Genomic DNA, 287652 nt, shown 5'->3' on the forward strand with positions numbered 1-287652 from the left:
TCTCTGTGTGTGTGTGTGTGTCTGTGTCTCTGTGTGTCTCTGTGTGTGTGTGTGTGTGTGTGTCTGTGTGTGTCTATGTGTCTGTATGTGTGTGTCTGTGTCTCTGTGTATCTGTGTGTGTGTCTCTGTGTGTGTCTGTGTGCATCTCTGTGTGTCTGTGTGTGTGTGTGTATGTGTGTATGTGTTTATGTGTATCTGTGTGTGTCTGTGTCTGTGTAAGTGTCTCTGTGTCTCTGTGTCTGTGTGTCTGTTGTCTGCCTGTGCTTGTGCTCTCATGGCTCCTGCCCATTGGTACAAGGCTGTGTCCACCACCACCACGGACCACAACAATAACTCCTTTTCTTCATTTACTCTATGGTGTAAATGAACATTCTGTCTAATCATGATCAGAATCAATCAGAGCTGTATTTATATAAATTTATCTGGTATTCAGTCTTTAATCCTGTGGGACCAATTGTGTAAAAGTTCAATTCCACCTGTGCAATCTTTTACAGCTTTGACAAAATCTGGGGCTGGGATTGGATCCAGCCACTCCCAGTGTCCTCTCTTAGAAGGAATTTTAGAAGTCTAGGGGCCCTGCAGGGAGTTAAGGATCCATGGTGGCTGTTGGGTGTAATTTCTCCACCTCATGTCTCAGCAGGAGTTTCTCCAAAAAAGAAATAAAGCTTTTGCTTGAAGCTCCCACTGTGCCCATGACAGGAACCCCCGTGAGTGCCTGTGACAGATAGGTGCCTTTGCAGCCCAAGGTCCCCTGGGATGTCACCATGGAATGGCTGTGACTGCCTCTGACCACAGGGCTCTTTACCATCCCCAGAAAGCTCTTGGTCTCCATGGAGCCCCTGTCTCTGCCTGTGACATTCCAGCTCTGGAACAGCCTGGAGACTCTTGGAAAGTCCCCATGGAACCCCTCTGAGGGCCTGTGAAAAATCTGATCCTTCCCAGGCAACCATCACCAGACCCTGTTGCTACTGTGGTCAGTATCCATGGCAACCATTATCAGGGTCCTGTTGCTATGGTCAGTTTCCATGGCAACCATCACCAACCCCCTGTTGCTATGGTCAGTCCCGTGGCAGCTCCATGGAGACCCCATGCCAGAGCTGGTTGCCATGGACACCAGCTCAGGCCTGCAGCCAGATCCTGTTGCCATGGAAACCATTGGTAGTCCCATCCCCAGGCTCATGGTATCCCAGAACCACACAATTGGCTGAGCTGGGAGAGACCCATCAGGATCCTCCAGTCCAACTGTTGGCCCTGCACAGGACACCCCAACAATGCCAGCCTGGGCCTGGCAGCGCTGTCCAAACGCTGCTGGAGCTCAGAGAGCCCTGGAGCTGGGACCCTTCCCTGCGGAGCCTGGGCAGGGCCCCAGCAGCCTCTGGGCAAAAACCTTTTCCTGACATCCAGCCTGAGCCTGCCCCGACTCAGCTGCAGCCGTTCCCTCCACTCCTGTCCCTGGGCACCAGAGGGAAGAGGTTCCCACAGCCCCAGCCAGGGACCCGCTCCCGAGGCTGTTGCCATGGCCACCAGGGCTGGGACGAGCTGGGATGCTCGGTTTCAATGGGCTGGGGTTCAGGAATGGGATTCCCCAATTTTTTGCTCCCGCTAAAACCGTGCTGCCCTCCCTGCCCTCCCACCTCCCATGGAAAGCACAAAAGGCAAAGATCCCGGGCTGGGATAAGAAGAATTTATTGGGAACAGGAACAAGATAAGAAACAAATGGAACAGAAAAAATATTGATAACAGAAGGGATAAATAAAACTTTGACAGGGAAAACTACAACACAACTCACTGGGTCTGCCTGGCCACAATTTCCCCTGCCTGGAAAGGACACCCTTCTCCTCAGGGGAGAGAGAGAGAGAGAGAGAGACACAGTCCCTTTCCTGCCCCTGGCAGTGACCTGAGGTGGGAGTGAATGTAATGACACGGCCATGGGCAGACCCTCATGTTTTTAAATGACACATCATGCCATTGGGAGGGGCAGGAAAAGGGAAAACTGTTTTCCCAGCATGGATCACAGGAAAAATGGATCACTCTTCCCAACATGTGACTTCCAATGGGGAAAGAAGCTGGAGCTGGGCATGAAGCTCTTCCTGCAGCTGGGGCACTCACAGAACTTCCCTTACTGGTGACTCCATTGGTGTCTGGTCAAGTCTGAGCTCATGGAGAAGCTCTTCCCATGATGTGGGGGACTCGTAGGGCCTCTCCCCAGTATGGATGTGCCGGTGGATGATAAAGGTGGATTTTTTCTTGAAGCCCTTCCCACAGTCGGGGCAGCGGAAGGGCCTCTCCCCAATGTAACTCCGCTCATTCAGGCAGAGATTTGGGCTCGTCTGGAACCTCTTCCCACAGGTGGGACACTCACAGGGCCTCTCCCCAGTATGGTTGTGCCGGTGGGTGATGAGGGTGGATTTTTTCTGGAAGCCCTTCCTGCACTCAGGGCAGCGGAAGGCTCTCTCCTCTGTGTGAATTCGCTGGTGGCGGAGGAGATGGGAGCTGCTCTGAAACCTCTTCTGATACTCGGGAAACTCGTAGAGCCTTTCACCAGTGTGGATTTGTTGATGGTTGATGAGCTGGGAGCTGCAGCTGAAACCCTTCCCACATTCCCCACACTCATAGGCCCATTCCTCAGTGTGGATCATCTGGTGACGGATCAGGGTGCTGCTCTGCCTGAAGCTCTTCCCACACTCCAAGCACTTGTGGGGCTTCACTCCATCATGAAGCTGCTCATGGACCACCAGCTCTGAGCTCTGGCGGAAGCTCTGCCCACCTTCCTGGATCAGGGAGGGTCTTTCCTCCACAGAGCACCCTTGTCTGGGTTTGCAGCCCCTCCTCCTGTGGGATCTCTGGGGATTTTCCTCTCTGTTCGATTCTTTTCCCGTGTAGCCACTCAAAACCGCCTCTTCCTCCAGGTTCTTCCACGGGGATTTTTCCTCTCTGGTCTCCATCCTCAGCTTCTTGTCTGGAGGAGGAAGGACAAGGAGAGAATGGGATTTTCCTCCGTGCCAGAGGGAAGAGGAAGGAGATCCCTCCAGTGCATCCCCGGCAGGATGGGATTGGCAGCAGGGTTGTCCTGCAGCTGGGGGCCATGCTGCGCTGGGAGATGGAGCAGGAGAGAGGGAGAAAGAGGCATTGACTTCCTCCTCACCTGCCTGGGTGTCCTGGGGCATCCTCATCTTCCTCTCAGCCTCCTCTTCCATCTGGCAAAGGTTTGGGAATGGGAAATCCTGTTTTCGGCAGAAAACAACAGATGAGCACATTGGTTTTTGTACTGGTTTGAAGGCAAACCTGGGAGAGAGTCTAAGTCAAAATTACAATTTAATAAGAAAATTAGGATCAAGGCAATTACACAGAAACGCTGCCTTAAATGGACAGAGTCAGGATATAACCTGACACCCTTTTGGTCAGGGTGGTGGCTGCAGTCCTATTAAATGGTTACTGCAGTCCTGTTGGAGATACGAACGTGATTCTGTCAGAGCAGTGATGCTGTAGAAGGTCTGGTCTTCCTCTGGATGTCTAATGGTGGTTATGGAGCTCTTGTCCTCTGGGAATCCAGTAGGCAAGCTACCTCTGGTGTAGCCAAGTCTCAGCTTATATCCATGTAGGAATGCTTGGTTCCGCCCCCTGGGCGGAGCATCCCAAAATGGGATGATGGAATTTTATCAGTCCTGCAGTGACACTCAATGGCCCATTCACAGAAGCTATCTCCCCTGGAGGGCGTTATCAGGGGTGAGTCATGCAAGAGATAAAGAACACTGCCACACCTGTTTATAACAGTTTCTGGAGATGGTGATTGAAAACATGCATTTGGTTACATCTTACACGGCACCCTGAAACAGTGGGATAATCCCTGCTCAGGGGGGGTGAACACCACCCCCCCTTACCCAAACTGGCTCAGGTGTGAAACCCCCACCCTGGGAAGGCCACACACACAGGGGACAATGTCACACTTGGCCCTGCCCGAGGGGACATCTCTGTCCCTGTCACTCCCTTGCCATCCCCCCTTTTTTCTTTCTTTCGATCTCTCTCTCTACCACACATTTACTGTTCAATAAAATCCACGATGGATTTTGTCTTGTTAGCACATTAATTGGTGCAGAGGCATCTCACTAACAATTTTCTTAACCAGATTGCAACATTATTTTGATGCAGTGAGTTCAGGGCACTGTTCTCTGACCCCAAGTGCCTTTGACAACAGCAAGGTTCCCTCCTCTGAGGAGGTTGTGGTTCGCTCTGGAAGAACTCTTGGAACTTGGACACAGCTTCCTCTGAGTGACTTATGGGAGAAATGATGAGAAAAATGGCTGTTGTGGGTCCAGAGTGTAAAGAAAATGTTTTGTTGTCCTTCCTTGAAAAGTTTGTTAAAATTACTGGATTTTAGCAGTGATTTTTTCCACAATGGAGGAAAGGGAGCAAATGATACCAGCGAGACTGACAAGGTTCCTTCACTCCAATGTGAGGAACACAAGGGGCTGCTGAAAGTCCCAGAAGAATCTCAGCTCAAGTAGCTAAATTGCCAAATAACTTCAGCCAGGGGTCACAGGGAGGATTTTTTGGAGAGTGTTCGGAGCCAGCAGATCCCGGACTCGAGCCCTGGATATCTCTGGGCTCCCTAAGAGGAGCTTTTTCGGGGGGAGAGGAGCCACGACCACCCCTTGGGAGGGTCCTGGGGTTCACGTGGGGATGGCCCGGTACTGATGGGGCGGGACATTGGTTTTGGGGATCCCCGTGAGAGCCGGGGCTGAGGAACAGGGGACCCACGGGGTGGGGAGAGGGGAAGGGGAGATACCGGAGCTGGGGGACCCCCAGCAGCCCAGAGATGAGGCGGGGACGGGACCCCCTGACCCTGACAGGGGCATGTCCTGGGGTGACTTCATGATGCTTTGTACCCCCATTGGTCTGTTTGCCCAGAAATGAGTTCTGCACGTTTAAGGCTGGTTCTGAGAGTGAAGGGGAGGAGGAAGAAGCTGCAGTTTGTTTTCAGATACTGCACTCACTCCTCTACATTCCAGTTGCTGGATGGACAGACAGCAGGACAGAGCTCTCCTTTGCTTTTAGTTAGTTTTTAGGTCTCTGAGGCAGAGAAGTTCCCTGGACTGTGGTTTTTCTTTCTCTCTGGAGCTGTTTAAACCTGCTCTGGACAGAACAACCAGAACACCACCTGCTGGTCCCACCTGAGGCCCACCAGAATGGGCCTGGACTGAGGCATTTCCAGCACTGGACGGACTGATAAGAGACTGATAATATACTGATAAGAGACTGATAAGCCACTGATAAGACGGTGAGTATGAGGAGCTACAACCCAAGGAGGGACTTTCGGAGTTTGTCATCTATTTTGTGGCAGCAGGAGCTTTTATTGCTTAATATTGTTCAATTTTTGTGCTGGTGAATGCTTTGCCTGTAAAATAAAGTTTTTTTCCACTTTTGTCCCTGAAAATATTTTCCTGAACTGGCTGAGGGTGGGGCTGCTGAATTGGCATTCTAGAGGAAACTCCTTTTGGAGGGTTTCAACCAAATTTGCCCTAAACCAGGACAAGGTGGTGGAAAGAAGGGGGAACCTCAAGTGGCTGGATTGGGCGGAGGTTGGAGATGGGGACCTTGGGACCCCAGAACCTTCCAGAATCCAAAAGCAGGACCCTGGAGAGGAGGGATCCCCGGGACCCATGGGATCCCCACCAGCTCTGAGATGGGGGACCAACCATAACCCAAGAGGGACTGCAAATGGGAAACTCCTGGTGGCTTTTTTTTATTCACTCTTGATTTTTGGACATCAGGTTACTTCTAGAAATGGACGTGGGTAGGAGGAATCCCCAACCAAAGGCATTCACACCTTGTTTTTCCTCAAACAAGGATTTTCCCCAAACCTTCCCACCGTGACATCCCCCCTGTCCTGCTCTGGGTGAGCTCAATCCCAAACCTGACCCTGATCCTGGTCTCAGTCTCACTCCATGTTTAGACACACTCACAGTTCTGTATTTAATCTCATCCCAGTCCCAGATTCATCTAGCCCCAGACCCAATCCCAACCCCAGCCCTAAAGGTAATCTCATGTCTAGCCTTGACCCCAATCCCAGCTCTAATCCAAATCTCAGCCCCAACTCCAAGCCAGTCCCAATTCCAGCCCCTTCAAAAATCCTCAGCCCCAAACCATATCCCAGGTTCAGCCCTTCTTGGGGGTGTCTCTGTCCCTCTGACCCCAATGATGTTTGGGTGGGGTCACACCAGGGCTCAGAGGGACAGAGACCCTCCCCGGCCTCCCCATATGGGAGAAGGTCAAAGAGCCCCTCCAGCCCCAAGCACCCTCAGCAGTGAGAGGGACACAGAGGCCCTGGTCCCCAGCCCTGCACAGGAATTCCCTGAGGCCAGAGGGATGGAGACCCCCCGAGCATCCCCCAGGGCTCAGGGACAGAGAACCCTGAGCATCCCCTGGGCTGAGAGGGACAGAGACTGCCCCGAGCACCCCTGGCACAGGGGTGAGAGAGAGGGAGACCTCCCAGGTATTCCCTGGGGTGAGAATGATGGAGACCCCCTGGGAAATGGTCTGGCGTGACAGGGATAGGGACAAACAGCCGGGGAATGGTTTGGGGTGACAGGGACACACCCTGGGGAATGGCCTGGAGTGACAGTGACAGAAAAAAAAAACCCAAACCCCTCCCAAGCTTCCCCCAGGGCGAGAGGCACTGAGACCCCTTGAGCATCCTCTGGGTACTGGACAAAATAAACTTGGCAGAAATCAAACTTGACTCTGCATATATCACTTTGAAGAATATATGCTCTTCCCACAAGTAACTTGTGATGAAAGCGCAAACAAATCCCAAACATGAATAAACTGACAATCCAAGCAGTGATGTGGTAATTCCAATATTCATTGCTTCCTGCACAGCTCCAGCTCAGCTGCTGGAGGGTTTCGGTAAAAGAAAGTGGAAATTTGGCCCAATACAGATTATTAAAAGGAAGGGAAAGCTCTGTGTAGCTGTCACAAAGGTGACAGGAATAAAGAGAAAAATGATTCTCACATTTGGTAAAGCCCCCAATCCTGGGAATTCAGGACTTATTCGGAAATTTAGCTACTTGAGCTGGGCTTCTTGTGGGACTTTTAGCCGCCTTGTGTTCCTCACTGTGGGGTGAATGAACCTTGTCAGTCTCGCTGGTAACGTTTGCTGCCTTTCCTCCAGTGATTTTAACAACTTTTCAAGGAAAGACAACAAATTATTTTCTTTACACTGACCACACATAAAAGCCATTTTTCTCATAATTTCTCCCATAAGTTCCCCAGGAGGAAGGAGCGACTGTGTCCAAGTTCCAGCAGTTCTTCCAGAAAAAACCACAACCTCCTCAGTGGAGGGAACCATGCTGTTGTCAAAGGCACTTGGGGTCAGAGAACAGTGCCCTGAACTCTCTGTGCCAAAATAATATGGCAATATTGTTAAGAAAACTGTTAGTGAGATGCCTCTGCCCCAATTAAGGTGCTAACGCGACAAAATCCATCGTGGATTTTATTGAACAGTAAATGTGAGGTAGAGAGATGGAAACAAAGAGAAAAGGGGGGAGAACAAGGGAGTGACAAGGGACAGAGACCTCCCCTGGAGCAAGGCAAGTGTGACATTGTCCCCTGTGTGTGTGGCCTTCCCAGGGTGGGGGTTTTACACCTGAGCCAGTTTGGGTAAGGGGGGTGGTGTTCACTCCTTTCCAGGCAGGGGAAATTGTGGCCAGGCAGACCCAGTGAGTTGTGTTGTAGTTTTCCCTGTCAAAGTTTTATTTATCCCTTCTGTTATCAATATTTTTTCTGTTCCATTTGTTTCTTATCTTGTTCCTGTTCCCAATAAATTCTTCTTATCCCAGCCCGGGATCTTTGCCTTTTGTGCTTTCCATGGGAGGTGGGAGGGCAGGGAGGGCAGCACGGTTTTAGCGGGAGCAAAAAATTGGGGAATCCCATTCCTGAACCCCAGCCCATTGAAACCGAGCATCCCAGCTCGTCCCAGCCCTGGTGGCCATGGCAACAGCCTCGGGAGCGGGTCCCTGGCTGGGGCTGTGGGAACCTCTTCCCTCTGGTGCCCAGGGACAGGAGTGGAGGGAACGGCTGCAGCTGAGTCGGGGCAGGCTCAGGCTGGATGTCAGGAAAAGGTTTTTGCCCAGAGGCTGCTGGGGCCCTGCCCAGGCTCCGCAGGGAAGGGTCCCAGCTCCAGGGCTCTCTGAGCTCCAGCAGCGTTTGGACAGCGCTGCCAGGCCCAGGCTGGCATTGTTGGGGTGTCCTGTGCAGGGCCAACAGTTGCACTGGAGGGTCCTGATGGGTCTCTCCCAGCTCAGCCAGTTGTGTTGTTCTGGGATCCCATGAGTCTGGGGATGGGGCTGCAAATGGTTTCCATGGCAACAGGATCTGGCTGCAGGCCTGAGCTGGTGTCCATGGGAACTACCCCAGCATGGGGTCTCCATGGAGCTGCCACGGGACTGACCATAGCAACAGGGTGGTGGTGATGGTTGCTATGGAAAGTGACCATAGTGACAGGGTGGGTGGTGATGGTTGCCATGGAAACAGACTATAGAAATGGATCCTGGTGATGGTTTCCATGGAAACAGACCATAACAAAAGGATCTGGTGATGGTTGCCTGGGAAGGATCAGATTTTTCACAGGCCCTCAGAGGGGTTCCATGGGGACTTTCCAAGAGTCTCCAGGCTGCTCCAGAGCTGGAATGTCAAAGGCAGAAACAGGGGCTCCATGGAGACCTCCAAGAGCTTTCTGGGGATGGTACAGAGCCCTGTGGTCAGAGGCAGTCACAGCCATTCCATGGTGACATCCCAGGGGACCTTGGGCTGCAAAGGCACCTATCTGTCACAGACAGCCACAGGGGCTCCACGGTGACATCCCAGGAGTCCCCAGGCTGTCAAAGACCTGGGATGTCCCAGACACTCACAGGGGTTCCTGTCATGGGCACAGCGGGAGCTTCAGGCTAAGTTTATTAGAGAAGCTCCTGTTGGGCCTCAAGGTGCAGAAAGGAGCCCTAATAGCCCCCCTTGGATCCCAAAATACCTCCCAGGACTTCCAGGCTTTCTAAATTCCTTCTGTGAGAGGAGCCTTGGAGCTGGTGGTTCCAGTCCCAGCCCCAGACATTTCAAGAGTTCATGTGTAAATAATTTTAAATTTGGAGTTAAACCTTTTTAGAATTTGTCTCACAACATTAAGGATGGCAAAGCAAAGATATTTTCACAATTACCATGGTAATGATTAGATAAAATTATCTTAATCAGATGTATTTACACCAAGGTACAGGAGTTATAACATTTATATTATATTATATTATATTATATTATATTATATTATATTATATTATATTATATTATATATATTATGTTATATTGTGTTATGTTATGTTATGTCATGTTATACAGTATGAAGTGATTTAAAATCAACTGCATTAAAGCAAAATCTGTACTTAAGCAGAGATTGATGTCACTCCCCGAGACCAATTACCATGGGCAAATCCCTTTTTCTCAGCCTGGAGCAGTGACCTTGAGGGTTGTCCCCATTGCAGGAAGGAATCTCCACACCTCCCAAGAAAGGAAATGTCAGGAGATGCTGCGGTTAAGATTTGAGATGGGGCCTTTCTACTCTGAGGTGCTGCCCTGTCAGCCAGATGTGCCCAGGCTGGGCCAGCTCAGCAGCTCTGCAGAAGCTCTCAGTGGTGTCACTTGGTTGTTCCTTTCTCTGGGGATTTTTCCAGCTCTTCTACAGCTTCAGCTCCCTCTGAGGATGTTGAACTTTGGCATGGAAGAGTCAGGCTGGTTTCAGCATTATTCACCCCAAAAGCAGGGTGACCCCCCTCCTTCATTTCCCAATGGGGGTTTTGCAAACCGGGCCTTGCTGGAGTTGTTGGAGCCCATTGCAGGCAGAGCCTCCTGCTCCAGCAGGAACTGCCTTTCCTGTGCCATGAGCAGGGCAGGTCCCGCTGCAGGAGAAGCCCCAGGCCAGCCCCAGCACAGGGAAGGCCTCGGGCACAAGGGCAGAGTGCTGTGCTGGGAGCTGTGCCAGGGAGAGTCTGAGGCAGCAAAGGCACCTTGGCAGCAGCAGCTGCTTGCAGGCCATGGCCAGAAGCCTCCCTTGGTAGCCTGGCCTGGTGGCCACCACTGCAGAGCTGCTACCTCAGGGCTCATTCCTGGCTGGGCTCTGAATAGCCACTTCTGCCCCAGGAGCCTGACTGGGAGGCCATTGGCCCCAGCACCTTGGGGACGAGATATTAATGACAAAACTCTTCATGGCAGCAGAGCCAAGGCAGGGGCAGAGGAAAGGGGAGAGCCAGGCCCAGGGGACAGGGCTGCCATGGTGATGGCTGTGAGGTCACTGCCCCTGCAGCAGCCTAGCTGCCCTCAGCAGACATTCTGGCCACAAGCGTTGTGAGGGCACCCAGCACATCAGAGAACCCACACTACAGGAATTCTGTCCCTAGGGATGAGAGGGTTTCACTGGGTCAGGTTGCACAAAGCTCCTGCTCTTGGACAATTCCTGGGATTGGGCATCCAATTCTCTGGAAAAACAACTGCAGTTTCCTGCCACTTTCATAATTGTAAAATATTTCCTCATTCTAACAAATGTAAATCTACCCTTATTCAGTTTAAAGATATTGACCTCTTTCTGTCATGGCAAGATTTAGGAGAAAATAAATTTGACCACTATTTTTCCATTTTCACAGACCTTATTTTTTTTTCCAAAAATCACCCAAGATGGAGTTTGGAGGCCTCATCCCATAACCAGCAGGTAGAGACTGTGGATTGTGGGCTCAGTGGTGTGGAGACTGAGGACAGAACAGGAATAGTCTGGGACTGATGGATGGGTGGTTTCAGAGAGGCTGGAGCTTTTCTTCATAGAGGACATAAGCATGAGAAGGAAACAATGGCAGCAAGGGCAGCTGGGGAGGTCCAGACTGGACATGTGGAAAAAGGAATTTCCCTGCCAGGGCAGATCTGTGGTGCAGCATGTCCCCCAGAAGGAGCCTGGAGCAGCCCAAGGCTTTGTGTGGGCAGGCAGAGGCAGGCAGGAGGCAGAGCTGTCAGCAAAGGAAGGGGCCAGCCAGGTGGGGCAGCCGGGGGATGCTGACAGCCTGCCGGGACAGAGGTGCAGGTCTGCTCAGCACCAGAGACACCTTTCCCTTGCTTGTCCCCACCTGTCATCACTGCTTCCAGTGTTCTGCTCTACCTTGAAATGGGGACACTTTTACAGTCTTGTGCCTCACAGGGATCTACTGAAAGTACAAGAAACTTGAGTGTTTCCATCTTATATTGAGTTCTTGAGAAACTTTTTGAGCACACTCTGATGGACTGGGTCTGATGCAAAGAGCACCAAAGCCCCAGAGGGTCATTAAGGTCCTTGTGCTGTGTCTTTGCTGCTGAGCTGGGCTGGGCTCCTGGCCCAAAGGCAGCTCCTGGCAAGGGCAGCACAGCAGAGAGACAGCTCTGGCCAGGAGCAGCTCCTGTGCACAGCCCAGCAGGTTGGGCTATGACATCACAGAGTTCATTGTGTGAGGTCACTGAGCAGCTAAACCATCATAGAGGGAACTGTGTGACATCATGTAGGCAGTGTGACATCACAGTGGCTGTGTGAGGTCACTGGGGAGGTCACTCTGCCCCAGCACCCCTCACAGTTCCCCCCAGAGCAGTCCAACCCTGCTCATGCACAGCAGGGTCCCCTGTCCCCACGGGTCCCCTCACCCCCGGCCCATCAGCCTCCCTCAGAGGATGTTCCACGATATCGACCCCAGAGCCTGACACTGGGACGGTGGCCCAGGGCCCTGGGGGTGGCACAGGGGGACAGGGACCCCCCGGCAGCGTCCCCGTGTCCCCCAGGGCCAGAGCCTGGGCCAGGGCTCCTTCACCCTGTTACAAACGAGGCCTTGAGAGCGCTGAAAAAATCCCCAGCAAGGGAGCAGCAAAAACCAGATTGGATATTAAGGGACAGCAGCACAAAGTTCCTTGGCAAGAGTCACTGTGCTCCTGACTGGTCACTTCAGGCACACAAGGGAAACAAAGCAGAAACAAAACCAAACAGAATCCAGGCAATCAAAGCAGAAATTAACTGAGAAGTGTCCCTCTGTGTGTATGTGACACAAGGACATTGGAGGCAAGGATAAAAGGAATACGGCCTAAAAGCTTAACAGAGCTCAAACTTAACAGGACTTAACTTATACCTTAACCTTAACTGATACTTTCAATTTCACAATTTAGCAAAAGAGCAGAGAATAAACAGCATTTACCTAACTCAAACCTATGACTTTGCAGTTTAACAGAGGAATAACACTTACCAATATTGAACTTAGCTTATAATTTTAATAATTTAATATTAAACATAAGAGCTTAGCAAAAGAACAACTCTTGGCAGCAATTAGCTTCACTTAGACCTTGTGATTTAACCTTCCCTACAGGCCTGACTGACTCACTTATCCAAGGCACTCCAACCCCTCAGAGAGCAGCATTTCTGCCACATTTCCCCAGTACAGGCACTCCTGTGTGCACACAGACACAAAGAGTCAGTGCAAGGCACCTGTCAGCAATTCCCCTGAGGGCAGGAAATGCTCACTGTGGATCCTTTGGCATCTCCCCAGCAAAGGGCAAAGGGTTGAGCCTGGAGGAGTGGGGGGATCGGCCCAGGCTCTGTGGTTGTTCGGGATCCCCGACTGCAGCGAACGGGAGAGTTCCCGGCTGGGAGAGGCCCCACTCAGAGGGAGTCGCTGGCCCGGGAGAGCTCCAAGGGCTCCATTTGGAGTGCTGTTTGTAGGGCCCCAAGAGAGGGGCTTCAGTCCCAGCAATGGCTCATCCTGGCCACACTTGGCAGCAACAGCTTTCTTTGGCAGGTTGAGAAGAGGGATCTTGTGCCACTGAGGGAACAAAAACAGTTCCCAGGGCTGCTGCTAAAGGAACCAGGAGCTGGTTGGGCAGCAGCAGTGCCTAGAGCAGACAGTGTTAGTGATGAGCTGCAGAGGAGCTGAGCCCAGGGGCTGTTGGCCAAGGCCGAGGCCCAAGGAGCATTTCTCAGCTGGCAGGGCGGCCTGAGAAGGGGAGGGGAGAATGCAGCAGCACAGGGCCCATGGAACCAAAGGACCATTGTGACACTGTGAGGCCCTGTGAGACCAAGGGACCATTGTGACACTGTGGGGCCCTGTGAGACCAAGGGACCATTGTGACACTCTGGGGTCCTGTGACACCAAGGGACCATTGTGACACTGTGAGGCCTCATGGAATCATGGAGACCAGTGTGACATTGCTGGGCCTCATGGAACCATGGAGACACTTTGGGGTGTCATGGAACCAAGAGGCCATTGCAACACTGAGGGGCACCATGGAATCACAAAGACCATTGTGACACTCAGGGCACTAATGGAAACCTGGAGAGCATTGTGACACTATGAGTCCCATGGAATAAGCAAAGCTTTGTGACACTGCGAGGCCTCATGGAACAAGTGAGACCATTGTGACCCTGGGAGGACCATTGTGATACTGTGGGGCCTCATGGAACAAAGAGGTCTTTGTGACAATTCCGGGCTGCATGGAACCGAAGGTCCATTGTTACACTGGGCAACCAAAGGAGACCACTGTGACAGTGCAGGGCTGCATGGAACCAAAGCTCCAGGGTGTCACAGATTGGTCTCCTGTCATCAATGGTCCATTGTGACACTGTTGAGCCGGAGGAGACCACTGTGACACAGTAAAACCCCAGGGTCCAAAGATCCATTGTGACATTGCATACCTCATGGAACAGAGGAGTCCTGTGACATTGTGGGGCCTGGGGAACCATGGAGACCATTGTGACACTGCAAGGGCTCATGGAATCCTTGGGACCATTGTGACACTGCGGGGCCTTAATGACACCTTGGGGCCACTGTGACATTGTGGGACCCCATGGAACCTAGGGGCCAGTGTGACACTGCAGGTCTTGTAATCAAGAGGCCAATGTGACACTGCTGGAACCCATGGAATCAAGTCCCCATTATGACACTGTGGGGCCCCATGGATCCAAGGCACCATTGTGACACTATGGAGCCTCATAAAACCAAGGGAACACAGAACAGGTTTAGCTGGTTTGGCCTCCCATGGAGTGCCTGACTGGTCCAAGTGACCTTTGCATGTTGAGGGTCATTTCTCATCTGCTGCCAAAACACTGGGGCTCTGTGCTTTCCTTCCCAATGGAAAAGGACTGTCCTTCTGCTCCAGGCACCTGCGGGGGACGGGACAGGTGTAAGTCCAATGGTGTCAGGAACCCACGTCTTAAAAAAGGAACCCACTAGGCCGCGGCAAAATATCCAAATATGGATAACATTGTAACCAGACCAATGAAGAGATTTTTGCTTTGATTTCCAGCACATCAGCCTCAAAATACAAAATGGAGACATGACAGCTCACTGATCCACACCCAAAAAATATCTCCTCCAGCAGGGCTCATACCACAATACATAAAATCATCTCAGACTAGTTTCAGCCAATCAGACACAGAAAACACATATTGACAAGCATTCTATCCAATCTTATAAAACATACGTAATCGTAGCTAAAACAAAGACTAGTTCATAAGAGACAAAGAACAGAGTTCTATTCATGCTAACCTTCTAAAGATATACATTAAATAACCTTGTTGCCATCCTAAAGCCAATTCCACAGAGACCTATTGTTATTTTGTCACGTCTACTGCTTGGGAAACTTTCCTGCTTGCATGGGAAACTTTTCTGCAATGCTAACAAAACTTCAGTCTGAGACCTACACATTTCTTTTAACCATTTCTTAAAAATCCTCTAACCTTATGGATTCCAACATTTCCCCCTCTCTGTTTGACCCAGAAGCTTTCATTTTCTTGTCGCTTGCTACTTGCGTTTCATAGCTCTATTGCAAAATTTCTGCTTATTATCTGTTGAAGACCTATTTTCACTAAACTGAAGCATTGCTATATTATGGCACAGCAACTTAATGCTGTTAAGACCCAATCCCTGAAAGAGATATGAATCACGTTTGGCAACTGTCACAAGTTATCGTTCAAAAAACTCTGGTCGATTCCAAGGCCTTAATTCAAAACCTTCGTTCATGTCAATACCCTCATCTACTGCTTTCGTGAGATTTCGTACACTCTCCGTGCTTCTACTTCCTAATTCTCCTGCTTGAATGACAATAACTTCTCGGACTGTTTTGTTCATTATTCGCCTAACACAACAGAGTATACAAGGTACCACTATCAATATCAGTATTAGAACACCTAATATGTAAAGACCTATCCTGCAAAGTTGCCTTAGCCAAGGTGCAAAACTCCAATTTTGAAACAAATCATCCAACCAGGAACCTCCATCTTCTTTAATTTGGGCTGTCAGATCCTTCAATTTTTGATTGCTTTTGTGAATGGATTCAGAATGATCAGACAAATTCATACAACACAATCCTTCAAATTCCTCACAACCATGTCCTTGTGCCAGTAAAAGAAAATCAATGGCTGCTCTGTTTTGAAGAGTAGCATGTCTAATACTATCAACATTGGTCAACATATCACTGATTGCCGAGGATGTGGCATTAGCTTGTTTGCTCAGCCAAAATCCAACTCGATCTAATTGTCTCAATGCCACAGCTGAAGCCAATTGGGGTAAAAATATACCTGCTGAAACCCTTCTGGCGGCATTCCAAGGCATAAAATCACTCTGACAATTCTCATCATAATGAGGAACAGCTCTTGTTTTCCTTTGTTTCTTTTTCATCACTGCTTTGGCAGTGGGGGCAATTATGGTGAGCATACCAATGCTACAAGGACCACCTTCAAGGTGAGCTGGAATGCCTTGCCAAGCTCTGTCTCCGCAAATGAACCAATACCCTTTCGGCAATTGCCGTGGATATTGATCCGTTTCTGGAACCACATCCCAACTGTTTGAAACATTACACCAAAAACTCAAATTTTTATATGCAAAATAATGAGGGGGATCACCTTTTCGCCAGGCACGAGTCATGAAAGTAAAACAAAAATCCATGGTCAAAGAACCAAGGATTTCCAATTCTTGAGGTTCAGATGCTGCCCTAAGAAGTTTTTTGGACCAAATGTTCCAATTGAAGGAAGGCCTGTTTCCATTGTCAATTCCACCTGGTTTACGATTAGATTGTTTTTTGACCAAAGGCAACTCTTTCACTGGCACACCAACCAGACAGGTTGAAAAAGGCTTTTCTGGTTCCGAATTAGACAGACATATAGTATCCGATCCGGCAGCCTTGGCTAAGGTCACCCAAACATTCGTTTTCGGTTGATCCACAGGTAAATCTGCACGACAAAAAACAATTAAAATCAAGCAAAACAAGTATACCATTTGAATTTGCCCCATCTCTTTCAGAAACTAAGTTTTGGCAGAATTCTTTCTAAACAAAAACAATAACCTAAGTTTTCAGCCAAAAATTAGCTTTGTTAAACAAACATTCAGCATTCAATTAGTATACTTATAAATAATATTGGCACAAAATCAGAGTTCATGGGTTCCACTGATGCACAAAGAACGTCGGGCACAAGAGGCGTCAGGCGAGACCCGGGATCCTTCGATTCGGTTCACGTCTGCGTACTTGCTTCCTCGGTTCTGGGCTCGACAACAGGTTCTGAAGTGTGATATGGTTTGACGTTTTTGGCAGGAACCCATTTAATTCCAGCACCTGTGGAAATAGAAGCATACCCTTTGCCCCACGTTATTCATTGAAACGGACCTTCCATCTGTCCAGAATCAGGGTTTCTAATTAGAACAGGAGGATGTTCTTTCAGTTTTGCCTGTGTGTTATTTGAAAAGTGTCTAAAGATTGGTGGATCTGGTTCTGTACTTGAACTATTTAGAAAATTAAAAACATACAGAGCCTTATTCAGTCTCATCTGTGGGGTGATCTCTGTTCCCCCTCTCTGTTGATCTAATATGCGTTTTAGGGTTAGATGTGTTCTTTCAATGATTGCTTGGCTTGTGGGAGAGTGGGGAATGCCAAAAATGTGTTGAACACCCCATTAATTTAAAAATGTGGCCAATTTTTGAGATATATATGCGGGACCATTGTCAGTTTTTACTTCTTGGGATACACCCAATGAAGCAAATCTTGCAGGAAATGATGACAGGCATGGCTGCCAGTTTCACCTGTGTAAAGGGAAGCAAAAACTGCACCAGAGAACGTGTCTATGGAAACATGAATATTTTTAAATTTACCAAAAGAAGGATATTAGGTAACATCTGTTTGCCACAACTGTAGGCTTTGTAAGCCTCAGGGGTTGATTGCTCCTGTAGAAGCAGGAGGTTGTACCAACTGACAGTCAGGGCAAGTATGAATAATAGCTTTGGCTTGACTTTTAGTGATTTGGAACCTTCGCATGAGTGCTTGTGCATTTTGGTGGAAAAAGGCATGACTCAGTTTTGCTTGTTCAAAAATGTTTGGCAATGTGTTAGAAATGACCACTGTCAACTTGTCCACTCTTGCATTTCCTTCCACTAAAAATCCAGGAAGTGAAGAATGCGCCCTAATGTGAGAAACAAAATATGGATTAGTTCTCTATTGCAAAGTTATAAAAAGACATGAAAGCCAACGATGTAAAGTTTCATTACTAACATCCTTTAAAATTGAACCTTCTATTCTCCTGACTACATTAGAAACATAAGCAGAATCTGTGACTAAATTAAAAGGCTGAGGAAACAGCTGAAAAGCTCGAACTACTGCAGCAAGCTCAACAATTTGAGGGGATCCCTCTACTGCTTGAATATCAGATTCCCAAACATTAGTCTTTTGATGAAACCAAGTTACAACGGACTTGTGGCTTTTACCAGAGCCATCAGTGAAGAGAGTCACAGCATTTAAAGGTTCTTCACTTAATTTAGGTTTTTCTCTGTAACTCAATTTTGCTTGCAGTAGTTTGTGAGCTGGATAGTGTATAGAAAAAACACCTGGAAAACCCAAAAATGCATATTGTAAATCATCAGAATTTTGCATTGCCCAATTGAAGTAATCATTTTTCAATGGCAAATAGATAACTGAAAATTCTTGACCTGCCAAAGTTAACAATCTGGTTCTAGCCTAAATTATAATGTATGCAATCATTTCTAAGACTGAGAAAATGGTCTTTGAAAACCTGTAGGGAGGAAAAACCCATTCCATTATTAACAAAGGATCTTGTTCTGTGGCATCCCATTGGAAAATGAGACCACAAAGCTGCATCTTCTCTCCTAAAATTGCAAGAATAAAAGGATTTTCAGGAACGCAGCGATGAGCTTGTCTTTTTTGAAGAGCTTCTGTGACTTTGTCGAGAGCAGCACGAGCTTCAGGGGTTAAAGTTCTTGGCGAAGTAATGTCGTAAATTCCTCTCAGCAAATCAAAGAGTGGACTCAGTTCATCATTGGCGATTCCCAACATCGGTCTGACCCAGTTGATTTCTCCTAGAAGTTGTTGTAACTCTTGTAGGTTGTTGACTCTGGTTTGGATCTGAATTTTTTGTGGTGTTATTGTCGTCTCAGTCATCTTCCATCCCAGGTACTTCCAAGGTGAAACTTCTTGAATTTTCGTTGTAGAGATTTCAAGTCCAGCTTTTTGAATTTCAGCAACAACACAGTCTCGAGTTTCTTCCATCTCTTCCTGTGTAGAAGCTGTGATGAGAAGATCATCCATGTAGTGTAGAATCATGGATCTTGGAAACTTTTGACGAGCAGGATGCAAAGCTTGGGCAACGAAATGTTGACAAATTACAGGCGAATTTTTCATTCCTTGTGGGAGTGATTTCCAGTGGTATCTTCAAATGGGTTCACTTCGGTTGATGACGGGAACTGAAAAAGCAAATCTTGGAGCGTCATCAGGATGAAGTGGAATATGAAAAAAAGAGTCCTTTGAAACAATTACAATGAGAGGCCAATGCTTTGGGATCATGGGCAAAGAAGGAAGTCCAGGTTGAAGAGGACCCATGTCTTCAATCACTTCATTGATTTTCCTCAGGTCATGCAGCATCTTTAATGTCTGTTAACACAGGCCGAGGCAGTTCAGATGCTTGATTTTCAGGCCTATTGTAAGGTGAATCACCAGCTAATTGAGCAACATCTAGATTAGCATAATCAGTATTTGTATATCCTTCAACCAACTTGTTAAGTAGTTTTTTCCATTGTAATTCCCATAGTAGGTACTGTGAATTGGTTAAAATCAGAGAAGCCACATTCCTGCAATAAGCAGGAACTAAGTCATAAGAGTTAAAAGTATTTTTCAACACACTATTAAAATAAGGAGAAGAAAATCCACTCTCTTTCAAAGCCTGTCGCAAATCCTTTATATCACGATGATCAAGTCTTTCATATTTTGGATTTCTATAATTTCTTCCATATTTTACTGGTAAAGCAAGATATTGTTCTTTTAAATCCGAATATTTTTCCAGTTTCTGATTAATGTATGACCAATCAGGTAAATTCAATGGAAAATCAAAATTGTGACTTCGATCAATGACAGGTTAACCTTTACTTCAAATCAATGCATTTTCTGATTCTGAAAAATCACTAAATCCAAACCTTCCAGGCACTCTGCCCAAATCCAAATTCCTGACAGGGACACTGTACTCTTGTCCAGGAGTTCTGCCAACTCCGGGAACTCAGCCAGTTCCGGGAACTCGGCCATAAAAGTCAGGGGTGGACTCCCGCAAACAACATGCCTCCTCTGAAGTCTGGCCCAAAGGGGCCGGGAGGGAGGCGTGTTCCCCGGTTCTGGGAACATTGCCACATTGGTCTTTTAACCTTGAGTTCAATACTTTACCACAAGTTTCACATTGTCTCCCTGCCAAGAAAAACTCAGCTTGGGAGTCCCCAAATCTAGGTTTTAAACTTAGATGGTTTTGTTTTAAAATACAAGAATTATGATCATGACACTTTAAAAACTCAGCCCGTGTTTTTTCAGGTTTTTGAGAGTTATCCATCCTTTCAAAGGACTCCACCCTTAAAGCCAATTTTTCTTTCTCTGTATCTATAGATTGACAAACACCAGAACAACCATGTTTTTGCTTAACAGAAAAAGAGTTCCCCGGAACCACAACTGCAGCGATGACCATGGCCGGAGACCTTGTGACCTGGCTAGCTGAGAGGGTGGCCAACAGTCCCACTGCAGCAGGGGGTGTCAGCCCCAGTGGCGGGGCCCCAGGGCTGGCAGCTTCAGACACCCCTCGGCGGTAGAAGCCTTGGGCTGTGCCTGCAGGACGAGGTCTCGGTGGAGAGCTGCTGGAAAGGGTGGAGCAGAAAAAGAGCCGGACACTTGCTGGGGTCAAACGGGTTTCATGTCCCAGGGGACGACCAGCAGGGAGTGAGAGAAAAAAGAGGTTGGGCATAGGATTATAAAGGGAGGTGGTAACTGGGGGAGGGATTTACAGAAAATCAATCAGGGAGGGGCAGGGGATGAGCTTAACATAATAGACTGTAAGGGAAAACCAATCGATACATTGTAAAGGAGGGGCCCCGGGACCTCAGCCAATCACTACTCCCACCGAGAGGAACATTCTGGAAGACTGGGAGTGGTGGGGAGTGATTGACTGGGCCCAGGTAGGAGAGAAGACTGTACATATTTGGAGATACAGAGCGGGGAAATTACATAACATGGGGGCAACCATAGCAACTAAATAATGGACAGAAACTAGGGCGGGGAAAACTGGGAGGACAGAACCATCATAACAAAAAGGGGGGAGAAACAGAACATACCAACACACCACAACATACAACTTCCCGAGTGGAAGCAGCCACCTTAGCCTCCACCCCAGGCCCAACAGAATCCAATTCAGGTGGCAGTGTCCCTGCACAAACAATTTTAGGAGGTACTGACACTTTTTCATTCCCATCTTTTACACATTTTGTCCCAGTAATTTGTATTTGCTTTGCCCAAAATTAAAAAATCTTGTCCTTGTTGACAAGAATTGATCAGCCCAGTTGGAATATTCACCCAGCAAAAATTATTTAAAAGATGAATTAGTTTTGAGGAACTCAATTCAACCCTTGTGTTAGAAATTGCTGAGCTGGGATCATTCGAGGTTGGGCTGGTTGAGAGACAAATGGCTGACATGCCATCATCACTTGGTCTGAGATCTGATTGCCAGTGGGGACCACTATTTGTGTCTGAGCGCGGTGGAACGCGCTGTTTCTGAAGTTTAAAGACAGTGGGTTACCATTGATGTCAAATAGTGAGTGACAGTATTTAGCAAGATGCCTTCCTTTTCGGCATTGAGGGCAAATAGAATTTTGATTTGATATCCCACGACAATCCTTTTTAAGGTGCCCTAGTTTACCACAACCAAAGCAGACAGGCTTTTTATTAGAATCTACTTGTACAGCATTAACAGAATTTTCCCAACGTTTTTCTTGTTTTTCTAAAAGCTTTTCAATTTTATCCATTCGTTGTGTCAAATTGTGTTCCAGTGTTTTTTCCAAAGCATTGACCTGTGAATTTGCAGCATTTTGTGAACCCATAAGTCTACTGCAAGCTGTTAGCATCTGTGTAATTGTTGGAGGCTGATCAGGCAAAGCTAAAATAATTTTTCTACATTCATTATTAGCATTTACAGAAGCAAGATTTTGAATGATATATGAGCGGGCTTGTTCATCTGGACATTGCCTTTCAACTGCTTGAGTTAATCTATCCAGAAAAGAACCATAAGATTCAGTTTCACCTTGTTTGATCAGTGGATAAGAATTCAAATGAGAGCCAGGAGGCTCAAGTGAAAGCACGTTGGGCGCCAGTATGCGGGGGACGGGACAGGTATAAGTCCAATGGTGTCAGGAACCCACGTCTTAAAAAAGGAACCCACTAGGCCGTGGCAAAATATCCAAATATGGATAACATTGTAACCAGACCAGTGAAGAGACTTTTGCTTTTATTTCCAGCACATCAGCCTCAAAATACAAAATGGAGACATGACAGCTCACTGATCCACACCCAAAAAATGTCTCCTCAAGCAGGGCTCATACCGCAATACATAAAAACATCTCAGACTAGTTTCAGCCAATCAGACACAGAAAACACATATTGACAAGCATTCTATCCAATCTTATAAAACATACGTAATCGTAGCTAAAACAAAGACTAGTTCATAAGAGACAAAGAACAGAGTTCTATTCATGCTAACCTTCTAAAGATATACATTAAATAACCTTGTTGCCATCCTAAAGCCAATTCCACAGAGACCTATTGTTATTTTGTCACATCTACTGCTTGGGAAACTTTTCTGCTTGCATGGGAAACTTTTCTACAATGCTAACAAAACTTCAGTCTGAGGCCTACATACTTCTTTTAACCATTTCTTAAAAATCCTCTAACCTTATGGATTCCAACAGCACCCATGGCCAGAATTGGGATTTCACCTCCAAATTTCCTTATATCCAGGCATTCTTCCCATAGCAATATCACCAGGACAAGTCTGGCTGGCAGTACTTTCACAATGGTCACCTCTCATCGATCCCGAAACATTGGGGTAGGCTGCATGCTCTCCGCCCCATGGGAAAGAACTGTCCTGCTTGTCAAGGTGCCCATGGCCGAGATTGGGTTTCCACCTCCAAAATTCCCTATATCCAAAATCTGCTATTACTGACAAGTCTGGCTGGCCTTGGCCTACTGAGGCTCTCACCTGCCTTCCAAGTCTTGGGGTTTTGTGCTTTCCTTCCTATGGAAAAGAACTGTCCTTCTCAGCCAGGTGCCCATGGCCACAATTGGGATTTCACCTCCAACATTGCCTGTTATGACAGACTGGAGGAGATTGCTGGCAATAAACATTTTGTGTGTGGGGGAGGAAGGGGCAGGTCCAGCCATGCCCTGCCCTGTAAGCCCAGCCCTGCCCTGCCCTTTGACCCCAGTCCCCCCAGGGGCCTCCAGTGGGTTTACGGTTTCTGCCTGACACGCGGCACAATGATCCCCCAGCACTGCCGTCCCACCCTGGGCACTGGGGCCCTCTTGGCTCTACTCAGTGCTGCTGCTGTACTCAGGGCACCCCAAACTCCCATAGGGACCCGTGTGCACCCACTCCAGGGATTGTGTGCGACTCACACTGCCCCGATCCTCCACGCACCTGGAACTCCGTTCGGGGTTTGCGTGCCAACTCACCAATTCGTCTGCCACCCTCAGCACGCCCTGAGGGCGCCTACCAATCCTTAAGGGGGAAGGCCGATCCCTTGTGTGCCACTCGCATTTCTGTTCCTCTGCACGCCCGGAGGGGGGCCCACCTTATCCCCCTGGGAGGCGGGATAAGGTGGGCCTCTCACTCACTCAGGCTTCCCTTGCTTCCCTCTGTTTGTGGCCGGTCCCCTCGCAGGAGTCCAGAACCGCGGTGCTGGGAGGGCCACAGCTGCTTTGGGGCTCCGAGCTGCTGGGCCCTGTTGCACACACACTTCTTTTGCTTGCCTCCTACTCCTGCCACCGGCTTCACTTACCGATGTTCCTCCACACTGTTTGTTCCTAGGCTGCTGCCGACCGCTCCAGATAGGGCCAGATATCCTGGAGGCCCTCAGTCCTCTTCGGGTGTGGCCTATCGCAGACCAGTCCCCAAGACTGGTAAGACTGGTATGAATGGCACGTGATCAGCTCTTTAGTGATTTCAGCTTTACTGGAAACAGTCTAGGTAGGGGACCCATGGGTTGTGCGCACACCACGCTCCTCCCGAGATGGTGTGGAGGAGGAGGAGGAGGAGGAGGAGGAGGAGGAGGAGGAGGTCAGCTCCATCGTGCAGCAGAGCTGGGTCTTTTTCCTCACAAGAGTCTCTGAGTAGGTGCCTCTTGGCATCAGGTTCATAGTCTTTATACTGCTCTTGGCCCGCTCTGGTTAGGCTGACGAAGGTGAAAAGTTCTGACCAGGGTCTTTGATACTATCTTATGTTCTCTCTGTTTAGAGGTGTTATTTATTGCGATTCTTTATTGCATGGTTGGTCATTGTTTTAGGGATTTTTGTTATGTAATCCTTTTCTGCTAAGTCCTATGGGAGTTTCATATTTGCTTATTAGGTGACATAATAATCTTCTTTATGATCTCGGATCCTTCGCCATTTTGGAAGAGAGTGGGAGCAGCGGGGGTAATACCCAACGGTAAGGAGATTTACATAATTATAAAACCTTTAACAAGCAATTAATAACTAACATTGGAACTTTACATAACTATAAGACATTAAACAAACAATCTAGAACTGTCATTGGAACTTTATATTAACTCCTTGAACAATGTATTCTCTACAACACTGTGGGAAGTTGTGGAACCAAGGGGATCGTTGTGGCACTGTTGGGGCCCATGGAACCAAGGGGCCAGTGTGGAAACAAGAGGCCACTGTGAGCCTGTGGGGTGTAACAACCCAGAACACTGAAATGCTGGAGGTAAGCAAAGGCTCCTTTACTCATGTTTGGTGCAAAGGTGAAACATCAGCCCAATATTCACAAGAGGCCAAAATGACACAAAATTTTACTGCCAAAGTACACAAAATCAAGAAACTTTGGAAGAGGTTTCAATGCAACATCCAATTACACAGAAAACATTTATCATAGCAGCAACTTCATTACCTTAGCTCATTTCACCTAGAAACCTTTAAACATGTAAGCTGTTGAGGTACCCAAAAATGTTCTATATAAAGAGCATTAGAAGGAGAAAAGAGAGAGACAGAAAGACAGAAGCTCTATAGCAAGACACGCATATGACTATCAGTTCCTAGGGTTCCAGTGTGGGTGAGACACAAACCCCAGGAGAACGCAGAGTGCATACCAGGGGCTGACCTTGTGCTTGGTGTTTTTAAGCCCCCAGGCCTTTGTGAGCCTCCCCCCAGGTGGGATTTCTGATTGCTCGGGCAATCGGGGCTGGGTTAGCACTGTCCCCACTGTGTGACTGACTGACAGTTCATCCCATGGTGTCTCAGGACATTGATCTCACCCAGCCTCTGACAGTGACCATGGTGACACCGGGAAACCTCATGCAACCATGGGTCAGTTGTGACCAGGTGGGTCTGTTGAAGATTGCAATGCAAGACGTTTTCTATTACCATCTGTATGGCAGATTATCTTTTGTCCAGTGGGCAGTTTGCCTTATCTCTCTCTTTGAGTAACCACAATCACACCTCGCTGGGAGGGGACATCTGCTGATAACAGACTATTGAACGTCTACGCATGGCATGACTGATAAGAACTATAACATCCCATTGTGAGATATGAGCCCAGAGGGAGGAGCCAAGCATTGCTACCCAGATATAATCCAGAGGTTTTTGAGACACCAGCACGGCTTTCTCCATGGGATTTCCCAGAGGAACAGCGGCTATCTCTTTTCCCACTGGGTCTTCGGAGGAAGAATACATCCTTCTCTACAGATCCCCCTTGCTCCAACAGAACCACACCTGACACTTCAGGAGGGCTGCAGCCACATTTCCAATTGGATTGCCACCAACACCCCAACCCACAGGGTATCAGGTTGGGTTCTGACTCTGTCAGTGTTGTTCTAGTGTACCGCACTGTTAATTTTATCTTTTTATATTTTTCCTTTCCCTATTAAAGAACAGTTATTTCCTGCTCCCATATTTTTGCCTGAGAGCCCCTTAATTTAAAATTTATAGCAATTCAGAGGGGTGGGGAGGGTTTACATTCTCCATTTCAGAGGTGGCTCCTGCCTTCCTTAGCAGACTCCCGTCTTTGCAAATCAAGACAGTATTGATGACACTGATAGGGTCAATGCTGTGCGTATTGATCACACTGAGAGGGTCCTGCTGTGGGTATTGATCACAGTGACAGGGTTCTGCTATGTGTATTGATCACACTGACAGGGTCAATGCTGGTGGTATTGATCACAATGAGAGGGTCCTGCTGTGGGTATTGATCACACTGATAGGGTCAATGCTGTGGGTACTGATCACACTGGCAGGGTCAATGCTGGTTCTGCTGTAGGGGACACACTCTTGGGGAGGGCACTGGTCCCATTGTGGATAAATGTTGGGCAGGATGAAAGTTTGACAAGGAACTCTCACAGATATGCATGTATGGCAGAAGGATTTTTAAATGTAGAATCTGATGAAGGAATAGAAATGAAAGCAAGTTTTGATATAGAAGAAAAGTATTGGTGAGCCAGTCTTACTGGATAACCAAGAAGGAAAGGGTGTGTTAGTTAGAAGAAGTTTTTATGACTTAGAGCAAAGGATAAACCCACCTCAAACAAGAAGATGTTTTTACCAAGCAGGAAGATAGCGCAGGCAAACAAGGCAGCAAAGCTACAAGTAGAAAAAAGGTCTCAGAATTTTCCACTGCAAGAAAACTGAAAAACAACTTCTAGCTTAAATTGTAATGTACTAACTTTTAGTGATTGGAGAACTAAATTTTAGTGATTGAATATGGTAATTGTAGTGGTTATGATAGGCTATGGATAACAGTTAAGGTATAGATTGGTTCTGCTGTATTAAGATGCTCATCAAAGAAGAGTATATAATATAATAAATGTATAAGAAAATATATCATAAATCTCTTTTCTGAAGTTTATAACTAAAAATATAAAATAAAAATATATTAAAATAATAGTGAAAAATTAAAATAATAAATAAATATATAAAATAAAATTTTAAAATAAATAAAAAATCTATTTAAATAAAATAAAGTAAAAAATAAATTAAAAATATATAAAAAAAGTATATAATATATGCAAAACCAAAGGGTCTCCAGGCCTGCCTGCAGCTGGAGCTGACAGCTGTGGGCACAGCTCTGTCAGCCACGGCCCTGGACTGCTGTGACACCTTGGATGGAATAAACTGCACTTACTGTACAATAAATTGCATTTTGTATACAATGAACTGCATTTTGGAGACAATGAAATGCAATTTGTGTACAATAAACTGCATTTTGTATATAATAAACTGCATTTTAACTGCATTTTGTGTACAATAAACTGCATTTTGGAGAGCAGCCTGGAGTTCCACATCCCTCATTTACAGGTGTGGGTGATGAAGATGAAGCTGATGATGAAGCTGATGATGATGATGATGATGATGATGGTGTGAGCAGTGTCATGGTGACGGTGTCAGTGGTGTTGGATGAGGAGGATGTTGGTGATTAATGGGACCATAGTGTGGGTGCTGGGATATGTGATGATGATGATGACGATGATGAAGATGATGGAGGCGCTGTGAGCAGTGTCTCAGCCTGCCCTGCCCAGGAAGGCAGAGGGAGCCCTGGGAGCCCCAGAGTGGCTCCGCTCAGTGTGGGGGAGAAACCAGAGACCCCCAGGGCTGGGTGAGGGGGGACAGACACAGGGACAGAGAGACGGACAGGGGACAGACATAGGGACAGACACAGGGACAGACAAACAGACAGTAGGCAGACACAGGGACAGACAGAGGGACACACACAGACAGGGGACAGACACAGACACAGACAGACACAGGGACAGACAGAGGGACAGACAGAGGGACAGGGGCATGAGCACACACCCATCCATATGAGAAAAGCACCCATGAACACACAGAGTTGCTTTGCTGAAGGGTTTATTGATTATTGACTATTGATTATTGATTATCAATCATTGATTATCGATTATCAATTATCAGTTGTTCCAGGGCCATTCCCAGGCTCCCAGGGCAGCTCTCCAGGAATGATCAAATCCTGACGGCCTGACAGGGACAGGAGCTGAGTGTGACCCCAGGGTGACCCCAGGGTGACGCCAGGGTGACCCCAGTGCGTCCCCAGAGCCCCCCAGAGACATCCAAACTCCCCCAGAGACCCCAGGACCATCCCAAACTGGGGCAAACTGGGGGGGACTGGGGGGCACTGGGGGGTACTGGCCTGCCCCCAGTGCCATCCCCAGCACAGCTCCGGGTACCCACCTCAGCCCTCTGCACTCCGAAGCCTTTGGGTTTCTGCAGAGAGGGGGCAGAGGGCACCGGGGTCACCACGGGGTCACCGCGGGGTCACCAGCCCAGCCGGGCGGGGGGCCCAACTGGCCCCCAATATTCCCTAGTGCCCCCCAGTGCCCCCCAGTCCATCCTAGTTCCCCCTCAGTATCCCCCTGTTCCCCCAGTTCCCCCCATTCCATACCAGTCCATCCCAGTTCCCCCCAATTCCCCCCAGTCCATCCCAGTTCCCCCCCAGTATCCCCCTGTTCCCCCAGTTCCCCCCATTCCATCCCAGTTCATCCCAGCTCCCCCCGATTCCCCCCAGTCCATCCCAGTTCCCCCCCAGTATCCCCAGTTCCCCCCAGTCCATCCCAGTATCTTCCAGTTCCCCCCAGTTCAGCCCAGTTAATCCCAGTATTCCGCAGTTCCCTCCGTATCCTCCAGTCCATCCCAGTTCCTCCCCAGCCCATCCCAGTCCATCCGAGTACATCCCAGATCCCCCAGTCCATCCCAGTCCATCCCAGTTCCCCCAGTCTCACCTTGATGCAGCCCCCAATGCCTCCCACGATCCCGGACTGCAGGGGCAGAGCAAAGGGGATTTGGGATTTGGGGGTTTAGGGATTTGGGATTTGGGGATTGGGGATTTGGGGATTGGGGGATTTTGGGGATTGGGAGATTTGGGGATTTGGGGTTTGGGGATTGGGGGATTGGGATTTGGGGATTTGAGGTTTGGGGGTTTGGGGATTTGGGAATTTAAGGATTTGGGGGATTTGGGATTTGGGGATTGAGGGATTTGGGGATTGTAGGGGTTTGGGTTGTGGTGATTTGGGGATTTGGGGGATTTGAGGGATTAGGGATTTGGGTTTTGGGGAGGAGATTGCAGATTTGGTAATTTGGGAGTTTGGGGTTTGGGATTGGGGGATTGGGGATTTGGATATTTGGGGGAATTGGGTATTTGGGGGCTGTACTGGGATGTCCTGGGCTATACTGGGCTATACTGGTACCCACCTGGCCATCACTAATGCCACCAATTCGCTGTGGGGAGAGCAGGAGATGTCCCCAAGGTCGCTGGGGTGTCCCCCATTGCCCCCCATTGCCCCCCCATTGTCCCCCATTGCCCCCAGTGCCCCCCAGTGCCCCCAGTGCCCCCCATTGCTCCCCACTGCCCCCCAGTGCCCCCAGTTCCCCCCCCAGTCCTTCCCAGTATCTCCCAGTCGATCCCAGTGACCCCAGTCCATCCCAGTCCATCCCAGTGACCCCAGTCCATTCCAGTTCCCCTAGTCCATCCAGTATCTCCCAGTGCCCCCCAGTCCATCCCAGTCCATCCCAGTGCCCCCAGTGCCCCCAGTCTCACCCCAGCACAGATCACTCCGCTGCCCTCCATGTCGGCCTGGGCAGGGGACAGCAAAGGTTGGTCAGGGGATGGGATGGGATGAGGAGCCCCAAAAGGATGAGATGGGATGGGATCCATGAAATGGATGGGATTTTTGGGGAGCCCCAAAAGAATGGGATGGGATTTTTGGGGAGCCCCAAAAGAATGGGATGGGATTTTTGGGGAGCCCCAAAAGAATGGGATGGGATCAATGGGATCAATAGGATGGGATGGGGTGGGATAAATGGGATGGGATGGGGAGTCCCAAAAGGATGGGATGGGATCCATGGGATGGGATGGGATTTCTGGGGAGACCCCAGCCCTGAGCCCAGCCTGGGGCCCTGCAGCCTCACCTGGCTCTGAGCTGGCAGGCACAGCAGGATGGAGAAGAGCAGGGCCACGCTGAGAACAGCCACCTTCATCTTCCTCTGGCTCTGGGCAGCGCTGCCTGAGGCTGCAGCAGGTGAGGAGCACCTTTATCCCTGCCGGAACTCCTCCCTGCACCCTCCCTGCCAGCCCCCAGGCCAAAGCCCAGCTTGGCACAGCCCCCAGCCCTGGCCACAAGCCCAGCCCTGGCACAGAGCCCATCCCCACCCCACCTGTGGCACAGATCCACCCACCTCACCCGGCATCCCTCCAGCTTCCTGCACGGGGCAGCTGCCCCTGGAAGGGCCCAGGCACCTGGGGGGCCAAGGGGTGGCAGGCAGGGAGCCAAAGGCACCTGGGGACCCTGTGGGGACAACCCCCAGTCCAACACAGTCCATCCTCCAACAGCTCCCCAGTCTCGGGGTTTTGCTGCTCAGGTGTGACCCCAGATGTGGCACAAAGTCTCTTTTCCCATCCTGGCAGTCAGAGGAGCCAGACCTCCTCATTTCTCATTCCCAAGGTTGTTTATTGTTTTTTATCTATAAAATTCTTTCTCTGGCCTGCCCAGGTCCACTCAGCAAGACACTCCAGGCACTCTACCTCCTTCGGGGTGATGTTATCTTTTTATATATTTTTATTTCTACTTTATATTTATATATTTTAGGGATATGTATATATTATTATTTACACATATTTTTATATATTATAATTTTTACATATTTTTACATATTTTTATATATCTTATGTTTATATTTTATTCATATTAATTTATTTATATTATAATGTTTATTTATACTTATAATGTTTTTTGTCTATTTATGTATTCTATTTTTGTATATATTTATACACTTTTTTATATATTATATTTATCTATTTATTTATAATTATATTATATTTGTTTATCTATTTATTTATGTATTTTAGATTTATATTTTTTTTCAAAATTCCACATACAATATTTACAATTCCTTCCCAATACCTATGACTTGTGTTAGACAGTGAGCTTCTACCCTAAACTAACCCAAAAGTGCCACCATCACCCAGAGGACAGAGGCCAAGAAGAAGAAGAAAGACAAAGGCTGGACACACCCAGATCCCCCCATCTTGTCCCCTGAACCCCCATTCTAAAAACCCCAAAATTCTCCATTTTCACCCTGTGACAAATTCACTCGCATTCCACTCAAACTCTCTTGCCTTGTAATTCTTCCCATCAAGGTGGGGATTTGCTCCAAGGGTCACAATCCCAGTCCCAGCTGTCCTGGGCTCTGTGCCCAAGGCTCTGAGCCCCCCCTGGAGCCATCCAAGACAGACACACGGATGTGCTGGGGCCTGAAGCCCAGGGGAGATCCCCTGCCTGCCCCACTGTTCCACCCAGCCCCACTGGGTCCTGCTGGATCCCCCCAATCCTGCTGGATCCCCAAACCAATCCGGCTGGATGCCCCCAGTCCTGCTGGATCCCCCCAGTCGTGCTGGATCCCGCAATCTTGCTGGATCCCCCAATCCTGATGGATCCCCAAATCCAACCCTGCTGGATCCCCCCAGTCCAATCCTGCTGGGGTCCCCCCAGTTGTGCTGGATCCCCCAATCCAATCCTGCTGGATCCCCCAATCCAACCCTGCTGGATCCCCCAACCCTGCTGGATTCCCCAAATCCCACTGGATCCAATCCAACCCTGCTGGATCTCCCAATCCAATCCTGCTCCTGTGAGCCATGGAGAGAGATTTGGGGATAAGAATCTGATTTTATTGTGGGATACAATAAATACATAATAATATATTGGGGACATACCATTATATATATATTTTAATTATTAATATTAAAGTATTATTATTTATTATTTTAAAAATAATATTATAATTATTATAATGTATATTAAATTATATAATAGATATTTTAATAATATATAATGATATATTATTAAATTATATATAATTATATATTATGTATATTAATTTATTAAATTATTATAATCGTTAAATTATTAATATCATATATTATCAATATAATATTTATTATAATAATAAACATAATAATTAGATAGTATTATAATATATATTTTCTATAAAAATATATATTACATTTAGATAGAATAATCTATATAATATATAGATTTATAACTATAGATTATTATAATAAATATAATAAATACTAATAACACCACTAATATAATAAATATATAATAATAATATCCCATTTCAGGGAGACCAGCAATGTGTGCTGGACATGATTGGGTAACAATCACACAGACAAATTTATGCAAATAAATAATAAATATGCTAAATAAAAAAATAAAGAAAGAAAATATAATTAATAGATGCAAATAAATATTAAATATGCAAATAAATACATTTGGCAGAGTTTAATGAGATTTTCCTTTTCTGCTGAACCTGTCTCATTTAATCTCCTTGCAATCCAGGTCTAATTTTCACAGCTCCCTTTGCTTTTGCCATCCTGGTATCAAATCTCTGCTGTTCCCCAGGCTCAGAGTCTATCCCCTGCCTGGTGTCCCCCCCAACATCCCAACAGCTCCCAGAGCCCCAGGGCTGGCCCTGAGCAGGGCTCCCCTTCCTGCCCGAGGCTCCAGCCCAGCCCTGAGCCCTGGCACGGGGGAAAATGGGATTTTATCATTGGCTTTGGGCAAATATTCACATGGAAATTGTATGTGCTGTGTCAGAAAGTTGTGCTGGGTTAATTTTTTTAGAGTGTGGTAAATCTAATTTTAGGTTATAACATAATGTTAAAATAGAAACTCTGCTATGTGAGATACTTTTTTTTAAAGAAAGGACTTGCACTGAGATAGCAGCTACAGGGCACCTAAATCTTTCAGAGAATTTACTGGTTTCTTATCATAAAAAATGAACTTTTCCCCACCTTGAATGTGCTGTTAAAATTCAGAGGAAGAAGCTGACACTGACCAGACAGAATCCTGTGTTTGAATGGAATTTATGCATCATGTATGAGGGGTATGAATATGCAAAGGGCTATTGTTTTTCAGGGTTAATCCTCTGTTAATGTGGGTCCTTCCTTGTGCTAATTTTGCCCAGAGAAAGGTACCCAGACTGTCCATAACTCTTTGTTTTGATTGTCTCATATTGTCCTAATGCAAATTATCCAAATTATTACTACACTAACTGCATTGCTATTTTTTATAAACATTTTATTACCATTAAACTTTTATAATTTCCAACCCAAGTTCTTTGCAGGGTTTTTCCCCAGGTGGCCCCGAGAGCTCAGAGCAGGGACAGTCCCTGGCAAAATGCAGTTTATTGTACCCAAAATGCAGTTTATTGTACCCAAATTGCAGTTTACTGTACCCAAAATGCAGTTTATTGTACTCAAAATGCAGTTTATTGTATCCCCCTCTCTGGCAGGGCTCCCAGAGCTGCCAGAGCCTCCATTGCCCACGGACACCCAGGGACATTTCCAGGAGATGTTCCCTGCTCGGGGGCACTGCAGGGACCTGGGGTGGGACAGGGGGGGAAACCCTGCAGGGCCTGCCCCGACTGTTTGCCTTGGATTGGGGAGCACCAGCAGTGACCTGGAAGGGTTTAATTTTATCTGTGCCTGCTTTGTGCCTCCTTTGATGGGGAATTCAGCAGCCAGCAGTGACCTGGAAGGTTCTGGAAGGTTTCCCTGTTATCTGTGGGTGCTTTGTGCCTCCTTTGTGCACAATTGAGCAGCCAGCAGTGATCTGGAAGGTTTTCCTGTTGTTTTTTGTTGCTCTGTTCCTCCTTTGTGCACAACTGACCAGCCAGCAGTGATCTGGAAGGTTTTCCTGTTGTATTTTGGTGCTTTGTGCCTCCTTGGTGCACAATTCAGGAATGGTGTTGGCTCAGGGACATTCCCTGCCCTGCACATCCCAGGGGCCGTTCCAGATTATCCCAGCCTTGCCTCCATGGGCTCTGCACTCACCTGCTCCTGGTTTGGGATCATTGGAAGATGGAAATGTTCCCCGTTTGGTGTCTGGGGCAGGGATGGGCTGGAGAAGTGACCAGGGCGAGGCTGAGGTGCAGCTGATCCGCCCTGGGCTGTGTCCCTGCCTCTCCCTGGCAGCAACCTGGGAAAATTCCTGATTTTCCTCTCATCCTTCCCAAGGGATTTCTTCCACACTCAGGTTCCAAATCAATTCCTGGCCTGGCCATTTTCCCCAGGCTGTGACCACAGGGGGAAACAGAGGGAGCCTGATCGGCCCATATTTACATCTTGTGAGAGCCTGGATGAGGGATGTGGGACTCCACACAGCTCTTCAAAATGCAGTTTATTGTACCCAAATCCAGTTTATTGTCTCCAAAATGCAGGGAGCTCCAAGCCACAAGAGTTTGAGTAGAATGACAGGGAATTTATCACAGGGTGAAAATGTAGAATTTTGGGGTTTTAAAATGGGGGTTCAAGAGGCAAGACCCTGGACTGCTGGAACTTCCTGGATACAACAAACTGCATTTTCTGTAAAATAAAGAGCATTTTTTGAGCAATAATCAGCATTTTTGGTCCAATAATCTGCATTTTAGGTACAATAAACTGCATTTTTGATACAATAAACTGCATTTTGGATACAATGAACTGAATTTTAGAAACATAAACCGCATTTTATGCTCAATAAACTGCATTTTGAAGAGCTGTGTGGAGTCCCACATCCCTCATCCAGGCTCTCACAAGATGTAAATATGGGCCGATCAGGCTCCTCTGTTTCCCCCTGTGGTCACAGCCTGGGGAAAATGGCCAGGCCAGGAATTGATTTGGAACCTGAGTGTGGAAGAAATCCCTTGGGAAGGATGAGAGGAAAATCAGGAATTTTCCAGGTTGCTGCCAGGGAGAGGCAGGGACACAGCCCAGGGCGGATCAGCTGCACCTCAGCCTCGCCCTGGTCACTTCTCCAGCCCATCCCTGCCCCAGACACCAAACGGGGAACATTTCCATCTTCCAATGATCCCAAACCAGGAGCAGGTGAGTGCAGAGCCCATGGAGGCAAGGCTGGGATAATCTGGAACGGCCCCTGGGATGTGCAGGGCAGGGAATGTCCCTGAGCCAACACCATTCCTGAATTGTGCACCAAGGAGGCACAAAGCACCAAAATACAACAGGAAAACCTTCCAGATCACTGCTGGCTGGTCAGTTGTGCACAAAGGAGGAACAGAGCAACAAAAAACAACAGGAAAACCTTCCAGATCACTGCTGGCTGCTCAATTGTGCACAAAGGAGGCACAAAGCACCCACAGATAACAGGGAAACCTTCCAGAACCTTCCAGGTCACTGCTGGCTGCTGAATTCCCCATCAAAGGAGGCACAAAGCAGGCACAGATAAAATTAAACCCTTCCAGGTCACTGCTGGTGCTCCCCAATCCAAGGCAAACAGTCGGGGCAGGCCCTGCAGGGTTTCCCCCCTGTCCCACCCCAGGTCCCTGCAGTGCCCCCGAGCAGGGAACATCTCCTGGAAATGTCCCTGGGTGTCCGTGGGGCAATGGAGGCTCTGGCAGCTCTGGGAGCCCTGCCAGAGAGGGGGATACAATAAACTGCATTTTGAGTACAATAAACTGCATTTTGGGTACAGTAAACTGCAATTTGGGTACAATAAACTGCATTTTGGGTACAATAAACTGCATTTTGCCAGGGACTGTCCCTGCTCTGAGCTCTCGGGGCCACCTGGGGAAAAACCCTGCAAAGAACTTGGGTTGGAAATTATAAAAGTTTAATGGTAATAAAATGTTTATAAAAAATAGCAATGCAGTTAGTGTAGTAATAATTTGGATAATTTGCATTAGGACAATATGAGACAATCAAAACAAAGAGTTATGGACAGTCTGGGTACCTTTCTCTGGGCAAAATTAGCACAAGGAAGGACCCACATTAACAGAGGATTAACCCTGAAAAACAATAGCCCTTTGCATATTCATACCCCTCATACATGATGCATAAATTCCATTCAAACACAGGATTCTGTCTGGTCAGTGTCAGCTTCTTCCTCTGAATTTTAACAGCACATTCAAGGTGGGGAAAAAGTTCATTTTTTATGATAAGAAACCAGTAAATTCTCTGAAAGATTTAGGTGCCCTGTAGCTGCTATCTCAGTGCAAGTCCTTTCTTTAAAAAAAAGTATCTCACATAGCAGAGTTTCTATTTTAACATTATGTTATAACCTAAAATTAGATTTACCACACTCTAAAAAAAATTAACCCAGCACAACTTTCTGACACAGCACATACAATTTCCATGTGAATATTTGCCCAAAGCCAATGATAAAATCCCATTTTCCCCCGTGCCAGGGCTCAGGGCTGGGCTGGAGCCTCGGGCAGGAAGGGGGAGCCCTGCTCAGGGCCAGCCCTGGGGCTCTGGGAGCTGTTGGGATGTTGGGGGACACCAGGCAGGGGATAGACTCTGAGCCTGGGGAACAGCAGAGATTTGATACCAGGATGGCAAAAGCAAAGGGAGCTGTGAAAATTAGACCTGGATTGCAAGGAGATTAAATGAGACAGGTTCAGCAGAAAAGGAAAATCTCATTAAACTCTGCCAAATGTATTTATTTGCATATTTAATATTTATTTGCATCTATTAATTATATTTTCTTTCTTTATTTTTTTATTTAGCATATTTATTATTTATTTGCATAAATTTGTCTGTGTGATTGTTACCCAATCATTCCAGCACACATTGCTGGTCTCCCTGAAATGGGATATATTATTATATATTTATTATATTAGTGGTGTTATTAGTATTTATTATATTTATTATAATAATCTATAGTTATAAATCTATATATTATATAGATTATTCTATCTAAATGTAATATATATTTTTATAGAAAATATATATTATAATACTATCTAATTATTATGTTTATTATATATAATAAATATTATATTGATAATATATGATATTAATAATTTAACGATTATAATAATTTAATAAATTAATATACATAATATATAATTATATATAATTTAATAATATATCATTATATATTATTAAAATATCTATTATATAATTTAATATACATTATAATAATTATAATATTATTTTTAAAATAATAAATAATAATACTTTAATATTAATAATTAAAATATATATATAATGGTATGTCCCCAATATATTATTATGTATTTATTGTATCCCACAATAAAATCAGATTCTTATCCCCAAATCTCTCTCCATGGCTCACAGGAGCAGGATTGGATTGGGAGATCCAGCAGGGTTGGATTGGATCCAGTGGGATTTGGGGAATCCAGCAGGGTTGGGGGATCCAGCAGGGTTGGATTGGGGGATCCAGCAGGATTGGATTGGGGGGATCCAGCACAACTGGGGGGGACCCAGCAGGATTGGACTGGGGGGATCCAGCAGGGTTGGATTTGGGGATCCATCAGGATTGGGGGATCCAGCAAGATTGCGGGATCCAGCACGACTGGGGGGATCCAGCAGGACTGGGGGCATCCAGCCGGATTGGTTTGGGGGATCCAGCAGGATTGGGGGATCCAGCAGGACCCAGTGGGGCTGGGTGGAACAGTGGGGCAGGCAGGGGATCTCCCCTGGGCTTCAGGCCCCAGCACATCCGTGTGTCTGTCTTGGATGGCTCCAGGGGGGTCTCAGAGCCTTGGGCACAGAGCCCAGGACAGCTGGGACTGGGATTGTGACCCTTGGAGCAAATCCCCACCTTGATGGGAAGAATTACAAGGCAAGAGAGTTTGAGTGGAATGCGAGTGAATTTGTCACAGGGGTGAAAATGGAGAATTTTGGGGTTTTTTAGAATGGGGGTTCAGGGGACAAGATGGGGGGATCTGGGTGTGTCCAGCCTTTGTCTTTCTTCTTCTTCTTGGCCTCTGTCCTCTGGGTGATGGTGGCACTTTTGGGTTAGTTTAGGGTAGAAGCTCACTGTCTAACACAAGTCATAGGTATTGGGAAGGAATTGTAAATATTGTATGTGGAATTTTGAAAAAAAATATAAATCTAAAATACATAAATAAATAGATAAACAAATATAATATAATTATAAATAAATAGATAAATATAATATATAAAAAAGTGTATAAATATATACAAAATAGAATACATAAATAGACAAAAACATTATAAGTATAAATAAACATTATAAATATAAATAAATTAATATGAATAAAATATAAACATAAGATATATAAAAATATGTAAAAATATGTAAAAATTATATAAAAATATGTGTAAATAATAATATATACATATCCCTAAAATATATAAATATAAAGTAGAAATAAAAATATATAAAAAGATAACATCACCCCGAAGGAGGTAGAGTGCCTGGAGTGTCTTGCTGAGTGGACCTGGGCAGGCCAGAGAAAGAATTTTATAGATAAAAAACAATAAACAACCTTGGGAATGAGAAATGAGGAGGTCTGGCTCCTCTGACTGCCAGGATGGGAAAAGAGACTTTGTGCCACATCTGGGGTCACCCTGAGCAGCAAAACCCCGAGACTGGGGAGCTGTTGGAGGATGGACTGTGTTGGACTGGGGGTTGTCCCCACAGGGTCCCCAGGTGCCTTTGGCTCCCTGCCTGCCCCCCTTGGCCCCCCAGGTGCCTGGGCCCTTCCAGGGGCAGCTGCCCCGTGCAGGAAGCTGGAGGGATGCCGGGTGAGGTGGGTGGATCTGTGCCACAGGTGGGGTGGGATGGGCTCTGTGCCAGGGCTGGGCTTGTGGCCAGGGCTGGGGGCTGTGCCAAGCTGGGCTTTGGCCTGGGGGCTGGCAGGGAGGGTGCAGGGAGGAGTTCCGGCAGGGATAAAGGTGCTCCTCACCTGCTGCAGCCTCAGGCAGCGCTGCCCAGAGCCAGAGGAAGATGAAGGTGGCTGTTCTCAGCGTGGCCCTGCTCTTCTCCATCCTGCTGTGCCTGCCAGCTCAGAGCCAGGTGAGGCTGCAGGGCCCCAGGCTGGGCTCAGGGCTGGGGTCTCCCCAGAAATCCCATCCCATCCCATGGATCCCATCCCATCCTTTTGGGACTCCCCATCCCATCCCATTTATCCCACCCCATCCCATCCTATTGATCCCATTGATCCCATCCCATTCTTTTGGGGCTCCCCAAAAATCCCATCCCATTCTTTTGGGGGCTCCCCAAAAATCCCATCCCATTCTTTTGGGGCTCCCCAAAAATCCCATCCATTTCATGGATCCCATCCCATCTCATCCTTTTGGGGCTCCTCATCCCATCCCATCCCCTGACCAACCTTTGCTGTCCCTGCCCAGGCCGACATGGAGGGCAGCGGAGTGATCTGTGCTGGGGTGAGACTGGGGGCACTGGGGGCACTGGGATGGACTGGGATGGACTGGGGGGCACTGGGAGATACTGGGATGGACTAGGGGAACTGGAATGGACTGGGGTCACTGGGATGGACTGGGATGGACTGGGGTCACTGGGATCGACTGGGAGATACTGGGAAGGACTGGGGGGGAACTGGGGGCACTGGGGGGCAGTGGGGAGCAATGGGGGGCACTGGGGGCACTGGGGGGCACTGGGGGCAATGGGGGACAATGGGGGGCAATGGGGGCAATGGGGGACACCCCAGCGACCTTGGGGACATCTCCTGCTCTCCCCACAGCGAATTGGTGGCATTAGTGATGGCCAGGTGGGTACCAGTATAGCCCAGTATAGCCCAGGACATCCCAGTACAGCCCCCAAATACCCAATTCCCCCAAATATCCAAATCCCCAATCCCCCAATCCCAAACCCCAAACTCCCAAATTACCAAATCTGCAATCTCCAAATCCCAAATCCCCAAAACCCAAATCCCTAATCCCTCAAATCCCCCAAATCCCCAAATCACCACAACCCAAACCCCTACAATCCCCAAATCCCTCAATCCCCAAATCCCAAATCCCCCAAATCCTTAAATTCCCAAATCCCCAAACCCCCAAACCTCAAATCCCCAAATCCCAATCCCCCAATCCCCAAACCCCAAATCCCCAAATCTCCCAATCCCCAAAATCCCCCAATCCCCAAATCCCCAATCCCCAAATCCCAAATCCCTAAACCCCCAAATCCCAAATCCCCTTTGCTCTGCCCCTGCAGTCCGGGATCGTGGGAGGCATTGGGGGCTGCATCAAGGTGAGACTGGGGGAACTGGGATGGACTGGGATGGACTGGGGGATCTGGGATGTACTCGGATGGACTGGGATGGGCTGGGGAGGAACTGGGATGGACTGGAGGATACGGAGGGAACTGCGGAATACTGGGATTAACTGGGCTGAACTGGGGGGAACTGGAAGATACTGGGATGGACTGGGGGGAACTGGGGATACTGGGGGGGAACTGGGATGGACTGGGGGGAATCGGGGGGAGCTGGGATGAACTGGGATGGAATGGGGGGAACTGGGGGAACAGGGGGATACTGGGGGGGAACTGGGATGGACTGGGGGGAATTGGGGGGAACTGGGATGGACTGGTATGGAATGGGGGGAACTGGGGGAACAGGGGGATACTGAGGGGGAACTAGGATGGACTGGGGGGCACTGGGGGGCACTAGGGAATATTGGGGGCCAGTTGGGCCCCCCGCCCGGCTGGGCTGGTGACCCCGCGGTGACCCCGTGGTGACCCCGGTGCCCTCTGCCCCCTCTCTGCAGAAACCCAAAGGCTTCGGAGTGCAGAGGGCTGAGGTGGGTACCCGGAGCTGTGCTGGGGATGGCACTGGGGGCAGGCCAGTACCCCCCAGTGCCCCCCAGTCCCCCCCAGTTTGCCCCAGTTTGGGATGGTCCTGGGGGGCTCTGGGGGAGTTTGGATGTCTCTGGGGGGCTCTGGAGACGCACTGGGGTCACCCTGGCGTCACCCTGGGGTCACCCTGGGGTCACACTCAGCTCCTGTCCCTGTCAGGCCGTCAGGATTTGATCATTCCTGGAGAGCTGCCCTGGGAGCCTGGGAATGGCCCTGGAACAACTGATAATTGATAATCGATAATCAATGATTGATAATCAATAATCAATAGTCAATAATCAAAAAACCCTTCAGCAAAGCAACTCTGTGTGTTCATGGGTGCTTTTCTCATATGGATGGGTGTGTGCTCATGCCCCTGTCCCTCTGTCTGTCCCTCTGTCTGTCCCTGTGTCTGTCTGTGTCTGTGTCTGTCCCCTGTCTGTGTGTGTCCCTCTGTCTGTCCCTGTGTCTGCCTACTGTCTGTTTGTCTGTCCCTGTGTCTGTCCCTATGTCTGTCCCCTGTCCGTCTCTCTGTCCCTGTGTCTGTCCCCCCTCACCCAGCCCTGGGGGTCTCTGGTTTCTCCCCCACACTGAGCGGAGCCACTCTGGGGCTCCCAGGGCTCCCTCTGCCTTCCTGGGCAGGGCAGGCTGAGACACTGCTCACAGCGCCTCCATCATCTTCATCATCGTCATCATCATCATCACATATCCCAGCACCCACACTATGGTCCCATTAATCACCAACATCCTCCTCATCCAACACCACTGACACCGTCACCATGACACTGCTCACACCATCATCATCATCATCATCATCATCAGCTTCATCTTCATCACCCACACCTGTAAATGAGGGATGTGGAACTCCAGGCTGCTCTCCAAAATGCAGTTTATTGTACACAAAATGCAGTTAAAATGCAGTTTATTATATACAAAATGCAGTTTATTGTACACAAATTGCATTTCATTGTCTCCAAAATGCAGTTCATTGTATACAAAATGCAGTTTATTGTACAGTAAGTGCAGTTTATTCCATCCAAGGTGTCACAGCAGTCCAGGGCCGTGGCTGACAGAGCTGTGCCCACAGCTGTCAGCTCCAGCTGCAGGCAGGCCTGGAGACCCTTTGGTTTTGCATATATTATATACTTTTTTTATATATTTTAAATTTATTTTTTACTTTATTTTATTTAAATAGATTTTTTATTTATTTTAAAATTTTATTTTATATATTTATTTATTATTTTAATTTTTCACTATTATTTTAATATATTTTTATTTTATATTTTTAGTTATAAACTTCAGAAAAGAGATTTATGATATATTTTCTTATACATTTATTATATTATATACTCTTCTTTGATGAGCATCTTAATACAGCAGAACCAATCTATACCTTAACTGTTATCCATAGCCTATCATAACCACTACAATTACCATATTCAATCACTAAAATTTAGTTCTCCAATCACTAAAAGTTAGTACATTACAATTTAAGCTAGAAGTTGTTTTTCAGTTTTCTTGCAGTGGAAAATTCTGAGACCTTTTTTCTACTTGTAGCTTTGCTGCCTTGTTTGCCTGCGCTATCTTCCTGCTTGGTAAAAACATCTTCTTGTTTGAGGTGGGTTTATCCTTTGCTCTAAGTCATAAAAACTTCTAACTAACACACCCTTTCCTTCTTGGTTATCCAGTAAGACTGGCTCACCAATACTTTTCTTCTATATCAAAACTTGCTTTCATTTCTATTCCTTTATCAGATTCTACATTTAAAAATCCTTCTGCCATACGTGCATATCTGTGAAATTTCCTTGTCAGACTTTCATACTGCCCAACATTTATCCACAATGGGACCACTGCCCTCCCCAAGAGTGTGTCCCCTACAGCAGAACCAGCATTGACCCTCTCATTGTGATCAATACCCACAGCATTGACCCTGTCAGTGTGATCAATACCCACAGCGGGACCCTGTCAGTGTGATCAATACCCACAGAAGAACCCTGACAGTGTGATCAATACTGTCTTGATTTGCAAAGACGGGAGTCTGCTAAGGAAGGCAGGAGCCACCCCTGAAATGGAGAATGTAAACCCTCCCCACCCCTCTGAATTGCTATAAATTTTAAATTAAGGGGCTCTCAGGCAAAAATATGGGAGCAGGAAATAACTGTTCTTTAATAGGGAAAGGAAAAAAATAAAAGGATAAAATTAACAGTGCGGTACACTAGAACAACACTGACAGAGTCAGAACCCAACCTGACACCCTGTGGGTTGGGGTGTTGGTGGCAATCCAATTGGAAATGTGGCTGCAGCCCTCCTGAAGTGTCAGGTATGGTTCTGTTGGAGCAAGGGGGTTGTGTAGAGAAGGATGTATTCTTCCTCCGAAGACCCAGTGGGAAAAGAGACAGCTGCTGTTCCTCTGGGAAATCCCATGGAGAAAGCCGTGCTGGTGTCTCAAAAACCTCTGGATTATATCTGGGTAGCAATGCTTGACTCCTCCCTCTGGGCTCATTTCTCACAATGGGATGTTATAGTTCTTATCAGTCATGCCATGCGTAGACGTTCAATAGTCTGTTATCAGCAGATGTCCCCTCCCAGCGAGGTGTGATTGTGGTTACTCAAAGAGAGAGATAAGGCAAACTGCCCACTGGACAAAAGATAATCTGCCATACAGATGGTAATAGAAAACGTCTTGCATTGCAATCTTCAACAGACCCACCTGGTCACAACTGACCCATGGTTGCATGAGGTTTCCCGGTGTCACCATGGTCACTGTCAGAGGCTGGGTGAGATCAATGTCCTGAGACACCATGGGATGAACTGTCAGTCAGTCACACAGTGGGGACAGTGCTAACCCAGCCCCGATTGCCCGAGCAATCAGAAATCCCACCTGGGGGGAGGCTCACAAAGGCCTGGGGGCTTAAAAACACCAAGCACAAGGTCAGCCCCTGGTATGCACTCTGCGTTCTCCTGGGGTTTGTGTCTCACCCACACTGGAACCCTAGGAACTGATAGTCATATGCGTGTCTTGCTATAGAGCTTCTGTCTTTCTGTCTCTCTCTTTTCTCCTTCTAATGCTCTTTATATAGAACATTTTTGGGTACCTCAACAGCTTAAAGGTTTCTAGGTGAAATGAGCTAAGGTAATGAAGTTGCTGCTATGATAAATGTTTTCTGTGTAATTGGATGTTGCATTGAAACCTCTTCCAAAGTTTCTTGATTTTGTGTACTTTGGCAGTAAAATTTTGTGTCATTTTGGCCTCTTGTGAATATTGGGCTGATGTTTCACCTTTGCACCAAACATGAGTAAAGGAGCCTTTGCTTACCTCCAGCATTTCAGTGTTCTGGGTTGTTACACCCCACAGGCTCACAGTGGCCTCTTGTTTCCACACTGGCCCCTTGGTTCCATGGGCCCCAACAGTGCCACAACGATCCCCTTGGTTCCACAACTTCCCACAGTGTTGTAGAGAATACATTGTTCAAGGAGTTAATATAAAGTTCCAATGACAGTTCTAGATTGTTTGTTTAATGTCTTATAGTTATGTAAAGTTCCAATGTTAGTTATTAATTGCTTGTTAAAGGTTTTATAATTATGTAAATCTCCTTACCGTTGGGTATTACCCCCGCTGCTCCCACTCTCTTCCAAAATGGCGAAGGATCCGAGATCATAAAGAAGATTATTATGTCACCTAATAAGCAAATATGAAACTCCCATAGGACTTAGCAGAAAAGGATTACATAACAAAAATCCCTAAAACAATGACCAACCATGCAATAAAGAATCGCAATAACACCTCTAAACAGAGAGAACATAAGATAGTATCAAAGACCCTGGTCAGAACTTTTCACCTTCGTCAGCCTAACCAGAGCGGGCCAAGAGCAGTATAAAGACTATGAACCTGATGCCAAGAGGCACCTACTCAGAGACTCTTGTGAGGAAAAAGACCCAGCTCTGCTGCACGATGGAGCTGACCTCCTCCTCCTCCTCCTCCACACCATCTCGGGAGGAGCGTGGTGTGCGCACAACCCATGGGTCCCCTACCTAGACTGTTTCCAGTAAAGCTGAAATCACTAAAGAGCTGATCACGTGCCATTTATACCAGTCTTGGGGACTGCTCTGGGATAGGCCACACCCGAAGAGGACTGAGGGCCTCCGGGATATCTGGCCCTATCTGGAGTGGTCGGCAGCACCCTATGACCAAACAGTGTGGAGGAACATCGATAAGTGAAGCCGGTGGCAGGAGTAGGAGGCAAGCAAAAGAAGTGTGTGTGCGACGGGGCCCGGCAGCTCGGAGCCCCAAAGCAGCTGTGGCCCTCCCAGCACCGCGGTTCTGGACTCCTGCGAGGCGATCGACCACAAACGGAGGGAAGCAAGAGAAGCCTGAGTGAGTGAGAGGCCTCCCAGGGGGATAAGGTGGGCCCCCCTCCGGGCATGCGGAGGAACAGAAATGTGAGTGGCACACAAGGGGTTGGCCTTCCCCCTTAAGGCTTGGTAGGCACCCTCAGGGCGTGTTGAGGGTGGCAGACGAATTGGTGAGTTGGCACGCAAACCCCGAACGGAGCTCCGGGTGCGTGGAGGATCGGGGCAGTGTGAGTCGCACACAATCCCTGGAGTGGGTGCACACGGGTCCCTACAGAAATTTGGGGTGCCCTGAGTACAGCAGCAGCACTGAGTAGAGCCAAGAGGGCCCCAGTGCCCAGGGTGGGACGGCAGTGCTGGGGGATCAGTGTGCTGCGGGTCAGGTAGAAACCGTAAACCCACTGGAGGCCCCTGGGGGGACTGGGGTCACAGGGCAGGGCAGGGCTGGGCTTACAGGGCATGGCTGGACCTGCCCCTTCCTCCCCCACACACAAAATGTTTATTGCCAACAATCTCCTCCAGTCTGTCATAACAGGCAATGTTGGAGGTGAAATCCCAATTGTGGCCATGGGCACCTGGCTGAGAAGGACATTTCTTTTCCATAGGAAGGAAAGCACAGAACCCCAAGATTTGGAAGGCAGGTGAGAGCCTCAGTAGGCCAAGGCCAGCCAGACTTGTCAGTAATAGCAGATTTTGGATATAGGGAATTTTGGAGGTGGAAACCCAATCTCAGCCATGGGCACCTTGACAAGCAGGACAGTTCTTTCCCAAGGGAATGAGAACATGCAGCCTACCCCAATGTTTTGGGGACAGATGAGAGGTGACCATTGTGAAAGTACTGCCAGCCAGACTTGTCCTGGTGATATTGCTATGGGAAGAATGCCTGGATATAAGGAAATTTGGAGGTGAAATTCCAAATTCTGGCCATGGGTGCCTGGAGCAGAAGGACAGTCCTTTTCCTTTGGGAAGGAAAGCGCAGAGCCCCAGTGTTTTGGCAGCAGATGAGAAATGACCCTCAACATGCAAAGGTCACTTGGACCAGTCAGCCAGTCCATGGGAGGCCAAATCAGCCAGACCTGTTCTATGTTCCCTTGGTTTTATGAGGCTTCATAGTGTCACAATGGTACCTTGGATCCATGGGGCCCCACAGTGTCATAATGGGGACTTGATTCCATGTTCTCCAGCAGTGTCACAATGGCCTCTTGATTACAAGACCTGCAGTGTCACACTGGCCCCTAGGTTCCATGGGGTCCCACAATGTCACAGTGGCCCCTAGGTGTCATAAGGCCCCACAGTGTCACAAGGGTCCCAAGGATTCCATGAGCCCTTGCAGTGTCACAATGGTCTCCATGGTTCCCCAGGCCCCACAATGTCACAGGACTCCTCTGTTCCATGAGGTATGCAATGTCACAATGGACCTTTGGACCCTTGGGTTTTACTGTGTCACAGTGGTCTCCTCTGGCTCAACAGTGTCACAATGGACCATTGATGACAGGAGACCAATCTGTGACACCCTGGAGCTTTGGTTCCATGCAGCCCTGCACTGTCACAGTGGTCTCCTTTGGTTGCCCAGTGTCACAATGGACCAGTGATGACATGAGGCCCTGCAGTGTCACAATGGACCTTTGGTTCCATGAAGCCCTGAAGTGTCACAAAGACCTCTTGATTCCATGAGGCCCCACAGTATCACAATGGTCCTCCCAGGGTCACAATGGTCTCACTTGTTCCATGAGGCCTCGCAGTGTCACAAAGCTTTGCTTATTCCATGGGACTCATAGTGTCACAATGCTCTCCAGGTTTCCATGAGTGCCCTGAGTGTCACAATGGTCTTTGTGATTCCATGGTGCCCCTCAGTGTCACAATGGCCCCTTGGTTCCATGACACCCCAAAGTGTCTCCATGGTTCCATGAGGCCCAGCAATGTCACACTGGTCTCCATGATTCCATGAGGCCTCACAGTGTCACAATGATCCCTTGGTGTCACAGGACCCCACAGTGTCACAATGGTCCCTTGGTTCCATGGGCCCTGTGCTGCTGCATTCTCCCCTCCCCTTCTCAGGCCGCCCTGCCAGCTGAGAAATGCTCCTTGGGCCTCGGCCTTGGCCAACAGCCCCTGGGCTCAGCTCCTCTGCAGCTCATCACAAACACTGTCTGCTCTAGGCACTGCTGCTGCCCAACCAGCTCCTGGTTCCTTTAGCAGCAGCCCTGGGAACTGTTTTTGTTCCCTCAGTGGCACAAGATCCCTCTTCTCAACCTGCCAAAGAAAGCTGTTGCTGCCAAGTGTGGCCAGGATGAGCCATTGCTGGGACTGAAGCCCCTCTCTTGGGGCCCTACAAACAGCGCTCCAAATGGAGCCCTTGGAGCTCTCCCGGGCCAGCGACTCCCTCTGAGTGGGGCCTCTCCCAGCCAGGAGCTCTCCTGTTTGCTGCACTTGGGGATCCCGAACAACCACAGAGCCTGGGCCAATCCCCCCACTCCTCCAGGCTCAACCCTTTGCCCTTTGCTGGGGAGATGCCAAAGGATCCACAGTGAGCATTTCCTGCCCTCAGGGGAATTGCTGACAGGTGCCTTGCACTGACTCTTTGTGTCTGTGTGCACACAGGAGTGCCTGTGCTGGGGAAATGTGGCAGAAATGCTGCTCTCTGAGGGGTTGGAGTGCCTTGGATAGGTGAGTCAGCCAGGCCTGTAGGGAAGGTTAAATCACAAGGTCTAAGTGAAGCTAATTTCTGCCAAGAGTTGTTCTTTTGCTAAGCTCTTATGTTTAATATAAATTATAAGCTAAGTTCAATATTGTTAAGTGTTATTCCTCTGTTAAACTGCAAAGTCATAGGTTTGAGTTATGTTAAATGCTGCTTCTGCTCTGCTCTTTTGCAAAATTGTGAAATTGAAAGTATCAGTTAAGGTTACGGTATAAGTTAAGTCCTGTGAATTTTGACCTCTGTTAAGCTTTTGGGTTGTATTCCTTTTATCCTTGCCTCCAATGTCCTTGTGTCACACACACACACACAGAGGGACACTTCTCAGTTAATTTCTGCTTTGATTGCCTGGATTCTGTTTGGTTTTGTTTCTGCTTTGTTTCCCTTGTGTGCCTGAAGTGACCAGTCAGGAGCACAATGACTCTTGCCAAGGTACTTTGTGCTGCTGTCCCTTAATATCCAATCTGGTTTTTGCTGATCCATTTCTGGGGATGTTTCCAGCGCTCTCAAGGCCTCGTTGGTAGCAGGGTGAAGGAGCCCTGGCCCAGGCTGTGGCCCTGGGGGACACGGGGACGCTGCCGGGGGGTCCCTGTACCCCTGTCCCAACCCCAGGGCCCCAGGCCCCCGTCCCCGTGTCAGGCTCTGGGGTCGATCTCGTGGAACATCCTCTGGGGGAGGCTGTGGTGCCAGGGGCGGGGGGACCCGGGGGGACAGGGGACCCCGCTGTGCATGAGCAGGGTTGGACTGCTCTGGGGGGAACTGTGAGGGGGGCCGGGGCAGAGTGACCTCCCCAGTGACCTCACACAGCCACTGTGATGTCACACTGCCCACGTGATGTCACACAGTTCCCTCTATGATGGTTTAGCTGCTCAGTGACCTCACACAATGAACTCTGTGATGTCATAGCCCAACCTGCTGGGCTGTGCACAGGAGCTGCTCCTGGCCAGAGCTGTCTCTCTGCAGCACTGCCCTTGCCAGGAGCTGCCTTCGGGCCAGGAGCCCAGCCCAGCTCAGCAGCAAAGACACAGCACAAGGACTTTAATGAGCCTCTGGGGCTTTGGTGCTCTTTGCATCAGACCCAGTCCCTCAGAGTGTGCTCAAAAAATTCCTCAAGAACTCAATATAAGATGGAAACACTCAAGTTTCTTGTACTTTCAGTAGATCCCTGTGAGGCACAAGACTGAAAAAGTGTCCCCAGGTTCAAGGTAGAGTAGAACACTGGAAGCAGTGATGACAGGCGGGGACAAGCAAGGGAAAGGTGTCTCTGGTGCTGAGCAAACGTGCGCCTCTGTCCCGGCAGGCTGTCAGCATCCCCCGGCTGCCTCACCTGGCTGGCCCCTTCCTTTGCTGACAGCTCTGCCTCCTGCCTGCCTCTGCCTGCCCACACAAAGCCTTGGGCTGCTCCAGGCTCCTTCTGGGGGACATGCTGCACCACAGATTTGCCCTGGCAAGGAAATTCCTTTTTCCACATGTCCATTCTGCACCTCCCCAGCTGCCCTTGCTGACATTGTTTCCTTCTCATGCTTATATCCTCTATGAAGAAAAGCTCCAGCCTCTCTGAAACCACCCATCCATCCCTCCCAGACTATTCCTGATTTTTCCTCAGTCTCCACACCACTGAGCCCACAGTCCACAGTCTCTACCTGCTGGTTATGGGATGAGGCCTCCAAACTCCATCTTGGGTGATTTTTGGAAAAAAAATAAGGTCTGTGAAAATGGAAAAATAGTGGTCAAAGTTATTTTCTCCTAAATCTTGCCATGACAGAAAGAGGTCAATATCTTTAAACTGAATAAGGGTAGATTTACATTTGTTAGAACGAGGAAATATTTTACAATTATGAAAGTGGCAGGAAACTGCAGTTGTTTTTCCAGAGAATTGGATGCCCAATCCCACGAATTATCCATGAGCAGGAGCTTTGTGCAACCTGACCCAGTGAAACCCTCTCATCCCTAGGGACAGAATTCCTGCATTGTGGGTTCTCTGATGTGCTGGGTGCCCTCACAACGCTTGTTGCAAGAATGTCTGCTGAGGGCAGCCAGGCTGCTGCAGAGGCAGTGACCTCACAGCCATCACTATGGCAGCCCTGTTCCCTGGGCCTGGCTCTCCCCTTTCCTCTGCCCCTGCCTTCGTTCTGCTGCCATGAAGAGTTTTGTCATTAATATCTTGTCCCCAAGGTGCTGGGGCCAATGGCCTCCCAGTCAGGCTCCTGGGGTAGAAGTGGCTTTTCAGAGCCCAGCCAGAAGTGAGCCCTGAGGCAGCAGCTCTGCAGTGGCGGCCACCAGGCCGGGCTGCCAAGGGAGGCTTCTGGCCATGGCCTGCAAGCAGCTGCTGCTGCCAAGGTGCCTTTGCTGCCTCAGACTCTCCCTGGCACAGCTCCCAGCATGGCACTCTGCCCTTGTGCCCGAGGCCTTCCCTGTGCTGGGGCTGGCCTGGGGCTTCTCCTGCAGCGGGACCTGCCCTGCTCATGGCACAGGAAAGGCAGTTCCTGCTGGAGCAGGAGGCTCTGCCTGCAATGGGCTCCAACAACCCCAGCAAGGCCCTGTTGAGTTCAAAATTGCTGCCTAGAGCACTATATTCTAATAATTTTTATAGCTCCTGAACTCTGGAGAAAAGAACTGTGCTGGTGATTTTTCCATCTGATCATGATCAGAATAAGCCAGAGACATATTTATATAAATTAATCTGGTATACTATCATTAATCCTGCAGGACAAATTGTGTTAAAGTTGAATTCCACCTGTTCAATCTTTTACACCTTTGAAAATTCTGCGGCTGGGATTGGATCCAGCCACTCCCAGTCTCCTCTCTTTGAAGGAATTTTGGAAGTCTAGGGGCCCTGCAGGGGTTTGAGGAACCATGGTGGCTACTGGGTGTCATTTCTTCACCTCATGACTCAGCAGGAGTTTCTCCAATAAAGAAATAAAGCTTTTGCCTGAAGCTCCCGCTGTGCCCATGACAGGAACCCCTGTGAGTGTCTGGGACATCCTGGCTCTTTGACAGCCTGGGGACTCCTGGGATGTCACCGTGGAGCCCCTGTGAGTGCCTGTGACAGATTGGTGCCTTTGTAGCCCAAAGTCCCCTGGGATGTCACCATGTAAAGGCTGTGACTGCCTCTGACCACAGGGCTCTTTACCATCCCAGAAACCCCTGGGAGGGTCTCCATGGAGCCCCTGTCTCTGCCTGTGACATTCCAGCTCTCGAACAGCCTGGAGACTCTTGGAAAGTCCCCATGGAACGGCTCTGAGGGCCTGTGACAAATCTGATCCTTGGCAGGCAACCATCACCAGGGCCCTGTTGCTATGGTCAGTTTCCATGGCAACCATCCCCACCACCCTGTTGCTATGGTCAGCTTCCATGGTAAAAATCCCCACCACCCTGTTGCTATGGTCAGTCCCGTGGCAGCTCCATGGAGACCCCATGCCAGGGGTGGTTCCCATGGACACCAGCTCAGGCCTGCAGCCAGAGCCCGTTGCCATGGCAACCATTTGCAGCCCCATCCCCAGGCTCACGGGATCCCAGAACCACAGAATTGGCTGAGCTGGGAGAGACCCAACAGCATCCTCCAGTTCAACTGCTGGCCCTACACAGGACACCCCAACAATGCCAGCCTGGGCCTGGCAGCGCTGTCCAAACGCTGCCGGAGCTCAGAGAGCCCTGGAGCTGGGACCCTTCCCTGGGGAGCCTGGGCAGGGCCCCAGCAGCCTCTGGGCAAAAACCTTTTCCTGACATCCAACCTGAGCCTGCCCCGACTCAGCTGCAGCCATTCCCTCCACTCCTGTCCCTGGGCACCAGAAGGAAGAGGTTCCCACAGCCCCAGCCAGGGACCCGCTCCCAAGGCAGTTGCCATGGCCACCAGGGCTGGGACGAGCTGGGATGCTTGGTTTCCAGGGGCCAGGGTTCAGGAATGGGATTCCCCAATTTCCTACTCCTGCTAAAACCACGCTGCCCTCGCTGCCCTCCCACCTCCCATGGAAAGCACAAAAGGCCAAGATCCTGGGCTGGGATAAGAAGAATTTATTGGGAACAGGAACAAGATAAAGAATAAACAGAACAGAAACAATATTGGTAACAGAAGGGATAAATGAAACTGTTTACAGGGAAAACTAAAACACAGCTCACTGGGTCTGCCTGGCCACAATTTCCCCTGTCTGGAAAGGACACCTTTCTCCTCAGGGACAGAGAGAGAGAGTGTCCCTTTTCTGCACCTGGAAATGTTCTGAGGTGGGAGTGAATGTAATGACAGAGCCATGGCCAGACCCTCATGTTTTTCAATGCCACATCATGTCACTGGCAGGGGCAGGAAAAGGGACGGGTGTCTTCCCAGCATGGATCATGGGGAACATGGATCATTAGGGTTCTTCCCAATGTGGGTTCTCCCATGGGGGATGAAGCTAGAGTTGTGCATGAAGCTCTTCCTGCACTTGGGGCATTGGCTGGCCGTCCTTTACTGGTGCCTCCGTTGGTGTCTTGTCAAGTGAGAGCTGGTGGTGAAGCTGTTCCCACACTGGGGACACTCGTAGGGCCTCTCCCCAGTGTGGATGCACCGGTGGGTGATGAGGGTGGAGTTGTGCTTGAAGCCTCTCCCGCAGTCGGGGCAGCGGAAGGGCCTCTCATCCGTGTGAATCCGCTCGTGCAGGAGGAGATTGGAGCTGCTCTGAAATGTCTTCCCACACTGGGTGCACTCGTAGGGCCTCTCGTCAGTGTGAATGTGCCAGTGGGTGACAAGGTGAGAGTTTTGCTTGAAGCCCTTCCCACAGTCAGGGCGGAGGAAGGGCCTCTCCTCAGTGTGAATCCGCTGGTGCTGGAGGAGATGGGAGCTGGTCCGAAACCTCTTCCCACACTGGGGACACACGTAGGGCCTCTCCCCAGTGTGAATGCGCAGGTGGATGATCAGGGCAGAGCTGCAGCTGAAGCCTTTCCCACATTCCCCACACTCATAGGGCCATTCCCCAGTGTAGATCCTCTGGTGGCTGATCAGGGTGCTGCTCTGCCTGAAGCTCTTCTCACACTCCAAGCATTTGTGGGGCTTCTCCCCATCATGAAACTGCTCATGGACCACCAGCTTCAAGCTCTGGGTGAAGCTCTGTCCACCCTCCTGGCACAGGGTGGGTCTTTCCTCCTCAGAGCACCCTGGGCTGGGTTTGAAGCCCCTCCTCCTGTGGAATCTCCATGGATTTTCCTCCCCACTGTAATTCTGCACTGTGGAGTCACTCAAAACTGCCTCTTCCACAAGGTTCTTCCAAGGAGATTTGTCCTCTGTGGTCTCCATCCTCAGCTTCTTGTCTGGGGGAGGAAGGACAAGGAAAGGATGGGATTTGCCTCCGTGCCAGAGGGAAGGAGATCTCCCCAGTGCATCCCCGGCAGGACGGGGTTGGCAGCAGCGTTGTCCTGCAGCCAGGGGCCGTGCTGGGCTGGGAGATGGAGTGGGAGAGAGGGGGAAAGGGGTACTGACTTCCTCCTCACCTGCGTTGGTATCCCAGGGCTCCTTCCTCTTCCTCGTAGCCTCCTCCTCCATCCAATCAAGATTTGGGAATGGGAAATCCTGTTCTAGGAAGAAAACAAAGGGTGCGCACATTGTCTTTTGTTCTGGTTTGAAGGCAAACCTGGGGGAGAGTCTAAGTCAGAATTACAATTTAATAAGAAAGTGAAGACCAAGGCAATTATACAGAAACACTGCCTTAAACGGACAGTGTCAGGATATGACCTGACACCCTGTTGGTCAGCGTGGTGGCAGCAGTCCCATTAAATGGTGGCTGCAGTTCTGTTGGAGTGATCAACGTGATTCTGTCAGAGCAGTGATCCTGGAGAAGGGTCTGGTCTTCCTCTGGAAGTCCAGTGGTGGTTATGGAGCTCTTGTCCTCTGGGAATCCAGTAGGCAAGGTGCTCCTGGTGTGGCAAGTCTCAGCTTATATCCATGTAGGAATGCTTGGTTCCTCCCCCTGGGCGGAGCATCCCACAATGGGATGATGGAATTTTATCAGTCCTGCAGTGACACTCAATGGCCCATTAGCAGAAGATATCTCCCCTGGAGGGCGTTATCAGGGCTGAGTCATGGAAGAGATAAAGAACACTGCCCCGCCTGTTTATAGCAGTTGATGAAGATGGGGATTGAAAACATGCATTTGGTTACATCTTACATGGCAACCTGAAACAGTGGGGTAATCCCTGCTCAGGGGGGGTTGAACACCACCCCCTTTACCCAAACTGGCTCAGGTGTAAAACCCCCACCCTGGGAAGGCCACACACACAGGGGACAATGTCACACTTGCCCTGCTCCAGGGGAGGTCTCTGTCCCTGTCCCTGTCTGTTGCTCTCCCCCCTTTTCTCTTTCTTTCCCCCTTTCTCTCTACCTCACATTTACTCTTCAATAAAATATTCTTTGGATTTGGCCTCATTAGCACCTTAATTGGGCAGAGGAATTGTTGAAGTGAGGGGAGAACGACCATCCTATAATGCATCGAACTCAAGTTTATTGATCGATCAGTCAGCTTAAATAATAGTGTTAATGAACTTCATGCATATTCCAAAATCCAGGTTTATGATAGGCTAACAGAGAAAACTCTAACCACTCCTTTTGTTTTACAATACCATTGATTGTTTACACAAAATTAAACCAGTGTTCCCACTGTGATATGTACGGTTCCCAAAACTTCCATATATGTTCTCAGGGTGCCATCTTTTCCCAGAGAGGATGTTTCCCTTGTTATGGGAAGACTGCCTGAGAACCTTATTGTTTATACAATGATGCCTGAGAGAGTCTAATTGTTTATAGAAGTCAGGCTGGGAACTGTTTTGGAACTGCTTCACAGCTACCTGTTACTTTTCTCTCAATTGCATGGCTTCATGGCCTTTTTCTTCAAGCCATGCCTGAACTAAACTTTCCACATTTCCCCCGCTTTTTTCTTTGAGAGAAATGAGGTTAGTTTGCCAGGTTTTCTCTATCATCCTACTAACCATCTTTTGGATACAGCTACAGAAACAAGATAATATAAGTAAAAGCAAAAAGAGTACCCCTGATATCCCTATAGCATATGTTACAAGGTTTCTTAGCCATAGTCCCAATCTTAAACTTTTAAGCCACTCATCAATACCTAATCCTTCTTCTTCCTTAAGCTTATTAAGCCCTAGCCGTAGCTCTTTTATCTTAGCATGAATAGATACAGAATGATCAGACAAGTTCATGCAACACATCCCTTCAAACTCTTCACACCCATGGCCTTGTGCTAATAATAAGAAATCTATGGCAGCTCTATTTTGCAGAACAGTGTGATTAACACTTTGTACATCTGAAGTTAACATATCTAATATCTGTGAAGTTTTATTCAATTCACCCTTAGCCCAACACCCTATTTGTTTTGCTAAAGTCAATGCTTTGCTTGCAGCACCCCATGGTAGGAAAGCTGAAACCATCACTTGTTTACATTTACTCCAGAACCATGGATCTCCTATTTGACTACAGTCTAAATTATGTAAGCTACGCTTTTGCCTGTTTATCTTATGACTTAATTGCATTAACACAGATATATTAGGGTGGAATAGTGATAACTTGCCTAAATAACAAGGTCCACCCTGAGGTTGGGCACGTATACCATTCCAGGCTCTATCTCCGCAAATTAGAAATATCCCTGTAGGTAGTTTCTTAGGTGTCATGATGCTAGAGCCTTTACAATGGTTGTAGAGTTGTTTAGACACTATGTCTGGACTTAGAGATGAATCCAGAGTAGCCCATGTTTGTTTATGCTGACTCATCTTTTGAGGATTAGAATAATCAAAGCTGAACCATCCACCGTTGGAAGTGCTGGTCATGCTAGCATTTGCACTTCCAAAAAGCTCCAACTCCTCAGGTGGAGAATGCAAAGGAGTATTAAGTGATTGAATTAGCAGGCATTGACGGTAGCCGTCACTCTGGCTGGCAGTATACCCTTTCTGTGCAGGCAATTTAATATTTACCATACTGCGCATACATAAGGCACGGTTATTAATAAAACTGCAGAATTCTTGAGGAGACCATACTGGAAGCCCTACCAAACATGTTCGAAAAGGGTTAGTAACTCCTCCAAATGCTGAGACAAAGCGATGTCTGATTAATCTGCCTAGCAAGTGTTATCCATACATTATCTCTAGGTTGACTAAAATATGTTACCTTTAATTCTTCAGCTACCACTACACTAAGTAATATAATAAAAGGAAACCTCATTTTTCTGGTTTTACTCTGACCTTCTTTTTCTTATCAGTTTTAACCTTACTGTTCCCGAGACCTGAAGACCACACCTTTGTAACCTTCTAATGCAGTTGTCTAATGCCTGATTGGGATCTCCTTTTATAGGCCCTACAACGGAATGTTGTGTTAAAGGCACCAGTTTTCTACACCTTACTGAGGCTATATATGATGCACTTTGAACTTTAACCCTTTTCAAAATACACTGTACCTCCCACCGATAATAAGCCAAGATTTTCTGCTCATGTGATTCATAAAGATCTAAAGCTGAGGCAGTGTTTAGTCCTGTTTCATTCCGTAGTGCCCACTCCCAATTATGTTCCAAGGTATGTCTATGATTACAGGTATTACACCATAAATGAAAAAGTGACAACTGATCCACCCAAAAGGTCCTGTCACAACCCCCACAACACAGTGCCACCCAAGCAGCACAATTTGGGCTGTGACATTCAAGACAGTTCTCCTTTGCCGGTCCTTTTATATGGAAAGATGATAATGATTCAATAATGTCAATCAGTTCCCTGGTCGTCCGGCAATGGCGTGTTATGACCCTGTTGATCACCTTTGAGTGTCCCTTCAGTTGAAGCAGTAGTGGTCTCAGGATCAGGAGCAGCTTCTTCTCCAGACGGTCCTTGTCCTCTTCCGTGAGTTGATCCACCAGTCGCTGCATCAAGAACAGGTTTAGTCCACTTGGCAGGTACCCACAATGCTCCTGTAGGGGTGGAAATACAAAGATATCCCCTTCCCCAGAACAGTACCTTAGCAGGATCCTTCCATAGCCCTGTCTTGGGATCTCGGTATTTTACCCACACCTCTTTTTCCTGTTCACCAGTTTCTTGTGGCTTATAGTGTAGCTCTGCTGGGGGCTGCCCTACATCACCAAACACACACAAATGATTGATCACAAATAAGCTTTTTAGTAATCTAGAGTGGGGGTCAGTTACCTCTTCCTGCTTGGCTAAATACTTCTTTAAGGTACCATGTGCCCTTTCAATGATGGCCTGCCCTGTTGGGGAATTAGGAATACCTGTAACATGTTCAATCCCCCAATGTCTTAAGAATTTCCCTATTCTATGACTGGTATAGGCAGAACCATTATCTGTTTTAATTCTCTTTGGTGTACCCATCACTGCAAAGCAACTGTACAGATGTCTTTCTACATCTATGGCTTTTTCTCCTGACTGAGCTGTTGCCCATATATATTTGCTCTAAGTATCAACGGACACATGTACATATTTTAGGTTGCCAAAACTAGGAACATGTGTAACATCCATTTGCCACAATTCATTTGTTTGCAGGCCTCGTGGATTTACTCCTAGGCCTAAACCACTTCCCCCATTATGATGACTACAAATTGGGCAAGCCCTCACAATAGCTTTTGCTTCTGAGAGTGTTATCTTAAATTCTCTGCTTAAGCCTTTTGCATTCTGGTGAAACATCGAGTGAGCTTCTCGAGCCAATTGGTGACTTGACAGAGGTGTACTTTGGGTAATGGTAACCAATCTATCTGCCCTATCATTCCCTTCTCCTAAACCAACCTTCCATTTATGACTTCTAATATGTATTACAGCATAAGCATGTTCCCTGGATCTTGTAGCTCTCTTTAGCTGCAATAGTAGTTCATATAGTCTTTGATTTTGCACCTCCTTTATGGAAGCATCTTCAATTCTTGCTACAACTCCTGCTGCATACAGAGAGTCTGTAACAACATTCAAAAGTTCCTTAAATTGTACCATTGCCCATACCACTGCTAACAGTTCCATGGTTTGTAGGCTGTCCACTGCTTCTGCTTGCAGAATATGATGCTTCCATACTCCCTTTTCTTGCCAGGTTATTGCAGCAGTTCTTGATTTCCTGCCAGTGTCTGTAAATGCAGTAATGGCACCTGAGATAGGAGAATTCTCTCGCTTTGGAGGAGTTATCCAGTCCCAGTCCCCTATCCATTGAATGAACGCTGGTCGAAGCTAGTGTGTTTCAATAGGGCAACATGCTCCCAGAAGGGCTTCCTGCATTTCCTCTGAATTAGTCAAATACCAGTCCAAGGTATCCTTCTTCATTGGTATCTTGATGGCAGCTGGTTCTAACCCAGCTACCTGCAGCATCCTTTCTCTGCCCTTCTTTATCAAGTTCGCTAACATTTCAATTTTTTGAAGAAGAGTCTTGCTTTGCTGTAGTGGGGGGGAGATCCATTCTAATATCCGTGTTTCCCCTGTTTCTTTTACATTGTGTAAGTGCTCCCAAAAGATATTGTGGGCCTTTCCAAATGGTAAGATCTACGGGTACATCTGGATCCCTTCGATGAACATGTCCATGCATAACACAGTCCATAATTTGTTGAATGGCCCACTGTTGCTTATCAGTAATGCACACCGGATGGGCTGGATCAGTTCCTTTTAACAGTGGACGCAGCTCATCAAGCAGTTCATTAGGTATTCCCACCATCGGTTTTAACCACTGTAAATCACCTAAGAATTTCTGAGCATCATTTAAGGTAGTGATTTTTGTTTTTAATTGCAGCTTTTGAGGTTTAACAATTTGTTCTGTTATAGACCATCCCAGATATTTCCAGGGAGCAGTTGTTTGAATTTTCTCAGGAGCTACTACTAAAGAATACTGTGCCAGTGTTGTTCTTATTTCCTGGACTTGTTGTTGTGTGAAAGGCATCGGCTGAGCAAACAATACATCATGCATGTAATGATATATTACTGTATTAGGCCATTGCTTCCTAAGAGGTTGCAAAGCTGCACTGACATAAAGTTGACACAAGGTGGGGCTGTTCCGCATGCCCTGCGGAAGAACCGTCAATTCAAACCTCTGATCGGGTGCTTCTTTGTTAATTGCAGGTAATGTGAAGGCAAATAGTCGCATATCCCGCGGGTGAAGGGCGATGTAAAAAAGCAGTGAAGTAAAAAAGCAGTCCTTAAGATCAATAATTAGAAAAGGCCAATCCATCGGGATCATGGCTGGGTTAGGTAATCCAGGTTGTAATGAGCCCATAGGTTCCATCTGATCATTAACAGCACACAAATCATGGAGCAGTCTGTATTTTCCTGACTTCTTTTTAATTACAAAAATTGGAGTATTCCAGGGGCTGGTAGACAAACGCAAATGTCCCTGTTGAAACTGTTCTGAAACGAGCTGATGTGCGTGTTGCAAACTTTCCCCTTTCAAAGGCCATTGCTTAACCCATACCGGGGTATCATCGACCCAGGTGATGGGAATTGGGAAAGTCCAAGCAATGGCTTTTACTCCAAAGGGTGTTCATTTATTAGAACAACCCCTAGCTGAGCCATAATGTCCCGGCCTATAAGGCATTGAACAGTAGGTGGTAACTGTACCACTGAAAAAGTCGCCGTCAGCTGCTTCCCGTCGATATGAACCTGAACTGGGGGTGAGTGACTCTCCAGGGTAAATCCTCCTACCCCGGATACTGCAGTGGCTGCCGGCTGCAAGGGCCAGTGATGAGGCCAGCAGTTAGGACTAATGATGCTGGAATCTGCTCCAGTATCCAGCAGACCTGAAAATGACCTTTTCTGTCCGTTGATTTCTATCTCATCTTTTTTCTTCGGTCTCTCGGCCAGATTTAAAGTTAACAAAGTAAGTCCTCCTGTAGAACCAAAAGTGCTGTCTCTCCTCTCTTGGGTTTTAATGGGTTGTATTCCTTTCGTCATTTGCTCAAGCGGTACCAGCTGAGCAATCCTTTGTCCTTTGTTTATTTGAAGAGGAGGAAAACGGGTATAAACCATGACCATAATTTCTCCCGTGTAATCCGCATCAATAACGCCAGGTAAAACAAACAGTCCTAACACAGATGCAGAAGATCTCCCAAATAGTAGCGCACCCACCGCTTTGTTTTGTATAATGATAGGTCCTTGAACCCCCGTAGGGATTTTTTGCAGGTGCGGAGTCATCAGCGTAATGTCTACTGCGGCTGCCAGGTCCATGCCGAGGCTCCCTGCGGTGGCGGGCTGGAGACTCCCGGCTGTGGCGGGTTGGAGACTGCCTGCTGCGGAAGGTTGGAGGCTCCCTGCTGTGGAGGGTTGAAGGCACGGGGTGGTGTTGTCTCTGCAGCGGCAACTTGTGTCTGGGCGCGGCTGCTACAGGAATATGCGCTCCTGGAGAAGTTTCCCGACCTCCGCTTACAGGCGCTTGTATGATGATTATCCATACAGCATTTCTGGCACCAGATTCCAACAGCCTGGCACTCCTGGCGCGTATGGCCAAAGCCTCTGCAGCGAAAACATTTCAGGTGGCCCCTTTTACTTGATGCTGCAAATGCGGCTGACACGTGAAGAGGTGCAAGCGCGGCTAAAACCTGACTCTGAGAAGACTTTGCCTGTTGCAAGCCTACTCCTAGCTGTTTAATTGCGTCTACTACTAAAGCCTGCTGCCCGGTTGGCACAAGAGCCATCCTCTCTAATGCCTCCTCTATAGTCCAATTTGCTCCTAAGGTATTAAGTATGTTTCTAGTGGCAGAATTACAATTTTGGATCGCACACTGTTTGAGGAGGGCCCCGTGCATATATTCCGCTACTCCCGCTCTCTCAATTGCAGCCGCAGCTCTATCAATAAAAGCGCCAAATGATTCTTCTCTGCCTTGCTTAATTCCCATATATACTGGTATCCCTCCTGGTTCCTTTACTCTTTCTATTGCGAGTCTGACTAACCTCATTGCCTCCCGGCACTTCTCCTGACCTATTAAAGCTTGTGCCTCAGTGCGAAGGAATGGTCCCAGACCCATAAGCTCATTAACAGTGATGCCATGGAGGGGGTCACCCTGCTGCATTTGAACTGCCACGCACTCATTTACGAGTGCCTGCCAATGGGCGTTAAACAGCAATTGCTGATGTTGGGTAAAGATTAATTTAACTATGCCACGACAATCATTAATAAGAAGAATACTGGTGTCAAAAATATAGTCGAGCATTTGCTTGGCTGGTTCGCTTTTAAAGCCAAACTGGCTAACAGTGGCTCGCAACTGAGATAACATCTTCCAGTCTAAAGCACTAATTGTAGCTTGAATGCCTCCTCCGGCCTGAGGGGTGAAAATAACCGGACAAGCCAGTTCGCTCACCAAGCTTATCAACTCCTGGTCTCCCTTTTCCACGGCATCTTTGGCAAGAGCTGCCCACGCATCCCGTCTTTCCCGTGCAATCATCGCCGCTCGATTGTTTTCCAACCCAGGGCTCTGATTGCTTTTCGGGAATGGAGCATACGTTTTTGGCTCTGGCTGCTGCGATGCAAGAGATACGGGAGACTCAGAAGTGCGATGCATAGCCTGCAGCAAAGCGGGCAATAAAGCACCCTGCGGAGCACCCTGCGGAGCTTGGCTCGTTACGGGGGGCTGGCTTGTTAAAGGAGGCGGCGTAAGCGGCACAGCGGGGAGAAAAGCCCTCTGGGGAGTTTGGCTCGGGGCGTGGCTTGTAGCCAGACTCGCAGCCTGGCTCACAGCCTGGCTTGCCGAGCTCGCAGCCTGGCTCACAGCCTGGCTTGCCGAGGGAGGTGACGAGGTTGGTAATAAAACCGTCCTCATTGCAGGGCCGAGAGGGGTCCCCGACTCTTTATCAAACTCCCTGTCTTGATCGTATTCTTTATTACGATCCTGAGGGGCAGTAGCCTGATGGGCAGCCCTCTTTTCCGCCTGAAACTGCAACAGCTCGGTGTTAATGACCCGCCATAATTTACCCATTTTCCTAGCAATTTTATCATCGTCTAACGTAGCCTGCCATAATAAATCACCAAATTTACGCCATTCAGACAACTCGCGAATCGTGTGGGGATTCACAAAGACTCCCCGTTCCAGACCATAAGCCAAAAGACCTTGCAATTCCTTCTGTAAGTCTATCCCTTATTTTGCCTTTTTTGCAAAAACGTAATAAAAAGTTCATATGCGGCTTGCCTTTCCATACCTCTTTTAAGTGCGCACTTTCCCTTAGCAGCTTTTTTCCAGGCATTGGCCGCACGTATCGGCTGGACCCATCTAATTTGGTCGCCAGGGCACGGCGCGTATCGGCGGCTTTTTTCCTCCGCTTTGGTTTCGCACTTATTTGCCGCTCCGGCTGCTTCGGAGCCCGAACCAGTCCTCACTTCTCGTGGTGTTCGCAATCCCCATGGTGTTCGCGATCATCGTGGTGTCCGCTATCACGTCTGGGTGTCACCATTTGTTGAAGTGAGGGGAGAACGACCATCCTATAATGCATCGAACTCAAGTTTATTGATCGATCAGCCAGTTTAAATAATAGTGTTAATGAACTTCATGCATATTCCAAAATCCAGGTTTATGATAGGCTAACAGAGAAAACTCTAACCACTCCTTTTGTTTTACAATACCGTTGATTGTTTACACAAAATAAAACCAGTGTTCCCACTGTGATATATACGGTTCCCAAAACTTCCATATCTGTTCCCAGGGTGCTATCTTTTCCCAGAGAGGGTGTTTCCCTTGTTATGGGAAGACTGCCTGAGAACCTTATTGTTTATACAATGATGCCTGAGAGAGTCTAATTGTTTATAGAAGTCAGGCTGGGAACTGTTTTGGAACTGCTTCACAGCTACCTGTTACTTTTCTCTCAATTGCATGGCTTCATGGCCTTTTTCTTCAAGCCATGCCTGAACTAAACTCTCCACAAGGAATCTCTATAACAATTTGAGTAACAAGACTGTGACATTATTTTGGAACAGTGAGTTCAGGGCGCTGTTCTCTGACTCCAAGTGCCTTTAACCACAGCATGGTTCCCTTCTCTGAGGAGGCTGTGGTTCTTTCTGGGAGAACTCTTGGAAACTTGGAAACAGTCCCTCCTTCCTCCTGGGGAACTTATGGGAGAACTGATGAGGAAAATGGCTGTTGTGGGTGGCCAGTGAAAAAGAAAATATTTTGTTGTCCTTCCTTGAAAATTTGTTAAAATCACTGGAGGAAAGGGAGCAAATTATACCAGTGAGACTGACAAGGTTCATTCACCCCACGGTGAGGAGCACAAGGGGCTGCTAAAAGTCCCAGAAGAAGCCCAGTTCAAGTAGTTAAATTCCCAATAACTCCAGCCAGGGGTCACAGGGAGGATTTTTTGGAGAGTGTTCAGAGCCAGCAGATCCCGGACTAGAGCTCCGGATATCTCTGGGCTCCCTAAGAGGAGCTTTTTCGGGGACAGAGGAGCCGCAATCGCCCCTTGGGAGGGTCCTGGGGTTCTCGTGGGGATGGCCCAGTCCCGACAGGGCGGGACATTGGTTTTGGGGATCCCCGTGAGAGCTGGGGCTGTGGAACGGGGGACCCGCGGGGCGGGGAGTGGGGAAGGGGAGATATCGGAGCTGGGGGACCCCCAGCAGCCCGGACATGAGGCGGGGATGAGACCCCCTGACTCTGACAGGGGCATGTCCTGGGGTGACTTCATGATGCTTTGTACCCCCATCGGTCTGTTTAGCCCAGAAATGAGTTCTGCACCTTTAAGGCTGGTTCTGAGAGCGAAGGGGAGGAGGAAGAAGCTGCAGTTTGTTTTCAGATACTGCACTCACTCCTCTACATTCCAGCTGCTGGATGGACAGACAGCAGGACAGAGCTCTCCTTTGCTTTTAGTTAGTTTTTAGGTCTCTGAGGCAGAGAAGTTCCCTGGACTGTGGTTTTTCTTTTTCTTTGGAGCTGTTTAAACCTGCTCTGGACTGAACACCCAGAACACCACCGGCAGCTCGTATCTGTGGCCCACCTGGCTGAGCCTGGGCCACAGCATTTCCAGTGCTGGAGGGACTGATAAGAGACTCATAAGAGACTGATAAGAGTCTGACTGAGCCCAGCTACAGCCCATGGAAAGACTTTGTGAGTTTGTCATCTCTTTTGGAGCAGCAAGAGGTTTTATTATTTAATATGGTTCATTTGTTTTGCTGGTGAATGCTTTGCCTGCTAAATAAACAGGTTTTTTGCAATTTTCTCCAAGGAAATATTTTTCTGAATCAGTCGTGGAAGAATCTGCTTGAATCTCCTGTCTAGAGAAACCCCTTTTGAGGATTTTCTCCCAAATTTGCCCTAAACCAGGGTAGGGTGGTGGGGAATGGGGGGAGCCCCAAGTGGCTGGATTGAGGGGAGGCTGGAGAGGGGAACCCAAAATCCCCCGGAATCCCTAAGCAGCACTGGAGAGGGGGGATCCCCAGGACCCATGGCACGCCCAGCAGCCCTGAGATGGGGTACTAACCAGAACCCGAGAATGATGAGACTGGAAATGGGAAACTCTGGGTGGCCTTTTTTTATGCACTCTTGATTTCTGGATATCAGGTGACTTCTAGGAATGGACTTGGGTGGGAGGAATCCCCAACCGAAGGCATTCACACCTTTTTTTCCCCAAACCAGGATTTTCCCCAAACCTTCTGGCTGTGATATCCCCCCTATCCTGCTCTGGTTGAGCTCATACAGAAACCTGATCCTGGTCTCAATCTCACTCCACATTGAGACACACTCATAGTTCCGTATTTAATCTCATCCCAGTCCCAAACTCGTCTAGCCCCAGACCCAATCCCAACCCCAGGCCTAAAGCCAATCCCATGTTTAGCCTTAACTCCAATCCCAGCTCTAATCCAAATCTCAGCCCCAGCTCCAAGCCAGTCCCAATTCCAGCCCCTTCCAAAATCCTCAGACCCAAACCAAATCCCAGGTTCAGCCCTTCTGGGGGTTTGCGGGTGTCTCTCTCCCTCTGACCCCGATGATGTTTGGTTGGGGTCACACCAGGGCTCAGAGGGACAGAGACCCTCCCCGGCCTCCCAATATGGGAGAAGGTCAGAGAGCCCCTCCAGCCTCAAGCACCCTCAGGAGTGAGAGGGACACAGAGGCCCTGGTCCCCAGCCCTGCACAGGCATTCTCTGGGGTGAGAATGATGGAGACCCCCCTGGGGAATGGCCTGCAGTGACAGGGACAGGGATAGCCTATGGGGAATAGCCTGGGGTGACAGGGACAATGACAACCCCCCCAAACACCTCCCAAGCACCTCCAGGGTGAGAGGCACAGAGACCCCTTGAGCATCTCTGGGGCACTGGACAAAATAAACTTGGCAGAAATCAAACTTTATCCTATGTAAAATACCTTGGTGAATATTTGATTTCCCACAAGGCACATGTGATGAAAACACAAATCCCAAACATGAATAAACTTACAATAGAAGCAATTCTATGGCAATTCCAATTTACATTGGTTCCTGCATAGCTACAGCTCAGCTGCTGGCAGGTTCCAATAAAAGCAAAGTGCAAATTTGTCCAATACAAATATTATTAAAAGAAACGGGAAACTCAGCATACCTGTCCAAAAAGGTGACAAGAATGAAGAGAATAATGATTCTGATATTTGACAAAGCCCCCAAGCCTGTGAATTCTGGAGTTATTTAGGAATTTAGCTACTTGAACTGGGCTTCTTCGGGGACTTTTAGCAGCCCCTTGTGCTCCTCACAGTGGGGTGAATGAACCTTGTCAGTCTCACTGGTATAATTTGCTCCCTTTCCTCCAGTGATTTTAACAAATTTTCAAGGAAGGACAACAAAATATTTTCTTTTTCACTGGCCACCCACAACAGCCATTTTCCTTATCAGTTCTCCCATAAGTTCCCCAGGAGGAAGGAGGGACTGTTTCCAAGTTTCCAAGAGTTCTTCCAGAAAGAACCACAGCCTCCTCAGAGAAGGGAACCATGCTGTGGTTAAAGGCACTTGGAGTCAAGAGAACAGCGCCCTGAACTCACTGTTCCAAAATAATGTCACAGTCTTGTTACTCAAATTGTTATAGAGATTCCTCTGCCCAATTAAGGTGCTAATGAGGCCAAATCCAAAGAATATTTTATTGAAGAGTAAATGTGAGGTAGAGAGAAAGGGGGAAAGAAAGAGAAAAGGGGGGAGAGCAACAGACAGGGACAGGGACAGAGACCTCCCCTGGAGCAGGGCAAGTGTGACATTGTCCCCTGTGTGTGTGGCCTTCCCAGGGTGGGGGTTTTACACCTGAGCCAGTTTGGGTAAAGGGGGTGGTGTTCAACCCCCCCTGAGCAGGGATTACCCCACTGTTTCAGGTTGCCATGTAAGATGTAACCAAATGCATGTTTTCAATCCCCATCTTCATCAACTGCTATAAACAGGCGGGGCAGTGTTCTTTATCTCTTCCATGACTCAGCCCTGATAACGCCCTCCAGGGGAGATATCTTCTGCTAATGGGCCATTGAGTGTCACTGCAGGACTGATAAAATTCCATCATCCCATTGTGGGATGCTCCGCCCAGGGGGAGGAACCAAGCATTCCTACATGGATATAAGCTGAGACTTGCCACACCAGGAGCACCTTGCCTACTGGATTCCCAGAGGACAAGAGCTCCATAACCACCACTGGACTTCCAGAGGAAGACCAGACCCTTCTCCAGGATCACTGCTCTGACAGAATCACGTTGATCACTCCAACAGAACTGCAGCCACCATTTAATGGGACTGCTGCCACCACGCTGACCAACAGGGTGTCAGGTCATATCCTGACACTGTCCGTTTAAGGCAGTGTTTCTGTATAATTGCCTTGGTCTTCACTTTCTTATTAAATTGTAATTCTGACTTAGACTCTCCCCCAGGTTTGCCTTCAAACCAGAACAAAAGACAATGTGCGCACCCTTTGTTTTCTTCCTAGAACAGGATTTCCCATTCCCAAATCTTGATTGGATGGAGGAGGAGGCTACGAGGAAGAGGAAGGAGCCCTGGGATACCAACGCAGGTGAGGAGGAAGTCAGTACCCCTTTCCCCCTCTCTCCCACTCCATCTCCCAGCCCAGCACGGCCCCTGGCTGCAGGACAACGCTGCTGCCAACCCCGTCCTGCCGGGGATGCACTGGGGAGATCTCCTTCCCTCTGGCACGGAGGCAAATCCCATCCTTTCCTTGTCCTTCCTCCCCCAGACAAGAAGCTGAGGATGGAGACCACAGAGGACAAATCTCCTTGGAAGAACCTTGTGGAAGAGGCAGTTTTGAGTGACTCCACAGTGCAGAATTACAGTGGGGAGGAAAATCCATGGAGATTCCACAGGAGGAGGGGCTTCAAACCCAGCCCAGGGTGCTCTGAGGAGGAAAGACCCACCCTGTGCCAGGAGGGTGGACAGAGCTTCACCCAGAGCTTGAAGCTGGTGGTCCATGAGCAGTTTCATGATGGGGAGAAGCCCCACAAATGCTTGGAGTGTGAGAAGAGCTTCAGGCAGAGCAGCACCCTGATCAGCCACCAGAGGATCTACACTGGGGAATGGCCCTATGAGTGTGGGGAATGTGGGAAAGGCTTCAGCTGCAGCTCTGCCCTGATCATCCACCTGCGCATTCACACTGGGGAGAGGCCCTACGTGTGTCCCCAGTGTGGGAAGAGGTTTCGGACCAGCTCCCATCTCCTCCAGCACCAGCGGATTCACACTGAGGAGAGGCCCTTCCTCCGCCCTGACTGTGGGAAGGGCTTCAAGCAAAACTCTCACCTTGTCACCCACTGGCACATTCACACTGACGAGAGGCCCTACGAGTGCACCCAGTGTGGGAAGACATTTCAGAGCAGCTCCAATCTCCTCCTGCACGAGCGGATTCACACGGATGAGAGGCCCTTCCGCTGCCCCGACTGCGGGAGAGGCTTCAAGCACAACTCCACCCTCATCACCCACCGGTGCATCCACACTGGGGAGAGGCCCTACGAGTGTCCCCAGTGTGGGAACAGCTTCACCACCAGCTCTCACTTGACAAGACACCAACGGAGGCACCAGTAAAGGACGGCCAGCCAATGCCCCAAGTGCAGGAAGAGCTTCATGCACAACTCTAGCTTCATCCCCCATGGGAGAACCCACATTGGGAAGAACCCTAATGATCCATGTTCCCCATGATCCATGCTGGGAAGACACCCGTCCCTTTTCCTGCCCCTGCCAGTGACATGATGTGGCATTGAAAAACATGAGGGTCTGGCCATGGCTCTGTCATTACATTCACTCCCACCTCAGAACATTTCCAGGTGCAGAAAAGGGACACTCTCTCTCTCTGTCCCTGAGGAGAAAGGTGTCCTTTCCAGACAGGGGAAATTGTGGCCAGGCAGACCCAGTGAGCTGTGTTTTAGTTTTCCCTGTAAACAGTTTCATTTATCCCTTCTGTTACCAATATTGTTTCTGTTCTGTTTATTCTTTATCTTGTTCCTGTTCCCAATAAATTCTTCTTATCCCAGCCCAGGATCTTGGCCTTTTGTGCTTTCCATGGGAGGTGGGAGGGCAGCGAGGGCAGCGTGGTTTTAGCAGGAGTAGGAAATTGGGGAATCCCATTCCTGAACCCTGGCCCCTGGAAACCAAGCATCCCAGCTCGTCCCAGCCCTGGTGGCCATGGCAACTGCCTTGGGAGCGGGTCCCTGGCTGGGGCTGTGGGAACCTCTTCCTTCTGGTGCCCAGGGACAGGAGTGGAGGGAATGGCTGCAGCTGAGTCGGGGCAGGCTCAGGTTGGATGTCAGGAAAAGGTTTTTGCCCAGAGGCTGCTGGGGCCCTGCCCAGGCTCCCCAGGGAAGGGTCCCAGCTCCAGGGCTCTCTGAGCTCCGGCAGCGTTTGGACAGCGCTGCCAGGCCCAGGCTGGCATTGTTGGGGTGTCCTGTGTAGGGCCAGCAGTTGAACTGGAGGATGCTGTTGGGGTCTCTCCCAGCTCAGCCAATTCTGTGGTTCTGGGATCCCGTGAGCCTGGGGATGGGGCTGCAAATGGTTGCCATGGCAACGGGCTCTGGCTGCAGGCCTGAGCTGGTGTCCATGGGAACCACCCCTGGCATGGGGTCTCCATGGAGCTGCCACGGGACTGACCATAGCAACAGGGTGGTGGGGATTTTTACCATGGAAGCTGACCATAGCAACAGGGTGGTGGGGATGGTTGCCATGGAAACTGACCATAGCAACAGGGCCCTGGTGATGGTTGCCTGCCAAGGATCAGATTTGTCACAGGCCCTCAGAGCCGTTCCATGGGGACTTTCCAAGAGTCTCCAGGCTGTTCGAGAGCTGGAATGTCACAGGCAGAGACAGGGGCTCCATGGAGACCCTCCCAGGGGTTTCTGGGATGGTAAAGAGCCCTGTGGTCAGAGGCAGTCACAGCCTTTACATGGTGACATCCCAGGGGACTTTGGGCTACAAAGGCACCAATCTGTCACAGGCACTCACAGGGGCTCCACGGTGACATCCCAGGAGTCCCCAGGCTGTCAAAGAGCCAGGATGTCCCAGACACTCACAGGGGTTCCTGTCATGGGCACAGCGGGAGCTTCAGGCAAAAGCTTTATTTCTTTATTGGAGAAACTCCTGCTGAGTCATGAGGTGAAGAAATGACACCCAGTAGCCACCATGGTTCCTCAAACCCCTGCAGGGCCCCTAGACTTCCAAAATTCCTTCAAAGAGAGGAGACTGGGAGTGGCTGGATCCAATCCCAGCCGCAGAATTTTCAAAGGTGTAAAAGATTGAACAGGTGGAATTCAACTTTAACACAATTTGTCCTGCAGGATTAATGATAGTATACCAGATTAATTTATATAAATATGTCTCTGGCTTATTCTGATCATGATCAGATGGAAAAATCACCAGCACAGTTCTTTTCTCCAGAGTTCAGGAGCTATAAAAATTATTAGAATATAGTGCTCTAGGCAGCAATTTTGAACTCAACAGGGCCTTGCTGGGGTTGTTGGAGCCCATTGCAGGCAGAGCCTCCTGCTCCAGCAGGAACTGCCTTTCCTGTGCCATGAGCAGGGCAGGTCCCGCTGCAGGAGAAGCCCCAGGCCAGCCCCAGCACAGGGAAGGCCTCGGGCACAAGGGCAGAGTGCCATGCTGGGAGCTGTGCCAGGGAGAGTCTGAGGCAGCAAAGGCACCTTGGCAGCAGCAGCTGCTTGCAGGCCATGGCCAGAAGCCTCCCTTGGCAGCCCGGCCTGGTGGCCGCCACTGCAGAGCTGCTGCCTCAGGGCTCACTTCTGGCTGGGCTCTGAAAAGCCACTTCTACCCCAGGAGCCTGACTGGGAGGCCATTGGCCCCAGCACCTTGGGGACAAGATATTAATGACAAAACTCTTCATGGCAGCAGAACGAAGGCAGGGGCAGAGGAAAGGGGAGAGCCAGGCCCAGGGAACAGGGCTGCCATAGTGATGGCTGTGAGGTCACTGCCTCTGCAGCAGCCTGGCTGCCCTCAGCAGACATTCTTGCAACAAGCGTTGTGAGGGCACCCAGCACATCAGAGAACCCACAATGCAGGAATTCTGTCCCTAGGGATGAGAGGGTTTCACTGGGTCAGGTTGCACAAAGCTCCTGCTCATGGATAATTCGTGGGATTGGGCATCCAATTCTCTGGAAAAACAACTGCAGTTTCCTGCCACTTTCATAATTGTAAAATATTTCCTCGTTCTAACAAATGTAAATCTACCCTTATTCAGTTTAAAGATATTGACCTCTTTCTGTCATGGCAAGATTTAGGAGAAAATAACTTTGACCACTATTTTTCCATTTTCACAGACCTTATTTTTTTTCCAAAAATCACCCAAGATGGAGTTTGGAGGCCTCATCCCATAACCAGCAGGTAGAGACTGTGGACTGTGGGCTCAGTGGTGTGGAGACTGAGGAAAAATCAGGAATAGTCTGGGAGGGATGGATGGGTGGTTTCAGAGAGGCTGGAGCTTTTCTTCATAGAGGATATAAGCATGAGAAGGAAACAATGTCAGCAAGGGCAGCTGGGGAGGTGCAGAATGGACATGTGGAAAAAGGAATTTCCTTGCCAGGGCAAATCTGTGGTGCAGCATGTCCCCCAGAAGGAGCCTGGAGCAGCCCAAGGCTTTGTGTGGGCAGGCAGAGGCAGGCAGGAGGCAGAGCTGTCAGCAAAGGAAGGGGCCAGACATGTGGGGCAGCCGGGGGATGCTGACAGCCTGCCGGGACAGAGGCGCACGTTTGCTCAGCACCAGAGACACCTTTCCCTTGCTTGTCCCCGCCTGTCATCACTGCTTCCAGTGTTCTACTCTACCTTGAACCTGGGCACACTTTTTCAGTCTTGTGCCTCACAGGGATCTACTGAAAGTACAAGAAACTTGAGTGTTTCCATCTTATATTGAGTTCTTGAGGAATTTTTTGAGCACACTCTGAGGGACTGGGTCTGATGCAAAGAGCACCAAAGCCCCAGAGGCTCATTAAAGTCCTTGTGCTGTGTTTTTGCTGCTGAGCTGGGCTGGGCTCCTGGCCCGAAGGCAGCTCCTGGCAAGGGCAGTGCTGCAGAGAGACAGCTCTGGCCAGGAGCAGCTCCTGTGCACAGCCCAGCAGGTTGGGCTATGACATCACAGAGTTCATTGTGTGAGGTCACTGAGCAGCTAAACCATCATAGAGGGAACTGTGTGACATCACGTGGGCAGTGTGACATCACAGTGGCTGTGTGAGGTCACTGAGGAGGTCACTCTGTCCCGGCCCCCCTCACAGTTCCCCCCAGAGCAGTCCAACCCTGCTCATGCACAGCGGGGTACCCTGTCCCCCCGGGTCCCCCCGCCCCTGGCACCACAGCCTCCCCCAGAGGATGTTCCACGAGATTGACCCCAGAGCCTGACATGGGGACGGGGGCCTGGGGCCCTGGGGTTGGGACAGGGGTACAGGGACCCCCCGGCAGCGTCCCCGTGTCCCCCAGGGCCACAGCCTGGGCCAGGGCTCCTTCACCCTGCTACCAACGAGGCCTTGAGAGCGCTGGAAACATCCCCAGAAATGGATCAGCAAAAACCAGATTGGATATTAAGGGACAGCAGCACAAAGTACCTTGGCAAGAGTCATTGTGCTCCTGACTGGTCACTTCAGGCACACAAGGGAAACAAAGCAGAAACAAAACCAAACAGAATCCAGGCAATCAAAGCAGAAATTAACTGAGAAGTGTCCCTCTGTGTGTGTGTGTGTGACACAAGGACATTGGAGGCAAGGATAAAAGGAATACAACCCAAAAGCTTAACAGAGGTCAAAATTCACAGGACTTAACTTATACCTTAACCTTAACTGATACTTTCAATTTCACAATTTTGCAAAAGAGCAGAGCAGAAGCAGCATTTAACATAACTCAAACCTATGACTTTGCAGTTTAACAGAGGAATAACACTTAACAATATTGAACTTAGCTTATAATTTATATTAAACATAAGAGCTTAGCAAAAGAACAACTCTTGGCAGAAATTAGCTTCACTTAGACCTTGTGATTTAACCTTCCCTACAGGCCTGGCTGACTCACCTATCCAAGGCACTCCAACCCCTCAGAGAGCAGCATTTCTGCCACATTTCCCCAGCACAGGCACTCCTGTGTGCACACAGACACAAAGAGTCAGTGCAAGGCACCTGTCAGCAATTCCCCTGAGGGCAGGAAATGCTCACTGTGGATCCTTTGGCATCTCCCCAGCAAAGGGCAAAGGGTTGAGCCTGGAGGAGTGGGGGGATTGGCCCAGGCTCTGTGGTTGTTCGGGATCCCCAAGTGCAGCAAACAGGAGAGCTCCTGGCTGGGAGAGGCCCCACTCAGAGGGAGTCGCTGGCCCGGGAGAGCTCCAAGGGCTCCATTTGGAGCGCTGTTTGTAGGGCCCCAAGAGAGGGGCTTCAGTCCCAGCAATGGCTCATCCTGGCCACACTTGGCAGCAACAGCTTTCTTTGGCAGGTTGAGAAGAGGGATCTTGTGCCACTGAGGGAACAAAAACAGTTCCCAGGGCTGCTGCTAAAGGAACCAGGAGCTGGTTGGGCAGCAGCAGTGCCTAGAGCAGACAGTGTTTGTGATGAGCTGCAGAGGAGCTGAGCCCAGGGGCTGTTGGCCAAGGCCGAGGCCCAAGGAGCATTTCTCAGCTGGCAGGGCGGCCTGAGAAGGGGAGGGGAGAATGCAGCAGCACAGGGCCCATGGAACCAAGGGACCATTGTGACACTGTGGGGTCCTGTGACACCAAGGGATCATTGTGACACTGTGAGGCCTCATGGAATCATGGAGACCAGTGTGACATTGCTGGGCCTCATGGAACCATGGAGACACTTTGGGGTGTCATGGAACCAAGGGGCCATTGTGACACTGAGGGGCACCATGGAATCACAAAGACCATTGTGACACTCAGGGCACTCATGGAAACCTGGAGAGCATTGTGACACTATGAGTCCCATGGAATAAGCAAAGCTTTGTGACACTGCGAGGCCTCATGGAACAAGTGAGACCATTGTGACCCTGGGAGGACCATTGTGATACTGTGGGGCCTCATGGAATCAAGAGGTCTTTGTGACACTTCAGGGCTTCATGGAACCAAAGGTCCATTGTGACACTGGGCAACCAAAGGAGACCACTGTGACAGTGCAGGGCTGCATGGAACCAAAGCTCCAGGGTGTCACAGATTGGTCTCCTGTCATCAATGGTCCATTGTGACACTGTTGAGCCAGAGGACACCACTGTGACACAGTAAAACCCAAGGGTCCAAAGGTCCATTGTGACATTGCATACCTCATGGAACAGAGGAGTCCTGTGACATTGTGGGGCCTGGGGAACCATGGAGACCATTGTGACACTGCAAGGGCTCATGGAATCCTTGGGACCATTGTGACACTGTGGGGCCTTATGACACCTAGGGGCCACTGTGACATTGTGGGACCCCATGGAACCTAGGGGCCAGTGTGACACTGCAGGTCTTGTAATCAAGGGGCCATTGTGACACTGCTGGAGAACATGGAATCAAGTCCCCATTATGACACTGTGGGGCCCCATGGATCCAAGGTACCATTGTGACACTATGAAGCCTCATAAAACCAAGGGAACATAGAACAGGTCTGGCTGATTTGGCCTCCCATGGACTGGCTGACTGGTCCAAGTGACCTTTGCATGTTGAGGGTCATTTCTCATCTGCTGCCAAAACACTGGGGCTCTGCGCTTTCCTTCCCAATGGAAAAGGACTGTCCTTCTGCTCCAGGCACCCATGGCCAGAATTTGGAATTTCACCTCCAAATTTCCTTATATCCAGGCATTCTTCCCATAGCAATATCACCAGGACAAGTCTGGCTGGCAGTACTTTCACAATGGTCACCTCTCATCTGTCCCCAAAACATTGGGGTAGGCTGCATGTTCTCATTCCCTTAGGAAAGAACTGTCCTGCTTGTCAAGGTGCCCATGGCTGAGATTGGGTTTCCACCTCCAAAATTCCCTATATCCAAAATCTGCTATTACTGACAAGTCTGGCTGGCCTTGGCCTACTGAGGCTCTCACCTGCCTTCCAAATCTTGGGGTTTTGTGCTTTCCTTCCTATGGAAAAGAACTGTCCTTCTCAGCCAGGTGCCCATGGCCACAATTGGGATTTCACCTCCAACATTGCCTGTTATGACAGACTGGAGGAGATTGTTGGCAATAAACATTTTGTGTGTGGGGGAGGAAGGGGCAGGTCCAGCCATGCCCTGTAAGCCCAGCCCTGCCCTGCCCTGTGACCCCAGTCCCCCCAGGGGCCTCCAGTGGGTTTACGGTTTCTACCTGACCCGCAGCACACTGATCCCCCAGCACTACCGTCCCACCCTGGGCACTGGGGCCCTCTTGGCTCTACTCAGTGCTGCTGCTGTACTCAGGGCACCCCAAATTTCTGTAGGGACCCGTGTGCACCCACTCCAGGGATTGTGTGCGACTCACACTGCCCCGATCCTCCACGCACCCGGAGCTCCGTTCGGGGTTTGCGTGCCAACTCACCAATTTGTCTGCCACCCTCAACACGCCCTGAGGGTGCCTACCAAGCCTTAAGGGGGAAGGCCAACCCCTTGTGTGCCACTCACATTTCTGTTCCTCCGCATGCCCGGAGGGGGGCCCACCTTATCCCCCTGGGAGGCCTCTCACTCACTCAGGCTTCTCTTGCTTCCCTCCGTTTGTGGTCGATCCCCTCGCAGGAGTCCAGAACCGCGGTGCTGGGAGGGCCACAGCTGCTTTGGGGCTCCGAGCTGCCGGGCCCCGTCGCACACACACTTCTTTTGCTTGCCTCCTACTCCTGCCACCGGCTTCACTTATCGATGTTCCTCCACACTGTTTGGTCATAGGGTGCTGCCGACCACTCCAGATAGGGCCAGATATCCCGGAGGCCCTCAGTCCTCTTCGGGTGTGGCCTATCCCAGAGCAGTCCCCAAGACTGGTATAAATGGCACGTGATCAGCTCTTTAGTGATTTCAGCTTTACTGGAAACAGTCTAGGTAGGGGACCCATGGGTTGTGCGCACACCACGCTCCTCCCGAGATGGTGTGGAGGAGGAGGAGGAGGAGGTCAGCTCCATCGTGCAGCAGAGCTGGGTCTTTTTCCTCACAAGAGTCTCTGAGTAGGTGCCTCTTGGCATCAGGTTCATAGTCTTTATACTGCTCTTGGCCCGCTCTGGTTAGGCTGACGAAGGTGAAAAGTTCTGACCAGGGTCTTTGATACTATCTTATGTTCTCTCTGTTTAGAGGTGTTATTGCGATTCTTTATTGCATGGTTGGTCATTGTTTTAGGGATTTTTGTTATGTAATCCTTTTCTGCTAAGTCCTATGGGAGTTTCATATTTGCTTATTAGGTGACATAATAATCTTCTTTATGATCTCGGATCCTTCGCCATTTTGGAAGAGAGTGGGAGCAGCGGGGGTAATACCCAACGGTAAGGAGATTTACATAATTATAAAACCTTTAACAAGCAATTAATAACTAACATTGGAACTTTACATAACTATAAGACATTAAACAAACACTCTAGAACTGTCATTGGAACTTTATATTAACTCTTTGAACAATGTATTCTCTACAACACTGTGGGAAGTTGTGGAACCAAGGGGATCGTTGTGGCACTGTTGGGGCCCATGGAACCAAGGGGCCAGTGTGGAAACAAGAGGCCACTGTGAGCCTGTGGGGTGTAACAACCCAGAACACTGAAATGCTGGAGGTAAGCAAAGGCTCCTTTACTCATGTTTGGTGCAAAGGTGAAACATCAGCCCAATATTCACAAGAGGCCAAAATGACACAAAATTTTACTGCCAAAGTACACAAAATCAAGAAACTTTGGAAGAGGTTTCAATGCAACATCCAATTACACAGAAAACATTTATCATAGCAGCAACTTCATTACCTTAGCTCATTTCACCTAGAAACCTTTAAGCTGTTGAGGTACCCAAAAATGTTCTATATAAAGAGCATTAGAAGGAGAAAAGAGAGAGACAGAAAGACAGAAGCTCTATAGCAAGACACGCATATGACTATCAGTTCCTAGGGTTCCAGTGTGGGTGAGACACAAACCCCAGGAGAACGCAGAGTGCATACCAGGGGCTGACCTTGTGCTTGGTGTTTTTAAGCCCCCAGGCCTTTGTGAGCCTCCCCCCAGGTGGGATTTCTGATTGCTCGGGCAATCGGGGCTGGGTTAGCACTGTCCCCACTGTGTGACTGACTGACAGTTCATCCCATGGTGTCTCAGGACATTGATCTCACCCAGCCTCTGACAGTGACCATGGTGACACCGGGAAACCTCATGCAACCATGGGTCAGTTGTGACCAGGTGGGTCTGTTGAAGATTGCAATGCAAGACGTTTTCTATTACCATCTGTATGGCAGATTATCTTTTGTCCAGTGGGCAGTTTGCCTTATCTCTCTCTTTGAGTAACCACAATCACACCTCGCTGGGAGGGGACATCTGCTGATAACAGACTATTGAACGTCTACGCATGGCATGACTGATAAGAACTATAACATCCCATTGTGAGAAATGAGCCCAGAGGGAGGAGTCAAGCATTGCTACCCAGATATAATCCAGAGGTTTTTGAGACACCAGCACGGCTTTCTCCATGGGATTTCCCAGAGGAACAGCAGCTGTCTCTTTTCCCACTGGGTCTTCGGAGGAAGAATACATCCTTCTCTACACAACCCCCTTGCTCCAACAGAACCATACCTGACACTTCAGGAGGGCTGCAGCCACATTTCCAATTGGATTGCCACCAACACCCCAACCCACAGGGTGTCAGGTTGGGTTCTGACTCTGTCAGTGTTGTTCTAGTGTACCGCACTGTTAATTTTATCCTTTTATTTTTTTCCTTTCCCTATTAAAGAACAGTTATTTCCTGCTCCCATATTTTTGCCTGAGAGCCCCTTAATTTAAAATTTATAGCAATTCAGAGGGGTGGGGAGGGTTTACATTCTCCATTTCAGGGGTGGCTCCTGCCTTCCTTAGCAGACTCCCGTCTTTGCAAATCAAGACAGTATTGATGACACTGATAGGGTCAATGCTGTGCGTATTGATCACACTGAGAGGGTCCTGCTGTGGGTATTGATCACAGTGACAGGGTTCTGCTATGTGTATTGATCACACTGACAGGGTCAATGCTGGTGGTATTGATCACAATGAGAGGGTCCTGCTGTGGGTATTGATCACACTGATAGGGTCAATGCTGTGGGTACTGATCACACTGGCAGGGTCAATGCTGGTTCTGCTGTAGGGGACACACTCTTGGGGAGGGCAGTGGTCCCATTGTGGATAAATGTTGGGCAGGATGAAAGTCTGACAAGGAAATTTCACAGATATGCACGTATGGCAGAAGGATTTTTAAATGTAGAATCTGATGAAGGAATAGAAATGAAAGCAAGTTTTGATATAGAAGAAAAGTATTGGTGAGCCAGTCTTACTGGATAACCAAGAAGGAAAGGGTGTGTTAGTTAGAAGAAGTTTTTATGACTTAGAGCAAAGGATAAACCCACCTCAAACAAGAAGATGTTTTTACCAAGCAGGAAGATAGTGCAGGCAAACAAGGCAGCAAAGCTACAAGTAGAAAAAAGGTCTCAGAATTTTCCACTGCAAGAAAACTGAAAAACAACTTCTAGCTTAAATTGTAATGTACTAACTTTTAGTGATTGGAGAACTAAATTTTAGTGATTGAATATGGTAATTGTAGTGGTTATGATAGGCTATGGATAACAGTTAAGGTATAGATTGGTTCTGCTGTATTAAGATGCTCATCAAAGAAGAGTATATAATATAATAAATGTATAAGAAAATATATCATAAATCTCTTTTCTGAAGTTTATAACTAAAAATATAAAATAAAAATATATTAAAATAATAGTGAAAAATTAAAATAATAAATAAATATATAAAATAAAATTTTAAAATAAATAAAAAATCTATTTAAATAAAATAAAGTAAAAAATAAATTAAAAATATATAAAAAAAGTATATAATATATGCAAAACCAAAGGGTCTCCAGGCCTGCCTGCAGCTGGAGCTGACAGCTGTGGGCACAGCTCTGTCAGCCACGGCCCTGGACTGCTGTGACACCTTGGATGGAATAAACTGCACTTACTGTACAATAAACTGCATTTTGTATACAATAAACTGCATTTTGGAGACAATGAAATGCAATTTGTGTACAATAAACTGCATTTTGTATATAATAAACTGCATTTTAACTGCATTTTGTGTACAATAAACTGCATTTTGGAGAGCAGCCTGGAGTTCCACATCCCTCATTTACAGGTGTGGGTGATGAAGATGAAGCTGATGATGATGATGATGATGATGGTGTGAGCAGTGTCATGGTGACGGTGTCAGTGGTGTTGGATGAGGAGGATGTTGGTGATTAATGTGACCATAGTGTGGGTGCTGGGATATGTGATGATGATGATGACGATGATGAAGATGATGGAGGCGCTGTGAGCAGTGTCCCAGCCTGCCCTGCCCAGGAAGCTAGAGGGAGCCCTGGGAGCCCCAGAGTGGCTCTGCTCAGTGTGGGGGAGAAACCAGAGACCCCCAGGGCTGGGTGAGGGGGGACAGACACAGGGACAGTTAGACGGACAGGGGACAGACACAGGGACATGGGACAGACACAGGGACAGACAGATGGATAGACATAGGGACAGGGAAGAGACACAGGGACAGACACAGGGACAGACAGAGGGACAGGGGACAGACACATGGACATGGTACAGACACAGGGACAGATAGACGGACAGGGGACAGACACAGGGACAGACAGACAGACAGTGGACAGACACAGGGACAGACAGAGGGACACACACAGACAGGGGACAGACAGAAGGACAGGGGCATGAGCACACACCCATTCATATGAGAAAAGCACCCATGAACACACAGAGTTGCTTTGCTGAAGGGTTTATTGATTATTGACTATTGATTATTGATTATTGATTATCAATCATTGATTATCAATTATCGATTATCAGTTTTTCCAGGGCCATTCCCAGGCTCCCAGGGCAGCTCTCCAGGAATGATCAAATCCTGACGGCCTTACAGGGACAGGAGCTGAGTGTGACCCCAGGGTGACCCCAGGGTGACGCCAGGGTGACCCCAGTGCGTCTCCAGAGCCCCCCAGAGACATCGAAACCCCCCCCAGAGCCCCCCAGGACCATCCCAAACTGGGGCAAACTGGGGGGGACTGGGGGGCACTGGGGGGTACTGGCATGCCCCCAGTGCCATCCCCAGCACAGCTCCGGGTACCCACCTCAGCCCTCTGCACTCCGAAGCCTTTGGGTTTCTGCAGAGAGGGGGCAGAGGGCACCGGGGTCACCACGGGGTCACCGGGGTCACCGCGGGGTCACCAGCCCAGCCGGGCAGGGGGCACAACTGGCCCCCAATATCCCCCAGTGCCCCCCAGTGCCCCAGAGTTCCACCAGTGCCCCCCATTCCATCCCAGTCCATCCCAGTTCCCCCCAATTCCCCCCAGTCCATCCCAGTTCCCTCCCAGTATCCCCAGTTCCCCCCAGTCCATCCCAGTATCTCCCAGTTCCCCCCAGTTCTGCCCAGTTAATCCCAGTATTCTGCAGTTCCCTCCATATCCTCCAGTCCATCCCAGTTCCTCCCCAGCCCATCTCAGTCCATCCAAGTCCATTCCAGTTCCCCCAGTCCATCCCAGTCCATCCCAGTTCCCCCAGTCTCACCTTGATGCAGCCCCCAATGCCTCCCACGATCCCGGACTGCAGGGGCAGAGCAAAGGGGGTTTGGGATTTGGGGGTTTAGGGATTTGGGATTTGGGAATTGGGGATTTGGGGATTGGGGGATTTTGGGGATTGGGGGATTGGGATTTGGGGATTTAAGGTTTGGGGGTTTGGGGATTTGGGAGTTTAGGGATTTGGGGGATTAGGGATTTGGGTTTTGGTGATTTGGGATTTGGAGATTGTGGATTTGGTAATTTGGGAGTTTGGGGATTTGGGATTGGGAGTTTGGGGATTTGGGATTGGGGGATTGGGAATTTGGATATTTGGGGGGATTGGGGATTTGGGGGCTGTACTGGGATGTCCTGGGCTATACTGGGCTATACTGGTACCCACCTGGCCATCACCAATGCCACCAATTTGCTGTGGGGAGAGCAGGAGATGTCCCCAAGGTCACTGGGGTGTCCCCCATTGCCCCCCATTGCCCCCCATTGTCCCCCATTGCCCCCAGTGTTCCCCAGTGCCCCCCATTGCTCCCCATTGCCCCCCAGTGCCCCCAGTGCCCCCCCAGTCCTTCCCAGTATCTCCCAGTCTATCCCAGTCCATCCCAGTGACCCCAGTCCATTCCAGTTCCCCTAGTCCATCCCAGTATCTCCCAGTGCCCCCCAGTCCATCCCAGTCCATCCCAGTGCCCCCAGTGCCCCCAGTCTCACCCCAGCACAGATCACTCTGCTGCCCTCCATGTCGGCCTGGGCAGGGACAGCAAAGGTTGGTCAGGGGATGGGATGGGATGAGGAGCCCCAAAAGGATGAGATGGGATGGGATCCATGAAATGGATGGAATTTTTGGGGAGCCCCAAAAGAATGGGATTTTTGGGGAGCCCCAAAAGAATAGGATGGGATTTTTGGGGAGCCCCAAAAGAATGGGATGGGTTCAATGGGATCAATAGGATGGGATGGGGTGGGATAAATGGGATGGGATGGGGAGTCCCAAAAGGATGGGATGGGATCCATGGGATGGATGGGATGGGATGGGATTTCTGGGGAGACCCCAGCCCTGAGCCCAGCCTGGGGCCCTGCAGCCTCACCTGGCTCTGAGCTGGCAGGCACAGCAGGATGGAGAAGAGCAGGGCCACGCTGAGAACAGCCACCTTCATCTTCCTCTGGCTCTGGGCAGCGCTGCCTGAGGCTGCAGCAGGTGAGGAGCACCTTTATCCCTGCCGCAACTCCTCCCTGCACCCTCCCTGCCAGCCCCCAGGCCAAAGCCCGGCTTGGCACAGCCCCCCGCCCTTGCCACAAACCCAGCCCTGGCACAGAGCCCATCCCACCCCACCTGTGGCACGGATCCACCCACCTCACCCGGCATCCCTCCAGCTTCCTGCACGGGGCAGCTGCCCCTGGAAGGGCCCAGGCACCTGGGGGGCCAAGGGGGGCAGGCAGGGAGCCAAAGGCACCTGGGGACCCTGTGGGGACAACCCCCAGTCCAACACAGTCCATCCTCCAACAGCTCCCCAGTCTCGGGGTTTTGCTGCTCAGGGTGACCCCAGATGTGGCACAAAGTCTCTTTTCCCATCCTGGCAGTCAGAGGAGCCAGACCTCCTCATTTCTCATTCCCAAGGTTGTTTATTGTTTTTTATCTATAAAATTCTTTCTCTGGCCTGCCCAGGTCCACTCAGCAAGACACTCCAGGCACTCTACCTCCTTCGGGGTGATGTTATCTTTTTATATATTTTTATTTCTACTTTATATTTATATATTTTAGGGATATGTATATATTATTATTTACACATATTTTTATATATTATAATTTTTACATATTTTTACATATTTTTATATATCTTATGTTTATATTTTATTCATATTAATTTATTTATATTTATAATGTTTATTTATATTTATAATGTTTTTGTCTATTTATGTGTTCTATTTTGTATATATTTATACATATTTTTATATATTATTTTTATCTATTTATTTAAAATTATATTATATTTATTTATCTATTTATTTATGTATTTTAGATTTATATTTTTTTCAAAATTCCACATACAATATTTACAAGTCCTTCCCAATACCTATGACTTGTGTTAGACAGTGAGCTTCTACCCTAAACTAACCCAAAAGTGCCACCATCACCCAGAGGACAGAGGCCAAGAAGAAGAAGAAAGACAAAGGCTGGACACACCCAGATCCCCCCATCTTGCCCCCTGAACCCCCATTCTAAAAACCCCAAAATTCTCCATTTTCACCCTGTGACAAATTCACTCGCATTCCACTCAAACTCTCTTGCCTTGTAATTCTTCCCATCAAGGTGGGGATTTGCTCCAAGGGTCACAATCCCAGTCCCAGCTGTCCTGGGCTCTGTGCCCAAGGCTCTGAGCCCCCCCTGGAGCCATCCAAGACAGACACACGGATGTGCTGGGGCCTGAAGCCCAGGGGAGATCCCCTGCCTGCCCCACTGTTCCACCCAGCCCCACTGGGTCCTGCTGGATCCCCCAATCCTGCTGGATCCCCCAAACCACTCCTGCTGGATGCCCCCAGTCCTGCTGGATCCCCCCAGTCTTGCTGGATCCCGCAATCTTGCTGGATCCCCCAATCCTGATGGATCCCCAAATCCAACCCTGCTGGATCCCCCCAATCCAATCCTGCTGGGTCCCCCCAGTTGTGCTGGATCCCCCAATCCAATCCTGCTGGATCCCCCAATCCAACCCTGCTGGATCCCCCAACCCTGCTGGATTCCCCAAATCCCACTGGATCCAATCCAACCCTGCTGGATCTCCCAATCCAATCCTGCTCCTGTGCGCCATGGAGAGAGATTTGGGGATCAGAATCTGATTTTATTGTGGGATCCAATAAATACATAATAATATATTGGGGACATATCATTATATATTTTTAATTATTAATATTAAAGTATTATTATTTATTATTTTAAAAATAATATTATAATTATTATAATGTATATTAAATTATATAATAGATATTTTAATAATATATAATGATATATTATTAAATTATATATAATTATATATTATGTATATTAATTTATTAAATTATTATAATCGTTAAATTATTATTAATATCATATATTGTTAAAATATAAATATTATTAGTATCAAAATGTATTATAATAGATATAATAAATATATATAACATTTATTATATATATAATAAACAATCATTAGATAGTATTATAATAAATATATATTTTTCTATAAAAATATATATTAAATTTAGATAGAATAATCTATATAATATATAGATTTATAACTATAGATTATTATAATAAATATAATAAATACTAATAATACCACTTATATAATAAATATATAATAAGATATCCCATTTCAGGGAGACCGGCAATGTGTGCTGGAATGATTGGGTAACAGTCACACAGACAAATTTATGCAAATAAATAATAAATATGCTAAATAAAAAAATAAAGAAAGAAAATATAATTAATAGATGCAAATAAATATTAAATATGCAAATAAATACATTTGGCAGAGTTTAATGAGATTTTCCTTTCCTGCTGAACCTGTCTCATTTAATCTCCTTGCAATCCAGGTCTAATTTTCACAGCTCCCTTTGCTTTTGCCATCCTGGTATCAAATCTCTGCTGTTCCCCAGGCCCAGAGTCCATCCCCTGCCTGGTGTCCCCCAACATCCCAACAGCTCCCAGAGCCCCAGGGCTGGCCCTGAGCAGGGCTCCCCTTCCTGCCCGAGGCTCCAGCCCAGCCCTGAGCCCTGGCACGGGGGAAAATGGGATTTTATCATTGGCTTTGGGCAAATATTCACATGGAAATTGTATGTGCTGTGTCAGAAAGTTGTGCTGGGTTAATTTTTTTAGAGTGTGGTAAATCTAATTTTAGGTTATAACATAATGTTAAAATAGAAACTCTGCTATGTGAGATACTTTTTTTTTAAAGAAAGGACTTGCACTGAGATAGCAGCTACAGGACACCTAAATCTTTCAGAGAATTTACTGGTTTCTTATCATAAAAAATGAACTTTTCCCCACCTTGAATGTGCTGTTAAAATTCAGAGGAAGAAGCTGACACTGACCAGACAGAATCCTGTGTTTGAATGGAATTTATGCATCATGTATGAGGGGTATGAATATGCAAAGGGCTATTGTTTTTCAGGGTTAATCCTCTGTTAATGTGGGTCCTTCCTTGTGCTAATTTTGCCCAGAGAAAGGTACCCAGACTGTCCATAACTCTTTGTTTTGATTGTCTCATATTGTCCTAATATAAATTATCCAAATTATTACTACACTAACTGCATTGCTATTTTTTATAAACATTTTATTACCATTAAACTTTTATCATTTCCAACCCAAGTTCTTTGCAGGGTTTTTCCCCAGGTGGCCCCGAGAGCTCAGAGCAGGGACGGTCCCTGGCAAAATGTAGTTTATTGTACCCAAAATGCAGTTTATTGTACCCAAAATGCAGTTTATTGTTCCCAAATTTCAGTTTATTGTACCCAAAATGCAGTTTATTGTACCCAAAATGCAGTTTATTGTACTCAAAAGGCAGTTTATTGTATCCCCCTCTCTGGCAGGGCTCCCAGAGCTGCCAGAGCCTCCATTGCCCACGGACACCCAGGGACATTTCCAGGAGATGTTCCCTGTTCAGGGACACTGCCCACACCGCAGGGACCTGGGGTGGGACAGGGGGGAAACCCTGCAGGGCCTGCCCCGACTGTTTGCCTTGGATTGGGGAGCACCAGCAGTGACCTGGAAGGGTTTAATTTTATCTGTGCCTGCTTTGTGCCTCCTTTGATGGGGAATTCAGCAGCCAGCAGTGACCTGGAAGGCTCTGGAAGGTTTCCCTGTTATCTGTGGGTGCTTTGTGCCTCCTTTGTGCACAATTGAGCAGCCAGCAGTGATCTGGAAGGTTTTCCTGTTGTATTTTGGTGCTTTGTGCCTCCTTGGTGCACCATTCAGGAATAGTGTTGGCTCAGGGATGTTCCCAGCCCTGCACACCCCAAGGGCCGTTCCAGATGATCCCAGCCAAAATCCAGTTTATTGTCTCCAAAATGCAGTTTATTGAGCACAAAATGCAGTTTATTGTTTCTAAAATTCAGTTCATTGTATCCAAAATGCAGTTCATTGTATCAAAAATGCAGTGTATTGTACCTAAAAGGCAGATTATGGGACCCAAAATGCTGATTATTGCTCAAAAAATGCACTTTATTTTCCACAAAATGCAGTTTGTTGCATCCAGAAAGTTACAGCAGTCCAGGGTCTTGCCTCTTTAACCCCCATTTTAAAACCCCAAATTCTACATTTTCACCCTGTGATAAATTCCCTGTCATTCTACTCAAACTCTAGTGGCTTGTAACTCCTGCATTTTGGAGACAATAAACTGGATTTTGGGTACAATAAACTGCATTTTGAAGAGCTGTGTGGAGTCCCACATCCCTCATCCAGGCTCTCACAAGATGTAAATATGGGCCGATCAGGCTCCTCTGTTTCCCCCTGTGGTCACAGCCTGGGGAAAATGGCCAGGCCAGGAATTGATTTGGAACCTGAGTGTGGAAGAAATCCCTTGGGAAGGATGAGAGGAAAATCAGGAATTTTCCAGGTTGCTGCCAGGGAGAGGCAGGGACACAGCCCAGGGCGGATCAGCTGCACCTCAGCCTCGCCCTGGTCACTTCTCCTGCCCATCCCTGCCCCAGACACCAAACTGGGAACATTTCCACGTTCCAATGATCCCAAACCAGGAGCAGGTGAGTGCAGAGCCCATGGAGCCAAGGCTGGGATCATCTGGAACGGCCCCTGGGGTGTGCAGGGCATGGAATGTTCCTGAGCCAACACTATTCCTGAATGGTGCACCAAGGAGGCACAAAGCACCAAAATACAACAGGAAAACCTTCCAGGTCACTGCTGGCTGCTCAGTTGTGCACAAAGGAAGCACAAAGCAACAAAAAACAACAGGAAAACCTTCCAGATCACTGCTGGCTGCTCAATTGTGCACAAAGGAGGCACAAAGCACCCACAGTTAACAGGGAAACCTTCCAGAACCTTCCAGGTCACTGCTGGCTGCTGAATTCCCCATCAAAGGAGGCACAAAGCAGGCACAGATAAAATTAAACCCTTCCAGGTCACTGCTGGTGCTCCCCAATCCAAGGCAAACAGTCGGGGCAGGCCCTGCAGGGTTTCCCCCCTGTCCCACCCCAGGTCCCTGCGGTGTGGGCAGTGTCCCTGAACAGGGAACATCTCCTGGAAATGTCCCTGGGTGTCCGTGGGCAATGGAGGCTCTGGCAGCTCTGGGAGCCCTGCCAGAGAGGGGGATACAATAAACTGCCTTTTGAGTACAATAAACTGCATTTTGGGTACAATAAACTGCATTTTGGGTACAATAAACTGAAATTTGGGAACAATAAACTGCATTTTGGGTACAATAAACTGCATTTTGGGTACAATAAACTACATTTTGCCAGGGACCGTCCCTGCTCTGAGCTCTCGGGGCCACCTGGGGAAAAACCCTGCAAAGAACTTGGGTTGGAAATGATAAAAGTTTAATGGTAATAAAATGTTTATAAAAAATAGCAATGCAGTTAGTGTAGTAATAATTTGGATAATTTATATTAGGACAATATGAGACAATCAAAACAAAGAGTTATGGACAGTCTGGGTACCTTTCTCTGGGCAAAATTAGCACAAGGAAGGACCCACATTAACAGAGGATTAACCCTGAAAAACAATAGCCCTTTGCATATTCATACCCCTCATACATGATGCATAAATTCCATTCAAACACAGGATTCTGTCTGGTCAGTGTCAGCTTCTTCCTCTGAATTTTAACAGCACATTCAAGGTGGAGAAAAGTTCATTTTTTATGATAAGAAACCAGTAAATTCTCTGAAAGATTTAGGTGTCCTGTAGCTGCTATCTCAGTGCAAGTCCTTTCTTTAAAAAAAAAGTATCTCACATAGCAGAGTTTCTATTTTAACATTATGTTATAACCTAAAATTAGATTTACCACACTCTAAAAAAATTAACCCAGCACAACTTTCTGACACAGCACATACAATTTCCATGTGAATATTTGCCCAAAGCCAATGATAAAATCCCATTTTCCCCCGTGCCAGGGCTCAGGGCTGGGCTGGAGCCTCGGGCAGGAAGGGGAGCCCTGCTCAGGGCCAGCCCTGGGGCTCTGGGAGCTGTTGGGATGTTGGGGGACACCAGGCAGGGGATGGACTCTGGGCCTGGGGAACAGCAGAGATTTGATACCAGGATGGCAAAAGCAAAGGGAGCTGTGAAAATTAGACCTGGATTGCAAGGAGATTAAATGAGACAGGTTCAGCAGGAAAGGAAAATCTCATTAAACTCTGCCAAATGTATTTATTTGCATATTTAATATTTATTTGCATCTATTAATTATATTTTCTTTCTTTATTTTTTTATTTAGCATATTTATTATTTATTTGCATAAATTTGTCTGTGTGACTGTTACCCAATCATTCCAGCACACATTGCCGGTCTCCCTGAAATGGGATATCTTATTATATATTTATTATATAAGTGGTATTATTAGTATTTATTATATTTATTATAATAATCTATAGTTATAAATCTATATATTATATAGATTATTCTATCTAAATTTAATATATATTTTTATAGAAAAATATATATTTATTATAATACTATCTAATGATTGTTTATTATATATATAATAAATGTTATATATATTTATTATATCTATTATAATACATTTTGATACTAATAATATTTATATTTTAACAATATATGATATTAATAATAATTTAACGATTATAATAATTTAATAAATTAATATACATAATATATAATTATATATAATTTAATAATATATCATTATATATTATTAAAATATCTATTATATAATTTAATATACATTATAATAATTATAATATTATTTTTAAAATAATAAATAATAATACTTTAATATTAATAAGTAAAAATATATATAATGGTATGTCCCCAATATATTATTATGTATTTATTGGATCCCACAATAAAATCAGATTCTGATCCCCAAATCTCTCTCCATGGCTCACAGGAGCAGGAATGGATTGGGAGATCCAGCAGGGTTGGATTGGATCCAGTGGGATTTGGGGAATCCAGCAGGGTTGGGGGATCCAGCAGGGTTGGATTGGGGGATCCAGCAGGATTGGATTGGGGGATCCAGCACAACTGGGGGGACCCAGCAGGATTGGATGGGGGGATCCAGCAGGGTTGGATTTGGGGATCCATCAGGATTAGGGGATCCAGAAAGATTGCGGGATCCAGCACGACTGGGGGGATCCAGCACGACTGGGGGGATCCAGCAGGATCGGTTTGGGGGATCCAGCAGGATCGGTTTGGTGGATCCAGCAGGACCCAGTGGGGCTGGGTGGAACAGTGGGGCAGGCAGGGGATCTCCCCTGGGCTTCAGGCCCCAGCACATCCGTGTGTCTGTCTTGGATGGCTCCAGGGGGGGCTCAGAGCCTTGGGCACAGAGCCCAGGACAGCTGGGACTGGGATTGTGACCCTTGGAGCAAATCCCCACCTTGATGGGAAGAATTACAAGGCAAGAGAGTTTGAGCGGAATGCGAGTGAATTTGTCACAGGGTGAAAATGGAGAATTTTGGGGTTTTTAGAATGGGGGTTTAGGGGGCAAGATGGGGGGATCTGGGTGTGTCCAGCCTTTGTCTTTCTTCTTCTTCTTGGCCTCTGTCCTCTGGGTGATGGTGGCACTTTTGGGTTAGTTTAGGGTAGAAGCTCACTGTCTAACACAAGTCATAGGTATTGGGAAGGAATTGTAAATATTGTATGTGGAATTTTGAAAAAAAATATAAATCTAAAATACATAAATAAATAGATAAACAAATATAATATAATTATAAATAAATAGATAAATATAATATATAAAAAAGTGTATAAATATATACAAAATAGAATACATAAATAGACAAAAACATTATAAGTATAAATAAACATTATAAATATAAATAAATTAATATGAATAAAATATAAACATAAGATATATAAAAATATGTAAAATATGTAAAAATTATAATATATAAAAATATGTGTAAATAATAATATATACATATCCCTAAAATATATAAATATAAAGTAGAAATAAAAATATATAAATACCCCGAAGGAGGTAGAGTGCCTGGAGTGTCTTGCTGAGTGGACCTGGGCAGGCCAGAGAAAGAATTTTATAGATAAAAAACAATAAACAACCTTGGGAATGAGAAATGAGGAGGTCTGGCTCCTCTGACTGCCAGGATGGGAAAAGAGACTTTGTGCCACATCTGGGGTCACCCTGAGCAGCAAAACCCCGAGACTGGGGAGCTGTTGGAGGATGGACTGTGTTGGACTGGGGGTTGTCCCCACAGGGTCCCCAGGTGCCTTTGGCTCCCTGCCTGCCCCCCTTGGCCCCCCAGGTGCCTGGGCCCTTCCAGGGGCAGCTGCCCTATGCAGGAAGCTGGAGGGATGTCGGGTGAGGTGGGTGGATCTGTGCCACAGGTGGGGTGGGATGGGCTCTGTGCCAGGGCTGGGCTTGTGGCCAGGGCGGGGGGCTGTGCCAAGCCGGGCTTTGGCCTGGGGGCTGGCAGGGAGGGTGCAGGGAGGAGTTGTGGCAGGGATAAAGGTGCTCCTCACCTGCTGCAGCCTCAGGCAGCGCTGCCCAGAGCCAGAGGAAGATGAAGGTGGCTGTGCTCAGCGTGGCCCTGCTCTTCTCCATCCTGCTGTGCCTGCCAGCTCAGAGCCAGGTGAGGCTGCAGGGCCCCAGGCTGGGCTCAGGGCTGGGGTCTCCCCAGAAATCCCATCCCATCCCATCCATCCCATGGATCCCATCCCATCCTTTTGGGACTCCCCATCCCATCCCATTTATCCCACCCCATCCCATCCTATTGATCCCATTGAACCCATCCCATTCTTTTGGGGCTCCCCAAAAATCCCATCCCATTCTTTTGGGGCTCCCCAAAAATCCCATTCTTTTGGGGCTCCCCAAAAATCCCATCCATTTCATGGATCCCATCCCATCTCATCCTTTTGGGGCTCCTCATCCCATCCCATCCCCTGACCAACCTTTGCTGTCCCTGCCCAGGCCGACATGGAGGGCAGCGGAGTGATCTGTGCTGGGGTGAGACTGGGGGCACTGGGGGCACTGGGATGGACTGGGATGGACTGGGGGGCACTGGGAGATACTGGGATGGACTAGGGGAACTGGAATGGACTGGGGTCACTGGGATGGACTGGGATGGACTGGGGTCACTGGGATCGACTGGGAGATACTGGGAAGGACTGGGGGGGAACTGGGGGCACTGGGGGGCAGTGGGGAGCAATGGGGGGCACTGGGGGCACTGGGGGGCACTGGGGGCAATGGGGGACAATGGGGGGCAATGGGGGCAATGGGGGACACCCCAGCGACCTTGGGGACATCTCCTGCTCTCCCCACAGCGAATTGGTGGCATTGGTGATGGCCAGGTGGGTACCAGTATAGCCCAGTATAGCCCAGGACATCCCAGTACAGCCCCCAAATACCCAATTCCCCCAAATATCCAAATCCCCAATCCCCCAATCCCAAACCCCAAACTCCCAAATTACCAAATCCGCAATCTCCAAATCCCAAATCCCCAAAACCCAAATCCCCCAAATCCCTCAAATCCCCCAAATCCCCAAATCACCAAAACCCAAACCCCTAAAATCCCCAAATCCCTAAACCCCCAAATCCCAAATCCCCTTTGCTCTGCCCCTGCAGTCCGGGATCGTGGGAGGCATTGGGGGCTGCATCAAGGTGAGACTGGGGGAACTGGGATGGACTGGGATGGACTGGGGGATCTGGGATGTACTCGGATGGACTGGGATGGGCTGGGGAGGAACTGGGATGGACTGGAGGATATGGAGGGAACTGCGGAATACTGGGATTAACTGGGCAGAACTGGGGGGAACTGGAAGATACTGGGATGGACTGGGGGGAACTGGGGATACTGGGGGGGAACTGGAATGGACTGGGGGGAATTGGGGGGAACTGGGATGGACTGGGATGGAATGGGGGGAACTGGGGGAACAGGGGGATACTGGGGGGGAACTGGGATGGACTGGGGGGAATTGGGGGGAACTGGGATGGACTGGTATGGAATTGGGGGAACTGGGGGAACAGGGGGATACTGAGGGGGAACTAGGATGGACTGGGGGGCACTGGGGGGCACTAGGGAATATTGGGGGCCAGTTGGGCCCCCCGCCCGGCTGGGCTGGTGACCCCGCGGTGACCCCGTGGTGACCCCGGTGCCCTCTGCCCCCTCTCTGCAGAAACCCAAAGGCTTCGGAGTGCAGAGGGCTGAGGTGGGTACCCGGAGCTGTGCTGGGGATGGCACTGGGGGCATGCCAGTACCCCCCAGTGCCCCCCAGTCCCCCCCAGTTTGCCCCAGTTTGGGATGGTCCTGGGGGGCTCTGGGGGAGTTTGGATGTCTCTGGGGGGCTCTGGAGACGCACTGGGGTCACCCTGGCGTCACCCTGGGGTCACACTCAGCTCCTGTCCCTGTCAGGCCGTCAGGATTTGATCATTCCTGGAGAGCTGCCCTGGGAGCCTGGGAATGGCCCTGGAACAACTGATAATTGATAATCGATAATCAATGATTGATAATCAATAATCAATAGTCAATAATCAATAAACCCTTCAGCAAAGCAACTCTGTGTGTTCATGGGTGCTTTTCTCATATGGATGGGTGTATGCTCATGCCCCTGTCCCTCTGTCAGTCCCTCTGTCTGTCCCTGTCTCTGTTTCCTGTCCCTCTGTCTGTCCCTCTGTCTGTCCCTGTGTCTGTCTGTGTCTGTGTCTGTCCCCTGTCCATGTGTGTCTCTCTGTCTGTCCCTGTGTCTGTCTACTGTCTGTTTGTCTGTCCCTGTGTCTGTCCCTATGTCTGTCCCGTGTCCGCCTGTCTGTCCCTGTGTCAGTCCCTGTGTCTTTCCCCTGTCCTCTGTCTGTCCCTGTGTCTGTCCCCCCTCACCCAGCCCTGAGGGTCTCTGGTTTCTCCCCCACCCTGAGCGGAGCCACTCTGGGGCTCCCAGGGCTCCCTCTGCCTTCCTGGGCAGGGCAGGCTGGGACACTGCTCACAGCGCCTCCATCATCTTCATCATCGTCATCATCATCATCACATATCCCAGCACCCACACTATGGTCACATTAATCACCAACATCCTCCTCATCCAACACCACTGACACCGTCACCATGACACTGCTCACACCATCATCATCATCATCAGCTTCATCTTCATCACCCACACCTGTAAATGAGGGATGTGGAACTCCAGGCTGCTCTCCAAAATGCAGTTTATTGTACACAAAATGCAGTTAAAATGCAGTTTATTATATACAAAATGCAGTTTATTGTACACAAATTGCATTTCATTGTCTCCAAAATGCAGTTTATTGTATACAAAATGCAGTTTATTGTACAGTAAGTGCAGTTTATTCCATCCAAGGTGTCACAGCAGTCCAGGGCCGTGGCTGACAGAGCTGTGCCCACAGCTGTCAGCTCCAGCTGCAGGCAGGCCTGGAGACCCTTTGGTTTTGCATATATTATATACTTTTTTTTATATATTTTTAATTTATTTTTTATTTTATTTTATTTAAATAATTTTTTTATTTATTTCTAAACTTTATTTTATATATTTATTTGTTATTTTATTTTTTCACTATTATTTTAATATATTTTTATTTTATATTTTTAGTTATAAACTTCAGAAAAGAGATTTATGATATATTTTCTTATACATTTATTATATTATATACTCTTCTTTGATGAGCATCTTAATACAGCAGAACCAATCTATACCTTAACTGTTATCCATAGCCTATCATAACCACTACAATTACCATATTCAATCACTAAAATTTAGTTCTCCAATCACTAAAAGTTAGTACATTACAATTTAAGCTAGAAGTTGTTTTTCAGTTTTCTTGCAGTGGAAAATTCTGAGACCTTTTTTCTACTTGTAGCTTTGCTGCCTTGTTTGCCTGCGCTATCTTCCTGCTTGGTAAAAACATCTTCTTGTTTGAGGTGGGTTTATCCTTTGCTCTAAGTCATAAAAACTTCTTCTAACTAACACACCCTTTCCTTCTTGGTTATCCAGTAAGACTGGCTCACCAATACTTTTCTTCTATATCAAAACTTGCTTTCATTTCTATTCCTTTATCAGATTCTACATTTAAAAATCCTTCTGCCATACGTGCATATCTGTGAAATTTCCTTGTCAGACTTTCATACTGCCCAACATTTATCCACAATGGGACCACTGCCCTCCCCAAGAGTGTGTCCCCTACAGCAGAACCAGCATTGACCCTCTCATTGTGATCAATACCCACAGCATTGACCCTGTCAGTGTGATCAATACCCACAGCGGGACCCTGTCAGTGTGATCAATACCCACAGAAGAACCCTGACAGTGTGATCAATACTGTCTTGATTTGCAAAGACGGGAGTCTGCTAAGGAAGGCAGGAGCCACCCCTGAAATGGAGAATGTAAACCCTCCCCACCCCTCTGAATTGCTATAAATTTTAAATTAAGGGGCTCTCAGGCAAAAATATGGGAGCAGGAAATAACTGTTCTTTAATAGGGAAAGGAAAAAAATAAAAGGATAAAATTAACAGTGCGGTACACTAGAACAACACTGACAGAGTCAGAACCCAACCTGACACCCTGTGGGTTGGGGTGTTGGTGGCAATCCAATTGGAAATGTGGCTGCAGCCCTCCTGAAGTGTCAGGTATGGTTCTGTTGGAGCAAGGGGGTTGTGTAGAGAAGGATGTATTCTTCCTCCGAAGACCCAGTGGGAAAAGAGACAGCTGCTGTTCCTCTGGGAAATCCCATGGAGAAAGCCGTGCTGGTGTCTCAAAAACCTCTGGATTATATCTGGGTAGCAATGCTTGACTCCTCCCTCTGGGCTCATTTCTCACAATGGGATGTTATAGTTCTTATCAGTCATGCCATGCGTAGACGTTCAATAGTCTGTTATCAGCAGATGTCCCCTCCCAGCGAGGTGTGATTGTGGTTACTCAAAGAGAGAGATAAGGCAAACTGCCCACTGGACAAAAGATAATCTGCCATACAGATGGTAATAGAAAACGTCTTGCATTGCAATCTTCAACAGACCCACCTGGTCACAACTGACCCATGGTTGCATGAGGTTTCCCGGTGTCACCATGGTCACTGTCAGAGGCTGGGTGAGATCAATGTCCTGAGACACCATGGGATGAACTGTCAGTCAGTCACACAGTGGGGACAGTGCTAACCCAGCCCCGATTGCCCGAGCAATCAGAAATCCCACCTGGGGGGAGGCTCACAAAGGCCTGGGGGCTTAAAAACACCAAGCACAAGGTCAGCCCCTGGTATGCACTCTGCGTTCTCCTGGGGTTTGTGTCTCACCCACACTGGAACCCTAGGAACTGATAGTCATATGCGTGTCTTGCTATAGAGCTTCTGTCTTTCTGTCTCTCTCTTTTCTCCTTCTAATGCTCTTTATATAGAACATTTTTGGGTACCTCAACAGCTTAAAGGTTTCTAGGTGAAATGAGCTAAGGTAATGAAGTTGCTGCTATGATAAATGTTTTCTGTGTAATTGGATGTTGCATTGAAACCTCTTCCAAAGTTTCTTGATTTTGTGTACTTTGGCAGTAAAATTTTGTGTCATTTTGGCCTCTTGTGAATATTGGGCTGATGTTTCACCTTTGCACCAAACATGAGTAAAGGAGCCTTTGCTTACCTCCAGCATTTCAGTGTTCTGGGTTGTTACACCCCACAGGCTCACAGTGGCCTCTTGTTTCCACACTGGCCCCTTGGTTCCATGGGCCCCAACAGTGCCACAACGATCCCCTTGGTTCCACAACTTCCCACAGTGTTGTAGAGAATACATTGTTCAAGGAGTTAATATAAAGTTCCAATGACAGTTCTAGAGTGTTTGTTTAATGTCTTATAGTTATGTAAAGTTCCAATGTTAGTTATTAATTGCTTGTTAAAGGTTTTATAATTATGTAAATCTCCTTACTGTGGGGTATTACCCCCGCTGCTCCCACTCTCATCTAAAATGGCGAAGGATCCTAGATCATAAAGAAGATGATTATGTCACCTAATAAGCAAATATGAAACTCCCATAGGACTTAGCAGAAAAGGATTACATAACAAAAATCCCTAAAACAATGACCAACCATGCAAATAAAGAATCGCAATAAATAACACCTCTAAACAGAGAGAACATAAGATAGTATCAAAGACCCTGGTCAGAACTTTTCACCTTCGTCAGCCTAACCAGAGCGGGCCAAGAGCAGTATAAAGACTATGAATCTGATGCCAAGAGGCACCTACTCAGAGACTCTTGTGAGGAAAAAGACCTAGCTCTGCTGCACGATGGAGCTGACCTCCTCCTCCTCCTCCTCCTCCTCCTCCTCCTCCTCCTCCTCCTCCTTGCCGTCTCGGGAGGAGCGGTGGTGTGCGCACACCCCATGGGTCCCCTACCTAGACTGTTTCCAGTAAAACTGAAATCACTAAAGAGCTGATCACGTGCCATTCATACCAGTCTTGGGGACTGGTCTGTGATAGGCCACACCCGAAGAGGACTGAGGGCCTCCAGGATATCTGGCCCTATCTGGAGCGGTCGGCAGCAGCCTAGGAACAAACAGTGTGGAGGAACATCGGTAAGTGAAGCCAATGGCAGGAGTAGGAGGCAAGCAAAAGAAGTGTGTGTGCAACGGGGCCCGGCAGCTCGGAGCCCCAAAGCAGCTGTGGCCCTCCCAGCACCGCGGTTCTGGACTCCTGCGAGGGGAACGGCCACAAACAGAGGGAAGCAAGAGAAGCCTAAGTGAGTGAGAGGCCTCCCAGGGGGATAGGGTGGGCCCCCCTCCGGGCGTGCAGAGGAACAGAAATGTGAGTGGCACACAAGGGGTCGGCCTTCCCCCTTAAGGATTGGTAGGCGCCCTCAGGGCGTGTTGAGGGTGGCAGACGAATTGGTGAGTTGGCACGCAAACCCCGAACGGAGCTCCGGGTGCGTGGAGGATCGGGGCAGTGTGAGTCGCACACAATCCCTGGAGTGGGTGCACACGGGTCCCTACGGGAGTTTGGGGTGCCCTGAGTACAGCAGCAGCACTGAGTAGAGCCAAGAGGACCCCAGTGCCCAGGGTGGGACAGTGGTGCTGGGGGATCAGTGTGCTGCGGGTCAGATAGAAACCGTAAACCCACTGGAGGCCCCTGGGGGGACTGGGGTCAAAGGGCAGGGCAGGGCTGGGCTTACAGGGCAGGGCATGGCTGGACCTGCCCCTTCCTCCCCCACACACAAAATGTTTATTGCCAACAATCTCCTCCAGTCTGTCATAACAGGAAATGTTGGAGGTGAAATCCCAATTGTGGCCATGGGCACCTGGCTGAGAAGGACAGTTCTTTTCCATAGGAAGGAAAGCACAAAACCCCAAGATTTGGAAGGCAGGTGAGAGCCTCAGTAGGCCAAGGCCAGCCAGACTTGTCAGTAATAGCAGATTTTGGATATAGGGAATTTTGGAGGTGGAAACCCAATCTCGGCCATGGGCACCTTGACAAGCAGGACTGTTCTTTCCCATGGGAAGGAGAGCATCAGCCTACCCCAATGTTTTGGGGACAGATGAGAGGTGACCATTGTGAAAGTACTGCCAGCCAGACTTGTCCTGGTGATATTGCTATGGGAAGAATGCCTGGATATAAGGAAATTTGGAGGTGAAATTCCAAATTCTGGCCATGGGTGCCTGGAGCAGAAGGACAGTCCTTTTCCATTGGGAAGGAAAGCACAGAGCCCCAGTGTTTTGGCAGCAGATGGGAAATGACCCTCAACATGCAAAGGTCACTTGGACCAGTCAGGCACTCCATGGGAGGCCAAACCAGCTAAACCTGTTCTGTGTTCCCTTGGTTTTAAGGGGCTCCATAGTGTCACAATGGTGCCTTGGATCCATGGGGCCCCACAGTGTCATAATGGGGACTTGACTCCATGGGTTCCAGCAGTGTCACATTGGCCTCTTGGTTACAAGACCTGCAGTGTCACACTGGCCCCTAGGTTCCATGGGGTACCACAATGTCACAGTGGCCCCAAGGTGTCATAAGGCCCCACAGTGTCACAATGGTCCCAAGGATTCCATGAGCCCTTGCAGTGTCACAATGGTCTCCATGGTTCCCCAGGCCCCACAATGTCACAGGACTCCTCTGTTCCATGAGGTATGCAATGTCACAATGGACCTTTGGACCCTTGGGTTTTGCAGTGTCACAATGATCTTCTTTGGTTCCACAGTGTCACAATGGACCATTAATGATAGTAGGCAACTCTGGAGCTTTGGTTCCATGCAGCCCTGCAGTGTCACAAAGACCTCTTGGTTTCACGAGGCCCCACAATATCACAATGATCCTCCCAGGGTCACAATGGTCTCACTGGTTCTATGAGGCCTCGCAATGTCACAATGCTTTGCTTATTCCATGGGGCCCCTCAGTGTTACAATGGTCTCCATGTTTCCATGTGTCCCCTGAGTGTCAAAATGGTCTCTGTGATTCCATGGTGCCCCTCAGTGTCACAATGGCCCCTTGGTTCCATGACACCCCAAAGTGTCATAATGGTCTCCATGGTTCCATGCAGCCCCACAGTGTCACATTTGACCCTTGGTTCCATGGGGCCTCTCAGTGTCACAATGATCCCTGCATTCCATGCAGCCACACAGCATCAGTACAGTCCCCTTGGTTCCATGAGTCCCCACAGTGTCACAATGGTCCCTTGGTCTCACAGGGCCCCACAGTGTCACAATGGTCCCTTGGTTCCATGGGCCCTGTGCTACTGCATTCCCCCCTCCCCTTCTCAGGCCGCCCTGCCAGCTGAGAAATGCTCCTTGGGCCTTGGCCTTGGCCAACAGCCCCTGGGCTCAGCTCCTCTGCAGCTCATCACAAACACTGTCTGCTCCAGGCACTGCTGCTGCCCAACCAGCTCCTGGTTCCTTTAGCAGCAGCCCTGGGAACTGTTTTTGTTCCCCCCGTGGCACAAGATCCCTGTTCTCACCCTGTCAAAGAAAGCTGTTGCTGCCAAGTGTGGCCAGGATGAGCCATTGCTGGGACTGAAGCCCCTCTCTTGGGGCCCTGCAAACAGCGCTCCAAATGGAGCCCTTGGAGCTCTCCTGGGCCAGGCACTCCCTCTGAGTGGGGCCTCTCCCAGCCTGGAACTCTCCCGTTTGCTGCACTTGGGGATCCCGAACAACCACAAAGCCTGGGCTGATCCCCCCACTCCTCCAGGCTCAACCCTTTGCCCTTTTCTGGGGAGATGCCAAAGCATCAGCAGTGAGCATTTCCTGCCCTCAAGGGAATTGCTCACAGGTGCCTTGCACTGACTCTTTGTGTCTATGTGCACACAGGAGTGCCTGTGCAGGGGAAATGTGGCAGAAATGCTGTTCTCTGAGGGGTTGGAGTGCCTTGGGTAGCTGAGTCAGTCAGGCCTGTAGGGAAGGGTAAATCACAAGGTCTAAGTGAAGATAAATGCAGTTTAAAGTTGTTATTTTTCTAATTTGTTACCTTTAATAAAAGGTATAAGCTAAGTTCAATATCGTTAAGTGTTATTCCTCTGTTAAACTGCAAAGTCATAGGTTTGAGTTAGGTTAAATGCTGTTATGCTCTGCTCTTTTGCTAAATTGTGACGTAGAAAGTATCAGTTAAGGTTAAGGTGTAAGTTAACAGGACTTAAGTTTGAGTTCTGTTAAGCTTTTAGGCCGTATTCCTTTTATCCTTGCCTCCAATGTCCTTGTGTCACACACACACACAGAGGGAGAGTTCTCGGTTAATTTCTGGTTTGATTGCCTGGATTCTGTTTGGTTTTGTTTCTGCTTTGTTTCCCTTGTGTGCCTGAAGTGACCAGTCAGGAGCAAAGTGACTCTTGCCAAGGAACTTTCTCCTGCTGTCCCTTAATACTCAATCTGGTTTTTGCTGCTCCCTTGCTGGGGATTTTTTCAGCGCTCTCAAGGCCTCGTTTGTAACAGGGTGAAGGAGCCCTGGCCCAGGCTGTGGCCCTGGGGGACACGGGGATGCTGCCGGGGGGTCCCTGTCCCCCTGTGCCACCCCCAGGGCCCCGGCCCCCCGGCCCCATGTCAGGCTCTGGGGTCGATCTCGTGGAACATCCTCTGGGGGAGGCCACGGGGCCGGGGGCAGGGGGACCCAGGAGGACAGGGGACCCCGCTGTGCACGAGCAGGGTTGGACTGCTCTGGGGGGAGCTGTGAGGGGGGCCGGGGCAGAGTGACCTCCCCAGTGACCTCACACAGCCCCTGCAATGTCACACAGCCCCTGAGATGTCACACTGTCCCTGTGATGTCACACAGCCCCTGAGATGTCACACTGCCCCTGTGATGTCATACTGCCCCTGTGATGTCACACAGCCATCTCTATGTCACCTTGTGATGTCATACAGCAGTTATGTGACGTCACAGGAGACTGATGGCACAAAGTCACCCTGTAATGGCACAATCTGTTCTGTGATGTTACAGCCGGCTCTATGATGTTACACAGCCACCAGGTGATGTCACAACCCACTCTCTGATGCCACAGAGCCACCCTCTATGTTGGCAGACTCTGCTCTATGGCCTCACACCCTACTCTGGGATGTCACAGCCAGCTCTGTGATGTCACAGCCTGCTCTGTAATGTCACAAACCCCTCAAGAACTCAGTTACATTGAAACATTGAAGTCTCTTGTACCTTGAAGAGATCCCTGTCAGGGACACAAGTGAGAAAGTGTCCCCAGGTTCCAGGGAGAGCAGAACACTGGAAGGAGTGATGCCAGATGGGCACAAACAAGGCAAAGGTGTCTCTGGTGCTGAGCACACCTGGATGTGTTTCAGGAATGCCAAGGGCCAAGGCCTGAGCCCCAGCCCCTGGCCAGGCAGATCCTGTCCCTCCCTCCTTGCTCAGGGCTCTTCCTGGGATGGGCACTGGCAAGTGGGGATGTGCAATGCCAGGGGCAGGACCACGGGGAGGCCCCTGCCAGGCTGCTGAGCAGGGACAAGGAGGCAATGAGGCCCCAGCCCTGCAAGGGTCACTTGTCCCCTCCTGGCCCCAGGACCAGCAGCCATGGCCAAAGTGCTGCCCAAGCTGGCTCTGGCAGGGCTGTCTTGCAGCTGCTGCCCATCCCTGTGCCCGGTGCAGCCCAGGTTGTCCCACGGTGTCCCTGCCCTGCGCCTCTGTCCCTGCAGGCTGTCGGCATCCCCAGGCTGCCTCAGCTGGCTGGGCCCTTCCTTTGCTGACAGCTCTGCCTCCTGCCTGCCTCTGCCTGCCCACACAAAGCCTTGGGCTTATTATCAAAAGGGTTAATTTATTTTTACTGTGCCTGTGAGCTTCTGGCACAGGAACAAGGCATGCAGGGGCTGCTTTCCCAGCAAGGATGGCTTGAAGAGAAGAAGAAAATATCTGGCTCAAGAATGCAGTGATAGAAAAAGCAAGGACTGAATCTGTGAACCTGAGGTGTGTTTTGTGGAAATGGGTAAATGTTGCCTTCTGATATAAGGCAAGGCGACATGGTTTCCAGGAGCAGCCCAGCAACCCAAACTCTCCGGGGTCGCTCGGGCCAAAGAGCACGCAGACACCAATATGGTAGACGGTCAAAGGCCTTTAATATCTCATCTTGTGGGGTTTTATAGTCTAAGGGGCTTCTCTGTGTCAGAGGGGGTCTGCAGTACCATCTATGGTTAGTAAGGAGTGGAAAGTTACTAGCATTACTATCGTTAGGGAGGCTATATTCCTGGTTACATTCCTAGAGTCATCTCTTATCTCAAGGGATTAGGGGAAAAGGAGTCCTGCCGCTTTCTGTCACATCACATGATCTTCCGATCGCCTGTCCCTATCTACCACATCTCCCCCCCCTTTTTCACAAATGAATGAGGTAGTCATATACATAGGCACTGAAACGAGGTATAAGGTTGTAGTTTGACAAGGGAAAGGGGTTTGGTAAACCTGAGTAAGTTTTTGCCAGTAAGTTTTTTTAGAAAATCTTGTGACTGGCAGTGTTCCCTGGTTGAATTCACAGCATTTGTTGCCGGCCTATGAACAGGATGTTGGCCCATTCTAGGTGGGTCTGAACAAATGAGACTAGCTTGTTCAGCAGGCATGGTCCAAAGGTAACAGCTAAAAGTAGCATTGCCAATGGACCTATTAGGGTAGAAATTAGGGTGGTTAGCCATGGTGATTGATTGAACCAGGACTCGAACCAGTCCTGTTCGGCTTCCCTGTCTGTCTCTGAACCAGTCTGTTTTGGAGTTCTGCCATGGAGTCTCTAACGACTCCTGTGTGGTCCGCGTAGAAACAGCACTCCTCTTTCAAGGCGGCACACAGGTCTCCTTGCTGCATGAACAGGAGGTCCAGTCCTCGCCCTGTTCTGCAAGACCACTTCTGAGAGTGAGGAGACTGACTTCTCTAGAAAGGAAATGGATTTCTCGATCCTTTGCAGGTCCTCATCGATGGTCATTTGCAGCTGGGATAGTCCTTGATGTTGGGTCACTAGGGCTAAGACACCCGTTGCCGTTCCTGCTGCTCCTAGGCCAAGCAGCATTGCGATAGTTATACCTGTTATTACTTCTCTTTTGTGGAGCCAGCTCGGTTCCTCAAAAAGGTGGTACACTTCTTCGTCTGAGTGGTACAGAACCCTAGGGACAATCAGAACTTGGACACAAAAGTCATTAGAGTCATTGAATTTGGCAAGGAACACACAGGGACTCATTCCAGATCACTGGCAAACCCACATCCCAGATGCAGATGGGACTACCCACTTATTGTCTTTACCATCGGGCTTGACAACTTTGGTGCAGACGTTGCCTTTTCGCCTAGCTAGGGTTGCATTGCCAAAGCATCTGCCCTGGCCTGTGACTTGACTCAGGGTGATTCCTTTGCGGGGGGTATCCCATCTGCACTGGTGAGGGGCATCAGTTGTGAAGTAACTGAAGGGAGTGTTGAAAGCGACCTCTTCGTAAAAGGGGGGTTTAACATCGTAACAAAGCCAGCAGGATTCGGTTAGGTTAGGGTTGGATTCGTTCAGGGACACAAAGGTAGCTTCTAGCATGCGAAGGATTGGGTCTGAGTCCGACCCGGCTGAGCGGCCTATCTGAAAGGCTCCCGCATGGCTGGTCGGCATATTGGTGACCTTTGTGGGCAAGGCTTTGGGGTAGGTCGCATTTCTCCCTTTCTGCGTGCTTTGTTGGGTCCGACCGCTCGGGGTGCCGATGGTTGGAGCCTAATAATTTGCACATTCATCCTCTTTTTCGACCCTTGAAGGACTACTGTCCACGTTCTGCCTATGGCCCAACTAGGGTGATCTGGCTGCAAAACCGTCATGTTATAGCCAGTGCATTTCCGAATTTTTGGGACTTTATGGTGGTTTCGATAGAAACTTCCCTGAAGGAAGATGGGTGTTTTGCAGCTGGTGGGTGCCCAGGTGAACTGGAAGAATTTGTCAGGCTCTTGCATCTCCCACCCAGGCCCTGACGGTCTGGCATCTGTAACAATGGTTTCGCAGCCCCAGTGCCCACAATATCTCCACCCTGGGTGATTGCAGTAACTTTTTCCTGGGTTTGAAGCTGGGCACCAATAGGATAGGTACATGTGTGTGGTGTGTGGGGAATAGGGGTCTACCTTTGGTAGTCCTGGAAACAGGTCGGTAATGCGGAGCACGAAGGATGGGGCGTTCAGTGTGGTGATTTCTTTGAGCACCTTGTCGCTACTAAGGTGTTGCATGACCCACCTGAATGGCCGATGGGGGTAGTGGTCTGGGCTGGCTTGCCCTCTGGCGACAAGCCCCAAAAGCAAAATCACACAGAAACACCGTTGATGCTTGGGTCTCACCCGCACGAGTCTCTCGGGCCCTGCCTGGCGGCTTGGTGGTCTGTCACTTTCCTCTGGAATGAGGATGTACACGTCACGAGGACGTCCCACAAGCATGCCCTGTAAACATAAACTTGCAATTCTCATCAGTCTCATTCTGCTCGTTGTGAAGGTCGGGCTTGATTGACTTAAGTGGACACCACCTGATTTTGCCGTCCTTTTTGACATCCGTGTACCCTCGCCCCGTGAGCATCAGCCTCCAGCCCTGTTCCCATTCGCCTAGCTCATTTCTAATTACAACCTGCGGGGCCTCCTCTAGTGCTTGGGTGGCCCAGTGCTTTTGGACGGGACTGTTTTGTTTCATCTCCCCTAGGGAATTGATTCAGTGCTAGCAAAGCGGTTGCCAGTATACGCCCCTGATCTCCTGGGGGAATAGAATTGGCAAAGTCCTCTGCTTTCACCAACACTTCTAGCTTGGTTTTCAGGGTCTGATTTGCTCTGTCAACTATGGCCTGCCCGGTACTGTTATATGGGATACCTTGCACTAATGTGATGCCCCATTTTGAGGCGAATTCTTGCACTGGTTTGGAGGTGAAATTGGAACTGTTGTCAGTTTTGATCTGCTTGGGGATACCAAGCCAAGCCATGGCTGTCAGCCAGTGCTGAATTTTGGCCTTGGAGTTAGTTTTGGGGTGCTGTGTGGCTATGATCGTTCCGCTATAAGTGTCTACTGTCACTGCAAGCCATGCTCGGGGCTTCAGCAGCTGACACAAGGTGAAGTCCGATTGCCAGATCTCTAAAGGCTTAAGACCTCTCAGGTTGACCCCACAGGTCCAAAGGGGTGACTTCTGGCAATGAGGGCAGGTGGCTACCACATGTTTCGTGTCTGCTGTCAAGATTCAGCATCTCTTTGCCAGTGCTTTGGCTCCGATGTGGAGCGACTCGTGCAGTTGACGAGCTTCCTGCAACGTCCATCCACCTTTTTCTGCGGCGTCCGCTTTGTCGTTGCCGATCTGGAAGTAACGTTTGACTGGGTCATGGCTGCTGATGTGAATGACTGACATGGTGCCCTGTCGCGAGGAGAGTGCTTCTTCCAGCATTAGGGCTGCTGCAGATGTTGACACACCTGGTCCTGCCATGGCTAGGCAGAACCTTGCCACGAATATAGAGTCCGTTACAATGTTGAGGTGTTCATCTTGGAAGAGTTCATACGCCAAGACTGCTGCTGCCTCCAGTTGTTGCACTGACAATGTGGGGTCACACGCTTTGACGCAATGCCATTGTTCTCCTGCCTGCCACACTGCTGTTGTGGTTGAAGTCGTGGAGGAAGCGTCTGTGAAGACCGTTGGTCCTGGCTGCGGTCGATCAATAACCTTTGGCGTCATGTCTATGTCAACAATGGTTAGCAGCTGAGTCCAGGGTGGTCTGGCGGAGTAGTAGATTTCTCCTCCAAAGCCGGTGAGAGCAAAGGCTACGTGCTCCGATATTGTGGCTGACTCCGTGGTCGGTTGCTTGCGGAAAGGAAGGTGGATGCTTGTCGGCTCGGTTCCTAGGTGTTTCAAGGCGAGTTTCCTGCCTTTCATGATGAGGTTAGCGATGCATTCGATTCCCGGGGAAAATGCACGAGCAGGTCTTCCGAGGACCACCCATTGGATTGGTCGGGACTTTTCAGAAGGTCCTTGGGCCAGTGCTCCCACTCCCCCCTTCGGTGTAAAGTGGACGTACAAGTCCAGTGGCATGGCTGGGTTCCACCTGGCAAGTGTGCCAGTGGACATCTGGCTTTCAATGAAATCGAGGCAGCTCGTTGCTTGTGGTGTCAGCTCCTTGGGTTCCCAGGGGTGCTTTCTTTCAGGAGGTCATATAGAGGGTCCATGACCTCGGGAGGAATGAGGATGATGTTGCGAAGCCACTGCAGCAATCCCACAAGGCGCTGCACATCGTGGAGCGTCTTGATGTCTCGACGGACCTTCGCCTTGGGGGGGGTCACGTAGGAGCTTGTGATCCCCACTCCCAGGAAGGTCACGCAGGGTCCTCTCTTGATCTTTGCGCTCGCGATCTCGAAGCCGTTGGCCTGAAGGGTTTCCGTGATTGTGGACACCAGGTGATCTACTTGGCTTGCCGATGGTGCAGTGACTAGGATGTCGTCCATGTATTGGATGATGATTGCAGTGGGGTAGGAGTGTCGGACCGGCATTAGTGCTTTGTCCACGGTGATTTGGCATATGGCTGGGCTGTCTACTAGGCCTTGTCTTAATACTCTCCATTGGAAGTGGAGGTTGGGCCGTTTGCCATTTGGGAACACAACTGAAAAGGCGAATTGTTCTTTGTCCTCAGGGTGCAGGGATATCGAAAAGAAACAGTCTTTGATGTCCAGCACTGCGCATGGTTGCCCTGCGGGGATGGCTGAGTTCGTGGGTAGCAGTGTCTGAACTGGACCCATGGGTCGGATTGTCTTGTTCACTTCTCTCAGGTTGTGGATGAGGCGATAACCTTCTCCAGACCTTTTGGGGATCACGAATACAGGGGTGTTTCATAGGCTGATGGAGGATTCTATGTGACCCTTTTGCAGTTCGCGGTCGACCAGTTCCAGCAAGACTGCCACTCGAGGCTCTGTCAGGGGCCACTGCTCGACCCATATGGGGTCTGATGATTTCCAAGTCAATTTGATTGGCAGCGGAGGGTGTACGGCAGTGGTCCTCATGATAAATTTGTAATCCTGACTCCTAGCATAGCAAAGACATCCCTTCCTATCAGGGGTGGAGAATTTTGCAAAATGTAGGGTTAGATTTCTACTGTCTGTTCTGGTCCCTTTTTCGTGTGAAGTGTTATAGCCACCAGCTGGGTGCTTTTCCATGCCTGGGACTGCCCTCCCACTCCGTTCACTGGAGGGACTTCTTTGAATTGCCAATGTCCGGGCCAATACGCTTGGGGAAAAATCGTGCAGTCTGATCCCATGTCTGCCCAAAACTGAAACCCTAAGACGTGTTGATCCTGACTGCCATAAAGGCGGCATGTCCCCCACACCATCAGGGGCTCCTTCCCTATTTTCATGGCCAGGGCCACCCAGGGGTCCCACTCTGGGGCATCCCCTGCTGGTCCTGTGGCACCGGCATGGCTTGAGGCGGTGGGGGGTGCGAAAGTATTACTGGCGGTGCTGCACAACTCTGCCATTGTGCTGCTAGTGGGGGTCGGAACTGACTGCTCCCTGTGGGGGCATGGGGTATGAGGGTCCCCTGCCCCACTGGGGGTTGCTGTAGCTGGGCCGCTGCATGTTCCAGGTGGGAAGATGCTGGATACGGCCCGGCTGCCCCCTCCCTCTCCCGTTTCCCTGAGGTCTGGATCTGCATTCCTTAGCTAAATGCCCCTTCCTTCCACATGCCCAGCATGGTCCCCTAAGTCCCTCCTGGCATGGTGGAGTAGCTGCTGGTGGGGGGCGTCTTGGCTGAGGGCAGTTTACTGCCAAGTGGCCTGCCTGGCCACACTTAAGGCATGCCATCACACTGGTTATTGCAGTGTGGACTGCTGCTTGCATGGGAGCTAGATGTTCCTCCTTTGCAGCGTGTCTGATCATGGCAGCTATATTAGACCCCTGAGGCAGTGATCTTAAAATGTCCTTGGTGGCTGAGTTGCATTGCTGGCGTAGGCATTCTGCCAGCACAGGACCCTTCGCCTCTGAGGGTAATGCAGAGGAATCTAATGCTGCCTGAAGACGGTCCACGAACTGAGTGAAGCTCTCACTCTCACTCTGTTTTATACATGACCATGGGGAGGGTTTGGATATTACTTTGGAAGCAACACGGATGGCTTCTCAGGCAGCACGGGTTGTTGTCATAACTTCATGGGCCCGCAAGCCCTCAGCCAGCGCCTGTGGGGTGATCATAGTGGGGTCTGTTCCCATTACCTCTGTATGCTGGAGCCATGCAGTGGATGGTCAGCTCCCGTTACCAAAGCTAGCTGCTTTATACAGTTGTCCTCCCACTCCTGTTTAAAGACGATCATCCCTGCCCCATCAAAAATCATCCTGCAAGTCTGCTTAATATCAAAGGGTAGCATGTCATCCCCTCCATAAACGCTGTCAATGAGTGTGGAAACCATGGCAGAATTATTTCCCTTGTCTGCAATTGCTTTGATAATTGCCTGCACGTCTTTCGGATTTACTGGGGAATAGGTTCTTTGATTTCCGCCTGCCTTAACCCCCACGGACCGGGAACACCAGTGTGGCAGACGGAGCCCACTCCGCTCACGCTATTTTTATTTTCCGCCAGTCTGTAAGTGGGGTTCGATCTTTTTTTGATAACCCCTTCACCCACGCAAGAGCGCTGTGGATAGTGACCTTACATGCCGTTGCTCTCTTTCTGTTAAAACTAGAATCCAAGTTGGAATCCTCCGATCCCCTCTTGTGCTTGGAACTCGAGTCAGAGTCCGAGCCGGAAGTCGACTGGCCGGTCGTTTCCCGGCTGCTCTGCCGTTTTCTCGGGCTCTGACCCCGCCCCTTCCTGTGGGGGTTGGGCCGTTCCCTCACCCTGGGGTCCCCCTGCCTCCTGCTGGGGGAGGTCCTTGCCCTATAAGGACCTAATGTGAACTGAGCGCTCTGATTGGTCTTACGCTCCTCCGCGGGGGCCACCCCTTCTCCCGGCTCGCCCGGGCATGCGTTGTCAAGCAGGCTGACTGCATTTCCGCCCTCTGCGTCTTCCTTTCCACCCTGAACACACGGTTTGATGCCATTTTCAAATGCATAGGGTGGGGGGGACGTTTTTATCGATCCCTACAGCGTCTGACAATCTGGCCGCAATCCGCGCCTCCTCCGCGAGCCCCTGCCAAAATGCCCGCGCGTGTTCCCCCCCCTCTGATGGTGAGTCTGCTTGCTGAGGGGGTTCCGGTGTTCGCGCCTCCGCGCGCTCACCCGGGTCAAAGTTCTTTGCAGTTTGCGTCGCCACGCCCACCCCCAGCTGAGGCGTGGCTAATAAACAAGTTCGCACGGCTTTCCAGGTTTCTTGCTCTTGTCGAGCTTTTTGCAGAGCCTGGATAACTCTGCCCCACAATTTTAGGGCTTTCCCTGAGCCTGAGGACATAGCTTCCTCGGCCAGAGCTTTTGTACAATTATCCCAAACCCCCAGATGGAGGATATCCACTGGGCTTTCTGTAGCCCCAAGCTTAATCAGTCTCGTTAATGCAAGACATAAATCTTTAAGCTTACACTCAATACCCCATTGCGCATGCATCTGACTTACAACCTTCGCTATGGCCTCCATGGTCCACGTTGGTCCAGGGCGTCCCCCCCGCTGCAGACGGTCCCGCTGCTGCAGCCGCCATCCTTTGTCCAGGCGAATTCCCGTTACCCGAGCTTCTTCCCGGGTGTCGGCACCAGTTGTTGCCTTCTGATATAAGGCAAGGCGACCTGGTTTCCAGGAGCAGCACGGCGACCCAAACTCTCCAGGGTCGCTCGGGCCAAAGAGCACGCAGACACCAATGTGGTAGACGGTCAAAGGCCTTTATTATCTCATCTTGTGGGGTTTTATAGTCTAAGGGGCTTCTCTACGTCAGAGGGTATCTGCAGTACCATCTATGGTTAGTAAGGAGTGGAAAGTTACTAGCATTACTATCATTAGGGGGGCTACATTCCTGGTTACATTCCTAGAGTCATCGCTTATCTCAAGGGATTAGGGGAAAAGGAGTCCTGCCGCTTTCTGTCACATCACGTGATCTTCCGATCGCCTGTCCCTCTCTACCACAGGTAAATTTTAATATACACATAATGACTGTATATAAGCGATAACACTTGTAGAATCACATGTCCATGTGAGGAGTTATCACCTGCTGGACCTCAGGCCTGAATAAATTATGCTCTCTTAAACACCAAATTAGTGTTAAGGAGTCTTACTCTGATATTTTGGACATTTGGTGACAGCAGAGGCTCACAGAACCAAGGATCCAGCTGTGACACTTGGAACCTCATGGAACAAAGGGTCCATTGTGATGCAATGGAACCTCATGGAACCACAAATCCGTTGTATTAGAACAGGGCCTCGTGGAACCCAGTAGACCATTGCTGACAGTGTGGAAGCTCATGGAGCCATGGGGTCATTGTGAGAGTTTGGGGGTGCATGGAACCAACGGTCCATTGTGACACAGCAGAACCTTCTGGAATCAAGGTGGTCATGTTATGCTATAGAACCTCATGGAACAAAGGATCCAAGGTGACACTGTGGAACTCTGACCATTGTTGACAGTGCAGAAGTTCATGGAACCAAGGGTCCATTGTGGCTCTGTGGGGTTTCACAGAACCAAGGAGACCATTCTGACACTGTGGGGCCTCATGGAACCCCCTGCCACTGTGACATAGCAGGACCAAATGGAGCCAAGGGGCCATTAAGACACTGAGGAACCTCATGGAACCAAAGTCTATTGTGATGCAATGGAACCTCATGGAACCAAAGGTCTGTTGTTACACTGTGGGGCCCTGTGGAACCAATGGGACCATGGTGACACTGTGGTGCTCCATAGAACAAAGGGACCATGGTGACATCGTGGTGCCTCATGGAACCAAGGCGCTCCATGGAACCAAGGGGCCATTCTGATTCTGCTTTGCCTCATGGAACCAAGGGGCCACTATGATACTGCAGGGCCTTGTGGAACTAAGGCAGCCTTGTGACACAGTGGGGCCTTTGGAACCAAGGGTCCATTGGGATATTGCAGGGCCTCATGGAACCAAGGGGGCCACTATGAGCCTTCGGAATCCATTGTAACCAAGGGGCCATTGTAGCATGGCAGGGCCTCATGGAACCAGGGGAACACAGTGACACCGTGGGGTTCCATGGAACAAGGAGCCTTTCTGACACCATGCAACCAAGGAGACCATTGCTGTGCTACTGGGCATCATGGAACCAAAGAGGCCATTGTGACACAGCAAGGCCTCATGGAACCATGGAGACCATTGTGACACATGGGGCCTTGTGCAACCAAAGGGCCACTGCGGCACTGCAGGGCCTCATGGAACCAAGGGCACAATAGTGACACTGTGGGGCTCCAAGGGACCAAAGGAGCATTCTTAAAGTGCAGAACCAAGGAGGCCGTTGTGACACTCTGGGGCATCACGGAGTCGAGAGTCCATTGTGACACAACACAGCCTCGTGAAACCATGGAGGCCATTTTTACACTTTGAGGCCTTGTGAAACCAAAGGGCCATCATGGCACTTTGTGTCCCCAAGGAACCAAGGAGTCCATTGGGGCACTACAAGGCCTCATGGAACCAAGGAGTCCCTTGGGATACTATGCAGCCCTGTTGGGCCAAAGGGCAATTGTGGCACTGTGTGGCACCCTAGAACCAAGGAGAAAATTGTGATACTACAGGGCTCCATGGAACTAAGGACTGATGGAACAATGTGGGACTCATGGAACCAAAGATTCGTTGTGACATTGCAGGGCCTTGTGGAATACTGGAGCCCATTGTGACATTTCAAAGCTTCATTGAACCAAGGGGCTCTGCAGGACCTTGTGGAACCAAAGAGAAAGTTTTGACACTGCAAAATACACTATGGAAAACAATACAGAGAGAATTTTCTTGTGCTGTATTCTTTTCTGATTTATAGACTGATACCAGCAATGTCCAATTGATATTGACCCCCAGAACCTCCTAATGCAGTCTCAATAGATATGAAAATCAAAACCCTTCATGGCTGACAATGAATCCCACTTTATCCCTAACCCCTCCCTACCATTTCCCTCGTCCAAGCTCTGGGACTCCTATGGATCAGGAATGGTGTGGCCAGCAGGAGCAGAGCAGGGATTCTTCCCCTGTGCTTAGCACTGCTTCAGCAGCACCTGGAGTGCTGTGTCCAGTTCTGGGCCCCCAATTTAGGAAGGCCATGGAGGGGCTGGATTGTGTCCAGAGAAGGGCAACAAGGCTGGTGAGGGGTCTGGAACACAAGTCCTGTGAGGAGCAACTGAGGGAACTGGGGTTGTTTATCCTGGTGTCCTGGTTTGAAAAGGAGGTGAGTTTTTTTGGATGCTGTGGTCAAGCCAATAGGTGCTCAGATTTGAATATTGGCACATGGTGTGGCCACTGAGGACATGAATATGCCTCTGAGAACACAGGGGGTTCAAAGCAGAGAACTGCCAAGAAAACTTTCTTTTGGTTCCAGTGGGTGAAAGAGGTCAGAGTTCCCCTGCCCAGCTGCAGGCTGGGTGGGGAAGGGGAAGCCATAGGGCTGGGTAAGGTAGGCCGGGGCCTTGGACAGAGAGGGGAGGTGAAGGCCCCTGCAGGATGGAAGGGTGGAGGAGCACTGAGAGGCAGCAGGCAGCCCCCGGCCCCCGAGACAGAGAGAGACAGAGCCTGTGCCTGTGCTTGTGCCACCTTGAAATTTGACATCATGTGCTGGCAGCGCGGCTGAAGGAGAAGGGGGGCATGCAGCAAGGGTGTGGTAAGAAGGTGCCCAGCAGGGCCAGCGTGGGAGTCCTGGACAGGCAGAGCCTGAGATTTGAACTCTTTTCTTGGATGATGGAAACCTTACAAATGCTGATCCTCCTGGATCTGAATGACAAGAGAGATTGAGATGAAATAGAAGGAAATGGACAAGCGTGATAAAAGTCCGTGCAAGTGAAAGATATCAGAAGAGTAGAGAAAAATCCTAGGTGGCAGGAGATGATGGAATGGCCTTTGGCTGGACTTCTTTTGTATAGCCATGGACAGAACCATTTTTCCTGTGACACAGAGACTGCATTTAGGGGGAGGCAATGCTTTGGAGCCAAGGGAGTGTGGTGCTGTTATGTGAAGGAGTGCATGAACAGAGGCAACGGGTGAGGAGGGTGGTGGTGCCCTCGATCTTCAGTGGAGAAGATCTCTGTTCTTGTGACCCCTCGGCCCCAGGGGGTACAATTTTGGAGGGGACAGGTGTCCCAAAAGTGAGAGACTGTGCTTTTTTTGGAACTGGGCAAAGCATCCTTAAAAGGGGAACCCTAGAAGCAGCTCTGGTCCATGTGCAATGGTGAGAGCACTGGGCATGGAAGGAAGATGTCACGATGGCAAATGTTCTCTGGGCGGTGCCACGTGTGACATGGAAACACAAGAGGTCTCAAATGTGTTTCCAGGGGAAGCCTATGGCACAAGAGGGACTCCTCTCCTCTTGATGAACTGAGAATTGATTATCTGAAGGTTGGTGATGGACTGAGAGTTGGTGATCTGAGGGGTGGTAACTGAATTGAGAATCCAAGGTTTTGCTTACCGTGATGTATCAGGAATTTGGTCGGGGGAGGAGGAATGTTTGGAAGGTTTTCATCCTGAGTTCTGTGTGTTTCTTTTATATATTCTAACTTAATAAAGTTTTTTTTTTCCCTTTTATTCCTAAGCTGGAGCCTGCTTTGCTCTGTTCCTGGTCACATCTCACAGCAGACACCAAGGAGAATGTATTTTCATGGGGGCACTGGCATTGTGCCAGTGTCAAACCATGACACCTTTGTAGCAGATGCCTGGCCTGTCTATAACTCGGAACTCCTCCGCACCACAGGTAAGAGACCCAACCTGGCAGATACTGGGGACAGGTGGACAAAAATACTGCCCAATGCTCTAGAGGAACCCCAAGAACTGGACCTGTTGGGGTCCTCCAAGGCCACATCCTGTGTCAAATTTTACTTTAGATGTCTGAAAAACAATTGGCCAGAAATTGGACAAAAACACATACCAAAAAGACACATCAGCAATTAACAAAGCCTGTAACTATCCCTATGGATAGCTATCAACTATATTGAAAAGCGGTAAATGCAACGCCTTATTACCTATCAAATTGTAACATGGTCTGATTTCTTTAACAAGAATGCTAACAAATTTGCCATATAAAATGATGCCAGATACAGTCACAAAAAACTGTTGGGTTGTTAAGCAATATGCTAAATTGCACGTTATTATATTTATTTTCCAGTAAGCCTGCACTTTAAAAAGTCCTACTGAATTTCTGTTTCCATGGAATTTGCAGTTACCATGGGTTTTTCTCATAAGTAATTTACTTATAATTCTAATATGCTTGTTACAACTTGAATCCCTCCAGTACACCATCAAGCTATTATTTCACTTATGGCTTATTCACCTTTAAGTAATCTTTTTGTGTTGATAACCTTGCACAAAATTACATCATGTCATACCTATAACTTTTAAGGATGTTCATTTTAATTCTGTTAAATTAAAGCCCAATATTGTAATGGTCAGTTACCTTCTGTTAAATGAAATAAGGCAAAGTTTTATTTGGTTAATTTTGGTAGATTTTATTTCTGTTAAGTTTCAGTATTACTAAGTTTGAACAATGTTCTATTCCAGTTTTTATGGATCCAGTTACGTTTGGTATTAATAACAATTAACTTTGAGTTCTCTTGAGTGTGCTTTTTGTTCTACAAAGGTGATAATGAAATTATATTTATTAATTTGAAATCCTTTTAGGGCTGGGTTTAAGTTCCTCTTGCTGAGCTCTAGCGCTGTCCAAATAAATTTCTATCAGGTTTGAGTGTTGTTTAATCTGAGGTATCGTCAATTTTACCAGTGAGATGTTCAGTGTTTTCCTTTGATGCATTTATTCTGTCATAAATACATGAATCTTTGTATTACTGTTTTTATAGCCAGCTTTTTATAAGCCTTTTGGTGTCATTATCTACAAGACACATGTCATTTCAGGATCCTCCTTTTGTTCTCTAGGTGCTTATGTGTCTCTCAGACCAGACTACCCCTCTAGCTGGGCTTCACACTGTGGCTCTATGGTTTGACCCAGTGCTGTCTCATCATTTTTAAGTATTTTTCAGAGGTCCAAGAAATGATATCTCAGCTTTGTCAGAAGCCTTCTCTAAACTGATGGTATTGTGACATCTACTCAGCAATCAGATGAAGCTCCAATTATTATTACAGAACCACTCCAACAGTTCGCTGGATTTAAAGCATCTCTATGCTGAGGAAATTTTGGAGGAGACAGCTATTGAATGGTTCATTAGTCTGTCACCCCTAGACCTTTACTCCTAAGTGCTACTCTCAAGAGCCTTGTTTTAAATTATGTTTAAGGAATTCTCTCCCGCTTAGAGCTTGGTGGTGGCCAGGCCTTAGCTCTACCTGGATGGGAATTTGCCAACAGACCCTGATGTTTTCTGCATCAAAACTAGATTTGAGTTGCTTTGACTTGGCAATTTGACCCGCTAGACATGACAGTTGAACTGTTTTTAAAGGGAGCTTGGGAATTATTATCAGGAAATATTTATCAAAATCTCCACTGAATCGAGGTTTGTCAGCTGTTTGCAGACTCTGGGATGATGTTACATTATTTTAGAGATTGCTATTTACCTAAATCCTCCTATGTTGTTAGCTTTGTCTGTTATTTGAAATATTCCTGATTGTTGTATCCAAATTATTCCTAATTGCTGTAAGTTTCTTGTCCGCTGCATGTATTATTTTGCTATGATGTTTCATCATACTCATAACAAAAGGCATGCATCTCATTCTGTGTGAAGGTTTGACACTGGCACAAGGCCAAATGCTCCCATGAAAATACACTTTCTCTGGTGTCTGCTGTGAGATTTTGACCAGGAATAAACAAAGCAGGCTCTCACTTGAAAAAAGAGAAAAGTTTATTAACTAAACTACAAAAACAATTACTAAACTACACACAAAAGATAAAGAAAATACAAGGAAAATGAAAACCTCACAAAAACACTCTCCTCCTCCTCCCCCCTAAATTCCCAATACAATACATCTTCCAAAATCACCAGTTCTGGGTCCAGCACCACCCTTTAGAATGCTCAACTTTCAGTTCCTCAAGAGGAGAGGGAGTCCTTCCATGTGTCGTGGTGGCCTTTTCCGTCCTTGTTCCGGTGCTCTCACCACCGAACAGGAATCAGGGCTGCTTCCGGGGTTGTCTTTTTAAGGATGCTTTGTCCAGTTCCAGGAAAGCACAGTATCTCACCTTTGGGACATCTGTCCCCCCCATATTTTATATACCCCCTGGGGCAGAGGGGTACCCACACTGAATCTTCTTTCGCTCTGTGACATTTCTCCCCCTGGACTCAGTCTCTGTATCACACGGAAACATGGCTCTGTCCATGGCTACACAAAAGAGTCCAGCATAAAATGCCACTCCATCTTCTCCATTCTTCCAACATCTCTCACTCTCTCTCTCTCTGGTCCAGACCTTCATCACTCGTCTAGGAAAGGTTAATCACAGAATCACAGAATCACAGAATTTTCAAGACTGGAAGAGACCTATAAGATCATCTAGTCCAGCCGATGTTCTAACTGTTCAGCTAGATCATGGCAGCAAGTGCCACATCCAGTCTTTTTTTAAATTCTTCAAGGGATGATGCCTCTACCACCTCACTGGGTAAATGATTCCAGTTTCTGACCACTCTTTCTGTGAAGTATTTCCTTCTTACTTCTAACTTACATCTAGCTTGACGTTCTGTGAAGTTTTCGTTGTCCAAGAAGGGTTAAAAACTCCTCCAAGTGGCTGGACTCCTGGCTGCACCCCCCCCCCCCCCCAATCTCCTCAGCCGGGCTGCCTGCTGCCACCACATGTTTACTAAATTTCAAGGTAACGGCCACATTGGCCCTATCTACAGCATCCCAGAAATCCTGTTTTTGTCCGGGTCAAACCATGACATTCTGAAAAAAACAAAAAAGAAGAGGAATGAATGCCTTAAGAATGTTAAAGTAATGCAATATGTACATGAGAAATTTGGACAACTAATCATTTTGAATAATGCAATATTTACATGAGAAATTTGGGGAAAAGATCATCACATCTAAATCCCAATTGGCTGTACCACAGTGAAGCCTGATTGATTCATTAACTTCAGGAGAAGATGTGCCTGTGTTTTATCATCAGTAGTTCAAAGCAGTCAACTGTTCATTCCATCAGATACTGATCAGCTCTGAAAAAATGAGGCCCAGTGAAAGGAGAAATACCCTCATCACCTTGCAGCCTTTGTGGCCAGAGCAGGAGCAGAAGGAGGACTGCCAAGACATGGCTGTGGCTGGAAACTGAAAGAGGCAATTTGCCAACAAAAACCTCATGGCATCCTCATGGTACAGTGCTCCTATGAACCTTCTGCAGTTATTTCCTGTTCCAGCTCCCAGGAGGACATCCAGTAATGCCAAAGATCAACATTTCCAGCTCATAGACTTTCTCATACTTTTCAACTCATTGGAAACAATGGTCATTTCTTTCCATTTCCCTAAGAGACATTGGACATTATTATTTTGTTTTCTCATGCTGCAAAACCTTGTGTCAATGACTTGATAGAATTTGCTAAGTTTTGTTGATTGTTATTGCTCTTTTAACTATCTTATCCCATATCTAACAGATAACCAGTGATAACCTTGATGAGATAATACCCTCACAAGAGTGAGCTGTTTCAGCATCAGAACATAGGAGCCTTTTTTAAATGAACAAAAAGGGGGAGATGTAATAGACAGGTAGAATAATGATAAAAGAAAGGCCTTTTGAAATCAGGCCTTGTTCTGCTACGGCATATTAATAGCTGGCCTGTCATCTCTTCTGAGTGCAGCTAAGCAGTTACAAGTTCCCATGTGAAGCTCTTTTGAGAATGAGACTTTGTGAACAATCTGTTCTGAGGGTGAAAAACAAATGCACCTGCAACCACAAGGGATTTGTTCCATGAGAATCAGTGAAGAGGTAAACAATATAATACAGAGATTTGATGCTCAAGTAAAATCTATTTTATTAATCAATAATAGAATAACTGATAAGAAATCTATGAACTAACTAAAGTTTCACATGAGGTCTGTCACACTGTGTAAAATGAGTTCTGTGAATAAAAAAAAAAGAGTTCTTCTCCATCTCAGCTGGGTCCTGTGGGATTTCAGTTCCCCCCTTCTTTGAGTCTTTGGGTTCCCCCTTCTTTAGGGCTTTCGGTTCCCCCTTCTTTGGGGCTTTGGTTTCCCTCTTCTCTGGGATTTTGGCTTCGTTTCCTCTCGGATGCTTTGGTTTCTTTCTTCACTGGGATTTTGGTTTCCTTCTTCACTGGGATTTTGGTTTCATTCTTCTCTGATGATTTGGTGTCCTTCTTCTCTGGGGCCTTGGTTTCTTTCTTCTCTGGGATTTTGGTCTCCTTCTTCTCTGGGATTTTGGTTTTTTTCTTCTCTGGGATTTTAGTTTCCTTCCTCTCTGATGCTTTGGTTTCCTTCTCCGGGATTTTGGTTTCCTTCCTCTCTGGGGATTCGGTTTCCTTTTTGGGGATTTTGGTTTCCTTATTCTCCTGGGTCTTGGTTTTCCCCTTCACTAGTTTTGGAGGTTGCTTCCCAACAGAGACACCCTTCTTTTCCTTCTTCAGCCTTTCTTTCTCCTTCTGCCTCTCTTCCTCCTCTAAGGCTTTTGGCTCCTCCTCAAGCTTTTGAGCCTGCTGCTTCAGCTCCCTTCTGCAGACAAAACAGAAAACATGGCTGAGAGTCCCACCAGAAACTTGGGCTCCCTAGTCCTGGCTGGCCCTGCACTTCATTCCTTGACCCTGAGGCCATTTCCGTGAATCTCCTCAACCCGCAGAGGTTGGGAACATCCCAAGAGAGGGCATGGGTGGAAGGGGACCTCCAGGTCGCATTCCCCATCCATCCATCCATCCATCCATCCATCCATCCATCCATCCATCCATCCATCCATCCATCCATCCATCCATCCTTCCATTGGCTATGGTGCTGGGACCCTGCCAAGCTCTGCCAGCCTTGGGCTTGGGGAGATTTCTGCCAGCTGTCCCGAGCTCCGTAATTGTGCTCTCTGTTCCAGGAAGCAAGCAAGAAAGATTTAAAAACCCCAAAACAAACTACAACAGAGAAATCTAAAAAACCTTCAACAGCTCAACCCTGCTCAAGTTATTTCTTTAGGGACAGCTACCACTCTCCAGCTGAAATGCTGGGCTTTTGGGGAAAAAGAAAATTACATGTTCACCTCCGAATTAAAAAGGATTAAGGTAAGAGAACCTTTCAAACTAAAAATTATTGTCCCAAAGCTTTTACCTTTGCAAGAAATCTCTAGGTAAGACCAGCCTGACAGTTAAACAACTGGTTCTTCTGGTGGGGAGAAACCTCCTCTTTAAGGGAAGCAGCCTGATAGTTAAAAGCAACTGTTTGGTCAAACTTCAGGCTCCCTGGCACAGCCTGCATTGCCTGTCCTTCCTGTTCACTGATTTACAGGCAGTGCCACAATGCCTGGGTTCAGATGTTTGCTGCCATCCAGGGAATTTGGCATCGCCATTTCCATATGTTTTAATCAGAGTTTCAATCCTTGCAACCAGTCTTCAAATGCCAGCTTTCCTTTCTTTTACAGGAAGCTCAAGGTTCCCAGAAGTCTTCTGACATCCTCTTTTGTGCTCAGAGAGATGACATTTTCAAACAGATGTTTCCAAAGTTAACAGCATTTGGAAGAATAATGAACTCAAATCCCCCTGGATTCCAGCTTAGCCCAACTCCATTCTGTGTCAGACACTGAGATTCCCACCTCTAAGGCAGGAGCTGTTTGTGCCACCCATCCCTCCTGTCCTTCTCCCCAGCAGCCTGTGCCTGTTTTCCCCAGCAGAATTCCTGTCCCTGTGCACCCTGCCAGGAGCAGCTGCACACAGGCTCACATCTCCCCTTGCCCTCACCAGGAGGTTTCTCTCATCCCCGAACACGCCGATGAGAACGTCGGTGCGATGAGTGCCCAGGGCCTGCACTGCCACCACAACTGGGATCTCTGCTGTGCTCTGGGGCTGCACAATCCCACAGGGCTTGGGGCTGGAGTAGAGCACAGCAGAGTCCTCCTTGCGTTTCTGGAAGGGACACAATGAAATGCAGCTTCAGAGGGACCTCTGGAGAAACTTTAGGCTCCTTAACATCCACCGCAACAGCAACTTAAACATTTAAAACTCCCCAGGACAAAGGCAAAAGGCACAAACAAGATGCAAGAATTGTAGGCTTAGCACTCCTAGGGGATCCTGCAAGGAGGCTGCCAGCCCAGGCACTGGTGTCTGTGGGTGCAGCAGCTTTTCACAACCCTCTAAGGTCTCCCACAAGAAAACACCCTGAGGACTGGAACATCACCTGTTTCCTCAGGAGCTTAAACTGCCACCTAAAGTTTACAGTTGGGTAGGATCCTGTTCTCAGCAGATCTTTAAGACTGAATTGAAACCAGCAAGATCTTATCCAAATCATTTTTTCCCCTAGTAATCTCCTCAGTAATATTTGACAGGAGGAGGTGGATGTGATGCCAAACCTGGGGAATAAGCCCGTAACAGCCAGGAAGGTGGCCGGGATTCCTAATGAGGATCTTCCTCTCATATGGCACCTTCAGGTGGCACTCATCATACAGCAGGACTGGGGAGGACACTTGGAGCTCAGGAACGAGACATCTGGGCAAAGAGATGACCCCAGGACAATCAGAGATACTGAGAGAATGGAGAACGTTTACCCCAAAAGATTGTGAAATGGAGTAGAACACATTGGTCACTGTCAAACGCACATTGAAGAGCCCTACAGGGATAAATTGCCTTCTACCTCTTCCCACTTTAACATGTCTTGTCAAAGAGGGGCAAACCCTGAGAGGCAGCACCCAGAGGCTGCCAAGTGCCCCAGGCAGAGCACTTTGCCCCACAGCTGCCTCAGGCCCTCCTTTACCCAAGAAGGCTTGCAAGGACTCCTGGAACAGTCCCAGAGACCTGCGAGCTCTGGGGGAGCCTTCCCAACAAGGATCAGTGCTCCCTAAGGCTCAAGGAACACACAACTCCAGGGTCTCAGTAAAAATGACTCCCTTCTCTGCCATGGTGCTGTTGCCCTGCCTGAGAACTCAGCTCTTTGCCCCAGCCCTGGAGGGCACGAGACAGCAGCTGCCCCACACAGGGGCTGATCAGCCCCTGCCAGGCCCTGCAGCTCCCTGGCTCCTTCACTGCACAGCTCCAGGCACTGCCTGGCCCCAGCTCCACCTGCTGTACACAGTGGCAGCACAGGCACTGCCTGGATGGCTCTGCCTGGCACAGGGAACAGCACCAGGGAGCTGCATCCCTCTGGGCATCACACTGACACCCACAGCAGCACAGCAGCATGGAATTCTGCTGCAGCAACAACGACTTTTGCTCTCAACTCTGACAACATTAAAGCTCAAAATGGGAAGCAGAGGGAAGGAGAAAAACTGGAGCTGACCTGCCACATCAAGGGCTGCTTTCCCCTTGTCAGACCTTGCCCTCCCCATTCTTGCTGGGAGCCACTTCCCCCCTGCCATGTGCCCTCATGGACAGAGCCAGACCCTGACTCTCAGCAGCTGCTTGGTGTGGCCCAAACCAGTGCACGGTGCTCACAACCAGCACAACTCCACCTCTTGCAGCAAGAAGGAGAGGAGGCCCTCAGGAAATTTGTTCCACCTCAAGCACCAAAAACAAGGCCAATCAATGATATCATTCCTGGTGCCTTTAGAAGAAGGCCCAGGACCGTGCTGGGCTGTAAGCAGAGGTGCTTTTCACCACAGGCTGCTGCCCAAGCACTGCTGTTCTTGTGTCCAGCTGGCACAACATGAGGGCATTCAGCAGCACTTCTCCTTGGCAGCTGCAGCCAGCACAGCCTGGGCAAGGCAGTGCCTGGGGGAGGCCAGGCAAGGGCTGGTACCTGGCTGTGATGATCAGGGATGCCACTCCCTTGCCAATACCCTCCAGGTCCACCAGCAATCTCCGGTAGAACTCCATCACTGTGTTGGAGCACAGGGTCACCTGGTGGAAGAGAAGAATAGTCAATTCTTCTTTCCAAAAGCTCATTACCCACGGGTGGTACCCTCCAGTTCCTGAGGGAGGATTTTGGCCTTAATTCTTCTGCTGCTCCATGTGTAGAGCACAGTCTCAGAGTAACAAAAGCCTTCTGGCAATGCCAGATTTGTTAAACACACCTTGCTATCAGGGCACAGGTCAGCTACATTAAAACAATACAGGCTCTCATGGACTCCTTGGAGGAGAGAATTGGTGGCCAGGATGGCACAAAATCCTCTGAGACACCCAGTGTGGAAAGGAAAATCCAAAGTACCTTCAACACCTTGAGTGTCTCAAAGCATTAATGAGTCCCACTAAGTGTCAGTACAAAGCTCTCCAGGGACTAATTAATGCAGATAATTGGGGCCATGATTGCACAAACCTCTCCCAGAGTCTGTATCCAAAGGGAAACACCAAGTACCTTAAAATAACTGAAGTACCTTGAAGCATTAGTGAGCCCCACTGAGTGTTGTTACTGACAAAGCTTCTCCAGGGACTAATTACAGCAGGTAATTGGAGGCCATGATTGCACAAAGCTCTCAGAGACTCCAAGGCAAAAGCAAAACTCCAAGTCCTTTGAAAAACCTGCAGTCCCTGGGAGCATTCAGGAGCCCCCAGGGCCATTGCTGAGCAAGGCTCCGCAGGGATTCCTTCCAGCAGATCCTTGAGGCCACTGGGATGTGGGCTAGGGGGGATGCTGAGGGAAGGACAAGGGGCTGACAGTGCCCAGCCTGGCTGGGGCTGTGCCAGGAGGCCCCAGTGCCTCAGGACAAGGTGTCTCCTCCCAGCCCTTGGTGGCACAGACCCTGCTGTGCCCCAGGGCAGCAAGGCTTGGCTTCTCTTTGTCCCCACCTGTCATCACTGCCTCCAGTTTTCTGCTCTGCCTGGGGCCTGGGGACACTTCCCCAGTCATGTCCCTCAGTGGGACCCATTAAAAGTCCAAGAAACTTTGGAGTTGGATTGTGACTTGGAGCTCTGGAGAGGTTTCTTCAGCTCCCTCTCAGGGACTGATGTTCAGGGCCTGAGCACAAAGCCCCAGAGGGTCATAAAGTCCTTGTGCTGTGTCTGTGCTGCTGAGCTGGGACAGGCTCCTGGCACAGAGGCAGCTCCTGGCAAGGGCAGCGCTGCAGAGAGACAGCTCTGGCCAGGAGCAGCTCCTGCTCCATCAGGGCTGGGGCACTGCCTGCAGCCACCCTAGGCACAGCACAGAGGCACAGAGAGCTTCAATCAGTCAGGGCTGGGAAGGGGCTGAGAAGTGCCTGGGGCATGATCACTGCCAGCCCTTGGCACAGGAACCTCTGGCTGCAGGACAATGCAGCTGCAGCTCCTGCAGGGATCTCCTAAAGCTGCAACATCCCAATGCCTACAGACCCTGTGAGTACAACTCTGAGTATTTCTGCTGCAGGGGAGCTGAAATGCTCATGAAGCTCTGACATGCTGAGGGTTTCTGATCAGTCACAGAATATTTCCAAGACAAGGATTTTGATCAAAATGAGGCAATTTCCTAAGAATTTGTCTTCAGATTCTTACTACTGGAGAGTGGCAGGGAGGGGGAAAAAATATTAAAGGATGATTATGAATTATTAGTTATGAATTTTGACAAGTGGTGCCTGAGACGACCAAACTTTTCCTTTTAGTGACCAGCAGGTTCACAGGAGATCCCTAATGTGCCTTCAGCCACTCTGCCCATGGACAGCAGCAGCAGCACTTTGCTGGAGCCATCAGGCTCAGTCTGAGCTGTCCTTTCTCCAAGCTGCAAACAGAACCTGCCCCCAGGCAGTGCCCTGCAAACAGGCAGGTTCTGTCAGGCCAAGGAGAGTGCACAGAGATTTGGGGTCTGTGAGCGCTGGCACAGGGAGATCAGGCACAGGGAAACACCTGAAGGAGGAAAATCTGCAGGGAGCAGAGAGAAGATCAGGGAAGGAGAGAAAACAAAATACAGAAATGCTGTGGCAGGGAGAGTTTAGAGATGCCCACAGGATCCCCTCCAGTGCAGCCCCTCCCTCTGAACAAGCCCCCTCCCTCCTGTGCCCCCTGCAAGCCTCTGCCCTCAGGGCTGGGGCCCCAAGGCGTGCAGCCCCTCCTGTGCAGGCAGAGCTGCAGCAGAGCCGTGGGGCAGCTCTGCAGCCCCGGGCCCAGTTCCCTCTGCAGAGCACAGGGCTGGGAGCAGCTGCCTGGCCCTGGGGGCTCTGGAGGGGGCACAGCTGGCTCAGGGTGACGCTGTTCCCAGTGCCCGGCTCTGGGCAATGCTGGCAGGGCAGCCAGGGAAGGAGCTGCATCTCCCTCAATCCAGTGCCATCACAAGGACACTTGGAAGTCTCCCTGGATTTCAGTCCAGGCTGGGAGCTTCACCCCAGCATGCAAACCTGTCCTAGAGCATCTCTGAGTGATAAGATCCATGGGGAAAAGGCAGAGGTGTTGTGACACTGAAAATGCTGCTGGGTTAGTGGAATGAGCAACGTGAGTCCTTGGCTACAAAGGTGGAGCTGGGCTGTGGTGGATCCATCTGCTCTCAGTGGTACCTGGAGGTTTTTAAGAGAAATGTGGGAGTGTGAACATCCTCCACCTGAGAAAAAGTGAAAGCCCAGAGGAGCTGCAAACAGAATGAAGTGACAGATCATCTGCCCCCAGTCTCCACTCATTGTCTTACCTCAGGGAAATCACTCTGTTCTACCAGAGGGCAGCAGAAATGCTGAGGGTTTCTGATATCCAAGAATACCAGGAAGTACATGGAAGGAGCTTAAAAAGAAAACATCAGAACTCTGAAACACAAGAGCATGTCTGTGTGTGTTACAAAGAAGGGTGCATGGGAAATGGCTTTGATTTTGGTTACAGGGATCTCCTCTAACCCTTCACTGTCTTTTTCTCCATGAACAGGTCCCCACGTGCAGCCACAGCAAATGTCCAACAGCAGCTCCATCAGGCACTTCCTCCTGCTGGCATTGGCAGCCATGGGGCAGCTGCAGCTCCTGCACTTCTGCCTCTTGCTGGGCATCTCCCTGGCTGCCCTCCTGGGCAACGGCCTCATCATCAGTGCTGTAGCCTGTGGCCACCACCTGCACACGCCCATGTTCTTCTTCCTGCTCAACCTGGCCCTCAGCGACCTGGGCTCCATCTGCACCACTGTCCCCAAAGCCATGCGCAATTCCCTCTGGGACACCAGGATCATCTCCTACACAGGATGTGCTACACAGGTCTTTTTCTTTTTGTTCTTTATCACAGCAGAGCTCTCATTCCTGACCCTCATGTGCTCCGACAGCTACGTGTCCATCTACAAAACCCTGCACCACAGGACCCTCCTGGGCATCAGAGCTTGAGCCCACATGGCAGCAGCTGCCTGGGCCAGGGGCTTTCTCAATGCTCTGCTGCACATGGCCAATACATTTTCCCTGCCCCTGTGCCATGGCAATGCGCTGGGCCAGTTCTTCTGTGAAATCCCACAGATCCTCAAGCTCTCCTGCTCCAATTCCTACCTCAGGGAACTTGGGCTTCTCATAGTTTGTGCTTTTCTCTTATTTGGTTGTTTTGTGTACATTGTTTTCTCCTATGTGGAGATCTTCAGGGCCGTGCTGAGGATCCCCTCTGAGCGGGGACAGCACAAAGCCTTTTCCACCTGCCTCCTTGTCCTGGGTTGACTATATGATGCTTTTATCCCCAATCGTCTCATTCTGTTTATGTTGAATAATAAGTTTTGTACCTTTAAGAGTGCTCCAGAGAGTGAAGGGGGGGAGAGAAGAAGCGCGCAGTTTGTTTTCAGACACTGCACTCACTCCTCCACATTCCCGCTCCTGGACAGTGTTGTCTGTGGATGAACAGACAGCGGGACAGAGAGCTCTTCTTCTGCTTTTTTAGTTAGTTTTTAGCTAGCTTAGGCAAAGAAGTTCCCTGGACTGTTTTTTTCCTTTTCCTTTGGACCTCTTGAAACTGCTTTGGACTGAACACCCAGGAGAGCACCGGCAGCTGTAGCTGTGGACCACCGGACCGGGCCTGGCCTGTGACAATTCCAGCACCGGAGGGACTGATCAGAGACTGAATGAGCTGAGCTTCAATGTCATCTCTTATAGAGTGGCAAGGGGTCTCATTGTTTGATATTGTTTTGGTTTTATTGTTTAATAAACAGGATTTTTTCACCTTTCTCCAAGGAGGTATTTTTTCCCTCCCGGACCAGTTGGGGGGAGGGGCCGATTGGATCTGCTTTTCCCACCGGAGCTCCTTTGGGGGATTTTTCCCCATATTTGCTCTAAACCTGGACACTCACCTGGCCGTGGTCTCCTTGTTTATCAGCACTGCAGTATTTGCCTACCTGAAGACCCCTCTATCTCCTCCCCATCCCTGGATCTGGCACTGTCAGTTCTGTACTCGGTGGTGCTTCCAGCCCTGAACCATCTCATCTACAGCCTGAGGAACCAGGAGTCAAGGATGCCCTGAGAACAAAGATGACTGGGTACTTTTCAGAAGCAAAAAAGCGTTTGTTTTCTGCTGCTTAGTTTTCAGAATCGAACTCATGACTGGCCCAGTCTCTGCCTTCTCAGGTCTTTGGTGATGCCTATGGGTTGTTCTTGCCATAATGTGCTCAATTAAATGTTTCTATTCACCCCTGTCCTGGGGTGACGTTATGATGCTTGTATCCCCATTCATCTGTTCTGTGCCTTTAAGACTGTCTCTGAGGAGTGAAAGTTTTGTTTGGGTTTCTCTTATCAGGGACACAGAGACGGGCAGTACATAGGGCTTCTTTCGTTTTTTGCTTCTTGCTTTTGGCTTGCTGCTTTGCTTGCTCTCTTTTTCTGCTCTCACTTCTGCTCTGCTTTGGCCTCTGCTTATTAGCTAGTTCTAGTTAAACAGTCCAAATTCCTTCCTGGACTGTTTCTCCTCTCCTGTTTCTGTGACCATCTTGAACCTGCTCTGGACTGGGACCTGGGAACACCAAGGGTTTGTACCGTTTGGCTGCAGCAGCTGCCCCAGCGCTGGAGGGACTGAGAACAGAGCAACCACTCCCGAAAGAAACTTTCTGATTTTGTCATCTTTCTCAGAGCGGTGTCATCTGGTATTGTTCATTTTGTGTGCTGGGGGTGCTGTGCCAGTCAAATAAACAGGCTCTTTCCACTTCTCTTTGAGGAATTTTTTCCCGAAGCGGTTGGGGGGAGGGGCTGTGTGGGTTCGCTTTCTGGATGGGCCCTCCTTTGCAGATTCTTTAACAAATTTGCCCTAAACCAGGACAACCCCTCACCTAATTCCCTGTCTGCCTCTTGAATTGGATCCAGAAGCTCTGTAATCCAGGATCTATACTATTGCTTTGTTTGAACAAAATAAACAACCTTGCAGTGCCTTGTATTTCTGGGATCCCAACTCTGGGACCTGCATGAAGTTATAGGGGGCAAAGGGAAAGGTCTCAGCACAGCAGCACTGCCAGGGAGCAGCAGCACTTGGTCCTTTCAGAGCTGCTCTTCCCAAGTCCACACTCTCTTTCCCAGCCCTTCCGTGGGTGCCAGGCCAGAGTGCTCTGGCAGCTTGGTCACTGTCCTGCTGCGTGTCCATGCTGTGACCACAGGCAGGGACAGGCCATGGGCACTGCTGGGACACAGCTGGGCTCCAGCACAGCAGCTCCATCAGCAAAGGGCATCTCCTGAGGGCATGGCAGGGAGGCTTTGCCCTCTCTCCATTTCCTGCTGTCAGCAATGTGCCCCAGGAATGCTCTGGCACAGCAAAGCCCAGTGCCTGGGGCAGGGGGGGAGTGTGCCAGGGGGGCTCACAGCAGTGTCCTGGCACAGCCAGAGCTCCCGGGATGGCCCTTAGGGAGCAGCAGAGAAGGGCCTGGGCTGTTTCTTTGTTCTGGGGACAGCCTGGGAAGGTGCCCCAGGGCAATTGTCCCACACCAGCCCCTGCAACCACCACTGCCAGCACTGGCCTCTGCCCTCACCTGCAGGAGGTTGTTTGTCCCTGCATGGAGGGACACCAAGTGACCATGCCAGTAGTCTGTGTTTGCTCTGTACTGAGGAGACTTCAAGAGTGCATCATGTGTGTGTGTGGGGAGATGAACCCCAGTGAGCACAAACACCATCAGCAGCACCCAGGGGTGGCACAATTCCAGTGGCACAAACAGCGCCTTGAGGCCACTTCACTCAAGAGGATTGTCCTCTGGGAAACCACCTGAATTCTTTGCCTGGCTGTGCTGAGGACTGCATGGAGAGAAACATCCAGGGCAGGGAGGCTCCAGGGAAAATGCTCAGGACCACCATGGACTGCACAGAGAGACATTGGAGTGGTGGCTCTGTGGGGAGCAATCACAGCTGCCTCCCTTCTGAACCACTCTGAGGACCTGGACAGGGCTCTACTGTGTCCTGGGCACTGAGCTGGCACTGAGGGATGTGGAAAAGGCCTTTGGTGTCAGGGATGTTGAGAAGGCTGGGCAGTGTCACTGTGAGACTTCTCTCAAAGCCCTTGGAAAGGCCAGAGCCATCCCAGAGGATCCTGGGCACCTGGGAAGGGCAAACTGGAAGCAGTCTGCAGACATGTGGCAGTAGCTCTCTGGCCACAGAGAGCAAGGCACAACTTTCCCAGGCATTGTCCTGGGGAAGGCTGTGAGAAGATCATACAAAAGAATGAGAAACAATTCTTATCTTCACTTGCTGCACCTGCTGTTGTGAACATGTGGAATGTGTTATGGAGATTTGTTTACCAAAGGGTAATTTCTTAATTGGCCACTGGTGATGGTGTTTGGATTCAAGGACCAAGTGAGTCCACCTGTATGGTGACTGTCTGTAAGGGCGATGGGTTTCTTAATAAGTAGAATATAATAAAGTGATTGATCAGCCTTCTGAGAATCATGGAGTCAATGCTAATTATTACCCCTTTGGGGACTGCTGGTCATGACAAGTGGTGAACCCTGATGTGACCCGGGGGGAGCTCGTGGTTGCGAAAAGGTGCCTGCAGAAATGAGTATCCACATTTCTACAGGGGAGAACATCAATACAAACTTGACCTGGAGCAACCCAGACAGGGGGGCCTCCAGGAGCCCAAAGTTGAGGGACCAGAGAGAGGAAACTCAGGGTTGGGTGTTTTTGCTGCATCTTGGTCATTTGTGTATTTTGGGGGCCTGAATCTTGGTGTTTTGGAGGCTTATATGGGTGGCAGATTCCTGGTGACTTCCAGGACTTGGGCTGTAGGAACTCCCTAACCCAATGTGCTCATACATTGTATTTTTCACCAAACCAGGATTTCTCTTTCCCAAACCTTGGCTGGATGGAGAAGGAGGCTGTTAGGAAGATGTCTGGGGACACATAGGCAGGTGAGGAGGAAGTCAGTGCCCCTTTCCCCCTCTCTTCTGCTCCATCTCCCAGCCCAGCACGGACCCTGGCTGCAGGACAATCCTGCTGCCGATGCCATCCTGCCAGGGATGCACAGGGGGGATCTCCTTCCCTCTGGCATGGAGGCAAATCCCACCTCTTTGTCCTTCCTCCCCCAGACAAGGAGTGAGGACGGAGACCAGGGAGGACAAATGCCCATGGCAGCAGAACCTCATGGAAGAGGCCGTTTTGAGCAACTCCACAGCACAGGAATTGAACAAGGAGGAAAATCCCTGGAGATCCTGCAGAAGGAGGGGCTGCAAACCCAGCCTGGGGTGCTCTGAGGAGGAAAGAGCCATCCTGTGCCAGGAAGGTGGACAGAGCTTCAGCCAGAGCTCAGAGCTGGTGATCTGTGGAGCAGCTTCATGATGGGGAGAAGCCCTGCAAGTGCTTGCAGTGTGGGAAGAGCTTCAGGCAGAGCAGCATCCTGATCTGCCACCAGCTGATCCCCACTGGGGAATGGCCCTGCGAGTCTGGGGAGTGTGGGAAGGGCTTCAGTTGCAGCTCAGAACTCATCAGGCACCAATGCATTCACACTGGGGAGAGGCCCTACAAGTGTCCCGAGTGCCAGTGGAGGTTTCAGACCAGCTCCCATCTCCTCCCTCACCAGCGGATTCACAGGGAGGAGAGACCCTTCCACTGCCCCAGCTGCAGGAAGGGATTCAAGCACAACTCCACCCTCGTCAGGCACTGGCGCTTCCACACCGGGGAGAGGCCCTGTGAGTGTCCCCAGTGTGGGAAAAGCTTCTCAGACAGCTCTAACTTCAGTAAACACCAGCAGAGTCACTGGTAAGGGAAGCCCTCCAAGTGCCCCAATTGCAGGAAGGGCTTCATGCGCTGCTCCAACTCCATACCCCATTGGAGGGTCCACGTTGGTCAGAGCCCTTCAGACCCACATTTCCAGGGACCTGAGTTGGGAAGACACTTGGCTAGCTATCCCTTTGTTAAGGCCCTAATTTTCTTTTGATTGATCTTCATCCCTTACAACAGTCAAAATTGGGGGGAAAATCAACAAATTCATTGAAGGCATCTAAAGCCTCACTTTTTACAAGTGCTTCAGGGGAATCTGGGATTCAGGGAGATACTTGGGAGGTTTTGGGAGTATTTGATGTGGTTATCTCCCTTTCTTGGCACTCAAAGAGATGAGAGGATTCAATCTGTCACCTCAATACCACTCAATGCCACTGAAAACTACTCAATCCCAGCCCAAAATTCCTCGATTCCACAGCCCCTCAGGGTGGAATGGGGTTGGAAGAGGATTGGGGGAAGTGTGCTGCAAATCAGGAGGGGTGAGATGGGCATTGGGTGGGGGGGGGATGGGTGGGATGGTGTTTGGGTGGTGTGAAATGGGGGAAATACGGCTTGGGAAGTGGGTCTTGATGTCCAGCAGGGGTGGGATGGGTTGGGGTTGGGACTGGGGAGCTGGGGTGTGAAACGAGACAGCCAAAGTTCAGGGATGATGAAGGGAGGGGGAACCCATTACTGAATGTGTTTTTGGATATGAAAACAATGACACCTCCCATGGCCCCAGAGCTCAGAGCAGCTGAGATGGTGCTGGATCCAAGGCCAACTGTGGATCTTTCTCTCCCTCTCACTCTTCTCCTGATTTCCTCTTCTCAAGATCCACACCTTCTCTGGGCAAACTGTTACAGGAGGGTCTTTTTTTCTGAATCCCTACCTAAACCTACTCTCTTTCCATTTGGATCCAGTCTCCCTTGTCCTGTCCTTGCCTGCCCTCGTACAAAGTTCCTGTCCAGCTTTCTTGTAGGTTGCCCTCAGGTACTGGAAGGCCACAGCTCGATCAAGTCTGAGTTTCTTTGCCAGGCTGAAGAAGCCAAGCTGTGTCAGCCTTTCCTTGCAGGAGAGGAGCTGCAGCCCTGGTACCATCTGGGTGTCCCTGCTGGGCCCCCGCTGCAGCATGGCCACGTCCCTGCCGTCCATGCCGGGGAGCCCGGCAGAGCCGGCGGCAGCGCTGCAGGTGCAGGGTCAGCGGTGGGGAGGAGACACGGCCCTGGCGGCGGCTCTGGGAGCAGCGGTTGGCGCTGGGCCGCCCGCACTGCAGAGAGCCGGGGCCCTTGTGCCTGCCCTTGCCTCCAGGGCGCCTTTCCCCGCCGCTCACCCGCCCGCCCGCCCGCTCGGGGAAACACCCCCTGTGCCGCCCTCAGGGCCGCCCCTCGCCGCTGCCCCGGGGGCTCCCGGCGCCAGCTGGAGGGCCCCAGGCCTCGGCCTCACCCTGCTCAGCCCAAGGCCTGGAAAAGCAGATTCAAACACCCACGCAAAAAGTGCCCCAGGATTCCAATCTTTTCTCTACAGCACTGCTTTGCTATCAGAGTCTGCATGGGATTATAAAATCACCAGGAGAAAAGAGCATGAACAAGTTCTGCTTTGGCAGTACCTCAAGGCATTGAGGGAGAGGGTGTGGCGCTTACTTGCTCACAGGGATGCACAGAAAGTGTTGAAATGGTAAAAATAGTCCAAACCTCTTAGAACTTGGAAGGAAAACCTGAGGCACTGGCAGCTAGCACCTCAGAAACACCTGGCTTTTGCTTCTCTCTTGCACCTGAGAGCTTCCTGGGCAGGGGCAATTCTTCCAATGGCCATGGCTAGAAAGGGCAGCGAGCAGATGGATTTAGCTTCTCCTGCCAGCCCTGAAATGCCAGTTGTCATTTGTGTGCACGGAGGATTCCGTTTCAGACTCTGAACTGGCGCAGCTGCTCCTCGGGCGCTGCTTGCAGGCAGGCGCAGCGATGCTGCTGCAGCTTTCCTGCACACAGGGAGGGCTCTGGAGCCTCCCCGGGGCAACCAAGGAGCACAGGAAGGAACGTACCCAGGATCTGGTGGGGTTGGGGGGGATCCTTCGGTCTCTTTGATGGGAGAGGGAGCAGGGCAGATGGAATGAAGATGAGACAGGGATCAGACAACCCCACACCAGGCAGCGTTTTCTCCTCTGAGGCCTCCTCTGAGCTGAGCGAGATGGTGAAGCCTGTGGAGCAAATGAGACCCAGGAGTGAGGGAAAGGGTGGCTGGGAAGGAGTCAGATAAAGCCTGTGTGGGCATTTTTCTTTCCAAGGGGCTCCTGGGGAACAAAGGAGACAAGAAGGATGTCCCATCCCACGACATTTCCTGGGATATGCTTTGGTGGTGGCCTTGGCAGTGTTAGTGGTCTCAGGTTATTGGGAGGACTCTATGATCTTAAAGGTCTTTTCCAATGGAAACAGTTCTGCAATTCTAAACCTCCATTCCTGCTTTTGAAGGATGCAGTCCCAAATAGACCCACATTTGTGTTTTTAAGGAATTTAGCATCTACCGTTCCTTGAAAGTCATAGAAATCAGGCTTTTAATGCTCTCAGAACACTTGAATTCCTTGATCTTAAGCTGTGTGTTTGAACTGAGGTGCTTTTATTCAGAAAGGTTTGACCATGGGATAAATGCAGGCAATTCAGCCACAATGGCACTTGCTTCATCTGCTTTTCTTCTTCCTTTCCCCATGGGTGGCTGATTTGGGACTATTTGTCTTGTACTTTGAGTTCTGGCTCAGACTTGCTCATGCATGTGCTGTAAAATCCTATGTACTCCTTTGTAGTGAAGAATGCTTGCAAACTGCTGGGAATTGCTAGAGACAAGGCTTACAAACCAGGGCCCAGTATGATTTGCCCAGTACCCCTGCTTAAATCTCTGCTTGTATTAAAAAGGAATGAGCTATTCTAACTCACTTGTCCCCTCCCTCACCCCATTTTTTTTGCAGCTCTTGGAGCAGTCCTGTATGCCGTTCCTGCTCTTTGTTATCAAATGTGTGAAGCCATGATGCTGCTGTAGCTGCAGCCTGAGTTCAGTGGGAACATGTCCAAAGCACTGGATACCACACCAGTGGGCACAGTGAGAGACTTGCCTCTGCTGCCATGGCCATCCAGCCTGGGGAGAGCAGCTGCTGGAGCTTCCCCCATTCTGCCAACAGCAGTCTGCCTCCAGCACGTGGCCTGTATGGCCATGATTTTGCCAGAGTGTGGAAAATGCATTGTTTGAATGTATTTTGATGGTGTCTGACATCACCTGACTGGAGCAGTTTGGTGGGCAGGACGCCCTGTGGGCAGGGCCATGGCAGGGATGGGTGGCTGGCACTGGCACTGGCAGTGTTATTTTCCCAGACAGGCTCCTGGTACAGCTGTGGAGGAGGTCACCAGCAGCTATGTCAGCCTAGTGAGCAGCAGCACATGGAGGAGACCCTCATCTGCAAAGAGCCCCTAACCCCTTTGCTCCCCCATGGCAGTGCAAGATGATTCCGCCGCAGGTGAAGGGCTGCTGCAGGCTGGAGACTCCTGCAGCCAGGCTTTGTTGCAATCTCCTTGCTGCAGCTGTGCCTGGGGGATGTTGGCCTGCAGCAGCACTGCTGATGCCTGGGAATGCTGCTGGGCTCAGAGAGGCAGGGCGTGTACAAAAGCTGCATTCAAAGCGCTGATGGCGAGACCCCGGAGGCGCTGGCAAGGGCAGCAGCTCTTCTTCATTCTGTGCAGGTGAGAGCCCAGCCTTGGAGCCTGTCCCTGGGGACAGGGAAACGCCCTGAGCATAAGTTTGAATTTTCAGGGACAGTCCAAATGAGAATTGCTTTGTGTTGCAATGTTGGGTTTGGGTGTGTCTGCAGGAAAGAAAGTAGGAATAAACCCCTTGAACAACAAGGAGAACTCTGCATGGCCAATTTACACCCTACAGATACACTGATCATATCGGCCCACTGAACATTGGGGGCATCTAATGCAGAGTGCAAAGCTTCTTTGAATAGATAGGAGAGATGAGACTTGAAGAAATAATTTTGCAGATTGAGAAAAAGGGATCAGCCCCAGGGGTCCCATAGACTGGACTTAGTTCTGCCAAATCAAGGATGTCAAGGATGAGTTGTTTTTACCTGCTCTGTTGGAGAGTATTTCAGAATGACTGCCCCTTGCCATTTCCATTAAGAAAATCTGGAATTTTCAGGAACTGCCAGGATCAGAAATGTTTTGAGGCAGATCATGTTTATGTTGGGTTCGGGTGTCTGTGCAATAAAGAACACAGAGAAAGAAACCCCAGGGAACAATGAAGCAAAGCAAAAGAGGAACGTTTGAAAGGTCAGTTTGTTCCCTACAGCTCTCAGCCAACTGATTTTTGGGTCATCTACTGGGGAGTGCAAAGCTGCTTTTACTTCCACTGCCTGGTGTCAGAACCCAGGAAATTTCTCCAGCTGCCCTTGAGGACTGGAGCCCCTGCCCAGGGGTCTCAGAGACCTTGGCACAGAGCCCAAGACCCCTGTGCCTTTGATCTAGCCCTTGGAAAAAAGGATTACCAACCTTATATGAAGAATTAAAAGCCATGAAATTTTCAGGAGAATAATAGTTAGCTTGTCACGGGGTGAAAAATAGGTTTTTGAAGCTTTTAGAATGAGGGCTTGGGGTCCCAAGATGGAGGAATTTGGGTGTGCCTTGTCCTTTTCCTTCTTCCTAGCCTCAATCTTCAGCTGCGATGTTGGCACTTTTAGACTGGTTTAGAGTAAAAAATTGTCTAACATAGATGATAGGTATTGGAAAGTAATTGTAAACATTGTACATGTAGTTTTTAGTAAAAAAAGATAACACCGCCTCAGAGGCAGGTAGAGTGCCTCTGACATTCTTGCTGAGCGGACCTCAGCAGGTCAGGAGAAAGAAGTTTATAGATAAGATACAAAAAACAATCTTGAGACTGAGAAATGAAGAGCTCTGACTCCTTCTTTAACTGCCTGTCTGGGAAAAGAGACTTTCTAACTTATCTTGGGGTCTTCTGACCAGCTAGAGTCCTGAGAGCCCGGTGCCATTGTTTGTGTCCCACCACTTTGTTTGATGTGAAGAGAATTAAACAAAATCCCACACCAACAAGCTGCAACCTAGAACTGAGTAGGAATTACAGAAATAAAGGCCCTGAAAAGTAGCTTTGGAAAGGGTCTCCTTCCTATGTTATAGGTAAAAGTTAAGTTAAATAAGGGTATAGTTCAATTATATTGTATTAATTATGTTATATTAATTGTATTATGTTAAAAGGAGGGGTTTATTAGAATGTGCTAGGAGAAGGGTCCAGGGTTTGGTGGAACAGTGGTCCGGTGGGGCAAGGCGAGGTCAAAGATGGATTGGATGGAAGATCTGACCAATCATTTGAAGCCCTGCAGAAATGACTGGTCCAGAATGAATGGTGTTTAAGACCAATGAGAAGCCTGGAAATGGACCAATCGTCATGTGGATCTAAAATGGACCAATCCTGGACTCAAAAGGGGCTATAAATAGGGGGGAGTTCTGTTCGGTCATGGTTCTTCTTTTTGGCTGCTTGTTTTTTTCTGGGGACAACCCAGTGCACTTGGGGTTAGCGCACTGTTCTGTTTTTGGCTTGCTGTGTGGGTGCCTGGGCTTATCCTGGGTACTCTGTCCTTGTAGCTATTTTGATAAACAAGAACCTCTTTTTCTGGAGGAAGTTTGGTCTCGTTCATATTCATAACACCTAGACAGTGTGAAACGCTCAGGCCTGGCCCGGCTGGGCTTAGGGCTGGCTGCCCTTGGCAAGGGAATGGAAGGGGATGGAGTTGGGGTGGGGTTTTGCAGCCATGGAAATGAGAGAACCATGGTGAGCGTGTCACAAAGGGGCAGCCCCACGCTGGGCTGGTGCAGGTTGTGCTGGACACAGCCCCAGTGGCAGCAGACACGTCTGGCTCTGCCACTTTGTGCCGAGTGACAGTGATTGGAGTAACCTGGCCTTTGCTCAAAGGCCGCTCAAAGCTCACGGCGCTGACTGCTCTGAGAGTGTTCCTAAACTCAAACCCAGACAATTCTGCCAGGCAGAAGCACGAGTTCAAACATGGATTTTAATGGAAAAGGAAAGACAACGGAAGGAAAAGGTGAGGATAGAAGGGAGGTGGAAGGCCAGAGCCAAATGGAAAAAAGTCCCCCCAGATTTCAAAGAAAACTGGTCCATGGTGGTCAGTGCTGACTCTGTGTCAGAGTAGGTGGCTGACAGCTACAGAGGAAGCTGCAAGGATGCCCTGAGGCATCACAACATTCTACCATTAGTTTACGCTGTCTTCTCATTTTTGACAGTAGCCAAATCATTCCTACTGTCAGCCAGGAGAGGGACTGTGGCCATAACTGACCACAGGTTGAACATGGTCGTGAGATGCAAATTCTGTTGTTTTCTTTGCCATCAATTTTGGGTCTCATTGCAGATAAATTTCCCATTCTTCCTCTGCTTGCTGATAGGGTCTGAGCGTGAGGGTGGGATTACAGTGCTACAGATACGCCAAAAAGGCCTGCCTGCTTGATTGGAGATCTTTGTGGTTTCCAGAAATAACATCACAACTCTGAGAGTTTTCCTGTGGATTCACAGGCCAGCCTCAAGAAGGAATCTTTTTCCCCTTTTTATAATTGGAGCCTTCTACCTTTCCCTTCAAACTTGCTACCTCAATACTGCTAAGAGGAATTAAATGCAGGCTAGTTCCATGAGAAATAAAACCGAATAAATTTTCTCAATAATTAAAAATTATTCCCCTTGAGCACCACACCCATTAGATGTGTTGATGATAAAGGTGGGAGTTCACCTAAGAGACTTCTCCCCTTACGAGCATGGCTCAACCTCACACATAGGTGAGTGGGGAGCTGGGCCAGTCTCTGCTGGGAGGAAGGGTCTTGTGGCAGCCCAGAGAGGCTGTGCACATTGCCAGGGAACAGCTGTGCCCTGCATGTGCCCCTGCAATGAGCTGTGCTGCTGCCAGTGCCCCTGGAGCTGTAGGGCTGCTGAGCTGTGGGGCAGCAGAGGAGCAGGAGGGTGCATGTGCAGCTGAGCCATTCCTGGAGGGCACAGGACTCTGGACTCCCTGCTGTCCCAGGGCAGCCCAGAGGCCAGGCTGTGCCTGTGCTAGCTCTGGGCAAGTGGCTCAGGGTTGTGCCCTGGCCTGCCTCAAGTGTCTGCCAGCAGGAGCATGTTTCCCTGTGCAGCTGTATAGACATTTCCAGGAAATGTGTCCCAGGAAATATGGAGCTTCAGATGCTTTAGGTTTGCATTGTGGCCTCTGTTACATTTTGTGTCTCCACTTTGCAGGCCTGACCAGCTACCCTCTTGCCAAGAGGTTTTCCCTGGCAAGTTCCTCCATGCTCCTTCCCTCCAAGCCGTTGCCTCCCATCCAGAAGAGCTCTCCTCGTACCAAGCCAAGCCCAACATGCAGCAGAGAGCAGGAGAATGGGGAAAATGGCACCGGCTGGGATGAGGAGAGGAGAAAAAAACAGGAGCTGAGTCCAGAGGGAAAAGGATGTAAGGTAAGGAGACCAAGCAAAGTCCTGTGTGGCAAATGTTCAGTTTATGTGCTGTTGGCAGAGCTCGGAGAACTTCTCCCTGACAGGAACTGACCCTTTCAGTGAAGTTTGAACAGGTTCTGGTTTGTCTCTTTAGCTGGGCCAGAAATGATGGGATACTGAGGATGAGTGTGCACCTGCCCCTGCTGTCTCCAGCCCCATTCCTGGCCATGGCATGGGGGCCCTGGAGCACCTTGGGCAGACAGAGAGCTTGCAGAGAGCAGCAGGGCAGGGGAGCTCTGCTGAACTTCCTCAGTGCCAGGGAGCCTGAGATGATGGATGTGTGGGAGCAGGAGAGCAGCCAGCATGCTGAAAGCTCAGCAGCACCTGGGCTTAAAGGCTACTGGGGAAGTGTAGAAGGGACGGGCAGCAGCAGAAGAAATGAGGGGCATGAGAAAAGCAGGTTTTGACATCCTGCAGAATGGCTTTGTGAGGTCTTGGCTGGAGATCAGCACTGGCTGTGAGACACCTTAGGGGCAGGGAGAGAACAGTGATCTAAAGCCACTGCCATGCCATCCAAAAGGGCAGTGGAGGCAGTGGCACACCAGAACATCCTGATGTCAAACATGCGAATGCCAGCTGGGAATGCAGCCACACTTGCAGAGGGTGAGCATGAGGGCAGAGGTGGCAAATGTGTGACATGGTCTCTCCCTCACCACTTCGTGTTCCCTTCCCCATCCTGGGCCAAGCTGGATGATCAGTTTGACATTTCCTGGCAGGTCCCAGTTAGATGCATGGCTAAATGTCTTGAGGCATGAATGGGGGCAAGGCTGGATGCTTGATCTGATCACTATGTTCTACTCTTTCCAGACTTCCTTGCTGTATTCCAGTGGAGGGGATATGAAGAAGGGGTCACTGGGACCACCTCTGATCCCCCCCATACGCAGGGCAGTGAGTCCCCCTCTTGGCAGTGCTGCAGGGTCCCTGCCAAGCTCTCCTCAGCTGGAATTCCAGGAGTCCCATGAGATGAGGTAAGTCAAGGTGTCTGCTGCTGCAGTGTGCTGTTCAGCTCTCTCTTCGCATCTCGTGGGGTCATTTTGCCCAGTCAGGTGTCCCATGTATTTAGGCAAACCTCTGTGTATTCTCCATTTTGGCCATCTATGATGATCCAGCACAATGTCAAAGGCAACACCAATGCCCTAAGAGCAGAGGTGGTGGTGGGGAAGAAGAGGCAGGGCTTCAAAGCATCTCAAGATGGGTCATCTGCTGGACCTTTGCCATTGTTTCATACAGAGCTTGGCCAGCTCTCTGTGACTCCAGCAACTGAAAACTTAAGGACAATGAATTAGCTTTGCATCCTGTTGGGTTTATGGGTTACATATGCTCCTTTATAATAGTGACCATCCTAAAAAGTTTTGCCTCCTTTCATGGTACGCCCATTCTCTCCATTCTCTTTCTAACTCCTCACATGTTCTTTTGTCCTCCATTTTCTCCAGGCCAGAATCCAGCAGCATAAACAAGGGAAAGAACTCTGAACATGCAGGTCGGTACAGGGCATGTCTGTCTTAAAATGACCATTGTAGTCTTGACTCAGGGGTGACATTTGGAAAGTTTGGTGAAAACCCATTAAATTTAAAAATTTCTTTAAATTCATTTCAATTTCTTGATGGTCTCAGTGGACTCTCTGAGAGCACAGTTACTGGGCCTGTGCTCCAGTAGTGCAATGAAAATTCCTCCAGTGTGAAGTGTTGAGTGGCAGGTGCTGGAGTGGTACCTTGGGGCCATAGGGATGCAGTGCAAGGCAAGAAAACATTCCTCTCCATCCTGCACATGGCTTTTATCTCCCTGCAGCCTTTCTAGTGTCACAATTAGTAGGATAAAGAAGGCATTTAGCATGAAATGAGAAATGTTCCCACTCCTTCCTCTGCTTATGAAGCAGAAAACCTTTCATTGAGGCAGTTTCTGAGCGGAACCCTTTGAGATATGAAGGAGATTCATGGACATTGTCTGGTATTGTATTGGCAGAAATAGGGAAACCACCTCTGACAGCATGTCCTTATAAATTTTCCAGTTAGGGAGAAAGAGCCTTCCAAAGGGATGCATCCTACGCAGGGTGTGAGTTTGTCATCCTGTGACAGCACAAGCCCAAAGCCACCTATGGCAGGTTCACAGTGACAAATCTCTTCCCTGGCTCTCTCTGCCTGTGTCAGTGTTGCAGGCTGAGGCTGGGGCAGGAGATGCCTTCTGCCTTGTCCCTGTCCCTGCCCTGCCTGATCCCTGACAAGTGGAATTGTGCCAGACAAAATGCAGTCTCTGGTGCATCTGGGTCAGGCAATGCTTTCAAGTTGAAAGCCTCAATGACACTGCTGTTGTTCCTTTGGCATCTCTGGGTGTGTAATGATAGGAGAGATGAGACTTGGAGAAATAATTCTGCTGATGCAGAACAAGGGATCAGATCCCCTGGTCCTGTTGGGGGTCAGGGTTAGTTCTGCCAAATCCTGGCTATGGCCCCTTTGGAATGACTCCTTAATTACTGATATGAAGCTGGAATGCTAAATGCAGCTAGGGAATAGTACTGCTCAGTAAGTAAGGTGTCATTTTTTCTGGACTAATTCTGTACTAGAAATTACTTAACTCATTAAACCTTATCAGTTGCAATTTTAAAAATGATCTAGCCATTCTTCAGGGATAAAAAAAATACATATTTAAGAATGGGTTTCATTTTATGATCTGCCCTATGTAATTTCCACTAAAATTTTTTGAATTGTTATAAACTGCCATGAACAGAAATGTTTTGAAGCAGGCATGTTTATGTTGGGTTTGGGTCTCTGCAGGGAAGACAGCACGGAATAAAGCCAAGGAGCAATGAAGCTGAGCAAAACCGAAATATTTGAAAGCTAATTTGTTCCCTGCATATTTGGGTCCTTGAATACTGGGGACTTGTAATGGGGAGTGCAAAGCTTCTTTTACTTCTAACATGGGGTGCCGTTGTTCATGTACCAGCACTTCCTTTCTTGTGAAGAGAAATGGAATGAGTTTGGAACTAAACAAACCTAACCCAGAACTGAGTGGGAGCAAAGGCCATGAAAACTAGCTTTGGAAAGCAATTACTTCCTAGGGGTAATTGTCAAATTCTGGAGACCACTGTGGGTTGCCAACTGTTTGGAAGGAAAGGGATTTCAAAGTAGTGGATGGGAAATGAGCAGCACCTAAGCAAAGCAGTAGAGGCTTTCTGTCTTGCCTTGCCAGCTCCATACAGTTAAGAGGAATTCTAGTAATGCTAATATAATGAAAAAAAAAAAAAAAACAGTGATCTTCTGAATAGTAAAAAACACTTGGATAAATAATTGATCCTTGGAGAGATTGATTGTAAGGCTGGGAGTTCACCTAACAGACTTTTCCCCTTTCGAGCATGGCTCAGCCTCACACAGAGGTAAGGGGGGAGCTGGGCCAATCTCTGCTGGGAGGAAGGGTCTTGTGGCAGCCCAGAGAGGCTGTGCACATTGCCAGGGAGCAGCTGTGCCCTGCATGTGCCCCTGCAATGAGCTGTGCTGCTGCCAGTGCCCCTGGAGCTGTAGGGCTGCTGAGCTGTAGGGCAGCAGAGGAGCAGGAGGGTGCATGTGCAGCTGAACCGTTCCTGGAGGGCACAGGACTCTGGACTCCCTGCTGTCCCAGGGCAGCCCAGAGGCCAGGCTGTGCCTGTGCCAGCTCTGGGCAAGTGGCTCAGGGTTGTGCCCTGGCCTGCCTCAAGTGTCTGCCAGCAGGAGCATGTTTCCCTGTGCAGCTGTATAGACATTTCCAGGAAATGTGTCCCAGGAAATATGGAGCTTCAGATGCTTTAGGTTTGCATTGTGGCCTCTGTTACATTTTGTGTCTCCACTTTGCAGGCCTGACCAGCTACCGTCTTGCCAAGAGGTTTTCCCTGGCAAGTTCCTCCATGCTCCTTCCCTCCAAGCCGTTGCCTCCCATCCAGAAGAGCTCTCCTCGTACCAAGCCAAGCCCAACATGCAGCAGAGAGCAGGAGAATGGGGAAAATGGCACCGGCTGGGATGAGGAGAGGAGAAAAAAACAGGAGCTGAGTCCAGAGGGAAAAGGATGTAAGGTAAGGAGACCAAGCAAAGTCCTGTGTGGCAAATGTTCAGTTTATGTGCTGTTGGCAGAGCTCGGAGAACTTCTCCCTGACAGGAACTGACCCTTTCAGTGAAGTTTGAACAGGTTCTGGTTTGTCTCTTTAGCTGGGCCAGAAATGATGGGATACTGAGGATGAGTGTGCACCTGCCCCTGCTGTCTCCAGCCCCATTCCTGGCCATGGCATGGGGGCCCTGGAGCACCTTGGGCAGACAGAGAGCTTGCAGAGAGCAGCAGGGCAGGGGAGCTCTGCTGAACTTCCTCAGTGCCAGGGAGCCTGAGATGATGGATGTGTGGGAGCAGGAGAGCAGCCAGCATGCTGAAAGCTCAGCAGCACCTGGGCTTAAAGGCTACTGGGGAAGTGTAGAAGGGACGGGCAGCAGCAGAAGAAATGAGGGGCATGAGAAAAGCAGGTTTTGACATCCTGCAGAATGGCTTTGTGAGGTCTTGGCTGGAGATCAGCACTGGCTGTGAGACACCTTAGGGGCAGGGAGAGAACAGTGATCTAAAGCCACTGCCATGCCATCCAAAAGGGCAGTGGAGGCAGTGGCACACCAGAACATCCTGATGTCAAACATGCGAATGCCAGCTGGGAATGCAGCCACACTTGCAGAGGGTGAGCATGAGGGCAGAGGTGGCAAATGTGTGACATGGTCTCTCCCTCACCACTTCGTGTTCCCTTCCCCATCCTGGGCCAAGCTGGATGATCAGTTTGACATTTCCTGGCAGGTCCCAGTTAGATGCATGGCTAAATGTCTTGAGGCATGAATGGGGGCAAGGCTGGATGCTTGATCTGATCACTATGTTCTACTCTTTCCAGACTTCCTTGCTGTATTCCAGTGGAGGGGATATGAAGAAGGGGTCACTGGGACCACCTCTGATCCCCCCCATACGCAGGGCAGTGAGTCCCCCTCTTGGCAGTGCTGCAGGGTCCCTGCCAAGCTCTCCTCAGCTGGAATTCCAGGAGTCCCATGAGATGAGGTAAGTCAAGGTGTCTGCTGCTGCAGTGTGCTGTTCAGCTCTCTCTTCGCATCTCGTGGGGTCATTTTGCCCAGTCAGGTGTCCCATGTATTTAGGCAAACCTCTGTGTATTCTCCATTTTGGCCATCTATGATGATCCAGCACAATGTCAAAGGCAACACCAATGCCCTAAGAGCAGAGGTGGTGGTGGGGAAGAAGAGGCAGGGCTTCAAAGCATCTCAAGATGGGTCATCTGCTGGACCTTTGCCATTGAATTCCTCTGTAATTGTGGTGACATTTGGGGACTGTACTGCATGGGATAGGTGTGTGTGTGCCTGTGCCTGTGGCTCCACAGTGAAATAAGATGCCAGATAAATTTTGCAGTATAGATGTAAAATCTGATGTATAATCTGATTGGTATTTAATATTTTGATCTGGGCTTTAGATCAAAGAGGGAAAAGTGCTATAGAAGAGGCATAGGACTGTACCTGATGGAAAAATATTGGCTTGGATATGCAAAAGAAAATGTAGCTATTACCCTTATGCAAGAGCTAACAATAAAGAGGGAGTCACAGAAGTATCATGCCAATTGCGAATCTTCAGTGGGACTTTTAAGGTGTGATCTGAACATCCTTCCCTAGCAGCTGAGTTGGAAACCAGCCTTTGTTTTCTTGAAAGAGCCAGCAGGTGTAATATCATTCTCAGGAGACAGCAGTGCTCTGACCACATGTAGCAGGAGGCTGTCACCAGGGTAAGGCACAAGCAGGCAAAGTCAAGCTTTGGCAGCTGTACAAAAGTAGCTGCCCTCCATTCAGAGTCATGATTCAGCTCAGCAGCTCTTGCTGCTTCAGAGAGGCTTCAGGAGCCACTTGGCTCCAAGAGGAGAGGCAGCAGAACTGGGGAGTTCTGATGCAGGTAGAAGAATTACTGCTGTGTTTTAGCTGGAGCTTGGCCATCTCTGTGTGACTCCAGCAATGGCAAACTTAAGGACAATGAATCAGCTTTGCATCCTGTTGGGTTTGTGTGTTTCATTTCCCCCTTCATCACAGTGACCATGTTTAAAAGTTTTGCCTCCTTTCATGGTACACCCTTTCCCTCCCATCTCTTTCTACCTCCTCACATGTTCTTTTGTCCTCCATTTTCTCCAGGCCAAGACCCAGCTGCAGAAGCAAAGAGAACTCTGAACATACAGGTAGGTACAGGGCATGTCTGTCCTAAAATGACCATTGCATTCTTGACTCAGAGGTGACATTTGGAAAGCTGGGTTAAAACCAATTCTTTTCAAAATTTCTTCAAATTAATTTCAGTTCTTTGGTGGGCTCAGTGGACTCTCCCAGAGCCCAGTCTCTGGGAATGTTCTCTGGTGGCACAGTGAAAGTTCCTCCAGTGTGAAGTGTTTAGTGGTACCTGGGGGCCCCTGAAATGCAGCGCTGGAAGAGGATACCTTCCTCTCCATCCTGCTCATTCTTTTTATCTCCCTGCAGCCTTTCTAGTGTCACAATTAGTAGGATAAAGAAGGCATTTAGCATGAAATGAGAGATGCTCGCACTCCTTCCTCTGCTTATGAAGCAGAAAATCTTTCACTGGGGCAGTTTCTGAGCGGAACCCTTTGAGATATGAAGGAGATTCATGGACATTGCCTGGTATTGTATTGGCAGAAATAGGGAAACCACCTCTGACAGCATGTCCTTATAAATTTTCCAGTTAGGGAGAAAGAGCCTTCCAAAGGGATGCATCCTACGCAGGGTGTGAGTTTGTCATCCTGTGACAGCACAAGCCCAAAGCCACCTATGGCAGGTTCACAGTGACAAATCTCTTCCCTGGCTCTCTCTGCCTGTGTTAGTGTTGCAGGCTGATGCTGGGGTAGGAGATGCCTTCTGCCTTGTCCCTGTCCCTGCCTTGCCTGATCCCTGACAAGTGGAATTGTGCCAGACAAAATGCAGTCTCTGGTGCATCTGGGTCAGGCAATGCTTTCAAGTTGAAAGCCTCAATGACACTGCTGTTGTTCCTTTGGCATCTCTGGGTGTGTAATGATAGGAGAGATGAGACTTGGAGAAATAATTCTGCTGATGCAGAACAAGGGATCAGATCCCCTGGTCCCTTTGGGGGTCAGGGTTAGTTCTGCCAAATCCTGGCTATGGCCCCTTTGGAATGACTCCTTAATTACTGATATGAAGCTGGAATGCTAAATGCAGCTAGGGAATAGTACTGCTCAGTAAGTAAGGTGTCATTTTTTCTGGACTAATTCTGTACTAGAAATTACTTAACCCATTAAACCTTACCTGTCTCACTTTTATTACTGACTACAGCATTCTACAGGATGAAGAAATCCAGGTTTAAGACACTCATCCTGCTTGGCTGCCATATGATTTTATTCTCTGTGCAGCCATGTAAAGAACTAGTTCTCTTAATTCTATCTGCTTTGTTGGAGAATATTTCAAAATTACCTACCCTCTGCTATTTCCATTAGGAATATTTTGAATTGACAGTATTAGCCAAGATCAGAAATGTTTTGAGGCAGGTCATGTTTATGTTGTGTTTGGGTATCTCTGCTGAAAAGACAGCAGGGAATAAACCCTTGGAACAAGTAAGTAGAGCAAAATTGGAACTTTGGGATGAGCACTTTGCTCCCTACCAATACAGGCTCACAGAATACTGGGTACATCTAATGAAGAAAGCAAATCTTCTTTTTTATCTAAAACGTGGTGCCATTGTTTATGTCCCAGCACTTCTTTTGTTGTAAAGAGTAATGTAAAAATCCCAAAAATGCAAAACCCGACCTGGAATTGAGTGGGACCTACAGAAACAAAGGCCTTGAAAATTACTTTTGAAAACAATTACTTCCTTGCCAGTGTCAGATTCTAGAGAGCACTGTGAGTTTCCAATTTATTTGGAAGGAAAGGGATCCTGTAGTAGTGGGGAGGCAACGGGCACCACATGAACTAGTAGAACCCTTCTCTCTTGGCTTGCCAGCTCCATATTGTCCAGAGAAATTAAACTGATGCTCGTTTAATGAAAAATGAAAAACCAAGCAATCTTCTCAGTAACTAAAATACGCTTTGAATTCCTCACCCCTTAGATGGATTGATTGTAAAGGCATGAGTTCAATTAACTCACTTCTTCTCTTGTACCTGAATGTGAGCTTCTTCTGAGCCTACAGCAAAAAGTCAGAGGAAGAAGGGAAAGAGCTCTTGGTACAAGACAGGAGCTGGGATGCCTCTGTTCCCAAGGAAACCGGCTGAGCTGTTGGGCTTGGAGCCTCCTGTGCTGGAGCCCGGCCTTGGGAATGGAGGTCTGGGCTCGCAGGCGGCTCAGGGGCCTTGGCCCAGGAGCCCCGGCAGAGCCGCGGGGCAGCGCCGGCCCAGGGGCACTGCAGGGAGGACAAGCACAGAGGGCAGGGGGAGCTGGGCTGCTGGCTGACAGGAGCAAGGGTCTTGTGGCAGCCCAGAGAGGCTGTGCACATTGCCAGGGAGCAGCTGTGCCCTGCATGTGCCCCTGCACTGAGCTGTGCTGCCTCCAGTGCCCCTGGAGCTGTAGGGCTGCTGAGCTGTGGGGCAGGGACAGGAGCAGGAGGGTGCATGTGCAGCTGAGCCATTCCTGGAGAGCACAGGGCTCTGGGCTCCCTGCTGTCCCGGGGCAGCCCAGAGGCCATGCTGTGCCTGTGCTAGCTCTGGGCAAGTGGCTCAGGGTTGTGCCCTGGCCTGCCTCAAGTGTCTGCCAGCAGGAGCATGTTTCCCTGTGCAGCTGTATAGACATTTCCAGGAAATGTGTCCCGGGAAGTATGGAGCTTCAGATGCTTTAGATTGCATCTCCGCCTCTGTTACATTTTGTGTGTCCATTTTGCTGGTCTGACTGACAGCAGTGGTCCCAAGGAGGTTACCTCGGGATCCGTAGTTTCCCTGCCAACATCCCAAATTCTTTTACCTTTCAAGGCCCTCCTTTCATAGAGCTGCTATCTAAGTCTCCTTTTTTATTATTATGCTGATCATTCTGCAGGGGCAAAAAATCCTGATTTTAGACATTGCTTTTTTTCTACTGCATTGCCACCTAATTTATCCTCTTTGAAGCTGTTGTATAGAATTGCAACTAGAAAATGAGCCTTTAGTCAGCCTGGCCTGAAAGTGGCCCAATCTCATACAGTTTAAAATAAAGATCCCTGGGGAAAATGAAATATCTAGTGTCAAGAACACAGTTCACACTTGGGTAACACTCCTGCAATGCTCAGATTTTCTTTGAATGTCCTCTGAAATATTCCAACCAAGAGAAGACAATGTTGGTCTAAATGCATCCAGGTATTAGAACCTGGGGCTTCTTTCAGGAACCGGAAAGATGATGTTTACTGCAATCAGCACGAATAAGGGCAGATAAGAATCTCTGTCAAGAGCAATCTCCATCTCTGCCCTTCTCTATCACACACAGAGGCTCTCCAGCATGCAGGGGCTGGGGCCTTCATCAAGCAGCATGTTTCAGTCTGCTGGCCAACAGAGTCATGTCATGTTTGCTGCCAGTAGCCCATCCCTTGGGAGAGGGTCTAGGCATTGTACCTTGCTGCTCTCAATCCCAATCTCTGTGTCTTGAGAGCTCTGCACTCTGGAACCTGCCTTGCCTGTTGCCCAGCATTGTGTTTTTGGGGGATTGAAGTCTGTCAGAGGTATCCAGGAACCTTTGCTTCCATTCCCAGGCCTCCCACTGAGCCAGGCCAAGGAGACAGATCATCCCACCAGTCCTGGTCTTACGAGGGACAAAGAGCTGAGGGATGCCTTTGGAAAGGTAAGGGATAAGGACAGGGATGAGCAAACTTCCTTTCCAGTGGCTGTTTAGTGCTTGGCCCAAAATGTCACTGAAAATCATCATCTTCCACTCTTGGGCAATGGGGATTCCCTTGGGAATATATTGGACAGCTACAGAACCATTGCTTGGCTATTTCCAGTGGTGCTAAGGTCCCTGATTTGGAGATGGTGCTAAGGTCATGCCAGAAGCATTCTTTGTGTGCAGAGGCTGTTTTAGAGAAGTTCTGAATGACAGAGCAAGCTACACATCAGTGAATGTGGGCAAAGTGCATCCTTGGAAGCAGAGAGGCAAAGATTCTAATGTTGGGTGCAAGCAAGGCTGCAAAAGAAAATGGGAGAGGTTGATTTTTCCTGGTTACCTTTGTGGCTGTATCTCACAGCCCTCTCATTCTCAAGTTTTCTGCTCATGAACATCAATGCTTCTGCCACTTGTTTTCACATGACTTCTCCTTTTGGTCTCCTGGTCTCAGAGACCAAGTCCTTCAGAGTCCTTCAGAGCTGAAGGACTTTTCAGAAGGCTTTTCAGAAGCCAGGAAGTGAGAAACAGCTGCAATTCCTGGCCATGAGTGTTAAGCAACAGCTCATTAGTCCTCCTTGCTGGGTATTGCACATGGTTTTTATTCTCCTGCCATGGCCTGTAGGAACTGAACTGCCTGCTCCCTGGCCATGTCAGCTCTTCCTCTGCCTTGGAGCACTCCTATGACTTTCATGCTTCAAGCAGGGCTTCCTGACATTGGTTGCAGTTGCAGCAGTGTAAGGTTGTGGCACTGAAGTGTTCCACCTCACTGTGTGTAATTGCCAAGGTGAGGACAGGAGACATTCCTCTGAAACTGTTGGAATGTGGATGGAGCTGCATTGAAGCCTAGGGCACTCTGTGGACTCTGTGCTCCTGATGAGATGTTGTGTGTGGTTTGTGTATCTCTGCTTACAGTCTATGATGTATTTCCATTGCACCCAGATCCGTGCTGCTTTGTGCATGTTGGCTCAAAAGAACTTGGGGCGGAAGGACGCAGAGCTTTTGGAGAGAGAGATGAAAAAAAGGAGACAAAGGAAAACATCATTGCCACCTATTCCTGAGACAGTCAAGCGTGGGCATGCAGCTGAAGCAAGTAAGTAGTGGCTACACTTGTGGTGGTCCTTTTTGACCACTTGCTTGCCCTTTGCGCAGTGTTGCAATCAGACTGGGGAGCTGTTCAGCTTGCATCTGAGTGGAAGCTTGCTTGGGATTTAATTCTGTTTCCCAAAGAAAAATACAGAGGCATGAAGTGTCTTGCCCACAGCCTCGCTGAGTCAGTAACAGAATATCAGCTTCCCTCCTTCACCTCTAAAGTCTTTCAGAGTAGAAAATTCTGTCTTGCAAAGTACACTGGGGCTTCAGACTCTCTCCTGGAGAGCAGCCTCCAGGGAAGGGTAGTCCAAAAGAGTGCTTTTTAACCAGGCTGCAGCCTGGAAGAAACAAAATTCAGCTCCTTGTAATGAAAACACCAGAGATCCTTCTCCTGCCACTCCCTGCTGAGGAGCTGGCACTGTAGGGCTGTGCTGAAGCCCCAGCCAGGGCTTCTGTTGCAGCCCCAGGAGCAGCAGCATTCCTAACTGGATCCTGGCTGAGGGGCTCTGCCTGCAGGGCTGTGAGCACTGCCCGAGGGTCGCAGCGGGGCCCTGAGGAGGCAGCACTCAGCCCGAGGGCAGCACGCAGAGTTATCTGCACTTTCCTTTGGCAACTGCCCCTGCCAGCCTCTGGAACAGGAGAACAAAGGCAAAGCAATGCTGGGTTTCCTTGTTTCTTAGAGGAAGCATCACTGCAATTTGGTTTTAAGCTAGAATAAGGTAGATTTAGATTAGACATAAGGGAGAATTTTTTTTATAACGAAGGGGATGAAAAGCTGGAAGGTTTTCCCAGAGAAACTGTTGTTGGTCCATCCTTGAAGGTGTTCAAGGCCAGCTTACATGGGGCTCTGAAGAACCTGATAAGGATGAAGATGTCCCTTTTCAAAGGGGTTGGACTAGATGATGTTTAAAGGTGCCTTCCTACCCAAACTCTTCTAAGATTCTATGATCATTGTCCCATGTTAGTGTTATACTTGGTATAAAGTGGTATTTCATTGTTATACTTGAAGTTCTTTGGGGTAACAAGCAGATGTTGCCCAGCTCCAGCAAGTTTTCTGGTCCTTTCCATTGTCACCCTGTCCAGCACTCTCCCCTTACAAGCTCCTCTTTGGTCCCTGCAGCCTTTAGCCTACCACCTGTTGATGGCACAGCTTCTAGAGGGCATAGAAAACACCCTGGTAGTGCCTTGAAGGAGAAGGTCTTGAGGAAGCAGAACAACATGCCCTTACTGCCCAATACACCCGTCATCCATGGGGATGGCAGCTTCCCATGCAGCTCCTCAGGTAAGCCTGCTCCATGCCAGCTTTTCCCACTTGGGTTTTTCCTTGCACAAGGAGCACAAACTGCCTCCTGCTTCAGCCAGCACTGCTGGGATCTTGGCTCCATAGTCTGTCCTGAGAGAGAACAGCAAATCTACTTTTGAGTTACTCCAGCTTGGAAGTACTGGAGCAGTTGGTTCTTAGAGATCCATTGGAAAGTTGAACTGAATAAAGTCGTGCTAAAGGCCTAAGCTCTGGCTTTTGCCCATCCTAAGAGTCCAAACTACAGCACTGGTGCCAGGAGGCAGCTGTAACTGCAGGGATGAGCTGCAGGGCAGTCTGCTGCTGTGCTCACTGTGCTCCTACGAGAAACCACCATGATCAGTTGTTCAGTCACCATCTGGGCCCTCTGCCTGTGCTGCTGTCCAGTTCTGCAGCCAGCTGTTCTGCTCTCCAGCAAGGGCTGTGTCTGCAGGGCAGTCAGTGGCTTGGTGCAGTCGTGCTGCTGCTGCTCCCAGAAGTGCCCGATGGCTCCTCACTGCTGCCATCCCAGAGCCTGCAGTGCCAAGAGGGAACAAGCAGTGCCTCCTGTGTCAGCCAGCAAATGCCACACCCCTGTGCAGCAGATGGCAGCCAGGAGGGGCCGCCTGCTTCTCCCAGGCTGTTTGCTGCCTGCAGCAAATAGACAGCAGAGAGTCCCTAGTGGCTCTTGTCCCTCCTTTGTGGGTAGCCCTTGCCTGTGCTGTGATCCCAAGTAGGGTGAGATAAGAAGAAGGGAGCTAGGAGTGATACTTGAATGCTCTTCTCTAGTGATGCTACTTCCATGTTCAGAATTGACCAGAACTAGCCTGACGTGGCTCTCCATTCACAGTGAATCTAGATGTGTGTGTCTACATCACTGGTGTCAGTGGCTGGGGTACCTCAGTGAAATCCAGATTAGCTCCCCTCTGAATATTTTTGAAGTTGTCATTCCTCCATACTTTGTGAGAACATGCAAGATAGCACAAAAACCCTACAGAGTCCATAGCAGTTCATCTAGATTCTGTGCAATATTTATACTCCATCCTTTTAAACATCTCAAATGTTTTAATCTAAGCATTAGAAAATGAGCTTTTGAGTGCACAACATGAAATTTTTGATTGACAGTGCTTTTGATGACAAATGGGTTTCATAAGGAATGCATTTATCATCAGATTTTTCTCATACCTTGTAAAATTTTTTTCCTTACAAAAAAATTCAATTAAGGCAAACCCAGGTCAACTGATTAACAAGAGAGTGCATCTGCCAAATATGTGGATTTGTATATGCATATTTTTATCCTCAGAGTACATTTGGAAGGCTTTTTTATCAACTGTCTAGTCTGGAAATTGCATTTTTACACAAGAGAAAGCTTAGAAACTGCTGAGTTTACAAACATGTCCATTAGATGGCAAATAAATTTCACCTCAGCATCCTTGAAATACAGGCAGTATGTACCTCTGAAAAAGGTTAATGATGCTTGGAAAGAGCAAAATCCATAAAGTACTCCCTTCCCCATAGCAGGCTAAAATATGTGTGCACTCGGCTGCCTCTGTCTGGAGTATTTGCAGTCAATGGGAACAGAGGCGCTGTCAGGTGGGAAGGGTCAGGTGTGGCTGTTCCCTGGCAGCTGCTCCGGGGGGATTGAGCCGGGCCCAGCAGGGCTGGGTTGTTCAGGCTTGGCTTGGTGCTGTCTCCAGGCAACTGCATGGCTCTCCCCAGGGAGTTGCAGAGTGCCCCTGTCCTCAGGCTGGGGGCAATCAGGGCGCTGAGACAAGAGGGGCACCTGAGGGGTTCCCTCGTGGGTAGCCAGTGCTGCTGGTCAGTGCTGCCTCGCAGGGAGCGGGAGCTCTGCAGCCCAGGAGCTGCCGCTGGCTGTGGCACCTGTGGCACTGGGGAGCTGGCGCTGCGAGGCAATTGTCAGCTTCAGCCTGGAGCTGGGCCCAGCTGGGGGAGGCTGGGAGCAAGCAAGGAGCCCTAGGAGCCAGAGAGCACGGAAGCCTCTGAGCCTGTGCCAGTTTGTAGCACACGGAGCCCTGGCTGGGAGATGCGGCTGAGGCCGCTCCATGGCGGGGCCTTGCCCGGGGCTGCAGCGCCCATGGCCGACCCTCTCCTCACAGTGACCTTGCAGAGGGCCCCTGGTGCCAAGCGCCGAGAGGAGCTGCTCCGTGGGCATGGGCGGAAGGACAGAGCCTCTGCAGACCCACAGCAGTCCTTGCAGGAGGCACTCTCCTTGCTGGGCAGCGATGACTGGTAAGAAAGGCCCCATTCCCTCTGCGTCCCTCTCAGTGTTAAGGTCAGTCAGAAGCGTGTCTTGCTTGTGCCTCGGAGCCCCGAGAGCCCAGAGGGCCAAAGGGCACTGGTGAAACCACTCCAGAGTAGAGAGAGGATGAAGATTGGAGAGCAGCCTTTTCTTGGCCTTGCTCTGCAGCAGTGCTGCAGCTGCAGCAGCTCTGTGCTGTTTCCTTGCTTTGCCTGCTGCTCCATGGAGCTGCAAAGGAAACCTTGAGGGAAGAGAGAAAGCTCTGGAAGGAGATGATTTGCTGGCTGAAGGCAAATCAGGCAGAAGGCAAATCAGGCAGAAGCAGGATGGCAGAAGTTTTGAGTGTAGAGATTTGGGTTCCTTGGGCCACTGGCCCAGTGGGACTGAGTAAGATCCTCTCTGCTCCCACTGCTGACAGCAATGGCAGGTGACAGGGTCTCCCCATGACCTCCTGCATGGCAGTCCCAGAAGCAGCTCCAGGGAGCTCCTTTTTCTGAGAAATGGACTGAGTTGTGCTTTCAAGTCCCTCAGCCTGCCATTACTCCTGAAGGGCTCATGGCAGAAGAGAAGGAAGAAGAAAGAAAATCCTCTAGGTATCTTGCACTCTTGGAATTCAACTTCTTCCTACTCACTGCTTCATATGGACCTGAGATGTTTTGTCAATACTCACCATGTGTCCCAAATTATACACAGGCAGAAGGAGGCCCAGAGGTGATTACCCTACAAATGTTAGCTGATACTGGTTTTCTTTTTGACAGCTTTTTGGTCACTCTCTGCTGGATGCTTCATTCACACAGGGGCAAGGAATCCATTCCCACTGGGATAAGCATGAAAAATCTGCCACGATGCATCTCCTTGTGCAGTCACCTTTGCTTTGCCCTTTCTCTTCTGCTTTCTCTTCCCCATTTCTCTTTGGTGTCTTGTGAGGTGCAGAGAGCTTCTGCAGGTGTGGGGGGTCCGGATGACACTCAGGGTGCCCGTGGGATCGGTCACCAGCCCTGGGCTGCAGCCCTGATGCCTCACAGACCTTCCTCTAGCTGAGGGCCTGCACAAAGCAAGTGCTCAGAGACAGAGTTGTTTGCACCTTTTAAATATCCTGTTGCTGTTGTGGGGGTTGTTTTAGGTAGGGGTTTTTGGGAAAAGCCAGAGTTTCAACAGCTGTTTCCCAGGAGTGGAATCTCCTAGGACATCCTGCTGCTTTATTGGGGAATGTGTGATGTGGAGTGGAGGGGGTGACAGAGAGGCCGAGGTCATAGAGTGGAAACTCAGCTCCAGAGTGGCAGTGCAGACTCTCCCTGCTGAATGCCTGCTGGGGCTGACAAAGAAGGAAAATGCCCCAATAGCAGCCTGGTGGCACTGTGTCTCAGGGACAGGTACAGGGAGGTGACAACAAACAGCAGCATGGCCTGGTCTCACAACTTCTAGGAAGCAGTGACAGAGGGGCCTCATGTGCCAGAGATTTCAGAAAGGCTGTCCTCTTAAATGGCCACTCTGAAACCCCTCTCTTTGCCTCTTGGATTTGTGTATGCTTTTGACAGCCAAAACATCCTGGGGCAATGCATTCCCCGATTTCATTAAGCACTCCTTGAAAAGCACCTCCCATTGTTCAACAGAGCTGCCAGCCTGGTCATTTCAGAGGGTGCTGCCTTGGTGGAGAGAAAAATCAATCTTCTGCCTTTCAGGGAGCTGAAGGAGAAGGGACTCTTCACCATTCAACACCTGGCTGGGTCCCATTCAGAGGTCCTGCTTTGTCGACTTCGTGAGGTTTGCTTGGCAGTTACCAGTGAGGTGAGAACATTGTTCTGAATTGCCCCCATACTTCATACATGGTGTGTAGAGTAGGTATGTGCTTGTTCATCTCCATGTGTGCTCATGGTCTGCCTTCATTTCTGGTTTTAGACCTGATATTTCTAATGTCTATCAGCTATCTGTAGGATCTGTGGGTACATGCAGCTGTATTTACTGGCAGGTCGGGGATCTGACACTAATCTTTGAGTGTGGTGCCTTTATAATCCAATGTACAAATGCAGAAACTGAGACACTAGTGGTGTTATTTGCCAGAGTCCCAGTCTCTGCCCAAGTTGTAATTCAACACTGTAAATTATTCTGTAGACCTCAGCCTATGTTTTCTGTTTCCTGGCTGAGTGCTTCAGCTGCTGGTGTTGCTTTTTTGAACAGGAGAACCTGACTATTTTATCTTTATGACTTTTGCCTTTATGATTTGAAAGCAGCCCTTGATTTAATTTTCTAGTAAAGGGGCCTAAAATCAAAGGTGTGGACATTTTAGAAGGGTTAAGCACCCAATGAAATTTTTATTTTAGGCCTGCAGTAAGCAGGTCTGAGGCCAGAAATTGGTGCCAGATTAAGTGCCTTTCTGTGCTTGTGCTCTCCTGCTCTTCTTGTACTTGTATGTTCCTCTGGACACAGTGGGATGTGTTGTCATTTCCTGGGACTTCTGTTGAAGGCAACTGGTTTTCTTTTCAAGGTGATTCCTATGTTTCCCCTCATGGCTTCCCCAGGTGACCAACCTCCGGTCCAAGGTGTCCTACTCTGCCATTGTCACTCTGGGAGAGCTCTTTGTGACCTTGAAGAAGGACATGGACTCTGAGGTGGATGAGGTTGCTCGGATCCTTCTCCAGATGGTGTCCAACTCCCCAGAATTTGTTCAGAAAGCAGGCAGTCAGACCCTGGGGATCATGGTGGAGAATGTGACTCCTGCACGAGCAATGACTGCTCTCATGGACACGGGAGTCAAGTAGGTTCTTTACTTTTAGTGATATTCTTCACTTTTGTGTGTGTGAGAGGGAGAAGGGGTGAGACAGAGAATGGGAATGCTGGGATGGAAGGGTCCTGTATCCTGCATCTTCTGTGAACTCAGTGACTTGATTCTCCAACCAACCTCACTTCTTTCCTCTTGTCACCTATTTCTGCCCTCCTGCAGCCCGTTAGTTCTCAGAATCACAGAAGTGTAGAATATGGGGAGTTGGAAGGGGACCATCAGGACCATCGAGTCCAGCTCTTGGCCTTGCCCAGAACAGCCCAAGGGTCACACCAAGTTCCTGAGATTGTTGTCCAGATGCTCCTTCGACCCTGTCAGGCTTGGTGCTGTGACCACTGCCCTGGGAGCCTGTTCCAGTGCCCAACCACCCTCTGGGTGAAAAACCCTTTTTCCTGATATCCAAACTAAAGCTCCTCTGACTCAGCTTCCTGCTGCTTCCTGGAGTTCTCCCAGTCTGTCAGAGTTTCCTAGATGTGGTGATCAGTGGGGAAGGGAAAGTGTCTGCAAAGGCCAAGGATAGAGCCTTGTGCTTTTGTGGGGAGAGGGACAATTGCAATTGCAGCTGTGAGCAGTGTTTGGTATTTCACAGAGGCCCTGGGAAAACCATGTGTCATCATGATGCCATTAACTTGAGAAATGAGGAGGGTCCTTGCTGGGGCGTGGAGCATATGGGGGACAATCTGCTGGGTGTGGCACAGCCTGCACTGCAGGTGCAGCTCCTGCCAAAGGACTCATGTATGACTGTCCTGGCCTTAGAGCTCTACTTTCTATTCAAACTGATGTTTCATATTAGCCTTGAGATGATGAATCACTTTACAGGCACCTTCACAGGCTGACTGCTATGCGACAGTTGGAGCAAATGTTGCCTTAAATGTTGGTGCTGGGCCTGATAGTTCCCAAGAGACACTATCTAGAACAGGACAGCCTGGCTAAACTACCTGGCACCCTTTCCTCAGCTTTGCAATAGGGTAAAACGTTCAGATGGATCCATTGCCAAGCCCCACAGAAGAAACAAGCTGCATTGCTGGATATTCTGCAACTTCATGGCCCACAATATGTTTTCCCTGCATTTGTTGTTTTCCAAAGGTCTGCAGATTTGGGGATAAATGGGTGGAAAGAGCCTCAATCCTGCTGCAGCACTGTACTGGGTGCTCTCTGATGGGTCAGCATCAATTGTCTCTAATTTCTAAATTATTCATATGTCATCTATTTCTTTAATCTTTCTCAGAGTAAATACTGTGAAAGAAATTGAGTATCAGACAGTGCAGGGAGACAGAATTCCTCCCTCTTCCATGCAGGCAGGCCTTCTGTACAGTGCTAAATTTGTGTTTAGCTGAGGACAGAACCTTCTGCAGGTATCTGAAGGTGCAGGGAGAGCCCAGGCTCCTTCCCCCAGCAAGGGCAGGGAGCAGGCTCTGGCCAAGGCCGGCGCTGCTGCTGCTCCTTGTCCCTGTGCCCAGGGTTTGCTCTCTCCTCCCCAGCAACCGCCACGCCCCGGTGCGCGAGCGTGCGGCCCAACTCCTCCTGTCCCTGGTGGAGAGAATTGGAGTCACCCAGCTCGCAGGCACACCCAGGGCTGAGAGGCTGCCACACGTGGCAGGGAAGCTTGCTCAGGACTGTCACAAGGACACAAGGTAATGATCTTCATTTCACCTCCCAAAACAGGAAAACCATTTTGTGTCTGGCTATAAAGGTGAAACCACACAAGGGTGGAAACTAAAGGGAATATGAAGTTACCTAACAGTGTGAATAAGGGTTACAGAAGCATGGAATGTGCTGAGTTGGAAGGGACCCATCAGGGTCATTGAGTCCATCTCCTGGCCATGTGCAGTGACCCCAAGAGTCACTCCATGTGCTTGAGAGCATTGTCCAAACTCTTCTTGAGCTCTGTCAGCCTTGGCACTGTGACCACTGCTTGGTCTGGGTTGCCTGGGCAAATGGCTGTACCGGGTAATCTGAGGTTGGCCAGCAAAAAGGAGCATTGCCAACTTTTTGCTGTGGCTTGAAGGATTCTTTACTGAGATCAAAAGAGCTCAGATCAGCCAGTCCAACAGTTTTGATTTGCCTTAGGTGCACAACACAAAGCCAAAGTGTTGGCTAACGTTCATCACTGAAAGATCCCAAACATCCAGTTCTCATCAACTTCAGACTATCCTAGAAATATGTCAGGGGTCTTTAGCCAACATATTCAGTCTTTCTAAATCTGTTCTGTAGATTTCTAGAATGATGTTATCTGTGGCTCAGTGAGCTCCACATTTCTTCTTGAAGAAAACTGTGGTTTCCTAGTGGCAAAATCAACCCAAACCACCAAAATCCCCTTCCTTGATGACGAAATTGCCATGAATAGCTGCCAAGAACATCAGAGCAACTAGCTGTCCCTGTGCATACACATAGTATAGAATAATCAAGAGGATGCATGAGGTGTTTTCTCCTGGCTTCCCTGCCAGTTAAAGAAAGGCAAATTATTGTGCAATTGCAGCAAGACATAGCTAATAGGCTCTGACAACAAAGCAGATGTGTTTTGCTTTGTCCCTGGGATCCTTTGATGCCACAGAAGCACACCCTCAGTTTCAGAGTGAAATGATATTTTTCTGTTGCCCCACATTCTCCTCTTGCCTCTTGTGTTCAGCTCTGTACCTCACTGTGCAGTGTCAAGTGAGGTAAATCTCCCTCTTTGCTGAGTAGGTAATGCCTTCTCATGCAGGGATTGCACCTGATGTGTTTAAGGTATCAACCTCTTCTGTTAACACTCTTCCTGTGTTTGTTGACTTTTGTTTTGTTTCCTTCCTGCCTTTCTTCCTTCCTTCCTTAGGCATTATGGACAGGAGATGGTGAAGATGTTGCTCAGTCATCAACAATTTAAAATGCTTTTGGAACAATCTCTTTCCCCCCGTGACCTGGAAGATATTCTGAAAAGAATTAAGAAGAAAGTAAGTGCTTGGCAGGAGAAATGTCTCCTTTGTGCAAGTATTGCCACTGCTAATATGAGATCAAACATACCCAATCTGTCTTTAGCTCATTCCTCTTCTGCTGAATCATTTTGCTCCTGGGAATGAGCTGTTAATCCTCAGCCTGTTCATCTGCAGACCACAAAGGAACTGATATTATTAGGGAAAAGGTGGGGTTTTGAATATTTTCAATATTGGTCACAAAGAGGAAAGGGAAAGAGGAGAAAATGGGTTTACATTTAAGCATAGGCCCCCACCATGCTCTCCCTACTCTGCGTCCTGTAAAGAAATTAAGTGAGAATAGTGCTTCTGAAGATAACAGAGTCTTTGCAAAGGACACTGGAAGTAGTAGTGCCAAGAAAATTCCCAAATTTACAAAAGATGTCCAAGTCAATCCTAGTTCCTACAATGACTGTCTGTCTTTTGTGAATACTGCTCTGCTGTCCAGCCCTGTGGAGCTGGAAGAAGCTTGGTGAATTCAGCAGCATCCACTGGAAAATCCTTTGCTTGTTTGATGGGGAGGATTTTATTTTTTCTATTGACATTACAGAAGGGAGCCTGCCTTTGTACAGGCACAGGGAGAGTGAGTGTTGAACCAAATTGACTTCCAACACAGAGGGCCAAGCCCCAGAGAGTCCAGTGATTTCTGCTGCTTCCTTCACGAACACTCGTTTGCCTGCCAGTTTGCATTCCTCCCACTTATGCTCAAGACTGCGGAATTTGGGATTTTAGATTGCTGCTCAGTCTGGTAACACCCATAACCTGCCTTGGGCTATTGAAAACAAAGAGTTGGCATCACTGAATCTCTGGTCTGTTTCCATCTATAAGTTAGGAAATGTTTCCCTAAGCCTTGGTAGCAGTGATCCAGGTTCTAACTTGTGTTTTCAACAGGGAATTTCCTGGTTTATATTCTAAAGATTGATGGGGTTTCTCTATGTCTTTGTAGGGGATGGAAAACCAGAAGGCTGAAGGCCCATCTGTCAAGGAGCCGGTGAAGGAGAGGAACGATGGCTCAAAGGAGCCCCAGGCCACATTGTCTTCGAGCAAACGGTACTGATCACTTTTGTCAGATGTGACAAAGCACGTGACAAGCTTTACATGTCTCTTCTTGCTCAGGAAAATCTTTCTGGCAGAGATGACCAATGCCACAGTTTGTTTCCTTTCCCTACAAATGCTCTAGGATAAAAAATGTCTGCTTCTGCATTGTGCTGACCACAACTTCTCTGGAGGGGTTTCCACAAAAATGGAGAGACAAACAGACACCCATTGATTGCAGCTCAGACGATCCAGTGCAGTGGCAAGGGCAGTGTTGTGGAGGTTGTGAGAGGGTCAAGTCTCTGCTGCCTGACTTGGGACAAGTAAATTCAACCAGGGCTTTTTTTTCATCTGAGTGGAGTCTTTTTCAGATGGGTGTTGTGATGAGAAATCTCAGTCTGGAAGCAAGATGCTATTCCACAAAGATGCAGTTCTCATCCATGTGCTTTGGCCTGGGTGAATCATGGTTTTCTTACCCTCACACAGTACCAAGTTTGAGTAGCAAGGAGCAAGGCAATTCCTGAACAACTTCAGTCAACAGGTGTCTGAATGTGGACTTTTTGTCTTGATATTCCTGTCCTTCATGTAATTTGCTTGATGGACAGCATGTTTGGTTTATTTCCCCCTGTGCTGCAACCAGCATTTAAGACAGGAATTGCTCCTTGCTGCAGAGCAGCTTGTATCTGTTCTCCTCTGATAGCAGAGGGGATTTATTTAGCTCTGAACTGCTGAGCAGTGGCAGGAAAGTGACCACATGCCTCAGTAGCACAGCTAGCATCTTCCCGTGCTCATGGAAGAGACAGGTTGATCAGGAGAATTGTTCCCAGTGGGGTTGTTAAGCTGTGCATCTAGTCTCTAGGGAAACAAATGAAATGTGAGTGTAGTTCTGGGATGTCTGACTTCTGTTTTTATCTCTCTTACTGATTTTTTGAATCCTTCAAATATGGCCCTGTTCATCTGTTCAGGTGCATCTGAGCTACTTTTTCAGATTGTCATGCCTAGTTGCAGAGACACTTCTCCAGAGTGATGAGTTTCCTTATTCTAAGACACATACGTCCCATATGAGGAGGCATTTAAACTTGGCAGTAGTGTCTTTCTTTCTCCACAAAGCAATGTGACCTGTGAGCCTTGACAGCCATCTGAAGATAGACCAGATGCATCTCATCCTTGGTTTTCCTAAGTGAGCACTGGTGAGAATGTCACTTGCAGTTTGTCTCCAGTAATGATTGCCATGAGGTCCACGTTGTTCTTCAGAGCCTCATGATTTTCCAGCTTGAAATCACATAATTAGGAAAGCTGCTCAAGATGTTTTGCTCACAATTAACTGAAAGTATTGTCTGTGGCTGCAGCTCTCTCCATAGACAGCAGCAGGCACAACTTTGCCAGGCATTGTCCTGGGGAAGGCTGTGAGAAGATCAGAGAAAAGAGTGAGAAATAATTCTTATCTTCACTTGCTGCACCTGCTGTTGTGAACATGTGGAATGTGTCATGGAGACTTGTTTACCAAAAGGTGATTTCTTAACTGGCCACTGATGATGGTGTTTTGGATTCAATTGACCAATCTGGTCTGTATGTATCAGACTGTCTGTAAGGGCGATGAGTTTCAGTATAGAATAGTATAGTATGGTATGGTATGGTATGGTATGGTATGGTATGGTATGGTATGGTATGGTATGGTATGGTATAGTACAGTACAGTATAGTACAGTATAGTACAGTAAAATAAAGTGATTGATCAGCCTTCTGGAATCAATGCTAATTATTTCCACTATGGGGATGCCATGCTACGATAATTATCACCACCAGGTCCTCATTTAGTTTTATTTTCCAGGGTGAAATCTCCCTCTGAGGGACACCTCCTACACCATGCAAAAGCCCAGGTCACGTCACCTCCAGCTGTGGAAGAAACGGAGCTGCTCCAGAAGCTTTACAATCTCCTGGAAGCCAAGGGGTTTCAGAAAAGGATGGAAGGAGTGGAACTCCTCCGAGACCTGTGCAAAACCAGCCCCCAGCTCATCTCCACTAACATTGCCCAAGTATGTAGGGTATCTTCACTGCTCCTTTCCTTTAGCTCCTTTCCTAAGCCTGTAGCAGCAAAGTTAATTCAGTGTGTCTTGGCACTCTGTCCTGGCTGTTTGGGACACGCTGATCCCTCTTACCCAGACAAATGTAATTCAGGTCCAGACTTCAGGACAAGTTATTTCAGTCCAGCTGTTTTATGTCTGGCAGGTGCCTATTGCTGCTGTTCATCAGATGATGGCAGAATTTTCAGCTGGTGTAACTGCTGCTCTCTCCTACTGCCAGTTGGGTTAAGTGAAGGGAATCCAGCCCCTGAAAGCATGGCAATTATTTTCTAGACAAAAATGGGTTTGCATAGGGAAGAGAAGTATCAGGCTGGGTTGGTTTAGACCCAGTTGTTTTTTCAAAAACAACACTCCTATATACTCCATCTTGTCTTACACAGGCACAGCTCTGCTACTCATTTCCATCCTTGTTTCTATTCCTCTTAGTAAAGACAGTGCTCACCCTTCTTGGGGGTCTTTTTTTCTCTTTGGAAAAGGAGGAAACCAGCTAAGGACTCATCTCTGCCTTCTCTTCCCAGTAGCTGCTTTTTCCCTTTTTCCAGGGAAAGGCGCCTGATAATGTGGCTGTCAAGGGACTGAACCTGCTCTAATGAGCACTGAACAGCACATTGCATTTCAGAAGTCCACCTGTTACTTAGAGAAATGCTCTGGATCCTGGAAGAGTTGATCAGAGCCCTGCACTTCTCCAGACACTGGCTCTGAGACAAACAAAAGAAAACTTAGATCTCCTCCAGCCATAATTTTGGCAAAATCATAACTGCCCTCAGCACTTGAGGCAACTGTATAGAAAACCAGGCATTGTAAACATCTGCTTGCATTCAAAGCAAAGGTACTCTTTAGCATTAATAAATGGAATTGATTTAATGATTTATAGATGGAGAGAAATACCATAGGAACTATTCTGTCCCCAGCCAAACCTCCAGAAAACAGAAGAAAATCTTTCAACCAGCATGAGGTTGTGCCACCATTCCAGTGAGTGGCCCACAGGAAAACAGTGAAATTGTGCAAGCAAGGGCTGACCTGACAGAAAGGATCACTTTCATCTTTGACATTGCTGACTGCTACATCCACTCTTCAAACAAGGACATTTGAATCCAGCTTTCACATTGCTTGTTCTCTTCACAGATTTTTGATTATTTTGTCCTGAGAATATCTGACAGCCACAAGAAAGTGAAGCAGAGGGCGCTGGACGTGCTGGCTGAAATCACAGGAGCCCTGAAAGATGCCTTGAACCCGGTGATCATTGGTTTAGTGGAAGGAATAACAAAGAACCTGAACTCAAAGGATCCCAGGGTTCGTGGGGCAGCTGTGAAAGCACTGGAAGAATCCATTGCTCATTTGGGTAAGGCTGAGCCCTGGCAGGGACTCTCCTCAACTTCTTCTCTGTCTCTCCTGCACAAGAGAGCGCTGAGTGCTTTGAAAGCTGCTTTTGTCTGTGGAACCCTCCAGCTGACACCCACCAGTAGCTGTGCAGGTGCAGCCCTTATGCACCATTCCCAACAGGCTGGAATGGGATCAGCATTTCCCAACAGTCTCAGGAGCCCTTGGCTCTGTGATGCTTGTCTGAAGAGCAAGTCCTGGGCTGCAGCTCTGCTACAGTTCAGAGGCAAAGGGGGTTTGGAGTTTGCTTGGGCCCCGTCTGACTTCCCAAATGAACAGCTTTGCTGTTGGCATGAAGGGACACTCACCCATCAGAGCTTCTGCAGGGCAGCCACCTGCAAGGCTCTACATTAGAGGCATTAGCTGCCTATTTTCCACTTTTCTCTTTGTCTTCTATTTTCAAAGTGGAACTTATGATTCACCAAGTTCATTTCTTTAGAACAAACAGGTAAAAACCCAGCTGTCAATGATGCCTTGTTCCACATGTTGTTTTGCATGGGGCAAAATGGCTACAGCAATTAACTACATAGGCAAGGGCTGCTCTAAATTCCTTTGCCACACAGATTTATGTCAGCTCTGAGAATGCTGCACTGGGGAAATATGCCTGAAAAAAGGAGTGTTGAAGAGGCAGGTCTTCAAGAGGAGTTTCCATTTTTCCTCCCCAGCTGCTCTGTGAGCTCAGGAACTGCCTGACTCAGTGCCTTTCTGTGTCCCAAGTATGGGGCTCTTCCTTTGTGCTCTGGAAGGCAGAACCTTTTCACTGCTTCCATGTGACTGAACTCTTGAGGTCCCTGATGTGAAATATTTTAACACAGCTCCTGCTAAAGCAGAAATGTTTGGATTTACAAATGTGAAAGGAGAGCTTTGCTTTTGGAATTTAAAATTCTGCCAAGTAGGCTGGAAGGAAAGAAGAAAACTATTCAAAAATCAGCAGAAATGTACATGATTTTATAAAATGGGGTTGGCCCTGCCCTTTCCCTCCCCACTGTCCTTTCTCCTATGACCTGAGAAAAGTGAGCAGAAACGTGTGTTTCCCTTGTAGATAAAGTGTCACTGCTGAAAGAGTTCAGCTACCAATGGAATCACCTGAGTGGCCAAGCTTTGCTGGATGTCACCGAGTGTATCACAGGTATGGCCTCCCCTTCTGAGCCAAGAGCTCTTCCCAGGGAGTATTTACAGGGAATGCCTGTGAGCAGACAGCAGAGCAGCTCCTCCAAATCAGGAGGTGCTGAGCTTGTCCCTGCTGCCCCATAGCCAAGGCAGGTGGGTTTGGCAGGTTTTCCCTGGCTGCTGCAGAGCTGGGCAGCATCTGAGATGGGGGCAGCGCTCGGCCTGGGGCTGAGCTCTCACTGGGGCATCTCAGAACCACCTCCAGCAAAGGGAGGGCTAAAATACCCCAGCTGGCTCCTCTCTGGGAAGCTCAGGGACATCTGTGACCTTGAGGGGAAATGGTGGCAAATGCTGTCTCAGGGCATCAGTTGGTTTTGTCCTCACAGAATTCTTGTTTTTCTCTTGGAAAGTTTTGAGGCTGAACCGTGCAGAGCCTGGGGGTCACAGCTTAGGCCAGAACTCAACAGAGGTATCAGAGGCATGGGTTTAGTGCAAGGCAGCCTCTGGGGGCACAGGGACAGAAGCAGAGGTCTGAAGCTCCCTGCCTGTGCTGTCACAGTGGCATTGGACTGAGCCTTTCAGGGTGTGCAAAAAGTGTCTGCCTGTGTCAGCACTGTCCAAAATGCTACAAATGCAGCTGATAATTGATTCCTCAGAGGAGCTTGGTATGCCAGCAAGAGCCAAGGAATGGAAAAATTATAATCTCTATATATAGTAGAAAAGATGATTGATAGCCTTGCTTTAACTGGGGCTAAATACACTTCTAACTATGCCAACGTCTTTGAATGCAAGGTGTAATACACTTTGTGTCTTCATTAGGAATCTCAAAAGGGCATGTTCAGAGATTGGGAATGTCAAAGGCCCTTTAAAGAGCATTTGAATAAAGTAGATCTCCAGCAATAGGGAATTTAGTTTAACAGTTCTTTTGATCTCTTTTTCAATTAAAGGAATTAACCATAAATTAGGACTACTTTAGAAAGAGCAGATGTTCTCTCTGAGATTTAATAGGAACAGACAGCTGTTCCTCACATTCAATAGTCACCGATGTCTTTAATTGCATTTAAACTCAAATGAATTCCCATTTTAAAATGGGTACCATAACCCTTTCCTGCTTAGCAGAATTAGTTTTGGGTACTTGCAGGAGCTTTTTCAATGTTGATGACTGCTGGTGGATTAACAGCATAGAGAAAATGAAGTCTCTTCCACCACAGAATATTAAATGGCTGCTAGACAACATATTGTCTGATCAGAAAATAAGAATGGTCTCCAGAGCATTTCAGGTTTTCATATCTCTCAGCCAAATCTGCCATGCAAGAAGCCTGTTGGTAGTAACTTTTTGTCTGTGTTTGATACAGTTCAGTTCAAAAAATGGGCAGAGAGATTCCAGAGACAGTTTGAGAAAACACTCGTGTTTTGGTTACATTTCAGTCCCCTGTGTAGCATTTTTCTTTCTCTATGCCCCTATTTCAGTGGACATTATAAGAGAAAATGCCATTAACATTGAGAGGAAAAATGGCATTAAAATGTGGAGATGCTCAAATGCCACAGCAATGGGCTCTGGGTAATTCTCTAAGACACCCTGAGGTTTGAAACAGCTCTTTGTTGGAAGCCCCAAAAGCATTCTGCCAAAGACACCAGCTGGTCACTGATGTTTCTCATCCAACTGTCAGGCAGCAGCCATCTCTGGTGGGCTGGAGTTTTGAGGTGTGTTCTAATCCTGCCCTTTGCTGTGTGCCACTGAGCAAAGAGAAGAGCCAGATTAGACATTTGGCACTTGACATCAAAGTTACAAAAATGGAATCATCCCTTTTATTAGAAATCTCTCCATTTCCTCTCTACGGTGCATTTCCAAATATTCAAGTGTGGGTTTAGACAACTTCTTAATGGAAATCAAAGGCAATTGGACATTTCATTCATTGTTCATGCAGAAAGAGATTGTGAAATAATTTAGTAAAGGTAGGAAGTCGGCCACAGGGACAAGGCTGTGGTTGGAGCAATTAGTCCTGAGGGGTTGGTGGTTCTGTTCCCAGGTTGATCAGCTGCTTTGCCCTTTTCTGGATCAAAGGGCTCTGGGTGCTATTTTGCTGATCTTGGCCAGAGAGGCTGGCAAGAAGCAGAAGCAGAGGTAGATCCTTGTTTGCAGTGAGGCTGGTGGGTAAGGAGCTGTGTCTCTGTCCCGGCAGTGCTTGTGCAGTGGGTTCATGCCAGGAGCTCTGAAGTTGTCCAGCGCGACGCCCTGCCCGTGCTCTGGGCCTTCCTGGGGAACAAGGCGCTGCCTGTGCGGAGCGCCAACGTCCGCACCGTGGCCACCAAGCTCGCCTCTGCCCTCTACAAGGTGATGGGCACCCAGCTGAAGAAATGTGCTGCCAGCAAGCCTCCACATCTACGGGAAAACCTCTCCAAAATGTTGGGCTGGTGAAGGCGAGATGTTCACCATAAAGCTGAGGAAGCACTGAGTTGGACATGTCTGGATTTTCCTTTTGAGCTGTTCCAAAAATGACTAAATTCTAAGGAAGGGTGTGCATCTGCTCCCACTCTCTCCATTGCCCTTCCTAGTCATGGCATGGCAGGCCTGAAGCAACTCCAGATGGAGGACAAGGTGAAGGCAATCATGGCTCAGCCTCACACAGAGGTGAGGGGGGAGCTGGGCCAATCTCTGCTGGGAGGAAGGGTCTTGTGGCAGCCCAGAGAGGCTGTGCACATTACCAGGGAACAGCTGTGCCCTGCATGTGCCTCTGCAATGAGCTGTGCTGCTGCCAGTGCCCCTGGAGCTGTAGGGCTGCTGAGCTGTGGGGCAGGCAGAGGAACAGGAGGGTGCATGTGCAGCTGAGCCATTCCTGGAGAGCACAGGGCTCTGGGCTCCCTGCTGTCCCAGGGCACCCCAGAGGCCAGGCTGTGCCTGTGCTAGCCCTGGGCGAGGGGCTCAGGGTTATGCCCCGGCCTGCCTCAAGTGTCTGCCAGCAGGAGCATGTTTCCCTGTGCAGCTGTTTAGACATTTCCAGGAAATGTGTCCCGTGAAATATGGAGCTTCAGATGCTTTAGGTTTGCATGGTGGCCTCTGTTAAACTTTGTGTCTCCACTTTGCAGATCTGACTGGTTACAGTCTTACCCAGAAGTTTTCTCTGGACACTTCTGATGTTCCCTCACCCACAAAGTCCTCGCCTCCCGTCCAGAAGAGCTCTCTGTCCTCTAAGCTCAGGAAGAAGCTGCCACCTGTATGAAGAGTGTGTGAAGAATAGGATTGATGCATTAGGCTTCATAATTACAGCTGTACATATGTTCTGATCTTTAGATGTAGTTATGAATTAATGTGTTTTGATTGTATCTTTAAAATTTGATGACATATTTCTAATTGTATATATATTTTAAGATGAAAAATAAATAAATAAATAAATAAATAAATAAATAAATAAATAATATTTAAATAATATTTAAATAAACCAAGAGAAGAATGTGAGACCAGGACCTGCTAGCCTAGTGATTATGGGAGTAGAGCTCACTCGATGTGCCAGTGTCTCACCACATCCTTTCCTCATTGGGCCTCTCCTCTTCCTCTTTGGCCATGTTTTTTTTGTGTCATTTGTGCTGCTCTTTGTTACTTGGCATTACAACGGGGTCACCTGTTGACCTGTTTGGGGGACAGTGGATCCAAAAGATCCTGTATAGTCAAAGGTTTTTGTCTTGGTTTGGAAAGACAGGGGGCTGCTAAGGAAAGCAGGAGCCTCCCCAGAAATGGAGAATGTAAACCCTCCCACCCCTCCAAATTGCTATAAATTTTAAATTAAGGGGCTCTCAGGCAAAAATATGGGAGCAGGAAATAACAGTTCTTTAATAGGTAAGGAAAAAAAAAAAGGATAAAATAAACAATGCATTACACTAGAACAACACTGACAGAGTCAGAACCCAACCTGACACCCTGTGGGGTATTGGTGGCAATCCAATTGAAAATGTGGCTGCAGCCCTCCTGAAGTGTCAGGTGTGGTTCTGTTGGAGCAAGGGGATCTGTAGAGAAGGATGTATTCTTCCTCTGAAGATCCAGTAGAAGAAGAGAGAGCTGCTGTTCCTCTGGGGAATCCAGTGGAGAAAGCCGCACTGGTGTCTCAAAAACCTCTGGATTATATCTGGGTAGCAATGCTTGGCTCCTCCCTCTGGGCAGAACATCTCACAATGAGATGTTATAATTCTTATCAGTCATGCAGTGACATTCAATAGCCTGTTATCAGCAGATGTCTCCTCTCGGGGGAGGAGTGGGAGTGAGCGCTCAGAAAGAGAGATAAAGCAAACTGCCCACTTGACAAAAGGCAGCTGCCATACAGATGGTAATAGAATGCATCTTGCCTTGCAATCTGGAACATTATCCACCTCTTATTCTATTTCCATCTGCATCACAATGAAACCTTACACACAGTTCTCACTTAAGACTAAGTTTCCCTGTGGTACACAATGGCTTTCTCCATCTTTCTGCATTACCCACCAAGTGTAAACAGGTCCTTGAGCAAAAACAATTCCATGCATGGTTTTGTCTTTGCCTGAAGTGGGAGTAATCCAAACAGTTTTTCCTAAAATACCTTTCACGTGTACAACAGGGACTTTATCTCCACCCACTGTGTGCAGGGGTTCAGACTGGGCAGGACCAGCTCTATTTATGGACCCTCTGGTGTTGACCAACCAGGTGGCTTTTGTTAGGTTCATTTCCCAATTTCTAAAAGTTCACCCCTGCCGAGTGCCTTCAGGGTTGTTTTAAGTAGTCCATTGCATCATTCAAATTCCCCGGCAGCTGGTGCCTGATAAGGAATATGATATATCCATTCAATACCATGTTCCCTGGCCCAGGTGTTGATAAGGGCATTCTTGAAATGGGTCTCATTGTCTGACTCAGTTCTCTCAGGGGTGCCATGTCTCCACAGGATTTGCTTTTCCAGGCCCAGGATGGTGTTCTGGGCAGTGGCGTGAGGCACAGGGTAGGTCTCCACCCATCCAGTGGTGGCTTCCACCATGGTCAGCACGTAGCGCTTGCCTTGGCGTGTCTAGGGCAGTGTGATGTAGTCAATCTGCCAGGTTTCCCCATACTTGTACTTGGACTACTGCCCACCATACCACAGGGGCTTTACTCACTTGCCCTACTTGATGGCCGCACACATCTCACAGTCATGGATGACCTGAGAAATACTGTCCATGGTTAAATCCACCCCTCGGTCTTGTGCCCACTTTTAGGTGGCATCTCTGGCCTGATGGCTGAAGCATCATGGGCCCATCAACCTAGGAACAACTCCCCCTTATGTTGCCAATCTAAGTCTATCTTTGACACCTCCATTTTTGCTGCCTGATCTACCTGCTCGTTGTTTCGGTGTTCCTCATTAGCCAACTCTTGGGGACATGAGCATCCACATGGTGGACTTTCACAGGTAGCTTCTCTAACTGAGTGGCAATGTCTTTCCACTCATGAGCAGCCCAGATTGGTTTTCCCCCACGCTGCCAGTTGGCCTTTTTCCACCTTTCCAGCCAACCCCAAAGAGCATTGGCTACCACTCATGAAACAGTATAAAGACAGAGCTTTGGCCATTTCTGTGCCTCAGTAATGTCCAGGGCCAGCTGAACAGCTTTGAGATCTGCAAGTTGACTTGATCCACCTTCTCCTTCAGTAGCTTGTCCAACCTGTTGTGTGGGGCTCTGTCGCAGACATGTCTCCACAGAAATCCTTTCTTTCGGATTTCTGCGTCTTCTGGAGGCCAGAGGCTTTAGAAGACAAGGTAAACAATTATTATCAGCTGCTGGGGAATGCAACAGGGACACCTTGATTGGCTCATTTCCTATGTTTATAATTAAGGGCCAATCACCAGTGCAAGCTAGGGGACTGAGTCCTTGGCCACAACTTTGTTATAGATTCTTTCTATCTATTCTTAGCCTAGCCTAGCTGCTCTGCAAACCTCTCTCTATATTCTATTTAGTATAGTCATAATGTATTATATATAATATCTTAATAAATCAGCCTTCTGATCAAGATACAAGATTCACCGTCTCTCTCTCACCAGCTGCGACCCACTCAGGCGCGGTAATAGGGCTCCGTATGGCTGCTTTCCACTTCTGGTTCATCCCTACGATGTGACAGGAACCGTCAGTGAAAAGAGCGTAGCGTGTTTCTTCTGGGGGCAGTTGGTTATAGGGAGGAGCCTTCTACGCACGTGTCACTGGTTCTTGTTCCTCTTCATCATTCAGACCAAAGTTCTCACCTTCTGGCCAGTTTGTAATTATCTCCAAAATCCCAGGGTGATTCAGTTTACCTATACGGGCACGCTGTGTGATAAGAGCAATCCATTTACTCCATGCAGCGTCAATGGCGTGATGGGTGGAAGGAACCTTGCCTTTGAACATCCACCCCAACACTGGTAGTCGGGGTGCAAGGAGGAGTTGTGCTTCCGTGCCAATCACCTCTGAGGCAGCCTGGACTCCTTCATAGGCAGCCAAGATTTCCTTCTCTGTGGGAGTGTAGTTGGCTTTGGACCCTTTGTATCTTCAACTCCAAAATCCCAGTGGTCAGCCTCGAGTCTCCCCAGGCACCTTCTGCCAAAGGCTCCAGGACAAGCCATGGTTCCCTGCTGCAGAGTAGAGCATATTCTTTACCTCTGGTCCTGTCCTGACCGGGCCAAGGGCTACTGCATGAGTGATCTCCTGCTTGATCTGGGCAAAGGCTTGTTGTTGTTCAGGGCCCCAGTGGAACTCATTCTTCTTGCAGGTAACCAGGTAGAGAGGGCTCATGATCTGACTGTATTCGGGAATGTGCATCCTCCAAAAACCTATGGCACCCAGGAAAGCTTACGTTTCCTTATTGCTAGTTGGTGGGGATGTAGCTGTGATCTTGTTGTTGCCCGATTGATAAATGACACAAAACTCGGATAAGTTTTGTGGGTGCTTTATTAAGGGCCCGGGGAACTGGGGGACTCACGTCCCAAAGTCCGAGCCCCCGAATTCGCGTATGGGTGCTTCCCTCTTATACATGCAATTCACAACAAAGTCTCCAAGGAACAGTTTCCCCGTTCCCCTTGCCTGGTCACAGACCCCTTGTGATACATTCCTTGGTTCACAAATAAGATCATTAATCCTCTGCTTATCTTATTCTAAGAGCATTGTATGCTGCCTCCAGACAGTTTAGCATTCTTACCTTCTTGCACTAGTTTAATTATTTATTAAATCTCTAAGACTACCTGCTAGGTAACACACAAAACCCAACACACACTTTCAACGGCTACAAAACTACTTTTTAACAAACCAGTTCACACACAACTCACTATAATTAAATATTTTGCTAAATTTCATTTCTTTTCCAACATTTCCCCCCTTTTGAGCATCCTTCAGTCCTGCTGCAAGGATGCTCAATCAACAGTATTGACAGTAACATCTTCATAACGAGGTGGGGAGTGTTCTTCATTCTGCCGCCCACGGGTCATCGCCTTCAGCAACCGGAGAGATCGCCTCCTTTCCTTTTCGATCACACCTAAGAGGCATCTATGTACAATCCATATAGTCACTAAAAATACTAAAAACATTAGTACATACTGTATAGCAGACGTAATCCAGCCAGACAGGTGAAGCCCCAAAGAATCAAATACTGCTCCTATCCAATTATGCTGTGCTTCCCTTTCAATTTCCTTGGTTTAATTCGAATCCTGAGTAGGGCCAAAGGCAAAGCTTGAGGCCAGTGCAGTTTAGCTTCCTGGCAAATCTTTTTGATTTGTCCTTTCAGGGTTTGATTCATCCTTTCCACCTGCCCACTAGACTGAGGTCTCCAGGGGGTATGCAAATTCCAGGTTATATCTAACATTCGTGCTAATTCCTTCACTACCCTGGCTATAAAATGCGGACCCCTATCTGATGACAATCCTAAAGGTACTCCAAATCTTGGTATTATTTCTTTTAACAAGGTTTTGACCACCTCCTTAGCCTGATTAGTTCTACATGGAAAAGCTTCCGGCCACCCTGAGAATGTACATACATACACTAACAAGTATCTGTATCCCTGTGCCCTAGGCAATTCAGAAAAATCAACTTGCCAGTAATCTCCTGGTTGTGGCCCGACTTGCAACTTTCCCATTTGTATTTGTCTCCTAACTACTGGATTATTTTTCAAACATACTGGGCACATTGCATTAACTCTTTTTGCCATTGTTAACATCTGATTAGAGATTATCTCATTCTTCAAAAATTTTACCAATACTTCTGCCCCCCAATGACATTTATTATGTTCTGATTCCAAAATAAATTTCATTATGCGGGTAGGTACCACTATTTGTCCCATTGGTGTAACGTACCACCCAAGTTGATTCTTCTGTGCCCCTAGCAAGTTTATTAGTTTTCCATCTTCTATTGAATATTTGGGCTCCTGATTCAGGTATGGGGTAGCCAGATTTGTTCTTACCGGTACCAATGCCATTTGAGTCCATACTTCCCGTGCCACTTGCCGAGCTGTAACATCAGCAAATCGATTTCCTCTGTAAACATCTCCTTCCGCAGTCTGATGTCCTCTAACATGCATTACTGCAACTGCTTTGGGACTGTGTACCGCATCCAGTAGCTGTAGCACTTCTTCCCAGTGCTTGATGTTGGTTCCCTGTGAATTCAAAAGCCCCCTTTCCTTCCATAACGCCCCATGTACATGAACCACACCAAAGGCATATTTAGAATCTGTCCAGATATTAACCCTTTTGTCCTTGCTCAAATACAGGGCTCTGGTGAGTCCAATCACCTCTGCCTTCTGGGCCGAAGTTCCAGGTAACAAAGCCTTTGCCTCTATTACCTGATCCAATGTTACCACTGCATACCCAGCATAGCGAATCCCATTCTCGACAAAACTGGATCCATCAGTGTATAGTTCCCATTCAGGTTCTTCCAATGGTTCATCCTTTAGGTCGGGTCTGCTGGCATATACTTGTTCAATTACCTCTACACAATCATGCACCAGTCCCCCAGCCTCCTGGTCACTGCGTAAAAACTCTGCTGGATTAACATGATTAGTAGTCCTTATTTCAATATCATCCTGTTCTCTCAGGATGGCCTGGTATTGCAACATTCGACTGGATGATAGCCAGTGACCCCCCTTTTGCTCCAAAACGGCCATGACCATATGGGGAACAAACACTTTCATTTTTGCCCCCAAAGTCAATTTCCGGGCCTCTTGAATAAGAATTATTGTTGCCGCCACGGCTTGTAAACACGAGGGCCACCCGGAACTTACCGAATCCAGTTGTTTAGAGAAGTATCCCACTGGCCTCTTCCAGGATCCCACCTTCTGGGTGAGGACCCCCAATGCCAGTTTTTGCCTCTCATTCATGTACAACTGGAATTCCTTGGTCACGTCAGGGAGTCCTAGGGCTGGGGCCTCCTTTAGTGCCTGCTTCAATTCCTGGAAGGCCTTCTTTTGCTGTGTCGTCCACTCCAACCGATGCTGCTTCAAGGCCTCATATAGTGGCTTGGCTAGGAGACCGAAATTCATGATCCACAGTCGACACCATCCCACCATTCCTAGAAAAGATCTCAATTCCTGATGGTTACGAGGCAAAGGAATAGCACATATTGCCTCTATTCGGTTTACTCCCAAACGTCTCTGCCCTTGTGTGATCTCACAACCGAGGTAAATAACGCTATTTTTGACCAATTGAGCTTTTTCCTTAGAAACCCGATACCCTGCTTGGCCAAGCATGTTGAGTAATTTAATTGTTAATTCCACGCACATTTCCCTTTCCTTAGTAGCCAGAAAAATGTCGTCCACGTACTGCAGGACTACATACAAGGATGGGGATATTGTTACCTGGGTTATCTTCCATTCCTCCAGCTCCTTGGCCAGTTGGTTTCCAAAAATAGTAGGGGAGCATTTAAATCCCTGTGGGAGTCTCGTCCACATAAGCTGCTTCTTTCTCCCAAAATCAGGACTCTCCCACTCGAAGGCAAAATATTTCCTACTCTCTATTGCCAGTGGGATGCAGAAGAAGGCATCTTTAAGGTCAATCACTGAGAACCATTTAAACTCCTCTGATACAGATGTTAACAAAGTATAAGGATTAGCAACAACTGGATGTATGTCTTTCACTATTTCATTAATAGCCCTTAAGTCCTGTACCAAACGGTACTTACCATTAGGTTTCTTTACTGGAAAAATTGGAGTATTATACTCCGATTCACATTCCTGTAATACTCCTTGAGCCAAAAATTGTTTAATTAACGGGGCTACTCCCCTCCTTGCCTCAAGCTTCAAGGGGTATTACTTTATCCTCACTGGTCGGGCCCCTTCCTTTAGTTCCACCTTTACTGGCTGCGCAGCTTTAGATTTTCCGGGGACCCCTGACTCCCATACCCAGGGTACTACAGCCTGCTCAATTTCTTCTGGAATAGGAGAGGCATCCACTTCCTTGATCACAAAAATGCCTGCTATTTGTTCCTCAGGTATTTCCAATTTCACCCTTCCCCCTTCAAATATTATTTTCACATTAAGTCGGGACAACAGGTCTCTGCCAAGAAGGGGTGTGGGGCAGTTTGGCATATACAAAAATTGGTGATCTAATTCCTTCCCCCCAAACCTAAGATTTAAAGGTTGTAAAAATGGTTGTTCCTCTAGCTTCCCTGTTGCCCCCACCACCTGTACCGTTGTGTCACTCAAAGGTCCCAATCGTCTATTGAGTACAGAATAAGTAGCTCCAGTGTCTACCATAAATTCTTGATCCTTTCCATCTATTTCTAAAACTACCCTTAAATCCTTTTCTAGTCAGCTTTGATTCTGATAGTTTCCCAAAACTAGTGCTTGAGCGACTTCTCCTGGTCCTCCCGTAAATCCTCCCACAGGGGCATTCCCCATTGGACCTGTCCTTAATCCCATGTTTCCCATGCCCATACCTCCTCTAACCGGGCATTCATTTTTCCAGTGTCCCAATTGTCGGCAAAAGGCACACTGGTTTGGATCCAACCTCCCCATGTTAGGTGCAAACCCAAATCCTCCCCGACCTCTTGGCAACCCCCTCTGTCCGTGATTAGCTCCTCCCCGACCTCGACCCCTAATGGGTCTTCCTCCTGCCCCTGCCTGCTGCATTACAGCCAGAATACTAGCTTGTTGTCTTTTTGCAGTTTCTTTTTCCCTGTTGTTGTATACCTTCCACGCTACCTCCAGCATTTTATCCAAACTTCTAGTATCCTCTCCTTCCAGCTTTTGTAACTTTTTCCTAATATCCTCTTGTGATTGCCCCATAAACAACAATGCCAATTGAAGTTTTCCTGATTGATCCTCTACATCTAAATTAGTAAACTTCCGAGCCATGTCTTTTAATCGTTCTAAAAAGGCAGACGGAGACTCATTCTTGTCCTGCTTGACTGAATACAACTTAGACCAGTTCATAGTCTTAGGTATTCCTGTCCTAATTCCTTCCACCAACAATTCCTGATATCGTTTTACAGCCCTTATTCCTCCCGTAGAGTTTGGGTCCCACTTAGGTTCCTCACTTGGTACCAATTCATCAACTGTCTCATTTAGTTGTCTCAACCGAATTTCCTCACGAGCCTTTTCTCTAGTGGCTCTAATAACCATTTCCTTTTCCGTGGAATCCATTATAGTATCTAATAATACCTGTAAATCATTCCAGTCTGGATTCTGAGTCTTTATTACCATTTTAACCACCCTTGCCACCCTTTCAGGATCCTCCCGATAACTCCCCGCTGATTGCTTCCATATTACCAAATCTCCGGGGGAGAAAGGCACCTTTATAAGTATCCTTTCTCCCTGTGGTCCCACAGCTTCCCTCAATGGCGCAATTAACTGTGGCCCCTTCTGCCCCTTCCTTCCCTTGCGAGTCCGCCCTGCTAACGGAGTTCTTTTAACACTCTCATTCTTTTCACCATCACCACCATCACTATCACTCTCACTAGATCCCGTTTTTATAGCTATATCCGCAGGGGGAGCAGGGGGCACATTAGGAGCAACCGGAACCCTTGGAAGTGCTCTACAATAAGACAAATCTTCCTCGACTGAAGGATACAAATTACGCTCCTTTCTTTCTTTACATCCCACACACTCCCTTTCATCATTCACTTCTAAAACCAAGATACCACATTCCTTTTGCCATTCCTCTTTCCGATATAAAACGAAAAACAAATCCAAATATGGTATTTCATCCCATTTCTCATTCCTCCTTAAAAATTGCATCAAAGATTCCATTATCCCCAATTCCAGTGTACCATTCACCGGCCATCCCGCTTCCCCAATCTCATATTCAGGCCACCAATGGTTACAATAATCTATCATTTTACTTTTATCCAATTCTTGATAATACCCTTCACTTTTCCACCGTTTCAATATACAACCTAATGGTGTATTTCCAGGTATTTTACCATTGGCTTGCACTAAGGTTTTAAAAGTTTTAAAAGACATCATATTACAACCTTTAATTCTACTATTAATCCCAATAAACCAATATACCTTAAACCAATATACCTTCTCGCCGTCCTTCCCTAAAACAAACAGGAGGCGAGTTCCGCTCCTGCGTCCTTAGACGTCTTATGGCCGGAGCCTAGGCTTTTTTTACCAACCACCAAATCCAAATCCAATTATCACCTTTTTCCAATATAAAGCACCTTCGGGCTTACCTTGGCAGTTGTCCAACAGGCGCGGGGTGTCGGTCACGACCGATGACTCCCCAAGAAGTGCTCGGTGCCGGCTTGGAGTGGATCGGGACGCGAACCGCCCCAGCAGCCCTTGGAGTCCTGCCGCGGTCGCCAGAAAACTGTTGCCCGATTGATAAATGACACAAAACTCGGATAAATTTTGTGGGTGCTTTATTAAGGGCCCGGGGAACTGGGGGACTCACGTCCCAAAGTCCGAGCCCCCGAATTCGCGTATGGGTGCTTCCCTCTTATACATGCAATTCACAACAAAGTCTCCAAGGAACAGTTTCCCCGTTCCCCTTGCCTGGTCACAGACCCCTTGTGATACATTCCTTGGTTCACAAATAAGATCATTAATCCTCTGCTTATCTTATTCTAAGAGCATTGTATGCTGCCTCTAGACAGTTTAGCATTCTTACCTTCTTGCACTAGTTTAATTATTTATTAAATCTCTAAGACTACCTGCTAGGTAACACACAAAACCCAACACACACTTTCAACGGCTACAAAACTACTTTTTAACAAACCAGTTCACACACAACTCACTATAATTAAATATTTTGCTAAATTTCATTTCTTTTCCAACATTGTTGATGACCTCAGTGGGAATCTGACTCCGTCTCTCTTGGCACTTCACTCCCAGGAACTGGATTTCTTGAGCAGATCCCTTGACTTTTCTCTTCTTGATGTCAAAGCTGGCTTCTAGCAGAATCGTGATGATCCTCTCTCCTTTCTCAAATACTTCCATTGCTGTGTTCCCCCACACAATGATGTCATCCATGTACTGCAGGTGTTCTGGAGCCTCACCCTTTTCCAGTGCAGCCTGGATCAGTCCAATTGCAGATGGTGGGGCTGTGCTTCCACCCCTGGGGCAGTTGGTTCCAGGTGCACTGCACGCCCCTCCAGGTGAAAGCAAACTGAGGCCTGCATTCTGCTGCCAGAGGAATGGAGACAAACGCGTTAGCAATGTCAGCAGTGGAGTACCACTTTGCTGCCTTGGACTCCAGCTCGTACTGGAGTTCCAGCATGTCCAGCACAGCAGCCAGCAGCGCTCAGCGGTGGAGTCACTTCATTCAAGCCACGAGAGTCCACAGTCAATCTCCATTCTCTGTCAGACTTGTGCACAGGCCAAGTGGGGCTGTTGAAGGGTGAGTGAGTCTTGCTGACCACCCCTTGGCTCTCCAGCTCTTGGATCATCTTATGGATGGGCATCACAGCATCTCGAGTGGTTCTTGTACTGTCGTCGATGCACTATGGAAGTGGCAATTGGCACCTATTGCTCTTCTCCCATCAGGACTCCTACTGCAGATGGATTCTCAGACAGTCCAGGCAAGGTGTTCATTTGCTGGATGCCCTCTGTCACTACAGCTGCTATCCCAAATGCCCACTTGAGTCCTTTTGTGTCTTTGAAATACCCAGTTTGGAGGAAGTCTATGCCCAAAATACATGGGGCCTCTGGGCCAGTCACAATAGGATGTTTCTTCCACTCATTCCCAGTCAGGCTCACATCAGCTTCCACCACAGTGAAATCCTGGGATCCCCCTGTCACACCAGCAATAGAAACAGACTCTGTCTCCACATGTCTCGATGGGATTAATGTGCATTGCACACCAGTATCTACCAAAGCTTTATACTCTTGTGGTTCCGATGTGCCAGGCCAACGAATCCACACAGACCAGAAAACACAGTTTTCCCTAGCCTCTACCTGGCTAGAGGCGGGGCCCCTCTAAGCCTGCTTATCTTTCTTTCCCTGGGCATATGTCTTGGATGTTCCTTCTTGGATGTTCCTTGGATGTCATCATCATCATCATCATACCTGGCAGTTCGGCTGTGGGCAACTGGAGCTGCTTTCCTTCTGGTGGCTTCCTTCAGTTCATGCACCCCTTGTGCCAGAGCAGCAGTAGATTTTCCATCCCATCTCCTCATGTTTTCTCCACTATCACACAGGTAGAACCACAGCTCAGCTCATGGGGTGTACCTTCTCTTGCCATCTGGGTAACATCTGTGTTGGCTACCAGAACCTCTGATCTGTACTGCTGAGATTTGGAGAAGGTCTTCTTTAATCTCCTCTCTGAATTTCTTATGATTCTCCTCTATCTTGTCCTCTAATTTCTGCAGACATGTTTCTACTGCTGCGATTCTGGCATGTGTTGGGCCATGCACAGCATCTGCATATGCTCGGAGCTTCTTTGCCATATCCAGCACAGTCTCATCCCTCTCATCCCACTTCATGATGGCTGAGGCAGAAGCATATTCGTGTGGCACAAGTCGTACAAGTTTCCGCCACATCACAGACCTGCATGGTATCAAGTCTGGGTTCCTAGTTGTTACATCATCTAAGAAGATAATCTCTGCCACTGCCATTTCTCTCAGGTGTTGGATCACTTGCTTTATGGTCTTCCACTGGGTTTGTTGCATATAGAGATCATCTGCACATAGGTATCTTTGTGCTACATTTTCCAAGACCCGTGCCCAGAGGCTGTGTGGAGTAGTCCCCCTCACCATTCCTTGGTCAATGACAGGATCCTGTGACAGGGATCCCAAATGCCTGGCTTCAGTGCTGTCCAGAATTGTAGCCTCACCTGCAGCATCCCAGAGATGGACTAACCAACTAATTATGGATTCATCAGGTCATTGGGTGTAATCCTTCTGTAGGCCACAAAGGTCCTTCAGAGAAAAGGACTCAATATTGGCTTCTGATCTTGCACCTGCTGGTTTGACTCCTGATTTTATGTCAGGAGGCATTGAGGGTCCTTCTCCTGCTGCATCATCATCATCATCATCATCATCATCATCATCATCATCATCATCATCATCATCATCCTCCACTGGTCGATCGGTCTTGTCCGTGCCTCCACTGGTCGATCGGTCTTGTCCGTGCATTTCCCACTTCTAGTGCTGGTAGCAACAGCCATTGGTTGAGGCTTATTGTCTGGTTTAGCTGCTGGCTTAGGCTCACTATCTGGTTTAGCTGCTGGCTTTGAGCCTGGGCTGTTAGCTGTAGCCTGACTGGGATAGCTGCTGATTTATCTCCCTGCCCCCCTGCCTCTGTCTGCTGCCCGACAGTATCTAACAGAGTGGGATAAGCATAGGCCAGGACCCAGCTTATTGCAATGAGCCTTTTCTCTTTAGAATGATCATGGCACTTTGTTTTTAGGTATTTCCCCACCTCAGCTGGGTTCTGAATTTGTTCCCGTGGAAAATCCCAGTCTACAGGATGAGAAAATTCCTTCAGGGTTTAGCCTGTATTTTCCTATTCTCCACACCACTTAGGATTTTTCATGCCTGCATCTGCTTCTGGGTCAATGGTCTCACCAACTCCTCTGGATATCTCAGCCCTCATTCTAGAGAAGCTGCAGACCATATAGAGGAAGTTTGATTAAATACCAGATTAAATACCAGAAAGATGGTCTCTTTAACATTCAGGGGAAACTGAACATTCTCAAAAAGTGACATAACAGATTCAAAGGAGAAGAAGGAAAGGAAAGGCTGGAAAGCCTCATTCCCTGCTCCTCCTCTAACAAACTGGGTGCAATTACTAATAAATTCCCAAAACATACTACTGGAACTGGGATGCAGGGTAGGACAAAGAAACCGTAAACCATAAATATCATAAACTGACTCCAGTATCTTTGTAAATGCTCTATAAATCATTATCACCAAGGCCAGCACAACAGCTATTCCAATTCGTGCCGCACTACCATAAAAATTACGGGTTATGGACAACAATCCTAGTGACCAGAAAGGTATTGAAACCTCAAAAAGCTCTAGAGACCAGAACCACGTGAAGGCCTCCACCCCAAGAGACATTAGGAATTCAAGCAACATGGCTACTGACTGCTTTAACTCACTAGAGAGTGAGCACAACCAACATACAATCAATAGAGCTTTTCTCCACCTTCTTGAGCCACGCATTGGGCACCAATAGATATATTTGTCCTGGTTCAAATTTGGAAGAGAATCCCAAAGGGGCTCCAGTAGGAAAGCAGATTAAATCAGCCCCTTCCCCTAATCGGTCCTGGAGAAAATACCTCCTTGGAGAAAGGTGGAAAAACCTGTTCATTAAACAATAAAACCTAAACAATATTAAACAATAAAACCCCTTCCTGCTCCAAAAGAGATGACAAACTGAGAAAGTCCCCTCCCTGGGTTGCAGCTCAGCTCACTCAGTCTCTGATCAGTCCCTCTGGTGCTGGAAGTGTCGCAGGCCAGGCCTGGCTCAGTGGCCATACGTGTAGCTGCCGGTGCTCTTCTGGTGTTCAGTCCAGAGCAGGTTTGAACAGCTCCAAAGAAAAGGGAAAAAACCCCACAGTCCAGGGAACTTCTTTGTCTCCTTTGCCTCAGCTAGCTAACTAACTAAAAGCAAAAGAGAGCTCTGTCCTGCTGTCTGTACATCCACAGACAACAGAGTCCAGAGCAGGAATGTGGAGGAGTGAGTGCAGTGTCTGAAAAAACCTGCCACTTCTTCTCTCCCCCCCTTCACTCTCTGGAACAAGTCTTAAAGGTGTAAAACTTATTATTCAGCATAAACAGAATGAGACAATTGGGGATAAAAGCATCATTTAGTCAACCCAGGACACCCACCCATTATTTACTTTTTTCTTACTTTCCCAAGCTTGCTGACAAACTTGCTGAGTCCTGATGACTCTTCTTCCTGTATCTCTTTCAAGGATATACCAACCCCATTTCTGAATATGTCCATTATTCATTGTTTGTGCATGTGTCCATTGTCCATTAGTACAAGCAGGCTGGATTGTGCTTCGGCTGAATATGGCCATTGTCTAACAAAAACTCCTCAATCTGCAAAAACTCTCAATATGTAACCATACTGAAATGACTGGAACCACACAGGAACAACCAGGACCATGCTGAGGAGAACTGGGACCACACTGGGGGTAACTGGGAGTGAGTGACACCATGCTGGGAGGAACTGGGATCATATGGGGAGTGACTGGGACTATACCAGGGACAACTGAGTTCAATTGGGACCATACTGGCAGTGTCTGTAACCATACGGGAGTGATGGAAGCACACTGGAAACAGCTGGGCCCATGCTGGGACCAACTGGGATCACTCTGAGAGGGACTGGAATCATGGAGGGATTGACTGGGAGCAACTGGAATGATGCTGAAAGCAACTGGGAAGAAGTGGGAGTGACTGGGAACAAGCTGGAAGCAACTGGGATAAATTAGGAGAGACAGGGAGACACTGGGATCATACTGGAGGCTACTGGGGTCATGCTGGCATTGACAGGGAGCAACTGGGATAACACTGGGGGCACTGAAATCTTACTGGGAGTGTCTGAGAGCAACTGGGATTAGACTGCAAGTGACTGGGATCATACTGGGAGTGGCTACAATCATACTGGGATCAGAGTGGGTGTGATTGGACCCTGACTGGGGGTTACTGGGAGCTACCAGGCCCATGCTGGGGGACATAATTAGAGGAACTGGGAGCAACTGGGATAAAACAGGGGGCAAGGGAACCACCCTAAGGTAACTGGGAGTGCCTGGCAATGACTATGAGAATGTCCAGGGCAACTGGGATATACTGGGAGTGTCTGAGGCCATATGGGTGTTGACTGGGACCGGACTAGGAGCCACTGGGAATGTGCTGAGGGAACTGGGAACACGCTGGAGGCAAGTGGGAAGGACTAGGGACCTGGTGGGAGAGACTGGGATCATATTGGGAGTGCCTAGGGCTATGCTAGGGACACTGGGAGAACTGGGAACACACTGGATGAAATTGGGAAGAACTGGGACTGTGCTGGGATCAAATTGTATCATCATAGGGAATGACTGGGAGGGACTGGGCTCATACTGGGAGCAGCCACTGCTGGCCCTGGGACCCTCCAAAAACACCTCCTGGGGACCCCGGATGTCCCCCCGAGGGCCATCCGTGGCTCGGCTTTGGAGCCCTGCCAGCTCCAAACTTCCCCTGAATAAAACCCCAAACCCAGGCACCCCCCAGCAGGTTTGGGCCGAGCTCCCCCTTCTCCGGGCACCTGTGGGATGGGGGGGGGTGATGCTCCCGGGGCTGCGGCGACTCCAGGGTTCCCTCTCCCCTTCTCCAGCTGCTTCTGCTGCCGCTTAGCCTCTTCCTCCCTCCCTCCTCCTCCCTCCCTCCCTCCTCCTCCCTCCCTGTTCCCGAAGGTCGAACCATGAGGGCAAAGGGGGCAGGGAAAGGGTGGGAACCATGAGGGGAAAGGGGGCAGGGAAAGGGCAGAACCGTGAGGGGAAAGAGGGCAAGGAAAGGGCGGGAACCGTGAGGGGAAAGGGGCAGGCTCAGGCCAAGGGCAGCAACTGCGAGGGGGCACTCTGGGAGGCGGCACTCTGAAAACAGAACTGCAATGGACTGAACATGAACGGGAGAGAAAGCAATAAGTCTGAGAGTTTTATTTGCTATCAAATACATCCCACACACCCAGCCCCACACAACCCCCATCCAATCGCTCCTACGCTCCCATCCTATCCTATCGCTCCCAAATTGGGATCCCATTTCTCCCATCTCCTTCCAACCCCATCTCACCCCGGTACCTGTGGAATGGAGTGAGTTTGGCATAGGATTGAGATTTTGAGGTGGGAACAAGCAATTTGAGGTAGGATTGAGCCCTTTTGTGTTAAGATTGAGCTGTTTTCAGTATGATTTGAGTGGTTTTGAGGTGAAAGATCGATCCCTCTTCACTTTTGGACTGCAAAGAGATGGAAAAGACAAGAAAATTAAGGCCAAACCAAAAGAATAAGAAGCCAGGTGTGTTCCCAACATGGATCACAGGGAATGTGGGTCACCAGGGCTGTGCCCAAAGTGCCTCCTCCAGTGGGGGATGGAGCTGGAGCAGAGCACGAAGCTCTTCCTGCACTCGGGGGACTCGCAGGGCTTCCCTTACCTGTGGCTGTATTGGTGTCGGGTCAAATGAGAGCTCTGTGAGAAGCTCTTCCCACATGCCCCACACTTGTAGGGTCTCTCCCCTGTGTGGATGCGCCGGTGGGTGATGAGTTGGCAGTTGTACTTAAATCCCTTCCCACACTCAGGGCAGAAGAAGGGCCTCTCCTCTGTGTGACTCAGACTGTGCAGGAGGAGATGGGAGTTGAACTGAAATCTGTTCCCACACTCAGAACACTCATAAGGCCTCTCCCTAGTGTGAATCTTTTGGTGCCTGATCAGGGTGTCATGGTCCCTAAAGCTCTTCACACATTCCTCACACTCGTAGGGTCATTCCCCAGTGTGGATCCTCTGGTGCTTGATCAGGTCAGAGCTCCCCCTGAAGCTCTTCCCACACTCCCCACATTTGTAGGGCCGTTCTCCAGTGTGGATTCCCCAGTGCTTGATCAGGTCACAGCTCCACTTGAAGCTCTTCCCACACTCCCCACACTCATGGGGCCATTCTCCAGTGTGGGTTCTCTGGTGGCTGATCAGGCTGGAGCTCTGCCTGAAGCTCTGCCAAACTCCCCACATTCGTAGGGCCTCTCCCCAGTATGGGTCCTCTGGTGGCTGGTCAGGTGGGAGCTCTGGCTGAAGCTCATCCCACACTCCCCACACTCCCCACACTCGTAGGGCCGTTCCCCAGTGTGGGTCCTCTGGTGCTCGATGAGCTTGTAGTTCCACCTGAAGCTCTTCCCACACTCCACACATGTGTGGGGCTTCTCCCCATCCTGGAGCTGCTCATGGAGCACCAGCTCCGAGCTCTAGCTTGATCTCTGGCCACCTTCCCAGCCCAGGCTGGCTCTTTCCTCCTCAGATTCCTGCCATCTGCATTTGCAGCCCCTCCTCGTGCAGCATCTCCAGGGCTTTTCCTCCCCGTCGGCTTCCTGCGCCATGGAGCCACTCAAAACGGCCTCTTCCACCAGGTTCTGCTGCGGGCATTTGTCCTCCCTGCTCTCCATGCTCAGCTCCTGCTCTGGGGGAGGAAGGACAAGGACAGGATGGGATTTGCCTCCGTGCCACAGGCAAGGGCAAGGAGATCCCCCCAGGGTTGTGCTGCAGCCAGGGCCATACTGGGCTGGGCTATGGAGCAGCACAGAGGGGAAAGGGGCACTGACCTCCTCCTCATCTGCCTCAGTGCCCCAGGGCATCTTCCTCAAAGACTCCCAGGGGTTGGCAATGGGAAATCCTGGTTTGGGGAAAACAAGGGATGAGCATGTTGAGTTTGAAGGTCCCTCTGCCCAAGTCCATCTCTACAAGTCACCGGCCATCTGTGCTTCATGAAAACCTCCCAAACACCAAGATTCAGCCCTGGAAAAGCCTCCCAGGAGTTCCCTGTCCCTGGTCCCTCCCCTCGGGTGTTCAGAGGTTCCCCCCTGTCCCAGCTGCATGGGGTCACGCTTGGATTGGGGGTCCCCCTTCTCCTCGGTGCCCGCCCTGCCCAGGCTGCCGGCAGTCCCAGCAATCCCAAAAGCTTCCCCCTCTTCGCTCTCCCCATTTTGGGATGCCAGGGCTCTTTGGGCTCCAGGGCTCCCTTCTCCCCTCGTTCTCTGCTCTGGGCTGCAGCAGCTCCAAGGAGTCCCCCCTGCTCCCTCCAGGCTCTTGAGGCTCCTGCCAATGGCAGCGCTCCCCCCTCTCTGGGCTCCCCACTTTGGGCTCCTGGGGGACACAGGGCTCTGCTCCTCCAGGCTGCCTCTGCCGGCAGCCGCCATCAGCACCCCCCGATGTTCCCCCAAGGGGCCTTTTCCGCTCAGCCTTGGACTGCTTCATTCTCCAAACATCCCCCCAAAAACCCAACTGGGAGCAACTGGGAGTGACTGGGAACATGCTGGAGGGAACTGGGCTATACTGGGACATACTGGGAGGGACTGGAACAAATGAGGGTGAAAGAGAGCAACTGGAACTATGTGGAGCACAACTAGTTCTTACTGGCAGGGACTGGGAGCACAGTGGAGCTATCTTTGGATCATACTGGGAGGGACTGGACTAATACAAGAAAACCCTCAAAAACCCCAGAGAATCACCAAAAATCCCAGTGGAACTCACCAAAATTTTAAAAAACTCCCAAAAATTTCAATAAATACCCCCCAAAAACCCCCACAACCCCAACAAATCACCCCAAATCCAAAACCCCCCAAATCAACAAAACCCCCCAAAATCACATAAGCATCTCTAAACAAATAATTCTCCCAAAAACCCCCAATAATTCCCCCCCAAACTCCCAACAAAATCCCCAAAAGCCCAAAAAAGCCACCCTGAAATTCCCAAACAGCCTCGCAAAACCCCAAAATCCCCACAAATCCCCCCAGAACCCCCAGACTCTGTGGGGCTGTCCTGGATCAGGGGGCACTGGCCGGTGGAACAGGAGCCACTTCAGGGGGCCCTCAGAGCTTTTTGGGGAGGGGGCACCATGGGAGATCCCCCCAAAATCCGGGGGGGGGGAAGGGAAGGAACCTCTGCTGTGCCCCTGCCCCCCAAAACCCCCAGACCTCGGTTCAGGGTGGGCCTGGGACTCCCCCGGGACCCCCAATTCTCCCCCGAGACCTCTCCAGGAACCCCAAACCCCCCAGAGCCCCCCAGGGTTGGCCTAGAATCACCCTGGACCCCCAAACCCTCCCCAAGACCTCCAAAACACCCCAGGACTCTCAGACCCCCCCATTTCTCTCCAAAATTCACCCCAGAGCTACCTGAAATCCCCTTTGAAAACTGCATGTATTTTACGATTGGCTTTTTGCAAATATTAAAATGAATATTATATGTGTTGTGTTAGAAAGAAATGCTGTATCAATTCTCTTAAGTACTGTGTTAAATATAGTTTTAGGTTATAAAAATTGTTAAAATAGAAACGATGCTATGTAAGGTGCTTTGTTTAACAGAAAGGGCTTGCAGCGAGATAGCAGCCACAGGACACCTAAATCTTTCAGGGAAAAGGAATTTATTGCCTTCTTATCAGAAGAAAGGAACTTCTTCCCGCCTTGGAGGCGCTGTTAGGATTAGAAGGAAGAAGTTGACAATGACCAGACAGAATCCTGTGTTTGAATGGAATTTATGCATCAGGTATGAAGTGAATGAATATGCAATGGGCTATTGTTCCTAATGGTTAATCCTTTGTTAGCAGGGGTTCTTTTTCGGGCTCATCATGCCCAGAAAAGGTACCCAGACATCTGTAATTCTTTGTTTTTATTATCTCATATTGTCTTAATTCAATTTGTCCAAATTGTTATTACTCTAATTGTGTTACTATTTTTATAACCATCTTATTACTATTAAACTTTTAAAATTTTTAAAAACAAGTGATTGGCGTTTTTCACACACACATAACTATAAATCTACAAAACTTCTCTTAGCATATATTTAATATTCACTCTTTAATTGTGAGACCCAACCATCTATCTCATTATTCATCTACAGCATCATTTTCTAATGTTGTTGACTTTCTCAGCTTCTGTTAATACTTGTGATTTTATAACAGAATGTTCTTGTATGGGATTTTGCAAGATTCTGTCATCAGATTTCTGTTTTCTTCTTGGATTTCTTAGTGCTGGGTCAGAACTGAATGCAGCATTTTGGGAGGGAAGCTGTCAGCCTCACTGGGGCCAGGACCCGTGGGGCTCTGAGGGGCTCCTGGTGTGAGAATCCCCAATCACTTGTGTTCAAATTTTAAAAGTTTAATAGTAATAAAATGGTTATAAAATAGTAATAAAAATTACAGCAATAAGAATTTGGACAGAGTTAAGACAATAAAGAAAATAAAAAGCAAAGAATTACTGACATTTAGATGCTTTCCTCTGGAAAGCATGGCATGCTAACAAAGCATTAACCCTTAAAAGCCACAGCCTGTTGCACATTAAAATATCTCACACATGATGCAAACATTCCTTTCAAACTAAGGATTTTTCTGTTTATTGTCAACTTCTCCCCCTTCATCTTGTAAATCACGGTTTGGCTCCACGGAGTCTGAAAGGAGGTAGAAAAGCCTGGTTCTTCCTGATAAGGAAGCAATAATTCTTCTCTTTGGGATTTTGGGTGTCTTGTTGCTGTTATTTCAGTGCAAAGAATTTCTTTATTATCTTATCCATTCTTTGAGCCAGTTAAAAGTATCTTACATGGCATGGTTTCTATTTTAATAATATGTTGTAGCCTAAAACTATATTTACCACACTACTTAAAAAATACAGTACTACTAATTAATACAATATAACACGTATATTATTCCTTCTAATATATGTGAAGAGCCAACCATGTAATATGTATTTTTCAGGCAGGGAGCTATTCTTGTTGCTATTACTTTTAATATATTTTTTAAAAATTAAAATAATTTATTTTTAAATAATTAGCAGCAACCCTTTCATGCCTGTTCACAGCCAGGTCTAGGGTGAAAGGAGGTGGAAGTTGGTGCAAAGCAGCTGTAACAGGATCCAGTGGGCAAGTGTCATGTCACAGACAGTGAGGCAGGGCCCAGGTGGCCACTGAGACAAAGGGCTGGGGCTGGAGGGGATGGCCAGAATTGTCCATCCCATGTTGAGGAGCTGTTTTTCCACTGGGCATGGTCTCCTTAGCATACCCTGGATCAGTGCCAGCTGCACAGTGCTGTTATCACCTCTTCAGAGTGGGCACTGCAGCCTTCATCTCCAGCCCTCAACCCTCTCTAATGAGCTGTACAACAGCTGAGGACTTGACAAAGGGGAAGGTTGTAAGAGCCTAAATGAGAGATGTGGGACTCCAGGCGGCTCTCCAAAATGCAGTTTATTGTATACAAACTGCAGTTTATTCCATCCCAGAGGTTACAGCAGTCCAGGGTCATGGGTGACAGAGCCTGTGCCTACAGCTGTCAGCTCCAGCTGCACACAAGCCTGGACACCCTTTAATTTTGGTTACAATGCATTATATACTTTTCTTTGCTGAGCATAAAGATTTCTTTCACTAACTGGAGAGCTTAATTGGATAATCCTTAAATGATGAAATACATAACAGACTGAAAGAGCGCTATGAAGCCAAATGTCATTATTTTATCCTGTGATATGGTGTGAGTATTGAAATTTCAGATTTTAGGGTGCAGGTAAAATTACAGGACTCTCCCAGGGAGCCTGTATTCCTTTATTTGCAGTATACAAATAATTTAATACAGCACAACCAATCTATACCTTAACTTTTACCTATAGCCTAACTACTATGTCGTATCATATGATATTATAACTACTGTATCAATCATATCATATCATATCATATCATATCATATCATATCATAATGATACCTATATCATAACTACTATAATTACCATATTCATGTTGTTGGAAAAGAAATGAAATTTAGCAAAATATTTAATTATAGTGAGTTGTGTGTGAACTGGTTTGTTAAAAAGTAGTTTTGTAGCTGTTGAAAAGTGTGTTGAGTTTTGTGTGTAACCTAGGAGGTAGTTTTAGGGATTTAATAAATAATTAAACTAGTGCAGGAAAGTAAGAATGCTAACCTGTCTGGAGGCAGCATACAATGCTCTTAGAATAAGATAAGCAGAGGATTAATGATCTTGTTTATGAACCAAGGAATGTATCATAAGGGGTCTGTGACCAGGCAAGGGGAACGGGGAACTGTTTCTTAGAGACTAGGCAAGGGGAACGGGAAACTGTTTCTTGGAGACTTTGTTGTGAATCGCATGTATAAGAGGGAAGCACCCACACGTGAATTTGGGGGCTCGGACTTTGGGACGTGAGTCCCCCAAGCTCCCCGGGCCCTTAATAAAGCACCCACAAAACTTATCCGAGTTTTGTGTCATCTATCAATCGGGCAACAATGTTACTATTCTCCAATCACTAAAAGTAAGTACATTACAGTTAAAGCTAGAAGTTGTTTTTCAGTTTCCTTGTAGTGGAAAATTCTGAGACCTTTTTTCTACTTGCTACATGTCTTGTTTGCCTGTGGTATCCTTCTGCTTGGTAAAAACATCTTCTTGTTTGAGGTGGGTTTATCCTTTGCTCTAAGCCATAAAAACCCCTTTTAACTAACACATCCTTTGCCTCCTTGGTTATCCAGTGAGACTAGCTCAGCAATTCTTTTCTTCTCTATCAAAACTTGCTTCCATCTCTATTCCATTCTCAGGTTCTACATTCAGAGATCTTTCTGCCAAGCACACATATCTGTGAGACTTGATCAATGCTCCCAGCCTGGGCAGTGGCAGTAGCCCAGGGCCCCTTGCCAAGGAACTGTTGTGCTGTTAAACTATACAGAGGATCACCCTGCACTCTAGGTCTTGCTGCTTCTTGAGCACACTTTTCCTCCCAGCTTTTATGACACATCACCTGCTAATGGGGTGGCATTCTAAGTCTTATTAGGGTATGCACATCAGCTGGAATTAACGTGTTAGATGGAAAAATATACTGCAGAAGTGACAGTGCACGTTGAGATTTTCAACCAAATTGTGAAATTGCAGCTCTCAACTTTCCTAAAATCTTCCAATCAAAAGGTTTTCAAACTCTACTTGCAGCATTAGTTACTACAGGAAAAGCTTCTACATCATTTGGGAGAAAAGTCCCTTCTACAAAAACTTCTACAATAACTGTTTTCTACTTTCATTTCTCTTTTGTGGAGATAAAGCTTGGCCTGCAATTCCTCGGAAAGCATTAGGAGGACCATGCTATTTTGGGAAATTGACACTGTTTGCCCCTAGCATTCAACAGATGCTTGACATCAGGCACAAATTCCAATGTCCAAAACGTAGTGTGCATCCATTAGGCTCAGACTGCAGCAATAATGTAGAATTGTGGAATTGGCCTTCGGTTAAATTGGCATCACTTTTTACACCAGGATTAGCTTCATCAAAGGCCCTTACATAATTCAAATGATTGGCCTGTTGGACAGGAAAACAAATTAACATTAGATCTGCAATACTGAATGAGCTTACCACTGATTTAGGCAGCATACACCACGCTGTGTTACAGGATAGGGCTGCTATAGATTTTTTGTTGCTAGCACAAGGAGGTGGGTCTGAAGATTTTGAAGGGATTTGTTGCATGAATCTCTCTGACCACTCTGAATCTATTCACAAGAAACTGTCATTGCTTAAGGAGAATGTGAAAAAGCTGACAGTTGTTTAGAATTCTTTTGATGAGTGGCTAAAATCCTGGGGAATAACAAGGACTTTGTATGCTTTGGCATTATGTATTATTGTCTGTATTAGGTATTCTTGGCTATGTAATTAATAAATAATTCTACATATTATTGTCTTGGTATTCTTTTTTCAATTCTGCTTATTGTGCCTTGCTTACTGTGCTGTGTGCAAAAAGTAATTGACCATGCTTTTAAATCAGTCTGGCTTGAGCAAAAAAAAAGCGGGGAACTGTTGAAGATATTTTGCAGGTTGAGGAGTTCTGGTAAGACAAGGGCCATATTTAGCCAATGCACTGAATCCAGCCTGCTTGTAATAATGGACAATGAACACATTCACAAAGAATGAATTATGGACATAACCAGAAATGGGGTCGGTATATCCTTGAAAAAGATACAAGAAGAAGAGTCATCAGGACTCAGCAAGTTTGTCAGCAAGCTTGGGAAAGTGAGCCATGGGTGGCCAGACAACCCCAGAGAGATGCGTGAAAAATTAGGTAATCCAATCAGCATTCTATTTTAGTCGTGTGAACAGCTAGGATTAACCAATCATGTATTAGCTAGAGACGTGTGGACAGTAGAGATTTATTATAAATAGAGTCTTTTTAGGAATAATAAATTTAGCTTCACTGGATCATACTGGTCATGGTGTGATGTCCATGAACTTCCGCACCCCACACTTAAGAGTGTGTTGGTGCTGCCCAGGAAATGTACACATTTGGGGAAGTGCCCCTGGAAGAGAGGGGCTTGATTCCCAAGGAAACTGCTTTCCCAGGAGCCCCCAGTGAGACAGGTGCAAGTGTCTCCATTTGACTCCCTGTGTTTCCTTCAGTCCTTGAGGCCCCATGCACTTGGCAGAGGGGCAGGGCAAGGATGTGAAGAGAAGCTTGGGTATCTGCCTGGGCCTGCAGAGACCAAGCCAAGCACCTGTAGCAGGGTTTGTTGCCCACCTTTGAGCACAGGTCTGAGCCAGATCCTGTTTGTCCAGCCGAGTGCCCCAAAGCTCTCTTGGGGAGCTGTGAATTCAAAGGCCTTGATGCACACATTCATGCCACCTCCCCTATCTGCTGTGTTTTTAACTCTTGGCAAGATGTGTTTGCCCTGTGCTTGCTGGAGGCTGCTCTGTTCCAGAGCCAGCACCGAGCTAGGCTGTGCTGGCCTGACACTGTGGAGAGTCCTTCCCTGAGCATTTGGCTGGGCTTGGTGTGTCCAAGGCTGTCTTAGACACTTGGGGCAATGGATTTCTTCCAATCAGAGGCATTTTGGGTGGGGTGGGGGTGCCCCCAGGGCAGTTGGCAGCGTGTCCAAGGGTCCTTGCTGACATGGCACAGCACGGTTACCATGGAGCAGAATGGAACAGGACCCTTTGTGACACATGGTGACATGGGTGCTGGAGGTGACGAGGCAACGCCACAGTGCTCGGTGCACGTGACAGGACAGGAGGTGACAGAGCGGTGCGGTGAGGTGTCCCCGCACAGCTGGCTCACTGATTGCTGACCTGGAGTTTTTCCGAGGCATCTTCCATCCCTGCAGCCGGTGCCCTCGTGGCCAGGCTGTGGGAACCTCCATCGTTCATCAGGAGTCTCCTGTCATTGTGGCAGGAGACCTCGAGTGCAGGACTTGCTGTCCTGTAGCTTTCCTGAGGCTCCTCTGTTGGAGGTGCCTGCAAGGCACGACTGCAGCACTCGCTGACTCGGGCCTTTGCCGAGGCATCTGTCTCGAAGGTGCCCTTGAGGTCAGACAGCAGGATGGCAGGCAGACTGCTCAGCCTGTTCAAGAGGCTTCGGGGCAAGAAAAGCAAAGGCCCTGCAGCTGCCCCAGCGCAGCAGCCTGCACAGCTGCAGCAGTTGCAGCCACTGCAGGACGGTGAGTGGTGGAGCTGGGCTGCAGGGCCGGTGCCTGCAGCCATCCTGGCCCCATCCCATCCCATCCCATCCCATCCCATCCCATCCCATCCCATCCCATCCCATCCCATCCCATCCCATCCCATCCCATCCCATCCCATCCCATCCCATCCCTGCAGACACGCCCATGGATGGGATGGGACAGGGGCCGGGGCTGCCCCCACCAATGGCCATGCTCCGATCCCTGGGCTCCCGGGGGGCTGTCCCTGCCTGGGGAGCACAGGGCTGGGCTGTGTTCTCCGGCCTCTCCCGCAGCCCCTCAGCTCTGGCTGAGCTCTCTCTTTGCCAGATGCGGCCCAGGACCAGACTGAAGAGCAGGAGCCCATCCGTGGCTGCTTCCACCGAGCAGCGCAGGTACCTGTGGCCATCCCCACCTGGGCTGGGCCTGCTGGCACTGCCCAGCCGAGCCCCGCGCTTGGAGCAGACCATGGAACGTCCCTCTCTTCCCGCCTGTCCTTCTGCTGCAGACACTGCGGAGGTTCCTGTGCCTTCAGCACAAAAAGACCAGCGGCCCCACACCCGAGGGCACGGCCCAGCCTGAATCCAGGCCCAGTGAGCTGCGGGCAGAGGCTGCTGCCAGCACAGCATCCTCTGACCTGGCCGCCAGCTCTGACTCGGAAATGGATGAGGGCTGGGAGGAGGTTGACATGGCCCTGACAGAGGGCATGGCCACCACCAACATCATCCCACAGGGCATCCCAGAGACTGTGGCCATGCCCATGCTCACTGTGAGTCCTAGACCTACTCTGGAGTTTTTCCAGAAGGGTTTTAATTCTCTGCAGCAGCCTGGGGCCAGGGCTGAAGGCCTCCCAGGATCACGTGGCCCCTAAAGCCATGTCTGCTGGCCCCCCTCAGCCCCATCACAGTGGGCTGGGAAGGCAAGCACTTCTTGGGGGAAGCTGGGCAAGTTGCTCCCTTGGACAGCACTCCAAGTCTTCCCCATGCCGCTTCCTCCAGGTGCAAGCCGTGGTGAGTGCCATGCTGCAGAGACTCACGTCCTGTGAGTCTGTGGACGCCGGTCTGCAAATGGCCATTGTCAGCCTCGCTGAAGAACACCCTGCCCCCGTGGTGATGAGCCTCCTGCGCTGTGCCCCAACGTGTGACGGGTAAGGGGCACAACTGCCTTGAGAGCTCGGTGCTCACCAGCCTGTAGGGCCCCTTGCCCTGTACAGCCTGTCCAGTGGGCTCTGCCAGACAGGAGGAGAGCACCGGCACCCTCGGGCCCCTCTGTTTCCTGAGCCTGCTGCAGCTGCACGGGGCATGATACTGATGCACAGCTCTGGTCCCACAGAGCTGCCGCGCTGATGTGGAGAGCCATGGGCACCTGGGAATTAGCCCCATTAGAACATGCGGGACTTATCGGGGCAAGGCCACCTATACAATACATATATTTTACTATGACTCACATGCCACCTATACCCCTGCACCTCTGGTATTCACTTGTTTCCTTCCTATGGAGACCATTGTGACACTGGGGAGCATTGTGGAACCAATGGGCCATGGTGACACTGCAGGCCCTTGTGGAACCTGTTACACTGTAGGAACTTCTGGAACCAAGAAGAACATTGTGACACTGCAGGGTACCATGGATCCAAAGGGCCATTGTGACACTGTGACACTGTGGGGCCTCGTGGAACCAAGGACATCTTTGTGGTTCTGTTGGGCTGCATGGTCCCAATGTGAAGCAGTGGAGCTTTGTGGAGCCAAGAGGCCATTGCTGCATTTCAGGGCCTTGTGGAGCAAAAGGGCCATTGTGATCCTGCAAGGCACCGTGGATCCATGGAGAGCATTGTGGCATTGCAAGGCCCCTTGGAATCATGGAGACCCTTGTGACACTGTGGGGCCTCATGGAAGGAAAGGGCCATTGTGACACTATGGGAATTTGTGGAACCATTGGGGAGGGCATAGGAAACAGCAAGGCTTCATGGAACAAAAAGACCATTGTGACACTGTGGGGCCTTGTGGAACCATGGAGACCATTAAGATCCCTAAGGACTTGTGTAATCAAGGAGCCATTATGACACCTGAGGGCATCATGGAAGCAAGAGAACCATTGTGGCTCTGCAAGGCCTCATGGAAGCAAGGAGATATTGTGACACTGCAGGGCCCTGTGGAATCAAGGGAACATGAAATAGGTGTGGCTGCCTTGGCCTCCCAGGGGTCACCTGACAGGTCTGGCTGATCTTGGAATCTGGAAGGCCACTCCCATCTGCCCCTGAAACACTGGAGCTCTAGGCTTTTCTTTTTATGGCAAAGAACTGTCCATTTTTTCCAGGCATCCATGGCTAAAATTAGGATTCCACCTCCAAATTTCTGTGTATTAAAGGATTGTTCCCAGACAAAAGTTTGGCTGGACAAACAAGTCTGGTTGGTCTTTGACTCCTGAGGGGCAGAACTCACCTATTTTCCAAACACTGGAAAAGACTTTGTGCTTTTCTTCTTATGGAAAAAACCCCATTCCTCTTCTCCAGGCACAAATGTCTGAAGTTAGGACTCTGCATTCATAATTTCAAATATTCAAGGGTTGCTCCAAGCAAACCTGCCAGGACAGACAGGTCAGGCTTGCCTTGGTGGTTACCGTTCATCAGCTCCTGAAACATGGGGGCTCTGTGCTTTCCTTCCTATGGAGACCAGTGTGACATTTGGGAGCCTTGTGAAATGAAGGGGCCATTGTGGCACTGCAGAGCACCATGGATCCAAGGGACCAATGTGACACTGTGGAACATTGTGGAACCAAGGACATCATTGTAGCTCTGTTGGGCCACATGGCCCCAAGGGACCAGAGCAAAGCAGTGGTGTGGTAGTTAGCCCAGCTGTAACTCAGAGTCAGCCAGATTTTATCCCAGAAGAATGGGCATGAGTTTCAAGCCCTGGGAATCATTAGTTTAACTTAGGGTAAGTTTGAGAGTTCCCCCATATGCCTTTAGTGTTGTTATGCTAAGTTGTCCAAGTTCTCCTCCCCTATTGGTTACTTGTTTCCCCTCTGTGGTTATTGTTCTAGAGTATTCTACCCTCAACTGTGTATATTGTTGCTTCACCTTTATCTCAGGTCTTTGGATCCTGCCCCTTGTACTGTGCTCGACTTCTCCATGTTTATTGTTTTTCACCCTGTTACTAAAGTTCTTTTTGGGCAAGTCCATTGATCCTGCTTGTAGGAGCATCAGGGGCTAGGACAATTGGGATGGACAGAGACAAGAGATGTCTCAAGCCAGGTCTTGGAATTTGTGGTTTATTGCAAAGGGTGTGGGTGCAGAGGCCTTGTTTGGAGCTGCCAGCCACAGCTCGGAGCAGGCCAAAAGAGGACCTCAAAAGAGGCACCCAAAATGGATGCCCAAAAGAGGAGAGGAGTTCCCATTACTATGCAATAAATCTTCTTCTGTGCTGCATATTCTAATTTTCACTAACCAATCTATTACAAGATACAAATCTTACAGCATTTACATACGGCCTATAGGAATAATTACATTACCATACTGTGTTACATTTTAAACCCTAAAAACTACTCTTTGGACCCCTTCTGCCAAGCTAGTAGGGTCTGCTCTGACCCGTGGACCTGTCTGCAAGCAGGGGGTATTGTTTCATCAAAAGGGGATTACCTTCAGCCAGCCATACCATAAGTTTTCCAGTTGTTCAGTAACTAACGGTATCTTAAAGCTTGCTTTCATTTCAATCTCACTTATAGTTTCCATATTTTAAAAATGTATTGCCAGGCAATCATATTAATAAGGCTTTCCTGTTTCATCTTCCCAGCATCTGCTTCTTTTCATTTTTACCACCCTTGCCCTGAAGTTGGGGAACCAGAAAGGTTTGTCATAGCCACTCTCATTGCGACATTTGGCACCCAAATTTGGACTCTTTGGACGAGAGAACTGGAGGCCCGGATGGCACAAAAACCTCTCAGAGAATCAGTGTGGGAAGGAAAATCCTTAAAGATTGGATTTTTGGTATTTAAGAATACCTAAAAGTATTCTTAAATCCATAAAGTACCTTAAAATCCTTGAGTATCTCAAAGCATTAATGAGCCCCACTGAGTGTTGTTACTGACAGAGCCTCTCCAGGGACTAATTACAGCAGATAAGTGGAGGGCATTATTTCAGAAAGCTCTCAGAGACTCCGAGGCAAAAGGTAAACCCAAGTCCTTTGGAAAACCTGCAGTCCCTGGGAGCATCCAGGAGCCCCCAGGGCCATTCCTGAACAAGGGTCCCCAGGGACTCCTTCCAGCAGATCTTTGAGGCCACTGGGATGTGGGCTAGGGGGGATGCTGAGGGCAGGACAAGGGGCTGACAGTGCCCAGCCTGGCTGGGGCTGTGCCAGGAGACCCCAGTGCCTCAGGACAAGGTGTCTCCTCCCAGCCCTTGGTGGCACAGACCCTGCTGCTGTGCCCCAGGGCACCAAGACTTGGCTTCTCTTTGTCCCCACCTGTCATCACTGCCTCTGCTCTGCCTGGGACCTGGGGACACTTCCCCAGTCATGTCCCTCAGTGGGACCCATTAAAAGTCCAGGAAACTTTGGAGTTGGACTCTGACTTATAGTTCTGGAGAAGTTTCTTCAGCTCCCTCTCAGGGACTGATGTTCAGGGCCTGAGCACAAAGCCCCAGAGGCTCATTAAAGTCCCTGTGCTTGTCTGTGCTGCTGAGCTGGGCTGGGTTCCTGGCACAGAGGCAGCTCCTGGTAACCAAGAAGAGCTTCAAAAGCACATTTCTCTTGATAAGCAGCTCTTCTGCCAGCCCAGCAGGGCTGGGGCACTGCCTGCAGCCACCCTAGGCACAGCACAGAGGCACAGAGATCTTCAATCAGCCTGGGCTGGGAAGGTGCTGAGAAGTACCTGGGGCACAATCAATGCCAGCCCTTGGCACAGGAACCTCTGGCTGCAGGACAATGCAGCTGCAGCTCCTGGAGACATCTCCTAAAGATGGAACATCCCACTGCCTACAGACCCTGTGAGTACATTCTCTGATTGTGTCTTGTGCAGAGCAGCCAGGGGTGCCCAGGGCTGTCCTGCAGAGCAGGGTCCTGCAGCCCAGGGCGCTGTGCTGGGCAGGGACTCTGCTGCCTTCCAGGGACAGCTCTCAGCCAGCCCTGGCAGCTGCTCCCAGCACTGGGGGACAAGATCTGGGTGCGAGGAGACAGGTGGTAAGGCTTGGAAGTGTTCTTATAGTGTGGGGAGGATGCTGCATTGATGAGCAGTTCTCTCAGCATGACATTTAACTGCAGAACATTTCCAAGTACATTATACAGGGAGCACAGCGAATCAAGGGCTGCACACAAGGGAAAATCCTGTTTTATTTAAGTACTACTCTGGGTTGCCTGGATGGGAAATTGTCTATAGATATTCATCTCTGGTTGAGGTTTAAAAAAATGAAAAAATGTTGTCTCAGATCTTAACAAACCAGGCAGTGACAGAAATCAGCAGAGGGTCTCTACGAGGCAGCCTCAGTGTCACTTCCCCAGCCTCCTCAGGGTTGCTTTGATGTTGCCATCAGAGCCTGCAGAGCCAGAGCTGCTCCTGGGCAGTGCCAGAGCTGGGAGGTCTCTGCAGGGCAGAGCTGAGCCCCCAGGGCTGGGCTGGGCTCTGGCAGCACTGGCAGGGCCCAGCCCTGGGCACAGGGAAGCAGCTGCTGGCAGGGACAGCTCCAGGCAGCAGAGCCCTGGGCAGGCAGTGGGGGGAAAGTGCCCCCAAGCTGTGCTGGGATATTTAAAGTCCCTCTCCAAACACAGCTATTGCATGATTATGTTTTTTACAGATCTCCATGCCAAGACATTGCAAATGTCCAACAGCAGCTCCATCAGGCAATTCCTCCTGCTGGCATTGGCAGACACGTGGCAGCTGCAGCTCCTGCACTTCTGCCTCTTGCTGGGCATCTCCCTGGCTGGCCTCCTGGGCAACGGCCTCATCATCAGCGCCGTAGCCTGTGGCCACCACCTGCACACACCCATATTCCTCTTCCTGCTCAACCTGGCCCTCAGCGACCTGGGCTCCATCTGCACCACTGTCCCTAAAGCCATGCGCAATTCCCTCTGGGACACCAGCACCATCTCCTACACTGGATGTGCTGCTCAGCTCTTTTTCTTTCTGTTCTTTATCACAGCAGGGTATTCACTCCTGACTGTCATGTGCTACAACCGCTACGTGTCCATCTGCAAACCCCTGCACTACGGGACACTCCTGGGCATCAGAGCTTGTGCCCACATGGCAGCAGCTGCCTGGGCCAGTGCCTTTCTCCATGCTCGGCTGCAAATGGCCAATACATTTTCCCTGCCCCTGTGCCATGGCAATACCCTGGGCCAGTTCTTCTGTGATGTCCCACAGATCCTCAAGCTCTCCTGCTCCAAATCCCACCTCAGGGAACTTGGGCTCATCGTAGTTATTGCCTGTTTAGGTTTTGGCTGTTTTGTGTTCATTGTTTTCTCCTATGTGCAGATCTTCAGGGCTGTGCTGAGGATCCCCTCTGAGCAGGGACGGCACAAAGCCTTTTCCACCTGCCTCCCTCACCTGGCTGTGGTCTCTTTGTTTGTCAGCACTGGCATATTTGCCTACGTGAAGCCCCCCTCCATGTCCTCCCCATCCCTGGATCTGGCACTGTCAGTTCTGTACTCGGTGGTGCCTCCAGCCCTGAACCATCTCATCTACAGCCTGAGGAACCAGGAGCTCAAGAAATCTCTTAGGGCTCTGATGTCTCGATCCTTTTCAGCTACCACACACTTCCAGCTTCCTTCTGTCATTGGCCCCTGGTGCACATCATGACAGGCCAAATTTCTAGTTTCTCCTTATTTATATTTCTTCCAATTCTGATGCTGTTGTCTTCAAAGCACAGATGGTATTCATTACCTCCAATTTAAAATTATCCCCCTTTTTGTGTCCCAGAAACTTCATGTAAATGAGGATTTTCACATTGTATTTATTTGAAATAAATGAACTTACAACAATATTTGTGTTCTTATTCTACTATCACCAGTAGAGGAGTAATGAGCAGAAATTTGTTCAGCTTTGTGGCTGCCCCTGCTTTGGGATGGGCCCTGGGCCTGGAGCAGCAGCAGCTCTTGAGGGTCCAAGACCGGGGCTCTTGTGCTGCTCTGGGCAGATGGGATGGCAGCAGGGGCTGCAGAGCTCTCAGCACCTCAGACAGAGGGGAGCAGGGCAGCCAGGGAGCCTCCTTCGGCCTTGGCCAAGCACCTTCCCCCATGGCTGGGGCTGAGTCCTGTGGCAGCTGCAGCTGCTGCTGTGCCCTTGCCAGGGCCTGAGGCCGTGGGGCCAGTGCCTAGAGCAGCCTGGCCTGAACACAGCTGTGGGGCCAGAGCCAGCTGGGCTGGGGAGAGGCCCTTGGTGCTGCCCAGAGCTCAAGGCAGCTGGCAGAGCTTGCAGGGAGCTGGGCTGGTCTCAGAGAGCCTGACCCAGAAACCATCAGTGTCCATCTCAGCCTGGCTGAGCGTACAGGGCCAGGACTCAGGCCAGGCCTTGTGGGGCAGGGCCAGTGCCTGTGCAAGGCATGGCAAACAGGCAAGTGGCCCAGAGAGGAGGCTGCTCTGTGCCCTTGGTGGCATGGACACAGCAGGGAGGGGGCCCAGGACATTTGTCAGCACCAGCCTCTATCCCAAGCCCTTGGCAGCCCTGGCTGCTGAGCCCAGCTTTGGCCTGGGCTGAGTTTGGCTGTGGCCCAGTTCCATCCTCCTGCGGGGCTCAGGGCCTGTTCCCAGCCATGGCCAGCCCTGGCGGCCTCTCTGCTGGCCCAGAAACCGGCAGAGCCTTGGGCAGGGCTGTCTGTGCAGCCCCACAGGTGCCACGGGCTCTGCAGGAGCTGGCAGAGGCTGCCCAGCAGGGAGGCCATGCCCAAGGCTGCTGTGGGCACCATGGCACAGAGGCCGTTCCCAGCCGCAATGCTCCTGGCCTGGGCTGGGCCTGCACAGGGGCTGGGCCACCATGGCTGGGCCAGCACAGGGCCACAAAGGGGCTACGTAGCCGCTGCCGGGGCTGACAGCAAGGCCAGGCACACACAAGAAATTGCTGAGCATGGCCTGTGCTGGCCAGGCTTGACTGAGCCAAAGGCAGAGCTCAGCTGCCCTTGGCGGCTGCAGCAACAGTCCAGAGCCCAAAGAGCCTCCATGGCTGTGCTGGAGACCAAGGCTGCAGGAGGGAAATGCAGGGCTGCTGTGGGATAGGGAGGGCATTGAATTCCAGCACACACCTCAGCTCTCTGATGATCCTGGCACCATGCTGGGCCCTGTTTCAGACTGGAGCAGAGCAGATGTTGATGGGACAGGGGCCGTGCAGGGCTGTCAGGGACCTGTAGCTTGCAAGGTGCTCTGCTCTCCCTCTGGTGCTTTCAGAGAGATCCAATCCCAGCGGGGCACCTCAGGGCAAAAGTGGCACCGCTGTTCATGGGCACACAATGGATGTTTGGCTGGAAAGGGACACAGATGTTTATACCTTTTTGGTTTTTTGTATACAAACAAATCTTTATTATCTGGGTCATTTGAGTACTTCTAAGAATTGGCAAAGTATTCCTGCCAAGAAAAGGAATTTCCTGGATTTCCTGGATCCCTCTACTGATGGCAGAAGAAGGAATACTGATCCTCTACTCTTGTCACTAACATTCAGTCTAATACGTCATGACCCTCTTCCTTCAGGTGTTTCCAGCTCTCCTGTTTAAATGGCCATGTCTAAGGACATGTCTTCATTTAGAGCAGCTGGATCTATGTCCTTCCCCTTTCTTCCAGTTTTCTTCCTGCAGCTGTTTTCTGGCCATTCCAATGAGTCTCCCTTGACTGGCTTCATGCTTTAACTCCTTAAGGGAGTTGCCTACTCTTTCAGAAGTTTAAATAACTCCTTAGTCAGCATCTTAGTTGTAGTTCTATCTATTCTATCACCTCTTCTTATGCCTTTATCTAAAATCCTTCCTTTATGGCTATCCCTTGTGGATGGTGGACATGTCAGATATTGCTGAGATGTCACAAGGAACTGAAGGAAGTGTTTTGATGTTTAATAAATTTTATCACGGTCACAATTTTTATGTTGGCCATGAAGATAAACCTTTCTGTGTCTCTGAGTCTCACCAGTTCCTGGTCCCTCAAAGGACACAAACCTGATGAGTTGTGGTTCCCACTCCGGGGGCTGCACTTGGACCTCCCTCCATAGCCAGAGCAGAGCTCCCTTGTCCCAGAAAGTCCCTGGCAAAGGAGGGATGAAGGAAACAGGACAGGCTGTGAGGATCAGGGGGACGGCAGACTCAGGGAGAAGAATGACTTTTGCATTTGATGGAGCTCTGCCTCCCCTTGGCTTTGTTGGATGACAAGAAATGAACATCCCTCTATGTCTCTGGCAGCTCCTTCTCCAAGGAAAGCAGGTGGGAGTTGGAGCCAAGGAGCTGAAAGCTGCAGATGCAGCCTGGGCTGGAGGGAGCTCAGATTTGCACAAGGCTGCTTTGAGTGCCAGGGCTTGGATGGGGGAAATGGTGGGGTGGGGGTAGGGACAGAGTGTGATTGATTGTCAGCCATGAAGGGTCTTGATTTTCATATCTACTCAAACTGCATGAGGAGGTACTTGGATTCAGTGTCAACTGGAGATTGCACATAGCAATAAAAAACCAGGAAAAAAAAAACGCATGTGACCTAAAAAAATCTCTTCTCGCTGTCTTTTTAAATATCATGCATTTACTTTGAATACGCTACTGAGATCTACCTAACCACAAATGATTTGAAAATTAAAATCCAATTATTCCCAGAGGCTTGGCTTGTTAAGGTGTTCTGAATGTTAATGAGCCCTGCCACACTGAATTCCTGCAAAGAAGAACTGAAGGCTGAACAAGCCTCTGCAGCAGGAAAATTCAGCAGCAGCCTCCAAGTTGCTGAGGATGTCAGCAGCCCCCCCTACCCAGAGACCATGGGGGAATGGGCAGACAAGGAGAGCATCCCTGGGGCTGGGGCAGCACAACTCAGAGGCACCAGTGGCTCCAGCTGGGAAATGGAGTGTGGAATGTGGCTGGGAAAGCCCTGCCTGGGCTGTGCCAAGCAGGACAGACAAGCCCTGACTCCCATCCCCCAAACAATTCTCTCAAACAAGAAGACATTTAAAAGGGATTACAGTTGTTTGTGTATTCTGAGTTGGACTCCCTGGAGAAATACGAACAAGAGATTCTGAGGAACTCAAAAGAACAAAACAGCTTTTACTGGGTACTTTAGAAAATCAGAGAAACTTTGGCAAAATGTTTAATACAACCTTCAATCAACAGAAAATACTTCTCAAAGCATTATTTTGGCCCATTCAATTTCATAAACACTAAAGCTGTTCAATTTGAAATTAATCAAAATTTTGAAGAGGTTCGAAATAGAAGAAGACGACATAGAAAGAGAGAAAGGCAAAAATTATTTAGAGAAGCACACACACATCTACCACCTCCTGGATTTCAGTGGTGCACAAATGGGAATTCCAAGAGGATACAGGGTCGAGATGTGTGCTTGCCATATGGTCTTAAATACCACAAACCTTAAATACCCCTTGGTCTTGCTGGGCCCTTCCCCCAGGTGGGAGTTGGGCTCATTTCGTCCCTCAGGAGCTGGGCTGGGGCAGCAGAGGTGGCTGTGGAGCGTTGCCTGTGCTGTTCCAGGGACTGGCAGACACTGCTGGGCTGGGATAGAGGCTCTGGGGGGATTGGGGTCACAGGGCAGGGCAGGGCAGGGCAGGTCTGGGGTTACAGGGCAGGGCAAGGCTGGACCTGCCCCTTCCTCCCCCACACATGAAATGTTTTTAGCCAAAAGTCTCCTCCAGCCTGTCACAACAGGGAATGTTGGAAGTGGAGCCCAAAGTTCATGGGCACCTGGACAAGGGCAGTTCCTTTCCAGAGAAAGGAAAGCCCTAGTTCTCAGTTCATATTTTGTTTGATTGCCTTATTTTTGGAGTTTTGTTTTGTTTTGTTTTCTTTTGTTTTTTGTTTTGCTTTGTTTTGCTTTGTTTTGTTTTGTTTTGTTTTGTTTTGTTTCCTTGGTGCACCTGAAGTGTCCAGTCAGGAGCAGAGTGACTCTTGCCAAGGAACTTTGTGCTGCTGTCCCTTAATATTAAATCTGGTTTTTGCTGATCCCTTGCTGGGGATTTTTTCAGCACTCTCAAGCTCTCATTTGTGACAGAGTGAAGGAGCCCTGGCCCAGGCTGTGGCCCTGGAGGACATGGGGATGCTGCCGGGGGGTCCCTGTCCCCCTGTACCACCCCCAGGGCCCCAGATCCCGTCCCCGTGTCAGGCTCTGGGGTCGATCTTGTGGAACATTGTTGAAGTGAGGGGGAGAACGACCATCCTATAATGCATCGAACTCCAACTTTATTGATCGATCAGTCACCTTAAATAATAGTGTTAACGAACTTCATGCATATTCCAAAATACAGCTTTATGATAGGCTAACAGAGAAAACTCTAACCACTCCTTTTGTTTTACAATACCGTTGATTGTTTACATCAAACAAAATCAGTGTTCTCACTGTGATACGAACGGTTCCCAAAACTTCCATAACTGTTCCCAGGGTGCCATCTTTTCCCAGAGAGGATGTTACCTTTGTTATGGGAAGACTGCCTGAGAACTTTATTGTTTATACAAGGATGCCTGAGAGAGACTAATTGTTTATAGAAGTCAGGCTGGAAGCTGCTTTGAAACTGCTTCACAGCTACCTGTTACTTTTCTCTCAGCTGCATGGCTTCGTGGCCTTTTTCCTCAAGCCATGCCTGAACTAAACTCCCGACAGAACATCCTCTGGGGGAGGCTGCGGGGCCGGGGCCGGGGGGACCCAGGGGGACAGGAGACCCCGCTGTGCACAAGCAGGGTTGGACTGCTCTGGGGGAAGCTGTAAGGGGGGCTGGGGCAGAGTGACCTCCCCAGGGACCTCACACAGCACCTGTGATGTCACACAGCCATCTCTGTGATGTCACACAGCTCCTGTGATGTCACACAGCCATCTGTGATGTCACACAGCCATCTGTGATGTCACACAGGCATCTGTGATGTCACACAATCCCTGTGATGTCACAGCCCATGCTGGGATGTCACGAATCCCCCTTGTGATATCACAGAGCCAATGCTGGCATATCACTCTCTGATGTCATACAGCTGCCTCCTGGGATGTCACAGAAGACACTGTGATGTCACAAACTCACCCAGTGATGTCACTGCAAGTTCTCTCATGTCACAGACTGTTCTGTGATGTTACTCAGACACCCAGTGATACCACAACCCACTCTCTGATGCCACAGAGCCACCCTCCATGATGGCAGAGTCTGGTCTATGGTGTCACATCCTACCCTATCATGTCACAGCCGCCTCTGTGATGTCACAATCCCCTCAGTGATGTCACACAATCCTCTCTGTGATGTCATACTGACACTCTGTAATGTCACCGCACACATTTTGATCTCACAGCCTGCTCTATGATGTCATACAGCCATGCCATGATGTCACAACCTGCTCTGTGATGTCACACAATCCCCTTTATGATGCTGTAGCTGCTTAATGACCTCACACAACAAACTCTGTAGTATCAGAGCCCAATCTGTGACCTCACACAGCCCACTCTGTGCTGTCCCACAGCCCCTTGCTGACATCCTAGCTGCTCTGTGCCTCTATGACGCAGCCACAGAGGTGCTGCTGTGACACAGCCCCCTCTGGGACATGCCACAGCCCCTGCCAGTGCTGAGCCCCTGTGAGCTCTGTCTGTGCCCTGCTGGTGTCCCTGAGGGGCCCTGGCAGTGCCCCAGCGTGCTGGGCTGTGCACAGGAGCTGCTCCTGGCCAGAGCTGTCTCTCTGCAGCGCTGCCCTTGCCAGGAGCTGCCTCTGGGCCAGGAGCCTGGCCAAGCTCAGCAGCACAGACACAGCACAAGGACTTTAATGACCCTCTGGGGCTTTGGTGCTCTTTGCATCAGACTCAGTCCCTCAGAGTGTGCTGAAAAAACTTCTCAGGGACTCAAAAAGTGATTAAAACACAGAAGTTTCTCATACTTCAAAAAGATCCGTCTGAGGGACAAGACTGAGAAAGTGTCCCCAGGATCCAGGTAGAGCAGAACACTGGAGGCAGTCATGACAGGTGGGGACAAGCAAGGAAAAGATGTCTCTGCTGCTGAGCACACCTGCGCCTCTGTTCCTGCAGGCTGTCGGCATCCCCCGGCTGCCCCACCTGGCTGGCCCCTTCCTTTGCTGACAGCTCTGCCTCCTGCCTGCCTCTGCCTGTCCCCACAAAGCCTTGGGCTGCTCCAGGATCCTTCTGGGGGACGTGCTGCACCACATCCCTGCCCTGGCAGGGAAATTCCTTTCTCCTGGTGTCCACTCTGCACCTCTCCAGCTGCCTTTGGTGCCATTATTTCCTTCTAAATCTTATATCCTCTATAAAGAAAAGGTCCAGAATCTCTGAAACCACCCTTCAATCCCTCCCAGGGCTCTCGTCTGCTGTCCTCAGTCTCCACCCCACTGAGCACAGAGCTCCTGTGTCCCTATACAGTGGTCAAATGCCTGATGCCAGGAGCACCTGGACAAGAGCGACTTCTTTTTTATAGGAGGAAACCACGCAACCCCAGGGTTTTGAAGGCAGATGAGAAGCAGCCACCAGAGGCCAAGGCCAGCCAGACCTGTCTGTCCTTGCAACTTTTGGCTGAAAACAACCCTTGGATACATGGGGAGTTTTAGGGGTGGAATTCCCTTTCCGCCATGGGTTCCTGGACTGGAATGACAGTTCTCCATAGAAAGGAAATGGCAGAGCCCCAATGTTTCAAAGACTGATTAGAGGCCGCCCCAAGGAGGCCAAGGCAGTCAGACCTGTTTTCAGGGGAGAATCATTGGACAGACAGAATTGGCGAGGCCCAACCCCACTTTTGTCTAGGGCCAACTGGACGAGAAGGACAGTTCTTTTCCATAGGGAGGAAAATACAGAGCCCCAGTGTTTCAAAGGCAGATGAGAGCTCACTCTCAGAAAACCAAGGGAACCTAAATAGTCCTGGCAGCTTTAATCTGGGAGCTATCCTTGGATATAACAAATTTTGGAGGCAGATTCTCAACTTTTGCCATGGATGCCTGGACTTGAAAGAAGTTTTGCCCATGGGAAGAAAAGCACAGGCTCCCAGTGTTTTGAAGGCTGATGAGAGGTGGCCCCCAAGAAGCCAAGGCCAGCCAGAGCTGTCTGTCCTGGCAGGTTTCATATGGGAATAATCCTTGCATATAATTAAATTTGGAGGAGGAATCCCAATTTCAGCCATGACCCCCTGGAGGAGAAAGGCAGTCCTTTCCCACAGGAAGGAAAACACAGAACTCCAGGGTTTCAGGGGCTGATGAAAAATGACCCCCAACATACCAAGGTCAGCTGAACCTGTCAGGCAGCCCCCAGAAGGGCCAGCCAATCAGACCTGTTCCATTTTCTGGGATCCTTGGGGCTCTGAAAGATCACAATGGCCCCTTGGTTCCATGAGACCCTGCAGGATCACAACAGATCTTTGTTTTCATGAGGCCCAGTGATATAACAATAGTCTCCTTGGCTCCATGAGGCCTTACAGTGTCAAAATGGTTTCCTTGTTTCCATGGGACTCCGTAATGCCACAATGGCCCCTTGGTTCCACCAGGCCTGGATGTGTTACACTGGCCACTTGCTTCCATGGGGACCTGCAGTGACACAATGGCCCCTTGCTTCCATGAGATCTTGCAGTGTCACAGTGACTGTCTTGGTTATATAAGGCCCTGTGGTGACACAGTGGCCCCTTGGTTCCAGTGAATCCTGAAGTGTCATAATGATCTCCATAGTTCCATGAGGCCCCACAATGTCACAATGGACTTTTGGTTCCATGAGCTTTTGTACTGCCAAAAATTTGATGGTGTCACACTGGACCCTTGGCTCTACGGGGACTCACAATGTCAGAAGGGTCTCCTTGGTTCCATGAGGCCTTGCAGAGCCCCTTGATTCAACGAGGCCTCAAAGTGTCATAATGGCCTCCAGGATTCCATGGGGCCCTGCAATGTCACAATGGACCTTTCTTTCCATGTGTTCCAGCACTGTTCCATGAATCCTTAGTTCCATGGGGCTCTGTAGTGTCACAATGGACTCCTTGGTGCCACACAGTGCCACACAGTGTGACAACTGCCATTTGGCCTGCCAACACTCCATGGTGCCACAATGATTCCTTGCTTCCAAGAGGCATTCTAGTGTCACTATGGCCCCTTGGTTCAGTGAGGCTTTTGGTGTCAGAATAGTCTCCATGATCCCATAAGGCCTTGCAGTGTCACAATAGACCATTGGTTTAATGGAGCCCCACAGTGTCATTGTGGTCCCCTTGGCTCCACAAGGCTCTGAAATGCAACAATGGCCCTTTGGTTTCACAAGGCCTCAAAGTGTAAAAAAGGCTTCCATGGTTCCATGAGGCCCTGCTCATGGACCTTTGATTCCATGATGTCCCAGAGTGTCACAATGGTATCCTTGGTTCCATCGGACCCTTCATCCCATGGAGACCCACAGGAATCACTGTAGTCCCCTTGGTTCCATGAGACCCTGCCATGCTATAGTGGGTCTCAAAGTGTCAGACCAGTCTCCATTGTTCCATGAAGGCCCACAAAGTCACTGTCATCCCTGTGGTTCCCCTAGGCCCCACAGTGGAACAATGGACTCTTGGTTCCATGAGGTTCCTCAGTCCCAATGGTCTCCTTGGATCCACAGTGTCACAGCAGCCCCTTGGCTTCATGTGGCCACACCGTGTCACAATGGCTCATGGTTCCATGAGGCCAATGAGTTTAACAACGGATCCTTGGTTCCACAAGGCCTTGCTGTGTCACAATGGACCCTTGGTTCCATAAGCTTTCACACAGCCAACAGGAGTCTCCTTGGTTCCGCAGTGTCACCATGGTTCCTTTGTTCCATGAGTTCCATAGTAGAACATGGTCACCTTGGTTCTGTGAGGCTCTGCAGCGTCACAATGGACCCATAGTTCCACGAGGCCTTGCTGTGTCACAATGGTCCCTTGGTTCCAACAGGTTTTTCAGTGTCACAATGCTCTCCTTGGATCCGCAGTATCACAATGTGGTGTATCACAATTGGTTCAATGTGGCCCCAATGTTCGAAAATGGATTTTGGTTCCATGGGGTTCCACTGTGTCACAATGGACCCTTTGTTCAATGAGTTTCCTCAGTGTCACAGCTGACTCCTTGGTTCTGTGAGGCTCCACTGCCACCAAATCTCCTAAATATCAGAATAAGACTCGTTAACACTAATTTCCTATTTAAGTGGGTATCATTTATTCAGGCCTGAGGTCTAGTGAGGGATAACTCCTAACCTTATGTGGACATGTAATTCTACCAGTGTCACTAAATGTGTATTACAATTTACCGATGACCCTAGAACCAACTCCAAGTTCCCAGATTCAGACCTTTTTTTTGTCACTGCATTCTTGAGCCAGATGTCTTCATCTTCTCTTCCAACCATTCCTGCTGGGAAAGGAGCCCCTCAATGCCTTGTTTCTCGGCTGAAAGTTCACAGGCACAGTAAAAATTGAATTAAACCTTTTGATATCAAGCCCAAGGCTTTGTGTGGGCAGGAAGAGGCAGAGCTGTCAGCAAAGGAAGGACCCAGCCAGGTGGGGCAGCTGGGGGATGCCAACAGCCTGCAGGGACAGAGGCGCAGGGCAGGGACACCATAGGACAGCCTGGGCTGCACAGGGCACAGGGATGGGCAGCAGCTGCAAGACAGCCCTGCCAGAGCCAACTTGGGCAGCACTTTGGCCATAGCTGCTGGCCCTGGGCCTGAGGCCAGGAGGGGACAAGTGACCCTTGCAGGGCTGGGGCCTCATTGCCTCCTTGTCCCTGCTCAGCAGCCTGGCAGGGGCTGCCTCATGGTCCTGCCCTTGGCATTGCACATCCCCACATGCCAGTGCCCATCCCAGGAAGAGCCCTGAGCAAGGAGGGAGGGACAGGATCTGCCTGGCCAGGGGCTGGGGCTCAGGCCTTGGTCCTTGGCATTCCTGAAACACATTGAGGTTTGCTCAGCACCAGAGACACCTTTGCCTTGTTTGTCCCCACCTGTCATCACTGCTTCCAGTGTTCTGCTCTACCTGGAACCTGGGGACACTTTCTCAGTTGTGTCCCTGACAGAGATCTCTTCAAAGTCCAAGAGACTTCAATGTTTCAATGTAACTGAGTTCTTGAAGGTTCTGTGACATCACTGAGGGACTTGTGACATCACAGAGCTGGCTGTGACATCACATAGTAGGATGTGAGGCCATAGAGTGTGTCTCTGTGGTGTCAGAGAGAGGATTGTGACATCACCAGGTGGCTGTGTAACATCATAGAAGAGGCTGTGACATCACAGAATAGACTGTGAGATCACAGGGTCACTTTGTGACATCACAGTCTTTTATGACATCACAGCGCTGCTGTATGACATTACAGGGTAATATAATAGAGTTAGCTCTGTGACATCACAGGATCACAGGAACTGTGTTACATCACAGGTGGTGTATGACATCGCAGGGGCAGTGTGACATCATAGAGAAGGCTGTGTGACATCACAAGGAGGCTATGTGATATCAAAGGAGCTGTGTGAGGTCACTGAGGAGGTCAATCCTCCCCGCCCCACCCTCATAGTTTATGCCAGAGAAATCTAACCCTGCTCGTACACAGTGGGGTCCCCTGTCCCCCTGGGTCCCCCTGCCAGTGTCACAATGATCCCTACATTCCATGGAACCACACACCTCTATTCCATGTGTGGAATCCCAGCTCTGTGGCTCCATGGAGTGTAGGGATCATTGTGACACTGAGAGGTCCCACCAAACCAAGGGTCCATTATGACCCCGCTAGGCCTCATGGAGCTGTGGAGACCATTGTGACACTGCAAGGCTTCATGGAATCATTGGGACCATTGTGACACCGCTGGACCCCATGGAATGGGGTGCCCCTTGGTGCCAAGACCCTCAAGAACTCAGTTGTCTCTTCTGCTAATGAAACACTGGGGCTCTGTACTTTTCTTCTATAGAAAAAGAACTCTCCTTCTCCTCCAGGCATCCATGGCCAAAACTAGGATTTCACCTCCAAATTTCCTTATACCCAGGGATTGTTCCAATAGGAATATTGCCAGGATAAGTCTGGCTGGTAATGGTTTCACAAGGGTCAGCTCTCATCTGTCCCCAAAACACTAGGAAAGGCTCCGTGCTTTCCTTCCTGTGGACAAGAACTGTCCTGCTTCTCCAGGTGCCCATGGCTGAGATTGAGCTTCTACCTCCAAAATTCCTTAAATCCAAAGAGTGCTCCCAGACAAAATCTGCCATTCCTGACAAGTCTGGCTGGCCTTGGCCTAGTGAGGCTCTCACCTGCCTTCCAAACACTGGAGCTTTGTGCTTTCCTTCCTATGGATAAGAGCTGTCCTTCTAGTCCAGATGCCCATGGCCAGAATTGGGATTTCACCTCCAACATTCCCTGTTGTGACAGACTGGAGGAGATTGTTGGCTAAAAACATTTTATGTGCTTGGGAGGAAGGGCCTTGCCCTGCCCTGGAACCCCAATCCCCCCAGAGTCTCTATCCCAGCCCAGCAGTGGCTGCCAGTCCCTGGCACAGCACAGGCAATGCTCCACAGCCACCTCTGCAGCCCCCAGCCCAGCTCCTGAGTGACCAAATGAGCCCAAGCCCCACCTGGGGGAAGGGCTCAGGAAGACCAAGGGGTATTGAAGGCTGACCACAAGGCAAGCACACATCTTGAGCCTACCTCCTCTTGGAATTTCTGTCTGAACACTGATGGAATGCAGGAGTTGGTAGCTGTGTGTGCTTCTCTGCATCTTTTGTGTCTTTCTTTCCGTGTCTTCTTCTGTTTCTTTGCTCCTGCATATTTTGAATAACATTAAATTGAACAGGCTTAGAGTCTGTGAAGTTGAATGGGCCAAGTCAATGCTTTGAGAAGTGTTTTTTGTTGATTTAATGTCTGTCATAGGTTGACATGAGAAGAATTTTAAAAAGTAATACAAAACTTTTTGTGTAACTGACAATCTGTTAAACCACTAAGATACTGAACATGCCTCTGTGAAATACGTATGCTAAAGATTGAAAAACCAGGGAACCTCCTCTTTCTTTTCCAGTCAACAAAGAAGCAGCGGGCCCTGGCCCTAGCCCCCATCTCAACCAAACCAAACCAAACCAAACCAAACCAAACCAAACCAAACAAAACCAAACCAAACCAAACCAAGCAACCCTGCCATGGGCTGAGCTCCTTCACCCCTCCCCAGGCTGCCCTCCCCATCAGCCCCATTCTAACCAAACCAAACCTCAACAACTACCAAACAGGAAAACAAAAGAGGCTACAAAACCCCAGCTAGAACAAAGGTAGCCACAGCTGTTAAAATCTTACCATCAAATCCCCTCGTCAAGTCCCTCCCCGCAACACAACTCAAACCAGAAACCCCTACAACCTACAACCCATTCAAAATAATCCTTCAACTAAAATTAAACAAACCCCCCCCCCCCAAACCAACTATAAAACCAATCCTAACACAATCCAACCACAACTTCCACCCCAAGTTACCAGCGGGTCAGGTGTTAACCCTTTCAATGATTCAATCTTCCCTCAAGTAAAAGAAAAAAACAACATACAAACATATTTTAAAAATCCATAAAACCATCAAAGTCAGTAAAGAAGAAGCAAAATCCCAAATAAAAATGAAGAAAAAATTCCTTAGTCTTAAAATTAAAATCCTCTTAAAATCTTTTTCTTTAAAACGCATCAAACTATAAAAAAATTAAAATATTAAAAAATACTACCAAACAAAAACCTCCATCTTAAAATAAAGAAATTACTGTAATTGCATCAAATTTTTAGCAGAAAAATAAAAAGTAATCCAGTACCCCCAAGAGAAGATCTCTATTCCCAGAGATAAAAATTATTCAAAAACTAAATAATAAAAACTTTTACCTTTAAAGAACTCATTTTTAAAACAATACCCCATACATCAACATGGCCCATCAACAAGCTGTAAAAAAGCTTGTAGCAATAAAAACAACTTCACAATAACAAAGTTCCCCAGACAACTGTTATCCATGTCAAAATTAGGAACTACAAAAAAACATATTTTCCTCTTGTAAAATAATCTCCATAACCCTAACAAGATAAACTTGTCTCCCTAAGTAAACTAAAAAAAAGACTATTCTAGAAACAGCAAACTAACTACAAATTTTAAGTTTAGTTTCTTTACATTGCCAATAAAAAGAAAAAGGTGTAAAGGAAAAAAAATTGTTCCAAAGAGTTTATTTAAATTCTCCCTACCTTTTCTCTTTAGGCTGCTTTTAATGAAATTTTCTTTATATCCTTTTAAAATTTTAAGCCTACTTTACCATTCTCGTAATTTTATTTTAGAATAAAATAAATACATAAATCAGTAACCAACATTAAAACACATCACACTCATCAATACATTAATTAAGAAATCTCAAGATTAGAAAAATCTTAAATTAACAAACGAAAACCACTACTATGTCATAATAAACCTTTTGCAGAAGTTTCTCTGATTTTCTAAAGTACCCAGTAAAGGCTGTTTTGTTCTTTTGAGTTCCTCAGAATGTCTTGTTCGTATTTCTCCAGAGAGTCCAACTCAGAATACACAAACAACTGTAATTCCTTTTAAATGTCTTCTTGTTTGAGAGAATTGTTTGGGGGATGGAAGTCAGGGCTTGTCTGTCCTGCTTGGCACAGCCCAGGCAGGGCTTTCCCAGCCACATTCCACGCTCCATTTCCCAGCTGGAGCCGCTGGTGCCTCTGAGTTGTGCTGCCCCAGCCCCAGGGACGCTCTCCTTGTCTGCCCATTCCCCCACGGTCTCTGGGCAGGGATGGCCTCAGTGGGGGCTGCTGACATCCTCAGCAACTTGGAGGCTGCTGCTGAATTTTCCTGCTGCAGAGGCTTGTTCAGCCTTCAGTTCTTCTTTGCAGGAATTCAGTGTCGCAGGGCTCATTAACATTCAGAACACCTTAACAAGCCAAGCCCCTGGGAATAATTTGATTTCAGTTTCCAAATAATTTGTAGTTAAGTAGATCTCAGTAGTATATTCAAAGTGAATACATGATGGTTAAAAAGACAGTGAGAAAATAATTTTTAGGTCCTGTTTCGTTTTGTTTTCATGTTAATACATTGATATGAGCAATTTCCAATTGACACTGAATCCAAGTACTTTCTCTTGAATTTGAGCAGATATGAAAATCAAGACCCTTCATGGCTGACAATCAATCACACTCTGTCCCTACCCCCACCTCACCATTTCCCCCATCCAAGCCCTGGCACTCAGAGCAGTCTTGTGCAAATCTGAGCTCCCTCCAGCCCAGGCTACACCTGCAGCTTTCAGCTCCTTGGCTTCAACTCCCATCTGCTTTGCTTGGAGAAGAAGCTGCCTGAGACACAGAGGGATGTTCATTTCTTGTCATCCAACAAAGCCAAGGGAAGGCAGAGCTCCATCAAATACAGAAGTCATTACTCTGCTGGATATTGAATCCACTTTCCACAGCAGACAGTCTCAGAGCAAAGGAAAACACCTTCTGTGCCCAGCACAGATCCCAAGGTCCCCCCCAAACCCTTCCTGCCCAGATTTTACCGAGATTTGCTCTTTGCACACACAAGTCACAGGCTGAAGTCAGGAGCTCCCTCCATGCCCAGAGGGAGGATAAGAGAGAAAGGGGACGAAGAGCTCTCCTGTGCAGAGCCAAGGTCCAAGTGCAGCCCCTGCAGTGGAAACCACAACTCATCAGGTTTGTGTCCTTTGGGCTCAGGGACTGCTGACACTCAGAGACACAGAAAGGTTTCTTGCCCACAAACACAAGTTGAACATTTGAACAGTTTAACAACCATCACAGCTCTTCCATCAGCTCTCTGTGATGTCCCAGCAGCATCTGACATATCGCCCATCCCACAGGGATTTCTGTACATGAACAGATTTAGACAAAGACATAAGGTAATTCTGTGATCGGTAAAAACACAATTAAAATTATATTTATTATATATTTATTTGAACTTCAGAAATATTGGGCAATTTTTTCCAGCTCAAAGCATGAAGCCAGTCAGTTGAGAGGCACTTGAATGACCAGAGAGCACCCAGAGGAGGAAATCAGAGAGTGGTAGAAGTACATAGATCCACCTGCTGTAAAAGAAGAGATGTCCATAGACATGGCCATTTCAACAGAAAAGCTGAAAACATCTGAAGGAAAAGGGAGAGGAAGTAATAAACAGAATATTGGTGACACCAGTAGAAGGGAAGATCGGTATTTCTCCTCCTGCCATCAGTACATCTCCAGGAAATTCCTGTTCCTGGTGGGAAAATTGTGCCATTTCTTAAAAGTACTCAAATGACCCAGATAATAAAGATTTGTTTGTATATTATGAAACAAACAGGGTTTAACACCTGTGCCCCTTTTCAGGCAGACATCAGTTGTGTGCCCATGAACAGGCAGTGCCACTTGTGCCCTGAGGTTCTCCGCTGGGATTGGGTCTCTCTGAGAGCACCAGAGGGAGAGCAGAGCACCTTGCAAGCTACAGGTCCCTGACAGCCCTGCAGGGCTCCTGTCCCATCAACATCTGCTCTACTGCAGTCTGAAACAGGGCCCAGCATGGTGCTAGGATCATCAGAGAGCTGAGGTGTGTGCTGGAATTCAATGCCCTCCCTATCCCACAGCAGCCCTGCATTTCCCTCCTGCAGCCTTGGTCTCCAGCACAGCTATGGAGGCTCTTTGGGCTCTGGACTGTTGCTGCAGCCCCCAAGGGCAGCTGAGCTCTGCCTTTGGCACAGTCAGCCCTGGCCAGCACAGGCCATGCTCAGCAATTTCTTGTGTGTGCCTGGCCTTGCTGTCAGCCCCGGCAGCGGCTGCGTGGCCCCTTTGTGGCCCTGTGCTGGCCCAGCCATGGTGGCCCAGCCCCTGTGCAGGCCCAGCCCAGGCCAGGAGCATTGCGGCTGGGAACGGCCTCTGTGCCATGGTGCCCACAGCAGCCTTGGGGCTCTGTGCCCCATGGCCTCCCTGCTGGGCAGCCTCTGCCAGCTCCTGCAGAGCCCGTGGCACCTGGGGGGCTGCACAGACAGCCCTGCCCCGGGCTCTGCCGGTTTCTGGGCCAGCAGAGATGCTGGCCTGGGCTGGTCATGGCTGGGAACAGGCCCGGAGCCCCGCAGGAGGATGGAACTGGGCCACAGCCCAACTCAACCCAGGCCAAAGCTGGGCTCAACAGCCAGGGCTGCCAAGGGCTTGGGACAGAGGCTGGCACTGACAAATGTCCTTGGCCCCCTCCCTGCTCTGTCCATGCCACCAAGACCACAGAGCAGCCTCCTCTCTGGGCCACTTGCCTGTTTGCAATGCCTTGCATAGGCACTGACCCTGCCCCACCAGGCCTGGTCTGAGTCCTGCCCCTGCACACTCAGCCAGGCTGAGATGGACACTGATGGTTTCTGGGCCAGCCTTTCTAGCTGACTGCAGAGGCCAGGACAAAGCTGAGTGGTTTCCCTGCTGTACCCCAGCCCTTACTGGCCCCAGGGGCTGATGGCATTTGTGCTCCCTCAGCTTCATGTCCCCAACAGCATGGGCATGCTCCTGCCTGCTCTGTGCAATGTAAACCGGGGCTCCTGAGCCAGTGCTGCCATGTCTGTGCCTGCAAGGATGGGGCACTTGTGTGAGCTGGGGGAGAGGTAAGGGCTGCAGAGGGGGGATGTTGTTGGCAGCTGCATGAGGACACTCTGGGACGCTGCCCTGGGCTGTCCAGCGCACTGGGGATGGATCAGCCCCTGCTCTGCTCCTCCTTCCCGTCTGCCCCAGGGCCCTTGCAGAGCCTCAGCCATGCTGTTTGTCCCCAGCCTGCCCATGACCACTATGGGGCTGCTCACGGGGCCTTTCTGTGCTGAGCATTGGCCTGGCCGTGTTCTTGGGAGAGCCTGGGCAAGGAGCCTGGAGCCCCCAGGCCCTGGCCTGAGGCGTCAGCACTGCCCCAGCAGTGCCCATGGCCTGTCCCTGCTGCAGCCCCAGCACTGCCACCCCCAGGACTGTTCCCAGCCCCAAGAGCACTCAGGCCCTAGAGCAACACCAGGGCCACCAGGGCAGCAGGGCAGGGCCACGGCAGCAGCACTGGCAACACCAAGCGTTGCTGCTGCTGCTGGGCCAGCACTGATCTGCCCCCAGCTCTGCACACAGACATTGCTACTGCAGCTCCAGAGAAGGCAAGAAAAGGGCATCTCTGCAGAAAACTCTGCTGGGAGATCATTTAGTTCATTTAAAGCCACCAAGAGTGCAGCCCCTCATTGACACAGTGTGTGGCCACAGGAAAGGTGGAGAGAAACAAAATGAGAAACAAAATGAGAAATGGCACAAAAAATGACATTTTTTGATGGACAATATGAAAAAAGTAAAACAAACATAAAGAACCTCCAAATGGAAACCAACAAGAAGTATGAAAAACAACTTTTCATACTTGTGATTTGCAGAAACTGGCCAGCAGTTTAATGTTTCTGATACCATCCAGTCATCAGTTTCCTCACTGCAGCCTTGAGCTCCTGGTTCCTCAGGCTGTAGATGAGGGGGTTTAGGGCTGGAGGCACCACCGAGTACAGAACTGACAGGGCCAGGTCCAGAGATGGAGAGGAGATGGAGGGGGGCTTCAGGTGAGCAAATGTGCCAGTGCTGATGAACAGGGAGACGACCAGGTGAGGGAGGCAGGTGGAAAAGGCTTTGTGCTGTCCCTGCTCAGAGGGGATCCTCAGCACAGCCCTGAAGATCTGCACATAGGAGAAAACAATGAACACAAAACAGCCAAAACCTAAACAGCCACTAAGAGCAAGAAGCCCCAGTTCCCTGAGGTGGGATTTGGAGCAGGAGAGCTTGAGGATCTGTGGGATTTCACAGAAGAACTGGCCCAGGGTATTGCCATGGCACAGGGGCAGGGAAAATGTATTGGCTGTGTGGATCAGCGAAAAGAGAAAGGCACTGGCCCAGGCAGCTGCTGCCATGTGGGCACAAGCTCTGATGCCCAGGAGGGTCCCATAGTGCAGAGGTTTGCAGATGGACACATAGCGGTCGTAGCACATGACGGTCAGGAGGAAATATTCTGCTGACAGGAAGAACATAAAGAAAAAGAGCTGTGTGGCACATCCAGTGTAGGAGATGTTCCTGGTGTCCCAGAGGGAATTGTGAATGGCTTTGGGGACAGTGGTGCAGATGGAGCCCAGGTCACCGAGGGCCAGGTTGAGCAGGAAGAAGAGCATGGGCTTGTGCAGGTGGTGGCCGCAGGCTACGGTGCTGATGATGAGGCCGTTGCCCAGGAGGGCAGCCAGGGAGATGCCCAGCAAGAGGCAGAAGTGCAGGAGCTGCAGCTGCCACGTGTCTGCCAATGCCAGCAGGAGGAATTGCCTGATGGAGCTGCTGTTGGACATTTGCTGGGGCTGAGCATGGGGATCTGTAAAAAATGTAATCATGCAATAGCTGTGTTTGGAGAGGACTTTAAATATTCCAGCACGGCCTGGGGGCACTTTCCCCCCACTGCCTGCCCAGGGCTCTGCTGCCTGGAGCTGTCCCTGCCAGCAGCTGCTTCCCTGTGCCCAGGGCTGGGCCCTGCCAGTGCTGCCAGAGCCCAGCCCAGCCCTGGGGGCTCAGCTCTGCCCTGCAGAGCCCTCCCAGCTCTGGCACTGCCCAGGGGCAGCTCTGGCTCTGCAGGCTCTGATGGCAACGTCAGAGCAACCCTGAGGAATCTGGAAAAGTGACACTGATGCTGCCTGTGAGAGGCCCTGTGCTGATTTCTGTCACTGCCTGGTTTATTCAAGTCTGTAAGATTTTTTTTTTGTATTTATTCTCCACCTGAACTGAGAGATGATAGCTATATGGAATTTCTATTCAGGCAACACAGTACAGTAGATTAAAGAAGCAGGATTTTCCCTTTTATGCAGCCCCTGCCTTCCTGCACTCCCTTTTTAATGTACTTGGAAATGTTCTGCAGTTAAATGTCATGCTGGGAGAACTGCTCATCAATGCAGCATCCTCCCCACACTATGAGAACACTCCAAAGCCTGACCAGCTGTCTCCTCGCACCCAGATCTTGTCCCCCAGTGCTGGGAGCAGCTGCCAGGGCTGGCTGAGAGCTGTCCCTGGAAGGCAGCAGAGTCCCTGCCCAGCACAGCGCCCTGGGCTGCAGGACCCTGCTCTGCAGGACAGCCCTGGGCACCCCTGGCTGCTCTGCACAAGACACAATCAGAGAATGTACTCACAGGGTCTGTAGGCAGTGGGATGTTCCATCTTTAGGAGATGTCTCCAGGAGCTGCAGCTGCATTGTCCTGCAGCCAGAGGTTCCTGTGCCAAGGGCTGGCATTGATTGTGCCCCAGGCACTTCTCAGCACCTTCCCAGCCCTGACTGATTGAAGCTCTCTGTGCTTCTGTGCTGTGCCTAGGGTGGCTGCAGGCAGTGCCCCAGCCCTGCTGGGCTGGCAGAAGAGCTGCTCATCAAGAGAAATGTGCTTTTGAAGCTCTTCTTGGTTACCAGGAGCTGCCTCTGTGCCAGGAACCCAGCCCAGCTCAGCAGCACAAGACACAGCACAAGGATGTAAATGAGCCTCTGGGGCTTTGTGCTCAGGCCTTGTATATCAGTCCCTGAGAAGGAGCTGAAGAAACTTCTCCAGAACTATAAGTCAGAGTCCAACTCCAAAGTTTCTTGGACTTGTAATTGGTCCCACTGAGGAACACAACAGGCCTCAGGCAGAGCAGAGAACTGGAGGCAATGATGACAGATGGTGTGGTAGAAAGGGACAGGTGTTCGGAAGATTACGCGATGTAACGGAGAGGCAGGACCCCCTGTTCCCCTAAGATAAGAGATTACCCTAGAAAGTAGCCCCCTATCAGTAGAGCCAGTAACTTTCCATTCCACACCCAGGAACTTTCCACCCCTGGTAACTTTCCACTCCTTAGTAACCATAGATAGTAGAGACAGACCCCCTCTGACGTAGAGACCCCCTTAGACTATAAAACCCCAAGAGAAGAGTTAATAAACGCCTTTGGACCGTCCACCACATTGGTGTCTGCGTGCTCATTGGCCCGAGCAACCCTGGAGAGTGGGTCACCGTGCTGTTCCTCAGAACCAGGTCGCCTTGCCTTATACCAGAAGGCAAAAACTGGTGCCAAAACCTGGGAGCTGATCAGCGCCCAGGGAACGGGGATTCTCCTGGACAGAGGATGGCGGCTGCACAGCTGGCCTAGTGCAGCGGGGGAGCCGACCCTGGACCAGCGTAGACCATGGAATCCACAGCGAAGGTCGTAAGTCAGGCTCATGAGCGATGGGGAATTAACTGTGAGCTCAGGAATTTTAATCTTGCTATTGCAAGGCTCCTAGAGCTGGGGACGATTGGACGTCTGGTAAATATATTATATTCAGAAGTGTGGGAGAAGTGCACTGCCGCTTTAGCAGAGGACACTAAGTCCTCAGGCAGTGGTAAAAGCCTCAAAGCGTGGGGGAAAGCAGAAGAGGCCCTACGCAAGGCGTTAGAAGAACAGGAGATGTGGAAAGCCGCGTGTACGCGTTTATTAGCTACATCAAAGCTGGGGGTGGGGGCTGCGACGCAAACCGCCTCTGAGAGCGATCTGATGGAAGGCGGGAATACGCGGGGGCCGGGTGCGTTCCACCTCTCCCTGAGCCCGAGCCCAAACCCCCTGGAGCCCCCAGGAGACCCCCCGGAACACCCAGGGGACCCTCCAACCCACCCGCGTATCCGCCGGGTCCTGGCCTCCCTGCGGAACCTTCCGAAAAATCCGCGGTTTCTCTACCCGACCCTTCCCCGCCGGTCCTTTTGGCAGGGACTCGTGGAGGAGGCGCGGAATGCGGCCGGATTGTCGGACCCTGTAGGGATCGGTAAAAACTCGCCCCCACCATATGCATTTGAAAATGGCACCGAGCCGCATGGCAAGGGCAGAAAGGAGGAGGCGGGGGGTGGAAATGCAGTCAGCCTGCTTAACAACGCATGCGCGGGCGAGCCGGGAGAAGGGGCGGCCCCCTTGGAGGAGCGTAAGACCAATCAGAGTGCTCCATTCAAATTAGGTCCTTATAGGGTAAAGACCTCCCCCAGCAGGAGGCAGGGAGACCCCAGGGGGAGGGAACGGCACCACCCCCGAAGGGAGGAGTGGGGTCAAAGCTGCACAAAACGGCTTGGAGCGCTGGAAATGTACCGGCAGTCAACTTCCGGCTCAGAGTCAAGTAACAGCTGCTCAGACAGCTCGGGAAAGCCGACTGAGCCCGGCTGGGACTCGGAAACCGAGACAGCAGAATTAATGCGGTTTCAAGCAAAACCGAATAAAGCTTTAAACAACATCGGGAAACAATTGCAACACAAACTCACCGATTGGGGAAAAATAAAAATAGCTTGTGTGGACTGGGCACCAGCAGCCACGATACACGCTTTCCCGGTGAGGGTCACCAGAGCGCAGGGAAATCAACAAGGCACATATACTTAGGTTAACACAAAAGGTGTACAAGCGATTGTCAAAGGGATTTCAGAAAAAGGGATCAACTCAGCTGTAGTATCCACTCTTGTGGACGGCCTTTTTAGCAATGACGATTTGCTCACTTTTGATATTACGCAAATAAGCCACATGCTCTTTGATGGGGCGGGGCTGATTGTATTTAAACAGGAGTGGCAGGATGACCGCGTTAGCCCAGGCTTCTGGGGAAGGGCAGCAACCCAGAGAGCTGTCCCCAGCCGCACAGCAGCACGCCCACTCCAAGTACGCCCGAGAGGGATCTGTTGGAGCTGCGGGAAGACACCTTGCTAGGGACTGTAGATCCCGGCCCCGGGGAAATGGGAGAGGGAGGGGGCGCGCAGGCCATACTCAGCCTCCTCCCACTGCGAATGCAAGGCGGCCCATCTATGCCAACCCCCAGTGAGGCAGGGGGCCCTCATACCCAATGCCCCCACAAGGAGCAGTCAGTTTCGCATCCCCGCCAGCAGTACCCTCGTACCCTCCACCGCCACAAGCCATGCCGATGTGACAGGGCCAGCAGGAGATGCCCCAGAGCGGGATCCCTGGGTGGCCTTGGCCATGAAAATAGGAAAGGAACCCCTGATGGTGTGGGGGACATGCCGCCTTTACAGCAGTCAAGATCCACACGTCATAGGGTTTCAGTTTTGGGCGGACACAGGATCAGACTGCACGATTTTTCCCCAAGCACATTGGCCCGGACATTGGCAATTCACAGAAGTCCCTCCAGTGAATGGAGTAGGAGGGCATTCCCGGGCATGGAAAAGCACTCAGCTGGTGGCTATAACACTTCACACGAAAAAGAGACCAGAACAGACAGTGGCGATCTACCCCTATATCCTGCAAAATTCTCCACCCTTGTTAGGAAGGGAAGTTCTTTCCATGCTAGGATTCCAGATTACAAATTTATCATGAGGGCCACTGCCGTACACCCTCCGCTGCCAATCAAATTGACTTGGAAATCATCAGACCCCGTATGGATGGAGCAGTGGCCCCTGACAGAGCCTTGAGCAGCAGCCTTGCTGGAACTGGCCGACTGCGAACTGCAAAACCATCAGATAGAACCCTCCATCAGCCTGTGGAATACCCCTGTATTCGTGATCCCCAAAAGGTCCAGAGAAGGCTATCGTCTCGTCCACGACCTGAGAGAAGTGAACAAGATGATTCGACCCATGGGTCCAGTCCAGACACTGCTACCCACGAACTCAGCCATCCCCGCAGGGCAGCCATGCACAGTACTGGATATCAAGGACTGTTTCTTTTCAATACCTCTGCACCCTGAGGACAGAGAACAATTCGCCTTTTCCGTGGTGTTTCAAAACGGTGAGCGGCCCAACCTCCGCTTCCAATGGCGAGTATTGCCGCAGGACCTGTACGTCCACTTTACACCGAAGGGGGGAGTAGGACCACTGGCCCAAGGACCTTGCGAAAAGGCCCAACCAATCCAATGGGTGGTCCTCGGAAGACCTGCTCGTGCATTCTCCCCGGGAATCGAATGCATTGCAAACCTCATCATGAAAGGCAGGAAACTCGCCTTGAAACACCTAGGGACCGAGCCGACAAGCATCCACCTTCCATTCCGCAAGCAGCCGACCACGGAGTCAGCCACAATATCGGAGTACCTAGCCCTTGCTCTCACTGACTTCGGAGGAGATATCTCCTATTCTGCCAGACCACCCTGGACTCAGCTGCTGACCGTAGTCAACATGGACATGCCGCCGAAGGTCAAGGACCGACCGCAGCCAGGACCAACGGTTATCACAGACGCTTCCTCCATGACTATGACCGCAACAGCAGTGTGGCAGGCAGGAGAACAATGGCATTGCGTCAAAGCGTGTGACCCCACACTGTCAGTGCAACAACTGGAGGCAGCAGCAGTGGTCTTGGTGTGCAGACTCTTCCAAGAAGAAGACCTCAACATAGTAACGGACTCTATATTCGTGGCAAGGCTCTGCCTAGCCATGGCAGGACCAGGAGTGTCAACATCAGCAGCAGCCCTAATGCTGAAAGAAGCACTCTCCTCACGACAGGGAACCGTGTCAGTCATTCACATCAACAGCCATGACCCAGTCAAACGTTACTTCCAGATTGGCAACAACAAAGCGGACGCCACAGCAAAAGGTGTACAGACATTGCAGGAAGCTCGTCAACTGCACGAGTTGCTCCACATCAGAGCCAAAGCACTGGCGAAGAGATGCGGAATCCCGACAGCGGACACGAAACATGTGGTAGCCACTTGCCCTCATTGCCAGAAGTCGCCCCTATGGACTTGCGGGGTCAACCCAAGAGGTCTCAAGCCTTCAGAGATCTGGCAGTCAGACTTCACCTGGAGTCAACTGCTGAAGCCCCGAGCATGGCTTGCAGTGACAGTAGACACTTATAGCGGAATGATCAGAGCCACACAGCACCCCAAAACAAACTCCAAGGCCACAATCCAGCACTGGCTGACAGCCATGGCTTGGCTAGGTATCCCCAAGCCGATCAAAACAGACAACGGGTCCAATTTCACCTCCAAACCAGTACAGGAATTCACCTCAAAATGGGGCATCACACTAGTGCAAGGTATCCCGTATAACAGTACCGGGCAGGCCATAGTTGAGTGAGCAAATCAGACCCTGAAAACCAAGCTAGAAGTACTGGCGAAAGCAGAGGGCTTTGCCAATTCCATTCCCCCAGGAGATCAGGCACGTATATTGGCAACCACTTTGCTAGCACTGAATCAATTCCCTAGGGAAGATGAAACAAACAGTCCCGTTCAAAAGCACTGGGCCACTCGAACGCTAGAGGAGGGCCCGCAGGTGGTAATCAGAAACGAGCTAGGAGAATGGGAATGGGGCTGGAGGTTGATGCTCACGGGGAGAGGGTACGCAGCTGTCAAAAAGAATGGCAAAATCAGGTGGTGTCCATTTAAGTCAATTAAGCCCGACCTTCATAGCGAGCAGAATGAGACTGACGAGAATTGCGAGTTTCTGTTTACAGGACATGCTCGTGGGACGTCCTCGTGACGCGTACATCCCCGTTCCAGAGGAAAGAGACAGACCACCAAGCCGCCAGGCAGCGCCCGAGTAACCCGCACGGGTGAGACCCAAGCATCAAGGGTGTTTCTGTGTGATTTTGCTGTTGGGGCTTGTTGCCAGAGGGCAAGCAAGCCCAGACCACTACCCCCATCGGCCATTCAGGTGGGTCATACGACACCTTAGTAGCGACAAGGTGCTCAAAGAAATCACCACACCGAACACCCCATCCTTTGTGCTCCGCATCACCAACCTGTTTCCAGGACTACCAAAGGTAGACCCCTATTCCCCACACGCCACACACATGTACCCATCCTACTGGTGCCCAGCTTCAAACCCTGGGAAAAGCTACTGCAATCACCCAGGGTGGGGATATTGTGGGCACTGGGGCTGCGAAACCATAGTTACAGATGCCAGACCATCGGGGCCTGGGTGGGATCCACGAGAGCCTGACAAATTCTTACAGTTCACCTGGGCACCCAGCGGCTGCAAAACACCCATCTTCGTTCAGGGAAGTTTCTATCGAAATTGCCATAAAGTCCCAAAAATTTGGAAATGCGCAGACTACAACATGACAGTCTTGCAGCCAGATCACCCCAGTTGGGCCATAGGCAGAATGTGGACAGTAGTCCTTCAAGGGTCAAAAGAGAGGGTGAATATGCGAATTATCAGGTTTCAACCGTCGGCACCCCGAGCGGTCAGACCCAACAAAGTGATTAAAAGCGTGCCAAAAGGGAGAAACGCAACCTACCCCAAAACCTTACCCACAGGGTTCAGCAATGTCCCGACCAGCCATGCGGAAGCCTTTCAGATAGGCCGCTCAGCCAGGTCGGACTCAGACCCAATCCTTCGCATGTTAGAAGCTACCTTTGTATCCCTGAACGAATCCAACCCTAACCTAACCGAATCCTGCTGGCTTTGTTACGATGTCAAACCCCCCTTTTACGAAGGAGTCGCTTTAAACACTCCCTTCAGTTACTCCACAGCTGACGGCTCTCACCAGTGCAGATGGGATACCCCTCGCAAAGGAATCACCCTGAGTCAAGTCACAGGCCGGGGCAGATGCTTTGGCAATGCAACCCTAGCTAGGCGGAGAGGCAACGTCTGCACCAAAGTAGTCAAGCCCAACAGGAAAAACAATGAGTAGTCCCATCCGCACCTGGGATATGGGTTTGCCAGCGATCTGGAGTGAGTCCCTGTGTGTTCCTTGCCAAATTCGATGACTCTAACAACTTTTGTGTCCGAGTTCTGATTGTTCCTAGGGTCCTGTACCACTCAGACGAAGAAGTGTACCACCTTTTTGAGGAACCTAGCCAGCTCCACAAAAGAGAAGTAATGACAGGTATAACTATCGCAATGCTGCTCGGCCTAGGAGCAGCCGGAACGGCCACGGGTGTCTCAGCCCTAGCGACCCAGCACCAAGGACTGTCACAGCTGCAAATGACCATCGATGAGGACCTGCAAAGGATTGAGAAATCTATTTCCTTTCTAGAGAAGTCAGTCTCCTCACTCTCAGAAGTGGTCTTGCAGGACAGGCGAGGACTGGACCTCCTGTTCATGCAGCAAGGAGGCCTGTGTGCCACCTTGAAAGAGGAGTGCTGCTTCTACGCGGACCACATGGGAGTCGTTAGAGACTCCATGGCGGAACTCCGAAACAGACTGGCTCACAGACAGAAAGACAGGGAAGCCCAACAGGGTTGGTTCGAGTCCTGGTTCAATCAATCACCTTGGCTAACCACTCCGATTTCTACCCTAATAGGTCCATTGGCATTGCTGCTTCTAGCAGTCACTTTCGGACCATGCCTGCTGAACAAGCTGGTCTCATTCATTCAGGCCCGCCTAGAACGGACCAACATCCGGTTCCTAGGCCGGCGACAAATGCAGTGAATTCAACCAGGGAATTCAACCAGGGAACACTGCCAGTCACAAGTCCTAAACTTGCCTGGCAAAAACTTACTCAGGTTTACCAAACCCCTTCCCTTGTCGAACTACATCCTTATACCTCATTTCAGTGCCTATGTATATGACTACCTCATTCATTTGTGAAAAAGGGGGGGGAGATGTGGTAGATAGGAACAGGCGTTCGGAAGATTACGCGATGTAACGGAGAGGCAGGACCCCCTGTTCCCCTAAGATAAGAGATTACCCTGGAAAGTAGCCCCCTATCAGTAGAGCCAGTAACTTTCCATTCCACACCCAGGAACTTTCCACCCCTGGTAACTTTCCACCTTCCTTAGTAACCATAGATAGTAGAGACAGACCCCCTCTGACGTAGAGACCCCCTTAGACTATAAAACCCCAAGAGAAGAGTTAATAAACGCCTTTGGACCGTCCACCACATTGGTGTCTGCGTGCTCATTGGCCTGAGCGACCCTGGAGAGTGGGTTGCCGTGCTGTTCCTCAGAACAAGGTCGCCTTGCCTTATACCAGAAGTCAACAAGGTGGGGACAAAGAGAAGCCAAGTCTTGGTGCCCTGGGGCACAGCAGCAGGGTCTGTGCCACCAAGGGCTGGGAGGAGACACCTTGTCCTGGGGCCCAGGGGCCTCCTGGCACAGCCCCAGCCAGGCTGGGCACTGTCAGCCCCTTGTCCTGCCCTCAGCATCCCCCCTAGCCCACATCCCACTGGCCTCAAAGATCTGCTGGAAGGAGTCCCTGGGGACCCTTGCTCAGGAATGGCTCTGGGGACTCCTTCATGCTCCCTGCAGGGGCTGCAGCTTTTTCAAAGGACTTTGGGTTTGTCTTTTGCTTTGAATTTCTGTGATGTTTTTGCAATCATGCCCTCCACTTATCTGCTGTAATTAGTCCCTGGAGAGGCTTTGTCAGTAACAACACTCAGTGGGGCTCATTGCTACTTCAAGGTACTTCAGTTATTTTAAGGTACTTGGTGTTTCCATTTTGACACAGACTCTGGTGTTTCTCACAGACTCTGTGAGAGATTTGTGCAATCACAGCCCCAATTATCTGCTTTAACAAGTCCCTTGAGAGCTTTGTATTGTCATTCAGTGGTGCCCATTAATGCCTTGAGATACTCAAGGTTTTTAAGGTAGTTTATGGATTTAAGAATACTTTTAGGTACTTTTAAGGTGTTTCCTTCCCAGTCTCTTAGAGGTTTTTGTGCCATCCTGACCTCCAGTTCTCTCCTACAAGGAGTCCATGAGGAGCCTGTGTTGGGTATCTTCCCCCTTTCTGTTTTACAACAAAGATGGAACTGAAAGAATTTTGTAAGACTTTCTAGAAGCATCCAAACAAATATGCGACAATTAGCAATACAACAACAGCTAAGAGAATTAATAGTCCTGTTTTAGCTAGATATCATCCAACCCTTTAGTCCTTTGGACTGGAAGAGTTTATTGACCCAGTCTTTGTTTTCCATTTGAAGATTCTTGAACCCTTCAGTACCTTAATGCTGTTGTGGATTGACTCGCTGTGGCTGGAGAGGTTCATACAATACATGCCCTCAGAGTCTAAACAGCCATGCCCATTTGCCCAGAGTAAAAACTCTATCGCTGTTCTGCAAGGTGGCATGTCTGATGGTCTCTATGTCTGAGAGCAGACCACTCAATGTGAGGGAGGTAGCATTGGTTTGCTTACTTAACAGGCACCCAAGATGGTCTAATTGTCCTAAAGCTTTAGCTGCAGCCACCCAAGGTAGTCCAAACTGGGGGTGCTACCATCCCATACCTGGATTAAAGCTTTCAAAGCCATCTCTTTGATATCATTCAATACTGGGGATACCTGCTGCTTGGTCATCTGGTAGGCTGTGTTGTCCTTCTCCAGCTAGATGGTTGATTGTCAATTCTGCCCTTGCCTCATTATTAGCATAGTCTGCTATTTATTGATTTACTTCACACTTCCATCCCCCTTCCCACAGGGTGTATTCTGTAGGTGACAAGAACATGGTCATAATATATGTTAAATCATAGGGGATTAAGACATGTGCTCTAAACATGGCCGTCATTAGGCCATTAAAACAAGATAAGTCTTTCCTATGATACTTTTGGATACAGCCACAGAAACAAGGTAAGATAAGTAAAAGCAATAAGAGTACACCTAATGTCCCTATAGCATATTTTACAAGGTTTCTTAGCCATGGTCCCAATCCGAAACTTTTAAGCCACTCATCAATACCTAATCCTTCTTCTTCCTTAAGCTTATTAAGCCCTAGCCGTAGCTCTTTTATCTTAGCATGAATAGATACAGAATGATCAGATAAATTCATGCAACACATTCCTTCAAACTCTTCACACCCATGGCCTTGTGCTAATAATAAGAAATCTATAGCAGCTCTATTTTGTAGAACAGCGTGATTAACACTTTGTACATCTGAAGTTAACATATCTAATATCTGTGAAGTTTTATTTAGTTCACCCTTAGCCCAACACCCTATTTGTTTTGCTAGAGTCAATGCTTTGCTTGCAGCACCCCAGGGTAGGAAAGCTGAAACCATCACTTGTTTAAATTTACTCCAGAACCATGGATCTCCTATTTGACTACAGTCTAAATTGTGTAAGCTACGCTTTTGCCTGCTTACCTGATGACTTAATTGCATCAGCACAGATATATTAGGGTGAAATAGTGATAACTTGCCTAAATAACAAGGTCCACCCTGAGGTTGGGCAGGTATACCATTCCAGGCTCTATCTCCGCAAATTAGAAATATTCCTGTAGGTAATTTCTTAGGTGTCATGATGCTAGAGCCTTTACAATGGCTGTAGAGTTGTTTAGACACTATGTTTGGCTTTAGAGCTGAATCCAGAGTAGCCCATGTTTGTTTATATGGATTCATCTTTTGAGGATTAAAATAATCAAAGCTAAACCATCCACTGTTGGAAGTGCTGGTCATGCTAGCATTTGCACTTCCAAAAAGCTCCAACTCCTCAGGTGGAGAATGCAAAGGAATATTAAGAGATTGAACTAACAGACATTGTTGGTAGCCATCACTCTGACTGGCAGTATACCCTTTCTGTGCAGGCAATTTAATATTTACCATATTGTGCATATATAAAGCACGATTATTAATAAGACTGCAGAATTCTTGAGGAGACGATACTGGCAATGCTGAGACAAAGCGACGACTGATTAATCTGTCTAGCAAGTGTTATTCATACATTATCTCTAGGTTGATTAAACTGTATTACCCTTAATTCTTCAGCTACCACTACACCTAGCAATATAACAAAAGTAAACCTCATTTTTCTGTTTTTACTTTGACCTTTTTTTCTTATCAGTTCTTAACCTTTAACCCTTTTCAAAATACACTGTACCTCCCACCGATAATAAGCCAAGATTTTCTGCTCATGTGATTCATAAAGATCTAAAGCTGAGGCAGTGTTTAGTCCTGTTTCGTTCCGTAGAGCCCACTCCCAATTATGTTCCCAGTTATGTCTATGATTACAGGTATCACACCATAAACGAAAAAGTGACAACTGATCCACCCAAAAGGTCTCATCACAACCTCCACAACACAGTGCAACCCAAGCAGCACAATGTGGGCTGTGACATTCAAGGCAGTTCTCTTTTGCCGGTCCTTTTATATGGAAAGATGATAATGATTCAATAATGTCAATCAGTTCCCTGGTCGTCCGGCAACAGCGTTTTATCCCAAAAGGTTAAAACCACCCTCAGCTGAGCCACAATGTCCGGCCTTATCAGGCATTGCACGGTAGGTGGTAATTGGACTAAGAAAAGAAAGCTGTTAGCTGTTTTCATTTATGTGAACCTGGAGAGGAGGTGAATGGCAAGTCTGAAAACGATCCTTTCTGTCCTTGAGATTTTCACATCCACCCCTTCCCTGGGTTTCTCAAAAATGTTCAAAATCAGTTTTACAGTCTGTAATCCTTTAGTCATTTGGCTGAAATGGCATCAGCTGGGCGATTCTCAGTCCTTTGTTGATTTGGAGTGGTGAGAAAGTAGGATGCACTTGAAGCACTTAAAATACTTAACTTAGCAGACTTATTTTCAAATTAATAGAACTTAACTGGCTTCAAAATTCTATGGGCTAACTGTGCTACACTCTTTGCAACATAAGAATAGGCAATTCTAATAACTAAATAGTATTTTCAGCTAGCAAGGTTTCTCTGATGTTCACAACAACACTTTGAACACAAGTCATAAAACAAACACCTATCGTAAAAGCATAAATCTATCTAACATCACTTAAACTTAATAGCACTTATACTTAAAATACTTAAACTTAAAATATTTAAACTTAATAGAACTTAACATTACTTAAACTTATCTTTACTTAAACTTAATAGAATTTTAAATCAATAGAACTTACATGTAAAATCTCTTAATTCTAACAAAACTATAACAAAATCTAACTGATTTTAGACTTATTTGTAAATAATGTAAGATCAAACTTAACAGAATCTAACTTATCTTAAACCTAATATGATTTAACCTTAACAGACCTCGAAACTTAACAGAAAATAAACTTAACAAACTTAACCTTAATAGTATTTAGCATTTAATTTAACTTAAACTACTTAATAACAGATTAAACTTACTATAGACATAAAATATAGCATTTACTATAACTTACTTACAGGCCTGATTCTAAAATATTAAGCTAAAATAACTTTGTTCACGTGTTTGCTATAGCATTTCTATATCAAAAAGCACACTCACAACATCTCACTCATACAATCAGTCTAACATATCTTAACATTTTTAAACTTTTCAAAATATAATTCTAGAGTCTGATGTTCCACTGACTGAGCCATCTGGGCTTCTGATGTTAAAGTCTCTGCCAATACAGGTGATTTCAAGACAGCATAACCAATGCCGAGCCAAACCGGCCGAAATTTGACCCATGCATACAGTACGCTGATTCCTGTTTCAGTCTCTGCCAGGAAGAACTAAAGTGCCTTTAACTTTCCTTGTTTACCATCACTTGTTTCTTAATTTCAACAGGGATCTTTTCCTTTTGTTGACAAAAGTTACATCCATTAGGCTGTTAGGTCTTAAACTGAAGCTTTTGCCGGCTGTGGGGGGAGGGAGAAACGCTCCCGCTGCAAAAAGCGCTCCAGTCCCGCGGTGCGTGTGTCGGAGCGGGCGAAACCCCCCCCCTGCGCTGGGCTCTTTGTTTACTCGCCAGCAGGCTGACTCCGCTGCAGGCACCGCTGCACCCGTGGCTCCCCCCGCGGCGGCTTCGCTCTCTCCCGGGGCGGCGCGCCTTGGCTCCCGCGGCGGCGGCTCCACTCTCCCCACCGCTGCCTCCGCTCCCGCCGCTATAGCGCAGCATTTTAGGCGGTCACTCACCGCGGCTGCTCCCCATGGCGGAGCGCCCATGCCGAGTTCGGAGTAGCACAGACTCGGAATCGCCACGAGCTGCGGCTGCTGTCTTGCACTCAGAGAGATAGTAAAACAGTGCATCAGACATCACTCGCCGTGGCCTGCTTAGCTTCTTGGCAGTTTTACCACTCTCTAAAGCAGCCTCTGACAATAAATCACTGAATTCACGCAATTCCGTTAACTCGTAAACTGTGTGGGGATTCACAAAGATTCCCCGTTCCAGACCATAAGCCAAAAGACCTTGCAATTCCTTCCGTAAGTCTATTCCCTTAATTTGCCTTTTTTGCAAAAACATAATAAAAAGTTCATATGCGGCTTGTCTTTCCATACCTCTTTTTAAGTGCGCACTTTCACCTAGCAGCGTTTTCCCATACTTATGCCGCACATATCAGCTGGACCCATCTATTATTGTTGCCAGGGCACGGCGCGTATCGGCGGTTTTCTTTTTTCCTCCGTTTTAATTCCGCGCTTATTGCCGCTCCCGCTGCTTTGGAGCCTGAACCATTCCTCACTTATCCTTTGGTGTTCGCAATCCCCGTGATGGCCGCGATCGTCGTGGTGTCCGCTATCATGTCCAGGTGTCACCAATTTGTTGAAGTGAGGGGGAGAACGACCATCCTATAATGCATCGAACTCCAAATTTATTGATCGATCAGTCACTTTAAATAACAGTGTTAACGAACTTCATGCATATTCCAAAATCCAGGTTTACGATAGGCTAACAGAGAAAACTCTAACCACTCCTTTTGTTTTACAATACCGTTGATTGTTTACATCAAACAAAATCAGTGTTCTCACTGTGATACGAACGGTTCTCAAAACTTCCATAACTGTTCCCAGGGTGCCATCTTTTCCCAGAGAGGATGTTACCTTTGTTATGGGAAGACTGCCTGAGAACTTTATTGTTTATGCAAGGATGCCTGAGAGAGACTAATTGTTTATAGAAGTCAGGCTGGGAACTGCTTTGAAACTGCTTCACAGCTACCTGTTACTTTTCTCTCAGTTGCATGGCTTCGTGGCCTTTTTCCTCAAGCCATGCCTGAACTAAACTCTCCACAGAAAATTACAACACAACTCACTGGGTCTGCCTGGCCACAATTTCCCCTGCCTGGAAAGGACACCCTTCTCCTCAGGGGAGACAGAGAGAGAGAGAGAGACAGTCCCTTTCCTGCCCCTGGCAGTGACCAGAGGTGGGAGTGAATGTAATGACACGGCCATGGGCAGACCCTCATGTTTTTCAATGACACATCATGCCATTGGGAGGGGCAGGAAAAGGGAAAACTGTTTTCCCAGCATGGATCACAGGAAAAATGGATCACTCTTCCCAACATGTGTTTTCCAATGGGGAAAGAAGCTGGAGCTGGGCATGAAGCTCTTCCTGCAGCTGGGGCACTCGCAGAACTTCCCTTACTGTTAACTCCATTGGTGTCTGGTCAAGTCTGAGCTCTTGGAGAGAAGCTCTTCCCATGATGTGGGGGACTCGTAGGGCCTCTCCCCAGTATGGATGTGCCGGTGGATGATAAGGGTGGATTTTTTCTTGAAGCCCTTCCCACAGTCGGGGAAGCGGAAGGGCCTCTCCCCAGTGTAAATCTGCTCATTCAGGCAGAGATTTGGGCTGGTCTGGAACCTCTTCCCACAGGTGGGACACTCACAGAGCCTCTCCCCAGTATGGTTGTGCTGGTGGGTGATGAGGGTGGATTTTTTCTGGAAGCCCTTCCCGCACTCAGGGCAGCGGAAGGCTCTCTCCTCTGTGTGATTTTTCTGGTGGCGGAGGAGATGGGAGCTGCTCTGAAACCTCTTCTGATACTCGGGAAACTCATAGAGCCTCTCACCAGTGTGGATTTGTTGATGGTTGATGAGCTGGGAGCTGCATGTGAAGCCCTTCCCACATTCCCCACACTTGTACGACCATTCCCCAGTGTGGATCATCTGGTGACGGATCAGGGTGCTGCTCTGCCTGAAGCTCTTCCCACACTCCAAGCACTTGTGGGGCTTCTCCCCATCATGAAGCTGCTCATGGACCATCAGATCTGAGCTCTGGCTGAAGCTCTGCCCACCTTCCTGGCACAGGGAGGGTCTTTCCTCCACAGAGCACCCTTGTCTGGGTTTGCAGCCCCCTCCTCCTATGGGATCTCTGGGGATTTTCCTCTCTGTTTGATTCCTTTCCTGTGCAGCCACTCAAAAGAACCTCCTCCTCCAGGTTCTTCCACGGGGATTTTTCCTCTCTGGTCTCCATCCTCAGCTTCTTGTCTGGAGGAGGAAGGACAAGGAGAGGATGGGATTTGCCTCCATGCCAGAGGGAAGAGGAAGGAAATCCCTCCAGTGCATCCCCGGCAGGATGGGATTGGCAGCAGGGTTGTCCTGCAGCTGGGGGCCATGTTGGGCTGGGAGATGGAGCAGGAGAGAGGGAGAAAGGGGCATTGACTTCCTCCTCACCTGCCTGGGTGTCCTGGGGCATCCTCATCTTCCTCGCAGCCTCCTCTTCCATCTGGCAAAGGTTTGGGAATGGGAAATACTGTTTTCGGCAGAAAACAACCGATGAGCACATTGGTTTTTGTACTGGTTTGAAGGCAAACCTGGTATTGGAATAAGAATCCCAATATTACCAGGGAGATTGTGCCTGGGCCAGTCTGACCCTTGCTGCTAGGCCAAAGGCAGCAACTGTGGTGTATCACCCCAGAGATACCTTTAGCTTGCTTGGAGATTGCAGCTGGGCACTGAAACAAGTCCAGGCTTGGTAGGAACTCTGTTTACCTTAGGAGGGAAGGCTTCAGGTGATGGTGAGGAGGAAAAGGAGACGGATTCTGCCGGAGGGTTTATATCCAGAGCTTTATTCCATGGTTACATAGGTCTGAATGTAGGCAACAGCTCCAACAGAATCCCGACCACATGGCTTGATTCACCTTTTAAGTTCCCAGGGAGGGGGACGGAAGGGGCAGGTAAGCTACCAACGAGATGAGAGGGGCAGGATCTCAGGGGAGGATGACACCTAGACAGGCCAATGACCTCTGGGCATAGGGGCATCTTTTGAACTTGACCAACCACACAACGACCTTCCTGGAAAGTTAAGCCGTATTGACAGGACTCACTCAGCAAGGGGGCGAGGGGGAAAAGAGAGAGGTATAAGCACACCTGGGAAGGGACCCGGAAGTTTAAAACAGGCTATTACAACACACCACAACAACCTGGGAGAGAGTCTAAGTCAGAATTACAATTTATTAAGAAAATGAAGATCAAGGCAATTATACAGAAATGCTGCCTTAAATGGACAGAGTCAGGATATAACCTGACACCCTTTTGGTCAGGGTGGTGGCTGCTGTCCTGTTAAATGGTTACTGCAGTCCTGTTGGAGATACGAACGTGATTCTGTCAGAGCAGTGATGCTGTAGAAGGTCTGGTCTTCCTCTGGATGTCTAATGGTGGTTATGGAGCTCTTGTCCGCTGGGAATCCAGTAGGCAAGGTACGTCCGGTGTAGCAAAGTCTCATCTTTTATCCATGTAGGAATGCTTGGTTCCTCCCCCTGGGTGGAGCATCCCACAATGGGATATTGGAATTTTATCCGTCCTGCAGTGACACTCAATGGCCCATTCACAGAAGATATCTCCCCTGGAGGGCATTTTCAGGGGTGAGTCATGCAAGAGATAAAGAACACTACCCCACCTGTTTATAACAGTTTCTGGAGATGGTGATTGAAAACATGCTTTTGGTTACATCTTACATGGCAACCTGAAACAGTGGGGTAATCCCTGCTCAGGGGGGGTGAACACCACCCCCCCTTACCCAAACTGGCTCAGGTGTGAAACCCCCACCCCAGGAAGGCCACACACAAAGGGGAAAATGTCACACTTGGCCCTGTCCCAGGGAACATCTCTGTCCCTGTCACTCCCTTGCCATACCCTCCTTTTTTCTTTCTTTCGATCTCTCTCTCTACCACACATTTACTGTTCAATAAAATCCACGATGGATTTTGTCTTGTTAGCACATTAATTGGTGCAGAGGCATCTCACTAACAATTTTCTTAACCAGATTGCAACATTATTTTGATGCAGTGAGTTCAGGGCACTGTTCTCTGATCCCAAGCGCCTTTGACAACAGCATGGTTCCCTCCTCTGAGTAGGTTGTGGTTCTTTCTGGAAGAACTCTTGGAACTTGGACGCAGTTTCCTCTGAGTGACTTATGGGAGAACTGATGAGAAAAATGGCTGTTGTGGGTCCAGAGTGTAAAGAAAATGTTTTGTTGTCCTTCCTTGAAAAGTTTGTTAAAATTACTGGATTTTAGCAGTGATTTTTTCCACAATGGAGGAAAGGGAGCAAATGATACCAGTGAGACTGACAAGGTTCCTTCACTCCAACGTGAGGAACACAAGGGGCTGCTGAAAGTCCTAGAAGAATCTCAGCTCAAGTAGCTAAATTGCCAAATAACTCCAGCCAGGGGTCATAGGGAGGATTTTTTTGAGTGTTCAGAGCCAGCAGATCCCGGACTCAAGCTCCGGATATCTCCGGGCTCCCTAAGAGGAGCTTTTTCAGGGGTAGAGGAGCCGCAATCGCCCCTTGGGAGGGTCCTGGGGTTCACGTGGGGATGGCCCGGTACCACGTGACAGGGCGGGACATTGGTTTTGGGGATCCCCGTGAGAGCTGGGGCTGGGGAACGGGGGCCCCGCGGGGCGGGGAGAGGGGAAGGGGAGATACCGGAGCTGGGGGACCCCCAGCAGCCTGGAGATGAGGCGGGGACGGGACCCCCTCACCCTGACAAGGGCATGTCCTGGGGTGACTTCATGATGCTCGTACCCCCATTGGTCTGTTTAGCCCAGAAATGAGTTCTGCACCTTTAAGGCTGGTTCTGAGAGCGAAGGGAAGGAGGAAGAAGCTGCAGTTTGTTTTCAGATACTGCACTCACTCCTCTACATTCCAGCTGCTGGATGGACAGACAGCAGGACAGAGCTCTCCTTTGCTTTTAGTTAGTTTTTAGGTCTCTGAGGCAGAGAAGTTCCCTGGACTGTGGTTTTTCTTTTTCTCTGTTTAAACCTGCTCTGGACAGAACAACCAGAACACCACCTGCAGGTCCCACCTGAGGCCCACCAGAATGGGCCTGGACTGAGGCATTTCCAGCACTGGACGGACTGATAAGAGACTGATAATATACTGATAAGAGACTGATAAACTGCTGATAAGACGCTGAGTATGAGGAGCTACAACCCAAGGAGGGACTTTCGGAGTTTGTCATCTATTTTGTGGCAGCAGGAGCTTTTATTGCTTAATATTGTTCAATTTTTGTGCTGGTGAATGCTTTGCCTGTAAAATAAAGGTTTTTTCCACTTTTGTCCCTGAAAATATTTTCCTGAACTGGCTGAGGGTGGGGCTGCTGAATTGGCATTCTAGAGGAAACTCCTTTTGGAGGGTTTCAACCAAATTTGCCCTAAACCAGGACAAGGTGGTGGAAAGAAGGGGGAACCTCAAGTGGCTGGATTGGGCGGAGGTTGGAGATGGGGACCTTGGGACCCCAGAACCTTCCAGAATCCAAAAGCAGGACCCTGGAGAGGAGGGATCCCCAGGACCCATGGGATCCCCACCAGCTCTGAGATGGGGGACCAACCATAACCCAAGAGGGACTGCAAATGGGAAACTCCTGGTGGCTTTTTTTTATTCACTCTTGATTTTTGGACATCAGGTTACTTCTAGAAATGGACGTGGGTAGGAGGAATCCCCAACCAAAGGCATTCACACCTTGTTTTTCCCCAAACAAGGATTTTCCCCAAACCTTCCCACCGTGACATCCCCCCTGTCCTGCTCTGGGTGAGCTCAATCCCAAACCTGACCCTGATCCTGGTCTCAGTCTCACTCCATGTTTAGACACACTCACAGTTCTGTATTTAATCTCATCCCAGTCCCAGATTCATCTAGCCCCAGACCCAATCCCAACCCCAGCCCTAAAGGTAATCTCATGTCTAGCCTTGACCCCAATCCCAGCTCTAATCCAAATCTCAGCCCCTTCCAAAATCCTCAGCCCCAAACAAAATCCCAGGTTCAGCCCTTCTTGGGTGTGTCTCTGTCCCTCTGACCCCAATGATGTTTGGGTGGGGTCACACCAGGGCTCAGAGGGACAGAGACCACCCCGGCCTCCCCATATGGGAGAAGGTCAAAGAGCCCCTCCAGCCCCAAGCACCCTCAGCAGTGAGAGGGACACAGAGGCCCTGGTCCCCAGCCCTGCACAGGAATTCCCTGAGGCCAGAGGGATGGAGACCCCCCGAGCATCCCCCAGGGCTCAGGACAGAGAGCCCTGAGCATCCCCTGGACTTAAAGGGACAGAGACTGCCCCAAGCACCCCTGGCACAGGGTTGAGAGAGAGGGAGACCTCCCAGGTATTCCCTGGGGTGAGAATGATGGAGACCCCTTGGGAAATGGTCTGGGGTGACAGGGATAGGGACAAACGGCCGGGGAATGGCCTGGAGTGACAGTGACAGAAAAAACAACCCCAAACCCCTCCCAAGCATCCCCCAGGGTGAGAGGCACAGAGACCCCTTGAGCATCCTCTGGGCACTGGACAAAATAAACTTGGCAGAAATCAAACTTGACTCTGCATATATCATTTTGAAGAATATATGCTCTTCCCACAAGTAACTTGTGATGAAAGCGCAAACAAATCCCAAACATGAATAAACTGACAATCCAAGCAGTGATGTGGCAATTCCAATATTCATTGTTTCCTGCACAGCTCCAGCTCAGCTGCTGGAGGGTTTCGGTAAAAGAAAGTGGAAATTTGGCCCAAGATTATTAAAAGGAAGGGAAAGCTCTGTGTAGCTGTCACAAAGGTGACAGAGATAAACAGAAAAATGATTCTCACATTTGGAGAAGCCCCCAAGCCCGGAAATTCAGGACTTATTAATAATAATTATTATTATTATTAATTCAGGAAATTTAGCTACTTGAGCTGGGCTTCTTGTGGGACTTTTAGCCGCCTTGCGTTCCTCACCGTGGGATGAATGAACCTTGTCAGTCTCACTGGTAACATTTGCTGCCTTTCCTCCAGTGATTTTAACAACTTTTCAAGGAAAGACAACAAATTATTTTCTTTACACTGACCACACATAAAAGCCATTTTCCTCATCATTTCTCCCGTAAGTTCCCCAGGAGGAAGGAGCGACTGTGTCCAAGTTCCAGCAGTTCTTCCAGAAAAAACCACAACCTCCTCAGTGGAGGGAACCATGCTGTTGTCAAAGGCACTTGGGGTCAGAGAACAGTGCCCTGAACTGTCTGTGCCAAAATAATATGGCAATATTGCAAGGTGCTAACAAGACAAAATCCATCATGGATTTTATTGAACAGTAAATGTGAGGTAGAGAGATGGAAACAAAGAGAAAAGGGGGAGAGCAAGGGAGTGACAAGGGACAGAGATGTTCCCTGGAGCAGGGCAAGTGTGACATTGTCCCCTGTGTGTGTGGCCTTCCCGGGGTGGGGGTTTCACACCTGAGCCAGTTTGGGTAAGGGGGGGTGGTGTTCACTCCCCTGAGCAGGGATTACCCCACTGTTTCAGGTTGCCATGTAAGATGTAACCAAAAGTATGTTTTCAATCACCATCTCCAGAAACTGTTATAAACAGGTGGGGTAGTGTTCTTTATCTCTTGCATGACTCACCCCTGAAAATGCCCTCCAGGGGAGATATCTTCTGTGAATGGGCCATTGAGTGTCACTGCAGGACGGATAAAATTCCAATATCCCATTGTGGGATGCTCCACCCAGGGGGAGGAACCAAGCATTCCTACATGGATAAAAGCTGAGACTTTGCTACACCGGACGTACCTTGCCTACTGGATTCCCAGCGGACAAGAGCTCCATAACCACCATTAGACATCCAGAGGAAGACCAGACCTTCTACAGCATCACTGCTCTGACAGAATCATATTCATCACTCCAACAGGACTGCAGTAACCATTTAATGGGACTGCTGCCACCTCACTGACGTGCAGGGTGTCAGGTTATGTCCCGACTCTGTTGATTTAAGGAAGCATTTCTGTATCATTGCCTTGATCTTCATTTTCTTATGAAATTGTAATTCTGACTTAGACTCTCTCCGAGGTTTGTCTTCAAACCAGTACAAAAAGACAATGTACTCAATGCTTGTCTTCTTCCCAAAACAGGATTTCTGATTCCCAAACCTTGATTGAATGGAGGAGGAGGCCGCAAGGAAAAGGAAGCAGTCCCAGGACACCCAGGCAGGTGAGGACGAAGTCAGTGCCTCTTTTCCCCCTCTCTCCTGCTTCATCTCCCAGCCCAACATGGTCCCCAGCTGCAGGACAACCCTGCTGCCAATCCCACCCTGCCGGGGATGCACTGGAGGGATTTCCTTCCTCTTCCCTCTGGCATGGAGGCAAATCCCATCCTCTCCTTGTCCTTCCTCCTCCAGACAAGAAGCTGAGGATGGAGACCAGAGAGGAAAAATCCCCGTGGAAGAACCTGGAGGAGGAGGTTCTTTTGAGTGGCTGCACAGGAAAGGAATCAAACAGAGAGGAAAATCCCCAGAGATCCCACAGGAGGAGGGGCTGCAAACCCAGACAAGGGTGCTCTGAGGGGGAAAGACCCTCCCTGTGCCAGGAAGGTGGGCAGAGCTCCTGCCAGAGCTCAGAGCTGATGGCCCAGGAACAGCTTCATGATGAGGAAATGCCCCACAAGTGCTTGGAGTGTGGGAAGAGCTTCAGGCACAGCAGCACCCTGATCCAGCACCAGATGATCCACACTGGGGAATGGCTGTACAAGTGTGGGGAATGTGGGAAGGGCTTCAGCGAAAGCTCCGCCCTCATCAGGCACCAACGCATCCACACTGGGGAGAGGCCTTATGAGTGTCCACAGTGTCAGAAGAGGTTTCAGAGAAACTCCAATCTCCTCCAGCACCAGCGGATGCACACAGAGGAGAGGCCTTTCCACTGCCCTGAATGTGGAAAGGGCTTCAAGCACAACTCCAACCTCGTCACCCACCGGGTCATCCACACTGGGGAGAGGCCCTACAAGTGTCCCCAGTATGGGAAGAGTTTCACCCAGAGCTCTGCCTAGACCAGTCACCAATGGAGGCACCAGTAAGGGAAGGTCTGCCAGTGCCCCAAGTGCAGGAGGATTTGTGTTCACTGCCACAACTTCATCCATCATTGGAGGATCCACATTGGGAAGAGCCCTGGTGATCCATTTTCCCTGTGATCTATGTAGGGAAGACACCAGTCCCTTGTCCTGCCCCTCCCAGTGACATGATGTGGCATTGAAAAACACGAGGATCTGCCCATGGCCCTGTCATTACATTCACTCCCACCTCTGGTCACTGCCAGGGGCAGGAAAGGGACTGTCTTTCCTGGTGGAGAAGGGTGTCCTTTCCAGGCAGGGGAAATTGTGGCCAGGCAGACCCAGTGAGTTGTGTTGTAGTTTTCCCTGTCAAAGTTTCATTTATCCCTTCTCTTATCAATATTGTTTCTGTTCCATTTGTTTCTTATCTTGTTCCTGTTCCCAATAAATTGTTCCTATCCCAGCCCGGGATCTTTGCCTTTTGTGCTTTCCATGGGATGCGGGAGGGCAGTGAGGGCAGCGTGGTTTTAGCGGGAGCAAAAAATTGGGGAATCCCATTCCTGAGCCCTGACCCCTGGAAACCAAGCATCCCAGCTGGTCCCAGCCCTGGTGGCCATGGCAACAGCCTTGGGAGCGGGTCCCTGGCTGGGGCTGTGGGAACCTCTTCCCTCTGGTGCCCAGGGACAGGAGTGGAGGGAACGGCGGCAGCTGAGTCGGGGCAGGCTCAGGCTGGATGTTAGGAAAAGGTTTTTGCACAGAGGCTGCTGGGGCCCTGCCCAGGCTCCCCAGGGAAGGGTCCTAGCTCCAGGGCTCTCTGAGCTCCAGCAGCATTTGGACAGCGCTGCCAGGCCCAGGCTGGCATTTTTGGGGTGTCCTGTGCAGGGCCAGCAGTTGGACTGGAGGATCCTGATGGGTCTCTCCCAGCTCAGCCAGTTGTGTTGTTCTGGGATCCCATGAGCCTGGGGATGGGGCTGCCAGTGATTGCCATGGCAACGGGCTCTGGCTGCAGGCCTGAGCTGGTGTCCATGGGAACCACCCCTGGCATGGGGTCTCCATGGAGCTGCCAAGGGACTGAGCATAGCAACAGGGGTTGGTGATGGTTGCTTGTAAAGGATCAGATTTTTCACAGGCCCTCAGAGGGGTTCCATGGGGATTTTCCAAGAGTCTCCAGGCTGTTCCAGAGCTGGAATATCACAGGCAGAAACAGGGGCTCCATGGAGACCTCCAAGAGTTTTCTGGGGATGGTACAGAGCCCTGTGGTCAGAGGCAGTCACAGCCATTCCATGGTGACATCCCAGGGGATCTTCGGCTGCAAAGGCACCGATCTGTCACAGGCACTCACAGGGGCTCCACAGTGACATCCCAGGAGTCCCCAGGCTGTCAAAGAGCCAGGATGTCCCAGACACTCACAGGGGTTCCTGTCATGCGCACAGTGGGAGCTTCAGGCTAAGTTTATTAGAGAAGTTCCTGTTGGGCCTCAAGGTGCAGAAAGGAGCCCTAATAGCCCCCCTTGGATCCCAAAATACCCCCAAGGATTTCCAGACTTTCTAAATTCCTTCTGTGAGAGGAGCCTAGGAGCTGCTGGTTCCAGTCCCAGCCCCAGACATTTCAAGAGTTCATGTGTAAATAATTTTAAATTTGGAGTTAAACCTTTTTAGAATTTGTCTCACAACATTAAGGATGGCAAAGCAAAGATATTTTCACAATTACCATGGTAATGATTAGATAAAATTATCTTAATCAGATGTATTTACACCAAGATATAGGAGTTATAACATTTACATTATATTATATTATATTATATTATGTTATGTTATGTTATGTTATGTTATGTTATGTTATACAGTATGAAGTGATTTAAAATCAACTGCATTAAAGCAAAATCTGTACTTAAGCAGAGATTGATGTCACTCCCCCAGACCAATTACCATGGGCAAATCCCTTTTTCTCAGCCTGGAGCAGTGACCTTGAGGGTTGTCCCCACTGTAGGGAGGAACCTCCACACCTCCCAAGAAGGGAAATGTCTGGAGATGCTGCGGTTAAGATTTGAGATGGGGCCTTTCTAGTCTGAGGTGCTGCCCTGTCAGCCAGATGTGCCCAGGCTGGGCCAGCTCAGCAGCTCTGCAGAAGCTCTCAGTGGTGTCACTTGGTTGTTCCTTTCTCTGGGGATTTTTCCAGCTCTTCTACAACTTCAGCTCCCTCTGAGGATGTTGAACTTTGGCATGGAAGAGTCAGGCCGGTTTCAGCATTATTCACCCCAAAAGCAGCGTGACATCCTCCCTCCTTCATTTCCCAATGGGGGCTTTGCAAACAGGGCCTTGCTGGAGTTGTTGGAGCCCATTGCAGGCAGAGCCTCCTGCTCCAGCAGGAACTGCCTTTCCTGTGCCATGAGCAGGGCAGGTCTCGCTGCAGGAGAAGCCCCAGGCCAGCCCCAGCACAGGGAAGACCTCGGGCACAAGGGCAGAGTGCCGTGCTGGGAGCTGTGCCAGGGAGAGTCTGAGGCAGCAAAGGCACCTTGGCAGCAGCAGCTGCTTGCAGGCCATGGCCAGAAGCCTCCCTTGGCAGCCCGGCCTGGTGGCCACCACTGCAGAGCTGCTGCCTCAGGGCTCATTTCTGGCTGGGCTCTGAATAGCCACTTCTACCCCAGGAGCCTGACTGGGAGGCCATTGGCCCCAGCACCTTGGGGACAAGATATTAATGACAAAACTCTTCATGCCAGCAGAGCCAAGGCAGGGGCAGAGGAAAGGGGAGAGCCAGGCCCAGGGAACAGGGCTGCCATGGTGATGGCTGTGAGGTCACTGCCCCTGCAGCAGCCTGGCTGCCCTCAGCAGCCATTCTGGCCACAAGCGTTGTTAGGGCACCCAGCACATCAGAGAACCCACACTACAGGAATTCTGTCCCTAGGGATGAGAGGGTTTCACTGGGTCAGGTTGCACAAAGCTCCTGCTCTTGGACAATTCCTGGGATGGGGAATCCACTTTGCTGGAAATACATTTGCAGTTTTGTGCCTTTTGTTTTGCGGAGAAAAGAAGAAACCTCACAACTTTATAAAAGTTGTAAAGCCCGGTATGTTTATTTACGACACGCGCCGGACGCAAGTCCCCCAACAAGGCATGCGTACCTCTGAAGACCTCAGGTCGTCTTTTATCCCCCTCCCAAATGCATATGCATACAGTTTCACAATAAGTTCATACATATTCATTCCGCGTGACATTTAGCATTAGTTCTTCTTTATCAGAGGAATTCCTAGGTCTGGGGCAGATCGACCTTGCGGTAATTTCTGTTTTTCTTTCTCTGTCTCCTTGCTGTCTCTGGAATGCGGCCTTTCCTTCAGCTTTTGGCCCTACAGACCTCTCACCTCTTCCAGGCACTTCACCTAATTCAGAATGGATCCCCACTCCGTCTCATTCCCCCCTTTCCTAGGAAATAAGTAAATTCTTTTACTTAATGAAAACTTTCACAACAGTAAGTGTCTTTTAGTGCTTCACCGTGTGCTTTTGACAAAGATGTTAGTACAGCTATTTGTTGTAGCATTCTCCAGTACCAAATTAACAATATAATAGATAGTCCTAAACTTATCCCAACTAATATTAGTAAGACTACAATGGGGTGACACAACTTATTAAAGATTCTATTCGCAGTTGGTGACCACCCAAAGATCACATCCAATAATCTTAACAAAATTACATATACAGAAATTAGAATGGTTTCTACTAGACAGAATAACATCATTGCTATTAATTTGTACAGCCGCACAAGCAGTTCTCAAGCATACCCCCTTTTCCAGTATATACGAGCACAGTTTTCTGGTCAGTGACTGGATGGACTTTGAAGGGACAAATACTCTGTTCAGTGTCCAAACACACACCCTGAGCATTAATAGTATTGCTTTCGCAAATGAATCCCATCTGTTCTCTAGTAATGCAGGATTCTAAGTTTACTGTCTGCCACTTTCCATTCATCTTTCGTGCCCATACTCTATGTTCTGAAGGATAGAGTATTGTTTTTCATGGTTTGATCCAGAGCAATGATGGGATGGACAACATAAACAGTGGCATTATGTATGGTAAGCACAAAGGCAGTTGCCACATTAGAAACAGGATCATAGGTGAAATTCACCAGTCTGCCAGGATTGAAACTTCCTTTCAATATCAATTGCATTATCCCACACAATTTCTTGAATTTTAGCTGGAAAATTACCTTCACCCCTTTCCCATATGATCAGAGCTGCTGTTGCTTGTATCCATAACTGTGCTTGTATACAACTGAAAGCTAAAGACACATTATCTTGTACTATACTAAGTGTTTCTACTATCAACTTGTGGTCTTGGTCTCCGGCCTTTTCATACTTCCTTACTTTGGCAGTACTTTTGAAATCTGTCACTGGCTAGTTCCTAATGCCAATAGAGATTACTATAAAGGCTGCTTCAATTTTGTTAGGCTACCTGCTGCAGTGGCCAGTTTATTCACCAGTATTTCTGAATCAATTCCATTTAAAACTCCTAATCTTGTCCCTAATATGCCAGTTAGATGTTTGTTATGGGGAACAGGAACTGCTTTCTGTTTATGACCATCCCTCCCTGCCAGAGGGATGTGCTGGCTCACACTGCCAATTCAGACACACTTCACAAGTGTATCTGACAGAGGTTTAGGTCATATTTGAGGCAGATGTTTGTTCTGAAATGTAGAGACCTCAGGAATCTCCTTCCCCCTCCAGAGCACCTGATTTCCCAGATGTGTGGCAAGCAGGAATGTCTCTCTTGGTCTACGAAACTTCACCCACCTTGCCCCTAGCTTCAGGTCCAAGCCTCAAGTAAATAATGAAGGGGAAGTCTGAGAGAAGAGCTTAAATTCATTGCAGTGCCTCAGAAGAAACTGGGATCAGGTTTCTGCTACTTGAAACACTCAGCACAAAAGTGATGCTCAAAATCTTACAGCCTGCTGCTGAGCTCTGAGGGGGGGTCTCTCTACCTCTTTTAAGCAGAATCTAACTGCTTCAGACTGGGACAATCACTGATCTAAATCTCAGTAGGAAAGGGGATAGCTATAGGTAAAGAAAATCACCTTCCTTGCTTGGGTTAATTTACCACCTGCAGTTCAGCACCCTTTACCAGTCATTGCCTGGGTGTTCAGCTAACCGGCTTGGAAAATGACCTAAGGAAACTGATTTCTTGGTGTTCCTGGTTTTAGGCACCAGGAGAGCTGGTTCCTTCCTTTCTTGTTCTGCTCCTGAGATATGCCTGTTTTAGTCTGAACTAGTATGGGGTGTATAAGGCCCTGCTGTGGTAAAAAGTGCAGTGTCCAGCCCTCAAAGGGAGTTTTTAGGAAGGAGGAGCAGGTTGGTCGGATTTTTGAGATGTTAATTTGCATTATCAACTCCACACATTTGAGAGACCATTCTGGATTGAATAATAGCTGTTGTTCAGTCACATCTACTTTGAATTCAAATGAAAGTCTGATATTAATTCGAGCTCAAAGGCAGGTCACTTCTACAGGCTGTATCAAGGTGAAATTACACCAACAGTCTGATTCACTTAGGTTATCACAGACTTCCTGGTGTTCATATACACCAGGGGAGGTTCAGACACTAATTACATCTGGTCTCTCATAAGCTACCCTATTGATGACCTGGCACCCTACTTTGATTTCTTCTCCTCTGATTCCTTGAAGAGTCCACAGTTCCTGTTCTTGCCATTCTTGCTCCTCACATATCTGATTCTCGTGGATTACTACAGTAGATATGTTTAAATCTTTTATCTCAGAAGGTTTTCCTATGGATCCAGTATACTGATTAAATGCCAGGGACCAAGGCCATTTAGCATTACTTTGAACAGAGGTACTCTCAAGTTCTGAAACTTCAGTTATGATTACACACAATACAATTCTACAAACTAAAATATGAGCTACTCCCGACCGCAATATACTCATTTTGCCCGAGTAAGTTTTAATCTCAGTTCATTGTCTCCTGGCGTCACTCCTTAAGGGGTTTCTGGGCCTTCTTCACCCGAGAGTGATGGATCCAGGCATTCTGCTCCTTGATTTTGATTGCAGTGAAGGTGGTGAGAAGTACTTGCAGTGGTCTGTCCCACTGTGGTTCCAAAGTCTTCTCTGTAAGAGACTTAACATATACCTCATCCCCAGGCTATCTAACTCCCTGCTCCGAGTTCCAGCCACATGTTTCTCAATTACTCTGAGCTGTTTGCTTAATGCCACCATGTAGGTGGACATTCTGGACATTCCCTTTGTATTCTATATGGTCTTCTGTAAGGCATTCCAAAAGGACTCAGCATTCCTTTAGCTCAAGGTTTAGTTTGAATTTGCAATAGTGCCAGTGGAAGAGCTTGGGCTAGGGTAGATTAACTTCTTGCCCCAGTCTTATGATTTGCTGCTTAATCAAATGATTCATTCTCTCCACCTGGCCGCTTGATTGGGGGTGTTATGGGGTGTGAAGTTCCTAATCTGTGCCCAGATGGCTACTAATCTGTTGCACTATTTTGGAAATGAAATGTGATTCTTTATCTGAGGATATCGTGGCTGGAACTCTGAAGCGTGGTATTATTCCTTATAAAAATAATCTGGTCACCTCTTGAGCTTTGACAGTTCTGGTGGGGAATGTTTCTGGCCACCCTGAAAATGTATCTATCAATACCAGTAAACACTGATACCCCCCCTTTCCTTGGGAGTTCTGAAAAGTTAATTTGCCACCACTGTACAGGCCCATGGCCTCTCCCAGTCTGACCGAGTTTTGGCCGGGGGGTATTTTGGGGTTAGTCTGGAGGCAAGGATCACATTGTCGGCTTACCTGAGTGATAGTGGCATATAAATTCCTGACAACGATACAACGATTGTTTCAATCAGATGTGTGTTCTAGAAAGCCTGTGGAAATTACTGCTTCAAAGTCAACGCTTCATTTCAATGCACTCAGTATCACTCACAGCCTTGGTCATTTTGAGAAAGGAGCCACACTCTATAAAAGGCTTTTAAGTAGTTAGGCCCTGGTGTGTTTTCTAAGGCCTTTCCTTCATTAGTAACCATGAAAATGGGAAGGGATTCCTAGCTCTCTTTCAATGGTGGCCCACCCCTTGCAGTTGTACATCTCTTTTGGTTAGTATTATTGTATTATGGCTTACCTTCGAGGAAAATCTGTACCTCACCCTTTGCTGCTTTCTTTGCCTCTCCATCCGCCAGCTCATTTCTTTCCTCCAATTTTAAGCTCACTCTCTAGTGTGCCTTAATATGCCTTTTCAGGTAGCTGAACTGATTCCAGCAGCTGGATTGTCTCTTCTTTCCCTGTGAGGTCAGCAGTCCCCTCTCCTTCCAGATGGCTCCATGTGCATGTGTGACTCCAAATGCATTCCTTGGGTCTGTGTAGATGGTTATTCTCCTCCCTTTTGCCCTTTCCAGGGCACGGGTCAGGGCAACTATCTCAGCCTTCTGTGCAGAGGTACCTGTTGGTAAGGGTCCAGACTCGATTACCTCTCTGCAGGTAGTCACTGTGAACTTTGCAATGTCGCTTTCCTGTCAGTGAACCAGGTCTCTGCATAGTCCGGAGGAGTGTCCCTTAAGTCTGGGCGGCTGGAGTAGGTAGCTTCGGTGGTCTCTAGGCAACTATGGTGTCCACTGAGAAAAGAAGCTGAGTTGACAATATTAGTCACCACTATCTCTACATCGTAAACCTCTGTGGTGAGAGCCAGTGGCCACTCTTTACTTCCAGTGCTGCGGACACTGTGTGGGACACTAGCACAGTCATTTTTGTCCCAGGGTAAACTTGCATGCCTCTTGAATATTCAGCACAACTGCTGCTACAGCTCTGAGGCAACCTGGCCATCCTTTGGCTGTTGCATCTAGTTGCTTAGAGAAGTAAGCAACTGCCCTTCAGTAAGGGTCCAAGTCCTGAGCCAGTATTCCCTGAGCAATTCCTTGCGTGGAAAAATAGAAAGAATGGTTTACTTACATCTGGAAGTTTCAAAGCTGGAGCCGACATGAGGGCACTCTCTGTAGCTGGCGAAAGGCCCGTGTGGTGTCTTTTGTCCACTGGAGATCTCAGTTTCCATTGGCAATAAGAGCATAGAGGGGTCTGGCGAACAGTCCATAATTATAAACCCACAGCTGGCACCACCCTGCCATGCCTAAGAAGGTTCGGAGCTCCTTCGTTGTCTGGGGTTTCAGGGTTTGGCATAAGGCTTCCCTGCCTTAAAGTCTGCTGCTCAGCACTCACTTCTTACCCCAGGTAGATTACCTTCTGTTTCACTACCTGTGCCTTTTCTTTGAGACTCTGCGTCCTTGGAGTCCTAGGAAATTCAAAAGGCTTACTGTCCAGGCTTCTCTCGCTTCCCTCATCCGAGTGGCTACTAGAAGATCGTCCACGTACTGCAACAGCCTCCTTTCCTCTTGTGGAGCTTCCTGGGACTCTGGGTCTTTGCAAGCTGTTCTCCAATCGGAGTGGGGAATCTTGAAGCCTTCAGGCACATGGACTATGTGAGCTTGTGTTTGAATGCAAAAATTTTCTGGCTGGCTTCGTGGATAGGGAGGCAAAAGAAGGCATCTCTTAGGCCTAAAACAGTGAACCAGGTTAGCTCAGGTGTTAAACAAGTTAGTAAGGTATATGGATTTGCTACCACAGGGTATAAATTCTGTGTTATCTTATTGACAGCCCTTAATCCAGTACTATCAGTTATTGGGCTGATTCCTTCCTTATCTTCCTTTTGAGGGTACTACTCAGTTCTCACTAGTTGTGTTCTTTCCTTAAACTTGATGCTCATGGGGGAGCATCTTTCAGTCTCCCTGGTACAGCAGAGGCCCATACCCTTGAAAACATTTATTTACTTATTCTAATATCTCCTTACTAATGTCTCTCTTAATTTCAGTGTCTGTTAATGTTAAACCTAACATCTTTGTATCATTTGCCTCCAGAGTAACCTTTCTCATTTGAGAATGTTTAGCAAATTGAGCGAATTGTACAAAAGCTTTTAGGTACACATAGTACACATATTACTTTAAAGGTTTGCACAAGGATGCCTTCTCAGACTGGCCAGTTGTTCAGTTGTTCCCCACACTGCAACATAAACATTCTCCACAGGTACTAAAGCTTTATTTAAAACTGAATATATGGCCCTTGTGTCAACAAAAATTCTTCCCTTTTGGGGAGGTCATCTTTACCCTTCCTCCCTTACCATGGGAGGAGCCTTTAGCAAATCATATGTACTTATTTTGTGAACTGTGATTGCTTTGCATTTCAGCATGATTTCATACGTTGCTATCTTATGCTACACGCTGAACAACATGTTTGATTTGCTTTCTCTTTGCCTTGTTTTCCCTTTTCAAGAAATCTGGGTGATTTCTTAAAACACAAAGACATTTCAGCATACAAAACTCTATCCCATTTATCCTCCTATTTTAAAACAGTACTAACAGCAATGAAGTATTATAAATCTTTTTATTTTCTGAGCTGCTCCTGCTGGCAGCCTTCTCCCAGTGAGCCCCTCCCAAAAGGGGCTAATTTAGGAACCTCTTTGCTCTGGTCAGTTCTCATTATTTATTTCTCCTTGCCCTGTCTCGCTTCCACTCAAACCTTTTTACAGACCTTCACAGTAGTTTCTCAAATTTCCTCCTATACACACAGCTCCAGGTGGCAGGTATCAGATGTGGTTCCCACACACAAGTTCTAAGACCTTAGGTTCTGAATCCGCTTGACCAGAAACTTCTAATTTACATGTGCCCTGACACTTATTAGAACAGCAAAACCAGTGTTTCTCATAAACACCGCACTGTAATAATAACTGCACATCCAGCTTTTGCTCACAGGCCATTCCCGTGTTCCCTGGGGAGATGGGGCAGCCAGAGCTGTCCCTGTGCCCAGGGGACAGCCACTGTCACCTCACACAGCATGCTAATCAAAAACGTGATATAGACACTATATTCTGATCAAACAAAATATCAGTCTTTTCTAGTTCTCTTCTTGCACAATCTAATTAAGCCCTGTGTCTACTTACACTTGTTTTACTGCTCTGCAAAAAGGCTGTGCTAGTCACCCCACAGACACAAACACTCGTACCCGCACCCCCCCTTTATCTCAAATTCGCTAGAGCCAAGGCTTGAATTGCTGTGAGGGGGGGGGAATTCTTGGAATTCATTTAACTCTATTGTAATTAAGCATAAATCACGGTACTATAGTTCTCCTATGTAAAATGCCACTCTTGTTGCAACAAAATCTTAAAATCTCCACAAACACTACTATACAATCTGAGAATCAAATTACCACAATGCAGCGGAAGAAAATCACCACACAAAACCACTGGGAAAGGGCATATCTCTCAAAGTGCTCACTTTCCTCAACACAACATAGCATACCATAATTCAGCATTTACTCACATCAATTTTCTTGGACACAATCAAAATAACATCATACAGTCTGCAGATCAAAATCAAACATCCAAGGCAAAGGAACTCTCTGAGCTCATACTCATACTCATGGTTAAAATGTACCAGATCTACACAAATCACTACATTTAAACACGATAAGTACCATCACTGACATTCTTCCACTCGCTTCTCTGTGGGGCACTTCTGTCCCTGCCCCCGCAGCCTGCTGCAGCCGGCGCCTCAGGCCTCACTCGGCTGCTTCAAACACGGGTAGTACTGACCCCCCCACACTGTAGATTTATTCTCTTTTATACACCATACACTTATACACTTGCACGATTAGAAACACAGTGCACCGACCACACAATGCACACATTAACCATACAGCAACACAGTGTCCGGACATCACACACATGCAGATAAAACACACACGGGCTCAACACTTCTGCTCTATCAGAACTATGAACCCCCAACACACATACACGGGTTCACCCGGCTCACCCCCAGAGCCTCTAGCGGTTCTGCTCTATCAGAACTATGAACCCCCAACACACATACACGGGTTCACCCGGCTCACCCCCAGAGCCTCTAGCGGTTCTGCTCTATCAGAACTATGAACCCCCAACACACATACACGGGTTCACCCAGCTCACCCCCAGAGCCACTAGCGGTCTGCTCTATCAGAACGATGAACCCCGTCTCTAATACAGCTGCTCCATCAGCTGAACCCAGACGTCTCCGGGTGGTTTACTCTCTTGCTCTCCTTTCCCTCCCCCAGGGGCCCCTCAGTACATACCGTATCTTCCTCCGCAGGCCAGCAGGTCCTTGTCTGTCCTCGCAGGTGGCAAGTTGAGACGAGCGGAGCCCCACCAGGAAAAAAATCCTAGGGCGCGCCTTGGAGGTCCGTCTATCCCTCCTGCCCCTGCGGGGACAGAGAACTCCTGGCTTGGCTCGCCATAATGTTTTGCGGAGAAAAGAAGAAACCTCACAACTTTATAAAAGTTGTAAAGCCCGGTATGTTTATTTACGACACGCGCCGGACGCAAGTCCCCCAACAAGGCATGCGTACCTCTGAAGACCTCAGGTCGTCTTTTATCCCCCTCCCAAATGCATATGCATACAGTTTCACAATAAGTTCATACATATTCATTCCGCGTGACATTTAGCATTAGTTCTTCTTTATCAGAGGAATTCCTAGGTCTGGGGCAGATCGACCTTGCGGTAATTTCTGTTTTTCTTTCTCTGTCTCCTTGCTGTCTCTGGAATGTGGCCTTTCCTTCAGCTTTTGGCCCTACAGACCTCTCACCTCTTCCAGGCACTTCACCTAATTCAGAATGGATCCCCACTCCGTCTCACTTTCTCATAACTAAAATATTTCATTTTCTAACAAATGTAAACCCACCCTCATTCAGTATAGAGATATTGACCCTTTTTCTGTCACTGCAAGTTTTGGGACAAAATAACTTTGACCACTATTTTTCTATTCTCACAGACCTTGGAGAGGACACAAAATCTCCCAAGACAGAGTTTGGAGGCCTCATCACATAACCAGAAGTGAGAGGCTGAGGGCTCTGAGGTCAGTGGTGTGGAGACTGAGGACAGAACAGGAGTAGCCAGAGAGGGATTGAAGGGTGGTTTCAGAGATTCTGGAACTTTTCTTCATAGAGGATATAAGCATGAGAAGGAAACAATGCCACCAAGAGCAGCTGGGGAGGTGCAGAATGGACACCAGGAGAAAGGAATTTCCCTGCCAGGGCAGCATGTCCCCCAGCAGGAGCCTGGAGCAGCCCAAAGCTTTGTGTGGGCAGGCAGAGGCAGGCAGGAGGCAGAGCTGTCAGCAAAGGAAGGGCCCAGACAGGTGGGGCAGCCAGGGGATGCCGACAACCTGGAGGGACAGAGGCGCAGGTGTGCTCAGCAGCAGAGACACCTTTCCCTTGTTTGTCCCCAGCCGTCATCACTGCAACCAGTTCTCTCCTCTACCTTGAACATGGGGACACTTTTGACAGTCTTGTGCCCTACACAGATCTACTGAAAATACAAGAAACTTCAGTGTTTCAATCTTACATTGAGTTCTTGAGAAGTTCTTTGAGCACATTCTGATGGACTGGGTCTGATGCAAAGAGCACCAAAGCTCCAGAGGCTCATTAAAGTCCTTGTGCTGTGTCTTTGCTGGTGAGCTGGGCCGGGCTCCTGGCCCAGAGGCAGCTCCTGGCAAGGGCAGTGCTGCAGAGAGACAGCTCTGGCCAGGAGCAGCTCCTGTGCACAGCCCAGCAGGGCTGGGGCACTGCCAGGGCCCCTCAGGGACAACAGCAGGGCACAGACAGAGCTCACAGGGGCTCAGCACTGGCAGGGGCTGTGGCATGTCCCAGAGGGGGCTGTGTCACAGCAGCACCTCTGTGGCTGTGTCACAGAGCCACAGAGCGGCTGTGATGTCAGAAAGCGGCTGTGTGAGAGCACAGAGTGGGCTGTGTGAGGTCAAAGATTGGGCTCTGACATCAAAGACTGTTGTGTGAGGTCATTGAGCAGCTCTAACATCACAGAGGGGATTCTGGGACATCACAGAGCAGGCTGTGACATCATGGCATGGCTGTATGACATCATGGGCTGGCTGTGAGATCAAAGTGTGTGCTATGACCTTACAGAGTGTCAGTATGACATCACAGAGAGGGTTTTGAGACATCAGCGAGGGGATTGTGACATCACACAACTGTCTGTGACATCATAGCGTGAGGCCATAGAGCAGATCTTACCATCATAGAGGGTGGCTCTGTGACATGAGGAAGTGGGTTGCGACATCACCGGGTGGTTATGTAACGTCATAGAGCAGCGTGTGACATCACAGAACAAACTGTGACATCGCAGTTTGACTCTTGGACATCAGAGTCTTCTGTGACATCGCAGAGCAGCTGTGTCACAGGGGACCGTGTGTGACATCATAGGGGACTGTGTGACATCAAAGGAGGCAATGTGACATCACAGGGGACTTTGTGACATCACAGAGATGGCTGTGTGAAATCACAGTGGCAGTGTGACATCACAGGGGCTGTGTGACATCACACAGGGGCTATGTGACATCACAGAGGCAGTGTGACATCACAGGGGCTGTGTGAAATTACAGCTGGCCGTGTGACATCACAGGGGCTGTGTGAGGTCACTCTGTCCCAGCCCCCCTCACAGCTCCACCCAGAGCAGTCCAACCCTGCTTATGCACAGGGGGTTCCCTGTCCCCATGGGTCCTCCCGCCCCCGGCTCCGAAGCCTCCCCCAGAGGATGTTCCACGAGATCGACCCCAGATCCTGACACGGGGACAGGGGGCCAGGGTCCTGGGGGTGGCACAGACAGACAGGGACCCCCCGTCAGCAGCCCCGTGTCCCCCAGGGCCAGTGCCTGGGCCAGGGCTCCTTCACCCTGTTACGAACGAGGCCTTGAGAGTACTGCAAAATCCCCAGCAAGGGAGCAGCAAAACCCAAATTTAATATTAAGCAACAGCAACACAAAGTTCCTTGGCAAGAGCCACTCAGCTCCTGAGTGGACACTTCAGGCACACCAAGGAAACAAAGCAACAACAAAACCTAACAAAATCCAGGCAATCAAAGCAGAAGTTAACGGAGAACTGTCCCTGTGGGTGTGTGACACAAGGACAGTGAGGGCAAGGATAAAAGGAATACAACCCAAAAGCTTAACAGAGGTCAAACTTCACAGGACTTAATTGATACCTTGACCTTAACTGATGCTCCAAACATCACAATTTAGCAAAAGAACCGCATTTAATAGTATTTAACCTAGCTTAAAACCTATGACTTTGCAATTTAACAGAGGAATAACACTTGATATTTTACTTAGGTAATAACTAAAATTTAACTTAGCAACTTAGCAAAAGAACAACGCTTAGAAGCATTTAACTTAGCTTAGACCTCATGACCAAGCCTCACTTACAGGCCTAACTGCCTCAGCTATCCAAGGCACTTAAACCCCTCAGAGAGCAGCATTTCTGCCACATTTCCCCAGCACAGGCACTCCTGTGTGCACACAGACACAAAGAGTCAGTGCAAGGCACCTGTGAGAAATTCCCCTGAGGGCAGGCAATGGTCCTTGTGGATCCTTTGGCATCTCCCCAGCGGGTGAAGGGTTGAGCCTGGAGGAGTGGGGGGATTGGCCCAGGCTCTGTGGCTGTTCAGGATCCCTGAGTGCAGCAAACGGGAGAGTTCCTGGCTGGGAGAGGCCACACTCAGAGGGAGTCGCTGGTCCAGGAGAGCTCCAAGGGCTCCTTTTGGAGCGCTGTTTGCAGGGCCCCACGAGAGGGGCTTCAGTCCCAGCAATGGCTCATCCTGGCTGCACTTGGCACCAACAGCTTTGTTTGGCATGGTGAGAACAGGGATCTTGTGCCACGGAGGGAACAAAAACAGTTCTCAGGGCTGCTGCTAAAGGGACCAGGAGCTGGTTGGGCAGCAGCAGTGCCTTGGGCAGACAGTGTTTGTGATGAGCTGCAGAGGAGCTGAGCCCAGGGGCTGTTGGCCAAGGCCGAGCCCCAAGGAGCATTTCGCAGCTGGCAGGGCGGTCTGAGAAGGGGAGAGGAAATGCAGCAGCACAGGGCCTGTGGAACCAAGGGACCATTGTGACCCTGTGGGGCCCTGTGAGACCAAGGGACCATTGGGACAATGTGGGGCCCTGTGAGACCAAGGGATCACTGTGACACTGTGGGGCCTCACGGAATCATGGAGAGCACTGTGACATTGCTGGGCCTCATGGAACCAAGGGGACCGTACTGACTCTGTGTGGCTCCACGTAATGTAGGAATCATTGTGACACTTAGAGGCCCTGTCAAACCAAGGGTCCATTGTGACTCTGTGGGGCCTCATGGAACCATGGAGGCCATTGTGACACTTTGGGGTGTCATGGGACCAAGGGGCCTTTGTGACACTGTGAGGCCCCATGGAGCCAAAGGTCCATTGTGACATTGCAAGGCCTCATCAAACTGTGGGGAGGCCATTAGGATGCTTCACAGCCTCATGGAACCAAGGGACCACTGTGACACTGTGGAGACACCATGGAACCAAGGAGACCATTGTGACCCTGAGGGGACTCATGGGATCATGGAGACCATTGTGACACTATGAGGCCTCATGGAATAAGCAAAGCATTGTGACACTGTGAGGCCTCATGGAACCAGTGAGACCATTGTGACCCTGGGGGTCCCCACAGAACCAAGAGGACCATTGTGATACTGTGGGGCCTCGTGAAACCAAGAGGCCTTTGTGACACTGGAGGGCTGCATGGAAGCAAGGGGCCATGGGGACATTGTAGAACCATCAAACCAAGGGTTCAATTGTGACACTGCAGGGCTGCATGGAACCAAAGCTCCAGGGTGACACAGAAGGGGCCCCAGTCATTCATTGTGACACTGTGGAGCCAAAGGAGATCATGGTGATATTGCAAACGCCCAGGGTCCAAAGGTCCCTTGTGACATTGCAGGGCTCATGGAACAGAGGAGCCAAGTGACATTGTGGGGCCTGTGGAACCAGGGACACCATTGTGACACTGCAAGGCCTCATGGAAACAGTGAGTGTCAACATTGTGACACTGCAGGGCCTTTGGAACCTAGGGACCATTGTGACACTCTGGGACCCCATCGAACCAAGGGTCCATTGTGACACTGTGGGGCCCCATAAAACCAAGGGAACGCAGAACAGGTCTGGCTGACTTGGACCCCCTGTGGACTGCCTGACTGGTCCAGCTGACCTTGGCATGTTGAGGGTTGCTCCTCATCTGCTGCTGAAACACTGGGGCTCCATGCTTTCCTTCCCAAAGGAAAATAACTGTTTTTCTCCTCAAGGCATCCATGGCCAGAATTGGGATTTCACCTCCAAATTTCCTTATATCCAGGGATCGTTCCTATAGGAATATTGCTGAAACAAGTCTGGCTGGCAATGGTTTCACAAAGGTCACCTCTCATCTGTCTCCAAAACATTTGGGAAGGCTCTGTGCTCTCCTTCCTATGGGAAAGAACTGTCCTGCTTCTCCAGACACTCATGGCCAAGACTGGGTTCGCGCCTCCAAAACTCCTTATGTCCAAAGAGTGTTCCCAGACCAAATCTCCCATTCCTGACAAGTCTGGCTGGCCTTAGCCTAGTGAGGCTCTCCAAACACTGGAGTTCTGTGCTTTCCTGCCTATGGAAAAGAATTTTCCTTCTCAGCCAGGTGCCCATGGCCAGAATTGGGATTTCATCTCCAACATTGCCTTACTGTGAGAGACTGGAGGAGATTGTTGACACAAAACATTTCATATGTGGGGGGGAAAGGGTCAGGTCCAGCCTTGCCCTGCCCTGGAACCCCAGCACTGCCCTGCCCTGTGACCCCAATCCCCCCAGAGCCTCTATCCCAGCCCAGCAGTGTCTGCCAGTCCCTGGCACAGCACAGGCAATGCTCCGCAGCCACCTCTGCAGCCCCCAGCCCAGCTCCTGAGGGACCAAATAAGCCCAAGCCCCACCTGTGCGAAGGGCCCAGGAAGACCAAGGGGTATTGAAGGCTGACCACAAGACAAGCACACATCTTGACCCTACCTCCTCTTGGAATTTTTGGTCTGACCACTGCTGGAATGCAGGAGTTGGTAGGTGTGTGTGTGCTTCTCTGTATCTTGTCTATTTTTTGCACTCAGTGTCTTCTTCTATTTCTGTCCTCTTCCAAATTTTAAATTAACTTAAAATTGAACAGGCTTAGAGTTTATGAAAATGAATATGCCAAGGTAATGCTTTGAGAAGTGTTGTTTACTGATTTGAATGTGGCATTTAACAATTTGCCAACTTTCTCTGATTCTCTAAAGTTCCCAGTAAAGGCTGTTTTGTTATTTTGAGATCTTGATGATTTCTTGTCAGTATTTCTCCAGTGTGTCCAACTCGGGGTAGAGAAACAATTGTAATTACTTTTAAATGTCTCCTTGAGAGAGTAGTTTGGGGGATGGGAGTCAGGGCTTGTCTGTCCTGCTTGGCACAGCCCAGGAAGGGCTTTCCCAGCCACATTCCACACTCCATTTCCCAGCTGGAGCCGCTGGTGCCTCTGAGTTGTGCTGCCCCAGCCCCAGGGATGCTCTCCTTGTCTGCCCATTCCCCCACAGTCTCTGGGCAGGGATGGCCTCAGTGGGGGCTGCTGACATCCTCAGCAACTTGGAGGCTACTGCTGAATTTCACTGCTCCAGAGGCTTGTTCAGCCTTCAGCTCTTCATTTTAGGAATTCAGTGTGGCAGGGCTCATTAACATTCAGAACACCTTAACAAGCCAAGCCTCTGAGAATAATTGGATTTTAATTTTCAAATCTTTTGTGGTTAGTCGGGCGGATTTTAGAAGCCTATTCAAAGTGAATATGCTGTATTTAAAAAGATAGGTGAAAAGATTTTTTAAGTTCTGTATTTTTTTTTCCTGTTAATACATTGATATGTGCAATCTCCAATTGACACTGAATCCAAGTACCTCCTCATGCAGTTTGAAGAGATATGAAAATCAAGACCCTTCATGGCTGACAATCAATCCCACTCTGTCCCTACCCCCACCCCACCATTTCCCCCATCCAAGCCCTGGCACTCAGAGCAGCCTTGTGCAAATCTGAGCTGCCTCCAGCCCAGGCTGCACCTTCAGGGTTCAGCTCCTTGGCTCCAACTCCCACCTGCTTTCCTTGGAGAAGGAGCTGCCCAAGACACAGAGGGATATGCATTCATTGTCAGCCAACAAAGCCAAGGGAAGGCACAGCTCCAACAAATGCAAAAGTCATTCTTCTCCCTGGCTCTGCCCTGCCCCTGATCCCCACAGCCTGTCCTGTTTTTTTCATCCCTGCATTGCCAGGGACTTTCTGGGACAAGGGAGCTCTGCTCTGGCTATGGAGGAAAAGTCCAAGTGCAGCCACTGGAGGGGGAACCACAACCCATCAGGTTTGTGTCCTTTGAGGGGCCAGGAACTTGTGAGACTCAGAAGCACAGAAAGGATTCTCTACACAGCCAGCATGAAAAATGTAAACACGATAAAATTTAAGAAGCTTCAAAACCCTTCCCTGAACCCTTGTGACATCCCAGCAACATCTCACATGTGCAGCATCCGCAAGAGATGGCCATACAGGAATGATTTTAGACAAACACATAAGAAGAGGTGATATAAAACGTAAACTACAACTAAGATACTGACTAAGGAGTTATTTAAACTTCTGAAAGATTTGGAAAGTCCCTGAAGCTCAAAGCATGAAGCCAGTCCAGGGAGATGCATTGGAATGACCAGAGAACAGCTGAAGGAGGAAATCTGGGAGCAACAGGAATGACAGATCCAGCTGCTCTAAATGAAGAGATTTAATTTGACATGGTCATTTCAACAGGAGCACTGAATGTTGGTGACAAAGGTTGAGGGGAAGATCAGTATTTCTTCTCCTGCCATGAGTAGAACAATCCTGTAGATCCAGGAAATTCCTGTTCCTGGTGGGAAAATTTTGCCATTTCTTAAAAGTACTCAAATGACCCAGATAATAAAAATTTGCTTGAATATTATGAAACTAACAGGTATTAAAACCTGTGCCCATTTTCCAGGCAGACATCAGCTGTGTGCCCATGAACAGGCAGTGTCACTTGTGCCCTAAGGTGCCCAGCTGGGATTGGATCTCTCCAAGAGCATCTGAGGGAGAGCAGAGCACCTTGCAAGCTGCAGGTCCCCAACAGCCCTGCAGGACCCCTGTCCCATCAACATCTGCTCTGCTCCAGTCTGAAACAGGGCCCAGCATGGTGCTGGGATCATCAGAGAGCTGAGGTGTGTGCTGGAATTCAATGCCGTCCCCATTCCGCAGCCTTGGTCTCCCTCCTGCAGCCTTGGTCTCCAGCACAGCCATGTAGGCTCTTTGGGCTCTGTACTGTTCCTACCGCCCCCAAGGGCAGCTGAGCTCTGCCTTTGGCACAGGCAGCCCTGGTCAGCACAGGCCATGCTCAGCAATTTCTTGTGTGTGCCTGGCCTTGCTGTCAGCCCCGGCAGCGGCTGCGTGGCCCCTTTGTGGCCCTGTGCTGGCCCAGCCATGGTGGCCCAGCCCCTGTGCAGGCCCAGCCCAGGCCAGGAGCATTGCGGCTGGGAACAGCCCCTGTGCCATGGTGCCCACAGCAGCCTTGGGGCTCTGTGCCCCATGGCCTCCCTGCTGGGCAGCCTCTGCCAGCTCCTGCAGAGCCTGTGGCACCTGTGGGGCTGCACAGACAGCCCTGCCCAAGGCTCTGCCGGTTTCTGGGCCAGCAGAGAGGCCGCCAGGGCTGGCCATGGCTGGGAACAAGCCCTGAGCCCTGCAGGAGCATAGAGCTGGGCCACAGCCAAACTCAGCCCAGGCCAAAGCTGGGCTCAGCAGCCAGGGCTGCCAAGAGCTGGGGACAGAGGCTGGCGCTGACAAATGTCCTTGGCCCCCTCCCTGCTCTGTCCATGCCACCAAGGGCACAGAGCAGCCTCCTCTCTGGGCCACTTGCCTGTTTGTAATGCCTTGCACAGGCACTGGCCCTGCCCCACAAGGCCTGGCCTGAGTCCTGGCCCTGCACGCTCAGCCAGGCTGAGATGGACACTGATGGTTTCTGGGTCAGGCTCTCTGAGACCAGCCCAGCTCCCTGCAAGCTCTGCCAGCTGCCCTGAGCTCTGGGTAGCACCAAGGGCCTCTCTCCTGCCCGGCCCAGCCCAGCCCAGCTGGCTCTAGCCCCACAGCTCTGCTCAGGCCAGGCTGCTCTGGGCACTGGCCCATGGCCTCAGCCCCTGGCAAGGGCACAGCAGCAGCTGCAGCTGCCACAGGACTCAGCCCCAGCCATGGGGGAAGGTGCTTGGCCAAGGCCAAAGGAGGTTCCTTGGCTGCCCTGCTCCCCTCTGCCTGAGGTGCTGGGAGCTCTGCAGCCCCTGCTGCCATCCCGTCTGCTCAGGACAGCACAAGAGCCCCGGTCTTGGGCCCTCAAGAGCTGCTTCTGCTCCAGGCCCAGGGCCCATGCCAAAGCTGGGGCAACCACCAAGCTGTGCCCATTCCTGTTCATTGCTGCTCTGATGGGGATGGACCTTCATCCACCTGGAAGTTGCTGATGACTTTTCCTACTTCAGAGGCTGTTGCAGTGTGTTGTAAACTTCCTTCCCCAGGTGTGCCAATACCTCTCTTCCCCTTCCCCCCTCACCCCCTGCTGGGCTGTCAATCAGGTTTAACATTCCAGCAAGACATCGTGTGGTTGGTCAAGTTCAAAGGATGCCCCTCAGGCCCAGGGGTCATTGGCCTGTCTAGGTGTCCTCCCCCCCTGGGACCCTGCCCCTCTCACCTGGTTGGGTGGCTCACCTGTTCCCTCCCCTTCCCCTGTCCCTGAGCTTAAAAAGGTGATCAGACCATGCGGTGGGGATTCTGTTGGAGCAGTTGCTCACGTTCAGACTTCTGTAACCATGGAATAAACCTCTGGACATTAAACCCTCCAGCAGAACCATTTCCCTTTTCTCTTCACCATCGCCTGAAGCTCTCCTCCTGAGGTAAACGGGGTTTCTAACAAGCCTGGACTTGTTCAGTGCCCAGCTGCAATCTCCAGCAAGCCAAGGTATCTCTGGGGTGATACACCGCAGTTGCTGCCTTTGGCCCAGCAGCAAGGGTCAGACTGGCCCAGGCACAATCTAACTGGTAATATTGGGATTCCTATTCCAATAAGAGGCCTCTTCTTTCTTGAGCTCTTCAGTTCACAAATTCACTGAAAAAGGCTCATAAACATTTGTTCAAAATACTCAAACAAGAAAAGCCCATGGGAATAATTCAAGTTTTCAGTTCTTCTGTGGTTAATTAAAGATTTTTTAGAAGTCTATTCAAAGTGGATCTGCTATATTGGAAAAAAAAGCAGAGAGAATTGTTTTCTCCTGTTTTCTTTTTCTGTTTATAATTTGGTATCAGCAATGTCCAATTGGTATTGACCCCCTGCAACTTCTAATGTAGCCTGAATAGATAAGAAGATCAAGACCCTTCATGGCTGATAATCAACTAGACTTTATCCCCACCCCCTCCTCACCATTTCCCTCATCCAACCCTGGGCACTCCTATGGATCAGGAACTGTGTGGCCAGCAGGACCATCAGACCAGGATCTTTTCTCCTGAGAAGCCGTAAAGCTTCAGCTTCTCCATGTTTTGCTGCTTTGAAATGTGATTTCGAGGATTGTTTACCCAGCCGGTTAAATTGTTTCTACTTGATGACCAATTACAGGTCCAGCTGTGTTGGTACTCTGGTCAGTTACAAGATTTTATCATTCCATTCCTTTACTTTCTAACCTACCAATGAAATCCTTTCTTCTATTCTTGTAGTATAGTTTTTTTAAATAAAATATCTATCATAAAATAATAAATCAGCCTTCTGAAACATGGAGTCAATATTCTCATCACTTCCCTCATCCTGGGACCCTTGTGAACATTTACACTTAGGACCAGGGCAGTGATTCTTCCCCTGTGCTCAGCACTGTTTGGGCAGCACCTCGAGCGCTGTGCCCAGTTCTGGGCCCTCAATTGAGAAAGGACATGGAGGGGCTGGAGCGTTTCCAGAGAAGGGCAGCAAGGCTGGGGCGGGGTCTGTAGCACAGGTTCTGTGAGGAGTGGCTGAGGGAGCTGGGGTTGCTTATCATGGACAAGCGGAGGCTCATGAGAGACCTCATCACTCTCTACAACTCCCTGACAGGAAGGTGCAGCCAGGTGAGGGTTGAGCTCTTTTCCCAGGGAACAGTGACAGGACAACAGGACGCAGCCTTCAGCTGTACCAGCGGAAATTTAGGCTGGACATTAGGAAATATTCTCCACACAAAGGCTGATTGGGAATCGGAAAGGGCTGCCCAGGGAGCTGGGTAAGTCACTGTCCCTGGAAGTGTTTAAGAACCGACTGGATGTGGCACTGAGTGCCATGGTCTGGGTGACAAGGTGGTGTTGGGTCCCAGGTTGGACTGGATGCTCTCCAAGGTCTTTTGCAGCCTGGTTGGTTCTCTGACAATTGTGACACTGCAGGGCCCTGGGGAAGCAAGGGGCCATTGTGACACTGCAGGGCCTGGTGGCACAAAGAGGACCATGGTGACACTGTGTATGACATGGCAGCACAGAGCCAGGCGGCCATGGTGACACTGTGGGGCTCAATGGAAGCAAGGAGTCCATTGTGACAGTCTGGGTCCTGGTGGAACCACAGAGGCCACTGTGACACTGCAGGGCCTTGTGGAACCAAGGGGCCATTGTGACGCTGTGGAACCAAGGAGACCCTGGGGACAATGGAATCAAGGGGCCATTGCTCCATTGCAAGGACTCTGGGAACTGAGGGAACAATTGTGACACAGTGATGCCCCATGGAACCAAGGGTCCCTGATGACATTGCAGGATCTTGTGTCACCAGGGCCCCATTGCGACACTGCAGCACCAAGGAAATAATTGTGGCACTCTGAGGCCTCATGGAACCAAGAGGCCATTGTGACCCTGCAGGGCCTTGTGGAACCATGCAGAGCATTGTGACAGAGCAGGACCTGGTGTCAGGATGGGGCCATTGTAACACTGCAGGGCCCCATGGAACCAAGGGGCCAGTGGTGCTCCTGGGGGACGCATGGAATGAAGGAAACATGTTTGACACCATGGTGGCCCTCGGGGCCAAGAGACCATTGTGACACTGTGGAACCAAGGAGAGCATTGCTGCACTGCCAGACCTCATGGAACCATGGATCCATTGTGACACTGAAGAGCCTTGGGGGACCAACGTCCGTTGTGACACTGTGGGGCCCAAGGATCCAAGGGACTTTGTGACAGCAAGGGGTCCCATGGAACCAAAGGGACATTGTGACACTGGGAGGCCTCATGGAATCATGGAGACCAATTGGATGCTCTAAGGCCTCATAGAACCATGGTGACAACAAGATAGCTGGGAGTGTGGATCTGCTGGAGGGTAGGAGGGCCCTGCACAGGGCCCTGGGCAGGCTGGATCCAGGGCCCAAATCCAACAAGGTTTAACAAGTCCAAGTGCTGGGTCCTGCACTTTGGCCACAACAACCCCTGCAGCACTACAGGCTGGGGACAGAGTGGCTGGAGAGCAGCCAGGCAGAAAGGGACCTGCAGGGACTGAAGGACAGCAGCCTGGAGATGAGGCAGCAGTGTGCCCAGGTGGGCAAGAAGGCCAATGGCTCCTGGCCTGGATCAGGAATGGTGTGGCCAGCAGGAGCAGGGCAGGGATTCTTCCCCTGTGCTCAGCACTGCTTGGGCAGCACCTTGAGTGCTGTGTCCAGTTCTGGGGCCCCCAGTTTAGGAAGAAAATGGAGGGGCTGGAGCATGTCCAGAGAAGGGCAACAAGGCTGGGGAGGGAGCACAAGAGCTTTGAGGAGCAGCTGAGGGAGCTGGGGTTGTTTATCCTGGAGGAGGGTCAGGTGAGACAAGATGGTGTCAGGGCAGAGGGTGGACTTGATGATCTCCATGGCCTGTTCCACCCTTGCTGATTCTGGGATTCTCTGAAACCACCCTTGGAACAGTTGTAGGAGGAGCCCTGGGCCTCCTCTTCAGAAGCTCCAGCAGCCCAGGTCCCTCAGCTTCTCCTGCCAGCCCCAAAGCCCATCCTGTCAGTCCTGCAGAGCCTCTGCAGCTCGTCCTCACTGCCCAGAACAGGGAGCCCCAGAGCCAGACAGAGCAGCCCAGGTGTGCCCCCCTGGCCTGGGGTGCCTCTGGCAAGGGAGCAGCACGAGGCACTGCAGGAGCCTGCAGACAATTCCTGCAGCACTTTTAGGATGATCCTGCTGCCCAAGGGACGTTCCCATGGGGCCAAGTCAGGAACTGCAATGGGGAGTGGGGCCACAGAGGAAAGGGCAAACAGGGATGGGCTGTTTGCAGGGGAGGGAACAGGGGTGGGCAATAGGAAGAAATTCATAAAAGGGAAGTGGAAAGAAAGCAAAGGTGAAGCCCAGAAAATGCTCAGGGCAGTTTGGGGGTGGCTGCCAGGCAGCCCTGGCTCTGAGCAACAGCATCTGCAGTGGGACAGGAAACTCCCAGCTGATGGGAACAAACTTTCTGGCTGACTGCAGACGCCAGGACAAAGCTGAGTGGTTTCCCTGGTGTCCCGCAGCCCTTTCTGGCCCCAGGGGCTGATGGCATTTGCACTCCCTCAGCTTCATATCCCCACTCCAACAGCATGGGGGTGCTCCCCCTGCTCTGTGCAATGCAAACAGGGGCTCCTGAGCCAGTACTGCTGTGTCTGTGCCTGCAAGGATGGGGAACCTGTGTGAGCTGGGGGAGAGGCCAGGGCTGCAGAGGGGGGATGTTGTTGGCAACTCCATGAGGACACTCTGGGACAATGCCCCGGGCTGTCCAGCGCACTGGGGATGGATCAGCCCCTGCTCTGCTGCTCCTTCCCGTCTGCCCCAGGGCCCTTGCAGAGCACCAGCTGCTGCTGTTCTCAGCTGCCATGGCAACCCTCAGGACAAAGCAGTGCCAGGGCTGTTCCAGGTACAATTGCAGTGACACTCGTTGGTGCCACCAGGCACCATGGCATCGGCCACGGGGACCCGGTCCTTGGTTTGGTGCCATGGCAACCAATGCCCGGAGCCGCTGTGATGGTTGGTGGCCATGGAAAGCTTCCCTGGCCCCTTGCTCAGGGCTGGTGTCAGTGCCCAGAGCCAGAGGGAATCCCTTGCTGGGGGCTGTGCCATGGCCACCTGCCCTGTGCCGCGCTGGCCACTCAGGCACCAGGAACCAGAAGCCAACGGCACTGCCAGGGCCAAAGACCAGGTCACCCCGACAGAAAGGGGCAGGGCTGGGCACTGTTTCCATGGCAACCAGCACTAAGCAGGACACCTGGGTCACCTGGCCTGGCAGTTGCCATGGAAACCCCTGGCAGGGACTGAGGGCACAGCCCCTGGCACTGAGACACTGCTGGGCCGGGTGCTGAGCACAGGGCTGAGCACGCAGAGATGGTTTTGTTCTTGCTGAGCTGCAGCACAGCCAAGGCCTGTCCTGCCCCTTGTCCAGCCACGCTGGGGAGGGGCTGGGGCTGCGGGGGAGCTGGGCAGGGGACACAGCCAGGACAGGGGACCCCAACTGACCCCGGGCATACCCCAGAGCAGAGCACATCATGCTCAGTGTGTGAAGGGGGGAACAAGGAGGAAGGGGGGAATTTTGGAGGGAGGGCTTTTGCCTTCCCCTTCTTACTTAGGCAAGAGGGGCCCTGTTTCACCAGTGGGCAGGGTCACTACCAAAGACACAGACACCAACTTAAGGAATTGTGTCATTTATATCATGCACAGCTGCAAAGATTGACAAAAGGATAAGCTCAGCAAAGTACATCATCATTAGCGAAGAATTACAAAAGAAGCTCAGCAATCCATCATAACCCATTATCACGTTTTGATGACCAATCCCTTGGTGAAACACTGGAGGTGTTTGTGGCAGACAAAGATTCTGGCTGACTATCAAGGTACACCTTACAGACATCAGTAGTACTTTAGTGACACCATTCTTCATTCTTTTTTCTCAATCTCATTCCAATTAGGAACAAGAATTCTGTTGTCCACGGAGCTAGCACCTTTTTAATTCCAGAATAATGCCCCGAGGCCCTTTGCTGTTCAGCTTTTCCATGCTGTCTGTGGCTAACAAGGCCTGGGGAGGACCTTTCCCCTCTGGCTGGAAGGGGCCGGGTCCCAGTCCCTGAGGGGCACCCAGGTTCCTGGATGGAATACTTGTGCAAGTCCCTCAGTGTCATAGCAGCCTTCACATGGAGCCCCGTGGATTAGAGCATTTTCCAAAGGGGCCCTTGGGGCAAACAGGGAGATTTCGTCTGGCAGGATGTGTAAAGCAATATCCTGTCAGATTCTCCTGACACAGAATCCTTGGCTGCAGGGACACATTCCCATTGTTCCTGCCCAGGGTTCAGGACTCAGAGTTGTCTTTCCTAGGAGCTGCTCCTTCAGCTGCCTTGGGAGGGCCACTTGGCCTCCGGACTCACACTCTGGCTCCATTATTAGGGCTGCTGGATCCAAACCCTTTATCTCCACAAACGGTGGTGACTGGAGGTGGATCTCCTTTTTTCACAATCATTCTTAAAACTGCAAGATCAATAATTGTGCTACCCTGTCATGGGGTTGAATAATCCAATCTTGTTATTTATTGTTTAACAGAATTACTGTAATTTCTCCTTGATATTCTGCATCATTTCCTCCTGCCATGAAAGGAGCACTTTGCAAGGCCAAGCTCCAAAGGAGCAGTTACCAAAGCAAAGTGTCCTGGAGGAATCTGAATTCCTGTTTAAGTATTGATAGCTCTCATTTGCTTTGAATTTTTCCTAATGAATTCCAATGCATGAAGGCCCAGTCCTGCAGCCTCTGGGCTGGCCCTGCCAGGGGCCATCACAGCCAGAACAATTTCCCAAGCAGCCCAAGTCTCACTGCCCATGGCTGGATTTGCAAATTGGGGGCAGCTGTGCACAGCCAGGCGGTTCCATTTCCCCCATGGGCCATTGTTAAAGGCATGGAGCACATCTGGGAGATGGGTTCTCCATGGGCAAAGGTTCCCATCTCCTCATTTTTCCAACTGCTCTTTTAACAACCCCTTCACCCTTTCAACCAATCCTGCAGCTTGTGAATAGTCTGGTACATGAAAAACCCTGCAGGCAATGTCACTGCATTTTTCAGAGGAATAGACAAAGCACACTGCACCACAGTATCAGCAAGCCCTGTAAAAATAGCCAATTTCCTCTCTTCCTCCTTTTTCCATTGTATACAATCTCACAAAGTTGACCACTAACATTAGGGTCCAGGCCAATCCTGTTCTTTAGGGCATTTAGTGTTGCATCCCTGAGCAGCCAAAGCTAAAGCTACCAAATTACTACTGTCAGCACTATTTCACATTATTATTATTTTGTATGTACATATTGATATAGAATTATAGATATATAGATATGCAGATATAGTAATATACAAATATAAATCTATAAATATAAACATGAAGGTCTTATTATCCTATAAATATGCATATAGTTATTTATTACATTGCTATTTCACTTGCACAAGTGCATCTGAGCTCAAGATTAAAACCTTCTTCTGTTGCTCCATGTGGGAGCATTCCAACAATAATTGTTCCTTCTGAAGGTGCTGTTTCCTATGTACTCTTAACAAATTCATCTTTGCCTGCCCAAACCCACAAAGTCTTTTCCTTTTCCATTTGAAATTTTTGGATGCATTTGAAGACATCCAGGGGTGCAGCTTCTTTTACCCGACTGCCCCACTGCTCCCACGGGGCTCCGACCTCAGCCCACTCCAGAGCCAGGGAACTCCAGGGAAGGGCTTCCCAGCTGGGAATTTCTGATGGGACTGATTCCTCACATTGACACTGAACAAGTGACATTTTGTTGTCATCTGGCCAGACTGTGCCAGTTTTGTTTTACCAGTGGGCAGGGTCAGCACCAAAGACACAGACACCAACTGAAGGAATCAGTGTCATTTCCTGCAGTTCAGAGCAGCAAAGAATCACAAAAGGAGCAGCTCAGCAATGCACCCAACCATCCCCATCAAAGATTGCCTGCAGTGATTAACAAAGATCCAGCAGCATTTACCCTCAGGCTTTACCATCCCCCAGATCCATACAGCAGCTGGGGAAGCTGTCACAGCCAAGGGCTGCAGAGCCACTCCTGGGCACTGGGAATTCCTGCAGGTGCCTCCAGCCCCAGGTGAGGCTCCAACCCCACTGGGAGAGGGCCCAGCTCTGACAGTGCTGAATGAACAAACTGACAGCACTGCTAGTGCGGCAACATCTGGTTTCATCCTCCTCTTGGGTCCCTCCCAAAGCCTGGCCAGGGCTCAAGGAGGAACCAAGGGAGGTGACTTTGACCATACAGCCCCAAACAAGGCCAGATGTCAGATTTCATGGCCTTGTCTGACTTGTAAATACACAAAGGTCAATCCATGTTTCACTAATGAGTGGCTACATCTATCACAGTGCTAATGACCATGCATATTTCATTAGGGAGCAGATACAAAGATAACCTTTGCTTGGAAGGTTCATCCAGAGGCCACCTTTGGCTCAGGGTCTGCTGTTCAGGCCTCACTCAGGGCTGGTGTCCAGGCCTTGGCACTTCAGGGACGTGGTTTAGTGCTGGGTGAGCAGCTGTACTGGGTGAGCTCAGAGGGCTTTTCCAACAGAAAGGATTCTGTGATTCCATGATTCTGTCCACTGCATTTAGCTGGAGCTATTTTAGCAGCATTACTTTGCTCCAAAAGTTCCCTCTTGCCCAGCTTCTGTGGCCTGAGGCTTCAGCTTCTTCATCTCCTGGTGCTGAGCTGCTCATGCTGAACGAGACAACTCGGAGAGAAGAACACAGTCCATGTAATTCCTTCTGGGACACGGAGAGGGGAGGCTGTGCAAACAGGAGCATTTTCTGCCCTTCACGCCTTTCAGTGCTTTGAACCAGCCAAGAGATTTCTCCAAGAGTGCAAGGGAGCAGCTGTTCCTCCTCCCGTGCCTGGCTCTCCCCAGTCTCTGACCGTGCCTGGTTCTGTCCCTCCTGCTGTGCCCTCTGTTCCCCCAGGGCTCGCTGGCTGCTGCCCAGGACTGTGGCACTGGCACAGATCCAGTGCTCCAGAGCCTCCTTTCTGTGCCCTTGGAGCTGCCTGGGCACAGCAGCCTTTTCCATCTGGAAGCTCCCCATGGACAGGGAGTGCCCAGCTCCATTCCTTGCACAGCCTCCAGGAGCCCAGGGCTGCCATCTCAAGTCCCTGCTGGCACTGGGGGCTCCCAGGTGCCTCAGGCTGCTGTGACACCGCTGCCCACAGGAGGGAAGAGGGGCAGGGGCTGTGCTGACAGGCAGCTCCATGTGCTGCTGCTGCTACTGCTGCTGTGGGGTCATTTGTGCAGCCCTGGCCCAGAGTCAGGGATCAGATCCTGCCAGTTTCTTCCAGCCCTGTCTGCTCAGAGTTTGGGCCTTGGAGCCTCAGGTGGCCAAAGGCAGCTGCTGCTGCTCCCTCTGTGTGCCCCAGTGTTCAGCAGTGCTGCTCCATCAGTCTGTGCCCAGCAACGGGGAAAAGCCTCAGCCCTGCAGGGCCAGGAGCTGCCGGGCTCTGCCTGAGCAGCTCATCCAGCAGGAAGGGAGCTGCTCCACACGGGAACCAGGAGCAAAGGACATTCCTTTTGTAGGACATGTTTTCTATTTAAAGGAAAAAAAAGGAAAAAGTAATAAAAAACTATATAAAATGTGAAAGATAAAAACAAAACCCAAGTGTGCAGTGAAAAATCTTCTCTAACTTTGAATTAAGAGGTAACCGATCTTTTGGAAGAGAACTCATTTGTTTACTTTGTAAATGTGCTGATGGCACTACTGACCTCAGCAGTCTTTTTAAAAAGTTTTTGGGGATTGTTTCCAATATCGTTATTTTAAATTGTGTCGAAGCAAGAGGAAATTGCTTTGTGCCTTTCCAGCTACAAGCAGGACTGGGAATGGAAACTCTGTCAAAGCCCAAGTCCTTTAGAAGATGACCTTCCTTCTCACCCTGCAAATGAACCGCACATTCCTGTGGAAACTGCCAGGAGTTTCTTAGAGACACTGTGGTGGTTTGACCAGGAAGAAGTGGGAATTCTGGGATGCTGTGGTCAAACCAATGGGTGCTCGGATTTTGATATTGGCACTTGGTGTGGCCAGTTGGGTTTGGACACACCTCCAAGAACACACAGGGGTTAAAACCAGAGCTTCAGCCCTGGGAAGCTCTCTTGGGACTTCGAGGGACGGAGGTCGGATCGCCCTTCCCCTGTCCAGCCGCTGCTGCTGGGCGGTGGAGGGGCAGCCATGTGGTAGGCCTGGGCCTGGACAGAGATGGGGGGGTGAGGAGGCCCTTGAGGATGGAAGGGTGGAGGAGCCCCAAGAGACAGCCATCAGGCAGCCATATTCCCCCCAGGAGAGAGAGAGAGGAGAGCCAGCGTCTGAATTTGATAGCGGCCAGCCCAGGAGGAAAAAGGGGGGGGGAATGCAGCGAGGAGGTGCCGGCTGGAGCAGCAGCGAGTGTGGGAGTGCCGGAGCTCTGGGACAGGCAGAGACTGAATTTTTAACCCTTTCTTTCATGATTGGGACCTCGCAAAAATGCTGATCCTCCTCGGAGCTGAATAAGAAGGGAGATAAGAGATGAGATGAGACAAGGACCTGGCCCAAAGGATGTGAAGAAGCCTGACTGAGTGGGGAGAGATGATTGGAGTGGCCTTTTGGCTGGACTTTTCTTGTGTAGCCATAGACTCAGTTTTATTCCTGTGACACAGAAACTGCACTTAGGGAGAGGCAGTGCCTCAGAACCAGGAGGGTTCATTGTGGGGACCCCTCGGCCCCAGGGGGTTGGAAAAAAATGGGGGGGGACAGATGTCCCAAAGCAGAGACTGTGCCTTTTTGGAGTGAGAAAAGGCATCCTTAAAAGACAACCCTAAAAGCAGCTCTGGTCCATGCACAGTGGTGAGAGCACTGGGCATGGAAGGAAGATGTCATAAGTGGCAAAAGGACTTTCTGGGCGGTGCCGAGTGACATGGAAGCACACAAGGTTTCAGCGTGTTTCCAGGGGAAGCCTATGGTGCAAGAAAGACTCCTCTCCTCTTCATGGACTGAAGTTTGAGTATTCTAAAGGGTGGTGCCAGACTGGGCAGTTGGTGATTTTGGGGGAATGTATCGGATTGGGAAATTTTGGTGGTGGGGAGAAGGAAAGTGTTTTTTGTAAGGTTTTCAATTTTTTTCTCTTATAATTTTTTTTCCTTCTTTCTTTTCTTGTAGTTTAGGTCATAAAGTTTTCTTTATGTTTAAGCTGGAGCCTGCTTTGCTTATCCTGGTCACCTCTCACAGCAGACACCAGGGAGAAGGTATACTAATGGGGGCTCTGGCTCTGTGCCAGGCCTAAACCATGACAGACACAAAGTCCCACTTACGGCTTTTTGCTCTGGTTTGGAAGTGCAGAAGGGCAATTCTCCATCCAGACTGCACTGCCTCAGGAACATGGCCCACTCACCAGCTTTGGCCTACTCGTGGCACTTCTAGAGGAGGAAGAAAGTGCAATCGCCCAATTCCAGCCAAAAAGGAATGAAGAGAGGGACAGACAAAACATCCTGGGGAGATCCAGGCATTCAGCTGGGATTGTGGAGAGTTTGGGTCCTTGCCAGTTGGATGTGTGTCCCCAGCTGCAATCTCTGGGCCTGCAGCAGAGTCTCACTCACCTGCCAAAGTAGAAAGCTCAGGCACTGTGCTCACAACGGGCTCGTCTGATGCAAAGCTGTCAGAGCAATGTGAGGGCAGAGCCAGCCCAGCTGGGCCCAGGGCTGAGCCCAGCAGAGCCCTGGCTGAGCCCAGAGCAGCCTCAGCACCCGCAGAGCCTGGCTGCAAGGAGAGAAAGCAGAAACCGCCCGTCAGCTGAGGACTCCTGTCCCCTTGTGCCAAGGCCTGCGGTGCCCAGGCCATGCTGGCTGTGCCCAGAGCTGTGCCCAGAGCTGCCCATCCCTGCTGCCTTTGGCAGCAGAGCAGGAGGGCAGCACATATGCCCAGCCTGCAGCCAGCCACGGCACATCCAGCCCTCAGCAGCTGCCCAGAGCAGGATGCTCCTGTGCTCGCTGCCATCTCCCAAAAGCTCTGATCCCACCCTGCCAAGCACACAGGGACCCACCTCACGCCAACCACAGCTGGAAGAAAAGCTGCTCCCAAACCACAACCTCAGCCTTGTCCAAGGGCACGGTCCATCCACGCCACAGCTGCTCCCAAGCACTTCCCCATCCACACTGGACCACCTGGAAAGCTTCCTCTGGAAAAACAAACAACACATTCTTGAAAAGAGATTAGAGACAAAAAGGGAAAACAAGAAAAACAGTAAAAACTCTTATCTCTGTCAGGGCCTTGAGGAAGGACCAACTCCTACATGGTAGGGAAAAACCCAGCCATGGCTGAGGGAAGCCCACACTTTCTCTCTTCCCCCCTGCACTGCCCCCCAAAGAAAACAAGGGCAGTGGAGCAGCCCAAGCCCTTTCTTGCCTGCACAGCAAAGCAGCTGTGCAGAGGTTCTGGAGTCCCACCTCTGCTCCCACCATGGGGATTTGTTTGTGTCAGGCTGGCTGCCCCAGCCCCAGCCTCAGCCCGGGGCACGGTGGGTGCTGGGGGCTGTTGGCAGGGCCAGGAGCCCACTCCCATTTCGTGCCCACCCCAGGCCATCCCCCAGCCTCCCAAAAAGCAGCTGGGCCATGACTGAAGAGTGAGTTGCATCTGCCCCAGCAAAGGAGGAACCTTTGGTTCCCCGCCAAGCTGGGCCAGGCCCAAATCCAGCAGAATTTCCCCGGGTGGGGACTCATCTGCAAATTCCCTGTGGAGTTTGGCTTTGAAAAAGGTGCCAGAATCAAAGTCCATCACCTTCAGCCTCCAGTGGCCAGGCTGAGGAAGAGCTTGTCACCCTTGATGTCACCCTCGCTGTCTCCAGCAGCAGCAGCAGCAGCAGCAGCATCCCCACCCGGTACAGCTTCTCCAGGGGCTCCTTCTCCTTCTCTGGGGGGAGACCAGGCTCTCAGGGCTCTGCCCAGGGCCCCAGCTGTCAGGGAACCAGGACAAGCAAAACCAGCTGGGATGGCGGCCACCAGTGCTGGGCAGAGCAGCTCAGCTCCAGCATAAGGGCTGTGTGTTCCCATCCCATGGCCCCGGTGCAGTGACACAGACAGCACAAAAAGGGCTGGGTTCCTTTGCTTCTGACTGCCAAGGCATGTGTGCAGCTAGAACTTACCAGGGCCCTGGATACTCCAGGGACCTGGAGAACCATTCCCAGCAATTGGGAAAATCCTATGTCCTCCATCTACCCATAAATGAGATCTCCAAATTTGCCCCGAAATTGTGTCCAGCTTTTAGAGGCCAAAAAGAGCAAGTCCAAGTGACTTGATGATATTTTTAGCCCTGAAAGCTAAAAAAGCCTGCAGGTGATGACACACTTCACAATCAGTAGGGGACACAGCTAGGCCAAAGCCCAGACCCCAGCTGGGAAATGAAGAAAAGGAAAATTACCCCTGGCTCAGGTTGCCCCAGCAAAGACAGCCTCCCAGATCAGCTCTCCTCCTCAGTCATCTGGCAGTGCAGCAGTCAAGCCCTGACAGGCGAGGCTGAGTCCTCCATGCCACAAGAGGGCACAGAGCCAGGAAGCAGCTCAGCCAGGCAGCACTGGCCATCAGCCTCACCTCCACAAGGAACGCCATGGCAGCCAAATCCCAGCATGGCGTGTCTTTGCTGAGCAGCCTGAGCAGGTGGAATGCAATTGCGGGACACAAGGCTTTGGATGCGTGGTGCATTTCTCTGATAGGAGGAAACAGGAAGCAAAAACCTGAGGCAGCAGGGCTAAACCTCTGCCAGGACTGACTCACAGTGGTCTGGCCTTTCTCCAGCACCCAGCAAGGGGGAGCCGGCCCCTCTGGGAGGTGGCTGCTCTTGGGCATGCTCCTCTCCCAGCCTTTTGCAGTCTCCTTGGCTGTCCCTTGGTGACAAGGCCTTGTGGCCCACGACCACGGGGCCTCACTGTGTGGGGCACCCTGGGAACAGGGAACAAATGCCGGGGGCAGTTGGGGAGCAGGGGGTCTCACCTGGCCAGCATGCCCACAGCACAGTGGTGGGTGTCAGCACAGAGCAGCATGTCCCAGCCATGCTTGTCTTCCATTGCCACCACCATATCCTCATAGTGCAGTCGGCAGAGCAGGGCCTTCAGGGTCTGCTCTGCAAAGCTGTGTGCAGAGAAAAGCCCAGGTCACGCTGGGAGCACTGGCTCCTGCCCTGGGCACGTGGCAGGGACAGGAGGACTTGCATGGAGCACCTGTTGGGGCTGGTGGCAAGGCCGTGTTGCTGCTGGCATCCTTTTCAGAAGGTATTGGCCGCCTCTGGCATATCCAAGGTGCTGAAGAACACTTGGACAAGCAGATGCACAAAGAGGCGGGGGAAATGCACAGTCACCACATGTGGGACGCAGGGCATCTGGAGGATCTTCCACATCACCACAGTTGCCTGCAAAGGACAGAGGCAGCCCAAGCTCAGTGCCGAGGTGTCCATGTGGCAGGGCCTGAGCAGGGCAGAGAGAGGCCCAGAGACACAGGGGGAGCACGGGGCCTGGTGGCTCTGAAGCTGCCCCTGGGCCAGGTTTCAGCCCAGCAGGGAGAGGCAGCAAGACACCGTGGTGGAGGGAGGATGGAGACCTGATGGAGAGGTGAGCTTGGGCTGAGCAAAGGCCAGTTTCAGAAACTCACAGCCAGGGCAAGGACAGCCATGTGGTCCCCATCGGAGGTGCATGTCCTGTGCTCTAGCCAGGTGGCCAGCACGTCAAGGAGTACGAGCATGGCCGTCTCTGCAGTCCTGCATGAGCACATGATGCTCTTCCACATGGTCAAAGCAGCTCTGTGGGGTCAGAGCTCTGTCTCAGGGGGGTTTGGGACACAGCACTGTGGCCTGGGCTGCAGTGGGAAGCTGAGCTGGCTGCCAGCTCTGCCTCTGCCCACTGGCCCTCAGCACACAGGCAGCCCAGCCCCGTGGGGATTGCCCCCTGAGGAGCAGGGAGGGAGAATGACAGCAGGCTGGGGATTGGCAAAGGGAGGAGCCAGAGGGCCCTGGAATTCTCTGTGTGTCAGACCACTGCGACAGGCTGTACAGGGTGATGGGCTGCTGAGGCCTGAGCCTTGTGGGCACATGGGCCCCCTACCTGTCACATGATGGGGCCACACGCAGGAGAGCCATCACCACATCAGCAGGCTGTGCCTCTGTCAGATCCAGAAGGGGCCTGTACAGGTTGTACTCAGGAAACTCATTGGCCATGAACCACTGGGGGATGTACCTGACCATGGCAGGCACCTGGAGAAGGCAGGGGAGACTTGGAAAGCTGCCAGAGGGAGTCATGTGCCCAGCTGCCCCAGAGAAGTGCTTCCCTTGCCACCACACTGCCATGGCCTCAAGGCTTACAGTGAGCAGCAGGCGTGGCTTGGGAGGCCAAGCAATTGCTGGGAGGATGGAAGCCAGGCCACAGGCTGCTTACTTGCTTTGGACTCTGACCAGAGTGCCCATGACACTGGTCTCTTCCTCCCGAATCCTCTTCATGAATTTGCACACCATCTGTAGCAGAAGGGCAAGAAGCCGGGGATATTGCATGGAGCGCTCCACGCACGGTGCTGGGCTGAGCAGGGACAGCAGGCCCAGCCCAGGTGCGGGTGGCTGCAGGTACCTGCGCTGTTCTGCGGAAGAGGCCACAGGTGCGTTCCTGCTCTTGGGTGCGCTCCAAGGCTGCATCTGCCAAAGAGCGAGTGCAGCCAAAGCTGAGGGGCTGCGGGAGAGGCCGGAGAACACAGCCCAGCTCTGCGCTCCCCAGGCAGGGAGAGCCCCAGGATGTTCCAGGGGGATGGAACACGGCCACTGAGGGGTGTCTGCCCAGCCCCTCTTCCGTCCTGTCCCTAAGCATTTCCCAAGGGGATGGCATGGCATGGCGCCAGGTTGGCTGCAGGCTCCAGCCCTGCAGCTCAGCTCTGCCACTCACCTTCCTGCGGTGGATGGAATGGCACCACCTCTTCCGTGTCCTGTGCTGCGGTAGCTCCAGGGCCTTCTTCCTCCTCCTCATCCACGCAGACCAGGTTGGGCACTCTCGGGGTTCTCTGCTCCATGACTGTGCCTGGAGCGCCCTCCAGCAGCGAGCCCAGCCGGTGCCGCTCCTGCAGGGCCTCCTGTGCCTTCTCTGCGGGCGGGACGCGGCTGTCAGCGCTCGGCCCGGGGCCAGCAACGGCCCCCGAGCGCCCCTCACCCGCTCCGGGCCGGCCACGCCCAGGCGTTCGCTCCTTGGAACGCAGCACGGGAGGCTCGGGGCCGGCGGCCGTGCTGCCGAGCGGCGGAGCTCGGGCCGGGGAAGCCACAGCGGAGGCGGCGGGAGCGGCCGCGCCGCGTGTGTCCTCCGCGGGCCCCAGGAGGAGCCGGGGCCGGGGCCGGGGCCGCGCTTGGGCCAGGCGGAGGCAAAGGGCGGCGATGCCGCCCCGGCCCCCGGCACTGCTGCTCGCCCGGCAGCGCCACCGCCAGTACGGCCAGAGCCGGGCGGAGGCGAGACCGCGGCGGGACGGCCGGGGCCGGGCACGGGGCAGCCCCGCCCGGGGTCGGGGGCGGGCCGGGGGCATGGCCCGGCCCGGCAGGGGAGAGGGAGGCGGGGAAAGGGAACCCGGGCAAGGGACCCCCAGAGAAGGGTGCCCGACCGCAGGAAAGGGAGAGAAAAAGAAAGAAAGAGAGAAAGAAAAAGAGCGAATGAGTATTCAAAAGTATCTCTTTGCTGCCGCCGCTGCCGCCGCTGCCGCTGCCGCCGCTGCCGCCGCTGCAACTGAAGCACCGGGGCCGTTCGTCCCCGTGTCTGTTCCCCGCTCGCCCCACGAGCCCCACGTTCGAGCCCCGCGCGCCCCGGCGACAGTCCCTGCGTCTGTCCAAACACGGGAACTTTGCAGCCTTGAGCCCACATGCAGAGCCCTGACTCCTGCACACTGGCACAGCAATCCCCTCGCTTGCTGCTGTGCAGTCCTTGCTGAGGGGCAGACACTGTCGGGCCACCTTCCCTTGGGGTAGGATTCCTACCTGAGCCCAGCACTGCACTTACACCTCCAGTGTTGCCTTCCAGTAAAAACAGGGGAAGGAAAACGGTGTGTGGCTTATGGTATTTTAGAGTGTCTAAAAATCCCTAAGTCACTGATCTTAGAGGTCCTGTGCATCTTGAATTACTGGGATGGAGACGTAGTGCAACATGGAAAAGGGGTGCATGGAAATTAATAGAGGAAAACATCTTGGATTGTTTCTTTCATTTTCATTTCACTTCTAGAAAGCTGTTTCAGTTTTCCAGGAATCTTCTCCTGTCTGTTCTTTCCAAGAATCTCTCATGGAGAACAAGGTCAAGCTTCTGTCACAAGATTTGCCACCAGGAAAGTATACCACTGGTGAAATTTTCATGATGACTGTTTGTGCTGGCTTGGGGCAAATTTTGGGAGGAAATCTCCAAAAGGGGTCTGTCTAGAAAGCAAGTTCAAGCGGCCCCTCCCCCTACTAGTTCAGGAAAAGACTTCCCTTGAGAAAAGTGAAAAAAACCCAGTTTATTTAACAAGTAAAGTATTCACCAGCATAAAAAATGAATAATATTAAATAAAACCTCTGACACTGCTGAAGAGATGGCAAATTCAGAAAGTCCTTTTTGTGGGTTGTAGTTGGCTCACTCGGTCTCTTCTAAGTCCCTCTGGTGCTGGAATGCAGTATCCCAGAGCTCAGTGGGCCACAGGTGTGAGCTGCTGCCGGTGTTTTTCTGGGTTTTCAGTCCAGAGCAAGTTTAAACAGTTCCAAGAAAAAGGAAAGTCACAGTCCGAGGAACTTCTCTTCCTAAGCTAGCTAAAACCAAATTGCTAGACCTGGGCTGTGAAGGCATTGGGAAATTTCCAAATCTGGGCACTGGCGGACCCAGCAAACACCAGAGCTGAATGGTGCTGAAGCCAGAACCTGCAGATTTCCAAACTTTGGCTTTCTGTGTCAGCAAATCACTGGACTTGGGCTGTGCCAGCACCAGGAAGTTTTACACCAGATCTAGGTGGTGTCATTGCCAGCAACAGAAATCTGCCAGATTTGGGCTCTGCTGGCACTGGGAAATTTCCAAATCTGGGTTTTGGTACGGGAAACACAAGATGTGGGTGGTGCCAGACCCAGTAGCAGGAAGCTGCCATGGGTTTTGGATTTCTGTGCCAGCAAATTGCTGCACTTGGGCTGTGCCAGAATAGGGAAATTTCCAGATCTGGGCACTGGCAGTGCCAGCAAACAGCCCATTTCAGGCTCCAGGCAGGACTGCATCTGGATGCCTTCTTTTCTTTCCTTCTTTCTTTCCTTCTTTCTTGGGATCCTGCTGCCAGCAAACTCCAGATTGGGAGGTGCTGGCAAGGGGAAATTGCCAGGTTTTAGCTTTCTTTGCCAGCAAATTCTGGTCATGGGTGGTGCCAGAAGAGGGAAATTGCCAGATGTGGGCACTGGCAGTGCCAGCACACACCAGATCTGGGTGGTGAACATGCCAGCACCAGGAAATTGCCAAATGTTAACTTTCAATGCCAGCATATTGCTGGAATTATGCTGTGCAGGAACCTGAAAAATTCTGGATCTGGGCACTTGTGATGTCAGCAAACACAAGATTGGGTTGCTGTAGGTACCAGGCATTTGCAAGGTTTTGGCTTTCTTTGCCAGAAAGTACTTGATTTGGGCTGTGCTGGCACCGGGAAATTCCTGCATCTGGGCACTGGTGGTGCCACCAAACACCAGATCTTGGCATTGCCAATGACAGTAGCAGGGAATTGCCAGATTGTGACTTTCTTTACCAGAAAATTGCTGGACTTGGCTCTGCCAGAACAGGGAAATATCCAGATGTGAGCACTGCCAGTGGCAGCAAACATCAGGTCTGGGCACCTGTACTGGCATCAGGAGACTGCCGGATTTTGGCTTTCTGTGCCAGCAAATTGCTGCACTTGGGCTATGCCAGCACTGGGAAGCTGCTGGGTTCTGGCTTTCTTTGCCAGAAAATTGCTGCATTTAGGTTTGGCTGACACTGAGAAATTTCCAGATGCTCATTTTCTGTGCCAGCAAACTGCTGGAATTAGGCTGTGCAGGCATCTGAAACATTCCCGATCTGGGTACTGGCAGTGTCAGCAAACCCGAGATTGGGTTGCTGTAGGTACCAGGTATTTGCTTGGTTTTGACTTTCTTTGCCAGCAAGTTGCTGCACTTGGACTGTACCAGAATAGGAAAATATCAAGATCTGGGAACTGGCAGTGCCAGCAAACACCACATTTCAGGAAGGATTGGATCTGGACCCATTCCCTCCCTGCCTCCCACCATCAACAAGGTGCCAGGGGAGCTGGAGAGCAGCCAGGCAGAAAGGGACCTGCAGGGACTGAGGGAAAGCAGGCTGGACATGAGCCAGCAGTGTGCCCAGGTGGGCAAGAAGGCCAATGGCTCCTGGCCTGGATCAGGAATGGTGTGGCCAGCAGGAGCAGGGCAGGGATTCTTCCCCTGTGCTCAGCACTGCTTGGGCAGCACCTTGAGTGCTGTGTCCAGTTCTGGGGCCCCCAAATGAGGAAGAACATGGAGGGGCTGGAGCGTGTCCAGAGAAGGGCAACAAGGCTGGCGGGGGGGTCTGGAACACAAGAGCTTTGAGGAGCAGCTGAGGGAGCTGGGGTTGTTTATCCTGGAGGAGAGGAGGCTCAGGGGAGACAAGTCAGTGTCAGGGCACAGGTTGGACTTGATGGTCTCCATGGCCTGTTCCACCCTTGCTGATTCTGGGATTCTCTGAAACCACCCTTGGAACAGTTGTAGGAGGAGCCCTGGGCCTCCTCTTCAGAAGCTCCAGCAGCCCAGGTCCCTCAGCTTCTCCTGCCAGCCCCAAAGCCCATCCTGTCAGTCCTGCAGAGCCTCTGCAGCTCGTCCTCACTGCCCAGAACAGGGAGCCCCAGAGCCAGACAGAGCAGCCCAGGTGTGCCCCCCTGGCCTGGGGTGCCTCTGGCAAGGGAGCAGCACCAGGCACTGCAGGAGCCTGCAGACAATTGATCTGAAGGCCCAAGCTCCTCAGCTCCTTCTGAAAGAGCAGGAACAGTTCCTCATTGCAGTGTGGTGGAATGCTGGGCACCACAGCTCCAGGTGAGGACTGGACACAAGTTTGCTCCCACTCAGTGCTGTGATGGTTTCTGCAGGAGCTCTGGGCTCCTGTGCTTGCCAAGCACAATGAGGAGAGAAGGAGCCAAGTGCACTGATGTGGGAAATGGATTTGTACAATGTTTTTAGGGCCTAATAGTACGCCCACAAAGTATGAATCTGTATATAAATCTTGGGACAAGAAATGCTAACTTAAAAATTTCCATGGAATAGGACAGATATTGTTGAGAGAAAAATGGAGCTGGAAAAAAGTTTCAAAAGTTTCAAAATCTTGCAAATAAGATTTTGAAAAAACAGAACCATGAAAGATGCATTGGAGTGGGACCCACAAAGAGTAGTTTTAAATAATTGGCTTTAAGGCATCTACAACATGGCATGGCAAAAGGCTGATAGACCAAGAAACGCTTATAATGTATTATAATTAGGAAGTAGTTGGCTTCTGATTGTGATGGCATGAATTATAACATCTGTATTGTCTCACCCTTCTCATGAGACTGAAAATGGAATACAAGTTTTTAAAACACCTCTCAGTTGCCCCATCTCTAGGTCAAGAAAAGAGTATTATCCAACACACTGACACACCTTTGCCCTGAGCATAACCCAGCCTGGACCAAACACCCTGAAAGGTTTCCCCTTTGGCCCATGTCTCGAAATGTAAGGTCTGCTGTTTGACAGCTCAGGTTGGTTTGGTGTCAAGGAGTTCCCTCAGAAATACTGGGTTTGTCTTCCTCTGTAACTTCCCCTCAGGAGCCCTGGGGATGCTCCTTGTGTGAAGCCATATGTCTCACACAGTTTCAGACAGCTTCAAACAGGATATTGTGCAATAAGTCGTCTCCTCTAAAGTGTTCCAACAACCCCTTTCCAGCAATAGGAAATTATTACTAATGGATGAAAGTGGAAAACCCCCAACAGTTCATTATCAAACAGAATCCCCCCATGACAGGCGTTCCAAGAAGGCGCTGGAGTATCTCTCGGAAGAACAGGAGCTGTCATGGAGCAGTTCCAGCAGCTGATGGAAGCTCGGGGGCTCATCCAGTGTTGGCTTTCTCCCATGGCAGAGCTCCATGGAGCGGGCAGGGCAGTGAAGCAGCTGGGCTGGAGCCCCTCGCTGTCTTTTCTCCCCGGCATGGCTCAGCTCACAGACTCTCGGGCTGGGAGTGGGGCCGCTCCGCTCCTGCCGGCACCGTGTCTCTGGGCTTGGACAAACAGTTTCCTGCCAGGAGAGCCCTGCACACTGCTCCACAGATCTTTCATAAAGGCCCAAACCAACTCCAAACACTCTGTCTGCAGCAGCTTTTCACAAAGGGCTGCAGAAATCCAGGACAGCTGTAAGTGAGTGCTGGAAGGCTCTTGTCTTGTTCCTGCCAGGAAAATTCTTGATGATCTTGTGCAATTTTATTCAGGTGTAACATGAGAGCTGAGGTTTTTTTGTTAAAATACTTTATGATGAATAACGAGCCTTGGGAGCATGAGGTTGTGGACTGACATGTGAAAGCAAGAGCATATCCTCCAAAGTGGCCAGCTTAATTGTCCATTTTAATACTCTTGTATTTACTCCACACTAATAAGGAAAACCAAGCTTTTCTTGGAGGCAAAACAGGCATGGGATACACTACAGTCCCTCGCAGGCTCACCAGGGCTGGCAGTGACAAAGCAGGCAGTCTGCTTCATTGTGAACCACTACAGAGCTACATCCCAATCTGGTTTAAGTAGTGTGGTATTATTAAGAGCTCCTTTTCTGCATGAGATACAAAAAGGAGATCCCAAATTATCTTCATGCAAGCATCAGTAAAGAACTGGTCCTGCTATCCTAACGAAGCATTTGCTTTGGCAATTACACTCTTCCCATTCATCTTTTGATGCAGACACTTCAGGTTTTCTCCTACACCCCTGCAAGGCTGGCAGTCGCTGTTTCCCATTTCCTGTTCTTCCCTAGAGATGGTGGAGTGACTGCTTTGAAACAAAAAGCCCTGAGATGCGGATAGCTTGAAGGAGCATGAAATGCTAATTAAGTGCTTATATTGATAACACCCAGGTCTGCACTGCCCAGTCCTCTGCAGCAGCAGCAGCAGGACCATGCATCATTCCTGTTGGTGGATGTTCATGTTTCTGATGTGCAAGAGCAATGACTTTGAGAAGGGACAGAAAAGCCCCTCTTCAAACAGTGGCTGTGCAAGGAGATGTGAAGTTTCACAGCCTTTTCTAGGATATTTTAGAAATATCTAAGAGAATATTGTGGCATGGAGTAGGTCCCTAAATTTGTCTCCAGTGGTATCCCCAAAGGGCACGTTCACTTTGCTGCTGACGGCAATCCCATAAGCTCATGGACCAGTTTTCCCTGCAACGTGCCATCCTGACTGGGCTTTACTAGGCTGGGACTAGACCCAGAACTAAGCAAACACATGTAGCCAGGTGACATTGTGTAACATCAGAAGCGGGCAACCATGAGGACTTTGCTGTCAAAAGGTTACAGTTTGCACTGGGCCCAGAAGTGTTTTTCCCTAAGGCAAAGGAAATTGAAATGTGAAGTTTAAAAGCTTCAAATGACTATGAAAGGAAACTGCAGAATAATTTTTGGAAGGGCAGCATTGTCAATGATCATGCAGCCCACCAAGACCTGGAGCTGAATCCAGAATTGCTTCTTCCAGCTGTGCAGGAATTCATTCCACTGGTAAGCACTGGTCCATGGGAACAAATGATCCCCTAGCTCTGGGCTGAATGGCACCCAGGCTGCAGTGCAGATTGGAGGAAACCTTGTCACTTGTTATTGGCCTCCCAGTGCACTTATCCTTCTGCAAACAAGGTGCAAACAACACAGCTGCACTGCTGTCCTGGGTAAATATACGTACAGGTGACTTTGCCAAAGCAGGGCATCTTTTCCCAGTGAAATCCATGACCTCTTCTTACCTATGGAATTGTGATTGAAGACATCTGTGAGCCAGATCTGTGGGAGATTGCAAAGGAGCAAAGCTTTGGGATTTGGGCATACTTCTCTTGGTTTCTTTGCTCAGGCCTTTGGTGAGCACAGAACACACCTAGGTAGAAAAGCTTTGACTAGACAGGATCTTTTGGATCCATTGTCCCTCAAACAGGTCAATATGTGGCCCTGTTGTAATGCCAAGTAACAAAGAGCAGTGCAAATGACACAAAGAATATATGGCTGTCACCCTGGTTTTTTAAGATTTTCTAAGCCTTCTGATGTTGACATTCTTGTAGTGAACTTTCTCACACACATTCTGTAAATAACTCATTGTTTTTCATTCCTTTATGGAAGAAGAGAGAGTTGATGGACTGTTGGTTTGACCAGTGTCATTGCAGAGGTGTCACTGTCACCTTCCAATCCGCTGTCACTTTTGTAAAACTATAAATATTGGAGTCAGAGAATAAAACTTCCCTTTTTTCCTTCACCTTGACAGCAGTGGTGTGCTTGTGTTCTTTCATGTCCTTCAGCGACATCTGGTGACCGCCAAAGTGTATTGTAGCCTAGGCTGAGACACGGACAGCAGATTGCGGTGAGGTTTTCTCCTCCTCCTTTTTTGGTGTTTTGCCCGCTGTTCTTGGGCAATGGAAACCTCTGTGGTTTTCCAGGATGATTCCCTCATTTTGGATCTCTGGAGGGGGGTCCTGGAGTGGAAACAGGTGTCTGTTTCCTGGGATGGTTTGGAGAGATTGATTCTGTGGGCCCGAGAGCGAGGGGTTTTTTCGGACCCTGCGAAGGCGTTTGATAAGCAGGAGTGGTCTCTCCTGGGGGTCCACTTCATGGACGCCCTCTTTGATGATTGCACTGTAGACGTGGGACCACTGCTGGTGCAGTGGAAGAAATGTGAGGAGCTTTGGCGGGGGTCTGGTTCTTGTACCCCTCGGAGTTCCCAGGGAAGCCCTTCTATCTCAGATGTGGATGAGGAGGAGATTGAGCTCCTGTGTGATGTGGAGTCCCCTTCCCCACCCCATGACGGTGTGCTGGGGAGTGGCCATTGTCCGCCCGGGGTGGATTGGGCTCACAGCCAGCTGGTCCCGGGTCCGGGGGGCTCTCTGGATTCAGCGGGCCATCCTCGCCTCGCCTCGCCCTGTGCTGGTGGCGGGGCAGGGGACGGGTTGCCCTCTCTGTGTGCCTTCCCGGCCTTTAAGGGTCAGCCTCTGCCCCGACTTGAGGCTGCTGCGGTGATGACCTTTTTTCTGAACTGCGGTGTGTCCACCACATTCCCCCTGAGCGAGGTGGGGGTGGGCTCTCCCACCCCCGAGTTGGGTTCCTCAACGGGGGGGGCGATTTTGCCTTCCTCCGGGTCTGTGCAGCCTGCTGGGCATGCGCAGCTGGTGAAGGCAGCCGGGGGCGGGGCGTCGGTCGGTGCTCCGCCCGGCCCCGCTCCAGTAGGCGGGCAGCCCGTCCCTCTCTGCTTGGTGGGGGCTGTGCCCGCTGCGGGACCTTGCGGCTTGGGGCGGGCTCTCATAGGGGGCCTGCCCGGCTCCCTTTTGCCGCCCCACAGTGACGCGGCTCCACGGGCTGCACCTCCCTCGGCATCCCACCCAGCCCTTGTATTGGGGGATGGGGGCCCCGGGCCGGTCTCGTCGGTGGCCGCACCAGTCTCGTCCGGGGCCATGCCAGATTTGTGGGCTGTGCCAGCAGCTGCGGCCGCCAAGGCGGCCCTTGCCGGAGCTGCAGTGCAGCAGGGGACTGGGGTGTTTACCTTTATTGCAACTGCTGACACGGCCGGCGGGAGGCCGGTGGGTGCCCGGGGCCATGATGCTTTCTCGTCAATTCATTGGACGCTTCCTGCGTGCCAGGTGACCGTGCGTCCGAGGTACCCTGAACGTTTCTGGCCAGAGGTAAAAACCAAGACTGACGAGATTAATGAACATCTCTCCTCACGGCATCTGCAGGGTCATGGGGCGGATTCCTTTTGCTCTGCCGGTGCTGCAGGGGGCGCAGGGACGAGTGGTGTTGCCCCGGCTCCCAGTCAATCACTCCCTCTTGTCTCTGGGGGGCCCATGGATCAGGACACAGCAGGTGCAGTGGCTTTGCCAGGGGGTCCCCAGGCTTTCCCTGTGCTCAGGGGCATCACTCATAACACTTATGAACCCCTTGCATATAAGCTGGAGAAGGAACTCCGTGAAATGGTTGCTCAGCATGGTTTGGGGTCTGCTGAGGTTATGCACATTCTTCGGAGGCTTGCTAAGAACATGCTGACACCTCACGATGTCTGTTGTGTGGCACATTCTCTTTTTGACCCTGTGCAATTTGGTGTTTTTGAGACCAAGTGGACTCGTCTGGTGGCCCAAGCGGTGAGGTGGAATGCTGCACTGGTGCCAGAGGACCCCAGGCGTGGAGTTGTTGTTGACATGCTGATGGGGACAGGACGTTATGAGAATGTTCAGGGGCAGGTTGGATACAATCCCCTTGTGCTTCAGCAATGCAAAACGCTGGGCATGGGAGTGATTGTGCAGACCCTGGAAATGGCTGCTCCGAAGCAGCCATTTTCAACCGTTGTCCGGGGGATGATGAGCCTTTTATGGTATTTGCAGCGAGGTTGATTGCGTCCGTGGAGAGGCAGGTGCCTGATCCTCTGGCGAGGGACGTTACGATTGCAAACCTTGTCAAGTGCAATTGTAATGAAACTTGTAGTAAGGTTATAGCGGCTATACCTGGTGATCCTAGTATCTGGGAGATGGCAGAAGCCTGTGCGAACATCATTCCCTCACATCGGAAGTTGGCTGCTGTGGCTGCCGCTGTGCAGCCGGTCTGGGCAGCACCGCAGGGCGGGTGGCCACAGCAGGAGAATGTGCAGACTAGCAGGAAGTGGGGGAAGAAGGTGCAGAAGGTCAAATTCCCCATGTTCTTGTGCAGTCAGTGTGGTAGGCCGAATCCCATGTCTAACGTTTGTAAGGCGACTGTTCATGCTAATGGCCAGGCGTTACCAGGTTCGGGAAACGTGAGGCGGAGCACGCAGCAGGAGGGGCACGCTCAGACACAAGCTTCCCTCTAGACCCAGGTGCCGATGGAGGTCTCCTTTGCTGGCTTGCAGCCAGCACCCGTGGATCTGCAGGCGTGGATGTCTGCACCACAGCAACAGTTGTCTTAGACTTGTCTGAGATACGCAAGGTTCCCCTGGATGCCTTTGGTCCCTTGGGTGGGGGCATGAGTGCTCTCCTTACGGGGAGGTCCAGTGCCACCCTTCAGGGCATCACTGTGCACCTGGGGCTCATTGATGCAGATTTTACAGGGCAGATTTGTGCCATGGTCTCCACACCCATTCCCCCTGTCACAATCCCAAAAGGGACATGGCTTGCTCAACTTGTGCCTTTTAAGTCTTCTGTTCGCAGGACAGCTGACTGGTCACAGGGAGCTCGTGGTTTTGGATCCACTGGGCTGCCTCAGGTTCACTGGACTGCTGTCCTGACAAAGGACCATCCTGAGATGCTGTATACCCTGTCCATTCCTGGTGCAACACCGTCGGAAATCTGTGGAGAGTTTAGTTCAGGCATGGCTTGAGGAAAAAGGCCACGAAGCCATGCAACTGAGAGAAAAGTAACAGGTAGCTGTGAAGCAGCTTCAAAGCAGTTTCCAGCCTGACTTCTATAAACAATTAGTCTCTCTCAGGCATCCTTGTATAAACAATAAAGTTCTCAGGCAGTCTTCCCATAACAAAGGTAACATCCTCTCTGGGAAAAGATGGCACCCTGGGAACAGTTGTGGAAGTTTTGGGAACCGTTCGTATCACAGTGAGAACACTGGTTTTGTTTGATGTAAACAATCAACGGTATTGTAAAACAAAAGGAGTGGTTAGAGTTTTCTCTGTTAGCCTATCGTAAACCTGGATTTTGGAATATGCATGAAGTTAATTAACACTGTGATTTAAAGTGACTGATCGATCAATAAATTCGGAGTTCGATGCATTATAGGATGGTCGTTCTCCCCCTCACTTCAACAAATTGGTGACACCCGGACGTGATAGTGGACACCACGACGATCGCGGCCACCACGGGGATTGCGAACACCAAAGGATAAGTGAGGACTGGTTCAGGCTCCGAAGCAGCGGGAGCGGCAATAAGCGCGAAATTAAAGCGGAGGAAAAAAGAAAACCGCCGATACGCGCCGTGCCCTGGCAACAATAATAGATGGGTCCAGCTGATACGTGCGGCAGAAGACTGGGAAAACGCTGCTAGGTGAAAGTGCGCACTTAAAAAGAGGTATGGAAAGACAAGCCGCATATGAACTTTTTATTACATTTTTGCAAAAAAGGCAAATTAAGGGAATAGACTTACGGAAGGAATTGCAAGGTCTTTTGGCTTATGGTCTGGAACGGGAAATCTTTGTGAATCCCCACACAGTTTACGAGTTAACGGAATTGCGTGAATTTGGTGATTTATTGTCAGAGGCTGCTTTAGAGAGTGGTAAAACTGCCAAGAAGCTAAGCAGGCCACGGCAAGTGATATATGGTGCACTATTTTACTATCTCTCTGAGTGCAAGACAGCGGCCGCAGCTCGTGGCGCTTCCGAGTCTGTGCTACTCCAATGTCGGCACGGGCGCTCTGCCATGGGGAGCAGCCGCGGTGAGCAACCGCCTAAAATGCTGCGCTGTAGCGGCGGGGAGAGCGGAGGCAGCGGCGGGGAGAGCGGAGCCGCCGCCGTGGGAGCCGAGGCGCGCTGCCCCGGGAGAGAGCGAAGCCACCGTGGGGGGAGAGCGAAGCCGCCGCGGGGGGAGCCACGGGTGCAGCGGTGCCTGCAGCGGAGTCAGCCTGCCGGCGAGTAAACAAAGAGCCCAGCGCAGGGGGGGGGTTTCGCCCGCTCCGACACACGCACCGCGGGACTGGAGCGCTTTTTGCAGCGGGAGCATTTCTCCCTCCCCCTACAGCCGGCAAAAGCTTCAGTTTAAGACCTAACAGCCTAATGGATGTAACTTTTGTCAACAAAAGGAAAAGATCCCTGTTGAAATTAAGAAACAAGTGATGGTAAACAAGGAAAATTAAAGGCACTTTAGTTCTTCCTGGCAGAGACTGAAACAGGAATCAGCGTACTGTATGCATGGGTCAAATTTCGGCCGGTTTGGCTCGGCATTGGTTATGCTGTCTTGAAATCACCTGTATTGGCAGAGACTTTAACATCAGAAGCCCAGATGGCTCAGTCAGTGGAACATCAGACTCTAGAATTATATTTTGAAAAGTTTAAAAATGTTAAGATATGTTAGACTGATTGTATGAGTGAGATGTTGTGAGTGTGCTTTTTGATATAGAAATGCTATAGCAAACACGTGAACAAAGTTATTTTAGCTTAATATTTTAGAATCAGGCCTGTAAGTAAGTTATAGTAAATGCTATATTTTATGTCTATAGTAAGTTTTATCTGTTATTAAGTAGTTTAAGTTAAATTAAATGCTAAATACTATTAAGATTAAGTTTGTTAAGTTTATTTTCTGTTAAGTTCGAGGTCTGTTAAGGTTAAATCATATTAGGTTTAAGATAAGTTAGATTCTGTTAAGTTTGATCTTACATTATTTACAAATAAGTCTAAAATCAGTTAAATTTTGTTATAGTTTTGTTAGAATTAAGAGATTTTACATGTAAGTTCTGTTGATTTAAAATTCTATTAAGTTTAAGTAAAGATAAGTTTAAGTAATGTTAAGTTCTATTAAGTTTAAATATTTTAAGTTTAAGTATTTTAAGTATAAGTGCTATTAAGTTTAAGTGATGTTAGATAGATTTATGCTTTTACGATAGGTGTTTGTTTTATGACTTGTGTTCAAAATGTTGTTGTGAACATCAGAGAAACCTTGCTAGCTGAAAATACTATTTAGTTATTAGAATTGCCTATTCTTATGTTGCAAAGAGTGTAGCACAGTTAGCCCATAGAATTTTGAAGCCAGTTAAGTTCTATTAATTTGAAAATAAGTCTGCTAAGTTAAGTATTTTAAGTGCTTCAAGTGCATCCTACTTTCTCACCACTCCAAATCAACAAAGGACTGAGAATCGCCCAGCTGATGCCATTTCAGCCAAATGACTAAAGGATTACAGACTGTAAAACCGATTTTGAACATTTTTGAGAAACCCAGGGAAGAGGTGGATGTGAAAATCTCAAGGACAGAAAGGATCGTTTTCAGACTTGCCATTCACCTCCTCTCCAGGTTCACATAAATGAAAACAGCTAACAGCTTTCTTTTCTTAGTCCAATTACCACCTACCGTGCAATGCCTGATAAGGCCGGACATTGTGGCTCAGCTGAGGGTGGTTTTAACCCTTTGGGATAAAACGCTGTTGCCGGACGACCAGGGAACTGATTGACATTATTGAATCATTATCATCTTTCCATATAAAAGGACCGGCAAAAGAGAACTGCCTTGAATGTCACAGCCCACATTGTGCTGCTTGGGTTGCACTGTGTTGTGGAGGTTGTGATGAGACCTTTTGGGTGGATCAGTTGTCACTTTTTCATTTATGGTATGATACCTGTAATCATAGACATAACTGGGAACATAATTGGGAGTGGGCTCTACGGAACGAAACAGGACTAAACACTGCCTCAGCTTTAGATCTTTATGAATCACATGAGCAGAAAATCTTGGCTTATTATCGGTGGGAGGTACAGTGTATTTTGAAAAGGGTTAAAGGTTAAAAACTGATAAGAAAAAAAAAGGTCAAAGTAAAAACAGAAAAATGAGGTTTACTTTTGTTATATTGCTAGGTGTAATAGTAGCTGAAGAATTAAAGGTAACATATTTTAATCAACCTAGAGATAATGTATGAATAACACTTGCTAGACAGATTAATTAGTCGTCGCTTTGTCTCAGCATTGCCAGTATGGTCTCCTCAAGAATTCTGCAGTTTTATTAATAACCGTGCCTTATGTATGCGCAGTATGGTAAATATTAAATTGCCTAAAGGGTATACTGCCAGTCAGAGTGATGGCTACCGTCAATGCCTGTTAGTTCAA

The 287652-nt window shown here is 49.4% G+C and overlaps 2 protein-coding genes, 4 long non-coding RNA genes and 1 pseudogene across 6 annotated transcripts; 3 read left to right on the forward strand and 4 right to left on the reverse strand.

Annotated features, from left to right (window-relative positions):
* Window positions 1-27436: 27436 nt before the first annotated feature.
* Window positions 27437-29672, reverse strand: LOC132085767 (uncharacterized). The gene is made up of 6 exons (XR_009420265.1): window positions 29527-29672; window positions 29156-29191; window positions 28810-28836; window positions 28341-28376; window positions 27793-27825; window positions 27437-27579 (listed from the first exon to the last, which is right to left on the reverse strand). It is a non-coding gene; the product is annotated as an uncharacterized LOC132085767 (long non-coding RNA).
* An 8615-nt stretch (window positions 29673-38287) lies between these two features.
* On the forward strand, window positions 38288-40501 carry LOC132085768 (uncharacterized). Its single transcript, XR_009420266.1, has 6 exons — window positions 38288-38402; window positions 38738-38773; window positions 39091-39117; window positions 39561-39596; window positions 40112-40144; window positions 40359-40501. It is a non-coding gene; the product is annotated as an uncharacterized LOC132085768 (long non-coding RNA).
* An 11141-nt stretch (window positions 40502-51642) lies between these two features.
* LOC132085740 (zinc finger protein 418-like) lies at window positions 51643-182055 on the reverse strand (annotated as a pseudogene).
* Window positions 78498-80466, reverse strand: LOC132085770 (uncharacterized). Its single transcript, XR_009420269.1, has 6 exons — window positions 80380-80466; window positions 80006-80041; window positions 79689-79715; window positions 79299-79334; window positions 78863-78895; window positions 78498-78647 (listed from the first exon to the last, which is right to left on the reverse strand). It is a non-coding gene; the product is annotated as an uncharacterized LOC132085770 (long non-coding RNA).
* LOC132085769 (uncharacterized) lies at window positions 88933-90966 on the forward strand. The gene is made up of 6 exons (XR_009420267.1): window positions 88933-89044; window positions 89383-89418; window positions 89736-89762; window positions 90037-90072; window positions 90588-90620; window positions 90824-90966. It is a non-coding gene; the product is annotated as an uncharacterized LOC132085769 (long non-coding RNA).
* Window positions 149845-164437, forward strand: LOC132085704 (TOG array regulator of axonemal microtubules protein 2-like). Its single transcript, XM_059491139.1, has 13 exons — window positions 149845-149999; window positions 151692-151797; window positions 152529-152764; window positions 154270-154295; window positions 155418-155443; window positions 156683-156786; window positions 158602-158806; window positions 159980-160189; window positions 160900-160906; window positions 161277-161363; window positions 163528-163759; window positions 163901-163976; window positions 164432-164437. Exons 1-13 carry the CDS (start codon window positions 149845-149847, stop codon window positions 164435-164437), a joined length of 1476 nt encoding a protein of 491 aa, XP_059347122.1.
* Window positions 182056-214348: 32293 nt separating the features above from the next.
* Window positions 214349-215278, reverse strand: LOC132085741 (olfactory receptor 14A16-like). The gene has a single exon (XM_059491167.1). The coding sequence runs from the start codon at window positions 215276-215278 to the stop codon at window positions 214349-214351; it is 930 nt and encodes a 309-aa protein (XP_059347150.1).
* Window positions 215279-287652: the final 72374 nt, after the last annotated feature.

This window comes from Ammospiza nelsoni, chromosome 32 (assembly GCF_027579445.1).
Source record: "Ammospiza nelsoni isolate bAmmNel1 chromosome 32, bAmmNel1.pri, whole genome shotgun sequence".
Taxonomy (NCBI): domain Eukaryota; kingdom Metazoa; phylum Chordata; class Aves; order Passeriformes; family Passerellidae; genus Ammospiza; species Ammospiza nelsoni.

Bases quoted from the DNA above. Each gene is read 5' to 3' on its own strand.
- LOC132085704 (XM_059491139.1), top strand. From the start codon at position 149,845: ATGGCCGACCCTCTCCTCACAGTGACCTTGCAGAGGGCCCCTGGTGCC. The intron at 161,364-163,527 runs GTATGGCCTCCC...CTGTCCCGGCAG, and splicing joins TGTCACCGAGTGTATCACAG to TGCTTGTGCAGTGGGTTCAT. The intron at 163,760-163,900 runs GTGAAGGCGAGA...TGCCCTTCCTAG, and splicing joins CTCTCCAAAATGTTGGGCTG to TCATGGCATGGCAGGCCTGA.
- LOC132085741 (XM_059491167.1), bottom strand. From the start codon at position 215,278: ATGTCCAACAGCAGCTCCATCAGGCAATTCCTCCTGCTGGCATTGGCA.